The following is a 278,861-nucleotide window of genomic DNA, read 5'->3' as shown; positions in this document are numbered from 1 at the left end:
ACTCGAGTAGGAAGAAAGTCGGTTTTGGGAGTTGCCACCCCCCGCTAAACAAGTAAATTTGACGTGAGTCCCGGTTGCAGTCCCGATAGTTTCGAAATTATCTACCCACGGGGTAGTAACGTAGAAACGATTAGGACTGTGCGAAGGTTCACGTAAATGGTCAGGTGGGGCATTCTTCTGCTAAGAATTGGGGAAGTAAATCGAAGTTGCCCAGTTTACTTGAGTTTTCACACTCATTTTCTTTGTGTACTTTGCGTCCATCAGCATGTACCATAATTCCATTCAATGAGGAACTAACTTCCGCCTCGGTCTACGGACCAAAAAGGAGCACGGGCATGGCCTAGGTGGCAGTTCCCTACGGCGCTCAACCGTGAACTTTTTGAGATCTAAAAAAAAAAAACAAAAACAAAAAAAAAATCTTTTTGCATTATAGTTCCATCTTGAAGTAATATCATAAGCGTTTTGTTATATTTTGCATTTAGCGTTCGAATACTTTTCTAATCAAAAACTAAACTTTCGGTTCGTTTTGATTAATGATTTGTCACAACTCAAGAAAAGGGGGAAAAACAAAGCACAGTAGGATGTAATCTCATATCAAATGATCATGTAATGCAAATTCGGTGTGCCTGCTCGTCGACTCCCTTGTTTATCGACGCCTGCCAGCGAAAAAAGTGTGAATGGGAGTGTCCTCATGAAGTTTGTGACCACCCCTGTTATGAGTTTTGTAAACGAGCTCCGTGTGACAAACCGTGCAAGAAAATGTTTCGTTGCGGACATACTTGTAATGGTCTTTGCGGTGAAAGTTGCCCGCCCAAATGCCCATCTTGTGCCTACGTTAAAATACCTAACTACAACCCCAAAGCATGGTACAAACCCCATGGTACAAACCCCCCTAAATGGACTTCGAATTCTTGCCTCATCGGTCCCGTGCTACTCACGTGCCACCTAGTGCCAACCGAAGAGAACCTTCCCGGTCTTACGGCGGGACTGATACACGTTCCATTCACGATCCGTGATTAACAATAGACCATACGATTTTTCTATTGTAGCGTTTTTCATATGTAAGTATCTATCTAGCATAAACAAGATTCTATTCAATAGATAATAAAAAAGAAGTAACGAATAAAGTTCATTTGTTATTATTGTCAATTCAGTTTATTCTGTTTGCGAAATTTAACATGAAACGTAAACTTGTGCCATAAAGAGCCGTAGCGTTTTGCCAGTCTCTTTGGTACAGTATAAAAGACTTGATAAAACGTTTTTCGTTTGGTAACGGTGTTGGTTCGCTATAGCGCCGTTACTATGCGTGATACCGTATGCGTTACTAATGAGTGTTTATCTAATGCTAATTGCAGGTCGACGATGGATGAAAGAGTGACGCAAGTTTGAATAAACGATTGGAATAATGACCACACTGGCTGGTTACATGGAAAGCAAAGGCTATAAACTCCAAATGGAGGAAATTAGGTGTCCACATGAATTATAAACGGTGGATTAATAGGACGCCCAAACCCATTCTTTTTCACGTTCTCTGCAGTTAACCATCACAAATATGTTTTAATTCTGTTTTATATAAATCAGGCAGAAATGTAAATAAATTCTTGTCGTGACCCTCGGACTGCTCAAAGTTGTGGTGATGATGCGGCTTTAAGAAGTCGGAATGAGCTGCAGCGAGTTCATCTAAGTTAATGTCCGTTAGGGTAGACTATTAGATTTAGCTGTTTATTTTGTAAACGCATGGGGGGAATAAGCAGCAATAATTGGGAAGGCGCAATCAAGTAAACTAATCTTAAGGGCCGTTTTCAAAATAAGCCCATAACCCCCAAAACAAAAATTTCAAGATTGAAAAATAGCAAAGAAAAACAATCTTTGTTTTTGGGGTAACATAGCCTTAACCTCATTCGACCTACCCATCAGCCAGTATTCAATCAACATGGCAAATTTTTACATATTTATATCGTTATGCCTGGCGCCTCTCTCTCTGTATTTCACCTTCAGTCTCTCTCGCTCTCTCCTGTCTTCTTCTCTCTCTCTCTTTAAGCCATCACACCTTCGATTGCTGGGCAAAGCCAGCCACACTTTCCCAGCTAGCCATCTACCCCAGAACGTCTGCACTCGTCTTCGCTGTACTAAACTCAATGCCATCCCTTTTTCTTTTTGCTCTTCTTCCCGCTTCTTCCCTCCTTTTCTCTCCGACGACAATCATTCGTCTGTTTCTCTTGAAGTGGATATAACGTTGCCTTCGAATTAGTTTCCCAGAATCCAATTCATAACAATATAAACTAAAATGATTGCTTGAGTTTTTGTTTTGTTTTACATTTGATTCAAAGTCGGCTTCTACGAGAAAAAGAAAAACATTTTTGCAGTGCGCACAGCGACATCATTTACCCCACAATCTAACAAGGCTGAAAAGATTCCGGTGTGATCAGTTCGATCGAAACTAAAATTGCATTTGTACAATACAAAAGCATTTACTAGATTATAACAGAACAGAACGAATCTGTTCAGGCATGAGTCTTCTTGTCGTTTCTGCCGTTTTCTGTCATCTACAGAAAACAATCTGGGGGGGGGGGTTTTAAAAATTTTTTTTTTTTTTTTTTATTTTGGGGGGGGGTTGTTTTTTTTTTTTTTTTTTTTTTTTTTTATTTTTTTTTTTTTTTTTTTTTGGAAAAAAAAATTGGGGGGGGGGGGGCGGCGGGGGGGGGTCCGGTTTTCTTCCCCCCCCATATATTTTTTTTTATTTTTCTTTTTTTTTCTAGGGGGATTATTTTTTTTGTTGTTGTTTGTTGTTGAAAGAGGTTTTTGTTTTGTACCTACTCTCGAACTTCTTTTTTTTTTGTTGGGCTTACAAAAAGGGCGAAGAATATGACGTGCACAATACGACATACTGACTGTAGTAACCAACCAGCTAGTCATTTTCACTTCCATACAATCGCCAATTTAACGGGCCGAACGACAGCCATCAAAAGATTTCATATTCATAGAAATATGCTACTCATATGCCACCTGGTGGCAACCGAAGAGTAACTTCTAGGTCTTATGGCGGGATTGGTATACATGTTCCAGTCACGATCCGTGAGTGCAACCGTTTCCGTTTCTATTGTAGCATTTTTTGCGTGTCAAAATTTGTTTAGCATAATTGAGATTCTTAATAATAAGTAACACAGCAAGTGACAAATAAAGTTCATTTTTTATTATTGTCAATCTAGTTCACCGTGTTTGCGAAATTTAGCATTAAAGCTAAACTGACGCCATAATGAGCTGCAGCTTTTTTCGATCATCTATGAGACAGTATAAAAGACTTGATGAAGCAAATTTCGTATGGTAAGTATGATAGGTAAGTATACGCTTAGTGGGGTTGGTGCAGTGGTTCGAGTGATATCAGCTTGCAGCTATCACTTGTGACTCCAAATCACGAACCAAGCACACGGTCATTCCTCCAATAATGTGACCGTACTTAGTGCTCGTTGCATTCGAATCCGTTCGAATCAACGTCCTGACTTTTTCTTTCAGGCACGGGCATGGCCTAGGTGATAGTTCCCGAGGCGATTGAGGTTGGGTTTAATAGTCGTTTGATTTTGATCACAACATTTAGCGTGCACCAAAAATTGGCGACATAGTCTTCAAAGATTCCACGCTGAAAAGGAATAAAGAGTCTGACGATGACTTGCTGTAATAGCCAATCATGAATTTGAAGAAATGGATACCAAATGATTGCAAAGGTCGCCACTGTGGCAGCGCCAATCTGGACCAAATTCTTTAGTTGGGAGGGAAGTGAGGAACCTTTAGGTTGACAGGAAGCCAGCAAATAGAAGCCAGCAAATAGAAGTATTGCATGATACAACTCCATCTGCTTAAAGTTTAAGGCAGCTGAAAAGGCAATTGCTGCTAACACATTCTTTCCCTGAGAAACAAAAATGATTGCCCACAAGGTCAACCCCAACGAAACACAATTGTACTGAAAATGACCATAATCTATAAGGGTGAGTCCAGAGTGTGAGGACAAAGCAAAGAAAACCCATTTGTACTTATTACTCATCTTCAAGCTTCTAATGTAAAAATAAAGTGCACTGACAAAGAAAATACAATCAGACACAAGGACGGACATCCTCATGAAATATTGGTGGTCAAAGTTTTCAAATCCCTGAGACACATGGAGTTTTACATAGTCTTGGTTGATTTTCTTAGCCACCGATCCAGTTAGGTAGCTTTGATATGCTGTGAGAGGAGGGTAATCCAGTCCCCAGTACAATAAATCATTGTCTGTTGTATTTCTATACCTGATGAGATGGATATCCTATGAATAATATCAGCCAACCTATCTCGACATCAAACCTACCAATCCTGTATGGGTAAGTTAACCGTAATTTCCATCCAATGTCTTTGAGCTTCATAATCTCCAAATTTTGGAGGTTGATTTTTGCCAGAATATGGGAAAACTGAGACACCCAGTTTAATGATGATTGTAGTCAAAGCAATCACTTCTAACTTGTAAGGGACCTCCATAGTGAATCCTTACTACGCTATGACTACTATGACGAAAATCACTAAAAATAAATAACAAAACGAAAAAACCAAACAAAAAAACAAAAATAGCTGAGTTAATTTAGTGTCTTCAAGTCGCAGCCTGCAATTATGGGTAAAGTATACATTTCAACTTGTCTCATCCTTTTTTGTGTGTTAATATGACAATGCAATTGTTGAGTTAAAGGATTTGTATGTTGTATATAGAGGTGGATTGATTGTTGAAAGTTTTGATGACTGCAATTATGTAACTGATTTATTAAAACCAATGGTTTGATTGCAGCAGCTTTTTATGGTATTATGCTGCTACTGGCTGTCGTGTCACTGATGGCTGGGTGGACCATGGGTGTGCCGATGGATTCGTCTTCTTCCGAGTACGGTAGTTATTCATACCAGACGACTACTGCTGCGCCGTACTACACCACTGCTGCGCCGTACAACACCACGACGTATGCTGCCCCCAGTTATTACACTACAAAGGCGCCCGAGTACTACCCCACAACATATGCGGCCCCCACTTACTACACCGAGGCTCCCAAGTATTACAGCACCAAGGCTCCTGAATACTACACCACCACGTATGCAGCTCCGACTTACTATACGGAGGAACCAAAATACTACTCCGCACCGAGCTATTACACAGAAGCGCCAGTATATTACACGACAACGTATGCCACTCCAAGCTACTACACCGAGGCTCCCACCTACTATACCACAAAGGCCCTGAGTATTACACCACAACTTACGCTTCACCAGTTTACTACACCGAGGCCCCAAAATATTACTCTGCTCCAAGCTACACTGACAACCGTGTCGTACTACACAACTACAGAGGCGCCCAACTATTACGTAGCACCAACTTACTACACTGAAGCCGCCCCATCTTACTACTCCGAGCCGACCTACTACACTGAAGCCCCGAAGAACTACGCTGCCCCAAGTTACTACACCACGACTGCTCCTTCGTACTACGTCGAACCTAGCTACTACACCACAACTTATGCTGCTCAATCTTACTATACTGAGGCTGCTGAATACTACACAACTAAAGCCCCGGAGTATTATACGACGAAAGCTGAATACTACACCACCACTTACGCCGCTCCAGCTTATTACACTGAGGCTCCGCAATACTACACAAAAAAGGCATCCGAATACACAACGTATGGTGCCCCAAGCTACTACACCGAGGCCCCCAAGTACTACACCACCACTTACGCTGCTCCAGTTTACTACACTGAGGCTCCCAAATATTCGGCTCCACAATACACTACAACATATGCTGCCCCAAGCTATTACACAGAAGCCCCGAAGTACTACACTACAACATATGCCGCTCCGGTTTACTACACCGAAGCTCCTCAACAACCTATGCTACTCCCGGCTACTACACCGAGGCTCCAGCTTACTACACAACTACCTATGCAACCCCATCCTACTACACTGATGCTCCCAAGTACTATTAATCGTGAAAATTGCGCTGTCCATCAAGCTCGATGATGGAATATTCAGATTTGATTTTATCATTTACAGTCCTCGTTCCAAAATAAGTATTTCCATTTATGCATTCACTAGTCGTTTTCCATACGAATGTTTCCAAATGAATTGTTGAATACAGATACAATGCCGTTAACAAATCCCCTCGTTCTTTTTATTTTGTATCAAATAAAGCTAATGAAAGCGATTTGTTTCCCTACAACATTGTAATTGCTGAACGCATTTATACACTAGAACATTAGTGAGATTTACATCATTGGTATTCATCAGTCTGGTATAATTTATATAGCTATTTAGTTGCGTAGCATAGAACATTGCTTCAATTGATTGCATTTGCCAATTAACATTGAATTGGGCAAGGTTGAAATCCACTTATCTTTACCGTTTTTAATTGCGTAGCAGGATGTAGCGTAAAATTTTTTAGTTTGCATTTCCATCACTAATGTTAATTTCCTAATTTCAATCTGAAATTCCCTTAAAAGGAAATGCTCAAATATTCGGACTAGATGTTAGAAGTTTTGGTTAGCCAGTTTGGATTTTAGTTATTGAAAAAGAAAAAAAAGAAAAAAAAGGGTTGCGCTAAGCACTTGATTGACTTGTTATCGAGTAACCTCCAGACCTGCCCGGACGGAGATCATATTGCTGTACTATATGATCCACATCGTGACATCAGCTGAGGGCTCTTACCTCTCTATTCAGTCTTGCATTGCAATGGGGGCCAATCCCATTCCAACGCTTGACCTTTCGAGTTGTAATTGGGAGTCAAGTAAGTCTGTATTCATTTGTTGGAAGACAAACCTCTTTTTTTTGTTTCCGACGCCTGTTAAGCATCTTGGTCATGACACAATAAAGTATCGTTTTCCAGCGGAGGAGAATATAAGAAGAATCATGATTGTAGCACACAGTTCCAGCGTTTTCCTTCTCTTGTCCTTACACATAAAAAAAAAAAAAAAAGGGAAAATAATCTGAATAACAAAGGATGTGTTTGGATTCTCTTGTGTGTGTGTGTGTGTGTGTGATGCTAATCACACAAGTTTCCCTTCTATGGAGGTTTCTGCGTAATTTATATTTTCGACATACACCCACACTCGCTGCATCATATAGTGCAATCGAAAAGGATCAGACACGGCGATGATGTGATCGTTAACGTAAACCAACCTAGCGCAGTTGAAACCATGACGATGTGATTAATAAATTCTGAGAAAAAAGCTACCCAAAATAATTCGGGCGGGAAATAACAGAACACACCCTGGCGGGGTACTTTTGGTGTAACAAGTAATTGCTATCTATATGTTGAAATAAAGATTGCTTGCTTTTGGGTAGATCTAGTGAAGCTTTAGTTTAGAAAATATCTTGTCGTTTTCAAAAAGTTATCACAGCCTCAAATTTCAAATAAAGCTAAGAAATTTATCTACGCAGACTCAAGTCATAGCTACAACTGGATAAGGAATTAAAAGAGGCAATATTACCTTTCTGATTATGATGCAAACTGATGTATTCCAGAATAGGCCAATGTCAGCAGCTCAATTCATTTTCCTCCTGAATTTTTTTCCACATCGGTTGACCTGTCAAGAAAATTAGGCATCAACATCATCAAATCCATTCGTGCGGCACTGGTTAACTGTGTTTGTTATAAAGCTTTGTATACCTAAAAGGCATTGATGTAATCAGATTAGAAAGATTAGGCTATATCCAGAATCGACAACACACACGATTAACTTACTAGGATACCTTGCGTGGAAAGTGTTCACAAAGAGTTGAGCCTCTTCTTCCCCGACTTCCAACTGTTCGGCTAAACTTTTACATCCCATGCCGTAAACAATCCCGTAGCAGATTTGTTTCGCTTTTTGCCTTTCATCGTCTCTGACTTCTTCTTGCTTTTTCTTTTTCCAAACCGATACAATGCCGCGGAAAACATCGCCATCGGGTTGGCTAGAACAGAACAAAGACCTGCGTCTTCGCTCAAATGCGCCAATATTCGAAGTTCCAACTGAGAATAATCCGCCGAAAGCAAGATAGTTCCTATATTTGAAGTACAAACTTTTTAAAAATTAACATGCCATCAATGCCCACTTAAGCAGACAGCAGACAGCCATCAAAAGATTTCATAGAAATATGCTACTCATATGCCACCTGGTGGCAACCGAAGAGTAACTTCTAGGTCTTATGGCGGGATTGCTATACTTGTTCCAGTCACGATCCGTGAGTGCAACCGTTTCCGTTTCTATTGTAGCATTTTTTGCGTGTCAAAATTTGTTTAGCATAATTGAGATTCTTAATAATAAGTAACACAGCAAGTGACGAATAAAGTTCATTTTTTATTATTGTCAATCTAGTTCAGCGTGTTTGCGAAATTTAGCATTAAAGCCAAACTGACGCCATAATGAGCTGTAGCTCTTTTGGATCAACTATGAGACAGTATAAAAGACTTGATGAAGCCTTAAGTATGATAGGTAAGTATTGAAACTCGAGTAGGAAGAAAGTCGGTTTTGGGAGTTGCCACCCCCGCTAAACAAGTAAATTTGACGTGAGTCCCGGTTGCAGTCCCGATAGTTTCGAAATTATCTACCCACGGGGTAGTAACGTAGAAACGATTAGGACTGTGCGAAGGTTCACGTAAATGGTCAGGTGGGGCATTCTTCTGCTAAGAATTGGGGAAGTAAATCGAAGTTGCCCAGTTTACTTGAGTTTTCACACTCATTTTCTTTGTGTACTTTGCGTCCATCAGCATGTACCATAATTCCATTCAATGAGGAACTAACTTCCGCCTCGGTCTACGGACCAAAAAGGAGCACGGGCATGGCCTAGGTGGCAGTTCCCTACGGCGCTCAACCGTGAACTTTTTGAGATCTAAAAAAAAAAACAAAAACAAAAAAAAATCTTTTTGCATTATAGTTCCATCTTGAAGTAATATCATAAGCGTTTTGTTATATTTTGCATTTAGCGTTCGAATACTTTTCTAATCAAAAACTAAACTTTCGGTTCGTTTTGATTAATGATTTGTCACAACTCAAGAAAAGGGGGAAAAACAAAGCACAGTAGGATGTAATCTCATATCAAATGATCATGTAATGCAAATTCGGTGTGCCTGCTCGTCGACTCCCTTGTTTATCGACGCCTGCCAGCGAAAAAAGTGTGAATGGGAGTGTCCTCATGAAGTTTGTGACCACCCCTGTTATGAGTTTTGTAAACGAGCTCCGTGTGACAAACCGTGCAAGAAAATGTTTCGTTGCGGACATACTTGTAATGGTCTTTGCGGTGAAAGTTGCCCGCCCAAATGCCCATCTTGTGCCTACGTTAAAATACCTAACTACAACCCCAAAGCATGGTACAAACCCCATGGTACAAACCCCCCCTAAATGGACTTCGAATTCTTGCCTCATCGGTCCCGTGCTACTCACGTGCCACCTAGTGCCAACCGAAGAGAACCTTCCCGGGGCCGTATTCTAGCCTTGACTTAAGCATGGAATTTTTTCTTAACTTACTGTTTTTTGCTTAAAAATCCAATTTATGCTTGGATTTACCTAAAACCGTATTCTAGCTTTTCTCAACTCACCTTTTTTTCTTAAGAAATATTTTGAACTTGTCTTTTAAAACTTAAGATAGCAAATTTTTGTAAGCCAACTATTAGTTGGCTTACAGCGGTTATTTTCTTAAAATTCCGTGCTAAGGCTAATGCTTACAGCTATTGTTGTCCTAGTTTTTAGTATTTTCACGTGTCATTGTTTTGATTATCAAGTAACAACATCTAGTGGTCTAGTGAGAATTGAAGATGAATAACATCGACGAGTTCGAACGTCACTTTGATGTTTTGAACGAAGTTTTAAATAGTGACAATGACAGTGATGCGAATGAGGATGAATTGTATGAAAAACGAATAGAAGTGAGAAGGAGAATGGTTCCGTTTTATCGTAAACGTGCTGATATTTTTGATCTATTTGACGATAATAAAATTTACAAAGTATTTAGATTCGATAAAGCTTCTATTTGGTATATCGAAGGTATTCTCTATTTCATATTATTAGTAGTCTTAAGCTACTACAACATTTCCATGTGTATTAACTGTTGCATTGGCTGATTAACCATAGGAATCATTTCCAACAAATTGGGCCGCAAGTTGTTTGTAGACCAATTACAATCAACAATCAAGTTTACATTAAACTAATAAGCAACACAATTATAGCTAAGTTAACTTTCTTGCGATGTACTAATCAACTAAAGTTTCTATTTGGAATGACGACCACGCTTTTTCTTTTATTGATGGGGCCATTTCAATCTCGTAAGTCTATCACTAGCACAATAAACACAGTTCAAGATACCAAAACTGTCAATCAAAGAGTCTTATAACTTTAAAAATACTAACTAGATTCTAGCTCTAGCAGACGCCTTGTAATAATAATAAAGTAAACAGCATCTATTACTATACGCAATGTCATGAAACGAATATTCTTATTGGTCGCTATAAGGTCCGCCCTCTAAGAAAATAAAAAATTCTATGCTTGAAAAATCTGATCTTAGAATTTGAACTTACACTAAGTTCAGAAATAAAAGTAAGAAAATTTAAGCTAGAATACGTGTTTATTGAAATGACGAACTTCCATTTTTTCCTTACTTACGTGAGGAAATTTTATAAGAAATTTTAGTAAGTTTAAGACCAGAATTTAAGCCAAGGCTAGAATACGGCCCCCGGTCTTACGGCGGGACTGATACACGTTCCATTCACGATCCGTGATTAACAATAGACCATACGATTTTTCTATTGTAGCGTTTTTCATATGTAAGTATCTATCTAGCATAAACAAGATTCTATTCAATAGATAATAAAAAAGAAGTAACGAATAAAGTTCATTTGTTATTATTGTCAATTCAGTTTATTCTGTTTGCGAAATTTAACATGAAACGTAAACTTGTGCCATAAAGAGCCGTAGCGTTTTGCCAGTCTCTTTGGTACAGTATAAAAGACTTGATAAAACGTTTTTCGTTTGGTAACGGTGTTGGTTCGCTATAGCGCCGTTACTATGCGTGATACCGTATGCGTTACTAATGAGTGTTTATCTAATGCTAATTGCAGGTCGACGATGGATGAAAGAGTGACGCAAGTTTGAATAAAGATTGGAATAATGACCACACTGGCTGGTTACATGGAAAGCAAAGGCTATAAACTCCAAATGGAGGAAATTAGGTGTCCACATGAATTATAAACGGTGGATTAATAGGACGCCCAAACCCATTCTTTTTCACGTTCTCTGCAGTTAACCATCACAAATATGTTTTAATTCTGTTTTATATAAATCAGGCAGAAATGTAAATAAATTCTTGTCGTGACCCTCGGACTGCTCAAAGTTGTGGTGATGATGCGGCTTTAAGAAGTCGGAATGAGCTGCAGCGACTTCATCTAAGTTAATGTCCGTTAGGGTAGACTATTAGATTTAGCTGTTTATTTTGTAAACGCATGGGGGGAATAAGCAGCAATAATTGGGAAGGCGCAATCAAGTAAACTAATCTTAAGGGCCGTTTTCAAAATAAGCCCATAACCCCCAAAACAAAAATTTCAAGATTGAAAAATAGCAAAGAAAAACAATCTTTGTTTTTGGGGGTAACATAGCCTTAACCTCATTCGACCTACCCATCAGCCAGTATTCAATCAACATGGCAAATTTTTACATATTTATATCGTTATGCCTGGCGCCTCTCTCTCTGTATTTCACCTTCAGTCTCTCTCGCTCTCTCCTGTCTTCTTCTCTCTCTCTCTTTAAGCCATCACACCTTCGATTGCTGGGCAAAGCCAGCCACACTTTCCCAGCTAGCCATCTACCCCAGAACGTCTGCACTCGTCTTCGCTGTACTAAACTCAATGCCATCCCTTTTTCTTTTTGCTCTTCTTCCCGCTTCTTCCCTCCTTTTCTCTCCGACGACAATCATTCGTCTGTTTCTCTTGAAGTGGATATAACGTTGCCTTCGAATTAGTTTCCCAGAATCCAATTCATAACAATATAAACTAAAATGATTGCTTGAGTTTTTGTTTTGTTTTACATTTGATTCAAAGTCGGCTTCTACGAGAAAAAGAAAAACATTTTTGCAGTGCGCACAGCGACATCATTTACCCCACAATCTAACAAGGCTGAAAAGATTCCGGTGTGATCAGTTCGATCGAAACTAAAATTGCATTTGTACAATACAAAAGCATTTACTAGATTATAACAGAACAGAACGAATCTGTTCAGGCATGAGTCTTCTTGTCGTTTCTGCCGTTTTCTGTCATCTACAGAAAACAAGGCGAATATGACGTGCACAATACGACATACTGACTGTAGTAACCAACCAGCTAGTCATTTTCACTTCCATACAATCGCCAATGTAACGGGCCGAACGACAGCCATCAAAAGATTTCATATTCATAGAAATATGCTACTCATATGCCACCTGGTGGCAACCGAAGAGTAACTTCTAGGTCTTATGGCGGGATTGGTATACATGTTCCAGTCACGATCCGTGAGTGCAACCGTTTCCGTTTCTATTGTAGCATTTTTTGCGTGTCAAAATTTGTTTAGCATAATTGAGATTCTTAATAATAAGTAACACAGCAAGTGACGAATAAAGTTCATTTTTTATTATTGTCAATCTAGTTCACCGTGTTTGCGAAATTTAGCATTAAAGCTAAACTGACGCCATAATGAGCTGCAGCTTTTTTCGATCATCTATGAGACAGTATAAAAGACTTGATGAAGCAAATTTCGTATGGTAAGTATGATAGGTAAGTATACGCTTAGTCGGGTTGGTGCAGTGGTTCGAGTGATATCAGCTTGCAGCTATCACTTGTGACTCCAAATCACGAACCAAGCACACGGTCATTCCTCCAATAATGTGACCGTACTTAGTGCTCGTTGCATTCGAATCCGTTCGAATCAACGTCCTGACTTTTTCTTTCAGGCACGGGCATGGCCTAGGTGATAGTTCCCGAGGCGATTGAGGTTGGGTTTAATAGTCGTTTGATTTTGATCACAACATTTAGCGTGCACCAAAAATTGGCGACATAGTCTTCAAAGATTCCACGCTGAAAAGGAATAAAGAGTCTGACGATGACTTGCTGTAAAAGCCAATCATGAATTTGAAGAAATGGATACCAAATGATTGCAAAGGTCGCCACTGTGGCAGCGCCAATCTGGACCAAATTCTTTAGTTGGGAGGGAAGTGAGGAACCTTTAGGTTGACAGGAAGCCAGCAAATAGAAGCCAGCAAATAGAAGTATTGCATGATACAACTCCATCTGCTTAAAGTTTAAGGCAGCTGAAAAGGCAATTGCTGCTAACACATTCTTTCCCTGAGAAACAAAAATGATTGCCCACAAGGTCAACCCCAACGAAACACAATTGTACTGAAAATGACCATAATCTATAAGGGTGAGTCCAGAGTGTGAGGACAAAGCAAAGAAAACCCATTTGTACTTATTACTCATCTTCAAGCTTCTAATGTAAAAATAAAGTGCACTGACAAAGAAAATACAATCAGACACAAGGACGGACATCCTCATGAAATATTGGTGGTCAAAGTTTTCAAATCCCTGAGACACATGGAGTTTTACATAGTCTTGGTTGATTTTCTTAGCCACCGATCCAGTTAGGTAGCTTTGATATGCTGTGAGAGGAGGGTAATCCAGTCCCCAGTACAATAAATCATTGTCTGTTGTATTTCTATACCTGATGAGATGGATATCCTATGAATAATATCAGCCAACCTATCTCGACATCAAACCTACCAATCCTGTATGGGTAAGTTAACCGTAATTTCCATCCAATGTCTTTGAGCTTCATAATCTCCAAATTTTGGAGGTTGATTTTTGCCAGAATATGGGAAAACTGAGACACCCAGTTTAATGATGATTGTAGTCAAAGCAATCACTTCTAACTTGTAAGGGACCTCCATAGTGAATCCTTACTACGCTATGACTACTATGACGAAAATCACTAAAAATAAATAACAAAACGAAAAAACCAAACAAAAAAACAAAAATAGCTGAGTTAATTTAGTGTCTTCAAGTCGCAGCCTGCAATTATGGGTAAAGTATACATTTCAACTTGTCTCATCCTTTTTGTGTGTTAATATGACAATGCAATTGTTGAGTTAAAGGATTTGTATGTTGTATATAGAGGTGGATTGATTGTTGAAAGTTTTGATGACTGCAATTATGTAACTGATTTATTAAAACCAATGGTTTGATTGCAGCAGCTTTTTATGGTATTATGCTGCTACTGGCTGTCGTGTCACTGATGGCTGGGTGGACCATGGGTGTGCCGATGGATTCGTCTTCTTCCGAGTACGGTAGTTATTCATACCAGACGACTACTGCTGCGCCGTACTACACCACTGCTGCGCCGTACAACACCACGACGTATGCTGCCCCCAGTTATTACACTACAAAGGCGCCCGAGTACTACCCCACAACATATGCGGCCCCCACTTACTACACCGAGGCTCCCAAGTATTACAGCACCAAGGCTCCTGAATACTACACCACCACGTATGCAGCTCCGACTTACTATACGGAGGAACCAAAATACTACTCCGCACCGAGCTATTACACAGAAGCGCCAGTATATTACACGACAACGTATGCCACTCCAAGCTACTACACCGAGGCTCCCACCTACTATACCACAAAGGCCCCTGAGTATTACACCACAACTTACGCTTCACCAGTTTACTACACCGAGGCCCCAAAATATTACTCTGCTCCAAGCTACACTGACAACCGTGTCGTACTACACAACTACAGAGGCGCCCAACTATTACGTAGCACCAACTTACTACACTGAAGCCGCCCCATCTTACTACTCCGAGCCGACCTACTACACTGAAGCCCCGAAGAACTACGCTGCCCCAAGTTACTACACCACGACTGCTCCTTCGTACTACGTCGAACCTAGCTACTACACCACAACTTATGCTGCTCAATCTTACTATACTGAGGCTGCTGAATACTACACAACTAAAGCCCCGGAGTATTATACGACGAAAGCTGAATACTACACCACCACTTACGCCGCTCCAGCTTATTACACTGAGGCTCCGCAATACTACACAAAAAAGGCATCCGAATACACAACGTATGGTGCCCCAAGCTACTACACCGAGGCCCCCAAGTACTACACCACCACTTACGCTGCTCCAGTTTACTACACTGAGGCTCCCAAATATTCGGCTCCACAATACACTACAACATATGCTGCCCCAAGCTATTATACAGAAGCCCCGAAGTACTACACTACAACATATGCCGCTCCGGTTTACTACACCGAAGCTCCTCAACAACCTATGCTACTCCCGGCTACTACACCGAGGCTCCAGCTTACTACACAACTACCTATGCAACCCCATCCTACTACACTGATGCTCCCAAGTACTATTAATCGTGAAAATTGCGCTGTCCATCAAGCTCGATGATGGAATATTCAGATTTGATTTTATCATTTACAGTCCTCGTTCCAAAATAAGTATTTCCATTTATGCATTCACTAGTCGTTTTCCATACGAATGTTTCCAAATGAATTGTTGAATACAGATACAATGCCGTTAACAAATCCCCTCGTTCTTTTTATTTTGTATCAAATAAAGCTAATGAAAGCGATTTGTTTCCCTACAACATTGTAATTGCTGAACGCATTTATACACTAGAACATTAGTGAGATTTACATCATTGGTATTCATCAGTCTGGTATAATTTATATAGCTATTTAGTTGCGTAGCATAGAACATTGCTTCAATTGATTGCATTTGCCAATTAACATTGAATTGGGCAAGGTTGAAATCCACTTATCTTTACCGTTTTTAATTGCGTAGCAGGATGTAGCGTAAAATTTTTTAGTTTGCATTTCCATCACTAATGTTAATTTCCTAATTTCAATCTGAAATTCCCTTAAAAGGAAATGCTCAAATATTCGGACTAGATGTTGTTGAATATGGTTGAATATAACAAGGCAACAAACTGGGAAGAGCGGCAACGCTGCACAGGGAGAGAAGGGGTAATCCAGAACTTGCTTGTACGTAGACAAGACGGTGTGGCGTATGGTACTCTTGAGAGTAATACACAGATTCCTTTTGCTACAGTTTACTCAAAGTGTGTTAGTTGATAACCAACAGGTTATGGGCCCAGCTATACGCGTAGCTATATTTTTTTAGTTCGGAAAAGTGAATTGAACTGATCTTCGGCGATGGAAAAGGATGGACGCCGCCATGTTGGATGGTGCCTTGATGGCAGAAACTACGAATCATGGAAGTTCGGGATGAAATTGGCACTACAAAGTGATGAGCTCTGGGGAATTGTTGACGGGACTGAACAAAAACCTGATGTGGTAAGAAACAGTTATTATTCTTTGTTGTGTTTCTTGCTAGTTATGTGTTGATGGAAATTGGTGGCCAGCAAGGCCATGAGGCTATGTTGTCAGTATTTTTTTCTTTCCTTTGCTATGGTCTGAGTGAACATCTACAAGACAGTTTAGTGTTTTTCCATATCGTGATGATATGAGAGGGATTCCACATTATGACAATGTGAGAGGGATTCGGCATTGAGAGAATGTGAAGAACCGAGTAGAAAGCTGGTGCTTTTCCACATTGTGACAATGTGAGAGGGATTCCGCATTATGACAATGTGAGGCCGAGCATGGACATCAAAAAAAAAAAAAAAAAAAAAAAGCTAACCAGCCTTCTTCTTTTTTTTTTCTTTTTCTCCTCACTTCAGAGACGCAATGATGCCCAAGTCATTGTGAATGCAGCTGATATCACCAATTGGGAGAAGAAAAACACCAGGGCAATGCAGAACATATTCGGAGCCATTAAAGAAGAACAATCACGAATCCTGATGACCTGCAACTCAGCCAGAGAGATGTGGATCAAACTAGAATCTGAGTATGAAGAAGCTGCCGCTGATAGCATACCATTATTGTGGACCAAGTTTTATGGGTGCACCTTTAGGCAAGGCCAGAGTGTCTCAAGTTTTTTGACAGAACTAGAGCAAATTGCATTTCGTCTGAAGAGCCTCAACATAGCCATTGATGACGAACAAATAATGGCAAAAGTCCTCATGTCACTACCTGCAGAATTCCGTGTCTTTGGCTTTGCTTGGGAAAGTACACCCGTCGCTGAGAAGACTCTAAAAAGGCTCACGACCCGTCTCATTACACTCGACAAGAGCATGAGAAATGATGAAGAAAAACGATCAACTCCTGATGCAGCATTTCTCAGTAAGAATAAAAACGGCGCTGAACCACATGATGAAGAATCAAGAGAACGTGCTCTACCTGCCCAGTTCGATCGTGGAAAACGAGGCCATCCTTCTCATCAACAGTCTGGCGCAACGAAGGAATGCTGGGAGTGCAAATCGACGACGCATGTCAGAGCTCAATGTCGTAAATACAAACGCCGGCGTGAAAAAGAGGAAGACGAAGCAGACCGAAAAAGAAAACGTTTTGATCGGAACGACAGAAGAGATAGTGATCATAGCAGAGACCAGAGAGACAAAGACAGACATCGCCGTGACGACAACAGAGATGAAAAGGACTACCAAAAAGAACGAAAGGGGTACAGCTATACATCCTCGACGGATCGCGAAGTCAAAAAGCCGTCAACATGGTACGCTGACTCAGGTGCTACTCAGCACATGACGGACAATAGGGCACTTCTGACCAACTTTGTACCCACTGGACCAGAGAAATGGTCTGTCTCTGGTATAGGAGAATCAAGTCTCACTGTAGCAGGGCAAGGAGATGTTATTCTTACTGCTACAGTGAATGGTGAACATCTGCACGGAAAGATGAGAGGAGTCCTCTACGTCCCTGGATTAGGTATCAATCTTTACTCGATTGGTACGGCGACTGATGCAGGCCTCAAAGTAGTCTTTGACGACGACACTGTTTCTTTCTCTCAAGACGATGTCGTCATCATGGAAGGGAAGCGAGAAGGAAAGAAAACTTTATATCAACTCAACATCCAAGCAAAGGAGAATCACCATACTGTTGAAAGGGCACTCTCTGCTGCTCAAGTTGCCTCTCTCTCCTTATGGCATCAACGTTTTGGCCACCTCAACCACAAGACTGTCCTAAGGATGGCAACATTGGGGAGTGTCGCTGGACTCGCCCTTTTCAATGACAAACTTCATCTCTCTACCCACTGCCGAGGATGTCTCCTGGGGAAAATGTCACGTACATCTTTCTTGTCTACCCGCACTAGAGGAACACACGTTGGAGATATAGTCCACTCTGATGTGTGTGGCCCCATCCAAATATGCACACCAAGCGGAGCAAGGTTTTTTGAATCATTGTGTAATTTTATCACAACAAATTTTGTTTATTTTTTTCTGTTTTGCTTTTAAGGTTTTTTGTGACATTTAAGGATGATTTCTCGAGCTTTTGTGATATCCAACTGCTGAAACGAAAATCTGAGGTCCCTGAAGCATTCATGAAGTTCAATGCAAAGATGAAGGCTGAGACTGGACGAGAAACAAAGATCCTTCGCTCTGATGGAGGAGGTGAATATTGCAGCAAGGATTTTGAGAATTGGCTGGCCAAAGCTGGAATCACTCATCAAGTCACTCCGCCTTATACCCCTCAACTGAACGGAGTTGCCGAAAGAACAAATAGGACGGTGATCGAGTCAGCACGGAGCCAGATGTACGGGAAGAAAGTTCCCCTAGAACTCTGGGGATTGGCAGTCCTATGTGCAGCTTATGTTCAGAACAGGGTGATTTCTAGTACTGGGAAAATAACACCTTTTGAACTCTGGCATGGAAAGGAACCGGACGTGTCACACTTGAGGACATTTGGTTCACCAGCTTTTACGCATATACCGGATGAAAAACGAAGGAAACTTGACCCGAAGGCTACGGAAGGAATCATGGTGGGATATGGCGATTCATCCAAAGTGTACAAGATATGGGATCCGGTGACCAGAAAAATCATCACCAGCAGAGATGTTGTATTTGAAGAAAACCTCAACCATGAAAACTCTTCTGAGCTACAAGAGCGGGAATACTACTCACTTCTTCCATTGTCACCTGATGAACAGATGCCTGAGTCTCTGCTGGACGAACAGATTCCTACGGATCAATCTGATGTGAACATGGGGGCCGATGATGGAGCTTCCCAACCAAATGATCCCGTCATAGATGGACTAGGGGAGGCTGATTTAAACGAAACGAATGGAGAAACGGAGGATGAATTTTTCCATGGTTTTGAGCCAGTTGCTGATCCAGTAGGTCACCTCCGCCGGTCCCTGAGAACTGCAAGGCCATCAGAAAAATATCTTCTCTACCGTGGATATCATGCTACAGCACCTGGACATCGAACATCGACTGATCAGCCAGAAAAGAAAATTTATGGCAAACTAAACATCACTTTGAGTGCTGCCCTCTCATCACCGCAAGGACCTCTCTGGAAGACTGCCGTCGAAGACGAACTTAACTCACTTCATAAGAATGAGACGTGGGAACTCGTCCCACTGCCACCAGGACGCAAGCCTATCAAAAGCAAGTGGATTTTTGAGCTCAAGCCAGGCTATGATGGAGTTGCTGAGCGCTACAAGGCCCGGCTCGTGGCCCTTGGCTGCTCTCAGCGGGCTGGACTGGACTATAATGAAACATTCGGTTTGTTATTCGCTAATTAATTTTAATTTGTAATTTGTTTCATATTCGTTTCTTATTCATTAGCTCCGGTTGTCAGACTATCCACTCTTCGGATTATCCTAGCTCTAGTTGCCGTGTGTGATCTTAGCGTCATCCAACTAGATGTGAAGACGGCGTTCCTCTATGGACGTCTTGAGGAGGAAGTCTACATGTGCCAGCCGGAAGGCTATGTGGCCTACGGCCGTGAGGCTGATGTCTGCCGGTTGATAAAGAGTATCTACGGACTGAAACAGGCCCCCCGAGTATGGAATATGGAGCTAAATGACGCTATAGTTACATATGGCCTCACTCGCTCTCAGCATGATCAGTGTCTTTACTTCCGTCTTCAAGGGGAGGAATGGATGGCGGCCCTGTTCTTCGTTGATGACGCTATTGTATGTGGAACCAATAACAAGGCACTGGACGACTTTGTGACATATCTCAAGAAAAAGTTCGAGCTGAGGACTCTTCCTGTAGGCCGATTCCTGGGTCTCACAATCAAACGAGACAGAAGCACACGCACGCTGAGTCTCTCCCAACCCGATTTTGTGGACGATCTTGTGGCAAGATTTAAAATGGAAAGCTGTCACCCAAATGTGATTCCTGCTGAGCCGGGTCTACATCTCAGTTCTGCTATGTCCCCTAAAAACAAAGAGGAAGAAGAAAAAATGAAGGAAGTTCCGTATCAGAGCGCAGTTGGAGCTCTTCTGTATCTCTCAACCACGACACGGCCTGATATTGCTTATGCTGTGAGCAAAGTAGCACGGTTCAATCAGAACCCAGGGCCTCAACACTGGATTGCTGTCAAACGCATTATTCGTTATCTTGCCGGAACCAAAGATTATGGGATAATCTTCTCCTCAACAAAAGAACAAGGAGCGCTGGGATTCACTGATGCTGACTATGGCGGAGATCATGACGACAGAAAGTCAACATCAGGATGCATCTTTCTCCTAAATGGTGGGCCTATCTCATGGTTCAGCCGCAAGCAGGAATGCACAGCCACCTCTACAACCGAGGCGGAATTTGTGGCCGGAAGTGAAGCGGCCAAAGAGGGAACTTGGATCAAGTCACTGCTGGAGGAGATCGGGCAAGGAAAACCTGGTCCCATCACATTATTCTGTGATAATCAAGGGGCAATTAAAGTAGCATACAACCAGGAAATGCATCGGAAAATGAAGCATATCGCCATCCGATATTGGTACATCAGAGAAGCCCAAACTAACGGAGTAATAAACACCAGCTATGTGAGCACCCAGGAACAACTAGCAGACACCTTCACGAAGCCCCTGCCTGCTCCACGTTTCAAATACCTTCGTGACAAGATTGGTGTTAGTGATGTAGGCGCTCTGTAAAGGCGGACACAGGGCGAGCCTTTGGATTTCGTGTTAAGTTTTTTTTGTGTGTTGTTGTCTTCTTTGATCATGTATGATGTAAGCTTATGGTCGCCAGGATTGTCGAACATAAGGATTTCCGACACAAGGATCGGTATCTTTTCCAGCATACTTTGTATTGATGTCATTGTATTGTCTTCATGTCCTGTGTTTCCTCAGTTTGAGGGGAGGTGTTGAATATGGTTGAATATAACAAGGCAACAAACTGGGAAGAGCGGCAACGCTGCACAGGGAGAGAAGGGGTAATCCAGAACTTGCTTGTACGTAGACAAGACGGTGTGGCGTATGGTACTCTTGAGAGTAATACACAGATTCCTTTTGCTACAGTTTACTCAAAGTGTGTTAGTTGATAACCAACAGATGTTAGAAGTTTTGGTTAGCCAGTTTGGATTTTAGTTATTGAAAAAAGAAAAAAAAAAGGGTTGCGCTAAGCACTTGATTGACTTGTTATCGAGTAACCTCCAGACCTGCCCGGACGGAGATCATATTGCTGTACTATATGATCCACATCGTGACATCAGCTGAGGGCTCTTACCTCTCTATTCAGTCTTGCATTGCAATGGGGGCCAATCCCATTCCAACGCTTGACCTTTCGAGTTGTAATTGGGAGTCAAGTAAGTCTGTATTCATTTGTTGGAAGACAAACCTCTTTTTTTTGTTTCCGACGCCTGTTAAGCATCTTGGTCGTGACACAATAAAGTATCGTTTTCCAGCGGAGGAGAATATAAGAAGAATCATGATTGTAGCACACAGTTCCAGCGTTTTCCTTCTCTTGTCCTTACACATAAAAAAAAAAAAAAAAAGGGAAAATAATCTGAATAACAAAGGATGTGTTTGGATTCTCTTGTGTGTGTGTGTGTGTGTGTGATGCTAATCACACAAGTTTCCCTTCTATGGAGGTTTCTGCGTAATTTATATTTTCGACATACACCCACACTCGCTGCATCATATAGTGCAATCGAAAAGGATCAGACACGGCGATGATGTGATCGTTAACGTAAACCAACCTAGCGCAGTTGAAACCATGACGATGTGATTAATAAATTATGAGAAAAAAGCTACCCAAAATAATTCGGGCGGGAAATAACAGAACACACCCTGGCGGGGTACTTTTGGTGTAACAAGTAATTGCTATCTATATGTTGAAATAAAGATTGCTTGCTTTTGGGTAGATCTAGTGAAGCTTTAGTTTAGAAAATATCTTGTCGTTTTCAAAAAGTTATCACAGCCTCAAATTTCAAATAAAGCTAAGAAATTTATCTACGCAGACTCAAGTCATAGCTACAACTGGATAAGGAATTAAAAGAGGCAATATTACCTTTCTGATTATGATGCAAACTGATGTATTCCAGAATAGGCCAATGTCAGCAGCTCAATTAATTTTCCTCCTGAATTTTTTTCCACATCGGTTGACCTGTCAAGAAAATTAGGCATCAACATCATCAAATCCATTCGTGCGGCACTGGTTAACTGTGTTTGTTATAAAGCTTTGTATACCTAAAAGGCATTGATGTAATCAGATTAGAAAGATTAGGCTATATCCAGAATCGACAACACACACGATTAACTTACTAGGATACCTTGCGTGGAAAGTGTTCACAAAGAGTTGAGCCTCTTCTTCCCCGACTTCCAACTGTTCGGCTAAACTTTTACATCCCATGCCGTAAACAATCCCGTAGCAGATTTGTTTCGCTTTTTGCCTTTCATCGTCTCTGACTTCTTCTTGCTTTTTCTTTTTCCAAACCGATACAATGCCGCGGAAAACATCGCCATCGGGTTGGCTAGAACAGAACAAAGACCTGCGTCTTCGCTCAAATGCGCCAATATTCGAAGTTCCAACTGAGAATAATCCGCCGAAAGCAAGATAGTTCCTATATTTGAAGTACAAACTTTTTAAAAATTAACATGCCATCAATGCCCACTTAAGCAGACAGCAGACAGCCATCAAAAGATTTCATAGAAATATGCTACTCATATGCCACCTGGTGGCAACCGAAGAGTAACTTCTAGCTTTATGGCGGGATTGCTATACTTGTTCCAGTCACGATCCGTGAGTGCAACCGTTTCCGTTTCTATTGTAGCATTTTTTGCGTGTCAAAATTTGTTTAGCATAATTGAGATTCTTAATAATAAGTAACACAGCAAGTGACGAATAAAGCAGTGTTCTGCCGAATAAAGCTCTTTCGAATAAAAAACGTATTCTGAATAAGAATACGAATAAAATCTTATTCTTTATTTCGAATAAATTTTTATTCGATTTATTCTTATTCTTTATTCTCGAATATTTTTTACCTTTATTTTATGTTTATTTTTTATTCGATTATCCAAAATTTAAATGGAAAAATCGAATAAAAAATAAAGTTCCTCTAAGTTTAAAAATCTTTGTTTCCGCTAGCCGTTGCTCTTTTGTTTGGAGTTATTTTTTTCCGTTTAGCCATTGAAAATGTCATGAGGCCAATAATTGTCTGCTACTAGCTTTCTACTGTTCCATGAATCTGGATTCCGTTGATTTTGAAGTTTTTTTTGTTTGATTTGATTGGACTGGCTGTGTCACCAAAATAAAGAAATCACTTGCTTAATTATTTACTATTAATTGTTTTTAATTTTATTATTCAAAAATCGAAACATCATCCTTAAATAGAGCAGTAAAACATCCTACGTTGCACGTTCTCCACAAATGCGAAAATCTCATTTGTGTCCAAGTTGGTCTGCTGCGGCTGCAGCGTCTTATGGAGAAACCAACTTCTTCGTGTTAAAAAATAAGTTTTAATAAATATAATTAAGATTTTCCCCCTTTTTTTCCTAGCAGAGGGTACCCTATTCATTTTTTCATTTCCCAATTTTTTTTCTAGTCCTAATTCTATCTGGTTTATTTTTAATTAGCTATTGTTTGTGAATGGTTTGTTGTTCATCCCCTTGTAGCAGACGAATTTCTGGCAGCAAACGAAATTCTTCGGCTAAAAGAGACGAGCAACTTACAAACAAAAATAAAATAAAAATAAAGTAGATAGAACTGGAGCTAGAAAAAAATATTGGGAAATGAAAAGATGAATAGCGTACCCACTGCTAGGAAGAAAAGGGGAAAATCTAAATTATAGTTATGAAAACTTAATTTTTAACGTGAAGAAGATGGTTTCTCCATAAGAAGCTGCAGCCGCAGCAGACCAACTTGGACACAAATGAGATTTTCGCATTTGTGGAAAACGCGCAACGCAGGATGTTTTACTGCTCTATTAAGAAAATCATTAGAATTTATTTTATTCGAAATACGAATAAAAATAAATTTTATTTTTATTCTTTATTCTTTATTCTTCATTTTTTATTTTTATTCTTTATTCTTATTCTTTATTCGATTCAATTTTCATTTTATTCGTATTCATATTCAAATAAATTTTTTCCTTATTCGGCAGAACACTGGAATAAAGTTCATTTTTTATTATTGTCAATCTAGTTCAGCGTGTTTGCGAAATTTAGCATTAAAGCCAAACTGACGCCATAATGAGCTGTAGCTCTTTTGGATCAACTATGAGACAGTATAAAAGACTTGATGAAGCCTTAAGTATGATAGGTAAGTATTGAAACTCGAGTAGGAAGAAAGTCGGTTTTGGGAGTTGCCACCCCCGCTAAACAAGTAAATTTGACGTGAGTCCCGGTTGCAGTCCCGATAGTTTCGAAATTATCTACCCACGGGGTAGTAACGTAGAAACGATTAGGACTGTGCAAAGGTTCACGTAAATGGTCAGGTGGGGCATTCTTCTGCTAAGAATTGGGGAAGTAAATCGAAGTTGCCCAGTTTACTTGAGTTTTCACACTCATTTTCTTTGTGTACTTTGCGTCCATCAGCATGTACCATAATTCCATTCAATGAGGAACTAACTTCCGCCTCGGTCTACGGACCAAAAAGGAGCACGGGCATGGCCTAGGTGGCAGTTCCCTACGGCGCTCAACCGTGAACTTTTTGAGATCTAAAAAAAAAAAAAAAAACAAAAAAAATCTTTTTGCATTATAGTTCCATCTTGAAGTAATATCATAAGCGTTTTGTTATATTTTGCATTTAGCGTTCGAATACTTTTCTAATCAAAAACTAAACTTTCGGTTCGTTTTGATTAATGATTTGTCACAACTCAAGAAAAGGGGGAAAAACAAAGCACAGTAGGATGTAATCTCATATCAAATGATCATGTAATGCAAATTCGGTGTGCCTGCTCGTCGATTCCCTTGTTTATCGACGCCTGCCAGCGAAAAAAGTGTGAATGGGAGTGTCCTCATGAAGTTTGTGACCACCCCTGTTATGAGTTTTGTAAACGAGCTCCGTGTGACAAACCGTGCAAGAAAATGTTTCGTTGCGGACATACTTGTAATGGTCTTTGCGGTGAAAGTTGCCCGCCCAAATGCCCATCTTGTGCCTACGTTAAAATACCTAACTACAACCCCAAAGCATGGTACAAACCCCATGGTACAAACCCCCCTAAATGGACTTCGAATTCTTGCCTCATCGGTCCCGTGCTACTCACGTGCCACCTAGTGCCAACCGAAGAGAACCTTCCCGGTCTTACGGCGGGACTGATACACGTTCCATTCACGATCCGTGATTAACAATAGACCATACGATTTTTCTATTGTAGCGTTTTTCATATGTAAGTATCTATCTAGCATAAACAAGATTCTATTCAATAGATAATAAAAAAGAAGTAACGAATAAAGTTCATTTGTTATTATTGTCAATTCAGTTTATTCTGTTTGCGAAATTTAACATGAAACGTAAACTTGTGCCATAAAGAGCCGTAGCGTTTTGCCAGTCTCTTTGGTACAGTATAAAAGACTTGATAAAACGTTTTTCGTTTGGTAACGGTGTTGGTTCGCTATAGCGCCGTTACTATGCGTGATACCGTATGCGTTACTAATGAGTGTTTATCTAATGCTAATTGCAGGTCGACGATGGATGAAAGAGTGACGCAAGTTTGAATAACGATTGGAATAATGACCACACTGGCTGGTTACATGGAAAGCAAAGGCTATAAACTCCAAATGGAGGAAATTAGGTGTCCACATGAATTATAAACGGTGGATTAATAGGACGACCAAACCCATTCTTTTTTCACGTTCTCTGCAGTTAACCATCACAAATATGTTTTAATTCTGTTTAATATAAATCAGGCAGAAATGTAAATAAATTCTTGTCGTGACCCTCGGACTGCTCAAAGTTGTGGTGATGATGCGGCTTTAAGAAGTCGGAATGAGCTGCAGCGAGTTCATCTAAGTTAATGTCCGTTAGGGTAGACTATTAGATTTAGCTGTTTATTTTGTAAACGCATGGGGGGAATAAGCAGCAATAATTGGGAAGGCGCAATCAAGTAAACTAATCTTAAGGGCCGTTTTCAAAATAAGCCCATAACCCCCAAAACAAAAATTTCAAGATTGAAAAATAGCAAAGAAAAACAATCTTTGTTTTTGGGGGTAACATAGCCTTAACCTCATTCGACCTACCCATCAGCCAGTATTCAATCAACATGGCAAATTTTTACATATTTATATCGTTATGCCTGGCGCCTCTCTCTCTGTATTTCACCTTCAGTCTCTCTCGCTCTCTCCTGTCTTCTTCTCTCTCTCTCTTTAAGCCATCACACCTTCGATTGCTGGGCAAAGCCAGCCACACTTTCCCAGCTAGCCATCTACCCCAGAACGTCTGCACTCGTCTTCGCTGTACTAAACTCAATGCCATCCCTTTTTCTTTTTGCTCTTCTTCCCGCTTCTTCCCTCCTTTTCTCTCCGACGACAATCATTCGTCTGTTTCTCTTGAAGTGGATATAACGTTGCCTTCGAATGAGTTTCCCAGAATCCAATTCATAACAATATAAACTAAAATGATTGCTTGAGTTTTTGTTTTGTTTTACATTTGATTCAAAGTCGGCTTCTACGAGAAAAAGAAAAACATTTTTGCAGTGCGCACAGCGACATCATTTACCCCACAATCTAACAAGGCTGAAAAGATTCCGGTGTGATCAGTTCGATCGAAACTAAAATTGCATTTGTACAATACAAAAGCATTTACTAGATTATAACAGAACAGAACGAATCTGTTCAGGCATGAGTCTTCTTGTCGTTTCTGCCGTTTTCTGTCATCTACAGAAAACAAGGCGAATATGACGTGCACAATACGACATACTGACTGTAGTAACCAACCAGCTAGTCATTTTCACTTCCATACAATCGCCAATTTAACGGGCCGAACGACAGCCATCAAAAGATTTCATATTCATAGAAATATGCTACTCATATGCCACCTGGTGGCAACCGAAGAGTAACTTCTAGGTCTTATGGCGGGATTGGTATACATGTTCCAGTCACGATCCGTGAGTGCAACCGTTTCCGTTTCTATTGTAGCATTTTTTGCGTGTCAAAATTTGTTTAGCATAATTGAGATTCTTAATAATAAGTAACACAGCAAGTAACGAATAAAGTTCATTTTTTATTATTGTCAATCTAGTTCACCGTGTTTGCGAAATTTAGCATTAAAGCTAAACTGACGCCATAATGAGCTGCAGCTTTTTTCGATCATCTATGAGACAGTATAAAAGACTTGATGAAGCAAATTTCGTATGGTAAGTATGATAGGTAAGTATACGCTTAGTCGGGTTGGTGCAGTGGTTCGAGTGATATCAGCTTGCAGCTATCACTTGTGACTCCAAATCACGAACCAAGCACACGGTCATTCCTCCAATAATGTGACCGTACTTAGTGCTCGTTGCATTCGAATCCGTTCGAATCAACGTCCTGACTTTTCTTTCAGGCACGGGCATGGCCTAGGTGATAGTTCCCGAGGCGATTGAGGTTGGGTTTAATAGTCGTTTGATTTTGATCACAACATTTAGCGTGCACCAAAAATTGGCGACATAGTCTTCAAAGATTCCACGCTGAAAAGGAATAAAGAGTCTGACGATGACTTGCTGTAAAAGCCAATCATGAATTTGAAGAAATGGATACCAAATGATTGCAAAGGTCGCCACTGTGGCAGCGCCAATCTGGACCAAATTCTTTAGTTGGGAGGGAAGTGAGGAACCTTTAGGTTGACAGGAAGCCAGCAAATAGAAGCCAGCAAATAGAAGTATTGCATGATACAACTCCATCTGCTTAAAGTTTAAGGCAGCTGAAAAGGCAATTGCTGCTAACACATTCTTTCCCTGAGAAACAAAAATGATTGCCCACAAGGTCAACCCCAACGAAACACAATTGTACTGAAAATGACCATAATCTATAAGGGTGAGTCCAGAGTGTGAGGACAAAGCAAAGAAAACCCATTTGTACTTATTACTCATCTTCAAGCTTCTAATGTAAAAATAAAGTGCACTGACAAAGAAAATACAATCAGACACAAGGACGGACATCCTCATGAAATATTGGTGGTCAAAGTTTTCAAATCCCTGAGACACATGGAGTTTTACATAGTCTTGGTTGATTTTCTTAGCCACCGATCCAGTTAGGTAGCTTTGATATGCTGTGAGAGGAGGGTAATCCAGTCCCCAGTACAATAAATCATTGTCTGTTGTATTTCTATACCTGATGAGATGGATATCCTATGAATAATATCAGCCAACCTATCTCGACATCAAACCTACCAATCCTGTATGGGTAAGTTAACCGTAATTTCCATCCAATGTCTTTGAGCTTCATAATCTCCAAATTTTGGAGGTTGATTTTTGCCAGAATATGGGAAAACTGAGACACCCAGTTTAATGATGATTGTAGTCAAAGCAATCACTTCTAACTTGTAAGGGACCTCCATAGTGAATCCTTACTACGCTATGACTACTATGACGAAAATCACTAAAAATAAATAACAAAACGAAAAAACCAAACAAAAAAACAAAAATAGCTGAGTTAGTTTAGTGTCTTCAAGTCGCAGCCTGCAATTATGGGTAAAGTATACATTTCAACTTGTCTCATCCTTTTTTGTGTGTTAATATGACAATGCAATTGTTGAGTTAAAGGATTTGTATGTTGTATATAGAGGTGGATTGATTGTTGAAAGTTTTGATGACTGCAATTATGTAACTGATTTATTAAAACCAATGGTTTGATTGCAGCAGCTTTTTATGGTATTATGCTGCTACTGGCTGTCGTGTCACTGATGGCTGGGTGGACCATGGGTGTGCCGATGGATTCGTCTTCTTCCGAGTACGGTAGTTATTCATACCAGACGACTACTGCTGCGCCGTACTACACCACTGCTGCGCCGTACAACACCACGACGTATGCTGCCCCCAGTTATTACACTACAAAGGCGCCCGAGTACTACCCCACAACATATGCGGCCCCCACTTACTACACCGAGGCTCCCAAGTATTACAGCACCAAGGCTCCTGAATACTACACCACCACGTATGCAGCTCCGACTTACTATACGGAGGAACCAAAATACTACTCCGCACCGAGCTATTACACAGAAGCGCCAGTATATTACACGACAACGTATGCCACTCCAAGCTACTACACCGAGGCTCCCACCTACTATACCACAAAGGCCCCTGAGTATTACACCACAACTTACGCTTCACCAGTTTACTACACCGAGGCCCCAAAATATTACTCTGCTCCAAGCTACACTGACAACCGTGTCGTACTACACAACTACAGAGGCGCCCAACTATTACGTAGCACCAACTTACTACACTGAAGCCGCCCCATCTTACTACTCCGAGCCGACCTACTACACTGAAGCCCCGAAGAACTACGCTGCCCCAAGTTACTACACCACGACTGCTCCTTCGTACTACGTCGAACCTAGCTACTACACCACAACTTATGCTGCTCAATCTTACTATACTGAGGCTGCTGAATACTACACAACTAAAGCCCCGGAGTATTATACGACGAAAGCTGAATACTACACCACCACTTACGCCGCTCCAGCTTATTACACTGAGGCTCCGCAATACTACACAAAAAAGGCATCCGAATACACAACGTATGGTGCCCCAAGCTACTACACCGAGGCCCCCAAGTACTACACCACCACTTACGCTGCTCCAGTTTACTACACTGAGGCTCCCAAATATTCGGCTCCACAATACACTACAACATATGCTGCCCCAAGCTATTATACAGAAGCCCCGAAGTACTACACTACAACATATGCCGCTCCGGTTTACTACACCGAAGCTCCTCAACAACCTATGCTACTCCCGGCTACTACACCGAGGCTCCAGCTTACTACACAACTACCTATGCAACCCCATCCTACTACACTGATGCTCCCAAGTACTATTAATCGTGAAAATTGCGCTGCCATCAAGCTCGATGATGGAATATTCAGATTTGATTTTATCATTTACAGTCCTCGTTCCAAAATAAGTATTTCCATTTATGCATTCACTAGTCGTTTTCCATACGAATGTTTCCAAATGAATTGTTGAATACAGATACAATGCCGTTAACAAATCCCCTCGTTCTTTTTATTTTGTATCAAATAAAGCTAATGAAAGCGATTTGTTTCCCTACAACATTGTAATTGCTGAACGCATTTATACACTAGAACATTAGTGAGATTTACATCATTGGTATTCATCAGTCTGGTATAATTTATATAGCTATTTAGTTGCGTAGCATAGAACATTGCTTCAATTGATTGCATTTGCCAATTAACATTGAATTGGGCAAGGTTAAAATCCACTTATCTTTACCGTTTTTAATTGCGTAGCAGGATGTAGCGTAAAATTTTTTAGTTTGCATTTCCATCACTAATGTTAATTTCCTAATTTCAATCTGAAATTCCCTTAAAAGGAAATGCTCAAATATTCGGACTAGATGTTGTTGAATATGGTTGAATATAACAAGGCAACAAACTGGGAAGAGCGGCAACGCTGCACAGGGAGAGAAGGGGTAATCCAGAACTTGCTTGTACGTAGACAAGACGGTGTGGCGTATGGTACTCTTGAGAGTAATACACAGATTCCTTTTGCTACAGTTTACTCAAAGTGTGTTAGTTGATAACCAACAGGTTATGGGCCCAGCTATACGCGTAGCTATATTTTTTAGTTCGGAAAAGTGAATTGAACTGATCTTCGGCGATGGAAAAGGATGGACGCCGCCATGTTGGATGGTGCCTTGATGGCAGAAACTACGAATCATGGAAGTTCGGGATGAAATTGGCACTACAAAGTGATGAGCTCTGGGGAATTGTTGACGGGACTGAACAAAAACCTGATGTGGTAAGAAACAGTTATTATTCTTTGTTGTGTTTCTTGCTAGTTATGTGTTGATGGAAATTGGTGGCCAGCAAGGCCATGAGGCTATGTTGTCAGTATTTTTTTTCTTTCCTTTGCTATGGTCTGAGTGAACATCTACAAGACAGTTTAGTGTTTTTCCATATCGTGATGATATGAGAGGGATTCCACATTATGACAATGTGAGAGGGATTCGGCATTGAGAGAATGTGAAGAACCGAGTAGAAAGCTGGTGCTTTTCCACATTGTGACAATGTGAGAGGGATTCCGCATTATGACAATGTGAGGCCGAGCATGGACATCAAAAAAAAAAAAAAAAAAAAAAGCTAACCAGCCTTCTTCTTTTTTTTTCTTTTTCTCCTCACTTCAGAGACGCAATGATGCCCAAGTCATTGTGAATGCAGCTGATATCACCAATTGGGAGAAGAAAAACACCAGGGCAATGCAGAACATATTCGGAGCCATTAAAGAAGAACAATCACGAATCCTGATGACCTGCAACTCAGCCAGAGAGATGTGGATCAAACTAGAATCTGAGTATGAAGAAGCTGCCGCTGATAGCATACCATTATTGTGGACCAAGTTTTATGGGTGCACCTTTAGGCAAGGCCAGAGTGTCTCAAGTTTTTTGACAGAACTAGAGCAAATTGCATTTCGTCTGAAGAGCCTCAACATAGCCATTGATGACGAACAAATAATGGCAAAAGTCCTCATGTCACTACCTGCAGAATTCCGTGTCTTTGGCTTTGCTTGGGAAAGTACACCCGTCGCTGAGAAGACTCTAAAAAGGCTCACGACCCGTCTCATTACACTCGACAAGAGCATGAGAAATGATGAAGAAAAACGATCAACTCCTGATGCAGCATTTCTCAGTAAGAATAAAAACGGCGCTGAACCACATGATGAAGAATCAAGAGAACGTGCTCTACCTGCCCAGTTCGATCGTGGAAAACGAGGCCATCCTTCTCATCAACAGTCTGGCGCAACGAAGGAATGCTGGGAGTGCAAATCGACGACGCATGTCAGAGCTCAATGTCGTAAATACAAACGCCGGCGTGAAAAAGAGGAAGACGAAGCAGACCGAAAAAGAAAACGTTTTGATCGGAACGACAGAAGAGATAGTGATCATAGCAGAGACCAGAGAGACAAAGACAGACATCGCCGTGACGACAGCAGAGATGAAAAGGACTACCAAAAAGAACGAAAGGGGTACAGCTATACATCCTCGACGGATCGCGAAGTCAAAAAGCCGTCAACATGGTACGCTGACTCAGGTGCTACTCAGCACATGACGGACAATAGGGCACTTCTGACCAACTTTGTACCCACTGGACCAGAGAAATGGTCTGTCTCTGGTATAGGAGAATCAAGTCTCACTGTAGCAGGGCAAGGAGATGTTATTCTTACTGCTACAGTGAATGGTGAACATCTGCACGGAAAGATGAGAGGAGTCCTCTACGTCCCTGGATTAGGTATCAATCTTTACTCGATTGGTACGGCGACTGATGCAGGCCTCAAAGTAGTCTTTGACGACGACACTGTTTCTTTCTCTCAAGACGATGTCGTCATCATGGAAGGGAAGCGAGAAGGAAAGAAAACTTTATATCAACTCAACATCCAAGCAAAGGAGAATCACCATACTGTTGAAAGGGCACTCTCTGCTGCTCAAGTTGCCTCTCTCTCCTTATGGCATCAACGTTTTGGCCACCTCAACCACAAGACTGTCCTAAGGATGGCAACATTGGGGAGTGTCGCTGGACTCGCCCTTTTCAATGACAAGCTTCATCTCTCTACCCACTGCCGAGGATGTCTCCTGGGGAAAATGTCACGTACATCTTTCTTGTCTACCCGCACTAGAGGAACACACGTTGGAGATATAGTCCACTCTGATGTGTGTGGCCCCATCCAAATATGCACACCAAGCGGAGCAAGGTTTTTTGAATCATTGTGTAATTTTATCACAACAAATTTTGTTTATTTTTTTTCTGTTTTGCTTTTAAGGTTTTTTGTGACATTTAAGGATGATTTCTCGAGCTTTTGTGATATCCAACTGCTGAAACGAAAATCTGAGGTCCCTGAAGCATTCATGAAGTTCAATGCAAAGATGAAGGCTGAGACTGGACGAGAAACAAAGATCCTTCGCTCTGATGGAGGAGGTGAATATTGCAGCAAGGATTTTGAGAATTGGCTGGCCAAAGCTGGAATCACTCATCAAGTCACTCCGCCTTATACCCCTCAACTGAACGGAGTTGCCGAAAGAACAAATAGGACGGTGATCGAGTCAGCACGGAGCCAGATGTACGGGAAGAAAGTTCCCCTAGAACTCTGGGGATTGGCAGTCCTATGTGCAGCTTATGTTCAGAACAGGGTGATTTCTAGTACTGGGAAAATAACACCTTTTGAACTCTGGCATGGAAAGGAACCGGACGTGTCACATTTGAGGACATTTGGTTCACCAGCTTTTACGCATATACCGGATGAAAAACGAAGGAAACTTGACCCGAAGGCTACGGAAGGAATCATGGTGGGATATGGCGATTCATCCAAAGTGTACAAGATATGGGATCCGGTGACCAGAAAAATCATCACCAGCAGAGATGTTGTATTTGAAGAAAACCTCAACCATGAAAACTCTTCTGAGCTACAAGAGCGGGAATACTACTCACTTCTTCCATTGTCACCTGATGAACAGATGCCTGAGTCTCTGCTGGACGAACAGATTCCTACGGATCAATCTGATGTGAACATGGGGGCCGATGATGGAGCTTCCCAACCAAATGATCCCGTCATAGATGGACTAGGGGAGGCTGATTTAAACGAAACGAATGGAGAACGGAGGATGAATTTTTCCATGGTTTTGAGCCAGTTGCTGATCCAGTAGGTCACCTCCGCCGGTCCCTGAGAACTGCAAGGCCATCAGAAAAATATCTTCTCTACCGTGGATATCATGCTACAGCACCTGGACATCGAACATCGACTGATCAGCCAGAAAAGAAAATTTATGGCAAACTAAACATCACTTTGAGTGCTGCCCTCTCATCACCGCAAGGACCTCTCTGGAAGACTGCCGTCGAAGACGAACTTAACTCACTTCATAAGAATGAGACGTGGGAACTCGTCCCACTGCCACCAGGACGCAAGCCTATCAAAAGCAAGTGGATTTTTGAGCTCAAGCCAGGCTATGATGGAGTTGCTGAGCGCTACAAGGCCCGGCTCGTGGCCCTTGGCTGCTCTCAGCGGGCTGGACTGGACTATAATGAAACATTCGGTTTGTTATTCGCTAATTAATTTTAATTTGTAATTTGTTTCATATTCGTTTCTTATTCATTAGCTCCGGTTGTCAGACTATCCACTCTTCGGATTATCCTAGCTCTAGTTGCCGTGTGTGATCTTAGCGTCATCCAACTAGATGTGAAGACGGCGTTCCTCTATGGACGTCTTGAGGAGGAAGTCTACATGTGCCAGCCGGAAGGCTATGTGGCCTACGGCCGTGAGGCTGATGTCTGCCGGTTGATAAAGAGTATCTACGGACTGAAACAGGCCCCCGAGTATGGAATATGGAGCTAAATGACGCTATAGTTACATATGGCCTCACTCGCTCTCAGCATGATCAGTGTCTTTACTTCCGTCTTCAAGGGGAGGAATGGATGGCGGCCCTGTTCTTCGTTGATGACGCTATTGTATGTGGAACCAATAACAAGGCACTGGACGACTTTGTGACATATCTCAAGAAAAAGTTCGAGCTGAGGACTCTTCCTGTAGGCCGATTCCTGGGTCTCACAATCAAACGAGACAGAAGCACACGCACGCTGAGTCTCTCCCAACCCGATTTTGTGGACGATCTTGTGGCAAGATTTAAAATGGAAAGCTGTCACCCAAATGTGATTCCTGCTGAGCCGGGTCTACATCTCAGTTCTGCTATGTCCCCTAAAAACAAAGAGGAAGAAGAAAAAATGAAGGAAGTTCCGTATCAGAGCGCAGTTGGAGCTCTTCTGTATCTCTCAACCACGACACGGCCTGATATTGCTTATGCTGTGAGCAAAGTAGCACGGTTCAATCAGAACCCAGGGCCTCAACACTGGATTGCTGTCAAACGCATTATTCGTTATCTTGCCGGAACCAAAGATTATGGGATAATCTTCTCCTCAACAAAAGAACAAGGAGCGCTGGGATTCACTGATGCTGACTATGGCGGAGATCATGACGACAGAAAGTCAACATCAGGATGCATCTTTCTCCTAAATGGTGGGCCTATCTCATGGTTCAGCCGCAAGCAGGAATGCACAGCCACCTCTACAACCGAGGCGGAATTTGTGGCCGGAAGTGAAGCGGCCAAAGAGGGAACTTGGATCAAGTCACTGCTGGAGGAGATCGGGCAAGGAAAACCTGGTCCCATCACATTATTCTGTGATAATCAAGGGGCAATTAAAGTAGCATACAACCAGGAAATGCATCGGAAAATGAAGCATATCGCCATCCGATATTGGTACATCAGAGAAGCCCAAACTAACGGAGTAATAAACACCAGCTATGTGAGCACCCAGGAACAACTAGCAGACACCTTCACGAAGCCCCTGCCTGCTCCACGTTTCAAATACCTTCGTGACAAGATTGGTGTTAGTGATGTAGGCGCTCTGTAAAGGCGGACACAGGGCGAGCCTTTGGATTTCGTGTTAAGTTTTTTTTTGTGTGTTGTTGTCTTCTTTGATTATGTATGATGTAAGCTTATGGTCGCCAGGATTGTCGAACATAAGGATTTCCGACACAAGGATCGGTATCTTTTCCAGCATACTTTGTATTGATGTCATTGTATTGTCTTCATGTCCTGTGTTTCCTCAGTTTGAGGGGAGGTGTTGAATATGGTTGAATATAACAAGGCAACAAACTGGGAAGAGCGGCAACGCTGCACAGGGAGAGAAGGGGTAATCCAGAACTTGCTTGTACGTAGACAAGACGGTGTGGCGTATGGTACTCTTGAGAGTAATACACAGATTCCTTTTGCTACAGTTTACTCAAAGTGTGTTAGTTGATAACCAACAGATGTTAGAAGTTTTGGTTAGCCAGTTTGGATTTTAGTTATTGAAAAAAGAAAAAAAAAAGAAAAAAAAAAGGGTTGCGCTAAGCACTTGATTGACTTGTTATCGAGTAACCTCCAGACCTGCCCGGACGGAGATCATATTGCTGTACTATATGATCCACATCGTGACATCAGCTGAGGGCTCTTACCTCTCTATTCAGTCTTGCATTGCAATGGGGGCCAATCCCATTCCAACGCTTGACCTTTCGAGTTGTAATTGGGAGTCAAGTAAGTCTGTATTCATTTGTTGGAAGACAAACCTCTTTTTTTTGTTTCCGACGCCTGTTAAGCATCTTGGTCGTGACACAATAAAGTATCGTTTTCCAGCGGAGGAGAATATAAGAAGAATCATGATTGTAGCACACAGTTCCAGCGTTTTCCTTCTCTTGTCCTTACACATAAAAAAAAAAAAAAAGAGGAAAATAATCTGAATAACAAAGGATGTGTTTGGATTCTCTTGTGTGTGTGTGTGTGATGCTAATCACACAAGTTTCCCTTCTATGGAGGTTTCTGCGTAATTTATATTTTCGACATACACCCACACTCGCTGCATCATATAGTGCAATCGAAAAGGATCAGACACGGCGATGATGTGATCGTTAACGTAAACCAACCTAGCGCAGTTGAAACCATGACGATGTGATTAATAAATTCTGAGAAAAAAGCTACCCAAAATAATTCGGGCGGGAAATAACAGAACACACCCTGGCGGGGTACTTTTGGTGTAACAAGTAATTGCTATCTATATGTTGAAATAAAGATTGCTTGCTTTTGGGTAGATCTAGTGAAGCTTTAGTTTAGAAAATATCTTGTCGTTTTCAAAAAGTTATCACAGCCTCAAATTTCAAATAAAGCTAAGAAATTTATCTACGCAGACTCAAGTCATAGCTACAACTGGATAAGGAATTAAAAGAGGCAATATTACCTTTCTGATTATGATGCAAACTGATGTATTCCAGAATAGGCCAATGTCAGCAGCTCAATTCATTTTCCTCCTGAATTTTTTTCCACATCGGTTGACCTGTCAAGAAAATTAGGCATCAACATCATCAAATCCATTCGTGCGGCACTGGTTAACTGTGTTTGTTATAAAGCTTTGTATACCTAAAAGGCATTGATGTAATCAGATTAGAAAGATTAGGCTATATCCAGAATCGACAACACACACGATTAACTTACTAGGATACCTTGCGTGGAAAGTGTTCACAAAGAGTTGAGCCTCTTCTTCCCCGACTTCCAACTGTTCGGCTAAACTTTTACATCCCATGCCGTAAACAATCCCGTAGCAGATTTGTTTCGCTTTTTGCCTTTCATCGTCTCTGACTTCTTCTTGCTTTTTCTTTTTCCAAACCGATACAATGCCGCGGAAAACATCGCCATCGGGTTGGCTAGAACAGAACAAAGACCTGCGTCTTCGCTCAAATGCGCCAATATTCGAAGTTCCAACTGAGAATAATCCGCCGAAAGCAAGATAGTTCCTATATTTGAAGTACAAACTTTTTAAAAATTAACATGCCATCAATGCCCACTTAAGCAGACAGCAGACAGCCATCAAAAGATTTCATAGAAATATGCTACTCATATGCCACCTGGTGGCAACCGAAGAGTAACTTCTAGGTCTTATGGCGGGATTGCTATACTTGTTCCAGTCACGATCCGTGAGTGCAACCGTTTCCGTTTCTATTGTAGCATTTTTTGCGTGTCAAAATTTGTTTAGCATAATTGAGATTCTTAATAATAAGTAACACAGCAAGTGACGAATAAAGTTCATTTTTTATTATTGTCAATCTAGTTCAGCGTGTTTGCGAAATTTAGCATTAAAGCCAAACTGACGCCATAATGAGCTGTAGCTCTTTTGGATCAACTATGAGACAGTATAAAAGACTTGATGAAGCCTTAAGTATGATAGGTAAGTATTGAAACTCGAGTAGGAAGAAAGTCGGTTTTGGGAGTTGCCACCCCCGCTAAACAAGTAAATTTGACGTGAGTCCCGGTTGCAGTCCCGATAGTTTCGAAATTATCTACCCACGGGGTAGTAACGTAGAAACGATTAGGACTGTGCGAAGGTTCACGTAAATGGTCAGGTGGGGCATTCTTCTGCTAAGAATTGGGGAAGTAAATCGAAGTTGCCCAGTTTACTTGAGTTTTCACACTCATTTTCTTTGTGTACTTTGCGTCCATCAGCATGTACCATAATTCCATTCAATGAGGAACTAACTTCCGCTTCGGTCTACGGACCAAAAAGGAGCACGGGCATGGCCTAGGTGGCAGTTCCCTACGGCGCTCAACCGTGAACTTTTTGAGATCTAAAAAAAAAAAAAAAACAAAAAAAATCTTTTTGCATTATAGTTCCATCTTGAAGTAATATCATAAGCGTTTTGTTATATTTTGCATTTAGCGTTCGAATACTTTTCTAATCAAAAACTAAACTTTCGGTTCGTTTTGATTAATGATTTGTCACAACTCAAGAAAAGGGGGAAAAACAAAGCACAGTAGGATGTAATCTCATATCAAATGATCATGTAATGCAAATTCGGTGTGCCTGCTCGTCGACTCCCTTGTTTATCGACGCCTGCCAGCGAAAAAAGTGTGAATGGGAGTGTCCTCATGAAGTTTGTGACCACCCCTGTTATGAGTTTTGTAAACGAGCTCCGTGTGACAAACCGTCCCATACTTATGGGAGTGGTTTTACTTACACCACTACTTATGCTGCTCCGACGTACTACACCGAAGCCCCCAAGTACTATTCGGCTCCACGTTACTACGCAGAGGCCCCAGTTTATTACACCACAACATACGCTCCTCCAAGTTACTACACCGAGGCACCCAATTACTACACAACAAAGGCACCGGAGTATTACACAACGACTTACGCTACACCAAGCTACTACACTGAGGCTCCTAAATATAATGCTGCACCCAGCTACACCACCACGACTATTGCCTACTACACCACAACAGAAGCAGCCAAATATTATGCTGCTCCAACTTACTACACAGAAGCTGCTCAGTCTTACTACGTGGAGCCCACATACTACACTGAGGCTCCAAAGTATAACTCTGCCCCCAGTTACTACACCACTGCTGCTCCTTCGTATTACGTTGAACCAAGCTACTACACTACAACCTATGCTGCTCCATCTTACTACACTGAGGCTCCCCAATATTACACCACAAAGGCTGCTGAATACTACACAACTAAAGCCCCGGATTACTATAACAAGAAAGCTGAATACTACACCACCACTTACGCTGCTCCTGTTTACTACACTGAGGCTCCCAAGTACTATCCGGCTCCGACCTACTACCAGACTGAGGCACAGTACTACACCACCAAAGCACCTGAATACTACACCACAAAGGCGCCCGAATACTACACCACCACTTATTCGGCTCCCAGCTATTACACTGAGGCTCCAAAGTACTACTCTGCCCCAAGCTACTACACTGAAGCAGCTCCTAAATACTATTAGAGGCCAAGGTTTTTTAAAGCGCTGAACATTTCATCTCCCATATTTATTGGTTCATCACAGTCGTTCTTGAAGTATAACATTAATGTCAAATGAGATGTTTCATACAAAAATGTCCTCGTTAACCCTTCGCATTTAATTTCTTTCTCTTTATAAAAATTGTGTGCAAAACAAGCGTGGTATGGTGAATCGAGTTTGTTTCACGATAGGCCTATATGAAGGACGCTTACACCTTGACGTACAGTAGACCCTATGTTAATTCTTAATGGCAGACTAATGAGGATTAAAGAACTCCGTTATTACCTTATTTCTTAATTATACGTTAACAATAGTAAAAGCCTTTAATTATAATGACATTTGAGTTTTTAAAGTGAAATTACGTAAAGAAAAATGTCCATCAACATAGTCCCACATGTGATAGTAAACGTATTCGTATACGTACCGTACGTACGTACTAGTTAACTAAATATCTGTTCATGACTGCAACCTGCTCAGTTATCACGACGTATGCCCCACAAAGGATATTTGATCGTTGGTTTACGTCTTGGATACATATAGGTGTAAGATTGGGTTCAATGAGATCCACTTCCACATCTCTTTCCTTGCTCTACTGCACGCGAATTTTAATATTTAGCAACTTTCGACGATTCATATTTGACAATGAATAAAGGACTTTTTTCTTGCAATTACCGACTAGGAAAAGGAATAGATTGAATCATTCGTTACAGCACAAATCACATCTTTCTGTGTTTTCTTTGTCTCGATGTCGTCAGCCAAATCATTGGAATTAATCAGTTAGCGGATACATCGGGGTTAATTAATAGACAGTTTAACTAGTTTTACAATTAGAATAAGAGTTTTACAATTAAAATTCTCTTGTGCATATTGTTTTAAAGAGAAATTGATATTCACGTTAAGGATTGTTGTTTGACATTGAATCAGCAATGTTCGCCCTTTCAAACGTGCTCCTACACAACAAAAGCGCCAAACCAAAAGGGTGGGGTAAGAATATTGGCTGTTACGTCACTACCCGTAAGGTGCATGTGTCGTAACCGCAGGGCCAATGGATTGAAACAGGGTTGACTTTGCAGTCATATAAAATGAGAGGACAGAAATGTATCAATTCAGTGTAGTAAGCAACTTGGACAGCAACACGACATCTACCATCAGTTGTACTTCACATCGTGTTTTACTATAACTCTAAAATGATGAGTAATTTGTCGTTTTATTTAACTATTTAATCGTAGGAATTGAAATTGGGATTCATTTGGATTTTAATCAATCGAAATGAACTTGTGTGCATCTTATTATTACATCCAGGTGGATTCAGGAGATAACGTATTATGTATTGTCTTGTTTCAGCTAACTACGGCGCGATGCTGCTGTTGGCTGTCGTTACCTTGATGGCTGGAAAGGCCTGGGGGGGACCGATGGAATCGTCTTCTGGGTACTACACCACTCCGGCGCCTTACTACACAACGACGTATGCAGCCCCCAGCTACTACACCACCAAGGCTCCCGAGTCCTACACAACGAAGAAGGCCGAGTATTATACAACAACATATGCTACTCCTAGCTACTACACCGAGTCACCTAGCTACTACACGACCAAAGCGCCAGAATACTACACCACAGCATCCTACTACACCACTACATATGCTGCTCCGACCTACTACACTGAAGCTCCCAAGTCCTACTCAGCTCCAAGCTACTACACTGAGGCTCCGAAATACTACACCACTAAGGCGCCGGAGTACTACACAACGGCTTACGCTGCACCAAGTTACTACACCGAAGCCCCCAAGTACTATGCTGTCTCCAGCTATACTACTACTACCGCTGCCTACTACACCGAAGCAGAAGCAACCAAGTACTACGTAGCTCCGACTTACTACACTGAAGCCGCTCGGTCTTACTACAGTGAGCCCACTTATTACACAGAGGCCCCTCAGTATGACTCCACCCCGTTTTACTACACCGAGCCCAGCTACTACACAACAACAACCTATTCCACCACAGCTTATTACCCTGAAGCTGCAAAATACTACTCGGCACCAAGCTACTACACTGAAGCCCCGGTTTACTCTGCTACATATGCCAAACCAAGTTACTACACCGATGCACCACAATACTACACTGCCACTTCTTATTATACCACTAAGGTCCCCGAGTACTACGCTATGGAAAAGGCCGAATACTACCCTTCTACTTATGCTGCTCCAGTTTACTACACTGAGGCTCCTAAATATTCGTCTCCAACTTACTACCAGAACGAGGCTCCGAAGTACTACACCACTAAGGCGCCTGAATACTACGCGCCTTCTTATGCTACCCCAAGCTACTACACCGAATCTCCCGTCTATTACACTACGACTTACTCCGCTCCCGAGTACTACACCACCAAGGCTCCCGAGTACTACACAACCAAGGCTCCCGAGTACTACACCACCAAGGCTCCCGAGTACTACACCACCAAGGCTCCCGAGTACTACACCACCAAGGCTCCCGAGTACTACACAGCTCCAAGTTACTACCAAACTGAAGCCCCCAAATACTACACCACAAAAGCGCCAGAGTACTACACTACCACTTACTCTGCTCCCAGTTACTACACCGAGGCTCCAGCCTACTACACAACATATGCAACCCCATCCTACTACACTGAGCCACCAAAGTACTATTAATCGTTAAAATTGTGTTGTCCATCTAGCTCGATGAAGTGTCAATTAGATTTTGTTTTATCATTGGCGGTCCTCGTTCCCAATTCAGTATTTCCTTGATATATATTTATGCATTCACTAGTCGCCGCTCCATACGAATGGGGTTCTTCAATGAAATCTTGAATACAAATGTATATCGTTACCTAATCCATTATTGTTTCTATTCTTGATTAAATAAGGCGGGTGAAGGCAATTTCAATATTACTTGAACAGCTTTCTATTTCTGAACATTAATTTACAGTTTAATATTCTAGAGTTATATCATAAATATTTGTGAATCTGTTTATGACATTATATCTTCTGATACGTAGTACAGAACATTGCCTTCTTTCATTACGTTAGCCCATTGGCATAGAGAATTTATTGGGCATCTTTAAATCTCACTTGTGCTGTTTACCCTATTTAATTAAATAGCATAATAGTGTAGCGAAATTCTTTTCAGCTTGCTTTTATACATACCATTAAAGCTAATTTCCTAGCTTCAACCTGAAATTTCTATTTTAGGGAAATGCTTAAATATTCGGACTAGGTGTTAGAAGTTTTGGTTTGCCAGTTTGAATTTAAGTTAAATGATTGATTGAGTTTTTGTTTTGTTTTACATTTTATTCAAAGTCGGCTTCTACGAGAAAAAGAAAAAGAAAACAAAAACTCAAGCAATCATTTTAGTTAATATTGTTATGAATATTGTTATGCTGCGCTCTTTCGTATACCCCATTAGTCTTTCCTTCACCGTTTGTACCACCTTCTTCTGATATCTCGAAGCGCACTTAATACACACTTTCCCCCCTGCAAATAATACGCCTTTATGTACCACCGTCCATTACAAGAGGTAGTAACTCTCGCCTCGGCTTACGGACCAAGGAAGGGGTTTAGGCAGGTCCACGGGGGGCAGTTCCCCGTGGCGCTCAACTATGAACAAAGCAATTATGTCCACAAAATACACTGCCAAGGGGGAAAACCATAAACGCGCAAACTTCACACCAAAAAATCGAAACGATTGAAAAGGTGAATGATGGGCTAGTGTACAAGGCAGAATACAAAACACTACAATGACGGATGCAAAACAAATTATACTGTCATATAGTTCGCTCATCAAATACTGCCAGCTCCAGGTCCAGCCCCCGCACCAGCTCCAGCGCCAGCTCAACCTCCAGCTCCAGCGCCCGCACCACCTCCAGCACTATCTTCGACTTGCAGGTGAAGCACCAACTTCCACTTGAAGAATAACTCGGCATCACAAGTAAATGAAAAACAAGGCATTACTTACTTTTACATTAAACTTTTAAGCTGATTAATAAGTAAAGATTCAATGGGCATGGATGAACGCACTTCTAGGCCTTACAACAACTTACATGTTGCTGGACCAGAACGCGAATCACTTCTAGCGTAACTAACTAAACACCAGATGAACGCACTTCTAGGCCTTACAACAGCTTATATGTTGCTGGGCCAGAACGCGAATCACTTCCATTGCAACTAACTAAAGGCCAGATGAACGCACTTCTAGGCCTTACAACAGCTTACATGTTGCTGGGCCAGAACGCGAATCACTCATTCTTTACTACTAGAAGTTGGGTTAAAAGTGTAATTACCAACCCACACCACCGGTCCCGTACAGTTAAACGTACATCATACACCCCATCGTCTAATAAAGCACTGCTATTAGTTTTACCATTAACAAAAGATGATCATACGTTAATCTTTCACCTGAAACAGCAACTGGTGTTGGTCAGCTTGTCACACGTCTGTTATTCACTTGTTTTTTGGGGTTTACTTGGGCCTTGCCTAAGCTTGTGCACAATGAAAGTTTGGTTAAAAGTGTACTTAGCAGCCGTTAATTAAAAGTGTACTTACCAGCCCACACCACCGGTTCCCTACACTTGAACCTGCATCACACACCCCATCGTCTAATAAAAAACTGCAATTAGTTTTGCCATTTATAATGAGTGATCATACGTTAATCTTTTACCTGAAACAGCAACTGGTGTTGGTCAACTGGTCACACGTCTGTTCGCTTGTTCTTTTAGGTTGACTTGGGCCTCACCTAAGCTTGTGGACAAAGACAGTTCAAGAAACTAGCCAAATTATTGCCAGTCATGCTAAAATGTATCGTACCCACACCGTGTGAAATGGGAAAAGACTGGCAAACGCAAGTGTTCACACTGAATGAACTACACTTCAACTGAAACGCATAACAATAAACGTTTAGCAGTCGAACATGTTGCAATGTAAATACATCTGACAGAATTAAATTTCATACTTACGAAATTTTAGACTCCAATTTCCATTTTCATACGCAGTATAAGTTGACTTCAAGTAATAACTAAACCAGGGAGAGAAAAACGACGCGTCTTAAAATAGCTACCAACTCTGCAAACAGAAAAGCTGGAGAAAGACCCACAGACGTTTGGCGGCGTTGCCAGGAAATTTTATTACATCACTTATATGTTTTTCATGTAGAAATACTAGAGTATTGTCAGAGTAATAGAGACTATGGTGACGTCGCCCTGTGGAAAGTCTCCATAAGGCTATGTCTGAGCCGACGCCTTTAAAAAGGGTGACACCTTGCGGATTTTTCCAAGAACTAAACTGAAATTTCCCCGCGAGTCCGTGAAATAAGATTACAACATGCTGTCTGTAAAGCAACAAATCTCAAATGTAAAGTTACACTTAAATTATGCTACAAATTATACCATAATGCAAATAGTTGATGATTTATAAATATTTTTCCCTATTTCATGAAATGAAATAAATATCAAACTTTAAGTTTTATCCGTTGTATTTGCTGTTTCTTTTTCTTTGACTTTTTCACATTGAATTTCAGCACTTTTTGGGATTCTTGACAATTTTTTGTTAGTTTTCATTTGCGTTCGATCACTAGACACAGATGTATGTTTCGAAATCACAGATGTATATTTCTTTATGGCATTTGCAGTAAGTTGGTGCCTTTATTCGATAAACTCTTTTTGGCTTTTCCCCCCTGACAGTTGGGGCAACAACTATTTCTGCATCCGTAGTTTCATTTGCTGTAGTTACATCTGAGCTGTGAGTAGTTTCTGTGGCTTCTGGTGGTAGAGACAACAATTCATTGGAATGAGGAACAGGAAGACTAACGAATAATGCTATGGAAAATTAAAACAGGCATTAAACAACAATTTTTTAAGAATACCAAAAAAATATGTATACCTTGGACAGCTTGAAGGTTTGTTGTTTTGTAGGTAATTATTTCTGTTTCTGGATCTTGTTGTGGCGGTGAAGCAACCAATTGAAATGGAGTAGTAGTAGGCCTATTACAACTAGCAGTGTCTCGTGTGGTTTCAGTCTCAATGAGAAACTTAAAAGGCTCACCAGTCTCCATCAGATCAATGCCACCAATGATTTCTGTTTCTGGATGTTGTAGGGTGGGTGAATCAACCGATTTAGATGTAGTAGTAGTATCACAACTGACAGTGCCTTCTTCTACTGTGGTTACAGTATCAATTGGCAAATTAAAAGGCTCATCGGTCTCCATTAGCTCACTACCACCAATGATTTCTGTTTTTGGATGTTGTAGGGTGGGTAAAGCAACCGATTGAAATGGAGTATTGCTTTTAGAAACACGACTAGGTGCTTGGTGGCCTGCAATGACATTTAATTTGAAAAATACAAATTTAGTTACTAAAAACTGATTGAAATATATAACAACTTACTAATAAGTTTCAATTTTTTGTTATGTTGGTTAGGTGGTGTATTCTCGGTACCAACAGTTCTTCTTAATGATTTGTGTCTGTTTGCTCCATTACCCAGAGGTGAATGGTAGGTTTTGGTGATTGTTGGACGTAGAATGAACACTAGAAATTTTTGCTTGTATGCCATCACGTTTCTTCTGTTGTGTGTTGACTGAAAACAGTTGTTTCAGAGGAGTACGTTTGACTGCTTTGGAAGAAGCTTCATTTATACCTGTTTCAAGTAACGTTAGAACTTACTACAAGTTTTACAGCACAATAATATTGATTATACCCAAGAAATGTTTAGGAAAGGCAGAAATAGGGGAGACCGTTCCCAATTTGTACAGGTTCGGTTTTTCCCTATTTTCTCCCATACCCTTAGTGATATTCTATTTATTTTTTGACAGATGATTGTTCTTGTATCTATCCACTCCCTGTTTTTTTTTGGTATCCATACAGTGATTTTTGTTGAAGTTATAGGGATTACAATTTTTTGGGTGTTTTGGTCTCTACTGGGGTGACTTTGGACAGAGGTGTGTCCCACTTTAGATGTGGTCGAAAAATGTAAAAGTATCCTTTTTTAAATTTCGGGAAAATTTGTGTTGATAGCTTTTTATTTTATGACAATTTTCGGTAAAGTTTATTAAAGAAAACATTTGAAGTAAAAATTTTTCTTATCGTATAAGATTTAGATAGTGAATGTAGAAGAGGAGGTGGAGCTAAATTATATCGATAATTTGTTAATTGTTCTTTAGAATCGATTCTAGATGGATCCCCCGTTGATTGATTGTGTGTCAGATGTCATGGCTTCCTCAGCTACTGAAAGTCAAAGTTTAAATTTGATTAATGGTGAAATTTTCTTTGTCACAATCGACGTATCTACCGGTATTTTCTTTTTTAGTTTGTATAACAATAGTGTCTATTTTGTTATGAAATTGGAGCTTCTGTTTCATGAAGTAGGAATGTAAATTAATGGTTTATATTACCACGTGAGTTGAATGCTTGATATTTAGCTACCGAAATCTTTATTGTTTCAGATTCTTACACATTCTGGATTGCAGATTCGTTAACTGGAAGATATTTCGACGTAACCACTGCAGAATTCTTTGTTTGCAATATGCCACCCATGTTTGATGAGGAGTTTAGTGATTGTCCTCGTACAATTTAAGTTTCAAAGTAGGTTATTCGAACAGTTTATATCTCCCATTAATTTTAAAAATACTACATGTCTATTATCATAATTAGATGCCGAGAAATTATGTCAGAAAAAGAACCAAACCCCCTCCATCTGAAGACTTGTTACGTATGGCAATTGGGGAGGTTCTGTCAGGCAAATCATCTATTAGAAAAGCCGCAGAGAAGTTCAATCTTTGTCATTCAAGTTTAGCGTACTACAGTAAAAGATTTGCTTCCTGTGGACTACTTCCCCCCCAAAAAGTGAAACGCAGTGAACACTCAACTCAAATTATCCCAGCAAAGTACGAAGCTGAATTGGCAGAATACTTGAAGAAATGTACACTGATTAACCATGGCCTTTCGCCAAACGAAACACGTGTTATTGCCTATTCATTTGCTACTGCAAATCGTATATCGACGCCACAGAATTGGTCAAAGCATGAAAAAGCTTCACAAGATTGGCTTTCTTTTTTTCTTAAACGCAACCCTACTTTGTCAATAAGAAAGCCAGAACAAACTAGCCAAGCTAGAGCAGCTGGGTTCAATAAGCCGGTTGTAGAAAATTTTTATGACAAGTTGGACTTTTTATTTAAAAACATAAGTTCAAGCCTCATCAAATATGGAATGGAGACGAAACAAACACGCCAACTGTTGTGCAGCCTCCCAAAGTGATCGCATGTAAAGGAACTAAACAGGTAATTTTAATTAAATATTGTAAGTGGAATTATCATATGTTTATTAATTTTTCTTTTCAGGTTCAGCAAACTGTGTCTGCTGAAAGGGGGACAAACGTTACCATGCTGGCTTTTATCAGTGCTTCCGGTACTACCGTACCACCAGTTTTCGTGTTCCCTAGGAAAAAATTATTGCCCCCTATGTATGAAAGTGGACCACTAGGATGCATTGGACTCGCACACGATTCTGGGTGGATGACTGGTCCAAATTTTTCAAAGCTCTTCAGCATTTCCATGGCTACGTAAAATCATCCACAAAAACCCAGTGTTGCTTTTGTTAGACAACCATTCAAGTCACTTAGATTACCAGGCGGTATCTTTTGCAAAAGAAAATGGTATCGTCATACTAACTTTCCCGCCCCACTGTTCCCACGTATTACAGCCGTGTGACATAAGTGTATTTGGGCCATTTAAAAAAGCTTTTGGAAAAAATCAGAACGACTGGCTTCATACCCATCCTGGAGAAAGGATAGCAATTACAAATATTGCACAACTTTCAAATGGGCCGTTTCAATCAACTTTCACCCAAATCAATATTATTTCTGGATTTAAAGCAAGTGGAATTTTCCCCTTTAATCGATTCGCGATCCCTGAGTGGAGATATTTGCCATCCTTTGTTACGGAGAGGCCAGGTAAAGCTAATTATTTACTCTGTAGTTTTATGGTGTTATAATTTATCACGTTCATGTTTTTGCAAAAGCTCCAGAAGCAGATACGTCCTCGTCACTTAATGATTCTACAAATGATTCATCACAAATTCCACAGGAGAATGTAATACCACTCAATCAATTGTGCCAAATGACACCATCTGCTCCACATGGAACTTCCTCTATTCATAACAATGGTTTTGGTAAGATGATCGTAAAAATGAAAACATTTTATACTTTACTCATTGTTGCTATTTTTTCTTCTTAGAGGTTGGTTGTTCTTTACCAGGGTCCTCTACACAAACCGATTCATCACATTTTACTCTGGAGAATACAAGATCGCTCAATCAACTGACGCAAACGACACCACTTACTACACATGGAACCTCATCTATTCATACCAATTGTTTTGGTAAGATGAATGTAGAAATGATAACATTTCAAAATTTACTCATTCTTTTATTTTTTTAATTCATAGAGGTCGATGGTTCTTTACCAGGGTCCTTTACAGAAACCAATGCAACCGACGATTCACCACATGTTCCTCTGGAGAAGATTAGACCGCTCACCCAAGTGTGCCAAATGACTCCACTTGCTCCACGGAAAAGATCCAGCAATCGTTTAGGGAGTACTAGAATCATAACGGATACTCCAGAAAAAGACAAAATCGAAGAAGACCAAAGAAGGAAGGAGGAAAAAGAAAAAAAAAAGGAAGAAAGAGAAAGGAAAAAGTTGCTACCTCGGAATATTATGAAGCCATCAGCATCAGTCAGAAAACGGAAGAAAAGTGAAACACGTGAAAAGGAAAACAATGTATCGAATGATAGTGGTGAGGAATACGTACTGCCAATCAACATCAACCAACACAGAACTAGAGCTGGCCGACTTGTTCAGCGAAGGACAATTACGGATTTGTAAAAGTTTATGGTTCTGTCTTCAAATCAATTCATATGCCTCTCCCACATAATCTGTTCAAGCCATCTATCATGCCTTCCATTTCTTATCTTTATGCTCATAAATATTCACAAATGTTCTTAAATTGAAGAAAACAAAGAAAATGTGATAAATTGATTAATGATTGTAAGAAAGCCGTTACTTTTTTACAGTATTGGTCCATCCTGTTCGTGGTTAAAGTAAATGAAAAAAACAAAGAAAATTTGATAATTTAGTTGATACTTGTTCCTCTTGTTGCTCAGCGTTCTCAGTTCATCAAAAAATAAAATGTGAAAACTGTTTGTGTTACATAATACCGCATTAAATATTCAAGTCAATACATTTTCGGTGAAAAACACAAAATTGTTATATTAAATGAATATAAACAAATATCAGTCAAACGCTAAGTAATCCTTTAGTTGTTTAGCGCGTCCCCTCTTTCAAATTGTATTCAACGCGAAGACAAACTCAAATTTTCGCGCTACGAATTGGACACTCCCACAACACGCCCACTTTTTGTATAAACTCACCCCTGTTTTCTGTACAATATGGCCCCCAAAAAACAGATTTGGGAAAACTGATGCTCCTAGGAAAGTTAAACAAGTAAAATTTTTTCCTTTTCAGACTTTATTCTATAATAGATGAGCTAGTTATTGACAATAGGGAAAAGTAAAAAAATATACAAGAATAGAAATAAATGAAGCAAAACGAGAAAAAAAATTTGCAAATTTTTGCCATGTTTTTTAAAAAAATAAATTAACAGCGAACTAGTTGACATAACGGATTAAAATTTTTACAACATGCGCGGACAATACATACAAACACACGGTAAAAGTTAAAAAAATGTAATACCATTTTATCTATTTTTTAGGACACTGTCTAACATGGGACAGTGTCCAAAGTGGGAACGGTCTCCCCTACTTAATCTCCATCTTTCATAGGGATGATACACTGTGCCATCTGTAAATCCTTTTAAAACATCTGACTGATCAAAATGCTTTTCACACAGGTACGATGTTTTCTTCAGCTCTGGAATGATTAATTGCCAAATAGAAAACTTTTTCTTTGGTACACCAAAAATACCAATTCTTTTGTTTTCATCCTGATAATTGACACCACAAAAGAAGCAACTTTTTGATTTACATTTCAACGGATTTGAAAGAGACATTCCCTTGAATTTTACCAGCCATGGGGTGGAAATCGTGAAAGGAATGAAGAATGATATTTTTGCTTATGTTGACTGAAGGCAACGCGTGGCGGCGCTGCGTTTAAGGGTGTAACGTCCGCCAAACAATTGAACCGCCTCTGGCCAAACAATTGAAAAAATCTGGAAAAACCTAGGACTTAGCCTTATGGAGAATTTCCACAGGGCGACGTCACCATAGTCTCTATTACTCTGGTATTGTCTATGCTAGGGCTTTTAAAAAATTGGGAAACATTTTTATATTTCAATTTAAGAGTATTCTCCTGTATTTTTTTTAATTATTAGGTATGGCAACTATGTTTCTATTTGTCACACTATTTCGTTTCCCTTACTTTGCAGGGGGAAGCACATCGAGCTCACAATATCATACCACTTAATATTAAGGATATGCTGGATGCAGTTCATGAAAAAATTCAAGATAGAGGACACAGGAGCGAAATTTTGAGTTGCGTGCATGGTATTAGACTTTTATTTTGTCTACCACTATCAAATTATCGTTTATGCTTGCCATTTTAACTCGTGTACGTTATGTGGAAAGGATGCTGGCCTCTAATAAAGACCAACAAAGATGCAAAAAAAAAAACTCCTCAATGTGAAATAAAATATATAAACACCAATTTCGACAAACTTTGTTATTTATTAAAATTTAAAAAACCAAACAATTTCAAAGTTTAAAAAAGATAAAACAAAAAAAAAAACCCGCAAAGGATCATCTAATATGGGCAGTCCCTTTGGTAGTGCCCCTTCTGTTGACACTACAAAATAACCCAAAATAAATAAAAGTAAATAACATTGATAAAACATGGACTTACCTTATTACACTTTCTTGTTTTCATTTTGTTAAGGTCGCTCCTTCTACGCTTAACTTTCTGTTTTGGTTGCAATTGCTGCTGACTAAGCCCTTGGTTTCCCAATAGGGTCTTTGCATGAAATTTCGATTTGTTTTAAACATACTTTGTTAGAATCAGTTTTTCACGCTGATTCTCATGGTAATTTTTATTATTTTTTTAAATCAACCGAAATGTGTGTAGGCCTATTTTTAGTTAAAAGTTCGAATAAGCTCCTCCCATTTCAAAACGGGCTCTCACCCATTTTTCATGGGCGGAGCCTAATTTCTGATCAATTTGTAGACGACGTTAATGAAAATAAACAACTTTCTGTGCCATTTTTTTTTAAACTTCACTGTAAAGTAACTTTTGTTTGGTTTTTATTAAGTTACACAATGAAACATCGTATTTGTGTTATACCTGGATGTATAACATCACCAATAAGTGATCCGAATGTTAAATTCATTTCATTCCCTACAAATGAATTGAAGAGAAAATTGTGGTTCGATACTCTTGGTTCATTAAGTTCCAAGATTCCAAAAACAAGAAGAATGCATGTGTGTGAAAAACACTTTGAGGTAGTACTATATTCATGTAAGTTAAATTTCAATAGAAGTTTACCATGTTTTATTTTCAAGCTTGAAACAGATTTGAAGGATTATGAGAAGTTTAAGAGTGGTGTCGGTTAGCGATCCCACTCGAATCAATTCGAGGTATTTCACGCAATCCGAGTTGAATAATTTTTTTCAAAATACAATTCGAGTTGAATTTGAATTGATTTGAATTGACAAAAACTCAATTCGAATCAATTCGAATGGAATTCGAATCGATTCGAATCAAATCAAAATAAATTTTTTAATTTTGCAAAAAAATGATTTCTTTATTCAGGCATCAATAATAAACATAATAACACTTAACGTATCGACATAAATGCGCATAAATAAGTATAACTGAGTTTGTTAAGTGTTAAGAGAAAATTTGCCAATCTTTACGCAAAACGATTGTGCAAAAAATTGTGTCAGAGTCAGATTGAGTCAGATCTTCTACTTACCAGAAGTCCAGAACCTTAATACCCCAAATTCCAAATCAAATACAACACAAAAAAAGTACGGTAACTCGCTATGGCAGTTGGCAGTTAGCACTTGCCAGTCAATTTAATCGAAAAAAGAGAGTGGAGTAGTGGACTCATCTGAATTAAAAAGCCTCAGTCAGTGCCATATGCTTTTCTTGAGAAAGAAATAAACCATAGAGGCATGAGTTGTGGTCTGCTAGCCAAATGGCTATTTAGAGACTAGTTGCTGCTGCTCTAAGAGCGTAAATGTTTTGTTTTTAAAATTTTTTAAATCAATTTGACGTGAATTGACATAAATATTCACGAATATTCACAAAGAATATTCATGAATCGAAAAATGAATATTCAGGTAAATTTTCATGAATATTTACCCAAAAATATCACAATTCAAATGAATATGAATTTTGATTTTTCCAATTCGAGTTGAACTGAATATTCGAAAAATCTCAAAAAACGCAATTCAAGTTGAATCGATTCGAATCAATTCGAATCGATTCGAATCAATTCGAATCGATTCGAATCAAATGCAATTCGGGTGGGATCGCTAGTGTCGGTTACTTAAAACTTAAAGATGGTGTGGTACCACACTTGAATCTACCAACATGTGAGATGTTTCCTTTATCATTATTTACAATCACTACAGTTTGACTAATTGATTAATCTCTTTTGCAACGGAATAGCAACAGGAGCGGAATGCGACACAGGAGCGGGTTGGGCCACGGGAGCGGGTTGCGCCACGGGAGCGGGTCGGGCCACGTGGGCGGGTAGCTCCACGGGGACGGGTACATCCAAGGAGGCGGGTAGTTCCACGGGAACGGGTAGCTCCAAAGGAGCGGGTTGCTCAATGGCCTGTAGCTCTACGGCGGACTCATCGGTCGGCTGCCCACCTTCCTCGGCCGGATTGCCCATGCCCGAGGGCGAGGCTTCACTGGCCAGAAAAGCCTCGCGATACAGCGAGGCTTCCCCGTCCAGAACTGCCTCACCCCTATCACCGGCTGGTCCGACCTGGTAGACGGTTACAGCTCTGAAACAAATAGATAAAATAAGTTAATTGAATAAAAGAAAAATGAATACAAAAAAACCCAAAAACCGGGGACGGGTACATCCAAGGAGGCGGGTAGTTCCACGGGAACGGGTAGCTCCAAAGGAGCGGGTTGCTCAATGGCCTGTAGCTCTACGGCGGACTCATCGGTCGGCTGCCCACCTTCCTCGGCCGGATTGCCCATGCCCGAGGGCGAGGCTTCACTGGCCAGAAAAGCCTCGCGATACAGCGAGGCTTCCCCGTCCAGAACTGCCTCACCCCTATCACCGGCTGGTCCGACCTGGTAGACGGTTACAGCTCTGAAACAAATAGATAAAATAAGTTAATTGAATAAAAGAAAAATGAATACAAAAAACCCTTACCCTCCGGTTCGCAGGAATTTTCTGGTCAGGTACCGACAATTTCCGCAATTGGCATAGTCCGTCCACTCCGCCTACCCATACATATTTCATGCGTATACCCAACGTATTTCAGTAAATATTGGAATTTCGAACGTCCAGTTCCCGACCGCACCATCCTAAAACGGAAAAAGGAAAATAATTAAAACATAACCCACACAGGAAAACTGAGGAAAACTTCGTTCTAAACACGTATCCTCCGGCACCTTTGATACGAGCACCTTTTCTTTACGTGAAAAAGACGTTTTGTGTGGTAGTGGTTTTTTGAGTACCAAAATAGATTTTCTTTTATTTTAACCTCAAATGCTATTTTTAACCATGTTTAATGTAAGGCACACATAAATAAATGTTCAGAAACGTTAATAATATGCAAGCTTAACAAGTAATTAAGGGAACCTTCTTTTTACGTAAAAAGCAGGTAATTGTAACCGAATGTTACAGTTGGAGTATTTAAAGACTAATTCGTTCATAATTTTATATTTTAATTGAATATATTCCATTTTTCCACGGATTTATTTAAAATATGGCAAAGGAAATTTTTATGCCGAGACTTATTTCTTACAATTATTTTTTTAATTAACTATTTTCAGTGTTGTTCGACCTGACACCACTAGATGTCTCGTCAATCATCCATATATATAACCAGGCACGCGGTGGAATCATGAGTCATTTGCTAGTTGACTTTCGCGAAGGAAGAACCTCGTCTGTTCGTGCAATTGATTGGAATACAACACGTGGTGAATCTAGCTCTTCAGTGAAACTTAAATGGAATTATTCTACAACTCACGAAGTAAATGAACTTTTTTTTCCAGTATTTTATTTTAAATTTTTTTGAAATTTATAAGTGTAATTTTATTTAGATTGAAGTACGATTACTAACCACACCAGACACCACCCGCTCCCATATCAACGCATTTTGTAAGGTCAGCCATCTTGTCTTGCTTCTTCTCCTATCCCATCTGTTGCGAATTTCTTAAATGGAGCGTATGCCTAAAAGAGATAGAGCTTTCCTAAGTACTCGATTGAAAAGAAGGCGAGTTAATCAGAAAGTTAATGCAATTATGACTTCTTTGGGACTTGATAGTGAAACTTTGAATGGTTCTTTTAACGATGAAGCTGAGTACGTAAATCACGAGCTCACTGGCCCTGAAAATGAAAAGGTTATCGAGGTAAACGTGGTGGACGGGGATTCCAATGTCTGTAGTAGCTACGACTGTAACGATGTTGTTAATTCCGAAATCGGCCAGCAAGTGCACATGTTTGATAGTGAGGGTGAGATTGATACCGATTCCAGTGGGGACGAGCAAGAGTTTCATTTCAATTTAAATTCCAACGATGAGGTTTTTGCAATTCGCGAAGGTGATGGTGGGGGAGCAAGCCTTTCGGTGACACACAGTGCACAACGATATCGAGATGAAATTTCAGAATGGGTTGTTCAGTATCAAATCAAACATTCCAGCGTTGATGCATTGCTAAAAATTTTTACTCTTCTGCCGGGTTTCGAAAAGCTTGGTTTGCCGAAAACGTGTCGCACTTTGCTTCAAACAATTCGACAAACTCCTCTTCGCCTAGTCAGTCCTGGTCATTACTATCACTTCGGGATCACTGAAAGTATTGAACTGCTACTAAAAAGGCTGAATGTTGATAGGGTTGACAACGATATTATAAAAATTCAGTTTAATGTTGATGGTATTCCAATAGCTAAGAGTTCTGAAAGTTGCCTGTGGCCTATTCTTGGTTTAATAGAACGAATTGACGGTTCAGTCCCTTTTCCAGTTGGAATCTATCATGGGTATGGAAAGCCAAAAGATCCAAACGAATTTTTATATGATTTCGTTTGAGAAGTGTGTTTATTGCAACAAATTGGATTTGTGTACAATGGCCGAAAGATTGATGTTGAAGTATCTGGATTCCTGTGTGATGCGCCCGCAATGGCATTTATTAAATGCATCAAGTCGCATACCGGGTATTATAGTTGCTCTAAATGTACTGTCAAGGGCGAGTGGGCTGGAAGGGTGGTATTTTTGAATGAAGAGAAAGGTGAAAAACGAACCGATGCCACCTTCCGTAATCGAGCTCATGTAAAACACCATAATAATGAAAGCTCTAGTTTAGAACTTTTAGGTGTTGACATGATTCATGGATTTCCTCTCGATTACATGCATTTAGTGTGTTTAGGAATCATGCGCAAAATGTTGTGGTATTGGATTCACGGCCCGTTAAATGTTCGGATGGGTAGATTGAGAATTGAAAAAATATCAGAAAGGTTGTTGGATGTATCTTGTTACATTCCCAGGGAATTTGTTAGGAAGCCAAGGGGCTTTAATGAACTGGCTCGGTGGAAGGCCACAGAATTCCGTCAATTTTTATTGTACACCGGTCCTGTTGTTCTAAAGGGAATCCTCCCAAGCCATTTGTATGGCCACTTCCTAACTTTGCATTCTGCAATTAAAATCTTGGTGTCAAAAGAGCTTTGTCAAAGGGAAAATACCTATGCCAAATCCCTTTTGAACCATTTTGTAGATCATTGTCAACGCTTCTATGGTGACACCTTCATGTCATACAATTCCCACAATCTACGCCATTTGGCTGACGACGTCTTAATGAGAGGCCATCTCGACACTTTTAGTTGCTTCCCGTTCGAGAATTATCTGTATAAGTTGAAACATCTAATCAGGAAACACGAAAAACCTCTGCCACAGGTTGTGCGACGCCTACAAGAATTTGCGAATCATATGAGGCTTGAAGTCACTACCTCTTCCCTTGGAAACCCTTTGCTAAAACGGAAGCACACAGATGGGCCAGTCCCTAGTGGATTTCGTGGCCAGCAGTATCGAGAAGTTCATTTAAGGGACTTTGTGCTAAAATCTGATTCGGTGAAAGACTGTCACGTTTATTTAAAAGATTTGGACGTTGTCAAAGTGACAAACTTTTTCGAGGTCGACTCGCGTATTTTTTTACAGGCAGAAAGTACGTATATCGTGACAACGTCTTTACATTGCCGTGTGAATCATCGAGGTTCAATGTTTTTTTACTCTGGGGATTGGATTCTTTAAATTGGTGGCCTTTAGACTCCATTTTATGCAAAGCACTCGTTATTCCTTGTGGAAAACGCCATAAATGTGCCGCTTTTCCCTTACTCATGAGCAAAAACTATTGAAAACCTTCTTCCTAATTTGTTCCATACTTTTGTAAATATTTCTGTTTTTTTGTAAATGTAATGTTTTTTCCAGTCTCAAAATTAAATATCAGCCTTCGATTTGAAACCAAAGTTCTGCAGTTGTTGCCCCAAGTTTTCCGAGGTAAATTTAACATCTAATGATATTAAGTAAATACTACGTACGGTTTTTTAAATCATGATTAATTTGTAACAGAACAAATGGCAACACCAACAAAGCCGTTCTGTATTGTTTACTTTGAAAAAGACGAAACGTATGAAGCTGTGTGTTCAAAGTGGCTTGATGAAGATGGTGATTGCTGGTGGCCGAGTAATATCAAAAACCGTTCAAATCTCGTTAAAAAAATACAGAGAGAAGAAGAAATCAACCCGGAAGAAATGGACGCTTACAAAGCTCAAGTCTTGAAGTACTACGGTGAGTCCTGTTAATTAGTTGAACAATTGTTCGTTGGTCAATGTCTATTTGTAAACTCGCAGATACATTTTTGGCTGCCAAGAAGAACGCGGATCTCGCGCAGCGTGAGAAACCCATCCAAAGTAGCACCGATGCGGACAATCGCGGAAGGAGTAAAAGAGTAAAAAAACCAGTGGCTAAGTATGCGGAATTTTCAACTGTCGGTATCAACAGCCGTTCATCTGACAGTGAAACTTCAAGCGATTCGGCTAACGAGAGAGAGATGAATCCGCGCCACAGAGAAAGCTATTCTAAATCCAGTAAGGAATAACGAAAGTACCTTATTACTTGGTCTGTGTTAAACAATTTTTTTTCTCAGGTAAAAAAAATTTGCTGTCAGATTTTCCGATTCCTAATGAAAACATGGGAGCTGCGGGTCTCAGTCAGATTGCAGTAGTAAAGGAGAAACTTTCAAACCCTTCAACTAAAAAGAATCAACAAAAACGTAAACAAATCAATATATTTATTTAATTTCTGTACAATCATCAATGTATTGATTAATGGGTCCAGGTCCTCGACTTAATTCTCCAAGCGACGACAGTTACAACTTATTTGACGATTTCGAGGAATTTAATTCACAAGATTTGACTGAAGCTTCTTGTTCGACGCCTACAACATCGGCACGTAGTCAATCGTCCCTGTCAGTCCTCCCAAGGCCACCTTCAACAGCCAATTCAGATAAATCTGTTTTTAAAGGTATTTTTAAATAAATAAATTAGCCTTTCACTCACTATATTCACATTTTTCGCTAACTTAATAATACATAGATACAGTGGATGACAGTACAGTTATTAAGAAGATCCTAAAAGAAGTGTTTGCAAGCCTGGAAGTTTTGAAGATTAATCAGCGACAACAAACTACTCTGCTGGACCTACTGGTTTCACGTTCGAATGCTGGGACTGTAAAAGAAACTTCTTCAGAATTAGAAGGAAACCTTGGTTTACCTCTAAAAAGTTTGGCTGCTCTAGAAAGGTTCGAAATTGACCTAAAAGATCAATCAACCAAAAGCAAACTGGTACTAAGACAAAGAAAGGCACACAAAATAAATCTTTTTAATTAAAGTTTTTTTCTTTAGATCAACATTTATTCGTTAGTGGGAGGCGGATCACTGGCAAACGTAGTTAACCGCATTTTCCACCGTATTTTGGATGATGAAGTTGCTCAGCATTTCTGTTTCAGAGGCCAAAACGCAGGAAAAAGGGCGTTTGAACACCTAGGTAGGGGCCGTTCACAAAATACGTAACGCATTTTTGGTCAATTTTTGACTCACCCCTCCCCCCTTGTAACGGTCCGTAACAAAGTTTACTACCCCCCCTCCTAAAAATACGTAACAAATGTTCAAACCCCCCCTCCAAAACCAGAATCATATAATTGAGATAAAATGACTGCAATGGAGAAAATACCATTTAGCAGACAACAGTTGTCATGACAACAACAAAAAAAGAAGCTAAACAGCATTTTTTTTTCTTTTTCTGCAGAAATTAAAAGTTCCACGAAATAATTGTTCTGGTACGTAACATTTTATGAAACCCCCCTCCCCCCTTGTAACAAAGCGTAACAAAACCAACGACCCCTCCCCCCTTTCGCGTTACGTATTTTGTGAATGATCCCGTACCTGCAAACTGATTGAAGGTATATGCGTAATTTTGATAAATAAATTAGTATCTCCTGTTAATAAAACCTTTTTCTAATTAACAAGAATGTGTGAGACGTACGGCGGAATTCGGTGACGCCAAAGAGTCTGACATCGAAGATAAAATAAAGAATTTGTTGAAGAAGGCTCCTGCCCAAGTCATGAAAGCCCGGCAGCCATAGAAACACACTGCCCAGCAGCCAGATTCCGGCGAGAGCTAAACTAGCTCTCGCTGGGATCTGGTTGTGTGTCAACACACTGCAAAAACTAATTGGATTTCATTTTTTTTTAAGTAATTCTTGTTTCACGCAGAAATGTAATTTGAATTTTTGTACTCACTTAAATGAATCTGGAAAAAAATACAATTCCATGTTGTTAAGAATGATGTTTTATTTACTTATTGTAAGATGAATAATTATTTCTTAAGCATAAAACACGTCGAAAAAACGTTAAAACCCGATTATTTAAACCAAGAAAAAAACGTGTTTTTAACCTAATTTTACGACCATTTCACCAAAAAAAGGACGTAAAAAACATGTCTCCCGTACTTCCCAGTACGTGTTCTTCCCGTACCAAGTAGTATTAAAGGTACGTAAAAAAGCCGGAAAAAACTCGTTTCTGTGCTGTGTGGGAATAAAGTGAGTAAATTTAACATTAAAAAGAAATAAAATAAAGTTTCAATTACCTTCGATTCAACACAGCTTCCACTTCGAACTCCTCGAATCCATCTTGAACTTGGTGGTTGCGGGGCATCTTCGTTGCTGGAAACACTAATTGACTTGACGCTTACACTTCACGAACTAACAGAAGAGTTGAAGGTTCAAGGCCAAGCGCAGTCGTTTCCAAAACGTTTGCTTTGCCCTTAGGAGCGGGGTGGGGGTGGGTGGGTTTTTCGGTTAAAATCTTATTGCATCCCCCAACCCCCCTCCTCCTCCATTCCTATATCCCTTTCCCAGGTAATAGCATTTTTAGTAAAGCTATAATTGTTTCGTTACTATTGTAATTGTTCATTACTTTTTTTTCTACATATATTTATAATAATGGTTATTACTTCATTAATCATCGCAAAATTCCAGTATTAGTTAGTTATTTTCCTTTTACAGTATAATAATAACGCTAGTTTGGCAACCAAGCGTATCCAAATCCCCATTACTTGTGGATACAGTCGCCATGGTGAACGCGTCGTTGAGTACACTAGTCTACAGGTAACCCAAATGTTATTTTTTAACTTCAAAGTTTCTAAGTTTCTGTCTTGTTCCCCCTTGACTTTTGATAACAAGCTCAAGTAGTTCCTTGACCAGAAATTTAGATTGAACCTGATCCAAGTTCATCATCGGAATCGTCCTAAAGCCAAGAAGAGGGTAGTTGGTGGTTGGTCCACCCTGACGACACAAAACAGGAAGTCAAAGAACCTTATGAGACGGTTGAAGAATTACAATCACCGTTGAAGGAACCCGCAGTCAACTGCTCAAGATGAAAACACACTGCAACAACAACAGCTGGTCGATAATGACCCATCCACTACATCACAAAGTCAGTTGACCGATGTGGAAAGTTTGATTGCTCAAAGGGTAACAGACCCTGAATGTGTCAAGGAAATCCTAGAGGACTACAGGAATTTTCCACCCCAACACAAACGCAGAGATCCCAAAGGTGTGTACAATGTTATTTGTTGGTTTCAGTATGTACTTCTGTTTGTTTGCCATATAGATGTCAACTACCTTGACTGGAAAACTTTCATGTTGTTTCATCTTGTGCAGAAAATCCTGCCACTCAAGAGAAATTGAATTACTTCTTAAAGGTCCTTGAGCTCAAGATCGTAAAGGAAAGCAAATTGGCAAATTACAGTTTCCCTCAGTCCCTAAAAAAAATTCCACTAGCTTTGAGCTATGAAACATTCAGAACTTGGCCTGGTGCCATGAGCTGCTGCAAAACCTTTACAAGAGCTCACTCAAACATAGCGCTAATTACTACAAGCAACATGTACCACAGATAAAAATTCCGTCACCGTCACTTAATCTTGGTTGCATCTCAGCTACGCTACCCGAAAACGACATGAATCAAACGGAAACAGTGAGCAATACTGCTTCACCTTCCCAGTTGGCGACAGCTCTTTGTATTCGGACAACAGCAGTAACATAGTCTCCCTACCTGACGAGTTAGGCGATAAAAGTCTTCCCGCTTAGGAAAGCGCCACAAACTTACGACAGGCAATGGCGTCACAATCACTGGCTAACCGACCGAATTCATCAAGCGATTCCACCGATTTCATTACCAGGAAACACAAAACACGGTCAAAAATAATTACAATTTCGTTTTTTATCTATTTTTTTTTCCCTTTTAAAGTTTGCCCTGAAAATTTTTTTATTCCTACAGTCTTGTGATCTCTTATTTTTATTACAATTTAAAATCTTTTAGGTCCGTCAAGTCTTCCTGGCCCTTTAAGTTACAAACAACCTATACTAAATCACACAATCGCTACCACAGATTCTTCAGTGGGTAATCAATCTGTCTACTATGAAAGAAATGTCTGTTAATTTGTTGACTTATTCAATGTAGAGTCCGGAGGTGTCAGAGGTGACTGACGCTCTAAAAAAGCACGTAAGAGGTGCAATAGTAATGATGCATTGGGAAATATTGCAAATATAACCGAAGAACAAATGGACGAATTGGAACGTGATCAAATGAAATACGTACCGCAGCATGAACCAGGTGCGCCTGAAAAATTTACGGCAACTTCTTACCGTCTTCAACACTTTGCTGCAGCACTAGTTCTCAAGGTCTGCAATTGAATTTCTTTCCTTACCATCTTTATACAGAGTTGGGGGGAGCGCGCTCTTTTCGAGAGCGCGCTCTGAGCGGCGCTCAGAGCGACGAACGAAGTCGCTCAAACTGGAAAAACGTGAGCGGGAGCGCGAGCGAAGACCTCCTGAGCGGAAGCTCAATGACTGCAACGCCATCTAGCAATCAATATTTAAGACTAATTGGATGACGGAATATTTCCAAATGCATACTTTGAAAATTACTTAACAAATTAGTTTTTTTGAAAAAAAAACCGGGAATTCCAGCAAGAACCCGTAGGATTCATCTTCTAAGTAAGTTGTAATGCAGTTGTAATGCCAAAATGAAGACGGAAATATACAGATTTCATATGGCATTTTTTGTACGTGAGCGAAGAGCGCGAGCGCGAGCGAGAGCGCGCTCACTATTTTTTTTTGCGAGCGAGAGCTGAGCTACGCTCACTTTTCAGCACTGAGCGGAAAGCTCTGAGCGCGCTCTCAAATCAGTGAGCTACTCCCAACTCTGTCTTTATATTTTATTTTACAGTAAAAATTTTATTTCAGACCTCGGCAAGTATGAGCATCTGAACATTCCGCGACAAGCTAGTTCTGCCACGCATATCCGTCTAGCTCTCAGTCTGGTAGGGTTTGTGCAGTATTATTGGCCCGGACAATTGATTTGTTGTGGACTGGTGACGGAAAATTCACATGTGTTGGAGAAACATATCAGTCGGTCTCATCGTCCGCCAAAACCTGGTACCTCCTTGGTTGTTGCTGCGCCGTAGATAGATTCATCGACTGCTAACGATACTGGAACACACTCTGCAGATATCCGTCAAACTAAAATAAGTAAGCAGTAGACTTTTCTTAATAGCCTTACCACATGATTCGACACTAACACTCACGCTGCCAGTTTTCTATGCCCTAAAGGTCCCAAAAGCCAAGTGGCGCATAGATCCAGCTCAAAAAACCCTCCCGGTTATCAAGCGGGCCAACACAAATTCCATCCGCAGCACAAGGCTAAATAACCGGAAGGTAACTTTTATAACCGGAAGGTAACTTTTATCCCTGAGTGTAAATATTGAAATACTTTAGTATTTTAATATTACCGAAGGTATTACCGGATTTATGCCAAAAAATAAGCATACGTGAGGAAAAATAAGAGGAGGAAATATAAGGGGGAGGCAAGGGGGAGGGACAAGGGGGAGGGACGAGGAGGGAAAGGAGCTGCAGCCAGACCAAAACCGGGTTCCGGAGAAATTCGGCGGAAAAAAGGCGGCAAAATTCATAAGAACCGTTTACAAAATTCGGGGAAACGGGCCTTTTTCCGCTGAAATTTTAGCGCACTGTCGCCATGTTTGACCGTGAATAACTTGTGTACGTCAACTTGGATCGCCCTACGAATGGGAAAATGACATATTAAGCCGGGCAGGAGCAGCTGGACCGTGAAATCCGCGTGAAAATCGGACATGCCGAAACCGGTCGAGTCAGCTACCAGAAGGAGCGGTTGCACGGCTCCTCATCGGGTACCGCTGGATAGAGCGCAATCACGCGATGGAAGCTGTCGAAAAATTTTCGCGATCCGACGCACCGTTCAGCCGCTATGAATTTTTGAAAATTAATTCCGAACGCGGCTGCGCTTTTGACGTCGAATTCCTAGAATTGGCAGGTAGAGGCCCATCATCATTTTTCGAGCTTTAAAAATCGTTTGCGGCCGAACGGTGTATCCGATCACGGCGGGACCTTCACCATCGGAACGAGCTCGACGAGCCGAGTCCAATGATAGCGGTTTCGTGATCATTCGTGACCGAAAAAATATTTGGATAGAAAAAATCCCATTGGGGTTGGACGCAAGGGGATAGACGAGCCAGGCACTTGTGGGAGTCGGGGAATTGGTGTGGACGGGCAAAATAAATCATAACTCCCGAACGGTACCGTTGCTAGCGCTGACATTCATACTGCCGGAATCAGCGTGAGCCAACGCATCGAACGGTGCCCAACCCGTCATGATTAAAAAACATAAAAAATACAAGAAGGGAAGAAGGTCAGCGGGGGGTCAAGCAATGAACCAGGGCCTAACTGCTCCATTTTCCAAGAAAACCAAACAAAAGTTTACAAACATGCACGCCAATCTCGGCAGCGGATCGTCGCACGCACCTTCAACAGCCACCAATGAACGCGGCTCGTTTTCACCATCATTTTGTTTCACAATTCCAGATTTAATTTACACGAAGGTATTGTGCTATGCACGTCTTGTCCCTGAGTGTAAATATTGAAATACTTTAGTATTTTAATATTACCGAAGGTATTACCGGATTTATGCCCGATTAATTTACAATACGGGCACAAAAAAAAGAGGAGGAAAGATAAGGGGGAGGCAAGGGGGAGGGACAAGGGGGAGGGACGAGGAGGGAAAGGAGCTGCACCCAGACCAAAACCGGGTTCCGGAGAAATTCGGCGGAAAAAAGGCGGCAAAATTCATAAGAACCGTTTATAAAATTCGGGGAAACGGGTCTTTTTCCGCTGAAATTTTAGCGCACTGTCGCCATGTTTGACCGTGAATAACTTGTGTACGTCAACTAGGATCGCCCTACGAATGGGAAAATGACATATTAAGCCGGGCAGGAGCAGCTGGACCGTGAAATCCGCGTGAAAATCGGACATGCCGAAACCGGCCGAGTCAGCTACCGGAAGGAGGAGTCGCACGGCTCCTCATCGGGTACCGCTGGATAGAGCGCAATCACGCGATGGCCGCTGTCGAAAAATTTTCGCGATCTGACGCACCGTTCAGCCGCTATGAATTTTTGAAAATCAATTCCGAACGCGGCTGCGCTTTTGACGTCGAATTCCTAGAATTGGCAGGTAGAGGCCCATCATCATTTTTCGAGCTTTAAAAATCGTTTGCGGCCGAACGGTGTATCCGATCACGGCGGGACCTTCACCATCGGAACGAGCTCGACGAGACACATCCAATGATACCGGTTTCGTGATCATTTGTGACCGAAAAAATATTTTGATAGAAAAAATCCCATGGGGGTTGGACGCAATAGGATAGACGAGCCAGGCACTTGTGGGAGTCGGGGAATTGGTGTGAACGGGCAAAATAAATCATAACTCCCGAACGGTACCGTTGCTAGCGCTGACATTCATACTGCCGGAATCAGCGTGAGCCAACGCATCGAATGGTGCCCAACCCGTCATGATTAAAAAATATAAAAAATACAAGAAGGAAAGAAGGTCAGCTTGGGGTCAAGTAATTAACCAGCGCCTCACTGCTCCATTTTCCAAGAAAACGAAAGAAAAATTTACAAACATACACGCCAATCTCAGCAGCGGATCGTCGAACGCACCTGCAATAGCCGCTGATGAACGCGGCTCGTTTTCACCATCATTTTGTTTCACAATTCTACATTTAATTTACACGAAGGTATAGTGCTATGCACGTCTTGTCCCTGAGGAAATTAATTTTTTTTTATTTAAAAAAAATTAATACCGAAGGTATTTGTCGAATTTAACTGCATTAATTAAATAAGAGCTACAGTGGTCTGGATTTTTCGGCGCGCTCTCGGGGGACGGAATCACCGGAAAACTGAGGTCCCTTTTCACAAGAATAGGTCGAAATTCTCCGGAGCCAGAGGTAGGCTGTGTCGTTTGGTTTTTCGATCCCGTTCGGCCATTTCACGATTAAACGAAAAACGAACCACCACTTCAAGAGAAATCTGGATGCTCAACGGTGGTTGGTCGGAACAGATTTTCGAAATTCGGGAATCGAGGGAACGAAATTTATCGACTTAAATCGGGCTTTTCGGGAATTTAAGTAAGGATGGCAGAATTTTTTGAAACAGATGAGACTGTAGCGGAAGAAAATGCGAGATCTTTGGCCCAAACGAAAATGAAATCGGGTCAGCGGCTGAATTGATATCGAATTAAAAGCGGGAAAAAATCGGCCGAGCGTGGTCCGTGGGGACCAGCTCGCTGCATCTCGGCTTGGCATTCTCGGAAATCAGTTTCCGAGAAAAACGTTTGACCCAAAGTTTGAAATGCCCGCAGATCAACTATCTGAGGTCGCATCGAAACGGGAATCACATGAGGACGATCTCGTGAATGTCTTCTATTTTTTCATATTTTTAACAAAATAATCGGACAAAAAATCGTGCGACAAATAAAAAGGGATTTTCCGAGAATAGCAGGTAGCTGCTCGGCGATATCGAACCCGTCAAGTCCCTAGAGAAGAACCTTTTTGACCCAAAAATTTCTTACAGCTTTTAGGCGCTTTTTCCAGACGCGCTTTTCTTACGCGTCTAACTAGGCCGCGAACTCACTACGAACGCGCTTCTTAACTAACAATCCCTTAACAAATACTTCCCGAAGGGCGATACGCGAACGCGCATAACTTGTCCCTGTGTGTAAATATTGAAATACTTTAGTATTTTACTATTACCGAAGGTATTACCGGATTTATATCCGAAAATTTACAATACGGGCACAAAAAAAGCATACATGAGGAAATAAAAGAGGAGGAAAGATAAGGGGGAGGCAAGGGGGAGGGACAAAGGGGAGGGACGAGGAGGGAAAGGAGCTGCAGCCTGACTAAAACCGGGTTCCGGAGAAATTCGGCGGAAAAAAGGCGGCAAAATTCCTAAGAACCGATTATAAAATTCCGGGAAACGGGCCTTTTTCCGCTGAAAATTCAGCGGCTCGTCGGCATATTTGACCGTGAATAACTTTTGTACGTGAACTCAGATGACCCTGCGAATGGGAAAATTACATATGGAGCCGGGCAGGAGCAGCTAAACCGTGAAATCCACGTGAAAATCGGACACGCCAAATTCGGCCAAGTCAGCTACCCGAAGGAGCAATCGCACGGCTCCTCGTCTGGTACGGCTGGATAGACCGCCATCACGCGATCACAGCTGTCGAAAAATTTTTGCGATCCGACGCACCGTTCAGCCGCTATGAAGTTTGAAAATCTATTCCGAACGCGGCTGCGCTTTTGACGTCGAATTCCTAGAATTGGTAGGTAGAGGCCCATCATCATTTTTCGAGCTTTAAAAATCGTCTGCGGCCAAACGGTGGATCCAATCACGGCGGGACAAGAACCGTCGGAGCGAGCTCGACGAGCCGCATCCAATGATACCGGTCTCGTGATCGTTCGTGACCGAAAAAATATTGGGATGGAAAAAATCCCATGGTGGTTGGACGACATCGGATAGAGGAGCCAGGCACTTGTGGGAGTCGGGGAATTGGTGTGAACGGGCAAAAAAAATCATAACTCCCGAACGGTAACGTTGCTAGCGCAGACATTCATACTGACGGAATCAGCGTGAGCCAACGCATCGAACGGTGCCCAACCCGTCATGATTAAAAAATATAAAAAAATACAAGAAGGAAAGAAGGTCAGCGGGGGGTCAAGCAATTAACAAGGGCCTCACTGCTCCATTTTCCAAGAAAACCAAAGAAAAGTTTACAAACATACACGCCAATCTCGGCAGCGGATCGTCACACGCACCTGCAATAGCCACCGATGAACGCGGCTCGTTTTCATCATCGGGAAACGTCTATACGGCTGACACGCCTTGCGAAACAGGATAAAAAAGGTCACTAATAACGGGAAAATTTTCTTGCTGCTCGTGTTTACTGAATACGGCATCTGGTGGTAGTTTTGAGTTACATTTAGTCATTCAGACATTCGGGACTTTGATAGGTTGTCACTTGTCATATTAATAACAATTAACACAGATGCTGTAGTAGTAACGTATTTAGATAAAGTATTGTTTACGGATATCGAAAAGTGTTTATTACTGTCATTTAATTTGTCTTCTAGCTGGAAAGCATACATGCTCTACAGTAGGGCGTACAGAGAAAGTTTCATTTGCTCATATTATTTGGGGGCAACCTATACATTAGGTAGAAGCATTTAATTAAGGCCACAGGTTGTCCGCCTTCGAGATTTGGTTGGGCAGACGTCAATGGCTGAACCGGGCTCCATAAAATGCTAATAAAACAAAGGACAAACGACAGCCGCTGTCGCCATTTGTGAACAAACACAAATTAAAAATTAACCAACTCATCTTTCTACACGAAAAATACCTTAAACAATGGGCTTTTGCATGGAGAATGTAAGTGTAGGAAAATCTCATCCCAAAAAAAGAAAAAATCGGGACACAACCCTAGTAGAACATGATATCTTTTAGATATCTCTTAGATATCCACATCACTTGCATCTATTTTACTTTATCTAAGATATGTCTAAGATAGCTTATAGATATATATAACTAAATATATTTCAAGATATCTTGCACATAGACATAAGATATGTTTATAAACACGTACGTACGGCACCAAAAATTTTGGTTTTGTATTTTGTCGCTTACGACGATGCGCTGAATTAATATAGGAGGGAATGCTACGGATTAAACACAATAAATAAAAATATAATATACCGTTTAATCAATGCAGATATATTGTTTAGATATGACACACGTTTGATACATGTTTGAAATGTTATTAAAAATATAAGACACGAGGGTCAATCCGCGCGGATTTGACAAATCCGATGCGCGACCAAAACTCGGATTTCGTTGAATTTGGTAAGTGAATCAATAAATATGTTTGAAATTTATTGGCCAAAGGATTTTTTTTTGCGCAATTAGGGAAAAAGTTACAGCAAAATGAAAATCAGATTTTTTCATTTTGCCGTAACTCCCCTTTTTGACCTTGACTACCCCAGGCGGTCTTGGCGGATTGGTCAAAAAGGGGAGACAGGGAAAAGGGATGAGTGAAAATGGCCGCCGAAGCCAATATTTTACATCAAAATAGGGAGATTTCAAACAATTAAATCGGCACTATGGAGAATTTAACCCTAGCGAAAAAAAAAGAGCATATACTATGATATGTCCTCTTTTTTTTAGTGCAAAAATTACAAATAAATCTCAGAAACGAATCTGTTCAGGTCTACTTTTGTAAGATATACTCTGAACATTTAAAAGTTAAATAACGTAATTAAATTTAAAAATTTTGAAACAAAAAAATACCATTAAAAAGAGCGTGAAAAACTGAATAAGACGTACTTATTTAAAATTCAATAGAGAAATAAAAACTAGTCTAGAATAAATAAAAATGAAAACGCGGAAAAAATCCTAAGATACGGCAAAATGAAAAAATCTGATTTTCATTTTGCTGTAACTTTTTCCCTAATTGCGGAAAAAAAAAATCCTTTGGCCAATAAATTTAAAACATATTTATTGATTCACTTACCAAATTTCAACGAAATCCGAGTTTTGGTCGCGCATCGGATTTGTCAAATCCGCGCGGATTGACCCACGAACAGCTTATAGATCGCTTCCGGATTTGATGGCTTGAAGTATTTTATCCATGTATTATGCACCCTTCGTTCTGTTTCCTTTCTCGCGGTTTCAATAGCAGACGCAATCTAGTTTGATGCATTTCATTATTCTAACAAGGTTGTAAAGTATAATTTAAACTAATAATAAAATTTCAGATGCTTAAGATGAGCGCAAAAACACTGTGATAATGTTAATAAAAAATATCATTATTTTTTAAATATAAAAAAACCTTTTTTAGTGGTATTATTGAAATGCAGTATAAAGGGCAACTGAAAGCATTATGATATCGATCATCTTCAATCGGACATATATGTTTGCGAAGCGTGGTCGCTAGGTCTTCTGCTCTCGACGAGAACGAAACCTTTCAATGTCTCATTTGATAGTGGAAATTCCAAAAATATTACCCGAAAAGGGTAACTGGATATTTGTGGCTGCCTAAAATAGGATAGAAAACGATTTTCTGTATTTACCAGACAAATCTTCTCGGTTGTATACAAAACCCAACTTTTAAAGGTTGGGATGCCACCCGATGTGAAGAAATGGGACAGTCATCCATGTTACAAAATATTGGGAACTTTTGGTACGTTGTATTATTCTTATTTTACTAACTTTCCAATGTTAAATGAAATGTAATGGGCTGATTACTTTTGTTTTATTGCCGTTTAGGCACATGATGAAGCTAGGAGTAACCTTCCACGAGTAGAATCTGGTCTTCCCATTTTAAATGATTTTAATACAGGCAGAGGCCAACGGGAAAAGAAAATGAGAAAGTTGAACTTGCCAGGTGAATCTATAACGGAAGTTGAAAGTGAAGAAGAATTGGGAAGTCAATCGACTAGAAAAGCAGGTCTCCAAGAAACCCAGCATTGTTAGGCCTACATCTTTTCTCCCTAAACCACCAGCTGGACTACGTGTCTCCAAAGGAAAAACCCTCAAAGAAGTGCAACGCAAAGAAGTTTGTGAAGAGAAAGCAAGTAATGTACAGCAATTGAAAGCTGGTAAACAAAAATTTAATTTATTATTATTATTAATGCCAAATATGCATTAACATCTTTTAATATAATTTAGTCAATGCTAGCACTATACATCTCTCTACTTCTGAAGAAGGTTCATCGTGCAATGTAGATCTTACAATTCAGCCACCTACGCAGCCTGGTAATGGACTTTTTTTTTCAATTAATTGTAAAATAATTTTCTCTTTTGTGTTTTCTAGAAGGCACCATCTGTCGCTTAGATACTGCGGTAGCAGACGATTCATACGGAACACAGCACTTTGGTACTATCGCAGCGAAAAGCATTTTTATTTCGTATTCTGTTTAACCTTCGTCAGTTTTCTTTACAGTTTTCATATTTTGTACTTCATTTCAGAAAATTTACATCCGTTCTCATATCAAAATGCTGGTGGTCATTACAATTGGGGTATGCCACCGTATTGGAACGGTAATTCTCAGCAAATGAATTCTTTTTATTCGTTGCCGCCTATACAATCTCCTTCGTCTGTGCTATGTGAACTTGGAAGCAAGCATATTGGTAAATATTAATAACAAGCAGTGTCCAAAATAAGACTTAACAGCTACATCTTAATTCAGTATTTAATTACTATATGGTGTTTTATCATATTTATCTTTGTTTTTAGTCACTGATAGCAATAGAGGCACATCGAGTTCTGCAGAATATTCCTCTTATCCGATTCCTACACCATCTCCGTCACCTGAACTATGCCCATCTATGAAAACAAACCTTCCTATTATATGCCTGATATTGAAGATTCTCTTGTTGGCGTTCCGGAGAAAACTAGTCGTGGTAACATTTTAATCTCAATGTATTTATTTATATTATTATATCATTTTTATAGTGAAAGGGGCTTCTGGAAACGAACATTTCATCTCAGCGTTAGCAAAAATCAATGATAAATTAAATGTGATCGAAAAATCTATCAAGCCAGTAAGTGACGATGAAGCTGCGGAAATTCAGGAAGACATTGATTCTCTTCCTTTTAAGAGTTTAGAGCAATGACATTCTTTTGAAAAAGTATTAACAACAGATAAGAACATTTACAAGAAGCTCGTAAGAATAATAACAAATTAATCAATTTATAAAATATCAAAGCTTTATATTTTAACGACTCAGGTATCCCGTATTCGTCTTTTGGGTAAGAAGAATTCCAAAAACAGCGAGAGTTACTACGTCAGAAGAGCTTGGAACACTGTTTTTTCCGATTCACTTTCAAAGGATGTAAATTGGTTAGGTAGACGAGATAGAAGAGTCAACAATGGATCAGGAAAAACAGGAATGAGTTCGTGCACTATCACGAAGGCAGTTGAAGGTAAAATTAATAAAATTTTAGAATTGAACTTCATATCATTTAAAATATTTAGATGGTATTCGTTCAAACAAAAGTTTTTGGAAATGGAACAGGAATCTTTCATTCGAGAAACCAAACTTCATCTGCGCAATGCAAAATCTCGGTTCTGTTCGGCAGAAATCAACGCACAGCAGGCAAATGATGCTTGTGATTCCAATTAAAAAGGTAATTAATATATTGTTTTTGATAAATATATTATAATGCTATCTTTTTTTCGGTATATAGAAGACAATGATCAACATGTATCAGGCTTCGATCTCAAGATGATCATCACTCATGTTCAACATAGACATTTACATTAAGAAAATTTGTGGATAAATCCTTTTTCGTTCGCGTTGTAATGTGTGATCTTTTTTGTAGCTGTCTCACAGCAAGTCTATACAAGGAATATATTTTTTTTTGTAAACAAGTTAAATTTGCTCTGTTTCAATTTTATAAATTTTGCAAAAAGTCTATAGAATATCCCAGGTAGCACACAGACTCTGTTTCAGGTCTGTTACAGATCTGTTTTTGAGAGTCTGTAAATTGTTTGTAGTGTCCCACTTTTACAGACTGTCACACAGGTCTGTGACAGACCTGACTTACAAAATCTGTATAACAGGTTTGTTACAGACCTGACTTACAAAATCTGTATAACAGGTTTGTTACATAACGCGTACCACAGTCTTTGTACTACCAACTGTTTACAGATCCGTCGTTTCAATAATACAAGTATACAACTCACGCGATTTAAAATTTGTATTCAACACGAATTTCATTTTATACACCACTTACACATGATTGTCCAAGCAAAATTATGTAAAGCTTTATGAAATTTAGCAATAGTTTTCAATACGGAGCGCCCATCCGATATAAGTTGGTGATGCACGGCCAATTAATTCCGTCTATTGAGTAGGGGCGAGGGATTAACCTGAAACGAGAATGGAAGTGACTTTAGATTTTTTAAATATCATGGAAGTGTAACGACAGAAAGCAATACCTCTAAATAAGAGTGGGTCCATTCCAAGGATATGAGGATTGAATGTGTAGCAACCAAGGGGTCAACAAAAACCCTTTTTTGACCATGGTGTTGGCCTTTTATTTTTCTCGAAAGGACAATCTGATAGCTTTCAGTCAGTCTAATTGCAAATCTAAAGCAAAATCAAAATTAGAAATAAACCAAGAATAATGAAAACTATTGCAATAACCTACAGATCGCTTTCCATCAACACACATGATAGCTTGGATGATACACGAGTAGTGGCAACTTTGAGCATGGTTAACAAAAACCCTTTTTTAACCATGGTGTTGGCCTTTTATTTTTCTCGAAAGGACAAACTGATAGCTCTCAGTCAGTCTAAATGCAAATCTAAAGCAAAATCAAAATTAGAAATAAACCAAGAATAATGAAAACTATTGCAATAACCTACAGATCGCTTTCCATCAACACACATGATAGCTTGGATGATACACGAGTAGTGGCAACTTTGAGCATGGTTAACAAAAACCCTTTTTAACCATGGTGTTGGCCTTTTATTTTTCTCGAAAGGAAAAACTGATAGCTCTCAGTCAGTCTAAATGCAAATCTAAAGCAAAATCAAAATAAGAAATAAACCAAGAATAATGAAAACTATTATATAACCTACAGATCGCTTTCCATCAACACACATGTAGCACATGTTTTCATCATGATGTAACAATTACACAAAATACTTTAACATGCCAAAACTTACAAGTGTGCTGAGAAGACATGAAAATTCCAATGAAAAGACATGACGACGAACTATCACTTGTCAACAACACACGGCTGGCGGCTGCTGGTAGGCGCAAGAGAGAGTCCCCCTAGCGGGGGCTAATAGATTTTTCCCTTTCCATAAACAAACACACACACAGTTTCGCCACCCAATCCGCCGGAATCGCTTTCCATCAACACACACGCAAAATATTCACCATAATTCCCAAAATATTTCAGCTGGAACGCCTTCCATAAACACACACACACACACAAATTTCTTTTTCGACTCACACAAAATGTCACCAAAAGCTAATAAAAAAACGACCGGCAGCAGTTCCTTCTCGCAACTTCGCCAAAACGCGACTAATGGTAGCGTAGCTGCCTCAGCGTGGGTGCGGTGGCGCTGGTATAGACTAAACTCATCTTCAAAGACGTTGCCACATAAACACGATTTCTATGTGTGTATAAAATTTTATTTCGTTTTATAAACGGCATGAAAAGCGTTTATAAAACAGCTTGAGCAACAAGAAATAAACAAAAAAATTCTTTATTGGAGATGCAGAAATATTGTATTTGAAAAAGTATTAAGTTAAATTAATAACACGAAATTTTAAATTTTCAATCCCGTTTAGCACTTAAATTTTTTTCCTCGTATCCTTACTTCCATTCAGCCAATTGGAAATATGTTTTTAAAAAATTCCTCATCCAACTCGGATTTCGGAAAGTTTTCCCTAACAGATATTTTTAATAATTCATTGCAAATAAAGGTAGAGCTAAACGCGAGTCTTAAAACGTAGTGGTGACTTAAAACCCCAACGACAACTCATTCCTATTGACTTTGTAGAAAAATCTACTAAATGTATTACTCTTCCTTTCCACGATGGGATGATTGAACGGTGGTTAGTCATCCCCATACTCCATACCACGTAAATTGAATTTATTTTAATTCATTTGACATCCCTCAACCCCATGTGTACGTAGTGAATTCATTTTTATTTATTTGACATTGGCATGTTTTGCCCGACGAGTCTGACCAGCACAAAGGTTTTTATTTATTGACGTGATTTTGAATGATGAATGTAGTTATGCTATGAAATATAGCATAACATAGTCTGACAAAATCTATGTTTTCAAGTGTGATCTCTTTAACTTGAATACATTTATTTAACTTTGATCACGTTGTCATTTTTTAACAGTTAGTCATCAACAAAGAAGTTGAGGAACATTTTAAAAATGTGTGCATATACTCATTTTGAAGCTCTGGGTCATCTCTATTTTCTTCCCTTGTCCTCTCAACAGTCATCACGGTCTTATCACGATCTTTAACAGTTACTACCGATCTTCTACTTCCATATCCAGAAACCGGAAGCTTTTCAACAAATTATAAATATTCTTTTGACCTTTAACAATGTTTCCAAGTTGACCAAGATTTGAACCTTCAACCTTTCGAGTGCTGAGCTTAACTCTTAACCATTAGCCTAACACTGACTTATGTAAGATGTCATCTGGCTGCATGGTATTACACTGTAATATATGAGAAAACATTTAAGTCTGTTTGCTATTGGGAATCCAGAAATGTACCATACCGGGGATACAGACACAGATCAGATTATTACTGACATAGGTGTTACAAGGGAAATACAAACCCGTAACATACCTGGGCCACAAACCCATAACAGATAATCACTGAAGTATGTTTTACATAGAAAACACAGGCCTGTAACATACCTGAGATACAGACACAAAACAGATGATTTATGTCATATGTTTTACAAGGAAAAAACAGACCTGTACCATATCGGGGGTACCTACTGAGAACAGATGATTTCTGTCATATGTTTTACAAGGGAAATACAGACCCGTACCAGACATGTAGTACAGACACATAACAGAAATATATTTCACTCGGTAATACAGAGTAAAAACATGCATGTAACATACGTGTTAGACAGAAGAAAAACAGAATGTATTTTTACAGAGTAAAAACAGACAAGTGAAAAACATGGGAAACAGAGCAAAATCAGAAACAATTTTCTCAAGTAAAAAACAGATCTGTAACAGGTCTGTAGTACAGTGAAAAACCAGAATTATGTATTACAGAAAGATTACAGATCTGTTCCAGATCAGTGAAACAAACTTTTACCAAATCCTGTAAAACAGAGCAATTCCAGACAAATTTCCTGTAAAACAGAGATGTAACAAGCCTGATACGGATCTGTTTCACAAGTATGTGAAACAGATCGGTTACAGGAGTCTGTAACAGCTCTGTGTGCTACCTGGGATGTTTACAAGATATTTTTAAAATATCTTGGAAAGATATGTTTAAAATATCTTGGAAAGATATGTTGTAGCCATGACATTTCGTCATTGCATAGACAGCCCATTGATATCTACAGATATCTTATTAATAGATGTTATGATATCAGATAGATATCTGTAAGATATCATGTTCTACTAGGGTAATAGGTAATTATGGGATTATTCCAAGGTGTCGTCATTCAACCCACACTGTTTTAAAGGCAGATTAATGATCTGTTTTGCCTATGATATTTCCAAGGCAAATGCATGGAAAACTTTACTGGACATAAGAAAGGAAAATATTGCATCTTGAAATCGAACGATGAGAAATTCTTTCTAAAAAAAAACATGAAAATTGAAAGTGCGGGTTTGTTATTAAATAACGCAATCAAAACCTTGATCCAACTTGTTAGACACGTTGCCATTATCCGATGCGGGATGCTGGTCCATTGTTTTGTTACGTTATTTTCTGGCCATCTCATCGGCTTTAAGTTTTGTTGAAGAAAAAACAACATTTATTTTTTACATTGGCATAGAATGAATAGAATGTTTTAAAATTTAAAAGAAAATGAGATTTGAATTTTTCTTGAAAAATGTTTGTCTCTTTTATTTTTTCCATGAGAACATTCTCACGCGTGATTTGCCCGTCGCGTTATATGCTGCCGTTTGTGCAATTTAGGAGAAAAAAAAAAGAGAGAGAGATAAAAGGATGACTGTATAGAAGTTAAATGCCGCTCGTTTGAATTAGAATCTAAATACGCGTCATTTCGTGTGCTGTGTGTAGTGCTCTGTTTGGGTTTTGTTCGAAAGAAGAAAATGAACGAAAGGCTTCAGGCGATGTAGGGATAGATCTTCAATACCACACCCTGACGTGAGTGAAGCGTTGGCGGTTGTTTCTTCTTTGCCCCCCTCTTTTCGGTTCACACGTTTTCAAACATTTGACTCGCTAATTTATCGACAAAAGCAGCAAAACGCACGATAATACGAAAGACATTTTGAAATTTTTATTTCTTTCCTTTCATTTTTTTTGGGGGGGGGTTTTGTTCGTGGAAAATGTCAAGCGTAAAGTAAAATGAAGTCGTTGAAGATAATCCTTCTGATAATCCTTCTGATAAGCCTTCACTTTACATGCAATTTTCGATTTAGGTAAAATAGATTTTAAAAAGTTTTTTTAAAATTATTTTTAGATTTTTTGTTTTGTTGATTTGGCCTTTTCGTGTGCTGCCCCAAAACTCTTTGAATGATGAAGTTTTGTAGTAGTTGCAAAGAAAAAAAACGTAGAAAAAGAAGACCCGGTCAAATATTATACAACATTGCCGTTAGTTGGCGTGTGTTTACGCACACACACACGCATCCAATTGTTTAAAGCAACATTTTGTTCTTTTTTATACATTAACGTCCATGATGGATAAGTTCTACATTTTTTTACTGTTTACATACGAAAACAAAGAAGCTTGTATAACTTGCTCCGGAAATGGATAGCTGGACAAGTCCGGTTTCTTTATTTTATTTTTTTATTTCTGTGAATAATCAAAGTTCCTCTTTTCTTTTTTATAAAAAAAAAAATTTTACACGTAATCCGTCACCTAGTTACAAATGTAAGATCCACTACATTTCTTTATGACTATATACACATGTAACTGTATCACTGTATCTGAACGTGGGAGACGTCAACTCATCCGTGATCTCTATTGCTACACAGTTAAAAGTGGCTTGCCCACCTAAGCCTACTTATTAAGTGTACCCATTCATAGTGTAGGTTTGGTGGGCATCGTCAACACTTTTTAAAAGTGTATAAGCCCACTTATAAACGATTTCCCGTGTACCCATCCACAAGTGTACAACACACTTGTAAAACCCTTTGTTTCTCCTCGCGCTCTTGCCTTCTAGCAATTTCTCTTCAATTTGAAATTTGGCAACATTTCAGTCTGTGAGTCTGTTGTTATATTATTGTCCCAGTTTACACATAACTTTGTATGCTGTGAATCCCTGTGATGAAAAATAAACTAATTTTGAATATAACTTTTTTTTGTTTGATTGGGTTTGTAGAAAAGGGTGGGGGGCACCTTACGTTTCAAGAAAAACAAAAGATGCGCATTACAAAAGATGTTGTGTTTAGGGATTTATATAACAAAATGGTGGTACTGTTTGCCGGTTTTGCTGAGTGTTCTTCATTCTCCTCATTATCTCGTCTAAGACTGCTGTCCATGCTGGATTTTGTTTCTGATTTTTCTCGCCATTTGCTAAATTTTCAATCTCGATTGTTACTGAAGTGATTTTGACATTTCTTTTCGTGCTACACTACTCGGATCATTCATCTTGTAAGCCGTTTCACGATTTCAGCGTAATTTGCTGCCTTTTATTGCTGTTCCAAATTCCAGAAAGTCTTCGTCTTCAGGATTTGTCCATTTTCGGTTTGGTAACCATTTTTATAAAATTTTAGATTAATCATTTATCGCGTAATCGTTGTTCCGTACAATATATACAAATCTGGTTCTTTGATAAATAATTAAGGGTTAATGTTTTAAGTTTTGTTTTTTTTTTAGCCAAAAAGTTATTCGCAGTGCATTTTTTGGTAGAACGTTTCTTGAACACAATGCCTGTTTTTGTACAGAGGGAAAGGAATTTTACTTGTTTTAAATGTTTTTTGGTCATTCAAGGCCCGTACGAAGCCCTTACAAAGCATTTCCGTCAACAGCATGGTTTTAAAACAGCAAATAAAGAAAGAAATGACGCGCTTTTTTGTGGACAAAATGGTTGCACACAGAAAGTTGATACATTTGCCAATTTTCGTTATCATTTATCTGTGTGTGAAAAAAATGTTGATTTGGAAATGGACGCTGACAACAATATTGAAACTCAACATCAGGTAGAACCAATGGAGCAGGATATTTCAGCTGAAGCTAGTTTTGATCATGATTTTGAAGGAATGCCAATCATCCCAGATGATTCTGTTAGCGTTTCAGTAGGTAAAATACTGCTCAAATTATCGGCACACTTCAATGTTACTGAAACCGCCATCAATTTTTTAACTAAAAACTTGTTGGATACTTTTATGCATTGCGACCCTTGTACTAAAACTGAAATTGTTGAATCGTTACAGAAATTGTCCACTACATTTAAAAGAAACAAATTTTTCACGAAACATTTTAATTATGTCTCACCAGAAGAGATTTATTTTGGCAGCGAAGAAAAAAAAATTAGAAATCATAATGGTATTATTTTGCCTCGTCAAATCAAAACCACATTTCAGTACATCAGTGTTCGACCAACACTGACATCTTTGTTTTCAAACGACAATTTTTATCAAAAATTTTTCTCAGAAAAGAAATCGAGTGACGGTTTTTTACGTTCGCATAGGGATGGAGAACATTTTGCAAATCATCCATTCCTAAAACGATTCCCATTTGCGGTGAGATTTCAAGTTTTCTATGATGACGTAGACTTGGTTAATCCGCTTGGGAGCAAAGTAAAGATTCACGAAATTGGCAATTTTTGTTATATGATTTTAAATATCCCACCACTTGAAAATTCCAGTCAAAAAAATATTTTCCCTTTTGCGATAGTAAAAACTAAACACCTGTAGGAGTATGGATTTGATGTCATTTTTAAAGAATTCATGAAAGAACTTCGAATTTTGGAATCAGAGGAGGGAATGCTTCTTGACATTCCTCATCGTCCCGGTTTTAGAGTGCACGGAACAGTTGTAACGCTATGTGCGGACACTAAAGGTGCCCATGAAATTGGTGGATTCATGAGCCCCTCGGCGACGAAACTATGTCGTTTATGTGAAATTATAAGAGCTGATATTAGAAATCATCCCACGTCTGACAATGTTGTGTTGCGTAGCAGGCGTTCAATCGATGAGCAGGCACAATATATGACAGAAAATTGTCCTAACGGGGACCCCAGTACGGGGATTAAGGGAATTTGCCCATTGAATGACAGTAGTTGTTTCCACATTGGTGAAAATTTTATTCTAGATGCGATGCACGACATTCCTGAAGGAATTTCCCCATTTTGTTTAAAACTATGTTTAAGAGAGTGGAATATTCATAAGAAGGAATATGGATTATCTGCCGATTTCATTAATGAAAGGATCAGATCTTTTCATTACGGCAGATATGATTCCGAAAACAAGCCTAGTCCTAAATTTACTGATGCAAATTTGCGAGAGTTAGGGAATTATAGTACTAAACAACGAGCTGGACAAAATTTATGCCTTTTGAGAAACTTTCTTTTGATGTTCGCAGACAAAATTCCAGAGGATGACAAACACTTTCGTTTTCTAATTTTGTTTTTATCAATTTGCGACATTATATTTTCCCCGGAGGTTACTATAGCTCATTGTAACATTTTAAAAGTCATGATTTCGGAATTTTTTGAACAGTTTAACCTCCTTTTTCCAGAGACACAACCTATTAATAAAATGCACCATCTTATTCACTATCCACAAATGATAAAAATGCATGGGCCACCGATTCGGTACTGGTGCATGCGATTTGAATCATTTCACTACGTACTGAAACGTAGAGCACAGTTCATTGGTAATTATATTAATATTTGTAAGTCCTTAGCTTCACATGTACAACGTTTGCATTGCCTCAATGTGATGGAAAAAGAAATTTTATGTACAAATAAAATTTTTGGACCATTTGAAGCAGGGAAATCAAATCTCTCCTTTGCTGATGTAATTGCACTGCTCCCTGTTTCTCTGCATCGGGAAATTTTCCTTAGATCCTTCTTTTAAAAATTCCGTTCACAAATGGGTAAAATTCCAAGGATGGGAATACCGTCCAAGAAGGATTATTGTTATTAAAAAAAGTTACGAGACTGAATCGGGTTTGCCTAAATTTACATTGATTAAAAACATAATTGTTCAAAATAATTCCACAATTTTCCTTGTATTATCTGAGTTGAAAACAGTTTCTTATGAAACCGATTACCACTCCTACCTAGTTGAGGAACGAAGCCAAGAACAATTTCTATTTCTAAGTATCCTTTCATGCATTTTGATTGAGCCGCTTGATTTTGTTTTGAATTTTTCTAATGATTCAAACAAATATGTCAGCCCTCGTCACATTATATAGACAACTAACTTAATATTTTTCCAATATTTCATTATTAGTCTTCCTTTTTCTCGGACTACCTCTGAATATCCGAAATACTAAAACCAATTGCTAAAGAAATGGAGGCAACCAATGATGAAATCAAAATGTGGAATATAGACGATGTAGAAGTGTTTTTGAAAAGCAAAGGCTTTGATGAAAATGTAACCAATATTCTGAAAGGTAAATTCATGAATGTTGTCTTACGTGAAATATTATACAAATCTAATTTAATCCTTTATTACTCAAAAGGAAATGAAATCGACGGGGAATCATTTCTTATTCTTAATGACGTGGAAGTAGCAAGCATGGGCTTCAAAATTGGCCCAGCTTCTAAATTGCGGAAACTATTGGAAAAGTTACGCTCTGCTGACTCCATTGCTGGAAATCATACAATAATAAATGAGCCAAATGAAACTGGAACTACTCTTCGCATTGTAATTCCGTCTACTTCTACGTCTGAAATCCCAGTTCCGTCTACAAGTGAATCACAGGAATCGACTGCTGAACAGGTTTTTACAATTATTCCATGTTTAAGATGACAAAAAGACTAACACGCAATTTATACAGGGTGCACCAAATGTAATGGAAATTCTCAAATGTAGCCAGAAAGGGAAAGCAATTGTTTTTAACTACATTGAAAGAAACGAGGATTTCGTGACCCACAGTGAACGCATCGAGATAGTCAACATTGTGTGTAATCACATGGTAGAGTGTAACCAACAAAAACATTACCCATCAGTGAATACCAAACACATGTACGCAGCTGCAATTATAAAGAGTTTCCCATGCCTAGCAACAAAGCACACAGATCAAGATGGTGGTGTGTCTTTCAATCACGACGTTTTCTATCACCCAGTAGCTGGTGGTTTCATTGAAAATAAAATCAAAGAAATAAGAAGAAAAGAGGGAATTAGGAAGAGAAAACCTAACGGTTTATCAAAGAACAAGGAATCGGATGGAATTGCTGGTGAAAAGAAGAAGAGAATAAAGAAAATTAAAAAGGGTGTAGTACCCGAGAATAAACTACCTGCTGCTGACGGCTTTGATGAGGAAATTATGAAATCAATGGTAAATGCTTTATATGTGTTTTAGTCTTTATCATAATATTTAGCCTGTTGATCATCTCGTTTTTTGTTGATTAGGTGGAATGGATGAAAGTTCATGTCGTTTCAGTCAACAATAAAGCCAAAATTGTTGAATACATGGAAAAAACCTTTGACTTCCGCGATCGGGAGAGTACATTTCGATTTAAATGCGTATCTGAAATCCTTGTGGAGTACCCAAGGTTCATGGATTGTGATGAAGGATCTTTGGTATGCTTGAATATTTCATGTAACGTTTGGTAACATTCTACAACATATTTTTGTGGTAATTTCAGATTCTTCGGGACTTCCATCAAAAATATCCTGATAAACATTTTTCATTCAAAAGCCGATTTTTGGATAGATTTTCTGCTCCTCTTCGGTTTTTGGCTAAAAGCGGAAACAAGAACGTTCCCAAGTCATCTGATGGTAAATACACGAGCAACTAAATTTAATAACATTGAAATGATTTTTTTTACTTGTTTTAGATTCCATGAATTCCCTCATTTTATGTTTGCAACTTATGCCAGCAGTGTATAACGTTAAAAAAGCATCTTTCGAATCCAAACTGGATCGCCTATTTCACTTGGTGAAGGTAACAAAAAGTAATGAAGTTTTTATTCCAACATAATCTGACGAAGTGATTATATTACATCAACAGGAAAATGCATCGATTTCAGCGATCGCTAAGGCGAAGGATGTTGTCCATCATAAGCAGCCCTTCCTTATTGTTGTTGGATCCCTAGAGCACCCGTTGTCTTTTAACCTGGTATTGGACTTTAGTGTTATTCCCCTTGGCAGCGATTGCTCAAGGGCATTCAATGTCCTCTTCGCCTCTTTTTTTGTGTTTAGATTGGAATTCCCAAAACATCTAGACAAATTTTATCTTCTTTTTGGATAGTTTGTCTTTCAAATATTCTTAGGGGAAAGTTGTTACACAATTAACCCTTCAAATCAATCTTTTGCTAACATGCTAGACAACATTGCCTCAAAAAATTTGGGTAATTCTTCTGATGCTGTCTAATAATTTCCAATTAAAAAGCAGCGTGTTTATCTCATAATATGTTTTCATCATAATTATGTGTAAAATTGTGCTGTTTCTTGTTTGATTGAGACATGTTGTTTTTAAATACAGAATATAGCATGGTCAGACTTGTCTGATGATGCTTTTTCCTACAAATTGAATATTTTTATTTTTAAAAATTTTGTACACTTAAATTTAGCCAACTTATTATACACCTATTTGTACACCTATTGCTAGGAATAAGTATAGGATTTTAGGGTACACTTAAACACACTTAGTACCTAAGTGGGGGGATACACTTATTTTTAGGTGTATAATTAAGTGTATGCATACACCTAATAGTGGGCATCTACACTTATAAGTGGGTACTTCCATTTTCCCCACTTCCAAGTGGGGTTAAGTGTACATTTTACTTTTAACTGTGTACACATCCACCCGGATTTTATCATAGCCCGGCCCTGTAAAAAAAAAAAACCAGTCGAGTGCACGTCGTCAAAGGCGTCGGTTCCCCCACTTCAATGTAAATCTCGGTTTAGTACTACATATTTTGTTTTTTTATTGTTGTTATTCCGTGCTAAAAAAAGAAAAGAAAAGTGCGTCGCTCATAAATTATTAAGCGATTAGTTGTTGGAAACATCTGTTAGATCGTAGACCTTCACGAGGCAATTGTTGCTGGCTATTGCCAACGTGATTAGTTTGCTGCCACGGTTGCTGCTGCCAGGGTTGCTGCGGCTGTTGTCACGGTTGTTGCCACGGTTGTTACCACGGTTGCAGCCACGGTTGCTGCCACGGTTTCTGCCACGGTTACTGCCACGGCTGCTGCCATGGTAGTGCATTTGGGCTTGGGCGCAAAGGGCAGCTTTTTGCGTAGTGGCCGTATCTTCTGCACTACAAAAAAAAATAATTAGAGAAAATAAAATATCAAAAAATATTAATAAGACTTACAAAATAACATATCCGAGATTGCAACCTTTCGGCTTCAGTTACGGTATGTTTTCGTTTTGGAGCTGGGACGGTAGCAATAGCTGGAACGAGTGGGTCGGCAGTCATAGTTGGAGAGGTATGGCCAGCGTCCATACTTTTCATGAATGGGTCGGTAACCAAAGACGGAGAGGCTGGGCCAGCGTCCATCGCTGTCATAAATGGCCCGGCAGCCAAAGACGGAGGGGCTGGGCCAGCAGCCATGGAGTCCCTTAATGTCCCGGCAGCCAAAGATGGAGAGGCTGGGCCAGAATCTATGACTGGATAAGCCGGCCCGGCAGCCAAAGATGGTGAAGCTCGGCTAGCATCCATGGTTGGATAAGCTGGCCCGGCAGCAAAAGATGGAGAAGCTATAGCTGCGGCTTTGCCCTCTTTTTTATTTCCACCGCTGCGTTAACGCTTTTTCCTGCAGGGGAAAAAAATATAGTATTACTGTGTAAAAATTTTATTAAAATAAACTAATATTTTTTTATTTCCAAAAATTTTCTTACCTTAATTCTTTCGCTTTTTTTTGCGCTTTTCAAAATCTCGATGGATAGGGGTGCCATATAAGTCTTCGGCATAGACACAACAATTTTCAGTCGAAGGGTATTGACGAAATTTCACGAAATATTCGTGAATACGTTGGTTGGCGTGATTGTAGTAAAACCTAATGGAAAGTATAAAAAAAATAATGTAAATCTAAAATATATAGTCTTATTGTTCACGAAGGAAGTAGATAAAGAAGAAGAAAAATTAATTTACCCACTAAAAACCGAATCATGATCGTGAAACGGAGACATACATGTCATGCATGTCCTATAACCTCTAATTCCTTTAATTTTTCTTCCACCACTTCATCCTTCGGTTCCATCTGCCTGTTTGCAGTTGTTTCAATCCGCCATCCGGGTATAACACAGAGACGGGTGAAAGATCGAGAAAATGGAGCCAACAGTTAAGAAAGACTTTTTCTTCGTCGCCCTATTTCAAGTGTGTGTGTGGATCTAAGCATCTAACACGGTCGGCGAGGGTGGAAGAGCAGAAGAAGCGAAGGGATGTTGAGGAAGAAAACAAAGAGCAAGGACCAAAAAATAATATTAAAACAAAAAGTGATACATCAAAAAGTAAAGCCATTTGGGGGTATACTACTACGTAGTATCAGTAGTAGTAGAAGTACGGCCGTGATGGACGGCCGTTCGATGGACCCAGCATCACAATTCCAGAAAAGAAATTTCACTTACTTCTCATCAAGAATTCGTTGCACATTGTAGCGTGTCTCGTCGGTTTCGATAGAAGACGTTGGCGTCACGGGTGGTGAAAGTGGCGTTGATGGTCGTCGTGTTGGAGATGGGGACGGAGATGGTGACGGTGACGGAACTGGTAAATACCGTTTAGGAACGCGTTTTTGAAGATTCATTGGAGGCTGGAGCAATCTCTCTTCAGGGTAACAGTCAAGGTTCAACTGAAAGTGACCTTGTAAAATAGTACCCACAGCGCCCTCTGTGTAGGCAGAGTAATAGAATACTGGTTTAGCCACGGCCATGTTATTAGCTCCCCCTCTCAGATTATTTCCCAAAAATTGTTGCCAATTTCGCGTATCGATTGTGAGAAAATGAGGCAAGATATCGATTTAAGTGTCCCATAACCGTAACTGCCACCTATGAATTGAGTTTTAAGGGTTGTTATTGTTATAACAACCCATATGTTTATACATACATTTTTTCTCACTAATTAATTATGCCACTTTTTGTTTACTTTCTGAAGTACAGACGACGAAAATGAGCAAAAACATAGCGAAAACGTAATACATCACAAGTTCACAACACAGCCGCTGTGGCGCTTTCGTTATGAGACAGAAATACTTTCAGGCCAAAAAGGCAATGGGAGGGCCCGCCATAAGCGTGACTACACCATTATTCTATTACTCTGGTGTAGGTATAAAAAATGCTTACTGAGAAAAATGTATCTGGCAGCGATGCTTTGTTTTCACAACACTGAAAGCGTCATCAACCCCCACCCTCCGCCCCAGACGTTGATAAGCTAGGACACGAAGGTAACGTTTGGTCATAGACAACGAAGTGAAAGACCGCTAACGCCTATATCCCCCTGTAGCGATGCGCGTGACATGCCGCATGGTGGCGCTGAGTCCGCTAAGATAATAATTTTGGGTTTCCCTACTGATCCAATGCTTCACACACCGTAATTTTTAATGAAATCATGCACGGTATCACTTTGGTATGCACATGCAAATTAAGCACAAAAATTCAGCATATCGTGTGAATTATTTCATATTTTTAGTGGTTGGGTAACCTACGTTCATAAAATGTTTTATTTTTCCCCATTTTCCCTGTCTCGAAAATTCGAAAAAAAAAATTTTTGTCTCGGGAAATGGGGAAAAATAAAACATTTTATGAACGTAGGTTACCATTTCTTATACCTGATGTAGGTAAATTTCTTTATGTCACCATGAAGACTAATTGCTGAAGAAGCTGTGATGTAGACATGAGAAACGGGCCACAGTTGGGGCAGCAACTTAACTGCAGCAACTTAATAAGAAGAAAAAACAAATGTCAGTTAACTTAAAACAAAATTGAATAATGAGAAATTTATTATTATACCTTATAAATTGAAAACATTTTCAATATTGGCATGATGACTTGTTGCTTTAAAGAAGTTAAATGGAGTTGGCATTCTGTAATGAAATGAATAAGAGATGTTAGGACTTATCGATAAAGGTTCACTTCTCAAACAAGCTAGTTTAATTCTTTACAGAGTAACATAAAAATTTTAGATTGCTCAAAAAAATTAAGGTTTGATGTAGCATTTTTAAAACTTAAACGCCAGTCAGAATAATCATATAAATATAACAGCTATGAAATAACATCAAAACATGGAAAAAAAATGTGTGAAATACTTTTTGTTGAAATTGTTAAAGAAAAGGGACCAAACTAGATTGTTAGCACACTCAATAATGTGTGAATGAGGACTTTATTAACCATAAAGATGTCACACACAAATAATACGAGACACGACATATTCCATTTAAGTGAAATCAAAATGAGTACCTTACTTCTGTGACGTGTGAAAGAGAACAGAAAAAATCGCATGGTCGTTTAGCAGACGACGAAAGAGAATTGACAGGAGAAGTGGGAGCTGGTTTTGGCAACCGGGGAATCGGGTTCTGCAACGGGCGCTTAAGTTGGAAACATAAACACAACACGCCCCTCAAGTTAAGCGCACGATTTAACGCAATGCGCCCCTCAAATGTCCGTCTCAATCCTGAACTTCGCATATGTTCAGATATGCACGTAGTTTCTCGAACCTCGGAGCACTAAGGCTTTCGTAAAGATGTCTGCTAGCTGATTGTCGGTTTCAATGTAAGTTATGTTGATCTTTCCTTCTGCTTGAGCATCACGCACGAAGAAAAAACGCACATCAATGTGCTTTGTCCGTTGGTGGAACACGGGGTCGCGAATAAGAGCAATAGCACCCTGGTTATCACATCGAAGTGGGACGGGCAACTCATTAGTGCCCAATTCTGTGAGGATGCGATTAAGCCAGATGGCTTCTTTTGCTGCTTCTGCTGCGGAGATGAACTCTGATTTAGTTGTTGAGAGTGCAACGCAGGTTTGACGACGGCTAAACCATGATATCGGACCGTTGTAGAGGGTGAAAACAGCTCCTGAAGTTGATCTTCTGTTTCCCAAGTCACCTGCATAGTCAGCATCGCAGTATCCAATTAGTTCGTTGTTGGCTCCACCGAATAAAAGACCAAATTTTATTGTTTTGCGTAAGTAGGCCATGATGCGCTTGAGGGCTTTCCAGTGTTCTTGGCCTGGATTTTGGGAGTATCTTGAGACTTGTCCGACAGCGTAGGCGATATCCGCTCTGGTCAGGTGAGTAAGATGCATGACGGAACCGATGCATTCCATAAACGGAACATTTTTCATTTCTCGTTTTTCTTCTTCTGTTTGCGGACTCATTTGTGGTGTCAGTTTGACGGAAGGATCAGCTGGAACAGAGAGGGTTGCGCAGTTGCTCATTCCGTACCTCTCAAGCACCGCCTTTGTGTAGTCTGGCTGGGAAAGATGAATGGTGCGCTGTGCTCTGTTGCGGTTGATGTCAATCCCAATAAAGCGGTCGGCTGGAAGGGATCGAACTTCAAATTCTTTGCCAAGAAAAGTCATCATCTCGGTAAGAACGGTTTTGAGACTACTAATGATGAGTCCGTCGTCGACGTATAGGATGAAGATTGTTATTTCTTCGTCTGCCCCTCCCGGACGGAGATGGCGGTAGTAGACACATGGATCAGCTGTGCTTCTGACGAGTCCAAACAAAATTATGAATTCGTTAAATTTAATATTCCAAACACGAGACGCTTGCTTGAGGCCGTAGATGCTCTTGATGAGACGGCAAACGTCTTGCTCTTTGCCTGGAATCACGAAGCCCTCAGGTTGCTCCTTGTAGATTTCCTCGTCTAAAGTGCCATAGAGGAAGGCGGTTTTTACGTCAATTTGGATCATTTCGAGATCCCGTGCAGCAACGATGGCTAAAATGGCTCTGATCGAGTAGTTTTTCACTACTGGTGCATAGGTTTCGGTGTAGTCTAAGCCATAGACTTGCGAATATCCCTTGACGACGAAACGAGCCTTGTACCTTGGTGGTGTCGTCTTGAATCCTGGTTTGAATTTCATAATCCATTTTCCTTGGATTGCTTTGCGGTTGGTGGGGAGCTGACATAGAGTCCATGTGCCGTTTCGGACAAGAGAGTCATACTCTTCAGCAATGGCCGGAATCCAGAATTTAGCATCTTCGCATGTGATGGCTTCAGTGTAGCTACCTGGTTCTAGTAGTTTAGACAGTTTGGACTCACAATGTGAAGCTGGCATGCCATAGAAGATTGCTTGCTTGGCTAGCGATTCTATGTAGAGTCGGTATTTTTCAGAGTGTTTGGGCTGGCGATGTGATCGGCGAGTTTGTCCATCATTGCGTTCAGGGTTGTCGATATGAGTTGTGTTCGTACCCCGCGGAAGTGCGTCGTGAACTCGCTCGTGTTCACCATTGAGGACGATGGCATCGTTTTGAATAGTATCGTCGTGGTCAGTCGCAGGACTCTGGTGGATGTTGGTAGCTGGAGGTATGACGACAGAGGTTTGTGAGTTCCATTCATCACCGAGGACGTCTGGTTCGTTGGTTGGGATAGGTACATTTGCCATCATTTCCTGTTGTGGGATTAATTCGTCAGCGCATGGATTGCCATCTGTAATAAGAGAGTTTCCTGAATCGTTATTGATAACGTCTATTTCATTGGTAAGAGTAGGCGAATTCTTTGTCATATCCCGATACAGGATCGTTTCATCAATTTTCACATCTTTGCTGTTGAGAACTTTTCTTGTTTCAGGGATGTATACACGAGATGCATTTTGATTGATGCTGCGGCCAACGAAAACTCCTTCTAAGCTGCGTGCTTCTAGTTTAGAACTTGGTGTTGGGTTTCTTATGAAGGCTCTTGACCCGAAGATGCGAATGTTTGACACATCAGGTTGTCGTTTATTCCAGAGTTCATAAGGAGTGGTGTCACCGGTTCTAGAGAGGACCCTGTTTCGAATGAAAGCGGAGTAGGATACCGCTTCTGCCCACATTGACGGTGGGAGGCCACTAGAGATGAGCATGGCTCGCACGCTGTTGAGCAGTGTCCGGTTGACTCGTTCGGCTGTCCCATTTTGAGTAGGGGTGTAGGGGGCACTGGTCTCGTGACGAATGCCGACTTTAGTGAGAAACTCGTCGGCTTCATGGTTGTCGTATTCTGCTCTCCCGTTGTCTGTTCTGAGAGTAAGCATGTAGTATCCCGTCTGATTGAGGAGCATTGCGTGGTAGAGTCGAATGAGTGCAGGTACTTCATTCTTTTTCAAAAGATTGTCATAGGACTGCGGACATGAGAATGTGGTTAAATTGCATATGCATCATGGTGATGCTCAAGCGTTAGGGCTTAGAGATATGCATTTCAGTATGTGATGCTGTAGCGTTAGGGCTATTGTATGAGTTCAGTTAAGCAGGCATAGTTCTCGTTACCTCCTCAGGAAGCAACTCTGCCCCTGTGACTACTTCATCGATCTCCATTCCTTGGAAGCTGAGATGTAACTGGTAATTCCATTCTCTGTGATTTGTCCCATCGAACTTAGGTACATGTGCCACTGCTCTCATAGATCCAATGTCGTGGGTATTGTGTTCGGCCATAATGGTTTTTTCAAATTTTAACAGCAATGTGCGATTCTGGGCCCATAACCTGTTGAAATTGTTAAAGAAAAGGGACCAAACTAGATTGTTAGCACACTCAATAATGTGTGAATGAGGACTTTATTAACCATAAAGATGTCACACACAAATAATACGAGACACGACATATTCCATTTAAGTGAAATCAAAATGAGTACCTTACTTCTGTGACGTGTGAAAGAGAACAGAAAAAATCGCATGGTCGTTTAGCAGACGACGAAAGAGAATTGACAGGAGAAGTGGGAGCTGGTTTTGGCAACCGGGGAATCGGGTTCTGCAACGGGCGCTTAAGTTGGAAACATAAACACAACACTTTTCCCCAAAAACTTTTCTTACCAGATTTGATGAATCCACTATATAGTAAGGATATTAGTTGGAATCTTGATAGGGGATTCAATTCCAGAGCCGTAAATGGCGAGTTGATTCCACAAATTAAAAAAAAAAGAAAATGTATTTACAGAAAAAAACTTGAAAAAATTCATTCCCTGTTGGAGGATGGATAGCGTCACAACAAGTCAACAACAGACTCACAGACTGAAATGTTGCCAAATTTCAAATTGAAGAGAAATTGCTCGAAGGCAAGAGCGCGAGGAGAAACAAAGGGTTTTACAAGTGTGTTGTACACTTGTGGATGGGTACACGGGAAATCGTATATAAGTGGGCTTATACACTTTTAAAAAGTGTTGACGATGCCCACCAAACCTACACTATGAATGGGTACACTTAATAAGTAGGCTTAGGTGGGCAAGCCACTTTTAACTGTGTACTTTGACAAATCAATAACCAAATCCCTAATCAAATGCGTTTGGGAAGGAGCCACTTTTCGTTTTTTTTACATGGATTCAACGTTCACTCCATTACCATCCTCTACCAAATCTCCATCGCGATCAAACTCATCTTTTCGCACCAAAGTGTTTTCTTCTACAACGTCTTACAAGGAAGACAAGTCACTTACAGACAGCATCTCAGTAGGAGATATACGAACTATACTGACACCAACACTCACGGAACTCTCATTTATAGTCCAACCATAACTCAACGCATTGAATACGTTCTACAAATTCCCTTATTTAATGATCTCATTTACAAAGAATATGACGCACAAGTCGTCATTTTCCTTGCGAAATCAACGCTCCAATAATGACAAGGACATTTAACATGAAACACCAAATCACCCCCAGGTTTCTGCCTTCATCCCGTAGCTATTGAGGAAAACAGAAATTGGTTTAATATGTAATTTTGGCAACAGGCAAATGACACCAAAAGCTGAAGCGAACAAGACATCACCATTGCATCGCCGTCGTCACCATATCAGTGTGAGAAATCAAATACATTACATTGTGGATCAGACGTCTCTTATTCATTTATTTAAAACCGCTTTTAATTTAAATTATTTCGTAAAGGGAAGAATGGTTAAATACATGATCCCTTTACATCTGGTGGCAGCGGTATTTGAACTTATCCACAATGTCATTGTATACGGGTGCTAAGCCTAAAATTTTTAGTAAACCAATAAAGAGTACTGTCCGTTACGGATCTGAACCTTTTTTGCCCACCTTTGATAATCTTACTTCTGTACCTGTCTCTAAAGTAAATCTTGATTTATCTGAAGCATCTCTTCACCAAAAGAGATCCACTCGTTCAACTGTTAGCCTTAAAACAGTTAAGAAGACGAAGACGCAGAGCAGCAGGAAGAAACAGCATCCAATTCCTCACGGCATTCTCCGTCAACTATCCTTGGGCCTCGTAGAAAAAATTTGCACAGCTCACTCAACGACATTCATCAACGATTTTCTTCAACTCCCATCCCTACTACGGCGCCTTGTCAACCTTGCAGCCGTCCCAGACCAAACCCACCAACTAGTTTTAAATCTCCTCTCACACCTGGAAAACCTAGCGGATCTTCCGGAAGCAATACTTAACACGGTACAATTCACGGCACAGCAGCTAAAAGTCCTCATCAAACGAGAAGACCAGCGCACTTTAACGCCGACGTTATCATCCGACAACACAGTACAAGTCAAAGCAGCTGCGAAAGCCTCAGCCCCATTCTCACAGCACAGCAGGCATACACAAAACCACCCTCTGGCGGAGACAAATCAAAACCAATTACAGATAAACGAGACAGCCAGCAAATTCCACACAATGCCACATACACCACCACACGGAGACTTAACGCAACTTCAATCAAAACAAAGCAGCCAGTGCCACCCGTCGTTCAATCGATGCCAACAGAAAACAACAAGCAATTCCACAGAAAACAAACAATAAAAATGAATCCACTTCAGTATTCATTGGTGATAGGAGATCTGCAAGAATTACAAAAAGGACAACGCGCGCAAACTATGCTCATTCAACTGCAAAATTTTACGGGAGGACCATCAACTCGTTTTGACCGCTGGATTAAACTATTCGAAAATATTGTCGCTATGTCAAACTGAAACGAAAAAGAAAAAATGAATATGTTGGTGACCAAAATGGCCGGCTCTGCTCATGATATACTACAAAATATCCTAGAAAGCGTCACTCAAGATTATAAAGAAGTAAAACGGCTGCTACAAGAACGTTTCCATGGAAACTAAAATCAAGACTTTTTCCAAACCCAACTTGAAGAAGTAAAACGACATCCAGGCGAAGCTATTCTTGATTATGGTTTCTGCCTCAAAAATATTTTTGAACATGGATACCCCAAGGGGGAAGATGACACAAAAACTGATGAAACAACACGACTCCAAATGCTGCGACAAAAATTTCTTCAAGGGTTAGACAAACCTCTTAGAAACAAAGTCCGCTACAAACCTTTCACTACATACGAAGCCTTAGTTGCCGAAACCAATAAATACGCTCTACGTCTGGATGGAGAAAAAGAAGAAAAAGACAAAAGAGAATTTATTAACGCAGTAGAGAACAACTCCACCAGTATTGAAATTTTAAAAGCAATAGAGAAACTACCTGAAACCATAAATGCCCTCGCGACAGGTACCAGGTATCCCCAAAAAGTCCCTGAAAAAGATGGAAACCCCCAGAGACCTGCTAGCGCAGACCAGGTAGAAATATTGGAAAAAGCAGTGACTCAATTGATAGAAAACAGTGATCGTAATAGAACCAGATTTTCCAATCATATTAATATTAGACAAGCAAATTCATACCAAACAAGCAATGGTTACAATCAATACAGACAAAATTACAATACTCCACAAAATTACAATACTCCACCTCCCCATTTTGTGAGCAACCCTCCAAACAGGTACCAGATTAATAACCCTCCACCTCGACCCTTCTTCACATCTCAATATTCCCCACGCTCAGATCAGACTACCTGTCATGCTTGTGGCATGAAAGGCCACGCAAAAAGGGATTGTAGAAACAATCGAGAACAAAATACAGATATGCGACAACCCCTCAAATGCTATTCTTGTCAGCAGATAGGGCATAGAGCGAATGAATGCATCCATAGACAAATGCAGCAAAAGCCTAATATTCCTGGTCCATCTCATGGACAGGGAAACGCTTAGGTACCAACTGCAGCTTTGGGTCAGTTGGTAGGCAAACCTCTTTTTATGGAAAAACCCAGGCAGATTTCTCACATTACAATTATTCAAAATAGTTCAGCACCCCGTATTTCCCTTTTTATTGATAAGATTCAATTTGATGCGCTGTTTGATACAGGCGCTGCAAGAAGCCTTTTACACGAAAAAGTTTATAGATTATTACCGTCGGAAATGCAACTGGCCAGTGCTGAGACCGACACAGATTTATTTGACATACAGAATAGAAAATTACAGACCCTAGGGAAGGTAAAGCTACCTGTCCAATATGGAGAATATATACTTGAACAAGAATTTATTATTACAAGCGGAATTTCTGAAGCATGCATTTTAGGCGTTGACGCTGCTTTTAAACATGAGTTCGTACTATGTGGGCGAACTAAGACTATTTTTTTGGCGAGAGACAAAGCAGGAAGAGCACCTCTGTATTCAAGCAATAATTTAATGACCTCCGTCAAAAAGGTGACGACATTCCCATTGACTTGCACGGTCATTAGAGCCAGAATGAGTAGGTCACAATATCAATTGCTTCCTGGCTTTCCGTTTTTGTTTATAGACCGAGAGCCTGCGACGGTTAGGGGTAATTTTTTTAACAAAAGGCAGACCGCCAAAAATATTTAAGCTAAGGTATTTTATCGGCAGAAATGCAAGTCTGCCGTGCCGCAGAGGGTTCCCCTGGGCAGTACCGACTCCCGAAGTCGGCGGGAAATGCCCAAGTTGGGCAAAATTTCAAGAGGGATAAGATTTTCACTAAAAAAAAAGCGTGAAAAGTTATACCTAAACCGGATGAACGGATGAAGTTATACCTAAAACGGATGAACAGGGAGGCAACATGCTGAAATCAATTCCCCTGACATTCTCCATAGGTTTTTTGCCTTTTTTTGGTTTATAGACTTTCAGAAACCCAAAGAAACGAGCTTCATTAACTGATGAAAGTCGTTTGTTTGCATACATTTCGCATACGAATTCTTCTATGTCAGAGACAAGTGCTGTGGAAAGGGATTCAGATGACCCTAGCAAGCCAAACGCTTTCATATATTTATCGCTTTTCTCTAAGATTTTCAAAGGCCTAACTTTTCCTTTGTAAGAAAACGCAGGGGTGTAGTCCGATCCAGTAAAGGCATGGAAGCCAGGTAAGGCTTTACATAATGCAGGGCCCAACTTCAGACTAAGAGACGTGATGTCAATGAATCAGAGGGTGTTATTTTTATGATGACCGACTTCCAGGTACATTGTACAGTCAGGGAACTTTGATGAGTTCCCGAGAGCAATTACTAAAAAGGCAAAAAACCTATTGAGAATGTCAGGGGAATTGATTTCAGCATGTTGCCTCCCTGTTCATCCGTTCTCATGCAACAAATAATGAGGGCCAACTGTATTTGTTCCGTATGGAACAATGCAAATGAAAGAATGCCAATAAATTTCCATCCAGAGAAAAACGGGTGGATTTTGCGTGATAACAAATACACGCCTAACTGGTACATCGGTGAACTGACACCACCTACGATGCAAGATATGTTGTTGGCTCCGATTCCGATGACGATTCAGCTTTCGAAGATTAATAATAATTAATAATTTATTCATGTTTTGTGCAATTAAATGCCATCTGTTTATGCTCATCATGAAATACAAACCCAGATTGTCTTACACCAAGATATTTTAGTATTTGTTAGTATTTTTTATCAATAATCGTTCGAATTGTCAAAAAATAACATGAAATTTTTGAATTTGCCGCCGTCAATGCGACGTTGCCACTATTCATAAAGGAATTTGACAGGTGGAAAACCGTTACACACCTGCGTCTGGTCGGTATTGGGAACCCGATTTTTTCGTCTGGTCTGAGCGGTTTAGGTATAACTTTTCACGCTCTTTTTTTTAGTGAAAATCTTATCCCTCTTGAAATTTTGCCCAACTTGGGCATTTACCGCCGACTTCGGGAGTCGGTACCGCCCAGGGGAACCCTCTGCGGCACGGCAGACTTGCATTTCTGCCGATAAAATACCTTAACTTAAATATTTTTGGCGGTCTGCCTTTTGTTAAAAAAATTACCCCTAACCGTCGCAGGCTCTCGGTCTATTACTCCTAGCAAAGAGCTACCGGAGGGAATTACAGTAGATCAATTTTTAGGCGAGACAAATGATAAAGGGGAATACAATTTGCTGATTCGTAATATTTCAAGTAAACTCATTAATTTACCGCGTGGAATTTTATTGGGCAATGTCGAAACAGCTTGTCAGTTAATTGGAAAAATTGACGTAAAAGATGAAAATGACACAATGCCAAATGAAGAACAAGCGGAAATCGACACTTACAGTTCTAACGTAGAATTTCAATATAAAAAACCTTTAATTAAATTATTAAACGATTTCAAAGACATTTTCGCTACAACAGATTCTCAATTAGGATATACCGGTTTAATTAAGCATAGTATAGACACCCAAGGAAGAGGCCCTATCAGACTTAGACCCTATCGAGCAGCAAGGATGCATCAGGAAGAGTTAAGACGACAAATTAAGGAGATGTTGGATAAAGACATCGCCTTAACCTGTTAATTTGCTCGAGTTATCTACCTCTCCCTGGGCGGAACCTGTTGTACTCGTAGAAAAGAAACACGGAAGTTTACGATTTTGCGTAGACTATCGTAAATTAAACAGCGTCACTGTAAAAGATTAATTCCCTTTACCAAGAAAGATCGACCAACTACACGGAAAAAAGTTTTTTACGACTCTTGACCTAGCATCTGGCTACTGGCAGATAGAACTAGAAGATTCAGCTAAAGAAAAAACGGCATTTATCGTAGAAAATAATTTATAACAATTTAAAAGAATGGCTTTTGGATTGTATAACGCTCCGGCAACATTTCAAAGAACAATAAATTACGTTCTAAGAGACGTCTTAGGAAAGAAAGCATTAGTTTATTTGGATGATGTCATAATTTTTTCAGACACATTCAAAGACCATTTAGAAGACATACGTGAAGTATTCAACCTTTTAAAAATCGCTAACCTTAAACTTAAACTCAAAAAATGCCAGTTTACTAAACATTCAGTAAATTATTTAGGCCATATCATTTCTTAAGAAGGCATCGCACCAGATCCCGAAAAAATTGATAAAATTCTTAATTATCCAGTTCCTCAGTCAGCTGACGACATTAGATCTTTTTTGGGACTAGCAGGATACTATAGACGTTTTATTAAAGGATTCGACTCTATTGCCCAGCCACTGAAAAAAAAAAACTCATAAATTAGCTTTGAAATAACCTTTTGTTTGGACTGATGAAGATCAGGTAGCTTTTGAGACCCTCCGAACATGCCTTACAACTAAGCCTATTCTGGCATATCCCGACTTTAGCAAGCAATTTTTACTTTTTACTGACGCATGTAATTATGGAATTGGGGCGATATTGTCTCAAATTCAAGACGGTAATGAAGTAGTCATTGCGTATGCAAGTAGACAGCTTAGAAAACCAGAATTAAATTCGCTACCGTAGAAAAAGAAACCCTCGCAGTGATCTTTGCGATAAAATCTTTCCGCCACTACCTGCTTGACGAACCTTTTCTGGTCATCAGTGACCATAGCCCTCTTCAATGGCTACAAAATCAAAAAGATAATAATGGAAGGCTAGGTCGGTGGGCAATACAGCTAGCAAGTACAAATTATAGAATACAATACAAGCCAGGTAGAGTACATCAAAACGCAGACTGTTTATCTCGGATAAAAGTCGCGGTCATTCAAGAAAAAGGCAAACAAAAGGAAATCGCTCTAAGACAAGCTGAAGATCCTCTTTGCATGCACATTAGAAATTACTTAGATAACGGCGAATTAACTGAGAAACATCAAGTTAATAATCCTGTTTGGGTTAAAGAAATTGAATTTTATCAAGTAATCGACGGTGTGCTCTACCGCAAAGATTTTTCCACCAAAACAAAAAAGAGAAACGAAGTAAAATTTCAGGTAGTTTTGCCTCTTTTCCTTCGCCCATTAGTATTGAAATAACTTCATGATGAACCTTTATCAGGCCATCTTGCCTATCAAAGAACGTACCTTAAAGTTAAAAACAATTATTATTGGCCATCTATGAGGGCCGACATCAAAGAATATTGTAGAGTTTGTGAGGTTTGTTTAGCCAATACAAAGTCTACTTTACGCGCTTTCTTACACCCTCATGAGCTAGCAAAAGCACCATTTGACGTGGTGGGAATGGATTTTATGGGTCCCTTTGCACCACCGTCAACAAATGGAAATAAATATATTATGGTCGTTACCGATTATTTTTCGAAATGGACAGAAAAAGCAGCTCTCCCTGATCAAACAGCGGTCACAACAGCTGATTGTTTCATGAAATTAATCGTACAAAGGCACGGTCTACCAAAAGCAATAGTGTCCGATAGAGGAACAAATTTTACATCGGCAATTTTTCGCCACTTATGTAAAACACTAGAAATCGATCAACGATTAACGACAGCGTACAATCCCGCTAGTAACGGACAAACCGAGAGATTCAATCGCACATTAACGACGATGCTCAGAAAAGAATTAAAAGATGGACAGCACGAAAATTGGGAACAAATGATGGGAGACGTATGCTTTGCATATCGTAATTCCATTCATTCATCAACATTAGAAACGCCATTTTTTCTTTTGTATGGTCGTGATCCGAACCTTCCTATCCACAATTTTCTTGATGCTGTACCACTTTCCACACACTCTCCCACAGATTACATGAGCCTTATGCTAGAACGACTTAGAATAGGTTTTCAAATCACTCGCGAAGAAAATCGAAAGGCAAGAGAAAAACAAAGAGAACAATATAACAAGAGAGCAGTATTGCACGAATATAAAGTAGGGGATAGAGTATTGATAGATATCAAAGTTCTTCCACAAGGAGAAAGCAGAAAATTCGTCTCGAAATTTAAAGGCCCATACAGAGTAATAAAACTGTACGATAATAAAACGGTTGACATCGCCGATAACTCTTTCATGCCAAGACGAGTCCATGTCAACCGACTCCGTCCCATGTTCGACAGCATGATATGGCGAGACGAATTTTGCCAAGACATCGAAAAAGAACAAGAAAATTTTATTGCCTGAGCTAGATCTCGAGAGTGACACAACTCTAGAACATAGAGACAATATACCCTTAACAGAAGATAATGCAGACACTCTTCAGTCCCCAAAGACCGATATTGATCTGCAACCGGCGGGTAACGATACAATCGTCACAGAACGTCTAAACGAAGACAAACCAGAAAATGACACTTTAGAAATAACTCTTCTAACTTCCCAGCCTGACTCTACTATCGTAACAACTGATCCCACTTTTACCGTCCAACAAGCACGCAGTAAAAGGATTGTAAGGAAACCTCAAAGGCTAATAGAGGAATAATAGAGTCTGTAAATATTTATAGCCCTCGGTTCTCGCGTACATGTTCTTGCACAAAAAAAAAAAAAATTGTAGAAACAAAACTAAATAAAACTAAAGTAATAAAATGTAGAAAAAAGGAAGATCTTATGATTATGAAAACCCAAGCCACGTTATTTTTTTTTTAGGCCCACCAACACGTGGCCTAATCCAGGGAAAGCTAGGGCTATATAAGCAACAAGCATCCGAAAAAAAGAGCCAGTCTATTTTTCTTTTCGTAAAATGAAAACCAACTTTTTAGACGAAGAGTCAATCTCGAGTGAGGAGCTCAATCAGATTGGTTCATATTGGAACACTGATTGGGACTCCTACTACGAAGAATCTCTAATAAGACCGTATTCGCGTCAGGAAACCCCCCCTGGCAGCTCATCTCGTTCGGAGACCCGCGTTATCAGGATGTAGATCCTGATGACCCGGTGTATATAGCAGCCTGTAGGGAGTAAGTAACCTAGATCGCCCTTATTATTTTTATTTATTTATTCATTTGTTTTTATTTATTTTTCTCCCCTAACAAAAAAAAAAAAAAAAACCATTCGTTTTTGTTCCTTGGGGGGGAGCGTAGCCTAAAAGAAAAGCAGGATAAACAGGCAATCGCCGAAAAAGAAGAAGTAACCAAAGCTTACGAAGAAGCTTTGGCTAAATCGAAAAGAGAAGACGCAATCCTAGTAGAAAAGAAAGGCGAAATCATCAGATATGATAAAGGGAAATTTTTTCCCTTACCTAGCCGTTTCGGTTCCACGACGGAACCGAACGACTGGGATACGGCATCAGACCTGAATAGGAAACTTGTTTGTCAGCGTTGGTTTGAAAACCAAGAAAAAAATGACACGTTAAAATCATTCGGCATTGGAATGGGCCTACTCCTGGGCATCGTAAACCTGTGCTTGCAATGTTCCAGCAGTAGGAGCATTATTTTTTTTCCCATAATTTTTTTGTCTTGTTCTTTTCAACCTTATAATCAAATATAATTTTTGACATTCTGAAGTTATTATTTATTAATTCACTCTATAAAACAAAGAAACAAACAAAAAATACATAATTAAATGAAAATAGTAAAAGAAAAAAAAAAGAAAAAAAATAAAATAAAAAAAAATAAAAAAAATAAAATATATATAACATAAAATAAAACAAATAAAATATAACAATAACAATTTATAACAATATGTATATGTATATGTAAATATAAACAAACCTGTATAAACTATAAGGGAAAAACTTTACTTTCCCTTTCTACTTGAATAAGATAATAGAAACAACAGTAACTGCCATCTAGCGGTAAACTGCTGAAACCTACTAAAACAAATAAAGCAATTTCATATTAAAAACCAAATGTAAAAACATTCAAAACCTAAATACCTTTTATACTTCCTATTCAACCGTAAAAACACAATACCTGAAATTCAAAAAAATAAAAAAAAAAACACAATTTAAATGCACAAACAAAAATATTCATAACAGTAAACCAAATGAACTCACCGTTTTGGATATACTCCTTGAACACCCACACCCTCAATCTCCACAAATAACTGAAAAACTATAAATATAAGAAATCTCAGCAGACAATACATACACAAACTTACCATAAGTGAAATTGCATACACCATTGTGAAATTACATATCACAATTCCCTTATAAACTTCGACTACCAGCACCAACATGGCGACTAGAAGCCAAACGAAAGCGACGTTGACAGCTCCAACGTTGCCAAGTTAATTTTTATTTCTCCAATTTTAATTTTTTTTTGTCCCTTATTAATATTTTTCCCTGACTATATACATAAAATTATTTCAAAATTATATTATAAAAAAAAAAAAAAACATTTATTCTTAAGAAAAAGCATACATAAAAGTAAAATAACGAAATTTAATAAAATAAGTATGTCCTTATTTTTCTTCCAAAAACATCACGCATACCCCATCTAGCGGTCATTTTAACACCCACACTCTACACAACTTCACTATATCTACAAACTCCACTATTTTCCCCTTCATCATTCATAACATGTTTTTCCAAGTTTTACTCATATTAATTAAATCACGCATAGTAAAGCGATATTCAAAAAAAAAAAAAAAGTCCCCATATATTTCTGCATTTTTCCATTCAAACTACACATCCACGACACCTAGCGGTCGATCCAACTTCTTTATGTACACTATTTCCCTTTCACTTACTGTCATTTTTCCACACTCCTCCGAGATATTGTATATCAAAACAAAACAAAAACACAAAAAAAAAAAAAAAAAATCACTTTAAACTTTCTGAAAATGTAAATTACCTTCCATTCCTACATTGTATCCTTCCTTCTAACTTATTTTTTATACCTCCCATCAAATCTGTCTTCCTAGAAATTTCTTATGACGGATAGTATTTCATCGAACATATACAATCATGTAGTCGGCAACATCAAACTTATTCAAGTTTATCTTCAGAAAATGTTGCTGTACTTAATGCTAACAACAATATTATGCATCACTGCATTGGCATTCGAGACTATAATCTGCAACTGCGATAATCCATCAGCAAAAGAACATTTGCGAACAAATGACGAGAATTGCCCGTCATTGCTGAAACCGACGCAAAAAGAAGTCGATTACATGCTATGGACAAACAGAAGAGCTGGAAATAAATTCCAAGCATCAATCTGCGGAAGATGGATGACAATCAATCACATCACAACGGATTTCTTCGGTCAACAAATAATTGTTCCAGAAACAGTTGCGTTAGAAACATCATTAACTGAATGCACAATTATGGGTAAGACAAAACGATGCAACGACATTCAAATGAATTTAACTGACGATAAATGGACCCACACACCAGATCCACCCACAATTGGAAGCTGGTTCTCAACCGTCTCCCCTTATGTAATTAATTGCATGATGGAAGAAACTAGACTCATTCGACAAGGAGCCGATGACATCATTGAAACACCTCTCGGAAAACCAAATGTTTCAGACGGAGTTCACACCCACAATCATCTCACGATCATTTGGTATATTACAGTAGCCACCGCGTTCGACAACACTCCAAGACTCGTCAGCAGCGGAGAAGGCGCTCTCATCAAAACATCGACTCCAGGAACTTTTCGGCTCGAAGACGAAAAATAGCAGTTGGCATTTCATATTAAACCAGAAGGCAGATGCCTCACAACTGCCTGTCGCCACAAAAATGAATCTTTCACAGTTATAGGAGACGAGCACTTGTTCATATCAATCCCCCACCTCGACGACGACAGCGAAGAATCCGACTACGAACTTCCTCAACGAGAAACGACATCTCTATGAAACACCAGCAAAAATAACACAGTAACTGCCCTGGAACAAATACTCAACACTCAAGTCGCTTTGGCCGCACACGTACAGTTCGTACGCGACAAACTGACAGAACAAGAAAACGATATTCTAAGAATCGTGAGGAACACTCAATGCGAATTGGTACGGACTAAAAGAGCTCTTGCAACCTCAGCTGCTCAATACGACGGATGGCTAGCAGCCAGCATCTTATAGCTTCCCGAATGCATGAATCTTCAAGCACAAGGAGAAACTGTATTGTTGAAGCAATGCAGAGCCATAAGAATAACATTCACTACCAAAACGACAAGCTGTGGACCTCAACCTCGATTCAAAAACTTCACCATCGCAACAAACGGCTGGGAACTTGCCCCATACAGTCCATGCTACTGGAGAGACCATTACGTCAACTTTAATGGAAGACATCATGTCTATCGTAACAATACTTGGAAGAAAGCCGAAGCAAACCTTTTACAACCAGAACGGGATCTGCCTACTTCCTTCCGCTACGACGACGATAATACACACGACTACGAACCACAGGCTTACCCTGCCTACGATGGTATAACAACAAGCCACATGAACATCATAGAAGACTCGCAGCAGCAATGGCCGAACAAAGCATGAAAACAGGCATCAATTCATCAACAGCAATGAGAAATATCATTGTTACAGCAGAAGAAAAAACAGAAATAACCAGCTATATGAGCTGGTGGGAAACATTCAAGATCATCATGTTCTTCATTGGACTAGCAATCATCAGCACCATCACCTTCAAAATCCTCCGTTGGTTTGGCGTATTCAAGATGATATGGAGCTGTTGCTGCACACTTAAAAATCTCAACAAAACCACCCATAGAAGAAACCGACGTCGAGAAGTGATGGACATTTCAGAACCAATCAACATGAAACAATATCTACCTCCTCTACTGCCAACTCAAGTTTGACTAGACCGATTACGGGACGTAATCTTACGGGCCCGGGAGTCATGTAACAGAATTCCCATTCTGCAAGCATGGCTTCTTCACTTTATCTTCCCCCCATCCCTCGTCACACAGCCTCCACTTAAACCTACCATAAGACTGCAAGCAGCAACAGAAAAGACCTTTTTTCCCATCGACTCCCCAAAAGACACCTGCATGGACCGAAGCTCTTACATCAGCCGACTAACACGGAAGCACCCTCGTCTAGCCACAAAACTTCCGAAATATCTTCCTACCTGTTCCCACGTCTAGAATATTCATACACCTGCACCGCATGCGCCAAGACATTCCACCCTTTTTAGATTAAGATCCCAATGCATAAATAACCGTAGGTTTAGAAATATTTTTACTAATTATTCACTTAAATCCTAGTTAAGTGACCTGTCCGAACTGTCACCACAGTTTGGGGGTGGCTTTAACACAGAATTATTAAATACTAATTTATACTCCAAATTCACGCTTTCTCCCGTAAATCTTACAACTTTAAACTATAATTCTTCTCACCCCTCCGTGACTCATCCGAGCGGATGGGTACCCCTTAACCTCCCTAAAATTCGACTTAAGTGAGTTGACAGAACTGTCAACTCCAGTAGGGGGTGGCTTTTGCACGGAGCCTTCTTTCCCTATGGTTTTCTTTATTCGGGTCACGGCCGCATCTTTTCCATATAAAAGGCCGTGACTTTTCCTTTCATAGTTAGTCGCCTCAGTCGCCTCAGTCGCCTTCTTCCGTTTCCATCCACCTGTTCTTAGTTCCTCTTAGCTTCCTTCCGTGGCTAAAACACTCAGTTAAAGCATCAGTAAAGTTCCGTTAAGTCGATCTGTGAAGTGAAGATTTTACCCGCACGATACCCAACTGTTCCAACTGGTATGTCTCACCTCTAATTATTTATGTCTGTAGTTTAGACTTAGAAACCAAATACATTACATTGTGGATCAGACGTCTCTTATTCATTTATTTAAAACCGCTTTTAATTAAAATTATTTCGTAAAATGAAGAATGGTTAAATACATGATCCCTTTACAATAGTATGTATAGAAATATAGTGTATATCACTAACTTCATTAGTATACTAAGAAAATTAGGGTCATTACGTATATACATAAACTAGTGTTGTTAGCCATATTATTTACTGTACAACAATAATATCATAGTGAGAAACTTAATGATAGTATGGTACAAAAACTTATAGATTAGTTATATATAGTATTAAAAGACAGTGTTACACGGTATTCCACGTCGGGCTCCGCACTGGAGTCATCTACCAGTTCGTAAAAGTTCAACTATTCAACGCTATTTACTTAACACAAACTACCGCAATATTGACTTAAATTATGTAATGCTATGACAGAATAGTCCAATTATGTCTCTTATTTCCTATACTACCTCTTTTCTCATTGTTTTCCCTATTTTTCCCCGTTCCGTTCTCCGTTCCGGCCAGAAAGGGAAACCATGGGGCCATAAGGGTACAAAAAATAAGGGCCGGAACGGTGGGGAAAACGGTCCAGAAAGGTAAATAATAAGTAAGTTACTTCTTTTTTTGTGTATATGGCGAAGGCCAGAATGATAGGGGCCATAACGTTTAGCGGCAGAACGAGAATGGTATGGGCCAGAACGTTCAGGAGCTACGCCTGTTCGATACAGCTTGCCCCTGTTTACATCTTATTTGTTCGACAAAAATGGGCAGATCAACATTCAGTTTTGGTTCAGAAGTCAAAAGGTTACACAGAAAAGGCCAAAACTGTTACAAGGAAACCGGCAAGTGAAAACGGTTCTGGGCTTACGGGGCAAAAGCGTAGGGCCAAACCCAACATGGGCCAGAACAACCGATATATATCCAATTGACTGACAATGAGTGAAACCTATCTGCTTTCTTACATGGTACGTGCAGGGCAGGACTCGGCTATCCCCCAGTTCACAAGAATGTCACATAGACGTAATTGTTCTGCTACAAATCAAAGAGAAAGCGATCTCAGGCGACGTTCGCGTAACTAATCTGTCAGCAATATAGCAATTGCAACGCTCGTCCCTGCTGCGCGTGACAATGCTGGGCAACAAACGCCTTCATGTCTGTTGAACTTGCCGCCGTCTTCTATTGAGACTGCTCCCGCACAATCGCATCAAGGTAAGTAATCCTGCAGGAAAACTACAACCATGTATCACATAACGGGTATCAAAGACGCCGGTTTGAGGCATTCATCATTTCGTATCTCTCATATCCTTTTCATAGAGGAAGCATTGCCTGGACCTTCTTCTGAATTGCCAAACCAGATTATCTCAAGTGGCTCTCTGCAATCTACAACATGGCGAGAAGGACAAGAAGACGACCTGTTTCAACCAGGTATTCTGCCAATATATGATCACGATTTTCCTTCCTTCAAATTATAGACTTCATCATTCTACAGGCCGTTCCCAACTGCTGCATGCTGTACACACTGATTTCCTAGTCCCTATGAGCCACGAAGCATCGACCAACACGTCTCTCGGATATATCCTTCACCACCAACAGGAAATCAGTAGCAATCCTACATTTCCTCGACTACCAGAACAAATTGGTACACCTGCACACAATTCCCATTTTTTATAATACCAAAATACATATAGTATTTGACTTATTTATCACGACTAATTTCCATTCACGGTAACAGGACATTCAGACGTACAACCGCTTCCTATGTCCCTGTCGTCTATGGAGAAGCCGTCGCTTACACGAAACCATCCATCACCATCTGGCTGGGACGTCCAAAACCCGCTTTTCTCCACAGATGGAAATACCCAAGCGGCTGCATGGTTCAATTCCCCCATGCATCGATTACAGACAACCCAAAGCAGCGTTGCGCACGTTGAGTCAACACTTCCTCCGTCATTCAATGCCGCGGCTGCATTTCAAGGTAACACAGACAGTTTCCATCTGCGTTCCCGGCGTTATTCTTCTACTGTTACGATGTTATACTGACTCATCACGGTCACACCTCCATTAGAACGGTCACAATCACAACAGCTTGCTACGCCACGACTGAGTACCGACCAACCGCTTCCTTGGAGCAATCAACCATTCTTATTCAACCTGCCCGTTCAAAGCCGTTTTCCTCCGCGCACGTCAATGCCCGGCATGGTTCTTCCATGCTTCAACTGCAAACGAATCAGGATACTATTGCGCACATTAGGCCAACAACGTTTACACCATCCAATACCGCACGGGCATTGCAAGTTAACATAGTTTGTTCAATAAGAATGCTTTGCAATGTTTTCTCCAATGTAATTTTTCTTATCTCAAACTCTTTATCTACTTAGCAGGACGTTCAGAAATGCAAAGGCATCCTACACAACAGCTGCCGAATCTGAGAGGACGTTCAGCAGGACCATTGCACGGTATGCCACTCTTGAGTTCGGAACAACCCTGTTCCCGGCCAAACCAGCCACCCGCATCCAACGAACCTACCCAACATCCGACTATCCCCATAGATACCCATGCTCAGGCGGAAGCATGGGTACGTTCTCCGATGTTCCAACCGCAAATACTTCACCGCACTGATGCTGTCCACGTTAGACCACCATCGCCTGCGTCATCCAGTACCGCACAGGCATTGAAAGGTAACATACTTAATTCCCATAAAAATATTCGTCTGCAATGTACTTTCATGCTATTTCTTCAATGCCACTATGCTTATCCCAAACTCGCATCTACTAGACCGAGAGCCTGCGACGGTTAGGGGTAATTTTTTTAACAAAAGGCAGACCGCCAAAAATATTTAAGTTAAGGTATTTTATCGGCAGAAATGCAAGTCTGCCGTGCCGCAGAGGGTTCCCCTGGGCAGTACCGACTCCCGAAGTCGGCGGGAAATGCCCAAGTTGGGCAAAATTTCAAGAGGGATAAGATTTTCACTAAAAAAAAAAGCGTGAAAAGTTATACCTAAACCGGATGAACGGATGAAGCTATACCTAAAACGGATGAACAGGGAGGCAACATGCTGAAATCAATTCCCCTGACATTCTCCATAGGTTTTTTGCCTTTTTTTGGTTTATAGACTTTCAGAAACCCAAAGAAACGAGCTTCATTAACTGATGAAAGTCGTTTGTTTGCATAAATTTCGCATACGAATTCTTCTATGTCAGAGACAAGTGCTGTGGAAAGGGATTCAGATGACCCTAGGAAGCCAAACGCTTTCATATATTTATCGCTTTTCTCTAAGATTTTCAAAGGCCTAACCTTTCCTTTGTAAGAAAACGCAGGGGTGTAGTCCGATCCAGTAAAGGCATGGAAGCCAGGTAAGGCTTTACATAATGCAGGGCCCAACTTCAGACTAAGAGACGTGATGTCAATGAATCAGAGGGTGTTATTTTTATGATGACCGACTTCCAGGTACATTGTACAGTCAGGGAACTTTGATGAGTTCCCGAGAGCAATTACTAAAAAGGCAAAAAACCTATTGAGAATGTCAGGGGAATTGATTTCAGCATGTTGCCTCCCTGTTCATCCGTTCTCATGCAACAAATAATGAGGGCCAACTGTATTTGTTCCGTATGGAACAATGCAAATGAAAGAATGCCAATAAATTTCCATCCAGAGAAAAACGGGTGGATTTTGCGTGATAACAAATACACGCCTAACTGGTACATCGGTGAACTGACACCACCTACGATGCAAGATATGTTGTTGGCTCCGATTCCGATGACGATTCAGCTTTCGAAGATTAATAATAATTAATAATTTATTCATGTTTTGTGCAATTAAATGCCATCTGTTTATGCTCATCATGAAATACAAACCCAGATTGTCTTACACCAAGATATTTTAGTATTTGTTAGTATTTTTTATCAATAATCGTTCGAATTGTCAAAAAATAACATGAAATTTTTGAATTTGCCGCCGTCAGTGCGACGTTGCCACTATTCATAAAGGAATTTGACAGGTGGAAAACCGTTACACACCTGCGTCTGGTCGGTATTGGGAACCCGATTTTTTCGTCTGGTCTGAGCGGTTTAGGTATAACTTTTCACGCTCTTTTTTTTAGTGAAAATCTTATCCCTCTTGAAATTTTGCCCAACTTGGGCATTTACCGCCGACTTCGGGAGTCGGTACCGCCCAGGGGAACCCTCTGCGGCACGGCAGACTTGCATTTCTGCCGATAAAATACCTTAACTTAAATATTTTTGGCGGTCTGCCTTTTGTTAAAAAAATTACCCCTAACCGTCGCAGGCTCTCGGTCTATACGTACCAGGACTTTTACAACTGCAAACGCATCCTACACGACAGCCGTCGAACCGGTCGTCAGAGTACCGGTTCTCATCCACGGGCCGCCCAAACCGCCCCACGTCAACGACGAATGGAGGACAGCCGCTTGCGCCTTCGCTCAGTACATGCTGCTGGTCTACCGGCCCTGGCTGGATGAGGGCGGGACGCTGCCGGGGCCGCTGACATGGACGGCGCTTTGCGACTTCATGCGCGATCTCCAGTTCGGCCGGCTCCAGGAAAACGGAAGCCGGTCGGGCCCTACTCCGCTGGACAACGCGCGCAGACGCTGGATCGAAAATTCGGCCCAAGGTAAGCCAAATTTTGACATTCCTTTCCCTTCCTTCTTCTTTTCAAGTAAGCCCTCCCTGACGCGACCGTCTTGCTCTACCAACAAACCCCCGTGCCCGGCTTTAGCGACACCGTCCAATGACTTACCGTCATATTCCTATCCATAATTTTCTTCTCAGGTTTGCCCAACTCCGCGTAGCAAAGGACCGCCAACCAGCTCCACCGGACCCATCGTCGTCACCAGCAACAGCGAGCGGAAGCACATCAACCGGCTCCAATCCGCAAAATGGGCAGCATGGAAAGGGATGCCACGCATCATTTGGCGACTCGAGATCGGCGGAAGCTCGCCGCTCACCTACCTCCACGAGTCAGGGAACGCATCTACGTCGAGTTTCCGCAATTCACCGGCAGCTTCGTTCACGGCGCTCCAGGGTACCTGACAAGCAACATCAATCCAGGTAAAAAACTCCAAACGATTTCTTTTCTTATTTTCGTACGCTATTAGCTGCATGCTGAATGATCTCCTTCCGTTCCTTGCCGCCACATCAACGCGCCCGTAACCAAATGAAATGGAATCCGGCTAATATTCCCTAAACATTATTTTTGAACCGCGCAGCGAGGGGCCTTTCCAACGGGACTGCCGTCCTCTTCGAAAGCATCGAGCTGGATCCTCGGGAAGACGCCGACCGGGTCTGCAACGATATTGCTACGGCAGCAGAGGACACCAACGTCGCCCTAACCTACCCGCCGCTCCACATCAACGTCACCGTGCCCGGTGCGAACCCCGCCGAATTCGTCGAGAAGACACTGGAGCCCGGACGCGTTGTCATCCCCGTACCTAGGGTCAGCAAGTGGGAGCCGGTGAACATCAAGCTGCAGGGCCGCCGTCAAGCTGACACCTTACACTACCGGCCGCACGGCGTGGAGCAGCGCTTCGCCGTCACAGTGCACAAGATCCAAGGACAGACCTGCAACAAGGTCATCCTACAGCTCAACAAGCGTCCTTCATGCCCCACCTGACATTCAGCATGCTGTACGTCGCGCTGTCCAGAGTGCGGACCAGCGAAAGCATCCGCCTCATGCCACCCCACCCGACTGGACCCGGCCTAGGTGACCTCCAGACCCTTAAACCCACCGAGGACTTGCTCACCTGGCTCGAAGGATTCGACCCTGACGACGGCACCGGTAGCGCGTGGAACTTCGCTCGCGCAAAAGAAGCACACGCCCGGAAGCAGCTCTCTCTAGCAACCAGAGACCCCAAATGTAAGTGCATTTTTTTACTTCATGTTATTATCTTAATCTACGATGCATTCTTCAAACATTATGGCAGCTAAAATCGCAGATGCAACCACCACCGAGTTGCCTACCGCGAATCCGGCTTCCACACCCCGAAGAACGCCAAACAAGCGAAAACGAACGTCAGGTAACGTACTCAAATAAAGCCCGTACAGTACCGCATGAATCCCGCTTCAAAGCTGTTCATTTGTCTACTCAACGTATGTTTGTTTAAAAGAACGCCATTCTTTGTACAATAGATGAAGCCACTGCTAGACCTCCCAGCACTCCTTAGTGCGCCATCACCGATTGCGGACGATCCTCGGATAAGTAGAAACAGCACCAATCAACCAGCACACTGCAAAAGATAAGCTCATCCTTTATCCTGTCACTTTACAACTATCATAATCCCATACCTTAACATTCACAATTTCACCATACAATCTCCATTTCCCATATACTTGGCATAACCATTCATTTTCCATCTTCGTATTTGTACCTCTCGCCCGTTGCTTTACCCCCTAGCAAATAACAAAGTGTAACGCTAACTTACTACTTCCCAGACAACTTGCCTATTCTCTCAGTTTCTCCAACTTTCCTACCTAAATACGCATACATTTCTTCTTCCCTCATTTCTATACTGTCTTCCGTTTTTAAGATACCATCTTTCGTATAACCCATTAGTCTTTCCTTCACCGTTTGTACCACCTTCTTCTGATATCTCGAAGCTCACTTAATACACACTTTTCCCCCTGCAAATAATACGCTTTTATGTACCACCGTCCATTACAAGAGGTACTAACTCTCGCCTCAGCCTACGGACCAAGAAAGGGGTCTAGACAGGGTTACGGGGGCAGTTCCCAGTGGCGCTCAACTATAAACAAAGCAATTATGTCCACAAGATACACTGCCAATGGGGAAAACCATAAACGCGTAGACTTCACACCAAAAAATCGAAACGATTGGAAAGGTCAATGATGGGCTAGTGTACAAGGCAGAATACAAAACACTACAATGACGGATGCAAATCAAATTATACTGTCATATAGTTTGCTCGTCAAATACCGCAAGACGAGGGGTTGTCCACTCAAAAAAGTATTCGTACACCCCACATTTTGAAATACGCGCCGCGTAATAGTCACCGCATGCAGATGGCATCTGGCTGTTTCCCAACGTATGGCCCATCTTTCCCCCCCACATAGCACACTTCTGCCGGCGGACGTCCGTTTCATGGACGAAGATCCGCTATACATCCTGTCCTTTTTTGGTAGTTCCAGGGATGTCCGTCGGATAACCAAATTTGAAGTCCAATGGATGTGTTAAAATATGATCCTAAGGACGTCCCTGCAACAGCCAAGAGAACCTTAAAAAGTTTCTTTACTTTGTCGATGTAAATGTAGTTTAAAGAAATTGGGACTTAATAACCTTGTTTAAGTATTGGAAAAAAACATAATTGTTGTGGTCTTGAGTACTAGTCCGTAACTGAGTGTATTGAGGCTCTGTGTTGGCTATCACCACCCCATGCTGACTCACCGACAGGTGGCCACATCTGGTGGTTGCTAGCTGAAGTATAATACATTACAACATCTCCCTTTTCCACGCACCAGGAGTGAGCGAATGCGAGAAAACAAATGAGAGAATGACCATAAGAAATGTAAAACGAAATGATCAAGACAGCAAATAGGATGACACCAAATATGAAATTTTCGAACGACAGCGAAGATTGAATGACGAGCGTTGTGACGAAGAACAAGACCAGTAACATCATAAGTGGAAACGAACCGGATAAGAAAAGAACAAAGACATCAAACATATAGGATACTGCCGCCCAGATCAGAATAAGAAAAACACGACGACAGTCTCACTTCCTAGTAGGAGGCATGCCGATGCCGAAGCGGACACCGGACCGAGTTGTTCCAAACGGCTCCCTCGCCGGCGTAGTACAGGAGTCACCGGAAGGCCCAGCGGCCGCAGGAGATGGAGCCACAGCAGAAGATAACGGTGCATCAAATAGACGAACATGCTGGGCGCCAGGACTAGCTGCAGTGCGCACACGACCATGGTTTGACGACTGCCGGGTGGACGGGGTGGTTGGCTCGGCACGTGTTGACTGCTCCTCTACCCGGACAGGAGTAGGAGCTTCGCTTACTGGGTTACCGGGCACATCAGGTGCCTGACTAGACGGCCCACAACCATTGGCCGACTGTACAGACTGGACATCACTTGGGACTCGATAAGAGAACATGGCAGCAGAACCCAGTGAACGGGGCTGTGACTGCATCCCACGGTCAATGTTGATGGCCCACCGCGTACGCCGAAAATAACGGCCATCATCCAAACGAATCACGTATGATTGTGGCTCAGTACATAGTGAGTGAACTTTTCCACGGAGCCAACGACGGCCTATGAGGGCTCGTAAGGGTTGACCGATATGAAGCGACGAGGCACGCGCGTTAGGCACTCCCGCCTGAACAAACGCTGCCTGAGATTGTCGTGCCGATAGCTCCCTCCTGACGACTGACGAAGAAATATACTTAGGTTGCAACTCTGCCGGAAGGAACGGCAGGTTCCCGCGTAGATTACGGCCTTGCAACAAAACAGAGGGGGCCGGGAGAGTGGACGACACCGGAGTGGAGCGAATGGCTGCCAAAGAGTCCCAGAGAGACTTTCCATCCGCGAACATTTTCAACAGAGTACGTTTCACGGTTTGGACGTGTCGTTCAATTAAGCCATTAGATTGGGCGAATTCAGGGCTGGACGAGACTTGTTGCACACCCATAGTACGGCAAAACTCTCTGAACTCGGCGCTGCTGAACTGTGTACCATTATCCGATTCCAGCACTTCCGGCCGGCCAAAATCGCAGAAAAAACGAGTCACTTCACCTATTAGCGCCGCTGAGGTTGTCGACTTCATTGGAACGACACATGGCCACTTGCTGTATGAGTCCACCAGCAGCAAATAGGACACCTGAGAGAATTCAAACAAGTCAGCCGACACTAGCTGAAAGGGATGATCCGGTATACGGACCGGAAACAGCGGCAATCGCGGGTTATGATGACGATGTTCTTGACAAATGGTGCAGCTAGCCACTGCGTTGCGCACTTGTTCCTCCCACCCCGGCCAATACACAGACGACCTTGCCCGCAACACACACTTGGATTCGCCAAAGTGTCCGTCATGGACACCATCGAGCGTCTCCATCGAGCGAAAATGGGACCACTAGCCAACAAGAAGAACACCACCCACTGCCGTTAGATTATGACGCACGGGCCAAAACGGTTTCACTGAATCAGGACAATTGCGCCTGTGTTCCGGCCAGCCCTCTTCCATCACGGACTGAAGGATCTGCAATGTTGGGTCTCGAGACGTAGCATCTGCATAGCGGCGACAAGTTGACTCAGCCGGCACAATGCTGGCGAGAACATGGTGGACTTGCTCCTCGCAATCCGCTGTAGCATCATCATCATAAAGACGAGGTGACGGGGCACGGCTGAGAGTATCAGCTATAAACAGTTCTTTTCCCGGTTTGTATACGACTTGAAAATCAAACCGCTGGAGTTGGAGTCGCATCCTCTGGATCCGTGGTGAACAGGCAGCGATCGGTTTGTCCAGTAGGCCCACCAACGGTTTGTGGTCCGACTCCACTATGACACGCTGGCCATAAACATATTGACGGAATCGGAGTAGTCCAAACTGAATCGCCAACAGCTCCTTTTCAATTTGGCAGTATCGGCGTTGTGTTGGGGTTAGGGTGGTGGAGGAGAATGCCACCGGCTGCCCATCCTGGACTAACACAGCTCCGAGCCCTACTGGAGAAGCATCCACTGATACTAACACCGGCTTGGACACATCAAACAATCGGAGCACCGGTAACGACGAAAGGACAGTTTTCAGAGTTGCCATTGCCTTCATCTGCTGTTCATCCCAGCACCAAGCAGCGTCCTTCTTAAGGATGTCACGAAGAGGACGTGTTAGAGTGGCTAAATCTTTGCAGAATTTATCTAAATAAGTCACCATTCCCAGAAGACGCTGTAGACTCTGCTTGTCTGTTGGGTCAGGCATGTTGACTATGGCATCCACTTTTTCGGGGTCAGGTCGAAGAGTCCCATGACCAATGACATGGCCCAGCCACGGTAACTGCTGCATGAAGAAACGACACTTTTTAAGTTGTAGCTTTAAATTTTTTTCACGGCACCGCAGCACTACCTGTTTCAGGTTCAGTTCCAGTTCCGCTATAGTTTCACCCGTGACCAAAAAATCATCAAAGTAGATGATAACACCGGGAAGATCACCGAAGAGATCCGACATCACCTGCAGGTATACTTCCGGCGCGGACTTTAGGCCAAACGGCAGCCGAAGATATCGGAATCGTCCTTTTGGAGTAGCCATTGTGCACAGGTAGGATGCTTCCTCGGTCTGCGGTATCTGATAAAAACCAGACGCTGCATCTAAACTGCAAAAATACTTGGCTTTGCCAACCTTGGCAAAGAGTTGCTCCACTGTAGGTACCGCAAAATGCTGGCGCTGTATTGCCCTGTTTAATTCTGACGGATCTAGGCAGATCCGCACATCCCCATCAGGTTTGCCTACTACCATCATTCGACTCACCCATGATGTTGGTTCTACCACTGGAGCGATGATCCCATCTTCCACCATCTGTGCCAGTTTGGCATATACTTTGTTTTCAAGCAGAAACGGCAACCGACCTGCCGCACACACAACTGGGTCCACAAAATTGTCACCGGTAACTAGCTTAATGTCATATTGAACCGGAAGTTTTCCGATTCCTTGAAACACATCCACAAACTCCTTCGCGACGACTGGCAGCTCCACTGGTTGATCTACTGTCACAGCATGAACACGTTTGATGAGTTTCATTGCTGTACATGTTGGAAGGCCCAATATAGGTGGCTGGCCAGGTTCATCCACTACCACAAATTTCACTGAGTGCTGAGCGCCGCGACTGGTCACCGAGCCGACAAACACGCCCATGACTTTGAGGTAGCCACCTTTCGCGCCATAGTTCCACACGCGAGGGCCAGCACTCAACGCTACCACCCGTTGAACACGGTGAAAATCCTCAAGGGGAAGCACGTTGCAAGTGGCGCCAGAGTCAAGCTTGAATCTAATTGGGGTGCTGCCATCTATCGAGAGACTTTCATGCCATTCTTCTCCCTCTTCGGAACTTTTAAGTTCATGTGTTACATATTCATCGTCCAGGAAACGGATATCTTCCCGTGGCAAGGCTCCTTCCGCTTCCACAGCATGCAACCGCTGCTGCATATACGTTCCTCGTTGGGCCGGCCTCTGACGAACAGCCGTCTCCGATTGGTTGGCACCTTGCGCCATCTGACGAGCAGCAGTGGAACTCGGGCGATAGGGTGGATTCTCAGCTTGAGAGCACCACCGGGCAAAATGACCGGTCTTGCCACATTGGTAACACGTGATGCTGTTTGCCGAGCAATTACCTTTCGCATGCTTACGGCCACAATTGGGACACCCGCCAAAAACAGAGTGCTGCTGCCCACTGGTTTTGTGCTGTCGATGTTGGTGGCGTTCGTGACTCGGCTTGTCTTTAACAGCATGAACAGCCTCAGGTGGGGACAAAATTTGGCTGAGCTGAATTGCTGATGTTTCACACGCACGAACGATTCCACAGGCACCGGCAAGAGACAAATTAGTTTCATATAACAGCTTCTCCCTAACAGGATCACTCGCCACCCCCAACACAATCTGGTCCCGTAGGATAGAGTTGACCATCGCTTCAGTGCCATAGTTGCACGACTTCACCATGCTCCGCAACTCCACCAACCAAGCATCAAAAGGTTCACCGGGCTTTTGGTGACGCTTATGAAAGCGGAAACGGTCAAATACTTCACTTTTGAGGGGTTCAAAATAATCAGAGAAACGGTCAAGTACAGCTTTGATCTTTTTGTCATCACCCGGCGTGGCAAAGACAAATGTTCCATAGATCTTTAAGCCCTCTCTTCCCAACAAGGACAATAAAACACCAACCAGAACGTCTTCATCTTTCTCACCTTTTCGAGTGGCTGTGATGAACCACTCAAACTGAGTCCGCCATTGTTCCCACTCCAAAGCCAAGTTAGACGCTGAAAAATTAAACGGGTCTGGAAACTTCAACGAGGTTGCCATCGTGACTCATTAAAGAATGACCAGGCACGAGATAAACAAGAACCAGTAACGGATGGCTCTGATATAACTGGCTACAAACGAAGGAAAACCACGTGTGAAAACTATGGACTACAGGCGTACGTGCACCACTTCTGACACCATGTTGTGGTCTTGAGTACTAGTCCGTAACTGAGTGTATTGAGGCTCTGTGTTGGCTATCACCACCCCATGCTGACTCACCGACAGGTGGCCACATCTGGTGGTTGCTAGCTGAAGTATGATACATTACAACAATAATTGAATTAAATTTTTTCCAATGATGGGTTTATTTTCACATACTATACAACACCAACAGTAGTACATCAAAGAAAAGTGAAGTCTTGTAAAATCAAACCAATCACTGTAACAAGACAAGCTCAACCAAAGAACAAACCCCTTGGTGTCAATTTTCATGTAATTTTGCAGAGTATTACCTTTTGGTAGGGTTGACTAACTATGTTTCTTTTCATAACCAGAATCGATGTTAATCAGTAAATCCAGTTTCTCTGTTGCCACCTTTAGATTCCTCGTGCAATCGAAAAGCCTCAAGTGCGTTACTGTAGCCAAGATCTCACCGTACCCGACGCTGGTCTCGTCCACGGTCGAATGCTAGTGGCTGCTTGGGATGTCGGTTTCGATCATGGGTGTGAAGATAAAGCCATTTAACTGATCCTGGTAGCTACCAAACAGTTCCTACGAGAATTGGTTGTTGCCATTGCTACCGCCCGGAAAAGATATCGCATTCCAGAGAATAAAGTCATATATTCGATTGGACAGCTGACGCTTAATCCTTGACTTCACAACTGATGGTTGGTTCAAGATAGTACGAATAACAGGTAAAAATGTATGACATTCTTACACCTAACGATGTCTTATTTCTATGAATTTTTTTAGTTATGGAACTCAGATTTTCCGGTTGGCTGGGCCACCCCATGTGCCTGCCGTACCCCCAGACAAGTCAGAATGCAGAACGAGGCTCGACGTTTTTGCGTGAGGGTAAAGCCTTTAAACTAATCCTGGTAGCTACCAAACTCTTCCTACAAGAATTGATTGTTGCCATTGCTACCATCCGGAAAGGATATCCCATTCGAGAGACTAAAGTAATACTTACGATTGGTTAACCGACGCTTAATCCTTGACTTCACAATTGATGGTCGGTATATGATAGCACGAGTAACAGGTAAATATATATGACATTTTTACACCTGACGATTTCTTATTTCTGTCAATTTTTTCAGTTATGAAACTCAGGTTTTTAGGTTGGCTAAGCCACCCCATGTGCCTGCCGCACCCCCAGACAATTCAGAATGCAGAACGAGGATCGGCGTCCTATCTTGCCTGGACCACTGAACACATTATTTAAAAAAAAAACGGCTCTGATTGTCCCACGCACTATGATGAATGTCCTTGTTTCTCCTTCACTTATGATATTGTATTGCAATACGACGAACAAGGAAGGTCCATAACAGTTGTTATGTGCAATGGAGAAAAAAAAAATTTTTTACCTAGTATAAAACAACAACAATTAGTGAAAAGTAAGTATTTGTTTTTAAATAGTTGCTGTGTTCAATTTCCGGTAAGTAATGGGAGTGGGTTTGGTTGAATACTTTGAGCTGTCGTTACTTTTTCCTAAGACGCAATGTAATGGTGTTTTCCAGTGTATGATTAGGGATTTAGATAGTGCACCATTTGCGTTAGCCAAACGTAAGCTCTCGGCTCTTGAGTTCGCCAAAGGTTCTTGCTTATTGTTGCGCGACATCGAATTCCTAGAATTGGCAGATAGAGGCCCATCAGCATTTTTCGAGCTTTAAAAATCGTCTGCGGCCGAACGGTGGATGCGATCACGGTGGGACCTGCACCATCGAAACGAGCTCGACGGGCCGCATCCAATGATACCGGTCTCGTGATCGTTCGTGACCGAAAAACTATTGCGATGGAAAAAAATCCCATGGGGGTTGCATGCAATGGGATAGAGGAGCCAGGCACTTGTGGGAGTCGGGGAATTGGTGTGAACGGGGAAAAAATCATAACTCTCGAACGGTACCGTTGCTAGCGCTGACATTCATACTGCCGGAATCAGCGTGAGCCAAGGCATCGAACGGTGCCCAACCCGTCATGATTAAAAAACATGAAAAAATACAAGAAAGAAAGAAGGTCAGCGGGGGGTCAAGCAATTAACCAGGGCCTCACTGCTCCATTTTCCAAGAAAACCAAAGAAAAGTTTACAAACATACACGCCAATCTCGGCAGCGGATCGTCGCACGCACCTGCAATAGCCAACGATGAACGCGGCTCGTTTTCAACATCATTTTATTTCACAATTCCAGATTTATTTTTAGCACCTTCAACATTTGACAGTGATTAATATCAAGTGGTATATCGCTGTATCGGTAAATCCTTCCAACTCCCAATCACATTTAGTCTACCAGTATTTACACGAAGGTATTGTGCTATGCACTTCTTGTCCAAACGCATGGGGGGGGGGGATAAGAAGCAATAATTGGGAAGGCGCAATCAAGTAAACTAATCTTAAGGGCCGTTGTCAAAATAAGCCCATCACCCCTTCTTTCTATTTGCACTGTTGAACTTCTCTTAACGATTCTTTCCAGACAATGGTCACTAGGTTGTGAGAAACGGATCCGTTGATACCTCCCGGTATATCGCCAATGGGTGAACTTATCGTACAGTTAGCGCACTCAGTTTCTAAAGTAACTTCTTCTAATCGACAGTTGATCAGCTGATCACCTGTGACTTGAAGCCAGCTACCCTGCACGTTTGGAATACGTTCGAACGACCACTTATTGTTTCCTAAGTAGTCCATGCTTTTGCCATGGCACAATCGGGAATCACGCATTTTTTCACATTCATGTGCATTGACTTCTATTGGCACTCTTGATTGACTTGGAGTTTGCCAACCCCAGAAGTCAGTATAGATGTGTTTCTTTTCCAGCCATATGGTACACGAATGGCCAACAAAACGGGTAATTTGGGGAAGAGTAGAATAGACATCATAATATACTGGAATAGCGGGAAGGGGGCTTATTTGATAATCACAGTCATCGCTAGTGAATTTTAGGAACCCTTTTGGCTGAGCAGCCGTACAATTACAAATAGTGATGTTAAGAGCATGGAGGCGACAGAAAAACGGTATGATGAGGAGGGGTAGAAGACATAATCTATGAGAAAAGTAATTTAAAATCAATTTCAGGGATCCATTCTATGAATTATTAAGATTACTAATACCAAGTTTTTAGAATTTAAACACGGTTTAAAGCTAGTTAAAGTGATTCGAACGTAATTAACAAACAAAAAAATTACATCAATACAATTTCATAATTTGACAACTGGTTTTAAAAGATTTCGAGGACGTAACCCGAGGCGACGCTCTGGTTGTATGGGTAAGGTTGACGTCTCTGGAATCGGTTTGGAAGGTAAGAAAATTGTTGGTGAACTTATCATTAAATTTGGAGTAGGAGGAATTGTGGGTGGGGGTCTCATCAAATTTTGAGTAGGAGTTTCTTTTTCACAAGGAATTTGTTCTAACTCAGATTGAAGGTTTGTTTCTAGGGGTAGAGGAAAAGTTTCGAGTTCATCTACGGTTTCTTGTATGAATTTTTCGGCTTGTTTCTCAATTCTTACATCAAAAAAGTCGACACCTGGTTCGTCTTTCCAGATCATTGATTCAAATAGGGGTTTTATTCGATTCACATGTACAAGCTGAGTTTGTTTTCCTACGTCTTGTTGTATTTCCACAGTACTATTGTTGCTTACTTTCAAAATTCTAAAAGGGCCTATAAAACGTGGAATGAGTTTTTTACTAATTCCCGCCAAGGGCGTTCGCATGTCCAGTAAAACTTTATCTCCTACGTTAAATTTTTGCTCTTTTACGCGTTTATCGTACTGGGCTTTTTGTTGTTCACGAGCTTGGGAAAGATTGATTTTGACAAGCTGAAAGGCTTCGTGTAAGCGTTTCATAATTTGACTTTTATAGTCTGAGGGAGTAACTATTACTGGGGGAAGAGGACGGAGGAATTGATCAATCGGCATGACTGGATCACGACCGTGATTTAGAAAATATGGAGTCTCAAGTGTTGACGAGTGGACAGAATTATTATAAGCGAAAACAACGGGGCCTAAAATATCCTCCCACCGCTCGAATCCATTCTCCAAATATTTCCTTATCATTTCAACAACAGTTTTGTTGAATCGCTCTGTTTGCCCATTAGTCTGAGGATGATACGCAGTTGTTTTCATGCGTTTAATGTTTAAAGCTCTACAAAGCGCAGAAAATAATTCAGAAGTAAAATTACTGCCTCGATCTGTAATTATTGCTTTCGGGGACCATGATGTAAAATAATTCGTTCTACTAAGGCTTTACTAGTACTGAGGGCGGTACACTTGGTAAGAGGAATGACTTCTATCCATTTAGAAAAGTAATCCGTGATTACTAATATATAATTGTTTCCTTGAAGTGAATGCGGTTTGATTGGACCTAGGAAATCTAAGCCCAATACTTCAAAAGGTCTTGTAGCGAGGTCTAACGGGTTGAGATAGGCTTTCGTACTGTGCACTCGACGTCCCAGCGCACAAGGTTCACCAGAAGTGCAATATTCCTTAACATCCCGTAACATGGTAGGCCAATAGTATTTGTCCCTTAGACGAAAGAATGTTCGCCTAGTTGCCATATGTCCTGACAATGGGGAATCATGATATTCTTGTAAAAGTTGCTTTCTCAGAGAAAGTGGAAGAACCACTTGACACTGTTCAAAGTTTCTTCTTTTCACTGACGTAAGTTCGTAGTGTTTACATAAAAGACCATTTTCGACAAAGAAATAATCTATTTCACCGACCCAAGAAGGCATCGGGCCATCTTCTTTTTTCCAAGGTTCATTTTGTTCCAAAAACGTAACGATTGCTTTGCACAGAGAATCTTTCTGTTGTTCTTGACACATTACGTTGTTGTCTGCAGGAATGGCAGATATTAGATTCATCGGTATTCTAGAAAGAAAATCAGCATTTTCGTGTACTCGACCTGGTCGGTACTTAACACTGAACTTCATATTAGATAACAAGATCGCCCATCTACCTAGTCGCCCTGTTTCGTCTTTAAAAGTCTGCAACCACTGAAGAGGCCTGTGATCACTTACAATAACAAAAGGTTGATCTTGTAAGTAATGTCGGAAACGTTTTATCCCAAACACTACTGCTGCAGCCTCTTTTTCTATTATCGAATACTTGATTTCCCCTTTTTTAAGATGGTTGCTTGCATAGGCTATAGGTTGGTCCTTTCCGTCTTTCATCTGAGAAAGGGCGGCTCCTAAGCCATAGTTACTTGCGTCCGTGTAAATCAGAAATTCCTTTGAAAAATCCGGATATATCAAGATAGGTTCTGATATTAAACATTGTCGCAAGTACTCAAAAGCTGAAATTTCATCTGTTTTCCAAGTTACACTATCAGTAGGTTTTCCTTTGGTCTGTGATAACAAGGGGTGGGCGACGGTAGAGAAATTTTTTACAAATCGTCTGTAGTAACTGGCTAGTCCCAAAAAAGATTGTAATTCTTTTACTGTACCAGGTCTTTTGTAATTAACAAGGATTTCAATTTTAGCAGGGTCTGGTTTTATTCCTTCAGCCGTGATTACGTGTCCAAGATAGGAAACGGATTGCGCTAAAAATTCACATTTTGACAATTTCATTTTTAGGTGCGCGTTTTCTAAGAGGGAAAAACAGTCTTCAAATTGCTAAAATGCTCTTCAATTGTTCTTGAAAAAATTATTATGTCGTCAAGATAAACGAGACAAATTTTTCCAATAACTCTTCGTAAAACTGAATTCATCAGTCTTTGAAACGTTCCCGGGGCGTTGGTTAAACCAAACGCCAAACGATTCCATTCGTACAAATTGTCATCGACTATGAAGGCTGTTTTTTCTTTGGATTCCTCCTCGAGCTCAATTTGCCAATATCCGGAGGCAAGATCTAATGTGGAAAAATACCTCTGTCCCACAAGTAAATCTAAAACGTCGTCAATACGAGGTAAAGGGAAAGAATCTTTTTTGTAATTGCATTTAATTTTCTAAAATCTACACACAAACGGACATCCCCTGTTTTCTTACTTACTAATACTATCGGGGCTGCCCACGGGGACATCGAATAACGAATTATTTTATTTTGCATCAGTTCATCAATGATATTTTTAGCTATCTCTTTTTGTTTTGGAGACGTGCGATATGCCCTTTGACGAATAGGACCTTGTCCTTGTGTGTCAATGACATGTTTTACTAAAGTAGTATGGCCTAACTCACTTGTTTTAAAAGCAAAACTGTTATAATTATTTATTATTAATCTACGCAAATTCTCTTTGTTTTCCTCATCTATGTCTGGAAGAGCCGACTCAACGGCTGCTGTGTTGATTGGACCTGAAGCTACGCTAATTGAAGCCATTGTTTCAACTGGCTTTCTTGAAGGTCTGGAAATATGAAGGGTTCCTAACACTGTAAGGCGAGGTAGAAATATGGTTTTATCTGTTCCATTAACAGCCACCACACGGAGCGAACGATTTGGTGTCGTAGAGATGTAGGGTTCCAAGCTAAGCCCGGAGGGAATATTACAGCATCTAACAAAATGACAAGTATTGAGAGGGTTGAAAGGGTGAGTTTCCTCTTCTCTAGTCTCTAGGAGACTAGTGGAATTTGGAGGAATTCTCAAAGATTTGCTAATCACAAAGGGATTTTCTGTTTCCTGGAAGTGATCAATTTCCGGGACTCGGTAGATGGACTGTTGTTTTCCGTTATAGATAAACTGATGTTTCCAAAGTGCATCGCGCCCTAGAACGCAATCTTCAACAATTCCATTTACGACTATGAATTTCTGCCTAAGTGCTTGGCGTGGCGTTTCTTCTGCCACAAAAAAGTTAACGGTAATTGTGCCTTCCGTGACGAGGCGCCTGTCATTTATGCTGAAAAGATCCACATCTACCTCTTTAGTGAAATTAATTAATTCCTTTCCTTCTTTAAGCTTATGAAAAAATGTGCTGCTAATAACGCTTCTCTCGGCTTCAGTGTCAAACAGCGCTTTTACAACAGAATTTCCGATTTTTATTCTTATCCTAGGAACTGTAGATTTTACTGCTAAACTATTTATATGATGTCGGGGCTTTTTCTTAGTTCCACCGAGGGGCCCAACGCTTACATCGGTAGTTTTTAGTTTCCCCTTTCTTCAAACAAAGGAAGTTTTTTCCCATTTCCGTCATAACCCTCTGGAGGAGTGGGTTTCAAATTTTTTATCTGGGGACAAAAGTTTGCTCGGTGTCCAATTTCTTTACAACGAAAACATTTATCATTAGCTTGACTCTCCCTTGCTTTACAATTGTTTATTGAGTGATAGCCCCAATCGTTGTGAAAATCACAAAAATATAAATCCCCTGTTTTATTGATTGGAGGGTTTAACTGTGGTGAGCGCTGTGAAAAACTCACGTTTCTCCTGGTGGATAATTGTCTTTGCATTTTCTCCATGTTTTCTTCTAAATGTTTTTGGTGAGTGTTTGATTCCACCTGGGAACTAAGGCGATCTAAAGCTTCCTTTACTTTAGTAAATTCTCTATTAGGTTCGACGTATTTGGCCTGAAAAGCATTTAGTCTGGATCTAACTTGGGCTTCTTCTACTGCCATGGCCGTCATTTCAGCTTTTTCTATGAGTTTTTCAAAAGTTGCGAATTCTTTATACTTAAGTCTGGTCTGGACGTCGAAAGACAGCCCTTCCAGAAATCTGTCCATCATAATTTGTTCTCTGGAAAAAGCTGTTGCTTTATCTATCGTGGATTTTATAGGATACGCTAAGTGGAAGGCCTTGCGTATACGATTCGCATAACGTCTCATATTTTCTTCGGGTTCCCGTTGCATATTATGAAATTCAACGCTTTGTTTAGATCTGGTCTCTGTAGAGTGGAAAAGTTTAATTAAACGCTCCTTTACTCTGTCGTAAATTTGCGCGCTAATTGGGTTTTCAAGTTTAAAGTTATCAAACTCATCAGCTGCTTCACCATACAATTTGGAGCGTAGTAAGATAATTTTTCTTGACTCCTCAAAATCGCCTAAAACCAGTACTGATTCTAGATGTGCAAGCCAGTCATCAAAGCGACCGGAGCGTTCACGGTCTACGTAAATTCCGATGTTACTAAATAACGTCATTGCTTGGCTTTGTTGTAACTTTTTATTTTTATCGATGGCGTTAGAAATAAAATTGTTTGTGTTTCCTATACTGTTTACTTTTGACGGACACATTACTAAGGGATTCATTTTAGGAATGGAGCTGGTAACTGAGTACTTTGGAGTGGTTCCGTTATTACTTTGCTTATTGTACATGCTTGGAATTTTTACATTTTGTCCACTTAACGCAAGTGGTTGTGTATGTTAAGGGGTTGAGGTAAGATATGAAGGCTGAGAGCTAGTTCTAAAAACAGGCTGTCCATTAGGCTTCGTTTTCTGAGAGGAATTAATGCAACGTTTAGTATTCGTTAGAACGTGTTGCACAATACAATCAGCTACTTTAGAAGCATCCTCATAATCCATTCCGGATTCCATCAAACGGCTCAATTCTTTTACGTATATTTTAATGGGCATGTCTTGGTTTGTTTCTTCTGAAGGTTTATTTTGCATGATTTTGTTTGACTGCTCAACGATCGACGCTGGAGTAAAGGAGACTTTCCGACTTTGTAGTCCTTGATACGGTAAATAGTTACACGGAGTGGACGCTAACTGTGATTGAGGAATTTGAGTATTCATACTTGACTGTGAATGAGTAACCGCCGGACAAGTGATTGTTGTGGTACTAGGGGTCGATTTAGGACAATCTAAAGGAATCTGATCACCTTGCGTGTGGATTTCCGCTCTTACAATTTTGATGGGTACGCTGTTTTTAGAACTTTCCTCCTCAGTTTCGAGTGTTACTAAAGATTGGGGCACTAACTCTGATTCTGACCTACTTTGTTGTTCTCCCGAGTGCACTGATTCATACTCTGAATCAGTACTTTCGTAGTATGTTTTTAGACCACAGTGCTTAAAGAGTTCAATTTGTGTCAAAATTGTGGGTTCGGTTAAGAGTAATGCTCTTAAGGCTGTTCCTACTTCTTTGTTTGTTAACTCTATTTTTTTTTCACTTCGAAGTAAATACTGCAATTCAAAAATAAGATCGTCAACAGGAATTTCCGTTATTCTCGTATTTCCGTACTGCTGATAAAACCATGCCCGATCTTGGTTCTCTTCATTTATTAGTTCTAGGTTTTGGAAATCTATAGAGATATCTTCTGTGTTTTCTACCCTATCTGTTGTTTTTTCAAGATCTGTAATTGCCCGTGCCTGTTCTAGAAGTTGATTATATGATAGCAATTCTCTTGTCTCCTCGCCTATCAGGGGTTCGACTACGGTTTCGTCTTGTGATGATACTTGCATATTAAGTACTTCGTTCCACTGATCATCATTTCTCAATTCTTTAATTTCATTGGAATCAAGAAGATCAATATCGGATTGATGTGGGCTATCACTATCTAGTTCGACAACTAGATTTTCGTTATTTCTCAAAATTGACGTCGACCCGCCTCCTGATCTTAAAGGAGTGAACCTTTCACGTACTGATCGAACAAATCTTTGTATTAGTGGTCCTTTTCTTACAGATCTTCTTTCTAAAGTGGTTTCTAAACCGCTATCCTCATTTGCCCTCATCTTTTATAACGAACTAATTCCTAACAAAGCATGTTCTTTTATAACTTATGAAAAGTTATCAAAAAAAAAATTCAACCAGATTAGAAGCCAAAAAACAAAGAGAAGGTAATAAGTAACACTTATTACCATAAAAATTTAAAACAAACAATAAAACAAAAAAAAAACACACGCTATTCAACTTAACACGAAAGCCGAGTTCGACTCCGCTGCCACCAAATGTAAGTTATTAATATTTTAACTTACTTTTTCATTGTCGTTTCTAGTAAAGTTTATTTCAGTAGCACAAAAAATTGGGGAACAACTCTTTAGGAACTGAATTGTAAAAAATGACTCTCGCTATTTTCTATAGAACAAAAGTTTTTATACGGGTTTCATGAAGGTCGAACTACAAGAAAATTAAGTTGAAACGTTTGAAGGGTAAATCAGTCTGTAAAACGTCTAAGGAAGAAATTACATAGAAAAGAGGGGCGTATAGAAAATTAATGTTACGTAAGAATAAAGGGTAGGAAAAATAATGAAAATAATAAAGAATAAATTGTTTTGGTTCTTTACAATAGATACTTACATATGAAAAACGCTACAATAGAAAAATCGTATGGTCTATTGTTAATCACGGATCGTGAATGGAACGTGTATCAGTCCCGCCGTAAGACCGGGAAGGTTCTCTTCGGTTGGCACTAGGTGGCACGTGAGTAGCACGGGACCGATGAGGCAAGAATTCGAAGTCCATTTAGGGGGGGTGGGGGGGGGGTTCGTACCTTGCTTTGGGGTTGTAGTTAGGTATTTTAACGTAGGCACAAGATGGGCATTTGGGCGGGCAACTTTCACCGCAAAGACCATTACAAGTATGTCCGCAACGAAACGTTTTTTTGCACGGTTTGTCACACGGAGCTCGTTTACAAAACTCATAACAGGGGTGGTCACAAACTTCATGAGGACACTCCCATTCACACTTTTTTCGCTGGCAGGCATCGATAAACAAGGGAGTCGACGAGCAGGCACACCGAATTTGCATTACATGATCATTTGATATGAGATTACATCCTACTGTGCTTTGTTTTCCCCCCTTTTCTTGAGTTGTGACAAATCATTAATCAAAACGAACCGAAAGTTTAGTTTATGATTAGAAAAGTATTCGAACGCTAAATGCAAAATATAACAAAACACTTATGATATTACTTCAAGATGGAACTATAATGCAAAAAGATTTTTTTTTGTTTTTGTTTTTTTTTTAGATCTCAAAAAGTTCACGGTTGAGCGCCGTAGGGAACTACCCCCTAGGCCATGCCCGTGCTCCTTTTTGGTCCGTAGACCGAGGCGGAAGTTAGTTCCTCATTGAATGGAATTATGGTACATGCTGATGGACGCAAAGTACACAAAGAAAATGAGTATGAAAACTCAAGTAAACTGGGCAAGTTCGATTTGCTTCCCCAATTCTTAGCAGAAGAATGCCCCACCTGACCATTTACGTGAACCTTCGCACAGTCCTAATGGCTTCTACGTTACTAATAATAGTAATAGATAATTTCGAAACTATCGGGACTGCAACCGGGACTCACGTCAAATTTACTTGTTTAGCGGGGGGTGGCAACTCCCAAAACCGACTTTCTTCCTACACGAGTTTCAATACTTACCTATCATACTTACCATACGAAATTTGCTTCATCAAGTCTTTTATACTGTCGCATAGATGATCGAAAAAAGCTACAGCTCATTATGGCGTCAGTTTAGCTTTAATGCTAAATTTCGCAAACACGGTGAACTAGATTGACAATAATAAAAAATGAACTTTATTCGTCACTTGCTGTGTTACTTATTATTAAGAATCTCAATTATGCTAAACAAATTTTGACACGCAAAAAATGCTACAATAGAAACGGAAACGGTTACGTATACCAACGTATACCAATCCCGCCATAAGACCTAGAAGTTACTCTTCGGTTGCCACCAGGTGGCATATGAGTAGCATATTTCTATGAAATCTTTTGATGGCTGTCTGCTGTCTGCTTAAGTGGGCATTGATGGAATGTTAATTTTTAAAAAGTTTGTACTTCAAATATAGGAACTATCTTGCTTTCGGCGGATTATTCTCAGTTGGAACTTCGAATATTGGCGCATTTGAGCGAATATGCGAAGACGCAGGTCTTTGTTCTGTTCTAGCCAACCCGATGGCGATGTTTTCCGCGGCATTGTATCGGTTTGGAAAAAGAAAAAGCAAGAAGAAGTCAGAGACGATGAAAGGCAAAAAGCGAAACAAATCTGCTACGGGATTGTATGTAAAATTGTTCGACACTGACTGTGTGTGACCTTGTATTTTAGCGTGTAACCAAGCAAACAAAGAAAAGAGGGGAAAGGTGGGATACGGTCCGAAGTGGGCGTATTTCACACCTGAACTCGTCAGATCTTTTTTCGCTCTCGTCAAGCAAACAACATGTCGTGCGATAGCTCTTCGTCCGACTCTAGTTCTTCAAGTTCAAGTTCGGACTCTGATTCCTCGAGCGATGGAGAAGTTAGGAAATTCGAACTTTCTAAAGCTAAATCTACGTGTTTAGCTGGCTGGGTTGTGTCCGGTTTAGGCGAATCGAAAGCTAAGGCGGCTCGGGAAGCTTATAGGCCTAAGCTAAAAAAGTGTCCAGGTTTGCTAGTCAATCCCTCGCTGGACGAAGCCTTTTACATTCGTCTTAGGTCAATCAAATCCTCGTCGGCGTCAAAAGCCAATATAGACCCGGTCGAGAAGATTTATCGTAACCAGACATACAAGATTTTGGACCTCGTCAAACCTTTGATGTTCCTAGCGAGCCGGGTCCAAAAGAAGAAGAAGACGAAGGCAGACAGCAAGGCAATCCGCACAGCTGTTAAGCTATGGGCTGTTCTGTACCACGACGTTACCAGTGCACGCCGTCGGAACATCCTTTCTCAGATATACCCTCAGAACGTCGGGCTCCTGGACGACAAATCTATTCTTCCTACCGGCGGAGATCATCTATTTGGCCCCAAATTCACACAGGCATTGGTAGAACAGGTGAAAACGCTCAACGCACTCGAGAACGCCGGCGGCGGCCAACGCACGTCGGGACAAGGCAGCTCAAGTCATTCTGGCCGGAACTTCGATCATCCTCCACGTTCAGCGTCTTCAGGAGGCAGCCACCGGAACAACAGCTTTAATCGGTATGTGAAAACCTCTCTCGCCTTTTTTGGTTCCTTTGGTGGCCGTATCTCGCTTTTTGCCCATGTGTGGTCTCGCTTGACGCTCGATCCATGGGTTCTTTCTACCGTGTCTGAGGGGTTTCGATTGGAATTTGTTGCCGATCCCATTCAATCTTTCATTCAACCGAACGCACCTATGGACGCGACGCAGCACGAGTTTTGCCAGAAAGAGGTACTCTCTCTTTTAGAGAAGGGAGCGGTAGTAAGGACCGGCCAGGAAGATGGCTTTATTAGTGGAATCTTCCTGATTCCCAAGAGATCAGGAGGTTACCGCCCGATCATTAATCTAAAAGGCCTCAACACTTTTTTGGCCGCTCATAAGTTTAAGATGGAGGGAATTTCAATTGTCAGACACACTATTCGGGAGGGGGACTGGCTCGCAAAGCTGGATTTGAAAGACGCCTACCTTACAGTTCCCATTTTTGCCCATCATCGTAAGTTTCTCCGTTTCAAATGGGGGAGTGATATTTTTGAATTTGTGTCTCTTCCTTTCGGACTGAGCTCTGCTCCTTGGGCCTTTACCAAATTATTGAGGGTTGTAATAGCCCACCTACGCAAGTTGGGCCTTCGCCTAGTTATTTATCTAGACGACATTTTGGTCGTGGCCAGCTCCCCGTTAGCAACTAGACTGGCAGTCAACCAAGTTCGTTCGTTGCTTGAATCGTTGGGGTTCGTGATCAGCGTCGAAAAATTGATGGAGGATCCTGTCCAAGCACTGGAGTATATTGGCCTTTTTATCGACACATTATCCATGAAATTGCTCTTACCAGAAAGAAAGAGGCTAGACATCTATATACTTTGCAAGGCCACGCTGAAAGCGTCCTCTCTTTCTCGGAAGGAGCTCGAGAAGATCATTGGTAATTTGAATTGGGCGGCCGCGGCAGTTGATTTCGCCCAGGCGCATTACAGAGGTCTCCAACTTCTTTTAAATTCTCACCAAGACGCTCCTCGTTGTCAGCTGGAAGATGTTTTCCCACTCTCCAAAGAGGCCCGAGCTGACCTCTACTGGTGGATGTCAGAGGCCAATTTTTCAGCCGGCCGTTCGCTGACTTTTCCAGTCCTGGACATGTCAATATCATCGGACGCGTCGCTCTCTGGTTGGGGAGCAGTTTGCATGGATGTTAGAACAGGTGGACCATGGACTTTGAGTGAAAGTGGGGCTCACATCAACTATCTGGAGCTGCTTGCGGCCCTGAAAGCTCTTCAGTGCTTCACAGAGACTTTGAAGGACTCTGCGGTAGAACTAAGATTGGACAACACCACCGCAGTCAGCTATGTTAATCGTCTGGGGGGGTGCAAGTCCAAAAAACTATGCGAGATCGCCCTGCGCATCTCTGATTGGTGCGAGCAAAGACGCTTGTCACTAAGCGCCATTTTTATTCCGGGAATAACGAATGTTATGGCCGACGCAGAGTCGAGGCGGCCACTCTCGACGGGGGATTGGAAATTAGCTCCCCAGACCTTCAGGAGCATTCAGTTGATTTAGAAAACGGAGCTGGACCTTTTCGCCAGCTCCTGGAACGCGCAATTGCTAGCCTTTGTCAGCCGCTTTCCCCAGCCGGGGGCCTGGAAGACGGACGCCTTCTCGTTCAACTGGAAGGGCCTGTTGGGGTTCTGCTTCCCCCCATTCAACCTGATCCCATTTTGTCTCACCAAGATCCGACAAGAGCAAGCAGAAATAGTCCTCGTGGCTCCGTACTGGCCCAGCCAATTCTGGTTCCCATCCCTAATGGAACTGGCGACGGACATTCCGGTTCTGCTGTTTCCGTCCAAGTCATTGCTGACATCCCCGTTGCGGGAGTGTCATCCGTTGACCGTGAGCGAAGCGATTCGCCTGATCGCCTGGCGGCTCTCCGGAGATGTCTTGGAGAGCGCGGCCTTTCGCCAAAAGTTATCGAGCTCGTTTTCGGAGCCGCTCGGAACAATACACACGCTACATACCAGTCCGCTTGGGTGTCTTGGAGTAGCTGGTGTCTTGAACGGGCTATCGATCCCCTGTTGGCTGGTGTCAACGACGTCTTGACTTTTCTCTCCGATTATTTTGATTCCGGAAGGAGCTACAGCACCGTAAACATAGCCCGCTCCATGCTATCCACTACTCTTTCTATGACAGGAGAGGGGACAGAAGTTGGAAAAGACCCGCTGGTCACTAAACTTATGAAGGGAATTTACAATAAAAAACCTCCTTTGCCTAAATACGGATCCACTTGGGACCCTTCAATTGTCCTGTCTCATTTTAACTCTAAAGCAAATGGCCCAGGTGAGCTGTCTATTTTAGAACTAGCTCGTAAGTCAACTACTCTCCTAGCGATGACATCTTTATCGAGATGTGCCGATCTCGCCTCAATTCGTCTGCAGTCCATCAGCTTTTCGGGACGGGGGGCAGCCTTTTCTCTAGACCGTCCGAGAAAGGCCCAGCATGCAGGCCCCTTGCATTCCCTATCTATCGGAGCCTGGAGCCAAAACCCCGCAATCTGCCCGGTGTTCTGCCTACGTCAATATATCGACAGGACGGCATCACTTCGTAACGAGTCGAATAACAATTCGTTGTTTATTGGCTCGACGAAACCACACAAGCCGGTATCCAGTTCTACAATCGGACGCTGGATCAAGGATCAGCTCAAAGAAGCCGGAATAGACACAACTGTTTACTCGGCCCATTCAGTTAGAGGAGCAGCGGCCTCCAAGGCGGTCAGTAATGGGGTCCCTATTCAGTCTATACTGAACCAGGGCCACTGGGCAAGCGAATCCACTTTCGCACGATTCTATAAAAGAGTCATTCCATCTAGCGATAAAACAGTTGGCAGCTCTATCCTGCGGACTATTAGCGACTCCGAAGAAGCCTAAGTTGTCCCTTATGTCTGCTGTGGTTATGTTGATTCCCCCCTGATTGTCATTTGCTTCGAAGACACAGTCAGTGTCGAACAATTTTACATACAATTGTAGAATTGTTCGAGCGAGCGAAGCTCGTGAAGAACAATTTAGATTGTTTGGAAAATGAAGGTGAAGACACTGACTGTCTTTCATCCCGCCATCCCGCCCCGCTTCATTTTCGTCTGTTTTGTTTTTGTATGTTCGTTTGTTGTAAAACCTTAATATGTTTCTTTATTTTGGCTACAGTGGCAACAGGAGCAATTTTAGCCGCAGGCCCAATTATTTCAACAACAACAACAACAACGGAGGCAATAGCAAGAAGGGCCGGGATCACGCTAACAACAACAATCCCGAAAAATAATGTTAAATCTCGTTAAGATGGCCAAAATCCCTTTGTGCTACCAAGTTCTGACGAGTTCAGGTGTGAAATACGCCCACTTCGGACCGTATCCCACCTTTCCCCTCTTTTCTTTGTTTGCTTGGATACACGCTAAAATACAAGGTCACACACAGTCAGTGTCTTCACCTTCATTTTCCAAACAATCTAAATTGTTCTTCACGAGCTTCGCTCGCTCGAACAATTCTACAATTGTTTACGGCATGGGATGTAAAAGTTTAGCCGAACAGTTGACAGTCGGGGAAGAAGGGGCTCAACTCTTTGTGAACACTTTCCACGCAACGTATCCTAGTAAGTTAATCGTGTGTATTGTCGATTCTGGATATAGCCTAATCTTTCTAATCTGATTACATCAATGCCTTTTAGGTATACAAAGCTTTATAACAAACACAGTTAACCAGTGCCGCACGAATGGATTTGATGATGTTGATGCCTAATTTTCTTGACAGGTCAACCGATGTGGAAAAAAATTCAGGAGGAAAATGAATTGAGCTGCTGACATTGGCCTATTCTGGAATACATCAGTCTGCATCATAATCAGAAAGGTAATATTGCCTCTTTTAATTCCTTATCCAGTTGTAGCTATGACTTGAGTCTGCGTAGATAAATTTCTTAGCTTTATTTAAAATTTGAGGCTGTGATAACTTTTTGAAAACGACAAGATATTTTCTAAACTAAAGCTTCACTAGATGTACCCAAAAGCAAGCAATCTTTATTTCAACATATAGATAGCAATTACTTGTTACACCAAAAGTACCCCGCCAGGGTGTGTTCTGTTATTTCCCGCCCGAATTATTTTGGGTAGCTTTTTTCTCAGAATTTATTAATCACATCGTCATGGTTTCAACTGCGCTAGGTTGGTTTACGTTAACGATCACATCATCGCCGTGTCTGATCCTTTTCGATTGCACTATATGATGCAGCGAGTGTGGGTGTATGTCGAAAATATAAATTACGCAGAAACCTCCATAGAAGGGAAACTTGTGTGATTAGCATCACACACACACACACACACACAAGAGAATCCAAACACATCCTTTGTTATTCAGATTATTTTCCCCTTTTTTTTTTTTTTTATGTGTAAGGACAAGAGAAGGAAAACGCTGGAACTGTGTGCTACAATCATGATTCTTCTTATATTCTCCTCCGCTGGAAAACGATACTTTATTGTGTCATGACCAAGATGCTTAACAGGCGTCGGAAACAAAAAAAGAGGTTTGTCTTCCAACAAATGAATACAGACTTACTTGACTCCCAATTACAACTCGAAAGGTCAAGCGTTGGAATGGGATTGGCCCCCATTGCAATGCAAGACTGAATAGAGAGGTAAGAGCCCTCAGCTGATGTCACGATGTGGATCATATAGTACAGCAATATGATCTCCGTCCGGGCAGGTCTGGAGGTTACTCGATAACAAGTCAATCAAGTGCTTAGCGCAACCCTTTTTTTCTTTTTTTTCTTTTTCAATAACTAAAATCCAAACTGGCTAACCAAAACTTCTAACATCTAGTCCGAATATTTGAGCATTTCCTTTTAAGGGAATTTCAGATTGAAATTAGGAAATTAACATTAGTGATGGAAATGCAAACTAAAAAATTTTACGCTACATCCTGCTACGCAATTAAAAACGGTAAAGATAAGTGGATTTCAACCTTGCCCAATTCAATGTTAATTGGCAAATGCAATCAATTGAAGCAATGTTCTATGCTACGCAACTAAATAGCTATATAAATTATACCAGACTGATGAATACCAATGATGTAAATCTCACTAATGTTCTAGTGTATAAATGCGTTCAGCAATTACAATGTTGTAGGGAAACAAATCGCTTTCATTAGCTTTATTTGATACAAAATAAAAAGAACGAGGGGATTTGTTAACGGCATTGTATCTGTATTCAACAATTCATTTGGAAACATTCGTATGGAAAACGACTAGTGAATGCATAAATGGAAATACTTATTTTGGAACGAGGACTGTAAATGATAAAATCAAATCGGAATATTCCATCATCGAGCTTGATGGACAGCGCAATTTTCACGATTAATAGTACTTGGGAGCATCAGTGTAGTAGGATGGGGTTGCATAGGTAGTTGTGTAGTAAGCTGGAGCCTCGGTGTAGTAGCCGGGAGTAGCATAGGTTGTTGAGGAGCTTCGGTGTAGTAAACCGGAGCGGCATATGTTGTAGTGTAGTACTTCGGGGCTTCTGTATAATAGCTTGGGGCAGCATATGTTGTAGTGTATTGTGGAGCCGAATATTTGGGAGCCTCAGTGTAGTAAACTGGAGCAGCGTAAGTGGTGGTGTAGTACTTGGGGGCCTCGGTGTAGTAGCTTGGGGCACCATACGTTGTGTATTCGGATGCCTTTTTTGTGTAGTATTGCGGAGACTCAGTGTAATAAGCTGGAGCGGCGTAAGTGGTGGTGTAGTATTCAGCTTTCGTCGTATAATACTCCGGGGCTTTAGTTGTGTAGTATTCAGCAGCCTCAGTATAGTAAGATTGAGCAGCATAAGTTGTGGTGTAGTAGCTAGGTTCGACGTAGTACGAAGGAGCAGTCGTGGTGTAGTAACTTGGGGCAGCGTAGTTCTTCGGGGCTTCAGTGTAGTAGGTCGGCTCGGAGTAGTAAGATGGGGCGGCTTCAGTGTAGTAAGTTGGTGCTACGTAATAGTTGGGCGCCTCTGTAGTTGTGTAGTACGACACGGTTGTCAGTGTAGCTTGGAGCAGAGTAATATTTTGGGGCCTCGGTGTAGTAAACTGGTGAAGCGTAAGTTGTGGTGTAATACTCAGGGGCCTTTGTGGTATAGTAGGTGGGAGCCTCGGTGTAGTAGCTTGGAGTGGCATACGTTGTCGTGTAATATACTGGCGCTTCTGTGTAATAGCTCGGTGCGGAGTAGTATTTTGGTTCCTCCGTATAGTAAGTCGGAGCTGCATACGTGGTGGTGTAGTATTCAGGAGCCTTGGTGCTGTAATACTTGGGAGCCTCGGTGTAGTAAGTGGGGGCCGCATATGTTGTGGGGTAGTACTCGGGCGCCTTTGTAGTGTAATAACTGGGGGCAGCATACGTCGTGGTGTTGTACGGCGCAGCAGTGGTGTAGTACGGCGCAGCAGTAGTCGTCTGGTATGAATAACTACCGTACTCGGAAGAAGACGAATCCATCGGCACACCCATGGTCCACCCAGCCATCAGTGACACGACAGCCAGTAGCAGCATAATACCATAAAAAGCTGCTGCAATCAAACCATTGGTTTTAATAAATCAGTTACATAATTGCAGTCATCAAAACTTTCAACAATCAATCCACCTCTATATACAACATACAAATCCTTTAACTCAACAATTGCATTGTCATATTAACACACAAAAAAGGATGAGACAAGTTGAAATGTATACTTTACCCATAATTGCAGGCTGCGACTTGAAGACACTAAATTAACTCAGCTATTTTTGTTTTTTTGTTTGGTTTTTTCGTTTTGTTATTTATGTTTAGTGATTTTCGTCATAGTAGTCATAGCGTAGTAAGGATTCACTATGGAGGTCCCTTACAAGTTAGAAGTGATTGCTTTGACTACAATCATCATTAAACTGGGTGTCTCAGTTTTCCCATATTCTGGCAAAAATCAACCTCCAAAATTTGGAGATTATGAAGCTCAAAGACATTGGATGGAAATTACGGTTAACTTACCCATACAGGATTGGTAGGTTTGATGTCGAGATAGGTTGGCTGATATTATTCATAGGATATCCATCTCATCAGGTATAGAAATACAACAGACAATGATTTATTGTACTGGGGACTGGATTACCCTCCTCTCACAGCATATCAAAGCTACCTAACTGGATCGGTGGCTAAGAAAATCAACCAAGACTATGTAAAACTCCATGTGTCTCAGGGATTTGAAAACTTTGACCACCAATATTTCATGAGGATGTCCGTCCTTGTGTCTGATTGTATTTTCTTTGTCAGTGCACTTTATTTTTACATTAGAAGCTTGAAGATGAGTAATAAGTACAAATGGGTTTTCTTTGCTTTGTCCTCACACTCTGGACTCACCCTTATAGATTATGGTCATTTTCAGTACAATTGTGTTTCGTTGGGGTTGACCTTGTGGGCAATCATTTTTGTTTCTCAGGGAAAGAATGTGTTAGCAGCAATTGCCTTTTCAGCTGCCTTAAACTTTAAGCAGATGGAGTTGTATCATGCAATACTTCTATTTGCTGGCTTCTATTTGCTGGCTTCCTGTCAACCTAAAGGTTCCTCACTTCCCTCCCAACTAAAGAATTTGGTCCAGATTGGCGCTGCCACAGTGGCGACCTTTGCAATCATTTGGTATCCATTTCTTCAAATTCATGATTGGCTTTTACAGCAAGTCATCGTCAGACTCTTTATTCCTTTTCAGCGTGGAATCTTTGAAGACTATGTCGCCAATTTTTGGTGCACGCTAAATGTTGTGATCAAAATCAAACGACTATTAAACCCAACCTCAATCGCCTCGGGAACTATCACCTAGGCCATGCCCGTGCCTGAAAGAAAAAGTCAGGACGTTGATTCGAACGGATTCGAATGCAACGAGCACTAAGTACGGTCACATTATTGGAGGAATGACCGTGTGCTTGGTTCGTGATTTGGGGTCACAAGTGATAGCTGCAAGCTGATATCACTCGAACCACTGCACCAACCCGACTAAGCGTATACTTACCTATCATACTTACCATACGAAATTTGCTTCATCAAGTCTTTTATACTGTCTCATAGATGATCGAAAAAAGCTGCAGCTCATTATGGCGTCAGTTTAGCTTTAATGCTAAATTTCGCAAACACGGTGAACTAGATTGACAATAATAAAAAATGAACTTTATTCGTCACTTGCTGTGTTACTTATTATTAAGAATCTCAATTATGCTAAACAAATTTTGACACGCAAAAAATGCTACAATAGAAACGGAAACGGTTGCACTCACGGATCGTGACTGGAACATGTATACCAATCCCGCCATAAGACCTAGAAGTTACTCTTCGGTTGCCACCAGGTGGCATATGAGTAGCATATTTCTATGAATATGAAATCTTTTGATGGCTGTCGTTCGGCCCGTTACATTGGCGATTGTATGGAAGTGAAAATGACTAGCTGGTTGGTTACTACAGTCAGTATGTCGTATTGTGCACGTCATATTCGCCTTGTTTTCTGTAGATGACAGAAAACGGCAGAAACGACAAGAAGACTCATGCCTGAACAGATTCGTTCTGTTCTGTTATAATCTAGTAAATGCTTTTGTATTGTACAAATGCAATTTTAGTTTCGATCGAACTGATCACACCGGAATCTTTTCAGCCTTGTTAGATTGTGGGGTAAATGATGTCGCTGTGCGCACTGCAAAAATGTTTTTCTTTTTCTCGTAGAAGCCGACTTTGAATAAAATGTAAAACAAAACAAAAACTCAAGCAATCATTTTAGTTTATATTGTTATGAATTGGATTCTGGGAAACTAATTCGAAGGCAACGTTATATCCACTTCAAGAGAAACAGACGAATGATTGTCGTCGGAGAGAAAAGGAGGGAAGAAGCGGGAAGAAGAGCAAAAAGAAAAAGGGATGGCATTGAGTTTAGTACAGCGAAGACGAGTGCAGACGTTCTGGGGTAGATGGCTAGCTGGGAAAGTGTGGCTGGCTTTGCCCAGCAATCGAAGGTGTGATGGCTTAAAGAGAGAGAGAGAAGAAGACAGGAGAGAGCGAGAGAGACTGAAGGTGAAATACAGAGAGAGAGGCGCCAGGCATAACGATATAAATATGTAAAAATTTGCCATGTTGATTGAATACTGGCTGATGGGTAGGTCGAATGAGGTTAAGGCTATGTTACCCCCAAAAACAAAGATTGTTTTTCTTTGCTATTTTTCAATCTTGAAATTTTTGTTTTGGGGGTTATGGGCTTATTTTGAAAACGGCCCTTAAGATTAGTTTACTTGATTGCGCCTTCCCAATTATTGCTGCTTATTCCCCCCCCCCATGCGTTTACAAAATAAACAGCTAAATCTAATAGTCTACCCTAACGGACATTAACTTAGATGAACTCGCTGCAGCTCATTCCGACTTCTTAAAGCCGCATCATCACCACAACTTTGAGCAGTCCGAGGGTCACGACAAGAATTTATTTACATTTCTGCCTGATTTATATAAAACAGAATTAAAACATATTTGTGATGGTTAACTGCAGAGAACGTGAAAAAAGAATGGGTTTGGTCGTCCTATTAATCCACCGTTTATAATTCATGTGGACACCTAATTTCCTCCATTTGGAGTTTATAGCCTTTGCTTTCCATGTAACCAGCCAGTGTGGTCATTATTCCAATCGTTATTCAAACTTGCGTCACTCTTTCATCCATCGTCGACCTGCAATTAGCATTAGATAAACACTCATTAGTAACGCATACGGTATCACGCATAGTAACGGCGCTATAGCGAACCAACACCGTTACCAAACGAAAAACGTTTTATCAAGTCTTTTATACTGTACCAAAGAGACTGGCAAAACGCTACGGCTCTTTATGGCACAAGTTTACGTTTCATGTTAAATTTCGCAAACAGAATAAACTGAATTGACAATAATAACAAATGAACTTTATTCGTTACTTCTTTTTTATTATCTATTGAATAGAATCTTGTTTATGCTAGATAGATACTTACATATGAAAAACGCTACAATAGAAAAATCGTATGGTCTATTGTTAATCACGGATCGTGAATGGAACGTGTATCAGTCCCGCCGTAAGACCGGGAAGGTTCTCTTCGGTTGGCACTAGGTGGCACGTGAGTAGCACGGGACCGATGAGGCAAGAATTCGAAGTCCATTTAGGGGGGGTTTGTACCATGGGGTTTGTACCATGCTTTGGGGTTGTAGTTAGGTATTTTAACGTAGGCACAAGATGGGCATTTGGGCGGGCAACTTTCACCGCAAAGACCATTACAAGTATGTCCGCAACGAAACATTTTCTTGCACGGTTTGTCACACGGAGCTCGTTTACAAAACTCATAACAGGGGTGGTCACAAACTTCATGAGGACACTCCCATTCACACTTTTTTCGCTGGCAGGCGTCGATAAACAAGGGAGTCGACGAGCAGGCACACCGAATTTGCATTACATGATCATTTGATATGAGATTACATCCTACTGTGCTTTGTTTTTCCCCCTTTTCTTGAGTTGTGACAAATCATTAATCAAAACGAACCGAAAGTTTAGTTTTTGATTAGAAAAGTATTCGAACGCTAAATGCAAAATATAACAAAACGCTTATGATATTACTTCAAGATGGAACTATAATGCAAAAAGATTTTTTTTTGTTTTTTTTTTTTTTTAGATCTCAAAAAGTTCACGGTTGAGCGCCGTAGGGAACTGCCACCTAGGCCATGCCCGTGCTCCTTTTTGGTCCGTAGACCGAGGCGGAAGTTAGTTCCTCATTGAATGGAATTATGGTACATGCTGATGGACGCAAAGTACACAAAGAAAATGAGTGTGAAAACTCAAGTAAACTGGGCAACTTCGATTTACTTCCCCAATTCTTAGCAGAAGAATGCCCCACCTGACCATTTACGTGAACCTTCGCACAGTCCTAATCGTTTCTACGTTACTACCCCGTGGGTAGATAATTTCGAAACTATCGGGACTGCAACCGGGACTCACGTCAAATTTACTTGTTTAGCGGGGGGTGGCAACTCCCAAAACCGACTTTCTTCCTACTCGAGTTTCACTTTTCTTTTTTTTCCATTACCATACTTACCAAGTCTCTCGTTCGGCTGGATCCTTATCCTTTATCTTCTTGTAGGAGCAGAGAGAGACTGAGCCACTCCTACAGGGAGCCGTCCGCTCCCTATAGATGGAAAAGCAGTCTTGAAGTTTCAATAATCATTGGTAAGTGCGCCATTTTGCCACCAGGTGGCTCGGTATTCCTACATGTTTCTGTTGTGCGTTGTCTGCTGCAACCTGCAAAGCAACGCGTGAAAAACTCAAAATGTCGGTTTCGCTGGGATCTGCATCGGTAGTTAATCCCCTAATAGAAAGATAAATTTAAAATGATTGCTACCAGTCCGCTCGCAGAATGTTTGCTGTAACTTCTCAAATAATTCCTTACAGACTTACTTAAAATCTAGCAGAATAAATGCAGCAGGTATCATTGGAAACTCAAGTTTTTTTTTAGACATAAAAAACCTTATTTTTCTAAATTACATAGTAGGTTAACTGATACGTCCAGTTATAAATCAATTTCTAAGCGGATTACATGATGTTACTTTGATATTGTCATGTGTTTATCATTATTTACTAGAATCCAAGAAGGTGTGCTGAATCATACATTTGCTGAATTTTTTGTTGTCGCAACCAGTTGTTGTAATACTTTCTTTGTGCAGACCTTAACTTTTAATTACTCTATGAGATTGTATTTTTAAAATGTCCTCCCTAACAATTGTATCTTTAAAATGTCCTCCCTAACAATTGTATCTAATTTATTTTATTTTATGTCATAGGTACTGCTTAACTGGACATTGATGGCAGGTTAATTTTTAAAAAGTTTGTACTTCAAATATAGTGTTGCGGTACGATCGTACCGAGTCTCCCTAGGTGTGTATACGTGTGTGTGTACGGTAGGTACACCGCCCACCTCCTAGTCTCTCCCCCAGTTTCCCTGTGTGTGTGTGTGTGTGTGTGACTTGCCAGAGGGGTCGTGGGTGTGTTGGTGACAAGGAAGAGCTCTCTTTGGACACTTGACAGACGACTGGGCTAGTAGAGGGTTGGACGTTAGTCCGTGGAAAATACAAGAGTATATCCCATTTGGACTTGCTTGTCTCGCTTTCTTGCTGGGGTAAAGGTGTAAGAGGGATCGGGATAGGTGAGTCCACAACAATAGGAACTATCTTGCTTTCGGCGGATTATTGACGCGATAAGATCACGTCAGCATGCACCTATCACTTGTTACTCCAAATCACAAACCAAGCACACGGTCATTCCTCCGACACCGTGACCGTACTTAGTGCCCGTTGCATTTGATTTCGTTCGAATCCATGACCCGACCTGAGCAACTAACTTCCGCCTCGACCTACGGGCCATTAAGGAGATCGGGCATGGCCTATTGGGCAGTTCCCGACGGCGCTCAACCGTGATTTTAGTCTAAATATCTTTTGAATTTGTACTAAGACCCTTTTAGTGTTAAGAAAAACATATAAAGCCGTTGTATGGTAAAGTTTTGAAATGCAGCTATAGCTATAGTAGCCTTGGCTAGTCAACACTTGAAATAAAATTTCATAGGCAGGATTTTGTTTACTTTTAGAAAGAGAAATTTATAATGCATGCAGAGGTTACAGATAGTACACACACATTAGCCTACATAGACCTACTGTGTGTTTTCAAAAGCCGAATGTGTGCTTTATCTTACGTACCTAATTATCTTCTTTAATCAATTAATGCAAGTAATGCTGAGCGGTAGGATCCAGAAGTATCATCCTGTTGAGGAAAACAGAAGCTTAATTTTCTCCTTACTTGTTTCGGAAACTGCATAGTTTATTATATGTTTACGATGTTTATACTATAGCCGAGTTCAACTTACCGACACATCACTACTAAGTGAAACTGAATAGATGTTTTGATAGGCAGTTTTAATGTTACCGAGATCGGTCTCACAACGACTAATTGTTAAGCGCATAAGATCTCGGTCTTCTGTTCCAACTCCAGCAATAGACTCATGGAACCGGGAAGCAAAGTATTTTGCCTTGTCGCGACTATATTGCACTGGAGAAAAAAGTAATTCTGTTTAAGCATTTTCCGTCTTACTTCCAATGCAATAGGAATAATAAATCATACGAATGGACACAAGAGCATTTCCCATGTCCCTTCCCTCAAATTCGGTGGTAACAACGGTAGTGAGCGAAGTTCCATATTTTTCTTCGTAGAGAACGGCTACTTCGTCCACGTGAACATAGTTGCGCAAAGAAAACACGTCTATGTAAAGATCTTCGTTGGTTCCTTCAATTGCGGGACCTGAGCATAAATTCCTATACTTGCATTACTTCGTTAACTTTTACGCCAACACGCTGCATTTGATTAAGTAGATAGGCTAGTATACCTCCTTCGTACAAATCGTCGACATCTTTCTCCACTGCTGTCATATTCAGAAAAGTACTTTCATCTCTGAGTCCCTGTCAATAATGGAAAATATATATATATGTATCCGTTTAAGGTTATCTAGAAGCCAAGCTGAAACAAACTAAGAAAATGGCCATCTGTTAAAAACGAATTACTCTACTCCGTTCATGTCCAAATAAATCAGAATTAAATTTCAAAATAGAAAGGTCCTTATTGTGCTGTTGGACATTCTCAATTTAGTAAGTCAAGGTTGATATACCTCTGCCATTTGAATCAAAAGTTGTTGGTAAGCACCACTTGTGTCGCCCTCTATTTCCGACACTAGTGAGTGCCCATAATCTAGAATCGAAAATAACATCAGGCTAGACATACGATTTTTTATGACTATAGTCAATACAATAATGTTATTTACGATTAGGCGAAAAAACTGAACTTACAGTCGAGGAAAAAGGTTCTGATTTCTGACAACTCTTGATTAGATCTACTCATTATGATTTCCGTTAAAGATTTTTCATCCGTTCCAGGTCGGGCCATCGTCTCATGTAGTTCAATCGATAGAAATTTTATCATGCCGTGGGTAAGCATAATCGTAAGAGTTTTAAAGTTCCCAGTCAAGTCTGACTGAAGATCATTGGCCAAATTCTAGGACAAACAACAAATGCCATTGTGAATTTGTTATCGGCATTGCTATAAAGTAACTTCATTCTTACTCCATGTTGATTGTTGTAAGTTGTCGTGATGACGTCTCTTTGCGATGCAGTTCGATAGCAAAGGACGCTGATGATTTTGTCTTCATCAGTTCCCCAACCGTCAATGGCGTCGAATAGACGAGCCGCATCGTTATTCGGATCAAATGGATTGGCCGGAAACAAAGTCGGTAGATCCTATATACATAAATAACAAAATTCAAATACATGTTAAGCTAAATCACTGCATAACGTACTTGTCCCAAAACTATTCCAGAAAACAAAACCAAGCAAATGAATAAAGTTTTCATTTTTGGACGTTCAGTGAAAATTCTTCGTTGGACCTTTGTCGCAAATGTCGGTATCACACTATTCTAAACATGAATAACTAGTTTTACGTGAATATATGTCGAGCCGCTATCGTGAAAACTCGAAATCTTGCTGGTGCAATAACTGTTTCATAATCACTTTTAATTAATTACTTTTATGACATTATAAATTAAGGTGAAAACATGTAAAAAGCACGCCTGTATAGTGATTTCAGACGTAGCCCTATAAGCATTTCGTTCATTCCACTAGCCTTGGCTGTGTCGCATTCGTTTTATTTGAAGGCGAATAAAATCCAGAGTTATAAAAATCGACTAATCCGCTTGACCATATTAACAGTCTGAACTTAAACAGGTAATAAAATGTTTGGCGATAGTACTGTAACCATGGAGGAGCAAGTTGCCGCTAATCGGACTTTGAAGTTGTAAAGCCTTTTTTTTTTAAAGCGGCTTCCTTTCATTTGTCGAAAAGTCTGGGTGGGACGTATATAAGCTCACATTCCGTGAATCTGAAAATCCAAAAATGCTAGCAATCAATCAGCATGTTAAATCACGGAAAGACGCCTCGATACTTTTCTTTGTAGGAAAGTGGAGCAGCCTTGAAACAAAAACGCGAACGGATGGAGCAAAACACCCGCCATATATACTCCGAAACGTATGCATATTGAAATAATTGTTGGACATTAACTTGGCAAAGTGGCCATTCCAACTTCTTTTCTCGAACATTCATCCCATACGTCATTGAATGACCCAGTTGCTAGATTTGGTCCGATATGTCCTTCAAGCACCGATTGCTGCGTCTTATAAGTGAACGCTCGTCCAAAAGACTATTCAATAATCTTAATATTTACTGTAAGAATAAGTAAACTCATACGGAAAGTATAAAGTTCTTCTTTGCATATTTTCAACCAATGGGCATGATGCAAGGATCATAGCTAATATTCGTATTCTTGAATTGAATGTTGGCAAAGCGATGACTCATCATCAATTACAGGAAACGCATCTTCGTCTAGAACGTAGTTATATATAACCAAGCTGAAGTGGCAAGGTCAGTTATTTTGCAAATCATGCGTCCATCAATGCTATTAGGTCACTGTGCTGGAGGGCCATTATAAACAGGGCCATTACATTTTGTAATGGTCCTTGTCATTGTAAAGAGTGTGCAAATGATTTTCAATAATCTTGAAAACGGTGTTCGGGCTGGTTACGGGCTTGTGACGTAAACACAGTTTGGGTACGGCAGTACAAACTGCTGATGGCCTAGTATTGTGAAACCTGAAATTCCCAAATTCGTTCAAACAAAGGCAACAAAACTTGAAAATATTAAGTTTTTTTTTCGACTTTTTAGCGTAGAGAAATAAAACACGCAAGCGGATTTTTGCAACACAAAAGTACAAAGTAGTCACACACGTTGATTTTCAAACAGTTGTTCAAAGGAATTTCACAGTAAAGGCTTAATTGCTCTCAAAATCTGCAAATTCGTCGGGAATCTCGATATCGTTAGGGTTGACTCTAGTTGTATTCGCTCGTCCACCAAAAAGACCGGACGAACCTCGGAACGTGCTATTCACCGACTGTCCGACCAGTCCGATGGACGGCTGAATTCCTTGAGCAATTCGCTGCAAAAGAAAACAAAAACGTTTAGTTTGCAAACGTCGATGAATTATTCCAATTGAATCTCTTTGACTTTTTTTATACTCTTGTCACGTCACGCAAAGTTCCAGGCTCTGGCAGGACAGCTTGCGTGTTGTTGAAGAGCCGCGTGGCAGATTGTTGGACGCGTGTAAAAGCTCTCGTGACATTCAGTAAAGGCGGCAGAGCTGCAGATCCAACTGCCTTATTTTGGCCAAGAGAATGGTTAGATAAGATGGGAGTGTACAATGTGCACCGCATATAATAAAATGATAGCTACCACGGCCGTCTTTTGGGTGGCTTCGTTTCCGGATGTAATCAAGGCCGCAACACTCCGCAGGCCTGCAATAAAACGTGAAATTCAATACCACTTTACAGGACTAATAACAGGTATTACACGAAATACCAGTATTGACAACCCCTACCACCAAATCACCAACAGAGTCTAGGAATAATGTAGAATCTCTCTGTAGAGTTTGGCGCTTTACCTAAACAACGACCCAAATACAATGAAATTAAATCGGTCAAGCCGTGGCTGAACAGCAACAGGTTTTTCCTTTTTTACTTACCAGATGTGTGGAAGTGGGACTAGGCAACACAAAATTGGCTTGTAAAATGAAAAGCGAAAGAGCTATGATCACTGTTTGGCGAATCGTCATTTTGTTGTGTATCTTTCTATTCTTGTTTAGAAGAAAAAACTCGCGAGTTCTTTTGCAAACGCAGGTGGAATCGTGACTGTGGCCTTAAGTCGAACCTACCCGTACCTGTATACAGTATACGAACTAAAGAGAAAAATACCTCCTGCTGGGTTTTCTCTATTTTCCCGAGACATGGCACTGTTTATTTTTCTTGGCAGTCCAAATAACAGACTTTTATGGTCGAACAAAGAGAAAGTAAAAAACCACTCGTTTTCACTTGGCAAGTATTTGGGTTTTCATATGTGACTCAAACGGGTGGTGAATGAATAGCTAGAAAGAGAAGAATAAAGCCAGCAGATGAATGACGTTTCTTTTTCATGTGAATCTACGGAAGTGTGTGGGTAAAAATTATTGCCGGTGCAAGTCAACCTCGTTTCAGCGTGATGAAATCAACCCATCAAAATTCCATAATAAAACTCGTTTAATTAGTTTGAAGTACACCAACCGCAACAAGTTTTTTAGGTTTCAACGTGTATAAAAAAGATAAACAAGGTCATCTCTGTTAAGATAACATTGATTCAAAGGATTTTCACCGGCTATTTCAGCATTTTTTGTCCTTTTTGTTGATTGCGGTCTGTCCGCCATGACGTCAGAATTACCTTATTTCCGACGTAGCCTACTATTAGCAAACAAACTTTTCAAACTTTGGCGCAATTTTTTGCCGTCATTTAAAAAAGATAGTGGCGAAGCGGATCCAAACCGAACCCCGGAAACCAAACATCCCATCAAAAGCAAGATCAAAAGTGCTATTTAATGCGCTGAGCGTGTGTACGCTATACGGCCATAGCCAGTTGTTAACATTGTTGTTACCCTAGTAGCTAAAGTAGCTGTCTCCATAGCTGCATGCATACCAGCGATAATAAGTAAACTGGGTCGATAAAACAAAACAGTTTACGATTAGTAGGCTACCTTGTAGTGACAACTCACTTTACTCTCATACAGAACAACACATACATAACAGGAAAAAAAAATAAATAATAATAATAAAAAAAAAAGATAAAAAAAAAAACACGCGAAGAAAAAGATCTGGTTTTACAAGTTTTAAATCATCTTGTCGCTTTATGCCTTTCAATGGCCATAAAGCATTGTATTCGCAAAACTATTTCAATAATTTTAAGTGGTATGAAAACCAAAAGCCACCGTACAAGTTCAATAAATTATCATCTAAAAAAAAGGCATTTTAAATTTTTAAGAAAATCCTTTTCTTTCCATGATTTAAAAAATAATTCAATTAAAACGCAATTATATCGAAGTCAGGGTATTTTTTAGCGAAAAAGGGTGGTAAACTGCCGAGCGGTACAGTCCTTGCACTGAGCTGGCCTTCTGAAGGCACGACGATCAAATCGAGCGAATCAGAAACGATGCCCAACCGTCTCAGCTCATCGTAGATAAATTCCCCGTCAGTGCTGCCAAGATCGCAGATTGGCATTTGGCCGGCTGCTTTGACGCGCCGGTTGCAAAAGTGGTCGATCCGAAGACCGTCGATCATCTGTGGCATCTTCCCGTCGAGGAAAGGAAACAAAGCTACGTGAAAGCCGTTAATAATAACGTTAAAGTCGGCAGAAAGTTTTGATTTGAGAGGTTTGACAGAGCCACGTGGGAGCTTCTTTTCCTTTTTATCCTGGTAGACAGCGACAATCCATCGTGTCGGCAATGGATAGAGAGTAGACATGACTTGTGCCACTTGTTCAGCAGCTTGTTCTGTTGTCGATCCTTCACGTACTTCGCTCAGCTGGCGCTGGAAACATTCTTCACCGACTTGCACGCTTCGCGCTAGAACTCTGACGTTACGCTGCTCGAACGCGGCTCTTCTTCGAGCCACCTCCCTAAACCGTGTCAAAATTTCAGTCATTGGTAGGAACATTTCTAATGGGTGTACGAATCGAGAAACGATAGAATTGACTTACAGTTCGGACATTTTTCCTAACGTCGCGAAATGATTGAAAGCCATCGAGCCGCTTTCGATAAGATCATTATATCGCTTCACTTTTTCTAAGACGTCCATGACGTCACACTAAAAGCAAGCATGCATTACAGCAATCAATCGTTACTTCAAATGGATAAATTCATTTACTTTAAGACCGTCTTGAATGTTCTCCATCAAATCAGCGCCAGCAACCTGTCGACCAAGTAAGCCTTCCATGAGCAGAATAATGTTGCCATCTATGAGTCGCGCCCTTTCAAGCCACAAAAATTCCTGGAACTGTGAGGCTTCTGCTGTTCCTTGACTTCCTGCACCAGACTTCATAAGACCCATGTCGTATAAGGCTCGTGATATAGAGTCTTCTGCTTTCTTGTATTGCCCTTCGTAGTTAGGGCGGATGAGATCTTCCAACTTTCGCACGCCGTCTAAAATATTTAGTGCAGTCATCGGTTGTGGTAGGATCCTTCGGTCGATGGCTTCCAAGACATTAAAGACTCTAGACAGGATGGAGATTGCAGACAAAAGGTTGCCTCCGACATCGAATGGAGGGGCTACACTAGATGCCTCAGTCTCATTCGTTACATCAGCTGCATTTATACCAGCGGGAGCTTCCGAATCCTGTTTAATCAAGCTGCGCTCGTCTACAAACAGATGTTTGTTTAGATATTGGCTGACGACAACATTTCCCCTTTGACTGGCGAAGAACAGGAGCACGAGGATCGATGAGGTCGTTAAAAAGGGTTTCGGCATAATTTGAATTTCAAGTAGACTATTAAGGCGGATTCCTGCTGAGGGAATGACAATGTCTTTCGTGATATGCAAATTTGTTGTATCCTAGATTGTGAACGAGACGAAGAGATTTAGTTGTTCATCTATAATTACCTGTATGCAGTCTGATTTTAAAGGGAGATGCTAGGAAAATGATGAAATTTAACTTTGGGATTCGATGATGAACTTGTGGAATAAACAACTGAGGACGTCGTATGTCAAGTGCAGCTCAACCCGAACTAAGGAAAAAACGCCTCAAATGACATGCTACGCGTTGATCGTTCGGTTCGTTTCTTCTTTCTTCTAGTTGACCCAGTCAATAACCTTAGGTGACCCAACATTTCCTTCTCTCTCTCGTCTATGAGTTTATAGGTGTGGATGACTTCTCCTTGTGGAATGACAGACATGGAGTTCAATGACTTTGGTGTTGAGAAAGGTCATGCAGGAGAAGAAACATTGGCTCGATGGCATTGAAGAGTTGTAAAAGTAGGTAGAGAAAGGTGGGGACAATAGTAGTATAGTAAAGATAGCGAATCAGAGGCCATATTTTGGTTAAGCACAGTTCACAATTTCTGAAAAGTGCTGAACTTTGTTCAGAGAAAAACATTTTATTTAGGGAACAAAGGCCCCGAAAATCCAATGAGGCAAAACCACTGTTAAGACCAACTTAACTCTTTACTTTGTCTGTCGTCTCTTTATTTTTCCCTTTCCAATTTTTATTTTCGTATTCTTGTATTTGTACTCTTTTATTCTTATGGCCTGGACTAGAAAACAGCAGCCACTATCGTGAAAACTCGAAATTTCGGTGCAATATCTTTTTTGCAATTCCCTTTATGACATATGGATTTGCTTACGATGCATATGGTGTTTTCAAGTGGCCAGACGAGTCCAACCTCTTTTCTCGATCATTCATCCTATACGTTATTCAATGACCCAGTTGCTACATTTTGTCCGACCTGTCCTTCAAGCACCGATGCATCGAAAGCAAACGGATCGTTAAACAAGTAATCAATTCAATCGGGTGTTTCGTGCAAATTGCGTCTCGTGCCAACATGCCAAAGTAGGATAAAGGCTTTGGTACCAATTATCTCGAACATACAAGTGCAACTGGGTGTGGAGAAATTGCTACGTCTAAGGTGAACGCAAGTCTAAAAATATGCACCGTAAGAATAAGAAAACCTGTACGGAAATCAGAAAGTGAAGTTCTTCTTTGCTGAATTGCAAACAATTGGCTCAAGGATCACCTCTAGTTAATAATGGCATCCTAGAATTGAATGATGTCAAAGCGATGGCCCATCGTGTAACTACAGAAAAAGTCGGTTCGTCTAGAACAGTCATCAGTCGTGGATGAAATAAAGATAATAAAGATACTTTCAACCACGACTGTAAAACCAGGCTGAAGCGTCAAGGTCAGTTATTCTGCGAATTACGCATCCGTCAATGCCGAACACCCTGGAGGGCCATTACAAACATTTTTATGCAGGGAAATTCTGGTCCTTGTCATTGTAAAGAGTGTGCAAATAATTTTCAACAATCTTGAAAATGGTTTTCTGGCTGTTTACGGGCTTATGAATAGACACAGGCGGACGCTGCTGATGAAAAATGCTGGCAGTTTGGGTACGACAGCATAAATCGCCGAAGGCTTGCATTGTGAAACCTGAAATTCCCAAATTCGTCCACGAGTCATGGTTGAACGTGGTTGAAAAAAAAAAAAAAAATGCGTAAACAAAGGCAACAATACTTAGAGTATTCCGTATTTTCGACTTTTTAGCACAGAAAAAAACGAACAAACACGCCAGCGGATTTTTGCAACACACAAGTACAATGTAGTCATCATGCACGGTGACTCTAAAACAGTTGTTTAAAGGCATTACAGTAAAGACTTAGTTGTTCTCGAAATCTGCAAATTCGTCGGGAATCTCGATATCGTTAGGGTTGACTCTAGTTGTATTCGCTCGTCCACCAAAAAGACCGGACGAACCTCGGAACGTGCTATTCACCGACTGTCCGACCAGTCCGATGGCCGGCTGAATTCCTTGGGCAATTCGCTGCAAAAGAAAACAAAAACGTTTAGTTCACAAACGTCGATGACTGATTTGAATTGAATCTCTTTGATTTTTTAAAATACTCTTGTCACGTCACGCAATGTTCCAGGCTCCGGCAGGACAGCTTGCGTGTTGTTGAAGAGCCGCGTGGAAGATTGTTGGACGCGTGTAAAAGCTCTCGTGACATTCAGTAAAGGCGGCAGAGCGGCAGATCCAACTGCCTTATTTTGGCCAAGAGAATGGTTATATAAGATGGGAGTGTACAAAGTGCACCGCATATAATAAAATGATAGCTACCACGGCCATCTTTTGAGTGGCTTCGTTTCCGGATGTAATCAAGGCCGCAACACTCCGCAGGCCTGCAATAAAACGTGAAATTCAATACCACGTTACACGTCTAATAAAATTTTTTGAATAAGAAATACCGGTGTTGATAACCCCAATCACCAAGTCACCAATAGAGTCTAAGAATAATGTAGAATCTCTCTGTAGAGTTTGGCGCTTCACCTAAACAACGACCCAAATACAATGAAATTAAATCGGTCAAGCCGTGGCTGAACAGCAACAGGTTTTCCTTTTTTACTTACCAGATGTGTGGAAGTGGGACTAGGCAACACAAAATTGGCTTGTAAAATGAAAAGCGAAAGAGCTATGATCACTGTTTGGTGAATCGTCATTTTGTTGTGTATCTTTCTATTCTTGTTTAGAAGAAAAAACTCGCGAGTTCTATCGCAAACGCAGGTGGAATCGTGACTGTGGCCTTAAGTCGAACCTACTCGTACCTGTATACAGTACGAACTACAGAGAAAAATGCCTCCAGCTGGGTTTTCTCCATTTCCCCGAGACATGGCACTGTTTTTTTTTCTTGGCAGTCCAAATAACATACTTTTATGGTCGAACAAAGAGAAAGTATCGGTGTGATGTAAAAAAAACCACTCGTTTTCGCTTGACAAGTATTTGAGTTTTCATATGTGACTCAAACGGGTGGTGGACGAATAGGTTGAAAGAGAAGAATATAGTTAGTAGATGAATGACGTTTCCTTTTGATGTGAATCTACGGAAGTGTGGGTAAAAATTTTTGCCAGTGCAAGTCAACTTCGTTTCAAGTGATGAAATCAAACCATCAAAAGGCCACAATAAAACTTGTTTAATTAGTTTGAAGAACACCGACCGTAACAAGTTTTTTGGTTTCAACGTAGATGGAAAAGATAAACAAGGTCATCAATGTTAACACAACATTGACTCAAAGGATTTTCTCCGACTATTTCAGCATTTTCTTCGCTATGTTTGTTGATTGCGATCCACCCATGACGTCAAACTGCCTTATTTCCGACATATTACTAAGCAAAGTTTAGATTTTAATACAATATGCATGAAACTTGAAATCCACAGGACTTACAATCGATTGCGATCCACTCGATAAAATCTTTCCATCCTTTTATCGCGAGACATTCGTTCCAAAAATTTCTCATCATGCGTAATAACAATGAGTTGGAATTTTCGCTTCTGGCGTGTGATTGCGTTCGACAGCCTTGGTAAAAAAATAAAATAAAAAATAAACGAGTCGTAGTGTTACGAAAATAATACAATTGTCACTATTAATGTCTTACTCCAAAATGGTATCGCTTAAACTGGCAATGTTATCTTCATCCAAATTTGTGGTAGGCTCATCCAAAGCTAAGACACCGCATTTGGAACTAAATGCCTCTGCCAGTGCCATGCGAATGATCAGCGAGGCCAAAACCTAAGCAAACACGCAAAAGATGTTGTAATATCCGGCATGATTGCAGAAAAAAAAAAAAAAGAAAAGAAAGAAAGATCTACCTTTTGTCCGGCACTGCATCTTCCCCTCATGTCCATTTCGACCCCATTTTTTACCATGACAACTCGGTAATTATATTGGCGACGCGTATTGCCACCTTCAGAAAAAAACGACAGTGTAAAACTGAGTTGAATAATAATGACATAAACGTGACATACTCGTTCCTGCCGACTCTTCTGCACGGATTTCGACGTAATCGATATCCTTGCCCTTGTAAGTAGAATGCCACATTTCACGAACCATTCTATTAATGACGCTCATCCTCTCCTTATGAAATTTCATGAGGGCAGACTCGAGCGCATTATAAAAGTTCCCTAGATCCTCACTGATGGCCTGGTGCACTTCATAATCTTTGACCTGGTCCAAATACCGCTCCTCCGCCGTAGCAAACTCTTCTCGTTGCAATTTCACTTCAAGCTCACGGATGCTTTTCTGAATTTCTTGAAATGTTCCACCTAGTTCGCCTAACTAAAAAGGATCAAACGCGTTTACAGAATAAAGCGAGAAGGTAGGAGAAAAAAATAGACTTACTTTGATCTTGCAACTTTCTAGTTGCCCTTCAAGTCTTTGAATTTCTTTGATCAGTTGTGGTAATTTGAAAGTCTCTAATTTAGAATTGAAATCTTCAAGTTCTTGCTTAACAACCTCCCTATCGGTGGTATTGACAATTAACTTGAGATTGTTTCGCAAGTTTCTCTCTTCATTTTCGCAGTTACTTAGAGCCAATTCTAATTTCTTGATTTTTTCTTGAATTTCTTTTTTTCGTTGTTCAAGCGCCAATTTTTCCGTTTTCAACCGGTCCACCTCTTGCTGGCTGTGTCTCAGTTGAGCAACTTTGCCGTCAGCACCCCACTTTTCGATTTCTTTGTCCAAACTGGCTAAACCACGAAGCTGATTTAACAATTCTTCAATCTGTGAAAAATCAAGTATAGTCAAATCGACTTTGATGAACAATCTAATAATATTTCCACCTTGCTCCTTGCTTGTTCTGTTAGCGCACTTCGTCTTTTCTGAGCGTCAGAATGCGCAGCTTGGGCCGCCAATTGTTTCGCCACCATTGGCTCTAATTTTTGTTTCCATTCTTCGATATCGAAAAGAGCCTGCTCGATATCTGTCTCTAAAGTACCTTTGCGCTCCAGCAAATTGCCTCTTTGTTGCAAATTATTGTTCAAGCTGAAGTTTGCGCTCCATGAGGCCATTCACATTTTTCTGCAGCTGCGTTAATTTGCTTTGATGCTCGTTGTAACGTTCGTTCATCGATTCGATACTTTGCGTTGTTGATCGGTATGTCGCTTCGGCCTTTTCTACCTGTTCCTGGACTTCTTCGACGGTCAAATCACCTTCACTGCCAGAAAGACCAAGTTGAGCCTGGATACTGTCAACTTGAGACTGCAACTTCTTAATGTCATTCTACGATAAAAAGGGGTACACAAAAAGAAAGCCATTTATACTACGCCTCCAGCGTGCAAGTGAAGATATTTGAAAAACAAACTTTCAGTGCGTCAAGCTGGATAATATCAGGATGAGCTTTTTTCCCAATATCTTCTTCATTTTTTAGGAATTCAATAGACTCTTCCAAATCTCTCAATTCGGCTTGAATTGTGTTGGAGCGACTTTCGAGATCTTGCAATCCAGTTTGAAGCCGAGGGATTTCTACTTCCGTTAGTTTGGCAACAGATTGGGCAACCGGACGTAACTGTAATAGCTGCCCATGTTTATTTTTTTTCTCGACAATTTTGCGATCTAAATCCGCTTTCTTTGAAAATATTTCAGTATTTTATTTTATTCTATTGATCGTCTCTTGTAATAAGTACCTTAGCAGGCATAGCTTCCACTCGGTTTTTCATTTCGTCTTTCAGCATTTGAGCTTCATCTGAATCGTCAAATTCACGATGGCAAAGAGGACAATCTGAGTGAGCCCGTTGCTTTTCCATTTTATCAATAAAGTGATGGTACATCTTTTCAGAGCCGTGAACTAATCCACGCTGGTCGTCAAGGTCTTGGATTTCTAGAGCTAATCGAGAAATATCACTTTCCAGCTCGGCAGCGCCAGAACTCCCGGCGTCCTTTAGTTTTTGTTGGTAGGCTACGAAAAAGGAAAGGAAATACAAAAAAAAAAAAAAAAGAATAAATTATCCATATACAACTATATGCATCGCGGTTTATAATAACGTGCATACCGGCCAACTCATTTTGTTTGGCTTCCAACTGATTGCGAAAATTTTTCAAGTTGGCTTGGCAGGTTGCCCCTTCTTGACCCAGTTTAGTCAAACTCTGCTGTTTTTTTGAAAGTGAAGTAGTTATGGAATTCAGACGACCATTATAGTACGAAAGGAGATTGTCCTTATTTCCATTATCGCCAACGAGAATCTTGATGGCGTCTTCTACCGTCTCTCGAGACTACAAGTACAAAGGAAAGTTCAAATTCAAGGTGATCTTCAAAATATTATTATTGTCTGGCGTACCATCAGTCGACGCTCCTGAGTCTTTTTACCAGACAGATCTTTTTGATGCATATCCAGTTTAACACGAATATCTCTTTGGCTCATGACTTTTTTCAGCTGCGACCGTAAATGGTCTAGTTCAGCTTCTTGTATCATTTTTTCGGATCTATATTCCAACAGTAAACATTATTAATTTCAATACTTAACTTTCTCTTGTAGGTTAGCAAACTTGGCTCTGTCAATGTCACGAATCAGTTCGGCTTCGTTTAACTCTCTTTTTGCACGGTCAACTAAAGCCTGTGCATCCACTTGTTGACGTTCCAGTAGATTCACTTGACGACTATTCTCTTCCATGGCACCCAATTTTGCTTCTATCTCAGACACTTCTCTGCAACATATGTACGTACGGTTTGCAAATGATTAGCTCGTTTACCCAACGTATGGCAACTTGCCATGTCCTGCTATTTTTTACGCTTTTACCTTTGAAAAGAACTTAGTGAACTTTCTTTCGTTTTAATATCTTGTTCAAGACGAACGCATCCTTCCCGCAATTTGTTTAGAGAATTGAGAAGGTTCCTTTCTTCAACGTCCAACTCCTGTTTCAAGACGGATTCTTTTTGCTTTTCTTGCTCAACAGTTTGCTTCAGAAGACTTTTATAACGAGAAACTTGAACGGTGTCTATATAATGTACATCCTAAAGTAATGATCAACAGTATTTAAAAACCTCAAAAATATTCATACTAAGCGGTTCATTCGACGGGAATGGAGCACTGTCTTTGTCCCATTTGTAACGATGAGCCAAGTTAATGAGAAGAGTGTCACGTTGCTTAATACGACTGTTATGCTGCTCTTCTTCGGATTGCAGCTTGCCCAATTGCACTAGCTGCTCTTGTTGCGCTGCAGCATTTGCTTTTCCTTCTTGATCCACCTGCTGCAGCTCTCTATGAAGAATATTGAGTTCTTTTTCGCGATCACCCTACACAAGAATACAGCTAGATTTATAATAGAATTAATTCCGTAGACATTTTCGAATCCCAGACCTTGGTCATCTGGAAACGTCGAATTTCGAGTTCCAATTCTTCAACACTGGCTGCAATAACTCGCGTAATATCGGATTCCAAGTCATGCCGATTACGTTCCAACTCTTCCATACGAGTTTTCTTTTTCTGAATTTCCCCCTTCATCCTTTCAGCTTCCTTATACTGGTCCTTCAACTGCTTCAACTTGGCTTCAAGCTCAGCTTTGTTCTGCTGTAATTGTTGCATCTCAGCTTCTAAGTTTGCTTTGCGCTCAGTTTGGCGGCGTTGATCATTCTGAAATTCTTCTGCTTGGTCTTTTTGCATTTTATAACGATCAACCATTTTTTCAATATCCTTCATTTCTATGGAAGAAACCAACGTGTTATCAATTTGAAAATGCATGAATTACCATTATTCTTTTATCATTACTAGCTTTGACTTCAATTATCTGTTTCCTTATTTCATCCTGGCATTTGACATACCTGCACAAATAAGGATTTTAAATGCTGTGGGTGACTATATAATAACAGTACATCAAACAAATATAACTTAAATGACATGAACTCTCGGTTAGTATATCCAGGAAGTAAAACTGCTTCATACATTTTCATAAATAAATCTCTCTAACTACATCTACCTTGTGGTGTTGAATATATCATCAAATTTGTCCTTTACTTTTTTTGCTTCATCCAATGGCCTGAAATATGAAAAAAAAAAATTTTTATTTGCCTTGAAATCAAACATATCCACACAAACAATTACTGACACACCAATTTGAGTCTTCTTGATGGCAAAACAACACATTGTTTAACAGTGCTTTAGAAACACCTAATGTGTTGCAGACAAAAGTGTTCAAGTCATTGTTTTTATTCTTGTGGCTCTTGAGCTGTAAGTGAAAAATTATTAATGCATGATTACTTTATGCACAAATTAAATGCAGAATTTTACAAACCGTTCCATCAGACTGGACTTTAGAGATAGTTCCATCTATTGTTTTGAAGTCCAATTTGGATTTCAGTATTCTTGCTTCCATTGAACGTGTGACAATGAATTTGTTGTTGTGCTCATCAAAAAACTGCAACTTCACACACCCTATGGACTAGTTTGCAATGAAAAATTTACAATTTGTTGTCAAAAAGTAGGTTTGCAAATTTTCTGGTGTTCAACACAGACCATTTTCTTTGTTGATAGTTTAGGATCATGAATAAATGATTGTCCCCTATTAGTTCCAGCTGGCATTTCTCCTGTTGTAGCATACTTGAGAGACTCAATTATTGTCTAGGAAATGAATTAAATTATCAAACATACTGTGAAAAAAAAAATTTTTAGAGACATTTTAAACTCACTGTCTTGCCACTGCCATTTTTCCCTAGAATTAATGTTACAGGTGGCTCAAATCTGATGACCTCAGCATTTTCCGAAGAAAAATTCCGAATACCCTGAATGGAAAGCTGATCGATTCTTGACATCTTCCCTAAATTTTTTTCCTCACGATATCGTACAAAAATATTTCTCAACTTCTCGCCTACGGTTTCAATAATGCCGATTTCATTCGATGTTGGAAAAGGACCGATAACTCTATAGTCTTAGTTGTGCTTTATCACAATCATTGAACGAGTTTTTGGAATAACTTCATCCCTTTTCGTCAAGATAACGTGTTAAGTTAGTTGGAGTATTTTTACAAGTCGTCACAAGTTGTCAACATGCACCATCTCGCGCCAAAGTAACTCAAAGTCTCAAAATATTGCAGAGCAGACGATGTAAGCTCGGGTAACACTGTTGCCCCTACTTGTTATGAATTGAAGGAGGGTTGCTGTTCCTGTTTCCTGGTTTCACTAATTAGCTGTACGCAACTGGTATGATCTGACAATAATGGTAGTATTTGCAGTAGCTTTACATCGAATCAAGGACAAAATTAATATCTCAGTACTTTTTGTTTCATTAATTAAAATTCTTGAAAAAGATCAGAAACTTATTAGACAATCTTCAAACTGAAAGCAATAGTACGACTCCGTGGCGCAACGGTAGCGCGTCTGACTCCAGATCAGAAGGTTGCGTGTTCAAATCACGTCGGGGTCAATTAATAGTTTTAAATTTTTTTGAGATTTATGTTTCAGAAAAAACATATTTAAGTAAATAAATAAATATAGAAAAAACAGGTCTTTGATTTATATGTGGAATGCTAAATTGCCATGTTTCTACATCCACGTTTTCTTTATATCCATACCGGTCCATACTCAAAAGCATGTGCGAATTCGAAAATGACTCAATATATGTAAGAGAAGATAGCCTGCTAATGCGAATAGTCTGTCTGATCATATTATTTATTTTATTAAAGATTTTATTAATATCTGTATTCTCCGGTGTATCTTGGTTTCTGAAAAAAAACGGCTGTTAAGTCTTGTAGTAGGCACTGTAAGTTACTTGGTGAAATGACAGTATAAGTAAAATGACAAAGACGGACATGATGCAAGGAAAAGTTTTACTAGGTTAAAAAAATTTATGTGCTCTAGATATCGATTGAAATTATGTTGTTTTGCGAAATAAACTAACATTATAGGCTACGATATACGAACATATACGTACAAGGTTGGTAAAATCGCTAGGCTATTTTCAAAAATAGGGACATTTTTAAACCGAACAACTATGGATGAATCCATCAGGGCAAATCTTAGCGATGCAAAAACATATAACCGGCCGAACGAAAATTTAAACGAGCGGGAAAAAGACAAAATGGCGTAACGATCACGTGACATTCACACACGTTATAAACAGAATGGCGAACCCATTATAGTAATTCGATTATAAAAATCCTTAGAAATCGGCAAGATTTCAAAAAATCTGACATTTGATGTGTTTGTAATATATAGGCTAATACCACTGCTACAAACCCACGAAGTTTCTTATATATTTTCAGGGTTAAATTACAATAGTCTACTGCGTTGTTGTTTTTTTTGGTCATCGGACGTTGGTGTCATCCTGCAATGTTTTATCATAGAGCAGAATTTTTGTTTACTCAAAGTTTTCTTTGAATTCTTCGTAAATGCTTTTCTCGTTTCAATGCCATGTTTAGACCTTGAATAGGTTATCGGCGAAGAAAATTTCTTGGAAATTGATCTTTGTCTAGTAGTCTACTATATGCCTAGGCTATTACTAATGTAGTCAAATGAATGTTTCTCTGAAATAGATTTTGCTCCCTTAAGACTAAACTTTTCTGTGCGCTGTTTTTATGATAGCCTTTTTGTAAAAGACGGTAGCCTAATGTTAGGAAAATTAAGGTCAATTCTCACGAAACAAAAAGCGGTTTTGCCATACGACTCATTTCGCCCAGCCAACTATTCATCACCTTCTGCAGCCTCCTTTATTGCTCCTCGCTAGTTTCCTATAAATGATAGTCCACGAAAGACTGCTTTAGTATTTTAATGTAAGCGCTCTTACGATTTACGACGTTTCCTTAAAGGACGCAACGTTTCGAATATCTGTTTGTTTGGCGATAATTCCTCCTACTTCACAAACTAGTAGGTCTAGTTCAATTGCGTAGACATGCCGGGGAGCAGCTTACGTGACAAAAGATCGACTATGTTTTCGATCTTTGCTTCTTCGGCGTCTGAAATAAGCACCCAAACGAGCGAAATACGGCAACTTAGAGATGGCTTGTTCTGCATTCCGTGGAACGACCGAACATCTACGGGAAGACGCGCAATAACAGATCTAGGGAGTTTGAAAGAGAAAATTCTATCGTGTGTACTCAATTACTACGATGATCTGGATGGAACTGGGGTAACTCTAGAAATGAGAATCCAACTAACGGAGGCGACCAAGCCACAAGAGATGCTCGTCTACGCCTACAAAAGACGGTATCCAGCAGAAAATGACATTCGGCGACTGTTGGACAGCTTGTTGGGAGAAACGTGTTACATTGTGCGCGTGTGGCGGTTGCACTTCCGAGTTGTGTTGTGAAGATTGCGGTGAACCTAGGCAAACATTTGGCTTTGAAGTTTTGATTGATTTGACCCCTAATAATGGGTCCACTTCTGTAAAAGAAGGAAAGCTTCATGTCCTGCAACACCTGTCCAACTTGTGGAAGGACAAAACTCTATCAGACGTTACTTTCCACTGCGGTGAAGGGAAGTCTATCAAAGCTCACACCTTGATTGTGTCTTCCGCAAGTCCCACATTGGCCGCCATGTGTCAAAATGGCTTCGAAAAGGGCACGGACCGAATCATTCCAATCAAACTGACTAAGGCACACATTTTTGAAAATCTCCTTCGCTACATCTACACCGGAGAAGTGGTCGCTGAAGAAGACGCAGATCTGGAAGAATTGCTAATCGCTGCTAAAGAGTACGCCGTCGAGTCTTTGAAACAAGAATGTGCAGCCCGTTTGTCAAGGTATTTAACGGTGGCAAATGCTACACGTTACCTCATTACGGCTCACAAGAATAATTCACCAAAGCTACACGAGGCGGCGCTAGATTTTATGTCGAAGAACGCCAGAGCCGTTTCTTCACGCCCGGATTGGCTGGACATGATGAAGACATATCCAGAATTACGTTATCAGACCACGCAGCTTATGCTGGGCCTGTGAATAAGTCTACGTCGATTCTGATCATATGCTATGAAACCTCACGATCAAGGACCTGATATTCCAGCTTACATTTGGAAACCCGTGTTACACACCATCGGCAAAAGTCGCGAAATTCTCTTTGATTCCACACTATAAAGCCTATACAACTGGGACAATGATATAATTAAATGTTTTTGCATTACTTGTCTAGCCCAAACAACAATGTGACTTGTGTAGGGTCAGAGAAAAGCTACCCACTTTTGCAATACACATATTTCGCCAATCCACGTGGCTGTTATGATGTAGGCTAAGATGATTTAAGTGGTTGCTGCAAGACACTTTGACCGATTCACTACGTATAATTTACTTTTCTTTAAGAGAGTATAGGAGAGGGACGGAGAAATGAGGGCAGGTGGTGTGTTTCTTTCTATATAATTATAGGCTACTCTTTGAGAGGTAGACATTTGAAACCATTATATTTCGCCTCTAATGTGTGTTGCTGGTAAACGATAATTACTGGTCAATGTATAGGAAGCTGTACAATTCCACTAACGGTTTGATTAGATGAATGTAAACAGAAATAAATCCATTTATTACGTTATTTCGACTCGTTACGTCTGCGTACTCTGCACTTTTTATTTTTAACTATATTACGTCATCGTGTTTGTTAAGTATACTCTGGTCATTCATTACATACTAAAGAGTCTCGAGTGAGGCGACATGTAGAGAATGCCGAACGTAGCCGCCACCGTCGCAATTATGAATATCCAAAGCAGGAATCTAAAGAAACATTTAGAAGGCGACATGTTATAAAACTGTGTCGGGATTAGGTCTACAATGATGAAGCGATTTGTAAATTCATTCACGTTTACCTATCAATGACTAGGGCTACTTGCTGCCACTCAAGCTTAATGGCATCCTTACGATCTTGGTCAGCCAGCCTAGCCTCACTGCGTTCGATGTGTTGGTAAACTTTGTTGAGCACTCGCAAGAATTGTCTTTCGAAACTGTCGGTTGGCCCAATGTTGGATGTCGCATTGTTTATCAGGCCGGAATTGGCGCCAAAGCTTGATTGCCGGACATGAAACCAAGCGGCAGCAACAAAAACAACAACCAGTCTTCAGTTTTGCGGTTAATATATAAAATGAACAATAACAATACTAAACAGATAATAATAACAGTAATCATAAAACTATATTCGATCGGCCGCGACAATCGCTGGCATTACCGATGTGGCAGGCTTCCGTTGCTCTCGTTCTTCAGACTGTCTCCGATATCGACATTGAAACGTTCATTCATTTCGAACTGATTGTTCTGCTGGAACTCCTGAATAACAATGTACGAAAAAGCGTTCGTGTATAGTATAGTCTATAGTTGAAAGCGGGCCAAAAAATATTCTCAAATACAAAATGGGTCATCAATTTGAATGGGCGAGGGTAGATTGCATGCGGCTATATAGGCTACGGATAAAGGAAGCGGAGGAGTCCAGGAAGTTGGCTGGAAGGTTATAAAATGGAATTGTCTTTTTATTTTGATGGATTTTTTTTTTTTTCTTTTTTCTTTTACTATCGCCTTTATAGTGAACCATACCTTGGCTTTGGTGCTACACGAGCATCCTTCTGCGATGTCTAGCTGAATAAAAAGCAATTTAGCCAAAACACCGAAAACGATTTTTTTCACCATTGGAGGCACTCCCCTACCACGCATCCCTCTGTCGTTCACAGCCAAGGAAAATTTTAGTTAAATGGTTTTTAAGTCATTGAAATAATAATTACAAATGTTAAGAAAAATGAAAAAAACAAACAGAAAAAAGTTACCTGTGGTGAATATTGAGCGTTACCACGGACAGGCCAGTGGCGAACGAAACGAGGCTAATGGTTACGCCGTAATATAACCCTGAATTTTAAATAGAAATGATTTTAAATTAAATAAGGCAAATCTGTCAACAAACTCCCTTTTGTGCTCTTGAAATGGGCAATACCAGAAACAATCTCGACTGCATCCCTCGCTCTCCCCTTGCTTCCCCTAAATTCGTGCTGCCAAAAACGAATCATCTGATGCGATTCCTTATATTCCCACGTGTTTGGTGTTTAAACGATTACATCCGAAATCCCTGTCACTGGGTGCATATTGAAAAATGCCAGCAAAAAATAAAACGAGAACAAGTGATCTAGTTTTATTTATTTTTTGATTTTTTATGGCACGAACGGCCAGCGCGAATTAGCCACTAAATCATATTGGAACCAAATTGCCCGTGATAAAAATCCGATCTCAAAACTTGGATGCAACAAAGGAAATAACAGAGCAGACGGATATGGCACGAGTGAAAAGATGACTACTTCTGCTATATGTTCGTCCTATATGCATTTTCTCTTTTCAACCTCCCGTGTTTTCTTTTTCTTTCACTATACGTATCCCCCCCTTTTTTTATATAGTAGCTCGTCTCCTGTTGTATTCTTTTGCATATACTGCGCCGTTATCTGAACAAAACACACGCCATGCTCCACTATATGCTCTCCACTCCCGGTGGTGCTCTCCTTCCGCCCGCCTTTTTGGCCAACACAATGAAGATTGGCTCTTTTCTTATACCACTAGGCTGTTTGCTTTCCTTTTATTAGAAAACTTTTCCTCAAAAAAAAAAAAAAAAAAAAAGAAAACAAAACATGATGACGTTGTGAAGCAGATTTTTTTTTGTTGTCCAAGAAAAAAAGGCGAAAAGAAAAGTCATTATTGTTACGCCGTCTGGTACGCACTGGCGCGTGCGTTCACTTGCTAATAGAATCCGGGCACACATCTGCTCACATCTGCTCCATAAAACACGTTCACGCGTATATACGTATATATATACACACGGGTAAATAATGAGCATGTTTTGTCTCGACCGAATGTATATACGAAATGTATAGGCGGATATATATATTGCGTACCTATAAGAGGAAGTTTTTCCGACGTCGGTGGCATACTCTCACCGATAACCTGGTAAGCATTTCAAAACAAAAACAAACAAAACCAAAATTATTTATTTATTTGATTTTTTGTTGGTGTCACGTATAGACTAGTCTATATCAAGAGTAGGGCACTTCTTCCTGGATGTTGCAAAGTACTAATATATGAAAAATCTGGGGGAAACTCACCATAAGAAAGACTGTCATGGAGAGAAGTGTTGTGATGCCGAGCGTCACCTTCTCGCCAGAATCGGAGGGCATGTAGAATGACATTAGAGCGATGCCCGTTATCAACACACACGGCAGGATCAAATTGAATACTGTTCAAGAAGGGGACAACAGTGAATCATGCATATTGTTTATATTAGGCAAATTGTTTGACTATTAAGATCTTGAGATTGAAACATAAAACTTACCGTAGAAGAGAGGCCTGCGACGTAGAACAATGTGAAACGTGATATCCGGATAGGGTTCTTCGCAACACGAATAGAACACCACGTTTCTCTCCACCACTAAATCAATGAGATCCCACTCACCTGTTTGCGACAACACGTTTAAAAAAGAGAAAAATGATTATTATTGTTGTATCTCAATGATTCATTGCTCTGTAGAGAAATAGGTTTCGCTTGAACTTTATATACCATTGGGTACGTAGTTGGACAGATCGCCCTCTTCAGCTTGGTTCAACAGATTCACCTACAAGGAAAATGGGATAAGCCATTCTTCAGATTTTGGTCATATATACGTATAGGTTTGAATCAAAGTTATAGAAAACAATAATATAGAATTTAGCACTGACCTGTAAGCCATCATATGTCCAGCTAGAAAACTTCATGGAACATTTCTGTTCATCGAATGGGAAGTATTCAACGTTGATACCTAAAAATGTGTCAACAAATGAATGGTGAATCATTTAAGCCAGTTAACAAACCAAGGGGTCGTTAGCGACGTTTGTTAAGCTAAATCCTACCACAAGACGATTTGAAAATGGCTGAAGAGAGCCACGTGAGATTGCCGTCGTGAGTAACGATTACGTTTGTTGACAATAAAGCCGAGTTGTATTCAGAATCGGCGCTGCATCGAAGCAAACGAGAGCGGATCGTATATAGAGAAGGGCAATATAAGATAAACACTTTAGCCATTAAAGAAGCTCACAAAATGAAGATTTATGGCACCGCCATTAAAACCGAGGCAAAGCTATCTAGAGGGACATGCAGTAATAATGTTGTTGTGGCTCTCGTATAAAATGACGTACTTGTTATACAGAATGATGTCCGACTTCCACACTTTGTCTGCCGGAATGCGTACGACTCGTATCCCACCAAATTCGGAGACGTTCCAAACGAGACTGTAATCGGTCCACATCTATAATACAGTGCAATCTTTATCCAAATCGTCATCGACAGAAGTATCATCTTCAAAATGATGCAAAACAATATCACATTGATGTATACGTTCGTATAACATCGAAGCTTAAGTATTTGACGAAGATAATGAAATATTTTCTGTTCGCTTTTTATGCCAGATATATATAGTCTAGGCATCATCATAAATATATCTATTCCGTATTATATGAAATATTGACCTGTGACTTGGACATTGATTCTTTATACGGTTACGCAATCAAAAATTGAATGATCAAATGCGACCAAGTAGCAAACAAGCCAAATATAAAGCGTATTGCTAGCCTAATGTATACCTGGTTCATCCAGCAATTGGTCGTCAGAATTTGATTCCGCTCATCCTGTTCAAAGTTAATCAAACAACACATTTTAACGTTTGAATGCTGTACACAAATGTGAAAGATAAATGGGCAATGTTTCGTTGACGTGCTTTGGGATGTATAGACTTAATCGATATACAGTACATAATAAGAAATCGGTCCATAGTATTAACTTGTAAGTCCTTCATAAGAGCTATACGATTATATAACGTACATAATGTAGCAAGTCGTAACAAATTCAGTTGCTATTGTGTAAATGTACTATCCCAACGGCTGCAGGAAGTTGCACTTGCACCGCGTTTTATATATATACTGTATATTTATAGTATAGACTATATAAGATGTGTTAATATAGTAGGTCTAGATCATTCGTTTCATCTAGCTGGAAAAATTTTTGCAGGCGGCCTCCTCCCCCTTTCTGCTCGTTCAACTGGAACAGCACTACTAATCCAGCCTGCGCTCCATCTCTGTCGTGAGTGTCGGCCGAACAAAGACTCTGATGGATTTCAACGAATTTTTACCATGGACGTCTGACCCTCGCTCCTTCGCAGAGAGACCGCATATGCTGCGGGTGGCCATAAATCTGGGGGAGCGTGGGTCAGCGACATCCACTCACTCTCTTTCTCCGATCCGACGCGCCCAGCACAAGAAAAGTCTGAAGGGCTGTAGCGCAGAGACATGGAATCAATTAACATCCGCCGGGATCGTGTGCGTTGCTACAACCTCAGGACAGAGTATATACGGTTTGAGGGGAAAAACCAAAGGGGGAAAAGAAGAGAACAAAAACAAAAAAAAATGAAGGGAAAGGAAAAGTCAAAGAGAAAAATGAGATGACAGCTATCCGCCATCATCGGCTGGCATTCGAACAAAAAAGGCGGAGGAGTTAGACAAACGAAGAATCGTTCACAATCAGCACTCACCACGTCAATGATTTGAGTCAGAGCCAATCCAAACGTTATGTTTAATGGCTCAGCGGCGTTCCGGGAAGGTCGCACCGAACGGTCGTAATTCGCCATTAAGTGCTGGATCTGCGTATAGAGTGCAGACATGAATAAATCCGTTGCATAATTATAACATTGGTCTTGACATTTATAGAATAGCATTCATCGGCACTACTTTTGAGCCACTCCAAAACGAAAGCAAAGAGTATAGGTCTATATAGGAAATTTGAAATGTTTTTACCAAACGATATTCGTGAGACACGATAGGCCGAGTGTATTCGCCGTCATCCCCACGGTTACCTGTTGTGCGCACAAGGGCAAAAGAAGAAGAAAGAAATCCAATTAGTTCAAATTATATCAGCCAGTCTGTTATAACACTCATGTGTAGATCTATTTTTTTTAAATAGGCTAGACCCTACTTTGAAACGATAAACGTCTTAATTGTCTATTTTTATTTTTATTTTCCTAAGAAATCAGTGAGCGCATTGTTTTTAGTCCGCAGGGTTTCCTCATTTTGCATCGCATGTGACGTAACACGTAAGTCCCAAGCTTAAAAATGCGCTTCTTTTCCTGTATTACTATATACCCGGTCTTGTTTTTGCACCCTGCAATTAGTCTGAAGGGAGAGGCCAACAGCTGCCAACTTCAGATTACTGCCTTTCTCTCTAATGTCCTTATACAAAGCTTATAAGAAAACAAAAACTCGATGGATACGTGTCATTATTTTCCTAGTGTGAACACCCGAAGAATAGAGTCCAGTATACAGTCCGTCAACCAAAGCTAATCTGGCTTTTACCATGCTGAAGTGAAGTGAAGGGATATACATTCCCCTCCCCCTCCCCCACCCCCCCTCTTTTTTTGTGTGGTGAGGATGAGGAGCTCTTTTGTGAACTAATTCCCGAAAAACTTGGGAATCACTCGGAGTAAAGTGTTTATTTTATTTATATGGAGAGAGGGTGCAGCGTAAGTGTGTAACTGCGGTCTTTTATATATTCTATCTATTTACGCAATATATAGTGTAGGTCTACAGAGTATAGATTCAGACAGTGGCCATGTCGATACTAAACCTGGAATAGCGAGGACCGTCACGAAAGCTATCCAGATCCTTTGCGTCATTTTGTGAGATCTAAGCATTAGTGCGTCTCCATCGGGCAGTGCTCGACTAAATCCTCTTCTTTGGTCGCCGCTCGTCCCTTCACGTCATCTCTATGGTAAACAAACAGTTGACTATCCTAAAAGAAGGGGGGAGGGGAATACAAAAATACAAAAAAAAAAAAGATATATAGATATCGTATACAAATCAAACACAAATCGTTGTTTGCTTACGACGCAATTGTAAATCGCGGATAGCCTATACGATATTGTGTTCGCGAATAAGTCAGGCGCAGAAATCCGCCTTTTTCTATACGCGCAGATTTCTGGACAGTCTGTGGTGACATGTTTGGTTTGTTATTTCCATTTTATATTTTTTCATTTCTTATTTCTTAACCATCATTTCAAAGCGAAACGCACACATACAACTTTATGACTGTATATAGGCTATAGGAATTCCGCTGGTCTCACATTCGCCTTTCGGATGTATATATAACAAGTACGTGATCAATCTTAGCTCGTCTGACGGGCTTTCTTTATAGTCTACACACCCACAACTGACCGCGCGGAAGCTCCGACACGCACACAGTTGGACGAGCAGGCGAATAAATGGTCCGCATCGGTGGCGTTTCAACTTGCGACGTGCCACCGTCCGTTTATATACATTTGCATCGTTTTCAGGTCTTTGGTCTAATTGTATTAATTTTTCGCAGGTTCGAGCACTATATATTATAGACTATACACGCCGGCATAGATTTCGGCTGAAAAGTCTTTGTTTTTGTTTTTTTCATGAATGAAAACGAAGGCCTTCTCTTATAGGCTATCAGTTGGGCGTTCCATTTTGTGGATCGATACATTTTTTGTTTTTGTTTTTTGTTTTGGATTAAGCGTGCTTTAAGCCACAGTTGCAACACTGTATATACTATGTTTCCATTGCATTCTTTTTCTGGTCGATTGATGCTGATGGTTGAACTATAGGCCTGTTCAACTGTTGAAACAAGTTAGAGAGAAATTTGAAGCGCCCAATTGGCCATCGCAACTTAACGAGCCAGAATGCCATCCAGCGAATCAGTTACCCCCCCTAAGCATTCCCTTACGATCAAACAGCAATAACATAAGAAACATGGAATAAAAAAAACAAACAAAATTTGCATTTATTATTCAAATGTTTTAAGAGACAAAAAGAACAAATTCAAATGAAGGGCTAGTAATTAGATGTTGTTAGACTTCAGATTTCAGTATGAACTCAGTCGGCAGTAAAAGGAGGGATCGTATAAGCATTGTTTAAATGCTATTATGTATTATTACAAAATGTTGCCCCATCGATAGCGTATTAGCGGTAACAGAATTTGACATAGAAATTTGCCATCCACAATATCCATGGGTGAATGCTATATAACACGCCGTTAACCGCGGGGTCATTGCCAGATCAATATCAGACGTGGCCGCTTGGACAGCATCAAGTCACGTTGGAGTAAACGATATATACTTATGATGCTTTCCACTAGTTCCGTTCTCCGTCTATACAGAATAACGTATATATATATACGAATATAAACGAGACTTTGCGCAGTTCTATAACATGCACCTATGCTATTTTTCATTCGGGGAACATTTATTTTCGGTTTGCTGCTGCGGTTGCTATATACACGATGCCTTTCTTGATTGTACGGCGCAGCAAACGATGACGAAAATATTGTTGACTATATTGCTTCGGCCGTGACTTTGGACGGCCGATGTCTACCAATCGGCATCTGGCATCTTATATAGTCTATATACATTCGGCCGTAAGTGAGCGGAGGTTGCGGAACGCATAGGCTGTACCACTAGTGCTGCGTGCCGCCTGCCATCCCGCTGCTGGTGCGCGCTTTAGCACCACCAATGGAGCAACTGGGACGGACCCAAATAATAAAGATAAAGAAAAGAAAAGAAAAATAAATAAATAAAACGAATGGTAGAATGGAGAGGGGACGAGAACGAGAGAGAGAGAGAAAGAGAGGGAACAAAAAGAAAGATAGAATGGGGAAAGACGATTGTTGGGGAGAATAAAAGACGAGAAAAAAGGGAATGGCTCGGGTTAGAAAAGACTCCCATCGGACGATGGATCATCAAAATCAACGGTGCCTTGCCCGATTTTGACAGCTTGCTTGCGCTATTACCTATATCTTCTCTCTGGCCACTTGCTTTTAATAGCCATCAAAGCTGTATCGACCAGAGAAAGTCAGAGGGGGGAGGGGGCGGCGGGTGAGAGAACAACATGCCAAAGACTGAACAGAGTGAAGCACGCAGCAAAACGAGCGCAGAATCGTCTTCTATTTTCATTCTCTCTTCGGACTTTTATGTAGAATATCAGCGGCAACTGATTCTCATGCCCTCTTAAAACACAGACCATTATGATAAGCGCACCCCATATAGCGTGTGCCACTGATGATGTTGGCAAAAAAGGACTTCGTATAGAAATCATCTTGCAACGGAGATATTGTTAACATATCAGTCGATTGGTCTTCTCGTTCAAAATCTTACACTAAGCCTATAGGCAAGCGGCATTTAAAACACGTGAATTTCCGTAAATTCACCCTGATCTCTTGTATAAGTTTCAGGCTGCCTATATTGTCAAAGTCCATTTTTGTTTTACGTAGTATCTATATAGAGCCTCTGATCTGTACATATCGCTCACAACTCACTATTAAGACATCATTCTGAACTAATATCGATCTGATTCTTTTTCCGCTTAACCATTCTTATGACGGTTTTTATTGGATATACGTATGTGTGTATAAAAACCACTTGGTAAGTGTCAATCGTATAATATCGTATAGTAATGCCCTTTTGTAGAGTTGCCAGTCTATTTTGGACTATATATAGCCTATACGCATACATCATATCTACAATCATACCGTATATGGTGGCATGCCTTCTAGATATATAGCTATATAGTCTACGTATAGTTCTCTTTATAGATGAGTACTCGGTGTTTAACGTTTCTATCCGAAGCTTTCCTTTTTTGTTCTCTCTCTTGAAAAAGCGCTAATAAAATTCCAATCAATGTTTTTCTTTTCTCTTCTTTCCTTCCCATTTCTTTTTTTTGTGAAGCGCACTTTCATTGGAGCCAACCCTACAGAGACTATCTCATTGCATATAGGGTAGGAAAAGTCTTGCAACGCAACGGCACTCAACGCTGTCGCATCGACCGCCTGTCCATTAAACAACCAAGTATACGCTATACAGTAACCAATTATCGAATAATACTCGCGCTCATTCGAGTATCATGTAAATGACTGCTAAAGTCAGGGCTTTCCACAAAGGATTCTATACATATATGTATACCTTTGATTAATGGTTTCTGCAGTGAGTTTGTTTGCCATCCAGCCAAACTAAACATTATTATTCATTTGCAGTGTTCACGTTCCCGTGGCACAAGAGCCAGGTCTAATGTAATTGCCACAGTCTAAAGATTTCTATACATTCTATATACAACGACAAGAGCGTATAAGAGATTCAATTAGCTTGGGAAAGACCCTTCTCGCTTCGCACTTGTACGTGAAGGAGGAGCCAAACCCCTTTCGCAATAAATCTTAATGAAAATCCATTTTCTATTGATTTTTGTGAGCAGCTTTATTTATTTATTTTTTATTTTTTGTTCCCTCTTTGTTTTTGTGTGATTTTTCAGTCTAGTAAGTGTTGGTATGTTTCGGTAATGGTTGAATGGCACAGATCACCGAAGAAGGAGGAGCTGGGTCATTAATCGAATGGATAACCATCCGTATTGTAACAGAAGGCATTTTTACTGGGGGAGTGGGGGAGGACCGCTGTGTCTGTTGTCTGCCTGAATGACACAAAAACCGGTACGTACATAAGATTAAAGATATGTAGTCTACACAGCATGTAAAAAGAAGACAGCCAACAGCGTATAGTAGTATGATGCTGCCAACTTCGTTTAACGCTTCATGCCTTGCTCTAAAGCCCTAACGAGAGCAAAAACACACGACGAGCACAGCGTGTGAGCAGATTCGGGATTAATTTGTTCAGTTAATTCCATTAAACGATGAATCCTGATAACGAAAATAATTTTGCCTATAATACTTTGCTTTTGCGTTTTTATTGAGTGCACCTCCGATATGATTCTCTTTCCTTTGCAAGTTAAGCTTCATCCTACAAAGTTTTTCTATTTTCATAGGTCTATAATATAATATACTCCTACTCCATAAGCTGTTTGAAATAATCAGAAAATATATTTGTTAAACAACAAGTTATTGGTTGTGCTGCATCAAACGACTATAACACAAACGACTGCGCAAACAAAAAACACGAAAATTTGGTGGGCCATTTTGCTGCCATTCTATCGTCGTTGCAGTTTGCTAACCAATTGAATGGAGATTAATGATGACTTGCCTTTTGAGCATGTCATCATAACAACCAGCGATGTAGAAAAAGCACAGAAAAAAGGAAATAAAGGTCTAGAACTCTATTTACGATAAAGGTGGTAGCTATACTATATTTGTCTGTATCAAATATAAAATTATTGATACTCTATTGGATATTTATGGGCCTATATAGTCTACCTCGTAATTCAGAATATCTAGTACATTTCGCTAAACTTTGGGGAGTCGATTGTATCGTCCTCTGACATCCTCCTTGTCTACAAATTGTTTCCGCTAGCGTTCAGTTGACAATCACCGCCCGCGTGGATGTAGCGTGAAATCGCCCCGCTCTGAACATCAACTAAGGAAAACTGTCACCGCTTTCTGTTGTCGTTGTTGCAACGATAGCAGTAGATTTTGCCGTCTTCTTGTTCTCCACTCAAAGACAACTAGCCAAAGAACTGCATCGCAGCGCATTTGAATCGGATCACATCGCATCGCATATCGAATTTGAATGTTACAGTGAATAAATAACGAAATAACATCATATAAAAGACGACATTCATGTCAAAATGAAAATATAGATTGGTATTGTTTATAAAAGACCTTTTCGAGCGTTGCACCAAACGTCGAACTAATATATAAGCAGTCAGAAAGCAATGAAATCAATTTAATCATATTAATTTAATTTTGCACTTGCTGAGGGAGGAGTGGCTATAGGCTATATCGTTTGCTTCCAATGATTAGTGCATTGGCTGTATTAGTGAATGGGGCACGAACTCATTTCATTCCTCCATATTCTGTCAATGTCTTCAACTCGCAATGACTTTGCCTGGTGTGCGCACTTCTTTTGACGTATGAATGACAGCATTTTCTATTACAAGCTCCAGATTAACGGCACTCTACGGAGCCATAACTTGCCAAAAAAAAAAATAAAAACCCACAGCACAGTCTACGAATTATATGGATATACTCTGCTGCTGAGAATCTTATATGTATAGGGGCTAAATTGTATGCTGATAGTACTATAGCCTATAACTCTGAATGGAAGGGTGCTTACAGAAAAGGATTTTTGAATGTCTAAAACCCTTCTCCCGCTAGCCTGACCCCTCTGTTTTCAACGAATTCCAGCACCCAAAGCTAATTTATGTGCTATATGTAGTAGTCTTGTGCTGGACTGTGATTAACAGATTAGGTATATAGTTCAGCTCATTGGTGTGATTCAACTATATTTATGGAAGCATTTTAAGACGCATCTTTGCATCCTTATCTTCATAATATTAACATAAAACGTGTTAGGCTATAGTTGTTTTAGCTACGTATATAGGCCTAACAGTCACCGTCTTGGTTGAATACTATTAACAGGTTAGAGTCCGCTCTTCTGATTTATTTCAACTTCATTTAATATGTTCTAAAGAAATCTGGCCATAATAACACTGTGCTATCAAAGGAATTCCCGCAGCTGTTTTTCAGAAAAGAAACCTAAATATATTTATTTAGCCTTCTGTACTTCAACGAACAAAATTCAGGAAGTCAATCTGAAAATACCTAATTTTTTTTTTAATTCTCCGAAAAAAAAATAGGTCTATACTAGGAGTATTATATCAAACTGTAAAATTACTTACGATAAGTATATAGTTGCAATGAAAGTTGAAATAGCGCAGCCTAGTACAGCACCAAATTTAACAATTGATTAGGAGTATCGGCAAAAGGCAGCGTTTAAACGTTGTTGCATGTGCTTGGACTGTACCACAAAACTGCGTCTGGTCGGCACGGAAGCTGAGTTTCGACTATGTCATTTTTGCTCCCGTCACAGACATTCTATATATGTTCGAGACTGCATGCGCAGTTTGGATCTTTCAAAGAAGGCTAGACGCTTTCTTTCATTTTGTTTCATGTCATAATATAGACTCCCACACTTTTTTTTTGCATAATAATAAATTAAAATAAAAAAAAGAAAAAAAAAGTAGAATAGAGTCTTGTTAAACAAAAGACACAAAAGGAAATCGTAAAATGTTGAAATTGGTTAAATACAGTTCCCTTTTTCTCAATAATGTGCAGAGGTGCATATACAGATTTAAACCGTAATTTGCGGAGAGATTCCACATAACTTCTCCACAGGGTTTTATATGAGACAATTTACAACTGGATGTATGAAAGACTGTCGGGAGTTGTGAAATCCTTTGATTTCTTCTCAATTCATTCCTATCGAACTAAATATGTGATGCTACTTTTTAAATTTAGAGGTCTAGCTGTCTGTTTTTTCAGATTTATATTATAGCTCTATACTTGTGGGACACAAAGTCATGGACAAGGGTTTCTATGCAGAAATCCCGGGTTGGTTTTTGAACCTTTGGTCCAACGTTCCATGCTGTAAGCCTAAACTCTCTTACGATAATGGCGTGCTCGTTATTAAACGCTGCGTTGTTCTCTTTGATAATCCTACACTTCCGTAACATGCAGGCCACCGAAATTCAGAATGTAAATTTTCTAATTTGCATCAGAGGCTTATGCAATGTATATAGGATTACTTTGTGCTTGATAGCATCTGTCACAGGCATCGACGAAAAATGTGTTTAACTACTGTGTAAGCTCAATATTCTAATTGCAATCCTAACATTTTTCTGTAGGCCTACCCTATAATTTTTTTATTTGTTGTAACCTAGCAACAAAATGTTTATCGAATGATAATTGTTCAATTCTGTGGGGTGTATAGCGTACTTACTCTAGTTATTCTTAAATTATATAGGCCTAGAGCGTTCCTTGTGCTTGGCTGTGCCCTAATCGCTCTAATTAGGGCACAGTAAACTTATCTAATAATTTTAAATGTAAAAATCCTATAGTTTATAGTTCGCGTTGAACGAATGGTGGCAGCCGCTGAATCTACTCAAACGATTGCCATTATAGGCTATACACAATAGTGTTCGATATAAAGGGTTTATTAACTCTAGCCTTTTCGTATGAGCAGAATGTCTGTGTATTGCAAGTATTTACCTAGATGCAATAGGGATGTTGCTATATCCAGGAAGAAGAAGAGCAGAGCTATACACACGTCAAGACTCTAGACTAATAGTAATTTGTATAGGAAAATATAATCGTCGTAAAAGAGTTGACGGAGTTTGGGCATTTGGTGGTGTCGACACAGAGGACCCGGAAAATGTTTTCTCGTTGTTGTAAATGATTGTTGCAAATACATTACTATAGAAGTTACCCAAGAATGGATTTTACCTGGATCTATATCATTATATCTGATTGCTGGAAAGCGTATGATAAGATTGAGTTAGTAGGGGAGAGTGGGGCTAGTTGGCAGGAGGGCAAGTTTGCAATTCTTAATTTAGACGAATTGTGTGAAAGAGGTTTTATTGAAATAATTCATAGTCAAAGATGTTTATCGTGCGCACATTTGTGCAAAGTTTTATGAATTTATCCCAAATAGTTTAGGAAATAGAAAATAACGAAATTTTTTGCGTCAAATCCACAATAGTTGCGTGCTTGGTATTCATCAATTTTATCTTTTCTTGGTATGCATATAATTTTTAAAAAATATTAGTTTTATAGAAAATTGTGTCCTCTATCGAACTGTAACAATGGATTTGTTTTAATCAATTACAAAGGAGTAATAAAAATTTTTATTTTAATAAACCCCGGGTTGGGGAAAGTTGATACATTGCAACATGGGGCATGTCGGCATAGGCATTATACATGCATATGTATAGTACATGGCCTGTCAAAATGTCAGGGAATTGTTAGTCGAATTTTTGCTAGATATGACTTATGGTGAACAGTGGTATGCATTAAGGGCCAAAATTTGGCAAATTTTAAGTGTTTCTCTTTATACGATGTTCACCTGTGAAATGTTTGCCTGAATTATGTATATTATTTTTTTATTTTTGCATTTAAGGCTATTAATCCTTATGTAAGTTATCACAACTTATTTCTGAGTTTCCTACTCTAAAATAACTATAGGATTTTTGTTTATTGTAATGTTATTCTAGTTTGTTTACAACATCAACATTTCACTGAAATCCGTATTTAAAATACATGGGGCCAACTTACCCCACTACCACTGCCAACTTACCCCGTTAGTGGGGCATGTAGGCAAATTTTTTTTAGCTTTTTGAACGTTGATTTCGATAAGAATTCTTCAACGTAGATCAAATTAAAAAATAGCACGAGAAAGCTGGTTATCTGAGCTTTCTTTTACAATTTTTTAGGTGTCAAAATATGAAAAATTAAAGAAACCAGAGAAGAAATTAAAAAAATTGTACCAACTAGCCCCACCCTCCCCTATTTAAAGTTATGTTTTCATTTAATGCATTTTAAAACTGCATTGTAATTTAAAATTAGCGAACATAATGATTTATACATTTTAAAGTAAATCATAGTTTGCATTTTACTTACTTAATTTTACTTGATATATTTTTTTTTTCAAAAAAATGTTTGTTTTTTTTTCCTGTTTTTTGTAGGAGTAAAAAAAATGTTTGCTGGCTTGGTTATTTAGCTAGTTTTATGCTACATAGTAAATGGAAGGAAATAAATGGACGATTTTAAATTATTTATAAAGTATACTGCCAAATTATATTCTGATGGATGAATTAAAGAAAATTAAAAATGGAAATGTACAAAGAACACGTGAAAGTAAATATGACTTAACTTAACTTATCTACTTAATACTTTAAATGAATCATTGTCATCATAAAAAAAAAGATTTGGAATTAGAGTTTCATTAATTACACATGTTGAATTGAATAGTTTTGGTGTTACCGAGTCAAAAGCAAATTCTGCTCCTAAATTACATATTTGCATGTTAAGTTTATTGTTTTTGTTTACAACATACTTGTTTGTTGGAGTAGAAAAATATTGTGGATGGAACCTGTGGATGGAATGAATGTTTTTCTATGAATTACTAAATTAATTAGTAGGGCCTCTCGGAAAATTCTTTCCCGGTGATACGGTGAGGGCAGAACAAACAAAGAATAACGGAAACTATTTTGATTTCAGTGAAAATAGCGCCACCTACGTACGTGTCTTCATTTGTAAAATGGTATGTAGCACTTGAAGCAATAGTGCTTTTTAATATTTTACTGGTGGTGCTACACCACAGATAATGAGCACTGGTTCGTTGTCTCCTATCATTTTGGCCCTATCCCTACTGACCCCAAAACTACATCTGATCGTAGTGCCTCTAGCGGATAATGTGTTGTACTACATGGGGAAAACGAAGAAAATAAAAATATTACAAGTCTTGAACTTGCAGTTAATTACTACTTCTGATACAAACAAGTTCGTCTTTTCCAGACAATTAAAACAAACATCATTGTTTTAATCAGAGGCACTGGTATTAGTAAGTAGGCTAACCAAGCGTTACACAAATTTCTTTGCAATTAAAATAGAATGGGTTTTCTATGTATAATTTTCCCATGTATTAATTTGTCCAATTTTATTAATTTCCAATGTATTAACTTACTTGGTTTAGGTTTAAACAACGGTAGACAGCTTCTTATGGTTTATAATGTGTATAATAAATAAATTAATGACAATAATCCCGGCATTAGAAATTTTTGTTATAGCTTTGTAATTGCAAACTATTACATGAATAAAACATATCATACAATACATCTGAAACATTCAAAAATATTCTACTTCATAATAGTCAATATATCAATATACGTGATTACTTTAAAAATGTGTTGTTTAGTAGTATGATTGAATATGTCATATGTTTTTTTATGTCCCAACGCCAGTTTTCGGGTAGCTTAACAATATGTGTTAAGGAAGTAAAGTCAAAACTGATTGTTTGTGCTAAAGGTAAGTAAAAAATAATTAGAAATGAAATATAGCTATCACAAAAGTTGCTCACCTTTTGAACAGGCAACCTGTGCTCATATAACATAGAAGTGTCGCCAGACATGGACTGGTGCTGAGAAACATTGACAGTTGGCTCGCAGTAAGTTAGGCAGCCATCAATATCTGTGGCTATAGAGTCCGCCATAACAGAACTGGATGGTAATGTTATCTCCATGGCACAAACATTGTTTACTACCACAGTGGTGGTCTCATCAGGCATCACTAGAAAAAGAAAACATTCAACGTTGACATTCAATAAAAATTTACCAATCATCACAACAATGACCCAATTTTCAAGCAAGTTGCTCACCGTTGTCAACAGGGACTTCATGCTCACATAATGTCATGTGAGATGTTTTGACAGACACAGACTGATGCTTAACATGATCAGTTTGCTATTGATGCATTGGGAAGCAGCCAGCATCTGTAGCTACAGTCACTCCGATCGGAAGTGGCAGGGAATGATTTGCCAATAGTGCAAACACCCTGTACTGCCATGCTGCTCTTACCTAGCTTCACTATGAAAAATAAAACCAATAAAAATATAACTTTACATTATAGAATTAGTTACCTTGTTGTTTTTCCTTGTTGCAATCAGCAAATGGGTTTCGTTTATTGACACTGGCAGAAGTAGAGCATTTTGGTACTGCTAAGTCTTTTAGTTTCCATATCTTAAATGGTTGGGTATGGTTCCGCCTATTTCTCTACCTTTCACAATATCATTGACATCAAAATACCGACCACAAATGGGTAAGCCAATCTTTAATCCAGGCTTAGGTATTACTTTTTTCCACTCCAAATACCTCTTGTCGGTAGGTAAAAAACGCCCAAATCTATTTCCGTCCGGGTTTTCTTTATCGTCGATTACGCCACAAATGAAACCGTATATGAACCACGAATCTTCTTATTTTGTTTCAACGCCATTTTCAAAATACATGGCTTATGCTTTTACCTGTAGTGTTTATATAATGTTCTTATGAATGACCGCTACATGGCTTTGTATAGTGTGGTCTTATTAACCCTGAGCTACTCACAGATGTTGCCGGTTTGTTGTTTTGTTAACATTATCTGTTCTTGTGCTTGTGCTCTTTATAGAGGAAGTGACTGACGCGTACCCCTCCCTGTTTGTGAACGCACTCTTGCGGATTCCGCCATGTTTGTCGCGAGTCGCCAAATGGGATCGTTTTCTGTGAGTTCAATATCCACCATCTGATCCACTTGGATGTCATAATGTACGTCAGATGAAGTGTCGGAGAGACGGAAACAGCTCCAGCTTCTTGATCTGAGACGGAATCTTTGGTATTTATCCAGCCAGGAATGACTGCCAGAAAGGTATTGGCCACCATATTGCTTCCTCCATCAGTTTTCACCATAAAAACCTTTCAAGAACAAATGTTAGGCACACAATATCTTTATTTAGTTTCAAGCAAATTACTTTATTATTCGGAAATTCCCAATCCAGCAAAACGTGTTCATATCCAGCAAGAATGTTTGCCGCTGTGTGTCGACCTATCATCTGTTTACCACACAGGAAAATATGAAACCTTTCAAACTCCTCCAGATAGGCACCCGAAAAGATTTATTGGAATTTTTTCCACCAATAGGAATGAAGGAAAGCGAAAAAACAGCATTAACGATATTTTTAAGCTGAAATTAGTAGATTTAAATTATGACAAAGGTATCAAATTATAATGCACGCCATTTTATTGTCTTTATTGTTAAACTATGTGACAACAAGAATCTATTTTCGAATCTAACAAAGTCTACAATCGGCCATTTTGTACTGTTTGGGGTGCTTCAACATTTGGAAAACCGATGGCACCTTTGTACTTTTTTTCTAATTCAAAATTTAAAAACTAGATGTCATTATTTCTTATGTAAACAAAATTGGAAAACAGCAATTGAGATTTGAGACAAACAGTTGCCGCGCTCGTTTCAACTCTGCACACACCCAACTGTAAAAACTGAATGAAATATAATGAAAAATTTTTTTCGTCTGCTACTTGAAGTTTTCCAGAGTTGTATGTTTTAATTTTAACCATAAATAAAATATTTACATGCAATAATTTCATACATTTAAACAATAATAAAATTAAACAATCATTTAATAACAAACTAACAAATAAATAAAGAAATCCATAAGTGTCAATGTACAATAAAATATCTGCAGCTAACACATCCTACAAATAGACCATTTTCACAATGCGAAAAGCAGTATTCATGTAGTCCGGCAACCTTGCAAGCCGCCATTTGTAGTCTTACTTAGCCTTGTTTAGGTGGATTTAACATAGGCTAATGACTTTGAGGACTGATTTCTCCCATTAATTTTGCTACCAGGAGCAAAATTATTGTGGCACGTTGTACGTCAGAATATTGCCAACATTTCAAGTGCCAAATTTTCAAGAATTCGCTACAACTAGTACTTCAAATCGTCGTTACAGTGAAGGGCTATCAACATTTGAAACAATAACAAACAGTCAACAGCAAATGGTAACTTTAAAAAATGTGTAATTTTCTTATGAAACTTAAATTTCTTGGTATAATTAGGAATGTAAATGTCTTCTGAGGATGCAGAAGATCTTTTACATGATTCAGTTATTGAATTATTTGACTTATCTGATTATTCTTCAACTTTTCCAAACGATGCTAAAGAAAGATATGTTGCTAAGCTTAATGAAGTACAGTGTGACTGTCCTTACGTCATAGAAAATGTCTGTCAACCAGTGGATGCAGAGCAGTTCAGTATATTTGTGTTTTCTAGTGTAATATCTGAATCATTATCAGATCTCTCAATATCACTAGTATCTTCTTCCATATTCTTGCATGCTTTCTTCATTAGTTTCTTCGTGAATTTCATATTCCGTTGCTACAGTTTTAGTCACAAGTTCTTCAATTTTTGTAACAAAATATGAATTTAAAGTAATCTTCAATTAAAATTCTGTTTTGTATATTTTTTTAGTTAAAAAAATTAAATGCCTTTATTTCTTCTAAATTCTTTAATCTGAATCTTCATATATTTGTTAGTACTTTTTGCTTTAAACCCAAAAATTTTTTCAAATTTTTAAATATGTATGATTGAATTGTATTTTACATTGTAATTTTCTTTTTCTTCACCGTGTGACGTTAAATCTGCTTGAAGTTTTATAAATTTTGCAACCAGAGAAGTATTTAGTTCACTAAGTAATTTTTTTCTCAAAATTTATTTATTTAAAAATATACTTTACTTTAGATTTTAAATACACTTTCCTTGATTGCAGAAGAGAGTACTAGTGACATTAACTTGTTATTGAAATACATATTTGTTTAAAAATTGTTAATAGAAGTCTTTCATTAGCCAGTCAATTCTGTTTAAAGAACTTTCTTGTTAGCGAGAGCATTCGCTAATTGATACCCGATTAACAAGTGCACTTAAAAAAGAACATTTAAGAGCTTGAATTTTTTTGTATTATCTTGATTAATGGGATTTCAATGATTTAAATAAAACCACGATCATGAAAAAAGTTCAAAAGAATTTGAATAATCCTTTTCAATAGAGTAGTAAAACATCCTAGGTTGCACGCTCTCCACAAATGCGAAAATCTCATTCGTGTCGAAGTTGGTCTGCTGCTGCTGCAGAGTCTTATGGAGAAACCCACTTCTTCACGTTAAAAAATAAGTTTTCATAGCTATAGTTAAGATTTCCCCCATTTCTTCCTAGCAGTGGTTACCCTATTCCTTTTTTCATTTCCAAATTTTTTTTCTAGCCCCAGTTCTATCTGGTTTATTTTTATTTAACTATTGTTTGTGAATGGTTTGTTGCTCATCCCCTTGTAGCAGACGAATTTATGGCAGCAAACGAAATTCTTCGGCTAAAAGAGACGAGCCACTTACAAACAATAATAAAATAAAAATAAACTAGATAGAACAGGGGCTAGAAAAAAAAAATGGGAAATGAAATTAGGAATAGGGTACTCACTGCTAGGAAGAAAAGAGGAAAATATAAATTTAGTTAAGAAAACATAATTTCTAACGTGAAGAAGATTGTTTCTCCATAAGACGCTGCAGCCGCAGCAAACCAACTTGGACACAAATGAGATTTTGCGCATTTGTGGAGAACGCGCAACGCTGGATGTTTTACTGCTCTATTATGAACGAACCGTAGACTTCAGGGGTTGTCTACATAAAAAAGAAACATAGGGAGAATCTAAAGACTAGGTTTAAAACATTAACTGAACAGCAGGCCTGAAGTGTTTGGTCACATAAAAAGAAATGGAGGAAGAATTTAAGAACTGCGTTTAAAAAATGCACTGAATTATAAATGGTTTTGGTCACACTTAAAAAACACGAAAGTAAAAAAAAGTCTTAATCGTTCTAGCTAGAAGATTAAGGAAGAGTTTTTCAAACGTTCTAGCTATAGGGCTCTTTGGGATCTGTTTTCTTTTGCCGTTTTATCTGGCAACGCAGCATGGCTGTGTAATTTTGTAGCGCAATAATATAATGAATATTTTGTGCTTCTGCATCCCAACAGCAAGGCTCTACTGTTTTGACAAAAGTCAAAAGTGTTTCATGTGTGTTGAAAAATGTGTTTCATGTTTTGAAATATTATGTCACTATCGAATTATGTAAGTGGGCTTTCAGTAGAAGCAAAAAAAAAAAAAAAAATAAATAAATTTGATATTTTTCAGTGTGATTGCCCTTACAGTTTATCTAAAGATTTGTGGAAACAAGAACTTCAGTGTTGCACAATTATTCCCAAAATAGATCATGGGGATATATTGCAATATTTCGTCAGTCACGTCTGACGTGACTGATTTAACTTGCACACAATGAAATACAGACACACACAGTTATGGTTAATGCAATTAAGGAAAAGTATTCTGGCAGTCTGTCTTGGGTGGTAAACAATGTTATGGGGTTATGATCCGTCAGCCAGTCACGTCGGCTGCACGGATATGAAATGAACAGATTGTAGGAAAGAAATGAAGGATACGTTGGAGTGGTACTTACGTTTGAATCGACTCCATTCCGCTGCCAGGTGATTCGGGTTGAAGGCGGCTTCACAGAGGGTACGGTAACGCGGGATGAAGAAAAGGACGTGCGTTGGTAGGGTGTAAACCGTTTATTCAATTCGTCTCCAACACTCACAAGTCGGTTACACAGCTACAAGAGAATTAATACCGTCTCGACACTAACAAGTTGGTCACACAGCTACAAGAGAATTAATACCGTCTCGACACTAACAAGTTGGTCACACAGCTACAAGAGAACCAACACACACACTAGCTAGGAGCAGACTCCCGAAAAGAAATCGTGTTTTGGGTTTTATACCACTAGTTGGCTTGGGGACGCTAAGGTTGGCGTGGGGTAATAAAAAAGAAAACATCAGCAACCAGTTCATGAAGAAATGTGAACTAGTTCGAAAAGAGGGAAACAAGGTTGAGAGATAAGGTGGGGGTATTGACACCTTGGTCAGCGGAAGGGGGCAATAAACTAATAAAAGAGATAGCGTAAAAAGGAGGTCAAGCGTTTGGGGAGAAATAGGAGGTTGTACACACTTAAACTAAATGCAGTTAACTTAACTCTAATTAACGTCTTAACTCTAGCGGGAGTCCTTACATAGCTCCCCTTCCTACAAGATTGCGTCCCGCAATCAACATTGCGTAGGGCGGTTGGGTCGTAAGGGGGTCAGTTATTCTTCGGCGGTTCTTCCTTTGTCACAAGGGGTAGATGACCGCGGCCAAGGCTCCTCCTTGCGGCTCCACGAATGATTCCCGGACACGTCCAGCTCACCGATCTCCCATCCGTACTCCGGCTTCTTTTGTGGAGGTAACCGATAGGTGCGTTCGACATACCGCGCTGCTGCCAGGTCCTCTTCGTCGGAGTCCAGGGAGAAATGACTGCTGACGAAGCTGACATTGCATTTTCCGCCACGAAGCCTCGCGATGCTGTCGTTTAGCGCTGCAATGTCTATGCCCCTTTCCTGGACGTCACTGGCCGGTGACATACAGTATGGTGAGGGCCTGTCTTCGAGTAGTGCGATCGGATCTAAGGGGAGGGTGGAGTTGCCTGAGGAAAAGGAGTCTTCTTCCCAAGGGTTATCTACCGAAAGTAGGGAGACGTCGTCGATGTCATCTGAGACGTCTGCGTCGTACATAACCTCGTCGTCGTCGGGGTTGTCCGCGCAGTACAGGATGTCCTCTTCGTCGTCTGGGCAAGCCGCTACGTATCGGAATTCCTCCATGTCGGATGAGTAGTCTGCACAGTAGAGGATGTCTTCTTCGTCCGGGTCGGGGATCCAGGCCGCTTGTCCACCTTTCTGGTCTTCCCGATCATCCGTGGATGTAAGGGGGAGGGTTGGAGCCTAGGGATAGAGTGTGGTAAGGATTAGGACGGCTTGGTGTCGAAGGGTTGGTGGGGTGTTACGGGGTACATGGTATACTCTGCACGATTCTGGGTGGGTTTATTCTAAGGGACACTAACATAAAATCTACGACATTGCATGATACATGAAAAATTAAGGGGGCAATCAACGCGTGGGGTTTTAATACTAGGGACGCGAGAGGAGGGCTGCTGCTTCTCTGTGTTGGGCTAGGCTACGAGGATGTGAAATGGGTGGGATGAGGTATGGTTGTTGGTTTAATCCTAGCCGCCCTGTGGAACCGGCGGGAGTTGGGGGCGGGGGTATATTAACAATGGTGACCGGAGCAGTTGGGGCCAAGTTGGTGGTTGCTTGGGGTCCCAACTCAATGTCTCGATGAGCAGGTTGAGGTGGCGTTAACCAACTGCACGGGTTAAAGTACCGACAGCAGGGGATATAGAGACCCAGGAGGGAACCGAGTCCGCAAAATCGGAAAGCCAGAGCAATGGATACTCCTACTCCCGACATGATGCCGAAGTTCCGGAGCCAGTATCCGATCCTTGCCATGAAGGAGATGTCTTGTGCTTGTCCGGGGTGGACGAGGACTGTGTTGACGTGTCGTTCGCCCGACATTTCTGTGACATAGCCCATCTGTATGTATGCCAGGATGTCGGCCATGATGGTTGAAGCACTTAAGGGATGCGACGTTATTGTTGGGTGCAACTGCAGTATCATGCCCAACGAGTTATCGACCTCCAGGGGCATGGTGTCGATGAAACGGCGGCCTTGTATCTTTAGGTTGGGGTTGATTGGCATCCAGGTGTTGTTCTTGAAGGTGTGGGCTTTGCCGTTGAAGTTGACGAAGTTTGCGTGCCAGTAGCAATCGGAGTACTTCGTGAGCTCCCAGCCTTCCACGTTGATGGTCTGGTTACCCCACCGAGGTTGGGCTCCACATGGCGTGAAAACCGTCTCGAAGGTGACGTTGCTGGGAAAACACTGCAAAACGGACACGGACGCCCCGACCGCCAGTAGCTTGGTGCATAATGGAAGGTCCAGATGCTTAGCGGCTAACCATCCGTCGTATTGTGCAGTCGTTGTAGCGGCATGGAAGGCAGTTCTCCGGCTTTCGCATTGTAGGTTACGAATTTCTCGGGCCAGGTGGTTTGAAATGTCCATTGCGAAGTCTCTGATGTATTGTGTATGACTGGCGTATTCGATCTCCGCCCGTGTCATTTCAGATAGCGCCATCTTGGCTACGGCGTCTGCGTTTTTGGGCCTCATCTCGACGAGATCGGTTCCCTTGGCGGCTTCCCGAACCGCGATGACGACTCTGTCCATTCCTAGAACCGGATGGTAGGCAGTGAGGTTTCCTCCTCCGCAGACGGAACTGTTTACCATTGAATATATAAAATCCAACTGCTTAATTGGGTCCCGAATTCGGAAGGTAGTGTCGTTTTCGGTCGAGTACTTGACGCCCATTCCCTTTTCGATAACCCTTAACTCACACGGCTTCGCTTCCTTCCAGGAATCGTCCCAGACGAGGGTCACGAGGTTGTGTTTGAAAGAGCCGTTTATTGCTCCAGGGATGTCGCCAAGTGGAGAGCTGATGGTACAGTTCGGGCATTCGCTCTGTAAGGTCACTTCTTCGAGGCGACAGTTGGTCATCTTTTCTGTCGCCGTCCGAAGCCAACTGGTTTCGACGAACGGGTGGCCTTCCAGGGCGAACGAGTTGGGCCCTGTTATATCCATCGCCTTTCCTCGACATTGTCGTGTGTCTCTCATCCTTCGGCACGTTGCGGCGTCCACTTCGATGGGGTTGCGGCTGTAAGACACTTGATTCCATTGCATGAAGTCCTTGTACACTGTGGTGGTGGCTACCCACATGCTACACGTGTGGCCAGCAAAGCGTTTAACTTCTGGTAGTGTAGAGTAGATGGCGTACGTAATGGGTACCGGTGGAGTGGGGGCGGCTTCGAAAGAGCAGTCTTCCTCCGTGAATTCCAGGAATCCCAGGTTTGCCGCACCATCACAGTTACACACGGTGGCATTAAATGCAGCCAAGGGGGTAAAAAACAGGAGGGCGAGGAGGGACATCAACAATAATCTAGGCAATCGAAGATACGATACGGTGAATAGCACGAAATAATGAGTAAAACAAGGAAATGCATAGCGATGATACATAGGGAAGTGGTGAAAAGGAACATGGTTGACTACTCATGATGACCTGTTCCTATGGCTGCTACTCAAACTATATTTAAACACCTAACATTTATATGAGGGGTTTCGCTACGTTTCACGGTTATTGGGGGGTCTGAGGGCGCTCCATGGCCGTAGGCCAGTGCGGCGCTCGGGGCGGGGTGCTACGGGGGGAATGGTGGGGCTGCTGGCTCTAAAGCCGTTAAAGAGAGTCGTTCCGGGGTGGAAGAGAAGTCTATGTTTGGTCCTTTGTGGAGGTTTGAAGTTATCACTCCATCTGGTAAGGGAGATGAACCGGCGTCGAGGTCTATCAGATCGTGTTCTTCCTGCGGAGCGTACTCTTCATCCGTTGGGGGTGGTACTTCTAGTTCGTTGGTGAGCTCCGGTGGTATTGGGTGATCACGGCTCTCTTGGAAATCTACGCAAGGTTCTTCCTTCCAGATCATAGACTCATACAGGGGTTTGATCCTGTTTACGTGCACCAACTGGGTCTGTTTTCCCGCGCATTCTTGAATTTCCACGGTGTGGTTGTTGTTGATTTTTGTGACGCGGTATGGTCCCATAAAACGGGGGATGAGTTTCTTGCTTGTGCCTGCCATTGGCGTTCTTACGTCGATTAACACCTTGTCACCGATGTTGAATGCTTGCTCACGAGCCCGCTTGTCGTACTGGGTCCTTTGCTGTTCCCTGGCTTGGGTCAAGTTGGCTTTAACCAATACGAAGGCTTCGTGAAGACGTTGCATTAGCTGGCTTTTGTAGTCGGATGGGATGATGATGTTTGCTGGCTTTTGTAAAAATCGGTCAATAGGCACTACTGGGTCGCGGCCATGATTTAGGAAGTAGGGGGTTTCTAGGGTGGAGGAGTGTACAGAGTTCCTGTAGGCGAAAGCAACTGGGCCTAGCACTTCTTCCCATTTAGAGAAGCCCTGTTCCATGTATTTCCGTAGCATTTCTACTACGGTTTTGTTGAATCTTTCGGTTAAGCCATTAGTCTGTGGATGGTACGCAGTGGTCCTCAACTGTTTAATTTGAAGTGTCTTACAAAGTGAGGAGAACAGCTCGGACGTAAAATTCGAACCACGGTCGGTGACAATGGCCCTTGGGGGACCATGATACAAAATGACTCTATCTACTAGCGCCTTGCTCGTTGAAAGGGCAGTCTGGTCTGCTAGAGGGATAACTTCTACCCATTTCGTGAAATAATCGGTAATTACTAGGATGTGATTGTTCCCTTGCAGGGATTGTGGTTGAATTGGCCCTAAGAAGTCTAGCCCTAAGACCTCAAAGGGTCCTGAGGTGAGATCTAGGGGATTCAAGAAGGCGCGAAGATTCGATCGTCGTTGGAGGGCACAGGGTTTACAAGCGAGGCAGTACTCCTTTACGTCGGAAAGCATTGTTGGCCAGTAGTATTTGTCTCTAATCCGGAGGCATGTCCGCTGGTATGCAAGATGGCCGGATAGAGGGAGTCGTGATACTCGTTCAATAGCCGTTTTCTTAGGCTGAAGGGAACCACCACTTGTTGTTGCACGAACTGTCGTCTCTTCTTCGAGATGGGCTCTTGCGTGCGACACAGAAGGCCACCAGCAATGCCATACAGCTCGATTTCTTTTACCCAAATCTGGTCTGTATTCTCTTCACTAAGGGTTCCATGTTCTAAGTAATTTGTTATGTCCATACATAATGAATCTTTTTTCTGTTCGCGGAGTATGGCGTCGTCTTCTTCAGGGGCTGTTCGAACTGAATTAACCGGAATTCGGGATAGAAAATCTGCATTTTCATTGACTCGACCTGGCCGGTACTTTATTGAGTATTTGAGGTTAGCCAACAATATTGACCATCTTCCTAATCTCCCCGTCTCGTCTTTGAACGTCTGCAGCCACTGCAGCGGGCGATGGTCACTGATGATAACGAATGGCTCGTCCTGAAGGTAGTGGCGGAAACGTTTTATGCCGAAAATTACGGCCGCGGCTTCCTTCTCGATGGTAGAGTACTTGGTTTCTGCTTTGTTCAGGTGTCTACTTGCGTAGGCGATAGGTTGGTCTTTTCCGTCGTGTATTTGGGACAAAACGGCTCCTAGTCCGTAATCGCTGGCATCAGTGTAAATTAGGAATTCTTTAGTGAAATCCGGGTAGGCCAGAACAGGGTCGGTCATCAGGCATTTCCTAAGGAATTCGAAGGATTTTTCTTCAGCGGGCCCCCATTTTATCCTGTCCTGCGGTTTACCCTTCGCTTGATGTATAAGGGGGTGGGCGACTGTGGAGAACCCCTTGATGAACCGTCGGTAGTATGACGCTAACCCCAAAAAGGACTGCATTTCTTTAACAGTAAGTGGCTTTCTGTAACTTACTAGGGATTCAATTTTGGCGGGGTCTGGTGCTACGCCATCTGCTGAGATGACGTGGCCGAGGTACTGGACCGATGTCTCAAGGAATCTACATTTTGATAGTTTCACCTTGAGGTTTGCCTCTTCAAGTAAATCAAAGATTTTCCGCAGGTTCGATATGTGTTCTAAGGGAGTCTTAGAAAAGATGATAATGTCATCTAGGTAAACCAAGCAAGTCTTTCCTATCTCTTCCTTAAGGACAAAATTCATCAATCGTTGGAAGGTTCCTGGGGCGTTAGTCAGACCGAAAGCGAGCCGATTCCATTCATACAAATTGTTCTCAACGATGAACGCCGTCTTCTCCTTTGACTGTTCGTCCATTTCTATTTGCCAGTACCCTGATGCCAGATCTAGAGTGGAAAAGCATTTTTGGCCTTGTAACAGGTCAAGCACGTCGTCAATGCGGGGCAAGGGAAAGGAGTCCTTCTTCGTGATCGCATTTAGTTTTCTGTAGTCAATGCACAGGCGGTCGTCTCCTGTTTTCTTCTTTACTAACACTATTGGGGCCGCCCAAGGAGAGAGAGAGGGTCGTATAATATCGTTTGCTAGTAGTTCGTCGATGATTTTCTTTGCAACCTCCCGTTGACGGGGGGATGCTCTGTATGGCCTTTGGCGGATGGGCCCTTGCCCCTGAGTGTCGATCACGTGTTTGACCAGGCCCGTGTTCCCCAGATCGCGTGTTTGAAATGCGAAGATACTTTGTTTTTCTAAGAGCAATTTGCGCAATTCCCCCTTTATTGTTTCCGTAACATCTGGGAGGGAGGCTTCGAAGATGGCGGGGTCGATGATAGTAGGCTGGGTGGAACAAGATGCTATAAGTGTAGGTGGCTCGAAAACCACATGACCTAAGATGGTATAGCGAGGAAGGGAGATAGTGTGGTTTGTTTCGTTGACTATCACAATTCTGAACATCCCATTGTCACGTTTTGTAGAGACGAATGGGTCCAGTCGAAGACCGGCGGGTAACCGTGGGTTTTTTACTAGGAAACAGGCAGTGTCGAGAGATAGCTTGACGTCACTATTCTCGCTCTCCACCACGCATGCGGATGATGGAGGTATTTTCGTTTTAACAGCCACCATCATGGTTGGTTTGTCATCGTTTTGGAGTTGATCAGACTCCCTCACTCGATAGACTCGCCTCTCACGACCGTCGATCATAAACTTATGTTCATAAAGAGCGTCTAAACCTAGTACGCATTCTTCCATAATTTCCGGAACGACGATGAACTCTTGTTGAAAGGGTTCACGGGGCCTCTCGTCCTCGACGAGAACATCTACTGTTACGGTGCCCTGGCAGGCCAGGCGCCTGTTGCTTATATCGAAAAGGTTTACCGCTACTTCTCTTGTGTGTCTAAATTCTTCCCTTTGTTGCTGTAGTCTTTCGAAGAGTCGACTACTAATGAGGCTTTTGCCTGCTCCACTGTCTACTAACGCTTTGAATGAACAATTCCCTACTCTTAGTCCAATTCTGGGGGTGGTAATTTGGGTGGACACTGATTTGACAAATTGTTGGGGCTTGGGGCACCCACCGAGTGGCCCAACAGTTGATTCGGTGGTTTCTAGTTTTCCGCCTGCGACCGCAGGATGCCGGTTGGTGTCGCTGGGGTGTTGGCATAATGCCCTGGTGGTGGAGGGGGTCTTGGGTTCCGGATGGTAGGGCAGAAATTATGTCGGTGCCCTATGTTTCGGCACAGGCGGCAATGCTCGTCCTTTTGTTGTAGCTTGGTAAAACAGTCTGCTTCGGTGTGGAACCCCCAGGTGTTGTGGAATTCGCAAAAAAGGGCTGCCCTTTTAAAAGCTTCGGGCTGCGTCATGTTCGGGTCTCTCTGTCTTCCCCCAACCTGAGAGGGCCTCTGTGCTAATTGCCTCTTCATTTCTGCTAGACTCTGTTGTAGTTCCGCGTTGTGAGTCGTGGCATTTTGGTCGACCTTGGTGCTTAAGCGATTTAGGGCTTCCAGCACGCTGCTCAGTTCATTTTGATGGGTTGGGGCGTTCGTTGATGAGTATGCTGCATGGATTCTAACTCTCGTCTGTGATTCTTCAATAGCTAATGCGGTAAGTTCGGCTCGATCGATAAGTGTCTCGAACGATGCAAACTTTTTATATTTCAAGGGGACTTGTACATCGCTGGGTAGACCTTCCAGAAACCTGTCCATCATCATTTGCTCCCGGGATGCGGTGGTAGCTGAATCTAATATCCCATCCATAGGGTAAGCTTTATGGAACGCCTTACGAATACGATTTGCGTAGCGGCGCATGTTTTCCTCCGGCTCCCTCTTCATGTTGTGAAACTCGACGCTCCTTTGTGACCGCGTTTCGGTCGAGTGGAATAGTTTGAAGAGTCGTGCTTTCACTGCTGCGTACTCTTGGGATCGGATGGGGTTGTCTAACTTGAATGTGTCAAATTCTTCAGCAGCCTCTCCGTAGAGTTTAGAGCGCATTAGGCGTAGTTTCCTAGCTTCCTCGAAGTTGCCTAGATCGAGGGCTGATTCCAGGTGAGCCGCCCAATCGTCGAAGCGACCAGACCTCTGACGATCACAAAAGATTGTCACTGAACCAAAGGCTTGCATTGCCTGTTCCTGTTGTGCCCTCCTAGTTTTGTCGTCTATGGCTACACTTGTGACGGAGGGGGGACAGCTGGCACTTGTGGTCCCTGGGTTTGGGGTGGAGGGTGGTTGTGTATTTAGCCAGTGGGGGTTTTGTTGCCCACTGGATGGCGGATTGACTGGTGTCGAAGCTACGAAACCTGGGTGGGCAATGCTCTGAGAGGGTTGTCCAGATGGGGCAAACGGGTTGGTGGGGGGCGTGTTATAGCCCCACTGTGATACGGGTAATGGGGTGACCCCCTGTAGTGTTGAAGTCGGGTACGGGTTAGTGGTTCCTTGTAGGGTGTCAGCGGTTGCCGTTGGTTGGTTCTGCTCTGCTTGGGCAAGGGTTCTCGCGGTACTAACCGCTGTCTTCGTGTCAACGCCAGCTTCTAGGAGACGGGTCAACTCTTTTTCGTACGTCTCAAAAAACGTGCTCGCCTGTACTTGAGACGGTTTGCTCGCACCCGCCCCATACACGGTGAGCACTGGCGTAAATGACACCTTTCTGTTTGACGGTGTCTTTATCGACGTAGGGCATGGGGGGCCGGACACTGGTGTTGGATGTAGGGTGTGGTGGTGGGCCATCGTTGGCGAGGTGATTGGTGAACTCGTCGAAGCCGGAGGTGTGAATTTATCTGTCTCTTGGCAGGAAGTGGGCTTCCCGGGTGCTTCCTCGGTTGTATCGGGATCCAAGGTCGTCACGGGGCTGAACTGGGTTGGATCGGGTAACTTCGGGTCGGGTCTGGCAAGGTCTGGGGTGGGTAAGTCGATAAGCCGCTCCTCGGTGCTCTGTCTTGTGTCGGTTCTCAGCGGTGGGGTTGGGGCGTCGATCGATGGGGCGGAATCACTGCTGTCGTACGAGCGAGGTAGAACTGGTGTGTACCCCGTCCGTAGGTTTAAAAATTCGAAAAGTCTGGCTGGAGTATCGAGGGAGGGGTAAAGTGCTAGAAGGGAAAGTAACGAGACCCTGGTGTGCTCGTCACTTAGGCGGAATCGGCCGTTAGCTTCCAGATGATGCTGGAGCTCGAAGATGAGCTCGTCTTCCGGAATATCGTGGATGCGGGAGTGCCAGTATTGGCTGTGGAAAGAGGTCCTTTTTTGGTTACTAGGTGTGAGGGACGGGTCTGCTTCGTGTAGGAGAGTGCTTGCCTGGCGTAACAGCTCTCTTCTCTCCTCCTCTGTGTCACTGTCCTTAAATAAGGACTGTGCGTGGTTTCGGAGGACGTTCGTTTGCTGGGCCAATTGCGTTTCCCTTCGGTCTGTGTTGGTTGGGATATCGAAATTTACTAGGGGGGCTGTTGGTTGGGGGTAAAGGTTTTTTGGTCGGGCGCCCAGGTGTGCCCACTCGTCTTCGTTTGCGTGTTCCCGTATTTCCTGTGGTGTGAAATATCCTTCTCCTGACCCTTGGCTACCCTTACAGCTATCTACAAACTTCTCTAATTGTTCGTCGATGTATTTTTGGTTTGCTGCGGCTTGGTTTGGTCCCGGGCCCGTCCTGAATGATGGGAAGGATTGGCGGAACGACCTCCCCCAACGCTTAAGAAGCGGAATCTTCTTTCCCGCGCTGCTCTCGTCCTTAACCATTACTATTTTACAAGGATGTTATGCACACGTTAGCGAAGCTAAATGGATGAGGCGGTCTTTCCCCTCAAGTTTGGATCTGCGGGAGTCGGCGGGAGTCGGCGTGACTTAGCGTGAATGCGATGCGGAACGGTAGTAATGGACGTAAAGGCCTCCCGGCTTGAGGGCAAGCAGAAATCCTTCTCCGTGAATTCCTACTCCCGCGTGAGCGATCACGGCTACCAACTCTCCCTGGGTAGTGTTTGCACAAGTGTGAGTGATATAGCAAAGATCAGAACGAACGTTTCCTTCTGGCAATTTGGGGGTTTCGGGAGTCGGCGTGAGTCAGCGTGAGTTAGCGTGACTTAGCGTGAGGGCATTGTGGAATAGTAATATCGGCTCAAATATCTTCTGGCTTGCAAATACCAAAAAGATTCCCTCTTCGTGAGTTCTCACTCCCGCGTGAGCAATCACGGTTCCCAACCTTCCCTGGGTAGCCTATGCACAAGTGTGAGTGATATAGCAAAGATCAGAACGAACGTTTTCTTCTGGCAATTTGGGGGGTTTCAGGAGTCGGCGTGAGTCAGCGTGAGTTAGCGTGACTTAGCGTGAGGGCATTGTGGAATAGTAATATCGGCTCAAATATCTTCTGGCTTGAAAATACCAAGAAATTCCCTCTTCGTGAGTTCTTACTCCCGCGTGAGCAATCACGGTTCCCAACCTTCCCTGGGTAGCCTATGCACAAGTGTGAGTGATATAGCAAAGATCAGAACGAACGTTTTCTTCTGGCAATTTGGGGGTTTCGGGAGTCGGCGTGAGTCAGCGTGAGTTAGCGTGACTTAGCGTGAGGGCATTGTGGAATAGTAATATCGGCTCAAATATCTTCTGGCTTGAAAATACCAAGAAATTCCCCTTCTTTAATTCCTACTCCCGCGTGAGCAATCGCGGTTCACTGCACGGCAGCAAAGGGAAGTGGCGTTTAAACCGAAAAAAAGAACGGGGGTTTCTGGATCTTTAATCCGTCGCTGGACGAACTCGACAAAAAGGGGGATGGCGTCCGTCAACCAAGTGGGGCAAAAAATTAAGCTAGGACAACCCACACGTTCAATCACGCCACGCGGAAAACTACCCGACGCATGTCCGTTCATTGAATGTGCATGCGACGCATAGTGTCCGCCCAACGGAGCCTGAACGAGTGAATCATCTGTTTGTAGCGCGCGAGGCGGTAAAAAAAAAAATAAAAGAAGAAGGAGGTCACGGTTCGACTTCGCTGCCACCAGATGCAATATTTCGTCAGTCACGTCTGACGTGACTGATTTAACTTGCACACAATGAAATACAGACACACACAGTTATGGTTAATGCAATTAAGGAAAAGTATTCTGGCAGTCTGTCTTGGGTGGTAAACAATGTTATGGGGTTATGATCCGTCAGCCAGTCACGTCGGCTGCACGGATATGAAATGAACAGATTGTAGGAAAGAAATGAAGGATACGTTGGAGTGGTACTTACGTTTGAATCGACTCCATTCCGCTGCCAGGTGATTCGGGTTGAAGGCGGCTTCACAGAGGGTACGGTAACGCGGGATGAAGAAAAGGACGTGCGTTGGTAGGGTGTAAACCGTTTATTCAATTCGTCTCCAACACTCACAAGTCGGTTACACAGCTACAAGAGAATTAATACCGTCTCGACACTAACAAGTTGGTCACACAGCTACAAGAGAATTAATACCGTCTCGACACTAACAAGTTGGTCACACAGCTACAAGAGAACCAACACACACACTAGCTAGGAGCAGACTCCCGAAAAGAAATCGTGTTTTGGGTTTTATACCACTAGTTGGCTTGGGGACGCTAAGGTTGGCGTGGGGTAATAAAAAAGAAAACATCAGCAACCAGTTCATGAAGAAATGTGAACTAGTTCGAAAAGAGGGAAACAAGGTTGAGAGATAAGGTGGGGGTATTGACACCTTGGTCAGCGGAAGGGGGCAATAAACTAATAAAAGAGATAGCGTAAAAAGGAGGTCAAGCGTTTGGGGAGAAATAGGAGGTTGTACACACTTAAACTAAATGCAGTTAACTTAACTCTAATTAACGTCTTAACTCTAGCGGGAGTCCTTACAATATTTGCCTACTTAGTTTTCTCCAGAAGTAATTTAGATGTTGAGAAAACAAAGAGAGCCTACAAAGGTCTCAAAGCTGAGTCAAAACAAGCAGTGAACGATGGGTGGCTGAAACAATTTATGGCAATGTGTTTGTCATCAGGAGTGGTTTTAGTTCAAGCTAAGGTAAGCCCTTAAAGTTGTTTCTTATTTAAATGAATTATATTTTCTGTTATAATTTACAACTAGGTAACTCCATCTCAAGCTATCAACGATACTCCTCACTCACCATGGGCTGCAATTGGTGTTGATGGTTGTGTAATATACGCTCAAGTATTAACAAGAAAATACTTAATACTTCATGAAATATGGTAAAATGTTACAGATTAGGAGAAGTCTGTAATCATATTGGATGTCTTTTACTAGTCAGTGTATATTCAGTCGAAATTCATGAAAGAAAAGGACGTACCGAGGATAAGTGTACTTGGGCAGATCTTTCTTCGCAGCCAGTAATATCAATAACAAAAAAGACGATCAATCGTAGACGCTGTAATTCTCCTTCGAGATTATCGTCCAGGTTAGTTGTTGAATTGCTAACTTGTGATGTTGTGAAGCACTCAACAGCAGGAATTGGTATACAGTCAATCTCGTTACCTTGTAATAATGCTATTAAAATTCAAAAAAGCATTAGGCAAGCAATAAGCAAGAAAAAAAATTTTAATCACTTTACCACTCTGTGAAGGACTTTCATGGCATAATGAATCTTGATGTAATGTAGTCTCAGATGGGTTCTCATCGCTGGGAACTTCATATTCCATGGTTGTGTGTAAACTCTCTTCGCAATTACTTGGAATGTTGTGTTGATCAAGCTCATCTAAAAGTTCAAAATAAAATGCTTAATATTGACAGACAGATAAATGTAAATTTGTTGTTTGAATATTACCAATCGGCAAAGAATGATCCTGAATTACAGAAAGGTGAGTTGACTGTATTAATTTTAGTGGCTCATTCCCTAACAACAATGATGGCACAAAATCTGGATGCCTCGGGTACATTTCTTTTGCAGGTTTCCCTAATATATCACAACAGAGTATGTATTAGCAATTTAGTATTAGCTTGATACAAATATACCTCCATAGAAATGCTTTGAGCATATCCTGATATTTTTGATTTTGGTATGACGATTAGCTTCCCTACGTTTAATTTTGTCAAGCGAAAGCTGACGACGAAAACTGTTTTGGGGCAAAGGAAACAATTGGACACCATCACTGATCTTACGTCCACACTTAGCAACATGACAACTTCTCATTTTAGTTAATAATAGAAACCCATTTTTCAACACACATGAAACACTTTTAACTTTTGTCAAAACAGTAGAGCCTTGCTGTTGGGATGCAGAAGCACAAAATATTCATTATATTATTGCGCTACAAAAGTGCACAGCCATGCTGCGTTGCCAGAAAAAACGGCAAAAGAAAACAGATCCCAAAGAGCCCTATAACTATAATCTCCAACGAAATTAAGTGAAATAGAAGGTTAATTAAAGTTTTAAGCTTTCAATTCTTTGCTTGAATAAAATCGAAACAATTTTCGTCGTGAATATTTGGAATAATAATTGCTGTTTTTTGGTTGATACAAATTTCGCTATGTATTCCACTGATTTTTATCTATATCTTCATTTTTTATGGCTCTTACCTAGCAAGACAAGTTTTCTTTAATCCAAAAATCTGATCATTTTTAATATAGGGTTTAGGGTGTGCAAATGAGCGGGAGTGTCCGTAAAACGCGTACGAAGTTTCAAGTTTTACGGAACTGACGCGATGCCCAAGCCGGCCAGAAGAAGGGTCGGAAGGAGGGGATTGCGCGTACCCATGGGAGAGGGGACAGTGAAGGGGGGTTCACCTGAGCGACACCATATGGCCCCATGTTTTCCCTTTGCCTATCATGTTGACGGTGGTGCAAGGGTTAGCCGGTTAGCCGGTGATGCGAAAGATCTGAGGTTCGAATCTCGATCAAGTCGGTTAGCTTTTTGATAAATTTATATAGTAATATATAGTTTATGATAAAAGCTTAACACCAGCCCAACTTTTTCGTCTGGGCTCCGTAAGTGTAGATGAATACGGTTCTCCCTAAGTTTTAATTTTCAGGTTATACTCAAAATTAAATGCTGATTCCGGCTGGGCTATTTGTTTTCACATAAATAATCTCGTTTTTAAAGAAAACGCAATAGTAGTAGTTATAGCACAAATGCCTTTTTAATTAAAACGCACACCGTTTTCTACGTTTATAAAAAAAACTATAAGCCTCACGTTAAAATTAACTTGCATGTCGGGAAAAGGTCTTATTTGGAGCGAGAAGCCGTTGAAAAAACGGAAAAATTCAGAAAGTCGCAAGTAATTAGGATGGATGAGAAATGTATTACAGAGTTTTTCCAAATAAAATTTTTTTTATGTCAGGGTCTTGCATCGTAAGGTGGGGGTCTACTGTCGACCCCCTCCGGGGTCTTATGTCGATAGGGTCTTAAGTCTACCTGCCTTATTATTGCAAATCGAAGTAGGAAGGCTACAGCCTTCAAATCAGCAATAGTCAAAATGAGTCATAGATTGTATTTTCACGTTAACATGACAAAGATGTATCAGTTATGTCTAAAAGAGGATGATTGGGACAGGTAAGCCTGTGATGTGAGATGTTGTGAAGATGAACTATGATTTAAAGTGAAAAGGCTCTGGGATGTGATGGTTGTATGGTTGTATGACATTGTGTTACGGTCGTGGCTGGCAGTCCAAATGTGGGGTTTTGCCGTTTATTGCGATGCAGCGAGTGGAATATCCAGCACCTGCAGGGAGACTGAATGTCCCGTCTCATTGCCATCTTCTTCATGATTACCTCGGAGATGTCTAGTGATAATGCTTATGGAGCCTTGGATGGCCATTAGCTGGCTCTTCCGCCAGAAACAAAGCCACGTCTTGGGAGTTGGGCCGGATGCCAAGTATGGATGCCACAGTGTTGTTGGATGGCATCCAAGAACCTAGGGCCCCAAAACAACGGGTAGGATGGGACCCAAGCTATTGTATTTGGCCACTTTTCTATTGAATCCAGCTTGAAGGGATCGGGAGCGTCGAAGGTGATTGTGAGGTCGGTGATGATGATGGGCAAGATGGAGGTGATGATGATGTCCGGTCTTAGGCTTGTGCCGGGAAACACCTTATTGACTCGAGTTGCATGGCCAGCCTTCACGATCATTTTGGCCAGCTCGCCAAGGATTCGGTCATGTCACTGCCCGATTGCCGGAATGTTGTTACGGCATTGGCTTGTTACATGTGAGGTAGTCTCCACGTCTTCCTTGCATCTACGGCATTGGCTATTCGGTGCGGCTATGCCTGGGGTGCCTAAAAGAGGGAGGGAGTTTAAGCGGATGGCGTGGATTAAGTTCCATTCATCAAAGGAGAGGCTGGTGTGACTTGAGGTGAGCTTTGAAATGTCGTTAGATGTGTCCAGCCCCTGACAACCCTGCCTCGGTTAGGGGCGTTCGTAAGGGACGTGGTTCATCGTTTTCTGATGACTGATCTTAGGCCTCTTTGACCGATCGGCAGGAGATGTCGTCAGCGAACCTTTTGGAAGAAAATTCTTCACCGGATACATCGATTCTAACGTCTAGTGTTCGAGCTGCTTTTCTGGCCCGTGACCAAGTGTTGGTGCCACATTTGTAGAAACGGGTGTCATGGAGTCTACCCCGTGTTGCTCCTGAGAGGTAATCTGAGAGTGGAAGAGGGTCCGGAGGTGTGCCTCAAAATCCCTTTGTGATATTTTGGGATAGTTGCGCTCGAGCTGTTAGTCGGATCACCTGATAACTGCTATCCAGCAGCTGGATGGCCCTCGTAATTGTCCAAACATCGGCATCCTTCTTTAATTGGGAAGCCCACCCACCATGCAATCGGCGAATAGGAAGGCCGTGTTGGCCGTGTCAGGTAAATTTGTTACCATGGGTAAGAATTCAGCAAAGCGTTTATCTAATGCGTTTTACGTAAGAATACCTGAGGCAAATGCTTTGAACGCTTGGAGGCAAATTTATTCGGGAAGCACATAACATAATAAAACATAATAAAATAAACAACTTAAGTTACAGTCAAAATAGTTACAATAGAAAAAATACAATGCACAAACCAAAAAAATTAAATCATGTCAAAAAAATTAAATTTAAAAATAAAACTAAAGACGTTTCGACACTTTAACAATGTAGTCATCCAGGTGGGATGGTAAAAATCTTTTGGTTAAAGTCTATTTTACCCGACTAGATTTACTTAACTTTTTAATTTACTTTTACTTAATTGTAAGCCTGTAATATATACAACTGATCTGAGCTTTGTTGATTTTATGTCTGCCAGCAGTACTAATGTTACATTGTTGCCACATGTTATATATTAGGGCAAATAATTTTGATTTGTTTTAAATAAATCTGCTATTGTTACTGTATTTATTACTAAAATTATCAGCATTGCATGCCGCTTTGGTATAGAACTTGATTGAGGCAGGCTTGGGTTCACTCACTAAAAAAGCGAGCGCGCTCGCGCGCAGTGCTCCCCAGCACATTTTTGAGCGCACTCTTGCTCGCGCTTGGCGTTTTTCGAAAAGATCGGCGCTCTCGCTCTCTGGTTGCTTTAAAGCGTGCACGCCCATGGGCTTTTAAGTAACGCTCGCGTTCTTCCCCCGCACTCCATGAAATTGCTTATAGTAATGATTTGTAACATTTTTATGATTCATCTTCGTGTATTTTTTAATTCAGCCGTTCATCTTGAGAAACAGCAGGATTTCGAAATTTTTGTCATTTAAGCGACTCCTGGTGGGCCTGAATATTGTAGCACCGAGGAATAACGCTGAGACTCAAGTAGCGATTAAGATTGTATTCATTGTCGGTGCGCTCACACACACACAGTACTAACAAACAGTTACAACTAGACTGGGGCACAGCAAGGGACACACACAAGTATTTATGCACTAACGTAGACAGCAGCTACCGGGAGAAATATCTGCTGACAAGACTGCCGGACATCTCGGGTAGAGTTGCGGTCAATAGCCGATACAGAAGCGCCGGACGTGACAACTAGTCCATGGGGCCTCAAATAACCGCGACAATATCGACCCACCAACACTAAAGAGACGCTCTACCGACGCAGAAGATGAAAGGGCCGTATTGTATCTTTTAAAAAAAATTTTTAAGAGCGGATATTTAAGGAGGGTCTCCACGGTTGAAGACATATCTCCTAGAAATTCTTGAATCTCATCGTCATAAGATTGCTCCGTCTGACGTAGGCATTTGAAGAAATCCTTTTTATGTTTCTTTCTTTGACTGTCTATATCGCTGTCATCGCTGCAAGTTTCGGCTCCAGTTGTAGTAAGGCTGTAAAGGTGAAACTGCTAAAGACAGAATTATATTTTTAAATAAAGGTTAACGTACCTTTGCTGATAGCATGATGTTGATTGAGAGACAGGCGTTTGGCTCCGTTTTCGCTCGCGCTCGAGTTCAAATTCCTCCCTCAGTAGTTTTTCGAAATACTCCATCTCATCGCTCGGGACCCATTTCAGTTTGAACATCGGGTGTACCATCGCAGCAATTTGCAATTCTCTGTCTTCAAAATTGGGTTTGAACCGTAAATTCAGGCCGGAAAGCAGAGCTGCAATCAATGGCTTCCCGTGTTTAATGGAAAAATCTTTTGCCAGCTGGCTTAGCTTCAACTTCAAGATGTGCAAAGTTGGAAGTAAGAAGCCAACTGAAACATTTTTTTCCCCTTGAAGGATATCCAGAGCTTCCGTGATAGGGGTATATATCTTGACGTATTCTCTTATGATCTCCTTCTCTGTTGGCCGCAAAGTGGGAACGTTGAATTCCGTAAAAACCTTTTGCAACGCATCAGGCTTTTACGAAAGAAAACTCTTCGTTCGCTTCATGGTCTCAAAGAAAGAATTCCACCTGAAAAATCCAATATTCAACATTAGCGAATAAAGTAATATTAGCAAAAATAACATACCTTGTTTCATTGGGAAGAACGAACAATCCCACTAAAGTTTCTTTAATAAAATCTGAAGCTTTAGTGCTTCTAGCCTGCTTATTCCAGATGCCTTGCATCTTGCCTTCAAGACTTCCATAAAGTTTAACAAACGATCGGTCTTTGATGCCTCGGGGATCTTGGGTGGCAACAAGGTTAAGGGTGTGGCAGGCGCATCTACGGTGTATGTAGATCACATCATCATTCATCATATCATATCATCATATCATTCAGATGATTTAGTACTTGGTATTTATTGTTTTTTTTAACTAAATATCTTGATTAATTAATTTTACTTAATAGAAATAGTAAATAAAAATATTTAAAGTGATGTTATATCGTTGTATGTAGATTGGATTATAGTTTTTTCAATTAATTCCCAAATGAACCTTATTAAATTAGTTATTGAAATAAAATTTTAAATGTTATATCGATAGGTTTGTTAGAATTGATAGTTTGTTCAAGGAATCTCTAATGTCAGATTCAGCTGTTTCTGACATTGTTCTATTTAATGCTGTTGATATTTTCTGTTGAAAGAATAGGGAAAGTTTTGGAAGTGTAATTTTTTGTACATTAATTTATGTTACCTTTTCTAGTTCGTTTGTTTTTTCGTGTACGAATCAGTGTATCGTATTTGAAAAAAACGAGTATTTTAAAAATACAAATACTGTATTTTAAGATTATATTATAGATATTTCCTTCAAAATACATTTTTTCTCCAAAAATCTGAAATACCAAATAAAATAAAATACGAATACAAATACAAATACAAAATACTTTTTACCGTATTGACTTCTGTTAGTCCACATTTTTTTCATTCAAACTAGTAAATGAACTACATAAAGTTCTTGTTTCGTTTAATGAAGAGAAGCATATTAAGTAGCTCAACCTTCATGTTAATACTTTTTATGGCAAAAATGTCGAGTGCTGTACTGAAGCACCGTTCAATGCTGGCCGAAGTAGCGGGGATTACTAAAATATCCCGTGCAATCGGGGCCAAAAACCGGAACCGGTGTTGGTTTTCCTCCCAGTACTTTAAAGGGCGAAGAAGAACAAAAATTGACTGTGGATCAATTGGATTTTTCTGATGCTCCATTGGAGAGTTAGGCTCGTTGATGTAGATGTCAAACTCATCCAGCACCCTTGATCGACCGGCTGAAGCAGGACGAGATGGCCTGCTCTGGAGAGTGCTATAAAGAGCCCGACGTCTTTTGATCGAAGACGGCCCTACTCAACTGGTTTGTCGCATTTGAAGAAATCTCAGGGCTTCTTCCTCCGACCTCTGCTGAGTCCGTCGGCGCCTCGTTCTCTCTCATGCAGTTGTAACGATGCTCAATTTCCTGTCGAACGCATGCTAAAACGTCTTCCTGGTTGAGCTGGGAAAACGACAGCCAGTTCGTTTGGAATCTTGGGTCAAGGATAGCACCTAGAATATGAAGACAAGGGAAAGATCATTATTTGAAAAATAACTGAAAAAAATAAAATAAAGAATTCACCTGTCACGTAGACCGACTCGTTAAGAATGGAAGAGAATCTCGTCTCCAGTGAAGTTCTCAAAGCGTCCACGAACGTCTTGCAGTAATTTATCTTCCCGGCGAATGGGCTCACCGGATTAAGCTCAGTTTTGCCTTTTGATTTGATGGTGAGGGTCACTTTGTTCAACAGGTCAATGAACGCCGGCACAACTGTTCCGATTGTTTCGTTGTCACCTTGGAAATCGTCCGTGGTCTCTTGAAAAGGCGGAAACACCATAACAACTTCTTTCAGTTGCTTGATTTCCAGAGAGGAAAGCTTTGGATGTTTCTTTGTCGTCGCATTCAACCGGTTTTGTAGTTTAGGGTCGGTATCGACAGCCTTGATGACGGATCTTACGGAATACATCTCCGAGTTCCAGTGGGTCACGTTCTTTGCAACGAGGCGGAATCCGACCGTAAACTTCTTCCGTGTCGATGACGCTATGGCGCACAGAGTTGACAATGGCTCCGCAGTGTTTAATGCAGCTCCTACCGGGGACTGTAATGAGACACAAAAATTTACAACCAGGAAAAAATAATGAAACACCAAAAGCGTTTGGAACTTCAACAGCTTTGAGGCCGTCTTTCACAGTCAGCTGGAGATCGTGGGCCTTGCAGAAGGCTAGCAATGTGGAAGACATTTGATATGTTGACTCCACGATTCCTTCCAGGACCCCAACAGTCGCCCTTGGAATGTTGAGGTACGAGTTGTCCAAAGAGGTCTGAATTTCCTCAAACTCTTCCTCTTCGTCTGGGTCGGCTGTCAGTAGGGTTTGAAAAGCTGGATGGTTTCTGGATTGAAAAAGCTCCACAATGCAGTCGGAATCCGCAGAGTCCAAAACGAGCTCAACAATTTCTTCTTCATCCCTAGCAAAGTCCTCTTCTGAAGGTTCCGTCTCTACTTGTCTGACTTGACCATTTTCTTCCGGCTGAATGCCAAAAAGGCGGAGATTGAAGGCCCGAATTATATTCGAGCCACTGTCGGTCACTACTCGAACTACCTGAATGATTAAATTGATAAAGAATTAAAGATTAAAGATCCAATAATGAAAATTTAAAAATTTATGTTAAACTATTGCTGCACCGTTTTGATATTGAGATCCCACTCCGATAGGACGTCCTCAAACTCGGCAAGAATAGCTTCTCCAGTGTGACGGCCAGTCATCTGCCGCAAGCAGAGAAAAGCGGTGAACTGTTCGTACTTGAATGTAACACCTTCCAGATTGAAGCTGATGTATCCGCACATGCGCTTGGAAGACCAAATATCAATCATAAGAGTGATTGATCTGCTTTCCTTGAGCTTTTTCATCACGAGAGACTTGATTCGGTCATATTCTTCATACAGATGACGCCGTCTCATTGTAAAATCGGTCGGGGCCTTGTATCCCGGTATGCCAAGCTACAAAGTAGAAAGTACAAAGGATAAATAGTAAAACTTTACAGTTAATTAATTTTATGCGGTGAAGCCGAGCCAATATTACCTTGACCAATTCCTTGCTGAAAGCATCTTTCGACCCAGCAAAATACTTCCTACAAATTCTGCAAAGGCAATGAACCTTTCCATTTGTACCTTCGCGCCAATCAATGAAGAATTCTTTTCTCCAGGCAGGAAATGAGTCTAAAGTAAAGTATAAATAAATGAATAAATTAGTTCCCGGTGTATAAAGTATAAACAATTAAAATCCAGATCTTACTCTGCTTGAAAGCTGGAATTGGCTGCGTGTTGGGTGGTGGATCTGGAACCTTCGGACTTGATGGAATTATTTCTTCGTCCTCATTTCCTGAATCCACTACCAGCCATTCTGTACCATCTGCAGTGAGAAGTTGATCCGGGGGCTAATCTAAAGTATGAATCTCATTGGCTTGTGAGGCCTGACCAGAAGACTCATCGAGCAGCATCTGGTTCTCTTCGTTGAGAAGATCTTTTTGTACTTGAGTCAGATTTTCCAAAAACGGCTGGGATTTTCTGGAACGTCCACGGCCTCTTACTCCTTTATTTTTAACTGTCTGTCCAAGGTTCTGTCTTGCCGACATTCTTGTCACTGAATCAGAGGATATGCCAAGTTATTAGTTTATGCCATTACGTATTTTAAGAATGTTCAATAACTTAAACACTTACCGTGGGTATTATACAAGTTCTTCAGAACGCACAGTAATAAGAAACAATCCGATTTGTAGAGAACTAGAGATATATGTTAAAGAAACTTGTGGTTAAATGAAAACACACACGAGACAAACAGACGACGAAAAATGCAATTGAAAGTTTTGAAACTAGAAAAAGCTATTGCAAAACGTTTTGCAGGTGCAATAACGTTGTCAAAATGAAATTACTTTCGATTCATACACTGTTGCCGACTTACAAACTTCAAACATGGTATAAGAGTAGATCTGTAGATGGTAGAACCACGCCGTTGGATTCTGCCATAATGCCTTGTTGCAGCTTTTTGTGGGGATTTTCAAAGTAGAGATCACCCCGTGGGTGGTAGAGGGGGAGTGTGACAAGTGTACATATTCTGGCTGCTGCCACCACGCGTAGTGTTACTGAACTAGGCAATAAGCGTTGTTGGGTCTCGGCCATGTTTCGGCTTCGCGTGCGTTAGAGTTTTGTGTTTTCAGAATCGTTGTGTTTGTTGACTCGTTTTTTTTTGGGAATATCTATTTTGAAAGCCAAATTAGGGAGGAAATTTGCTTGTGTCATTTGTGGAATTGTCTATGAAGACGAAAATAGAAAAATTGGTGCCTTTTCAGTACCAAAGAAAATGTTTGATAGGTGGAATTCGATCATACCTGAACTTAAAAGAACATCTAGACTGTGCGACATTGATTTCGAAGAATCTGTTATAGTGAAGGGTTTCAAAGTTCACTAGAAATTTCATCCCCCAGAAAGGTGGAGGTTAATTCAGTCAGCTATTCCAAAGTCTTTCTTGGGTAACATTCTAATTTACTATTTTCAGTTTACGATGTAATAACCTACTTTTTTAAAAATAGTTAAAAGAAATTCATCATCCACATCTGCTCGTTAACCTTTACAGCAGCTTTTAAATATCAACAGCCATGAAAATAAAAACCGTTGGCAAATAAAAAGTCCAAATAATTGTGATTCTACAGCAACACACACACAAGAAAATTTCAGAACACGTAACAACATATTAAGGATTGTAATTAAAATTTAAAACATTTACTAATACTTTTTTCCTTTCCATTGGCTGCTACTTGAAAAAAACATATAATATAATAATATAATCATTTCTGGTACACTTACTCCGCTTACTACCAACTCGGAAAATCAAAATCAAATTGCAGAGAATATGGTTCACATGGAAATCATTTCTTCAAAGCAGAGGTAATCGGAATAATTGGATTTCATTTATATTGCAATGCAATAAATAATTTTTTTTTCTTAAATGTAGTCAAGAAGAACTACTGGCTATTACTGTCGATGAACCAGCAAGTGAGGATGACGTGATTTCCGATTCATCAGAAATTCAGTATAGCTATATGAAACATGAGGAAGTAAATGCTGTGGAAAACATATCAGCCCCACTCAGGTATTTGAAAATATTTGATTTCATTCATATTACAATGCTAATTGATTTGTTTTTTCTTTAATATAGTCCAGAAACAGTGGCCCTTTCCGTCAATGAACCAGTGGCTCCTATCTTTTGTAAAAGATAAGTTAAGATAAGTTAAGATAAGATATTTTTGGTATCTTTTTGGTACCTTTTATCTTGTGTTAAATTCAGTTAAAATTAAGTATCTTTAACTTTAGGGTATGAAAATCAATGGTAACTTTAGCCCTAAAAGATAAGATACTTAAGATCCCATCTAGCGGTAGAAAAATGAATTACTTTGAGGGATGAAATTAGAAAATTTTAAGGCCAAGGCTGTCACTATCAGACAGACTTCAGACTTGTCTGAAGTCTGAAGTGTGAAGTCTGCAACGTCCTGATTCAGGAAGTTGCAGACTTTCAGCCATGCTTTTGCTTTCAGCGAATTAGTCGTGATTTTTTTCGTCTGAGACTCTGAGTCTCTGTACTCTCTGAGATTTTAATATTCTGACAGCGTAATTTTATTTTATTTATTTGTTATCACATTGCGTGTGATCTAGTGTTTGCAAATTCATCCCAAGAAATTCAGTAAGTATTTTCAACTTTTTGGTTGTGCCTTACCCCTTACTTTACCATTTCTTTCTCTTACAGGCAATTTGGCTATTAATGGTATTCGTTTTATACTGATACTGTATATATCAGTGTCTATATCTATATACAGCAGTGTTTGTTATGTTATCTCCCTGTCGCTGACTTGCTGATGGAACTTGGAATAGTGAATTATCACTATCAGGTTAGTCAGGTATGACTGATTAACCAATGCCAAATGTGTTCTGAGAATGTGTGCGATTCATGGAGACTATAACTACTATACTATAACTCTGTAAATACTATTTGGTAAAAATGATTGCGCTCAGATTTCCATTGATATGGTTATGGTCAGGTCAGTCAAAAGACTTGTGTGGAAAATTCAAGCGAGCTGGAAAATTTTAAAGCGCAGTCCTTTTTCATGAAATCCAACATAATTCCCAACACATTCACACTTTCACAGAACACATTTGAGCTTAACCCCTATTTATTGATATTATTATTGAAGTGTTTTTCTCTTTCAGGGCATTGTGAACCTCAGTAGCCATCCTAAGATCCTATAGGTCCTACAAGTCATATACTGCCATAGCCATGGCATCCAGAGGAAACAGGGCAGTAGGAAGAACACGGGGATCGACAGCTTCAAGAGGTCGAGGCAGAATCTCTGTGGAACTGGGAGAAGAAAACCTTATTGAAATCGTAAATGAGATTCCTATCTCGCATGCTCAACAGCAACTATTGGATGAGGAAAGGGAAGAGAGAGATGATGAAGCAATGGATGATGCTGAGAATAACACCACAGTCAGCAAAGCAACTGAGCCTCTACCTCCGCCCGGAAATCCCATATCAATATTTACTGTTCAGTCCTGGAAGTCAAAGTGGAGAAGAGATTTTTTCACAGATTGGCGTTGGGCAGAAAAAAGGAAAGGCACTGGCCATCAAGTTTGGGCTCGATACAAAACTGGAAAATGCCAAACAAACAAAAAGCCACACTACTACATTGGTGAACTTACTTCATTTTCTAACTTCGAGAAGCATCTAAGTCTCTGTCATTCTGAAGAATACAGCAAATACAAGAAACTTAAAAGTGTGAATGATTCCAGTTCGAGCCAAGCAACCCTACACACATTTCAACAGTTTCGAATGACCAAAGACCCACAGAAGAAAATTGATCTTGATCTTGATTACGCTGTAGCAAAAGACAATATCCCAATCAACATTTTGCGTCGGCCGAGTTTTCGACAATGGATTCACGTACGAACTCCTGAATCCTGATTATTATTTTTTACTTTCAAAATCAAACTTTTCCTTTTTTACAGTCAGCAGTGCCTGGATACAAACTTCCAGGAATCGAAAGAATGAGATACAAAATAATACCCGACATTGTTCACACAACAAGAGATAAATTGATGAAGATCATCAAGGAATCTACGTCGTTCACAATCATTCTCGACATTTCGTCGTCGAAATCTATGATGGGTTATATCGGTTTTACCTGCCATGCCGTCACCAAAACATTCGAGCGATACACCCTCTTTTTTGGTGTAAAAAGAATGATCAGTCGGCACACAGCTGAAAATATTTTAGCGGAATATGAGCAATTGCTTCGTGATTGGGAAATCGATCGTTCGTTGGTAAGCATTGTGAATTTATTTTCATGATTTCTGCTAGACTCTGAATTTTGTTTTATGTTGTATGTTGTTTACAGGTACTAATGGTAAAAACTGATCGTGGAAGTAATATGGTGGCCAACACCTTCTTGAATAGCATGCCTGGCTGGAATAATGAAGAAGAATTTTCCGTCAACGAGGATGTTTCTGCTGATTATGATGATTCTCAGCCTTTTACGAGTGCTTCAAACATTCAAGATAGAGTAAACAGTCAAACCCTTCAGCAAAATGAGCGTATGACCGAGCTAGAAATTGAAGATTCTTCCGAAGATGAACCACTTTGGTTGTTGCTACAGGAGTTAGGCATAACATTTTCAGAGGCCGGTGTTCACGACAATGAAGATGGCAGAGAATATCGTGACTTAGAAATACAACTAGAAGAACATATGCCTTCTAATGAAACTACCACAGAAGACCCAGATGAATTTGGCGATGCAGTTGCAGGCCTATATGTTTTACTTAAAAGACTTCGCTCTGACTGCGTAGCCCACAAGCTTCAGTTAGTGATCAAGGATGGTTTTAAAACCCTGAGTGTGAGTTATAAAAAAATAGCTTTACTTGAACTGCAATGATATAACTGAATCTTTTTTTACAGCCTGAAGCAATTGCCGTGATCGCTCTCGTAAGTAAACTGGTTAATTCGGCAAGGAAAAGCATGCTCGATTCGGATATGATCTACAATTCAGTGGGCTTTCGCCTGTCTAAAAAAAATTCCACACGCTGGAATAGTACGTTATATGAACTGGAAATCTTCTTGAAGGCAATTGATAGTGATCCAACTCTTCTCTCGCGACTTAACGCTGTAAAAAAACATGGATCTTTATCTGCCTATCACCAAATTTTGTTGAAAGAAATAATTGGCATTCTGAAGCCATTTGAAGCCGCCTCCAATGATTTCCAGGGATATTTTGAAACAATTGGAACTGTCATACCAGCATTTTTGGGTTTGATGAATGCTCTTTCCCTGACAATCAAGGACAGAAATGGAGTGAAGATTGCCAATCCCAATAGCCGACTTGCACCAGTAGTAAAATATTGCAAGGTTTTCGTGGCTGGATTGCAGGCATCTCTAGAACGACGTTTCTCATTTATCCTACGAGATGTACACTACGTTTTGGGTACATTAATTTCTTATATTTATCTAATTGTTTTTCACATATATTTTCTATGTTTATGAATTCCACAGGTTCAAATTTTGATCCACGATTTAAGTGTGCTTGGATAAAACAAGCTGGATTGAATGAAAAGGCAGTGTTAAATGAAGTTTCTTCTGAAATTAAAATAAGATGCGATCTGTTGCGTTCTAGTGAGTTTTAATTGTAAAAGTTAAATTAGAGGAATGCCTTTCATGAGTAACTGTTATCATAGGACAAGCAGCCAGCGTTTCTACGCCGAATCAACAAGATGAAGCTCGGGATGAAGTTCAGCAAGACGTAGTAAAACCTTCATCAACTCGCAAGAGAAAATTAAGCCAGAGTTTATATTCAACAGTAATTGAGCCACCAAAATCTCGTTCCCTGAGTGGCCCGGCCAAAGTATTGGAGGAGTTTGGGATTTATTTAAAAGAACCCATCGTAGCTATGGAAGTTCTAGTGAATCCAGTGGATCCCGACAGTGAACTTTGCGTCACTAAGCCCCTCGAGTATTGGAAATCTAATCAGTGTCGTTTTCCAATACTAAGCGAAATCGGAAGAGATGCTGTTAGCGTTGCAGCATCATCAGGATGTGTTGAACGGGCTTTTAGTGTGGCCAGTGTGCCCACTTTTGGTGATTTGTCACCATTTTGGTGATTTCGGGCTGTCTGATGGTGTTCAAATGGTGTCAGAAAATAATGGTGATTTTTGTATTTTTTGGGAATTTTTGGATATAAAAAAAAAAATTATTTAAGTTGCTCAAATTTAAGGTTTAGATTTTAATTTTTAAAATTTTAATTAACCAAACTTGGCAACCGATGGGGTAGTTGTAGCTTGTACCTTGTAGGGAGTTGTAGCACACTGGCGACACTGTCTGCAAGTGCAAGACCACACAACCAGTGAATCCTATCTTTTTTTTTTTACCCTAAAGATACAGATACTGAAAAAAAAAAAAAAAGTTAAGTTAAGTTAAGATATTTCATCAATACCGAAAAAAATGCTCCGATACAAGATAGTATCTAAAAAAAATCGTTAAGATAAGATATTTTTGAAATTTTTTTGAAGAGCCTAAAGATAAGATAAGATAAGATATAAGATACTTTAATACCAAAAAAAAACGCATTGGATTTTTATTAAATTTTTGCGTGGAAATTCATTTTCAGCATTACTTTTCATTTATTCATCAAATGAGCCTACGTTAAGTCCAGCATTACACTTAATGAGCATTAAGTTAGAAAAAAGATCTGGTTTCATGGCAGACCGTTTGGCCGTTAATATATCGGAAGCCACACTGAATGCCCGTTCGACAGAACCTGAGGATGCAGCCACGCTTACAACATCTCTTCCGATTTCACTAAGGATCGGAAAGCGATATTGATTAACTTTCCAAAACTCGAGTGGCTTCGTGACACACAGCTCACTGTTGGGATCCATTGGATCCAATGGAACTTCCATGTCTATGATGTCTTCTTTCAAATAAACGTCGAACTCTTCCAAGGCTTTGGCAGGCCCAATCACCGAACGAGGTCTTGGTACCTCAATTACTGGTGAATATAGGGACTGACTCAATCGTCTCTTGCGAGTTGATGATGGTGGTCCGGCTAAATTGTTAGGAGGAGAAACGCAGGCATCGTCTGTTTGAACTTGAGTTTGTGGATTTGGTAAACAAACACTGTCAACTTTTCCTGCGATTTCGTTAAGTGTTGGTCCTTAAATGTCTCATTTTTCATATTGGTTTTTAAATAACAGAACTTACTAGTACGAAGAATGTGATATCGCAGCTCAATTTCAGCAGCGACCGCTTTTACCACGGCCGTTTCGTTCAATCCTGCCAACGTAATCCAAGCCAGCTTGAACCTCGGATCAAATATTGAGCCTGTGAAGCAAAACAAATTGTAAGTGTAAAAAAATAGTAGCATATCAGGCAATTAAGGTTACCCATAACGTAATGGACATCGCGCAGGATGAATAAAAAACGTCGTTCTAAAGATAATCGCAATCCCGCCACGAAGCCCTTGCAAAATTTAACCAATGTTGTGAGTCGGCTATTTGGATTCGGGATCTGTACTCCGTTCCTGTCCCTGACTGTAAGAGTAAGAGCGTTCATCAAACCTAGATATGCAGGAATAACATTTCCAACGGTTTCGAAGTCCGCCTGAAAATCATTTGATGCAGCTTCAAACGGCTTGAGGATGGCCACGATTTCCTTAAGCACAATTTGCTGATAGGCAGTAAGAGTTCCGTGCTTTTTTACTGCCATGAGGCGTGTGAGAAGAGCTGTATCAGTTTGAATTGCCTTGAGGAAATTTTGCAGTTCATATAATGTGCTATTCCATCGGGTTGAATTTTTTTTTGACAGGCGAAAGCCAACCAAGTTGTAGATTAAATCTGAATCATTTACGCTTTTTCTAGCCGAGTTTACAATTTTACTCACATGGGAGATAACGCCAGCAGCTTCGTCCTATTTAAAAAAATATGTTTAAATCATTACTGTTTGCTTTAAGATTGCTTCAAAGTTGAACACTCACACTAAGGGTTTTAAAACCATCTTTTATAACTAACTGTAGCTTGTGGGCTACGCAGTCTGAGCGAAGCCTTGAATAAAGGATGTAGTCGTCATCTAGTGGTTCGAAGGTACTTTCTGTTGAAGGTAAATGTTCTTCTAGGTCCCTCTCTAAATCGCGGAACTCCGAAACGTCGTCCTCGTCGTTCAGTTCGGTCTCTGAGAAATTAAAACCAAGCTCCTGTAACAAAACCCACAATGGGTCACCTTCCGTAGCATCCGCAATTTCGATCTCGGCCATTGACTGCGTAGTTTCTGCTGCCAGAATATCTAACTCTGAGGGACTACTTGTACTTGTAGAAGGTTGTGCAGGAACATAATCAGATTGATGATCGTTGGCGGAAAATTCGTCTTCATTATGCCAACCAGGTATATCATTCATGAACGTGTTGGCAACCATATTACTACCACCATCAGTTTTTACCATAACAATCTAAGTACGCAGACGTAATTCGGTATTATGCATAGAGGTTAAACATTATAATAAATGCTAAGTTACTTACTAGTGAACGATCTATTTCCCAATCACGAAGCAAGTGCTCATATTCCGCTAAGATATTTTCGGCAGTGTGTCTGCCAATCATTCTCTTCACGCCAAGAAATAGGATGTATCTTTCGAACGTTTTCGTCACCGCATGACAGGTAAATCCGATAAATCCCATCATGGATTTCGACGACCAAATGTCGAGAATGATCGTGAAGGAAGAAGAGTCCTTAATGATCTTAAGCAACTTACATCTTGTAGCATGGACAAGGCTGGGTATGATGCCATTTCTCATCCTTTCGATTCCTGGTAACTGGTATCCTGGCATTCCTGACTGTAAATTTGAAAGTTTGTTAGTTGAATTAGTAAAACGAAAAAAAAAAATAATCAGTCGTGCAGTGCATGTAGGACATAGATTACATAGTATCTATGTAGTACATGTAATCCTACATATAGATTACATACATGTATCCATCTTCGAAACCTTTTCCGACGCAAAATATTGAGTGGAATATTATCGATCGCTATTGAGTAACCGAGATCGATATCGAGTTTCTTCTGTCGTTCTTTTGTCATCGTCGTTGAACAAAACTGCTGAAATCTGTTAAGGGTTGGTTGGCTGGAATCAATTCCACTACTACGTTTTTCGTATTTGCTGTATTCTTCATAATGACAGCTGTTCAGATGCTTCTCGAAGTTTGAGAATGAAGTTAATTCACCTGAATAGTAGTGTTGTTTGTTTTTTGTTTTCCATTTCCCGGTGTTGCAGCGAGCCCAAACCTGATGGCCATTGCCCTTCTTTTTCGCTGCCCAGCGCCAATCTGAGAAAAAATCTCGTCTCCATTTCGCTTTCCATGATTCAACAGTGAATTTTGGTATTGGTTCACCTGGTGGAGGTAAAGGCTCAGCACTAGCGGATGTGATTTCATATTCTGCCAAATCCACAATGTCATCACTGCCTCCCTCTGCACCTTCCTCATCTAACAATTCCTGGTGAGCATCACTAATGGGAAGCTGGCCCACAATTTGTCGTAGGTTTTCTTCCCTGGTTTGAACTGAGCCTCGACCTCTAGAAACTCTAGTTCCACTTCTTTTTCCAAAGGCCTTCGTAACTCTTGGTGGCATTTTGGACCAAGCATTGGAGCCTGGTTGGACTAAATTTGAACGCAATGGCCTGTAAGAAAAAAAAACATGTGAATAGAATACAACTTTAACAAAGCATGGTTAAGGGACCAAATTGTAAATCACACTCTCTCTGCAATACCTCCATGATCCTTTCAGAACAAATTCCTAGGGTAAATGTGATAATGAGTTTTAATTAATTTATATACCTGATAAGTGGAACGTTACAGTTCCTACTGTTATAGGGATAATAGGATGGTTGGATAAAAGAAAAAAAAAGTGCTGCAAGCCTGCAATAAACAGCAAAAACCGCAATAGCCTAATAGAAAAGAAATGTTAATAGGGAAAAATTAAAAATTTGAATGAATTAAATTACCTGTTTGATAGTTAGAAGAATTTAACTGTCGTAATTTCAGTACTGTGGTCAGTAGCAGACTAGCAGTACTCATGTCAGGTTAGTAGCAGCAGACAAAGAAAAAAGGCATGACGGAAAACTGACTTTAAATAAAATTTGCTACAGGTAGCTTGACTTTTTCCCGGTAGATGGGGTCAAAAGTATCTTGTATCTTTTAGGTAACTTTAGGCTAAAATGAGCTTACCCTAAAGATAAAGATACTATTTTTTTTTCGAAATTTTTACAAGATATAAGATACAGAAAAGATACCAAAAGTATCTTATCTTATCTTATCTTATCTTTTTTCCTAAAAGATAGGATCCACTGCACACAACTAACCAATGTCAACATTGCTAGTGGTGCTACTGTGCTAGTGCTAGTCTATATAAGTATATATGGTTGTTTAATGTTTACAACTAATTCAAAACGAGTCCTCTGACGAAGTTGAGGAAGTTTCGTCAAGCCAGGGCCAGGCTAAGCGAAAGAAAACTCAAGTAATGGAGAATATAGTTAGACTAATTAATTGGAATCGGTGTGTAATTGTTAAAACTTTGTAATTTGTTGTGTTATATCTCTAGGACAGTAAGTCATCCTCAAAAAAACCAAGACAGTTTAATCCAGATTGGCTAAATGAGAATAAGCATCCAAAATTTGCTAAGTGGCTAATGCTGAAACTCAATCCACAGACTGGAGAGAATCAAGCATTTTGTAGAGCTTGTGCGTTGTTTTATCAAAATCATAAGGGAGATTTAGAAAAACATGTTGACCGTACCCAACACAAACAGAATATGGAAAAGTTCCCAGAGTTGCTTAAGCAACAGGATCGTTTAGCCAATTTTGCATCTCCACTTAGGGATCGTATCACTAATCTTGAACTACGAATTTTGGCTCATATATGTGAAAATAGTCAATCAGTGTGTTCTGCTCAAGGAATGCTTGAAGTGATGCAGACAGAAGGAAATGATCCCATATTCAAGAAAGCCACATTAGGATATACAAAAGCAGGCAACTTGATAAGAGAAGGTTGGTAGAATACGTTATACGTAATTTGTATTACTAATTTACTATGAAAACTAATTGATAATTTCTTTCTATACTATTAAACTATTTAGGATTTGGAAAATTTTGTACACAACAAACAGCAAGTAAACTGAAGAACAAATATTTTTCCATTATATTCGATGAAACCACGGACGTGTCTATCAAAACTAAAATGGTTATTGTAGTTTGCCAGTGGTGCCTTGAAAAAGGAAAGCTGCAATTCGATGTTCTCGATCTAGTGGATGTTTCTGATGGGACTGCAGATGGATTGACTAACTGTATTCTTTCAAGGCTGGAAAAACACGGAATTCCTTCCGCACGATTTGTTGGGTTTTCAGCTGATACATGCAATGTGAATTTTGGAAGAATCAAATCAGTCTCAACATTGCTGAGAGACCGTTTCCCCAAGCTCGCAACAGTCAAATGTACTTGTCACAACTTTCATTTATGTGCAAAGCACTCCTATAAGGCCTTGCCTCCAGAACTTATTGAACTTCTCCATGCTATTCCTGCCCACTTCAGCAATAGTCGTGACAGGCGAGATAAATTAAAGGAGTGTCTTAGATTTCTCAAACTTGATGAGTTGGAAATTCTCAAGCCCGGAGAAACGCGTTGGCTCACTTTTAAAAACTGCGCTGTCCGCATTCTCCAACAATATGACGCTTTAATTTTACATTTCATTTCTGAGGTTGCTGAAAACCCCACAGAAAAATACAACAGAATTTTGTTTCTTTTGCAAGATCCTTTTACTAAAATTCTTCTTGAGTTTTTAATTTGAGTGTGTTTTAATTGATACATAAACAAGAATTAACGCTTTTCAACCTTTTAAAACGTTTTTTTGTATTAAAAACTAAAAAAAATTTGGTGGTGATTTTTTGGTGTTTTTGACTTTGGCGAATGGTGATTTTTCCGAAAATCTGGCAACTGTTTGGGGATTTCGACTACCAAGCAAGTGGGCACACTGAGTGTGGCTTCGGATATTTTATCAGCAAAACGCGCCGCCATGAAACCAGATCTCTTCATCAACTTGATGCTTATCAAGTGCAACGCAGGGCTTAAAGTTAGTTTACGTGATGCTGTGTAAAACTGTAAACTAAAAGTAAGACTGTCATGCAATACAATGCAGAAATTCAACAATTTATCGACTCAAATGTTGTTTTTGTTTGTTTTTTTTGCCAAAAAATAACTTTTATCTTATCTTAACTTATCTTATCTTTATCCCACCATAAAAATTCGGAAATATCTTATCTTTACTGTTTTTTTAAGATAATTTCTTGTATCTTAGCATTTTTTTCGGTATTTCGGAATAACTTAACTTAACTTTTTTTTCGGGCTATTTTTTTTAGTATCTCTAACTTTAGGGTAAAAAAAAAGATAGGAGACACTGACTCTTATACCATGCTTCAAATCTTTAAAAAAGAAGTATTTTGTATTTGTATTTGTATTTTTTTCACTTTCAGCGTAAACGACCAATACAAATACAAATACTTTAAATGAGAAACAGCCCAAATACAAATACCGAATAAAATACGTATTTTTAGTATTTTACTTTAAAATAATTTTATTTTAATACCCAAACACGATAGGGGAGACTGGAGTATGCCGGGACACTGGGTCAAGAGGGACAGTAGAGGGAAAAATAGTAGATTTTAATAGAATTAAAAATGTTTTTAGTATGTTATTTAGATACATACAATCTACTTTGGCATGAAATTTGGTTGAGTTTTGTCAATAACTGTATCAGTTATTAACAAAACTAAAAAAACGGTTTTTTTAGTTAATTTTGTATCCGCCATTTAATGTTTCTAGAAAAAAATAATCGCAAATGGCATGTAAATTTAATATGGAAATGAAGCTTAATCATTTCTTTATTGTTAAAAACAAAAATTATAATTTTCGATCAATTACTGTAGATAATATTAACGTTTAAAAAAATAGTCTTTATCGGGAAATCAGGACAGCTGTTTTTGACTAAAATGGGACATTAGTGGGCGGGTTTGGCCTTCAAGCCCATCAATCATCACCGAGCTCATGACGCCATTACTGTTCCTTACAATGATAATGTCACGTGGAGATCACGTGACATACGCGTGAGACACACCACACACTCACCTCCTTCTTGGAAACAAGCAAGGGCGAATGTACGAGTACATTCGACCTTGTTTTGTCTGAATGTTGCGGTAGCATCACAGGACGCTTGCACCTTCTCTAACGCTTCGGGGAAACAAGCAAGGGCGAATGTACTCGAACGTTCGGCCTTGCTTTGTAGTAAATGGTTAAGGGTATCTTCTTCTTTTGTAGAAACAAGCAAGGGCGGATGTACTCGTACAACCGACCTTGCTCAGTAATAAGTCATACGGGTTATTTCGATTGTTCGTAGAGACAGCAAGGGCGAAAGCACTCGATGATTCAACCTTGCTGTTCACCTACCATAAATAGGCGGTGTAGTGTCTCTTGAATGGAATGTTCTTACTTGACGTCTTACCGTGTGGACGTCCTAAAACACTCGTGTTACACATCACCCCCAAGTGTAACAAATGGTGGAGATGCAGCATTACTAAGGAGACAAGGCAAGGAAGTTTATCTTATAGTATTATTCATTGTCAGAGGTGAAAATCGTTTAGGGGCTCTACCACAAGCGGTTTAACCAACGGGTTGTGCCAAATCTTAAATTGTTGGATACGGAGCCACGTTTTCGGCTGACAGTGGGGAAGACTATTTGGTTTCTATTAGCTTTCTCTCAAGGAAATCGTTTATTGCTGTGACAAGATTTTGAGGTATTGTAATGCAGAAAGACATTAATCATTTTTTTTTTGCCGGAGGTAAATGAGAAAGTCATCGAATCGACGTTGGCCTAGTTGTCCAAGGGATCCGAGCAGACGTTTACACCCTTTGCCTCCATCTACGCGCCCGGTACCGGAACAGCATCTGGAAGAAAAAACTGTTGAGCCGGACAGCACAGAGGACGTAGTGGGAAGTGGGCAGCGGATAATCCAGGCTGAAAAAAGGTTGGAGAGTACTGCGAAAGATCTTGAAGAATCTTACGTAGACAAGAGTATTGAGGCAGGTAAAGAAGGTAGCGAAAAAAGTGAAGACGACGAGTTGGAGAGTACTGCGAAAGATCTTGAAGAATCTAACGTAGACAAGAGTATTGACGACGCACACGAAAGTAGCGAAGAAAGCGAAGAAGAGGAAAACGGGGATAGCACTGACGAGGAGCAGTTATTTGCAGATACCGATAGTGATTCAGGTACTGGCATTATGCCTCCTCAGATAAAGTTTTTGAGTCCCAAGGTCTTTAAGGCAACGCCGGAAGATGACGCCTTCGACTGGCTTGAGCGTTACGAGTCAACGGGAGCGTACAATCAATGGGGCGATACGGAGCTAAGGGCGAATTTCAGCATGTATCTGGATGGAGCGGCAAGAAAATGGTACCTGTGCTCCACACTTCCGACGGAGTGGCGTGATTTACCCATACGACCGGGGGTTGGCCTCAACGCAGCTGATCTTCCGGCAGTAACTGGAGTCAGAACACTGTTTTTGAAAGAATTTCAGCAACAAAACTACAAGCTGTTCCAGGAAACACGCTTGCGGAACCGGGTTCAAGGTATCGAAGAAGCGACAACTAACTACTATTACGATGTTATTGATCTTTGTAGGGTGGTGGATCCAACAATGGCGGAAGCCACCAAAGTCGACTATCTTTTTGGGGGATTACGGCCCTCGTTGGTCGAAAAATTGTACCCGTTACAACCCAAAACAGGCGAAGAATTTTTAGAGGCGGCGAAACGGTTTACTGATGCCAAGCTCTTGGCCAATAGACGAAACCGGCCGGACGCGGTGCTCGGGGTGGCAGCAACCAGAGTGGCGGATGTTCCAATTGATTTCATTCGGACCCTTCCAAAACCAGCTCCAACTGTGGCTGATACGGAATTATGGAAAGTAATTAAAGAACTGCAAGGTGCGGTAGAAAGTTTGAAGATTCAAGCAACTCCACCTCCGAAGAGACCAGGAAACGAGAAGACAGTTACGTGGGGAGAGTCGGAGAGAATCTACAGAAACAATAACGGAGTACTCAAATGTTACTGTTGTAACGGAACGGGGCACATGGCCCGGAATTGTTGGGAAAATCCGCAATCTGCTCGTTTCCGACAACGATCCTACTCAGGTCCTCCTGGCCCACAGAGAGGGCCGTTGGGTCCTCCCGCGCCAATCAACATCGTGTCCCAGCTAGCCGAGACGACTGCAGATTCATCAACACAGGAAGAGATAAAGGAGCAACCTATCCTTAGACTAGATTTCAGCAAGCTGATCAGAGAAGAAGTCACTTGTGGAACACGGCAAGTAATGGCAGTCGTCGACACAGGGGCAGCACTGACAGTTATATCACCGGAGCTGCTACGTGCATCCCAGTTCGTGCTGCGTCCATGGGACGGACCGCGGGTGGTGATGGCTAATGGAGAACAAGCAACGTTGATGGGAGCAGCCACCATTTCGGTCAACCACAAAATGGGAACAGCAACTGGCGAAGCGGTGGTATTTGGGATGGACGGAATTGATTTGATTTTGGGCAATGATTTCCTGAAACAGTATGGCAAAGTACAAATCGATTATCGAGAGCCGAAGGCCTCAATTACTTTTGGAGATCAGCCTCTTGCAGCCATTACATCGCAGCGGACAGATCACCAAACACGGTCGGTTAAATTGATTACCAACGCTGATGTAACAATCCCTTCTTTCTCAGTGGCCAATGTGATGACAGTAGCGCCAGCTTTACAGGCGGAGAACTTTTGTTTCGAACCATCAGGAAAACTTCTACAAACCAAGGGAGTGTCGGTGGGACACGCGTTACTGGCAGCCAAAGTGGATTTCACCCCGTTGGCCAATTTAACGTCGACTAGCGTGTGGATTCCAAAAGGGACGACATTGGGAGTCATCAGTGGCTACGACGGAGAAGTGCTGAGCTGTGGCCTAACGACAAAAGAAGAGAACTCCCCAATGACCAGACCACCAACAAAGGAAGAAGTGAATAAGCGGAGGAGACTCATAGACGACCTCAAAAAAGAAGTAAATCATGGCATTCCGAAAGACAAACGTGAAAAAATGTTCCAATTGCTAGAAGAAAATTTGGAATGTTTTGCGGCAAACGCTTCGGAAGTAGGCCGCTGCAACATATCCGAACATAACATTGAAACGGGAGATTCCCCGCCAATCCATCAGGCCCCGTATGCCAGCGCGTAGAAGGCTAGAACCATCGTGAACGAACAAGTAAAAAGTTTGGAAGAGGCGGGAATTATCGAAATTTCGGACAGCTCGTGGTCCGCACCGGTGGTGCTAATCAGAAAGAAGGATGGAACATGGAGATTCTGTGTCGATTACAGAAAGCTGAATTCAGTCACGGTACGGGATGTTTATCCTCTACCAAGAATTGCGGATGTGCTGAGTCGATTGGAAGGAGCAGAATTTTATTCCATCCTCGACTTACAAGCCGGATATCATCAGATTCCGGTGAGAGACGAGGACCGTCACAAGACTGCCTTTATTACGGCTGATGGGTTGTACCAGTTCAAGGTACTCCCATTTGGCCTATCGAACGGTCCCAGTTCATTCCAGCGGTCCATGGATATTATACTGGCCGGACTTCGATGGACAGCGTGCCTCGTCTACTTGGATGATGTTATAGTGTACTCGTCAACAATCGACCTCCATGTCGAACGACTAAGGTTGGTATTGGAGAGTTTAAAGAAAGCGGGCCTTAAGTTGAAGGTGTCCAAATGTCATTTTGCGGAAACCAGTTTGAAAGTATTAGGTCATGTAGTGGATGCGGATGGTATTCGTCCAGACCCGGACAAATTAGCAGCGGTAAAGGAGTTCCCACCGTGCAACGAAGGAAAGACGGTGGCTCTTAAAGTGAAGAAAGTACAGAGCTATCTTGGCCTGTGCTCTTATTATCGTCCACACATCAAAGATTTTTCTATAATTGCACGCCCGTTAATTTTGTTAACCAAAAAGGATGCAGTGTTTGATTGGGGTCCTGACCAGGAGTCCAGCTTCAACACACTGAAGCAAGCGCTGCTTGCAGCCCCAGTCCTGGCTCATCCGAATTATGACCTACCAATGGAAATCATTCCCGATGCCTGTGGCTACGGCATTGGTGCGGTATTGGCACAACGAGTGGAAGGGCAAGAACATCCGTTGGCCTATGCCAGCCGCCTGTTAAGCAGCTCCGAAATAAACTACAGCATCACCGAGAAAGAATGCCTGGCCTTGGTTTGGGCCTTAAAAAAATTTAAAGGTTATGTATGGGGATGCAAGATCGTGGTAGTTACAGACCACCAGGCGCTGTGTTGGTTGTTAACCAAACGAGATCTCGCTGGACGGCTAGCCCGTTGGAGCTTGTCGATACAGGAGTATGACATCGAAATCCGGTATAGAAGCGGAAAACTCCATGACAACGCAGATTGCCTCTCGCGATGCCCTTTACCCGTGACCGAAGACCAAGAAGAAGATCGCTGTGTGGCCATTGGACTTGTGGGGAGTGGCAGATCGGTGGATTTTGGACCGGAGGAAGAATTCGTTGCGGAGCAGCGTCGGGTCCCGCGGTGGCGTCGTCTGATGGACCAGTTGGAAGCAGGTCGTGCAACGTTAAAAAACTTCTGTCTATTCAATGGGCGACTATGCTTACAGACCATTAAAAATGGTAAACAGTATCGTCGCCTGTGCGTCCCACGTTCCTTTCGGGAACGCGTCGTAAAGGCATACCATGACGACTTGATATCAGGGCATATGGGAGTTCGACGCCCCTAACGAAAATTGCTAATCGATTCTTTTGGGAGCGTTTGGTGATTGATGTTACGAATTATGTGCAATCATGTCCTAATTGCCAGGGTCGAAAAGGAGTGAACAAACGGCCAGCCGGTTTCCTGCAGTGTATTCAGGTGGCACGTCCATTTCAAAAGGTGGGAATCGACCTCTTAGGTCCGTTTCCTATGTCCAACACCGGAAATAAGATGATCATCGTTGCTGTTGACTACTTAACGAAGTGGGTGGAACTACGGGCCATGCCCAACGGAAAGGCGGATATGGTGGCAACATTTTTCGTTGAACAAATTGTGCTGCGTCATGGAGCACCGGAATCCATCATTTCGGATCAAGGGAAATGTTTTATAGCTGAGCTTACCCAAGAAGTCATGAAGAATCTTGGAACCAACCACAAGACAACGTCAAGTTACCATCCACAGGCAAACGGATTGGTTGAGCGAATGAATCACACCTTGGCGGCTATGCTCTCAATGTATGTCAGCGCGGACCATAGAGACTGGGACGAGGCATTACCTTACGTGTGTTTTGCTTACAACACGGCGCGGCAGGAATCTACGGGATATTCACCATTTTTTTGCTTTACGGGCGTGAACCAATGTTACCTATTGATTTGGAATTAGGTGCGGATGCCAACCCTCGGCTGGTTACGTCGGGAACGGCTCCGGATTATGCAACCCAGGTTGTGACCGAATTGGCGAAGGCTCGAGCATTGGTGCACACGCGATTGGGAGTCGCCCAGGACAACCAGCGACGAGAGTATGACAGTCGCCACAGAGAGCTTCAATTTCAAGTAGGAGATCAAGTCCTGGTGTACAAACCCTTTCGAAAAGTAAAACGAGCAGAAAAATTGCTTCATCGCTGGCAAGGACCGTTCAAAGTGATCCGACAGACAACTCCCGTGAACTACGAAGTGAAGTTAAGTTCCGGATCAAGAAAATCGGAGATTGTGCACGTCGTAAAAATGAAACTTTTTCACGACTTGGTCGAACGAGGTCCAAATTTGAATACGGAATCCACAGAGGCGACACGTGAGACACCTCTACCAAACGCCCCTCAACCACCTGTGAGGATTCATCGGGAGACGGGTACGGATAATGGAAACCACGGTGAGAGGGCTGCAGTTTTATCCGACAACAGCGTCCATCCAGTACCGTCATCTGGGGGAGTTCGTCAGCCAGAGACAGCAAGCAGGCCGGCCCGCCTCCCCACAAGGATACAGCCGGCTCGTCGAGCTGGTCGACCGAATCGTTACCTCGCTTTGTTGCTGCCTTACACAATTTGTGTATTGACCTTTCTCGGGTCAGTCAATGTAGATGCGTTGCTTGTCCGAGACACCGTGATTTTCAATGAAAAACCGGGTGTCGCGTTCGGAGAATCATTCTGGACAGTCATAACAGACCTCGATATACGACCGGCAGAGGCAGTGGTTCAGACATTGAAAGTGAGGCTGAAGGAGTACGCGGACATGGCCGTTAAGTGCCGTCAAACAGGAAATCAACAAGGTGCATCGGCGGCCAAAAAACTTGATGTCAAGTGTCATTGGTTTGAACGTGAATTAAATCAATCCGAACATCGACTAGCAACTTTTCGGGACGCCATTGGTTCTCCTTCCAAACAACGTCGAGCGGTGATCGATGGCGGCGGATCAGCGTTAAAGTGGCTGTTCGGAGTAGCCACCCAGGCTGATCTCGCTGGATTGAATAAGAAGATCACCGGCCTTACACACCGGGAAAATGAAATAGTCCATTTGATGGACCAGCAGGCAACTGTAGTGAACGAATCACTTTGGGAGATCCGGACAAATACCAAGCTGATCCAGGAGTTGGAAGGGCAAACGGCGGAACTAACAAAGAATTACAAAAATTTGCTTGGACGAATGGCAGAGCGTCAAGCTTACATGATCGAGTATTTCGATTTTTTCATCAATCTAGACACAGCATTCGAGTCGATGGAAGCGAGCCTGCAGTGGCTTCGAGACTTGGCAGACGCTCTTGACGAAGGGTTGGCCCTCTTGGCAAACGGCCGATTAGCGCCTCAGATATTTCCACCTGCTCAAATGGCTTCGGTGTTGAAAGCAGTTAATCGACAACTACCCTTGGGTTGGGCAGTATCGAGTGAAGAATTATGAGTGACCTATCGTGAAGCTATGGTGACGGTGGCAGCGGTGGAGGGACGTTTTCGTCTCTTTATCAAAATTCCGATCTACGATCACGCACAGCAGTATACCCTGTTTGAAATTTTCAGTTTACCACGAGCAACAGACAATGGCACCCATGGAGTGGCGATCGGGGACCTACCGAATTTTCTGGCCGTTTCCACAGATTTGGAGACCTTTATTGAACTTTCGACTGCCGACGTTCGGGGTTGCAAACAATTGGAACGATTAATTTGTAATTTTCATACAGGTTTAGGAAAACGGGGAGCACGGAAATCCTGTGCGATTTCGTTATTCACCAATGACGCCAACCGTAAGCTAACGCAATGCAGACAACAATTTAAAGAATGGAAAGGATCCGAAGTAGCTTATCTTGGAGAGAATCGCTGGGTGTTCTCAGCCGTTACAGCTCATGAGGTGGTGTTCTCATGTCCGATCGGTAGCAGCCAAGGGCCCCCGCAATCACTGTTGCTGCCTCCGTTTGGGATTTTTGATGTCCCTCCTGGATGTACGGCTCGAACGGAAGACTGGGTCTTCCCCGCCAGTTTAGACGGACGATTGGAGGCCTCGTTAGATCCTCTGGTGGCACCCACGCTGGCCGCAGTGGGGTTTAATGTAACAACGTTCAAATCGGTCGCCATCATTGAGCTCCCGAAGGCGAATGCCACATCAATTAATTTCATCAGCGACCTACTGCGCCGAAACGACGGCGCTCGTGCGTCGTCTGAAATGACAGGATTCCAGATTCAAGAGTTAATGAAGAAGACGACCGAAGAATTTCAGCTGTCGGAGCCAAGATATCCGTTTGAACTTCTGATCATGTTACTATTACTAGTGGTGGCAACAACTTATCTCAGTTACCAAACTGTTTGGCTGAGAGGCCGTATGAGGGCCCACGAACAATTAGATGTTCAAGACGATCACTTCCTACCGCACCTCGAACAGGTGGCGGAGGATTGACACGACATTTCCTTTGTTTTTTTAAATGCTTCTTTTGGGGTGTTTGTTTGGAATTTTTTGTTTTCGGGATTTTTTGTTTGTTCTTTATTTTGGTGTGTTGGGTTTTCTGATTTAGGGTTTTAATACTTTTTGGGGGTTACCGTGCTGGGGGTTTTATTTTTATCAAGCAGTCGGGGGCGACCGCCTTCACGAGGGGGATCTGTCACGTGGAGATCACGTGACATACGCGTGAGACACACCACACACTCACCTCCTTCTTGGAAACAAGCAAGGGCGAATGTACGAGTACATTCGACCTTGTTTTGTCTGAATGTTGCGGTAGCATCACAGGACGCTTGCACCTTCTCTAACGCTTCGGGGAAACAAGCAAGGGCGAATGTACTCGAACGTTCGGCCTTGCTTTGTAGTAAATGGTTAAGGGTATCTTCTTCTTTTGTAGAAACAAGCAAGGGCGGATGTACTCGTACAACCGACCTTGCTCAGTAATAAGTCATACGGGTTATTTCGATTGTTCGTAGAGACAGCAAGGGCGAAAGCACTCGATGATTCAACCTTGCTGTTCACCTACCATAAATAGGCGGTGTAGTGTCTCTTGAATGGAATGTTCTTACTTGACGTCTTACCGTGTGGACGTCCTAATACACTCGTGTTACACATCACCCCCAAGTGTAACAATAACAAGCAATCGATTATTCAGCATATTAATCGATTACAATAAGCCCAACCCCCACCTATCTTGTAATAAGGGTTTTTTATCATATAAGAAAAAATTTTTATTAACAGAATAATCAAATTGAAACATTTATTAACTTATAGAGTCTATGCAGTGGGACGCTATTTCAATTTTTACAAATTTTTTTAATGAATTTTAAGGCGAAAACGGAGGACGTCCCTCACCACCCACCCTAGTGTCCTCACTTACCCCTCAAAATAGGCTCCTCCCACAAATCTAAGAAAACTTTAAAGGTCTTATATGGGAAAATGGTTTATTATTAAATTATATAAAAAATATGGGGGGTACATTACCGTATGGAATACATAAAAACAAAATAATAAATTAATTTAATGATTAGTTTGGGAGATATAGGGGGAAAACAAAAACCGTCCCGGCTTACTCCAGTCTCCCCTACACTGGTACGAATCGTAGTTTTTCATTTGCTATTGTAAGTTTAGTTTTTAATTTTTCTTTTTCCATTGTTACCTAACTTAGTTGTTGCTTTAATATTTTTGACCAGTGTAAATTTTTTGACATCCTTATAGTTGCACTGTTCTGTTATATGTGTTTGTTGGAAATAATTATTTTCTATGTTGCTGTGAATCCTATCTTTTAGTAAAACTAAGATAAGATAAGATAAGATAAGATACTTTTGGTATCTTTTCTGTATCTTGTATCTTGTAAAAATTTAGGGAAAAAAAGTGTATCTTTATCTTTAGGGTAAGCTCATTTTAGCCTAAAGTTACCTAAAAGATACAAGATACTTTTGACCCCATCTACCGGGAAAAAGTCCAGTTACCTGGAGCAAATTTTATTTAAAGTCAGCTTTCCGTCATGCCTTTTTTCTTTGTCTGCTGCTACTGATCTGACCTGAGTACTGCAGCTACTGACCTGACCTGAGTACTGAAATTATGACAGTTACATTCTTCTAATTATCAAACAGGTAATTTAATTCATTCTAAAATTTTTTAGCTTTCATTTCCACAATTTCTTTTTCTATCCCCAGTTCTATCTACTTTATTTTTATTTTATTTTTGTTGGTAAGTTGATCGTCTCTTTTAGCCAAAGAATTTCGTTTGCTACCAGAAATTCGTCTGCTACAAGGAAATGAACAACAAATCATTCACAAACAATAGCTAAATAAAAATAAACCAGATAAAACTAGGGCTAGAAAAAAAATTGGGAAATAAAAAATAAATAGGGTACCCACTGCTAGGAAGAAAAGGAGGAAAATCTTAATTATATTTATGAAAACAAATTTTTTAACATGAAGAAATTGGTTTCTCCATAAGACGCTGTATCCGCAGCAGACCAACTTCGACACAAATGAGATTTTTGCATTTGTGGAGTACGTGCAACGTAGGATGTTTTACTGCTCTATTTGCCGGAAGGTTTATTTTAAATTTATTTCAAAAAATGAATAAAATATATGTAAGTCGTGAGTTTGTTTGCACAGGCTCGCCGTTTAGCTTACGGGAACCAAGCCATTGGAAATTAACTTACAGAAAATAAATATTATTCGGCATTTAATAATATTCAAAGCAAGTATACTTATGATAGGATTTTTGTTTCAAATAATAAAAACTACGTTAAACTTAATAAATCATAATGAATTTTAAAAAATAAAAAAAATATTTAGCATAAATTGTTTAATTGCAATTTATATACTTCTAGTTTAACCTAAGTTCGACATCATCTTGACTTCTTAAAAATCCTGTCAGTGATTTGTTATCGAAAAAACTCCAGTGTTTTACAACAATTCGATTGAATTGTTCGAAAATAATAAAAAATTATATGTTGATTGGCACAGTGGAATAATGTGCGACATTGGTGCGGGAGACCCGATTTCGGTTCCTGATATAGCATCACGTTTTTTCAAATTCAATAGATGTCATATTAATAGATAAATGAAAGGTCGTTCGGATATCCTTAGAATTTCCGACGGCGCTGTTGAGGGTGGTCAAAACCCAAAAAAATTCATCCATAGAACATCCAAATCGGATATCGGGCTGTCCGGAGGATATCAAAAATATGTACTCAACATCCGACCCCGACATCTGTCGGACATCCGATGGACAGCATTGTGTTATGTGGGTTAGTTCTAATCGAGTTAACCGCCCCGCACCGATAAAAGGCATTCGGGGTTGAATAATGGTGCCACTTTTTCAACCAGGGCGGTGCGGGGAAAAATTTGAGGTTAAACCGTTGCCCCGAAGCAATAAAAAAAAAATGCCGTTCTTTCAGTTTCAGAGTAAAAATCGGGGCAAGCGGGTAGAACGAGCTATTATCGGGGTTGTTATGGGATAGATCGGGTGAAAAAGTCAATCGATAATGTTTTTTGCATTGATGAATCGATTGATTGCAATCCAATTGATTGCAAACCCCAATTGAATTCGGGGAGAAGAATTTTCCACCCTGAGCCACGCCTCGATGGCCCGAAATGAGAAACCCGATTTGCAAAAGCGCGCCCCGATTGGCTCGAGGCCGATCCTTAAATGAAACAATTGAAAATCTTCTTGGCTGTTGGAAGGATGTCCGTAGAATATAATTTTCGCACATCCATTGCACTTCCAAGGTGACTAGCCGATGGACATCCCTGGAACTACCCATTAACTACATAGATATCTAACGAATGTTCGGCCATGATTCGGACATCCGACGGCAGAAATGTGCTATATTGGAATTGGGGCCGACCACTAAGTTTCATTATTAATTGTCAAAATTTCTTTGTTTCCAAAAGGGGAAAACTTAACCGTGTTCAAATTTTTCCTTTGAACGTATTTTTATTTTAAGTCCAGCATTTAATACGAAAAATTGAAAAAATTAAAGAGTAATTAACTATTTGCCGGATGGTTTATTTTTAAATTTATTACAAAAAATGAAAAAATATATGTAAGTCGTGAGTTTGTTTGCACGGGCTTTCCGTTTAGCTTAAGGGAACCAAGCCATTGGAAATTAACTTACAGGAAATAAATATTATTCGGCATCTAATAATATTAAAAGCAAGTATACTTATGATAGGATTTTAATTTCAAATAATAAAAAACTACTTCAAACTTAATAAATCATGCTGAAGTTTAAAATTCAAAAAATACTTAGCATAAATTGTTTAATTTCAATTTATACACTTCTGATTTAACCTAAGTTCGACATCATCTTGACTTCTTAAAAATCCTGTCAGTGATTTGTTATTGAAAAAGCTCAAGTGTTTTACAACAATTCGATTGTATTGCTCGAAAATAATATATAATATATCTTTAGATTGGCACAATGGATTAATATTCGGCATGCACTCTTTTGGGCGAGTTACCAAAAGGACTCCAGGGTTTACGACTTTTGGTTGCAGGTTTCTGACACTTGGACATCTGGCACACGACGATAGGACATCTGCCCGACGATGTTTGAACAAGTGGTTCCCGACATTTGGAAACAACAACTAAATGTTGCTGAACCCAACTAGCAAATTACTTTGCGACAAGTGGACTCAAATGTCAGCGACGTAAAGACTTCCAGTTAACGACGAGTGGACTCCCAGGCAATCGACGTTTGGACTCCCGAGTAATTGACGTTTGGACTCCTTTTTTCTTTTTCTGGTTTTCTTTCTTTTGGAGTGTTCTCTACGACATAGGAACTCCTGATCCAGCGACAAAGGGACTCCCAATCCATTGACGCATGGATTTTCAGAGTTATTTACGCTGAAGGATTCTTAACCACATTGGTATTCGTAATATTGGATTTATCGGCTAAATAACTTATACATTTTTATTATAGAAGAAAATTTGAATAACAATTATGTGAAAATTGTATATATATTTGAAAATTCTCTCATACCTACTCCAAGATTGCTCAACTGAACATAATCCTTGCTAGTTGGAGTTTTCTCTATGTTGTGGCATGGAAGCAACAGAATTTGCGTTTGATGGCTCTCCTATTTTTGCTAATTTTTTCCCTGGCTATCATATTCTGTTTCAAATAATAGGAACAATATAAGCAACCAGGTTAGTTCAAACTTGTCGAAGATCGATTATTAAGGCTTTGAATATTTTATTTACCACAGGTTTTTCTGATATGTTCACCTTTGCGGGTAAAACTATAGGGACTGCATCTGCGCCATTAAGAGTTACGCCTAAATCACCATTAACATTAATGTTTATTTCAAACTTGCCACTGTTTGCATTCTGATTTATTGAGCTAACTTGGGCTGTTGCCTCTGGATCAGTACTAGGGCTTACACTTTGTGCTGTAAATAACAATGTAATACATTCATTAATTTCACAATCTTTTTGCAGAATTTCTTTCTTTACTAAATACCTTTTTCTGCATATTCACATTGGGAATTTATGCTACATGTTTCCACTCCTGTCATATACTGTTTGGAAAGAGGGCAAGAACATGCAATCCCAGGTTTTTTCTAACTTATCAAACCTCGATTACTCATTATGACATCAAATTTTTCACTTACCACTGTCTTCTTTGATAAATTCCCCTCTGTAGTTAAAACTACAGGGGCTACTACTGATGCACTAACAATAAAGTTAGAATCAGCATTACAATTTAAAGGAGACTTGCCACTGCAGACAGCATTCATATTCTCTTTGTTCGAGACTATTGTGGCTGTTGATTTTAAGTAACTAGTAGAAGTATGAGTTTGAGCTATAAATGATACCATGAAACATTCATTAATTTCTTCATAAAATTCAAGGGAATTCTTCCCTGGCATTACTCTTATCTCCATTTCCACATTCTGCAATAACAGATACTAAGTGGTCATACCCATACCATACAATGTCTCTGATGACATTAGGAGCAAGATTGTAATGGGATGTTTCAACTGCCACACCGTATCTTAGTACCTAGAGTAGTACAGCGACATTAGTAGCTTCCGTAAATAAAAACTTGGTGAGTTTTACCTCTGGCATCAGCACATAATGCACTAGTTTACGAATTCCAGCTCGTGAAAGATCACTTGATAATGGGAAAATAGTTTCTATGTTATTCGTAAGATACGTCTCAATTTCGCCAAACAGCTATATAACAAACAATTCGACAATTGAGTGCAAGAAAACATTGTGTAAACAAAATCAACAATTTACGGCATTTATCCCCTTTGGGTTACCAGGAGATGCAATAATACCATATGTAGCATTGACTTTTAACTTACCCCAATCGTGTCCAATTGCATCTCGCACTACCAAACTGTCCTGTTTTATGTAGGTCCTCAAGTGAGCAAGACATTCTTTTGATTATACAAAATTCTGGACTAATTCATAAATGACAGTTTGGTTTTCGTTAAAGGCCATGTCCAAAAAGTAAATAACACAATTATTGCCAGTGGCTCTAAACTCGCGTAACTGTATTCAATTTTTTTACAGTAAGAATATCTAAAATCTAGTTGTTTTGTTTAGACGATAAATCGGAGCACTATAATCTATACATACAATAATTACATTCAAATATAAATCCTATCTACTTTGGAATACTTTATATGAAATAAAAATCCCTGCACCACTGGATCGAGAGTCCATTTGCCGCTGGAACACGAGTCCCTTTGTCGTTGGGAATCCAATTTAAAACAAAAAAGGAGTCCAAAGGTCGCTGCCACAGAAGTCCATTTGTCGCTGGCCCGGGAGTTCACTTGTCGCAAAGTATAAGACTTGCTGGGTTCAGTAACATTTCATTGCCACGCCCAACGTCGGAAACCAATAGTCCAAACGTCGCTAGACAGATGTTCTCATGTCGTGAACCGCTCGTCGAAGTGTCGAGGGACAAAAGTCCAAGTGTCCGAAAACCTGGAGTCCTTTTGGAAACTAGCCCAAATGTCGCTATCCCGTCATATTTATAGCCAAATGAAAGCCCGTTCGGATATTCTTAGAATGTCCGACGGCGCTGTTGAGGGCGGTAAAATAAAAATTACATCCATAGGACATCCAAATCGGATATCGGGCTGTGCGGAGGATATAAAAAGGATGTACTCAACATCCGACCCCAACATCTGTCGCACATCCGACGGACTGCCTTGTGTTATGTGGGAGAGAGGGACCTAGAAGAACAATTACATACAACAGAAAGTACCTTCGAACCACTAGATGACGACTACATCCTTTATTCAAGGCTTCGCTCCGACTGCGTAGCCCACAAGCTACAGTTAGTTATAAAAGATGGTTTTAAAACCCTTAGTGTGAGTGTTAAACTTTAAAGCAATCTTAAGGCAAACAATAATGATTTAAACATATTTTTTAAAATTGGACGAAGCTGCTGGCGTTGTCTCCCATGTGAGTAAAATTGTCAACTCGGCTAGAAAAAGCGAAAATGATTCAGATTTTATCTACAACTTGGTGGGTTTTCGCCTGTCAAAAAAAAATTCAACCCGATGAAATAGCACATTATATGAACTGCAAAACTTCCTCAAGGCAATTCAAACTGATACAACTCTTCTCACACGCCTCATGGCAGTAAAAAAGCACGAAACACTTACTGCCTATCGGCAAATTGTGATTAAAGAAATGGTAGCCATCCTCAAGCCGTTTGAAGCTGCATCAAATGATTTTCAGGCTGACTTCGAAACCGTTGGAAATGTAATTCCTGCATATCTAGGTTTGATGAACGCTCTTACTCTTACAGTCAGGGACAGGAATGGAGTACAGATCCCGAATCAAAATAGCCGACTGACACCATTGGTTAAATATTGCAAGGGCTTCGTGGCTGGATTGCGATTATCTTTAGAACGATGTTTTTTATTCATCCTGCGCGATGTCCATAACGTTATGGGTAACCTTAAGTGCCTGATATGCTACTATTTTTTTACACTATTTTATACTATTTTTTTACTATTTGTTTTGCTTCACAGGCTCAATAATTGATCCGAGGTTCAAGCGGGCTTGGATTACGTTAGCAGGATTGAACGAAACGGCCGTGGTAAAAGCGGTTGCTGCTGAAATTGAGCTGCGATATGACATTGTTAGACTAAAATTCATTAGGGATGCTGTTTACTCCTTCCCTTCGTCTGTGACGTCATTTTTTTTTCTTTATGTCTTTTTTTTCTTGCGTTCTCACTACGTTGAACACACTGTGTGCTTCACCTTTGCTCTCTACACTGTGTCTCTCTCTCTTCTCTCCTCAGTTTCTTTTTCCAAAACCAAGGTAAATATAATAACCAAGTATGGCAGTTCCACAGGGAACATTCTAACATAAATAAACAAATCGAACAGGTTATTGGCCCAGTTGCTTAGCCCTACAATACAAGTAAAATAAAATTGAGACTTTGCCCACACGAGACGATGCCAGAGTAAACCCTGTTAATTTTAATGGAAGGATCTTCGAAACTTGGAAGTTCAGTGTAAATATTGCACTAAGGAACTTCAACCTTATTCCAATAGTTGATGGGACTAAAACCAAACCTCAACCGGTAAATACCCATATCCACAGAGATCACTAAATCCAACACTACTCGTACTGACTGAACTTACAGAACTCTTATACACTTCTTAGAGAACAAATGATGCTGCAGTGGTTACTAACCAAGAAGCCATTGATAAGTGGAACCATGACGACAATTTGGCCCAACACTATCTCTTCAATACCTGCAACGAAGAGCAACAACGCTCTCTACTGACCTGCACTTCAGCTCATGCCATATGGCTATCCTTAACAAGCAGATACCAACAGAACACTGCTGAACGCAGACTTTCTCTTGGACAAGAGCTTCTGAACTACAAGCTTAGACCAGACAATGGTGTCAGAGCCCACATCGAGGCCATCAAATTACTGACCCAACAATTCAAAGAAGCTGGAGGGACGATGAACGAAGAAGACACACAATCCAGAATAATCAATTCTCTCCCTCCAAGCTATGACAGCTTTATTACTTCATGGGAAAGTGTCACCATCGCAGAAAGGACATTTGACACCCTGACGACCCGATTAATGAGACAAGAAGAAAAAATGAATCTACGCAGTAGAGGAGAAAGAATCCACGAAGATAAGGCTCCAGTGCACTTCAAATCTCTACCTAGAGGAAACAATAGGCCAGGTCCCTACGCTCTCAGAAACAGAAATCGCTTCGGCGGCAGAAACAATAAGTCTGGTCGCTGCTCTTATTGCCAAATCTTCGGGCATTCTGAAGAGAACTTTCTTCATAAAAACAGCGGCTCGCTGCCCTGCAATTTCTGCAAAATCTTTGGCCACCAGGAAGACGACTGCTACAGAAAGCAACGCAACCCTCCTGCAATCAAATCTAAATCAGGAGACACAGGATACGCTGCCGGTTTCTCGTGCGCCACTCGTTCTCGCACCGATTTCTTCCTGGATTCTACCGCATCTTCCCACATGACAGACCAGATTTCGATACTGAAGAACTTCACATCCTTCACACCTGGCTCGAAATGGATCAACGGTATCGGACAAGCTCGCGTGTCTGTTCTCGGACAGGGGAACCTCGACATTGAAACATCGGTGAACGGCGTCAGCAGACACCTTACGATCCACAACGTTCTCTACGCCCCCGGTATCGGCATTAATCTTTTTTCGGTCTACGCATTTGCTGGAAACGGCATAGACATTCACTTCACAGATTCCAACGCTTTTATTGAACAAAATGGAGTCCTGGAAATGACCGCCAGTCGACTCGAAAAAGACCTCTATCACCTTGACATTCTGATTTTGAGCGAGGACAACGCCTATGTCACTCGTTGAACTTCCCTTACCTTCGAAGACCTCCACAGACGCTTTAACCACATCAGCTATCAGACCATCATACAAATGGCTCACACTGAAGCCGTCCGTGGTCTTGTACTATCGTCCGGCCAACCCCCGACTGACCGCTGCCATGACTGCGCCACGGCCAAAATGACTCGGTGTATTTTTCCATCTAGTACCACTAAGTCTCAACGAATCGGCTTCCTCGTCCACAGCGACGTTTGCGGACCGATGCCTGTGAACAGCTTTGGGGGAGCGAAATATTACATTTCCTTCCGGGACGACTTCAGCGGATTTCAAGCTGTTTACTTCATTAAACTAAAATCCGACGTGACTGACTGTTGCCGCGTCTTCTTCGCCATGTTACACACGCAAACGCGAGAACTTGTTGTCGTTTTTCGTACGGACGGGGGCACCGAATATCTACCCCTCGACCCGTGGCTGAAGAAAAAAGGAATTCGGCATGAGACTACGGTTCGCTATACTCCCCAACAAAACGGCGTCGCGGAACGCGACAACCGCACGCTCGTCGAAGGGGCCTGCAGTCTCTTCTACTCCAACAAGACTCTACCTCTTCAACTCTGGGCGGAGGCTGTCAACTGCGTCATCTACACTCTCAATCGAACTCTTTCTTCAGCCTACTCTCTGATGACACCCTTCGAAGCCTGGTATGGATTCAAGCCTGATATATCGAATCTTCGAGTTTCGGTTCCGAATTCTACGTACTGATACCCCATCAGCTAAGACACAAACTCGACGCAAAAGGGCTGCTCTGTTTCTTTGTCGGAAACTCCGATACTCAAAAGGGTGACCGGTACTGGGACCCGACAACAGGCAACGTCAACGTCAGGCGAGACGTCTCTCCCGTTGGCCACCACTATGAGCCTCGCCTTCCTCGGCCCGACGTCAAAATAGGCGTAGACGTGTTTCCTTTGACCGACGCAATTCCAGCTGGCTCTCCCACAGACCCAGCTACTACTGCGCTATGTGATCCAGCCACCAAGGTTCTGCCAAAGCCTCTCAATGGGGATTGAGTTGCCATGGAACCGGTCGACGTCGCGGCCGATCCAGAGCCACCTGGCCATCTTCCAAGGCTGCGGTCGTCCGTTCTTCCAGGGCCTGTGCCTTTCACTAGGCCTCGCCGATCGGCCCGTCTACGTACCCAACGGGACAGCGATGAAGCTCATCCAGCCCTGGTCCGTCAGGATTGCCGTGCACGCCAACAGGAGGCATCTCTCTCAATGTCCGCAGCTCTTGACACAGGGGAAGCGGACCCCGATCAATACCAAGACGCCATGACGTCCGAAAATGCATCCGAGTGGACTGCTGCAACTAAACGAGAATTCGATTCTCTGACCAAGAATGTCAGTTGGGTTCTCGTGCCACTTCCACCAAATCAATCTCTAATCAAGAGCAGATGGACGTTCAAACTTAAACCTGGATCCAAGACCAGACCACCAACTTACAAGGCTCGATTAGTCGCCAAAGGCTTCTCCCAGGTGGCCGGAATAGACTACAACGAGACAGAGATCTATGCTCCGGTCGTTAAACACGACTCACTCCGCATTCTGCTATCCATTGCTGCCGCTCTGGATCTCGAACTCATGTAACTTGACGTTACAACAGCATTTCTCTACGGGGACTTGGACGAGGAAGTTTATGTTCAGCAGCCAGAAGGCTTCATTCAACCCGGACAAGAAAAACTCGTCTGTCGTCTTCTAAAACCCCTGTACGGTCTAAAACAAGCTCCCAGAAAATGGAACGAGAAATTTGACCGTTTTCTCGTCCTGTTCGGCCTCAATCGATCAACCGCTGATCCATGTATTTATTACTGCGTCTGTGACGATCCCAACGACTTCGTCATCATTGGACTTTGGGTCGACGACTGTCTCATTGCCACCAAATTCAATGCTAAAGCCCTTGCAATCGTGACCCACCTGGAGCATTCTTTTGAAATGACCTCGTGACCAGCTGACTGCTTCGTCGGTCCTGAAATCACCAGAGATCGCCCACGAAAAAAGCTCTACCTCACTCAATCCATCTTTATCGAGAAACTAATTACGAAATTTCGGATGAACGACTGCAACCTGCCGGACGTCCCCGCCGATCCCTGCTCTCGTCTCACCGTAGCAAGTTGCCCAACAGTAGCGAACTCCAACATTTCAAACAGCACTTCCTGCCGCGCGCTAGTGGGTGCATTTTTGTATATCATGGGGCTGACACGCCCCGATATTGCCTTCGCCGTTATCGTCGTTTCTCGTTACTGTCAAAATCCGGGTCCAGCTCACTGGAAGGCATCTAAACGCATTCTTGCGTACCTGCTTGGCACGATCAACTCCGGCCTGTGCTTCTCTGGGAGCGATTCCACTAACTTTCTGACAGGATACAACGACTCCGACTTTGCTGGTTGTCCCGACACTCGTCGGTCTACAACTGGCGTCCTGTATCTCTTAAATCAGGCACCTGTAACTTGGAAATGTCGTCTTCAAAAACCGGTTGCACAATCGACTGCGGAATCGGAATACTACGCTGCTGGCAATGCAAGCAGCGATAATGTTTGGCTTCGGGATATCCTACGTCACCTCAGCTTCGGTCAATCCGGCCCAACTCCGCTTCATTGCGACAACCAGAGCGCTATTCGGATGGTGTACAACCCGGAATTCCCTGATCGCACCAAGCACATCGAAGTCAAGTACCACTTCATTCACGGACAAGCCCAAGCCGGAAATCTGCAACTGATTCCCGCTGCGACCAACTTGCCGACATCCTCACGAAGCCACTTGCCGGTCCGGCGTTCAAACTGAACCGCTCTAAAATTGTCGTTCTTGAAAAACCCGCCACTCTTGCCGCTTAAAGCTTGAGGGGAAGCTGACATCTGCAACCCGGCACTCGACACCCTTAATCAAGAAAGTGACAACTTACTCTACTTGTGCCGACTCAGTCCACTTCAATCAATTTGATTGAGGGGAAGTGTTAGACTAAAATTCATTAGGGATGCTGTTTACTCCTTCCCTTCGTCTGTGACGTCAATTTTTTTTTCTTTTCGTCTTTTTTTTTCTTGCGTTCTCACTACGTTGAACACACTGTGTGCTTCACCTTTGCTCTCTACACTGTGTCTCTCTCTTCTCTCCTCACTTTCTTTTTCCAAAACCAAGGTAAATATAATAACCAAGTATGGCAGTTCCACAGAGAACATGCTAACATAAATAAACAAATCGAACAGATATTCTCCGTACTATTCAGTTCAATTTAAAAAAAACCAATATGAAAAATGAGACATTTAATGACCAACACTTAACGAAATCACAGGAAAAGTTTACAGTGTTTCTTTACCAAATACGCAAACTCAAGTTCAAACAGACGATGCCTGCGTTTCTCCTCCTAACAATTTAGCCGGACCACCATCATCAAGTCGCAAGAGACGATTGAGTCAGTCCCTATATTCACCAGTAATTGAGGTACCAAGACCTCGTTCGGTGATTGGGCCTGCCAAAGCCTTGGAAGAGTTCGACGCTTATTTGAAAGAAGACATCATAGACATGGAAGTTCCATTGGATCCAATGGATCCCAACAGTGAGCTGTGTGCCACGAAGCCACTTGAGTTTTGGAAAGTTAATCAATATCGCTTTCCGATCCTTAGTGAAATCGGAAGACATGTTGTAAGCGTGGCTGCATCCTCAAGTTCTGTCGAACGGGCATTCAGTGTGGCTTCCGATATATTAACGGCCAAACGGTCTGCCATGAAACCCGATCTTTTTTCTAACTTAATGCTCATTAAGTGTAATGCTGGACTTAACGTAGGCTCATTTGAGGAATAAATGAAAAGTAATGCTGAAAATGAATTTCCACCCAGAAATTTCATAAAAACTCAATGCTTTTTTTGTATTAAAGTATCTTATATCTTATCTGATCTTATCTTTAGGATCTTCAAAAAAATTTCAAAAATATCTTATCTTAACGATTTTTTTAGATACTATCTTGTATCGGAGCATTTTTTTGGTATTGATGAAATATCTTAACTTAACTTAACTTTTTTTTTCATTATCTGTATCTTAAGGGTAAAAAAATAAAAGATGGGATTCACTGCTATGTTGTTACTTAATTTACTGATACTGTATATATATGTTATTGTCTTTTATATTTTATATTATAAGTTGTATGTTATTTTATTACATTATATATTTGTTATTAAAGAAATAAAGTACTTTTTCAACATTAAATTATTGTTGCCTATTTATTTGGATTTGAATAAAATTTTTTTGTAGAAGTCTACCCTTGTTGTTCAATAATTGGCCAATACATTTAAGGGTTAGTTTGCGTAAGATCATACATGGTAAAATTGGAACTTTGTAATGTCTCTATGTTAGTTGTATTAGATTTAGTTATTTCATCTATTTTATTTTGTAAATTAGTCTTGACTATTTCAGGAATGTGAAATGGTTGTTTTGTAGGAAATTTCTGTAACGTAATAAATGTTATACCACGGTCTACCAGGAGAGGTAGACAAACGCCATGTAAGCAGACTAGACATGGGACCTTGAAGGTTCCATTAAATTCCACTTGGAGCGCGAGCATCGGGGAGGCATAGATGCAATTTTACATGGTGGGTATGAAATATATGATGTAGTTTGTTCACAATATTTGATTCGTTTGGTTAAGTTAAATTTACTAAGCATAGTTAAGTAAATCTAGTCGGGTAAAATAGACTTTTACCAATCTTTTTCTCCCGCTAGCTCTAACGGGAGCAGGAGTGGTATCTTCCGATGCGGGAGCGGAGGTAGTTGCGGGAGCGGAGGTAGTTACGGAAGTGGAAGTGGAAGTGGCACCTGGAGCGACAGAGGCAGCGTGAGATGGAGCGGCAGTAGATGCTGGTGTGGGATCGGCTGCGGGTGCGGCTGCGTTACTTCAATGATGCTTGTCGCAGCAGCTGCGGGGTTGAGCCTTTTAAATTTCCCCGTGTGTGGATTAAGAATTCTGTGTTTAATTATTATTGTTATGTTATAACTTGTTATGTCCAGTGTATCGTATTTGGGTATTAAAATAAAAGTATTTTAAAATAAAATACTTAAAATACGAATTTTATTCGGTATTTGTATTTGGGCTGTTTTTTATTTAAAGTATTTGTATTTGTATTGGTCGTTTACGCTGAAAGTGAATAAAATAAAAATACAAATACAAAATACTTTTTTTTCAAAGATTTGAAGTTTGTAAGTTGGCAACAGTGTATGAATAGAAAGTAACCTCATTTTGACAGCGTTATTGCACCTGCAAAACGAATTGCAATAGCTTATTCTAGTTTCAAAACTTTTAATTGCATTTTTCGTCGTCTGTTTGTCTCGTGTGTGTTTTCATTAAACCACAAGTTTCTTTAACGTTTATCTCTAGTTCTCTACAAATCGGATTGTTTCTCATTATTGTGCGTTCTGAAGAACTTGTATAATACCCACGGTAAGTGTTTAAGTTATTGAACATTCTTAAAATACGTAATGGCATAAACTAATAACTTGGCATATATTCTGATTCAGTGACAAGAATGTCGGCAAGACAGAACCTTAGACAGACAGTTAAAAGTAAAGGAGTAAGAGGCCGTGGACGTCCCAGAAAATCCCAGCCTATTTTGGAAAATCTGACTCAAGTGCAAAAAGATCTTCTCAACAAAGAGAATCAGATGCTGCTCGATGAGTCTTCTGGTCAGGCCTCACAAGCCAATGAGATTCATACTTTAGATGAGCCCCCGGATCAACTTCTCACTGCAGATGGTACAGAATGGCTGGTAGTGGATTCAGGAAATGAGGACGAAGAAATAATTTCATCAAGTCCGAAGGTTCCAGATCCACCACCCAACACGCAGCCAATTCCAGCTTTCAAGCAATATGCTTCTCTTCATTAAACGGAACAAGAACTTTATGTAGTTCATTTACTAGTTTGAATGGAAAAAATGTGGAGCAATAGAAGTCAATACAGAAAAAGGTTTTTTCTATTTGTATTTGTATTTGTATTTGTATTTTATTTTATTTGGTATTTGATTTTTTGGGAGAAAAAATGTATTTTGAAGGACGAGTATTTTAAAATACAGTATTTGTAATTTTAAAATACTCGTTTCTATTTTAAAATACGATACACTGGTTATGTCTTCAACATATTTAGGGTCCAATTTTTCTGGATGGTACCTTCTTTTCCCCCTTTGCCAGAGCGTTTATGCGCTAAAAAGAGGGCCTAGAGAATTATTATTTTTTGGTAAAAAATTTTTATACTTACTTTTTAAGTAAATATTCGTAAAAATTTACGACATCAATTCAGTTATAAATTTTTAAATAGTGTAGTGGGAATTTTTTATAGTTTCTATATTCTAAGCTTCTGGGAAGATTTCGTTTACCTTTTTTTTCAAGGTGTTTTTTTGACACGCATAGGGATAGTGTATGGCTGAGTGAGTTGATAGTTTTGTAAAAATTAAATTTTAGTCACGTTATTAGTTAAGATTTTTATATTTTATGTAAATCACATGGTTTGTGTGGGCTTTCACTTAAGGCTTGGGAAGTTGAGACCTAACAATAAATAGATTATTATTATATTTGTGATTGGAAATGTAGTTTTACTTTAAGATACATTGGCCTTCATCAATACGACTTGGGTTGCGAGAGCAATTGCAATGAACTCTCTAACCCAGCCATCTCCAACAGCCTGCTGCGATTCAGAAGAAATTCCTTTGTATGCACCAAGGGCCTCCAAGTAGTGTTGTTCCGTTGTGCTGTTTTGGGGTTCGTTATCGTTATCGTTAATATTATTTTCTTAATTTTTCCTTCGTTTCGTTATTTGTTTCGTTAATTTAAACGTGTCCCACTTGTTTGTTTTTTCCGACTCGTTATCGTTTTTTTACAAATTTTTTGTACAACTCTTTCTATTATACCAACCGCATAAGGAAGACACCTTTGCAACATTTATTCAAGAAAACAAGAATGACTTTGAAAATTACTGAGTTAGCAGAAATGAAACATTTTTCTTGTTACAGATGAAACTATTAACTGTGTAGACTAGACTGAGGCCCGCATGTTTAAAATTTTCAGGAATAAGTTAGATGATGAACTTAAAGATCCTTTAAAATAGAAGAGGGCACAAAAGGTCCTTGTTACAAATGTTACAGCTAACAAAAACCTTAGCAGAAAGATTTTCCTTGTCCGTACGATTCTTCCTACCCGCACAATGCCATCCTGCAATCGAAAACTCTCTTTCTGATGGGGCAGACGAGGCTTGTAGGGACAAGAGTGTAAAAGCTAATTTCGATAAAAATGGAAACCGAAAGCGTTGAGTTGTGCAAAAAGAAAGAGTATCTATCTTTTTGGGGATATCATCTCCCCCACAAGTGAAGTTATCCAGGTCCATTGAAATGTAATCGAACAATTCTAACTGTATCTTAGATCTTCGTGATCCAATGTGGCGAAAGCCAGACGATGATTCGGGAGCACTACTTAAAGTTTTTGCATAAAGCAACTTGAACTGATGACCGGCTACGACAATAGTGTGAAGGCCAATAGGCTAATGAGCTTGCAATAAAGGCTTATTGACATTGTGATAATAACATAATTACTCACAAGAGACTCGATTAGTCTTTACTCGTTTGGGGAAAAAAACTTCCACCAGAGGGAAAAATAAGACTATAATTTTTACTGTTTTTACACATAAAATTAAAGAGAAAAACAGCGAAAACAACGAAAAAAACAGTCATTTCGTTGCGTTAATAAAAAAAATGGCCCGTTATTTTAAAAAGTCAATAACGAGGCTCGTTAATACGTTTATTCCGTTATCGTTATTTTAACGAGAACAACACTACCTCCAAGTGTTTTTTATCATTTTTGGTTTCGACCAAATAGATGAATATGTCTGGGGCGGAAAGTTTGGGAACAATTGGGTAACAATGAAATCCGTGTTTCCACATGAAATTGGTAATTGAATAGGGACACTTACTATTTAACAATTTTAACTTATCTAAGTAACGAGTTTTCGTATCACTTACGAGTCCATTTGCACAGTCGGAACACGACATAGTTTTACACTAACACAAAAAACAAAACGTGAAACGATGAATATCGTGAAACGAAACAATAATTTTTTCAGTGAAACTTTTAAATTTATTCATGTTTCGCACAATAAAAAAATACAGTCACAATAGACAGAATCGGCAGTCGAATGCTGCGTTGCGCGATAAAATCAAATGCGAAAAAAGATGTGGAACAGCCCTATACCACTAGCGCTCGGCCCCGCGCCCATCGGGGAGCTTTTTAGTCGATCCAGTGCGGGGATAATCTTAATCGGGGAAGTGATATCGGTGCTCGGTGCGGTGATTTCAGTGCTCGGTGCTTTCCCCGATTATCAATAAAAAGTATTCCCCGATTACAATCCCCGATTACGAAACTTAAGACAACGATTTTGGATGTGTGGCATAACTTAGAATAAAAATTAGAAGAATACACCATCACTATCTAATTAAACTTGAATTGGTAATAAAAAATATTCATTCAGAAAACTTTTTTACTAAAATGTTACTATTCTTCTTATATCAACTTGTCTTAAAAGCAAGTAATAAGTCAAAACGGGAAACCATTAATATATCAGTTCACTCCGAAAATTAAAATGTGATTATAGACCTTATTAAGATCCAAAGGTATGGGTCAAGCCTACCCCCTAGCGGCGCGTTTCAGTGTGAAGGGGTGCCGTGAACAGCCGCTTTTTATTTGGCTTGCCGCATATGGCATGGTAATAGGCTATTCAACGGTAGCAGGCGACTACCACATTTTTCGTAAGTTTTCTGTCACGTTGGATTGCACGATTATGCTGTATTATGACTAGTGATACTACTATCTGTAGTTTAAAGCTCTCTAAATTTGCTGAGGGTTTAGTCCCAGAGGAGAAGAAGTTGTACTGCGATTTTTTAAAAGAATTGGGGTGTGTTGACCCACTTACAATTCCCCTATCAGTGTATAAAAGTGAAAAAAAAGTGAAAGAAGTGCTTCCTCCAATAAAAAATAAACATTTAGTTCTATATTTAGTTATTGAACGGAATGGCAGTGATGGTGAGAAGTTTGAGGCATACAAAAATCTAAACGGTTCTCCCCAATATGTATATAACACTTTTGCCGATAAACTTCTTGCCTTTCCACTTCCCAATGGCATTGTGATCATTCGCAGTCATATAACTCACTCACAATCTCTAGGAATTAACCCAACAACACCGTGGGCTGCAATACATTCTGATGGAAAAGTTAAAGTTGCATATTGTGACTGTGCTGCTGGGTAATCAATTGTTGACAAAAGTTTATACGTGTGCTAGTAATCATTTATTGTTGTATTAAAATAGGCTTGGGAGAGTCTGCATTCATGTTAGTGCATTGCTGCAACTTGCTGTTGCTGAGCATGAACTCCCCAGTCGTAGAACTGAAACTGCTTGGAATGCTGATGAAGATCAAGTAGCACCAACATCTAAAGCTTGCAATATCGTTTACATTGCAAATGTTAGCTGGTTTACCTAGAATACATAATGTCAAATAAAAGTTATCAGTGTTGTTATACAACTGAAGTTTACCTGATTGGAAGTGGTCAGAACAAACACAAATAAGTCCAATAGGGAAATTATCATAATTCGTTCCAACAACTTCTTTCCATGCAACAAGCCTCCTTTCCAACAGATCCTTATCAAATGGCAATAACTTTTTGATATTCGGGTTTGGAAACTTAAAAAAACTACGGGAATTTCTATTCTTCTTTTTATAAACTGTAGAAACACCACAAATACAACACACTCTTGTATTTCCCATTTCTTGTAATGTTGTTCGAAACCGTGTAATCCAACATATGACAGAAACTTACGAAAAATGTGGTAGTCGCCTGCTACCGTTGAATAGCCTATTACCATGCCATATGCGGCAAGCCAAATAAAAAGCGGCTGTTCACGGCACCCCTTCACACTGAAACGCGCCGCTAGGGGGTAGGCTTGACCCATACCTTTGGTTCTTAATAAGGTCTATATTTCATTTCTTTCTGTATGACAATTGTATTACCATGTGACAACACGAAACGCATGAATTGAACAAGGGCAATAACAAAATGTTACATAATACCAATTCACACGAATTTAACATATGTAAATTTCATATTGTTATGCATATCTTCGAAAACTCGTATGTAATTTGGAAATAAAATTTTTAAATGAAGGCTCTTCCCCAAGAGTAAATGCATGGCTATTTTTTACAATAAACTCAAAAAATGCCTTATGGGCTTCAGCAACGTCATACTGAAAATAGGAACATTCCACTTATAATAGCTTTATTGAATAGAATGCAAAAAAGGTTATGTTTTCCTTAAATGACTTTTCAGCTATCTAAATTGGAAGTTGCCCTGCGGCCAAGAAGAACAAAATATGACCCTAGTCAGGTGATTCTCGTTGGCCTATCAGAACGCAAGGTCACTGGTAAGACTAACCCCCTATGTCTGAAGCGGTGCTATCGGTGCAGGACCGATTATAGCACCGTTCCGAACCGAAAAAATAAATTCCCGCACCGAACTTTCCCGATTTATTTTAATCGGGAAAGCTTAGCGGTATCCCCGATTAGAATGTGATCGGGCCGAGTCCTACACTGAGCTAACCAATTCTACAATCGTAACTTTAAACATTGTATTAAAAAACCTTAACATATTATCATTTAATAACAAATAAAAATACTAGATCCATTCTAAATAATAATCTAATTATCCGGTTTACATTAAATACAGAAAACCCATTTAATCTAAAACTAGTGAAGTATTACTTAACTACATGTTTGTCAGACTAGATATAGAAATACTACTACTAAACTTTACTAAACTTGCACAAATTTTTTTCCTAAAATTAAGGAAGATAATTGATGAATAGTAAGATATAAAGTAACTTTACTTTTCATAAACAGTCATATAATTACATTCACCAAAACGTTTTACTTTCCTAGATTTGAACCATAGATCATAATCACAGCAATCCAGATCTATACCACTGAGCCACACAACATTATATTAATATATTTTTTTGTAGATTCATATATACCATTTAATAAATATTACCATTTAATGACGGCAACATTGCCTTTCTATGTTTGGCAACACTGTGATTCTAAAATAGCTAGTATTCTGTCATCCAGTGGATGCAGAACAGTTCAGTATATTTATTTCTCTGAATTCAGTACAAGTAAAGTAAAAACAAAGTAACTTTAGTCGGGTAAAATAGACTTATCCATTTTATGTAATCTACTTCGTTACCGTTAATACCATGTTTTCTAGTGTAATATCTGATTCATTATCAGATCTCTCAATATCACTAGTATCATCTTCCATATTCTTGCATGCTTTTTTCATTATTTTCTTCGTGGATTTCATTTTCCGTTGCTACAAATTTTAGTCTCCATTTCTTCGATTTGTTAAAAAAAAATATCAATATCAAGTAATCTTTAATTAAAAAGTTATTCTAAAATTCTGTTTTGTATAGTTTTTTAGTTTAAAAAATTTAAATGCCTGCCCTTTCTTTATTTCTTCTAAATTCTTTAATTAATTCTGAATCTTCATATATTTGTTGGTAGTTTTTGCTTTTAACGCAAAAATTTTTTCAAATTTTTTTATATGTATAGATTGAATTGTATTTTATCTTGTAATTTTCTTTCTCTTCATCGTTTGACTTTAAATCAGCTTGAAGTTTTAGAAATTTTGCTACCAGAGATGTTTTTAGTTCACCGAGTAATTTTTTTCTCTAAATTTTTTTTTTAAATGTACTTTACTTTAGATTTTGAATACACTTTCCTTGATTGCAGAAGAGAGTACTAGTGACATTGTCTTGATATTGAAATACGTATTTATTTAAAATTATTAATAGAGGTCTTTCATTATACCCAGTCAATTCTGTTTAAAGAACTTTTTTGTTAGCGAGAGCATTCGCTAATTGATACCCGATTAACGAGTATACCTTAAATAGACCATTTAAGAGCTTGGATATTTTTTGTATTATCTTGATTAATGAGATTTCAGTGATTTAAATAAAACCACGATCATGAAAAAAGTTCAAAAGAATTGGAAAAATCCTTTTCAATTATAAACGAACCGTAGACTTAAGAGGTTGTCTACATAAAAAAGAAACAAAGGGAGAATCTAAGGACTAGGTTTAAAACCTTAACTGAACAAGCAGGCCTGAAGTGCTTGGTCACATAAAAAAATGGAGGAAGAATTTAAGAACTGCGTTTAAAAAATGCACTAAATATATATGCTTTTGGTCACACAAAAAAAACACGAAAGTAAAAGAAATCTTAATCGTTCAAGCTAGGAGAATAAGGAAGAATTTTTCAAACATTCTAGCTAAAACTAATCTCCAACGAAATTGAGCGAAATAGAAGGTTAATTAAAGTTTTAAACTTTAAATTCTTAGCAAACAAACAATTTTTCGTCTTGAATATTTGAAATAATTGCTGTTTTTGTCTGATACAAATTTCGCTATGTATTCTACTGATTTTTATCTATATCTTCTTTTTTTAGATGATGAAAGCTTTACACCAGCTAATTTTTTTCGTCTGGGCTCCGTAAGTGTAGATGAATACGGTTCTCCCTAAGTTTAAATTTTCAGGTTATACTCAAAATTAAACTCTGATTCCGGCTGGGCTATTTGTTTTCCCGTAAATAATATCGTTTTAAAATAAAACGCAATCGTAGAAGTTATAGCACCAATGCCTTTTTTATTGTGTTAACCACCGAAATAAGCGAAACGAAAATGTGGTTAACTCAGTGGCCAAAATGGCCACGCTGCGAATGTATTAAACACGAACGAGGTTACAAATACAAAAATTGGAGCGACAGGTTGCGACTGTCCACCACGCGTCCATCTCCTCTCTTATCCTCTTCAACCCGCTTTCTACTATTGCCGACTGTCTTTGCTGTAGCTGGAGTTCTATCTGCGGGAGTAGCACACCGAATCTGCGTACCTCCACTTCAAGCATCCGCACCTTTCCATCAAGTGATGTTAACGCACCGTCTTGTCTTTCGGCTGTAGTTTGGGACTCTTGTCCCAGCCGATGACACTCGTTTGTGAATTTTGCATCGACTCTCACCACCCACCCATTGAGGTTGGCGATGTCGTTCTTAGCTTCATCCAACGCTACTTCTTGTAACGAGAACAGATCATCCGAAACCTCTGCCGCCACTGCCGCTCGGGTTTTGATTGTTCTCGGGTCCGTACTCATTTTTTCCTTACTATATTTTTCCTTTACCGAAGAATTGAGTCAGTTTATGACACGATAGATCGGTTTGAAAAATATTTATTTCTCGTACAACAACAACAACAGAAAAATGTACAAGAGATTTGGCTTTATGCTGAATAAGGGCTCTGCGGGGATTTCAAGACGGCGTCTTCGTCCTCTGATGTATTAATCCCGTGTTTTTTGAATTGTTTGGCCAGGACCTTCTCAGACGAGGTCGTCCGGCTTCGGCTCGTCTTGCTGGATCGGGTTGTCTCCCCGGGTGTCTCCTTCCTCGAATGTTTGCTGCAACTACGGGACTTGGAGGACTTTGATGACTTGGAAGACCGCGCCGGGGTGATAGGTAGAGCTTCGGGAGCCAAAGTAGACGGACCGGGCTGAGAAGGGATTTCAGGCAGTGCCTGGATCTGCAACACGGCTGGTCTGACGATGGGTGACGGTCCGTAAGGTTCAGGGGCCTTGGCTGCAAGTCTTCGGGCGGCGGAACTTTTGGCTAATTCCTCTTCCCTCTGTACGAGCGCCTCCTTTTTCTCTCCGAAGCAAATAGGTTTTCTGAAGGTAAAGCTTGGTTTCAGCCACCTATTTCTCTTTCCTCTGGGCTATCAAGATGGCGAGGGCGTGCTCCTCTTTTACTTTTTGCACAGCTTCAAGTTCTGCGCGCTCCTTGTCGTTTAAGAATTTGAGGCCTTGGTCTGCCGGTCGGGCGTAGGGAGCGAACCGGGCCGGGGGAGTTGTTTTTGTCTTACTCTGCGCTGAGTTGGGTCGAGGGAACGGCTCCCGTAGTCCCAGCCGGCGAAAGACCTCTCTCGGAGCTACTCGATCCAATCCGACCCACAACGAGTGTAGATTGTTGTTTTCTAGGGCGCGCTCGAAAGAGCGGTACACAGTATCCTCGGTGGGGGAGCGGATATTGTCCGACACTGTAATCGAAAAGAAAAACAAACGAGAGAAAAAAAAATTTTTTTATGGTAAATTTTTCTAAGTTTTACGAAAAATTTGAAATTTTTCTAAGTCCAAGCTGAAAAATATTATTTTTCCCCCTACGTCCTAACTTTTTTCAGAGTCCAAAAATTTTGTTCTGTGACTTTGAAAACTTAAACACCGGGATCTCCGGTTCGAAGGACCAATTTCAGGATTTCTAATCCCGTAAGGCCAGTAACTGCTGGCGCAGAAGGTCAGTCGGGTCTTACGGTGGTAAGCCTGCCAGACTGTTTGAACTTTACTTGGTTTAACTTGGCTCTGGTGCCGTAGCACTGTTTCAAAGACTACAGCGGTCGCCTTGTCGGGCTAGCGCTAAAAAGTCCGGTGACTGCTGTTCGCCTTTATCGGGCTAAGGCAAGGTTAGAATCTGTTGGTCCTTGTCGGGCTCAACAAATATGCTGATGCAAGAGTCTTACTCTTTATCGCAGTGATGGAAGGCTCCGGTGTGGTCGACTCGGTCGCAGGCTGGCACGACAGGGATGGTGGCTGGCGGGCTAGAGGAGACCGCGGCAGGAGGGCTTCAGGAACTTGTCTAAAAAACGGGGAGTGATTAGCGGGAGAGAATGGACACGGACTTATCAAGTCGGTGAAGAAAAGTGAGTGTATTAGCATGGCTCGACGGCCTCATATATACACAAAAAACTACACCGTTGTCTAATTTATCCGAGCGTCCGATCCTGGAATAGAGGGCACCGCTGCTGATGATTGCCGGTTATCGATCAGTAAACTTCCCGATAAACCTGCGGGAACTAAATCTATATTCTGGTGGGATGAACTCTGCAGGCTCCGCCTCAATGAGTTCAACCCTCACGTCGTTCCTTTCACCTTCAACAGGTGTCTCCATATATATGGAAAAGCACTCAGGAAGTTCCAATAACACAGTCTCGCGCTCCAGCCTCTTATCTACGGCTCTTTCGAGCCGTACCCATGTAGAATTTGATGAAACTCTATGTCGGATACTGCCGACTCAGGTAAGTTCTCAAGGTATATTTTATCAAATTTTTTGTTTCTTTTTTAGGCCTAACACCGGAGTGTCAGCGTTTCTGTTTATATTTTTTCAGGCCTAGCACCGAAGTGCCAGCGTGTATATATTTCTGTTTATTGGCCAACCTACCACCTTATAGGGCGACAGTATCACGAAGAAGTTGCCGTAAAGGACGGAAAAGATGGCGGTTATTGCCGCGACACGAGCAACATTAATTACAGATGAAGAAAAGTTTTTTATATAAGTTATATAAGTATTTTATACTTCTGGACGTCTTGAATTGTCGGCACGACCAAGGATTCCACAGGTGACAAGGAGCAGTGGCACGGATGGAGCCGGAATAGCAGCGAACAGCGGCAACGAGTTAGCAAGCAGCGATGGCGGCAATGAGTGAACAAGCAGCAATGGCGGCAACGAGTAACAAACAGCAATGGCAGCAAACCAACAGCAACAGCCGGGACGAGTACAACAAAACCAACAATGGAAAACTTAATAATTACCAATTGACGAGACAAGACAGGAAATCGATGGAAAAATAGTGTGTTGTATACCTTCTCGTTTTTGTACGCTTACCTTAGGTATTTTGCTGCCTTCGTGAATGTACCCGCGTTGTCTGAATACATTGTCTTGGGAAATCCCCTTCTAGAAAAGAACCTTCTTAAGGCATATATGAACGTTGTTAGCCCCTGATCTGTGGTGACTTCCAAGTGCACCGCTCTTGTGACTGCGCATGTAAATAGGCATATATATGCTTTCGCATTCACGTTGGTTCCAATTTCTACAGGAAATGGGCCGGCAAAATCTACTCCTGTCGCCGTAAAAGGGTTTGAAATCAACAGTCTGTTGATTGTAAAGGTGCCGGAACCTCATTAAATGCGTGCGAATCTAATCTTTGACATTTCACGCATCTCCTGAGCTGTTTTTTTATTGTTTGTCTCAACCTGGGAATCCAGAAGGACCTTCTAAGGTGTATCATCACAGTGTTAACACCAGTATGGTTAAGTCTCTCGTGTGTCTGCTCAATCAGCAGCTGGGTTATTCTGTGATCTGAGGGCAATAAGATTACTGCCTCTCTACCGGTGTGTCTTAACCAGTTCTGGTGTCTTCCTACACACCTTAGTAACCGCTTCCCGGTGTCCCATGTGATTCCCAGTTTCCTCAACTGTTCTTCCATGGCTTTCCTTGTTCCTCCGCTTCTATTATCTCCTTGAATTTATCTCTCTGGGCGGTCTGCCAGAGTTCTAGTTCTGCTTCCTCTATCTCTTCCACCGATAATATACTGAACTTCCTTGTTACTCCCCCGCATCGTATCTTTGCTAGGGGTGTGTCAGGGTCGTCTTCACCTCTTAGCTTTTTCATTGCACGTTTTATGGGGGCTACTACCCTCACCGTGCGTCGCAACGTGCTGTACTTCTCGTACCATTTCTCCGTTGCCTGTGTGTGACAGTGTGTGGTTTCCACTGCCTTTGTTCCTTTTGAAGTTCCTCTTCACAAGATTCGTCCACCTTTGTTGGCGTTTTTGGCCATTGTATTTCGTTGGCCAGCCATTTTGGACCTTCCCACCAGTCTGGCCTGTCTATAAGCTGCCTTACTGAGGCCCCTCTCGAGGCTATGTCTGCAGGGTTCTGTAATCCTGGACAGTGTCTGATTGACTCTGTGGGAATCCTATTTCTAATTTCCATTACTCTGTTGTGCACGAATTGCTTCCATCTACCTGCTTCTCCTTTAATCCACCATAGGGCTATGGCCGAGTCTGTCCATAGAATTTTCTCAAACTCTGTGCTTAACGCCTTTTCGATGTACTCCCCTAGTCGGGCTGCTAGTAGGTTGCTTAGTAGCTCTAACCTTGGTCTGTACACTGATTTTTTTGGGTCCGGTGCGACTCTGGTTTTACTGCACAGGAGTCTTGTTTTATCTTTATCGCCTACTTCTATGTAAGCTGCTACACTATAAGCGTCGTCGCTCGCGTCGCAAAATAGATGTAGTCGTTTTTTGTTCTCTCCCATCCATCTTGGTGTTTTAATTTGGGCTAGTTCTGCTAGCCCCTTAATGAATGTCTCCCAATGGGGCATGATGTTTGCCGGTATGGGCTCATCCCATCCGGTCTTTGCCATCCATATCTTCTGCATAATGATTTTGGCTACCAGCGGGTGAAATTGGTGAAATTAGACCTAGTGGATCAAATACCCTGAGCGCGAGACTAAACAGTTTCCTTTTAGTCGGCCTTTTATTTAGGTTCTGAGCGTCTTCGACCACTCTTTGTGGGTCAAATTGCAAGTTGTCTGTTTCGGGGTTCCATGTTACCCCCAAGGCTTTTATGGGAGCTTCTGTGCTCGCCATCCCAACTATATCTTGTTGAAGGCCGTCTTAAGTCACTTGCTTCCGCTAATGGACTTCCTTATCCTCAGTGGCGCGGCACTCCACCGAGGATGGCTCGTCTGAGCCTAGTTTGCTTCGGCCAAAGGGTTGTCACCCGGACGAGGGCTGTGAACTTCATCCGTCGGATTTTCCGACACTCACGTTAAAATGAATATATAAATCGGGATTAGGGTTTTATTGGAAGCGAGAAGCCGATGAAAAAACAGAAAAATTCCGAAAGTCGCAAGTAATTAGGCGTTCGATGTCGTCAGCGAACACTTTGGAAACTAATTCATCACCGGATACATCGATCCTAACGTCTAGTCTTCAACATGCTTTTCTGGTTCATGACCAAGTGTTGGTGCCCCATTTGTAGAAACGGATGTCATGGAGTCCACCCCTCGTTGCTCCTGAGAGGTAATCTGAGAGTGGAAGAGGGACCGGAGGTGTGCCTCAAAATCTCTTTGCGATGTTTTGGGACAATTGCGCTCGAGCTGTCAGGCGGATCACCTGCTATCCAGGAGCTGGATGGCCCTCGCTAGATCGGCATCCTTGTTTAATTGAAAAGGCCTTAATACACCCGTCATGGAGTCGGTGAATAGGAAGGCCATGTTGGTTGGGTGAGGGAAATTTGTTACCATGCGTAAGAATTCAGCACAGTGTTTATTTAATGCGTTTTACGTAAAAACACCTGAGGCAAGTGCTTTGAACGCTTGGAGGCAAATGTTTTCAGGAAGCACATAACATATCATAATAAAATATACAACTTACGTTACAGTCAAAAATAGTTATAACAATATATAGTTATACACAATATAAAACATACAATGTACAAAACCAAAAAATTAAATCATGTCAAAACAATTAAATTTAAAAATAAAACTTAATAAACTAAAAAAAAAACTAAAGACTTTTAGGCACTTTAGCAGTATAGTCGTCCTTTTCTCCCGCAAGCTCTAACTGGAGCAGGAGTGGTATCCTCCGTTGCGGGAGCGGAGGTAGGTCTAGAAGCTGAAGTGGAAGCGACAGCTGGAGCGACAGAGGAAGCGACAGCTGGAGCGACAGAGGAAGCGTAAGATGGAGCGGCAGTGGATGCTGGTGTGGGATCGGCTTCGGGTTCGGGTGTGGGATCAGCAGTGGGATGCTGGAGGATTCTCCTGAGGCATTGTCCTCCATTGCTACTGTAATACATCCCTAGGTGGGGAAGAGTATGTAAAATGTGGGCATGTTGAGTAAATATATTTGTAGGCCTTCGTTACACTACAAAGGGTCAAAGGTAGCAGGGAAAGCCGCGTGACGATTATCCCCCTTTCTTGTCCGTGACCAACACTTACATGATGAAAACCTAACTCATCACACAAAATGTGTAGCTGTCGGCGTTCGTTGGCGGAAAGGGTATCCGGAAACTCGAAGGAGGGGTCATCACCACCAGCCCACTCCTCCAAGAGGTCCCTATAATCGTCAACGTCATCATCAGAATCGGATTCCGATGAATAGTTTTCTGATTCAGCTTCCTCTGGTAGGAGCAGGTCGTGGTCTCCAATTGGATACTCCTTTTCCACGCACCAACGCAGGGCCCGGTAGTTTAAAAAAAGTACCGCTACCACGGTAGCGGTAACTAAAAAAAAAATTTAACCGCGGTACGGTACTACCGTGGTAGTTTTAGTGGCTACCGCGACAGCGGTAGTTGTTCAACGGTAGTTTTGGGTTATATTGTCAATAAAATGAAACAAAAGCGTTTAAATGTTTTAAATCTAATTCAATTTGAATTAGAAATGTTTATTTGCTTTCAGAAACAAAATTTTTTCAAAATTTTGATCCGACAACCCATTTTTCAGCGGTACAAAGATCCTTGCAGCAAGGCTGAACAAACGTTCCACAGATGCGGAGGACGGGAGTGCTGCGTTGTATTTCAGAAAAAGCTGTTTTAAAGTCGGATATTTCTTCAGACTTGAAAGTTTTTTTGAATTATCCGACAAATAAAGATAAATTTCATTATCCACATAAGCATCAACTGGATCAAACAATCTCTTAAAGAAATCATTTTTATTTTTTTTTTCTTCTTGGGCTGAAGTCGCTGTCTTGAGATTCACTGGCATCTTCTGTTGCTCCTCGTTTCCTATTGTCGCTGTGATAGAAAAAGACAATTATTAGAATTAAATTTACTGATTACATTTTGATTGATCTACCTCACTTGCGTACTGCACACTGGATCTTGTTTGTGTGACTTAAAGGTATTCATTAGTAGCTGTGTCTTCTTCTCCCTATCTTCCTTCGAAATCCATTTGTTTTTGAAGCGAGGATGCAAAATGGCTGCTAAGATTAATTTCTGGTCCTCAAAACAGTCTTGGAAGCGAGTGTTGATTGACGAAATCATTACTCTGACGAGGGATTTGCAATGCTTAATCGTCCTATTACCAAGCAGCATCTCAAGTTTTTGAGTAAGAATGGCAGCGTTGGCAAGAGATATCCGATCGAAACCTTCACATCCGCTTGAAGGACATCCAGAGCTTCTGACATAGGTTTCATTATCTTCACGTATTCACGCACCAGTTCTTCTTCGGCCGGGCGAAAATACTGAATACCATAGACTTCAAAAAGAGCTTTAAGCTCGGAACGCTTCTTATTGATGAAATGTTTGCCTCGTTTTATGGCATTGTAGTACGAATTCCACCTGGTCTCATTATTTATAATAAACAGTTTGCCGAGGGGCTTGCGGATATTATCAGAAACTTTGGCGCTTCGATTTTGTTTGGCCCATATTGCCTTAAATTTCTTATCTGTTGATTCGAAAAGTTTCTTCAGAGAAGGTTCCATGTTCTTATAAATATCGCATTTGCAGATAAGGTTCAACGTGTGACATGCACAGCGTCGATGTGGTGGAAAGACGTAGACGTTCTCAGATGTGAAACGTTCATCTAAAATGCCCGTCAAAGAAATAGTTTGATCAAATATATCTGATTCGTGGCGTTCGTGTTCCTCATCATGAGGGTCCTCGTCTTTCCTTTCGACTAATTCTCGGTCGTCAACCACATGGTCACCACCGATATCATCCCAATCGTCGTCTGTTTCGTCAAATTCAGAATTTTCCTCGTCAAGCACATCCAAAATATCAGCATCTTCTTTAACCTATTAAATGAGCAATCAGTCAATCACAAATATTTATAAGGAATTCAAATTTATCAATGTTACATACCAGTCGATTTGATTTATTAGCACTAGATGTGCTCGCTCGTACAGTCATGGCCGGTGCAGGTACTGTAGTTACAGTGGGGGTAATCATCTAGTGCTTGGAATTCGATCCATTAAAACGAAAGACCTTGACAAAGTTGCTTCCGTTGTCAGTGATGGTCGCAATAACTTTGTCCAAGATGTCGAACTCCTCATACACCGATTCAAGAAGCTTCGCAATAACGTCATAATCACACGTGCCAACAACTCGGCGGACAGCTAGGCATGCACAACGTCTTTTCAGATTCTGATTTAGCCAATGGGCAGTGATTCCAATAAATGATCTTCTTCTAGACGTCCACCCATCGGCTGTCGTGCAGATCCATTTTGCATTATCCTTCAATTCATTTTTAAGAACTGCCTTCTTTGTTATGTACAGTATCCTGCACAAAAATCCGAACACCGATTTAATTTTTTAAAGCCACCTATTGGCGGGGTAGTGGGTTTTTTGTTTGTTTTTCTTTAAGGGGGAGGTTAGACGGGGTGATGGACACGACAGGGTAGGGTTGGGTAAGTCTAGACATTTTAAAAAGGTGCCTTAAGGTATTACGCTTTAAGGCAAGTTACAGGTCGGGACATTTTTGCAACCCCCAGGGTGATGTGTTTTTTAAAACGACATTTGGAAATTTAGGGCTTGGGCTTGGTAATGTTGCCGAAACAATTTAGATTATGTTCCAGCTGCCTGTAGTTATTTATGTCGGTGTCAATGGCGTAGGTGTAGCGTTTCTGAATGTGATGCTGGAGATCGGCGTTCGATTCCAGGTGCTGAGTTAATATGGTTAACTTACGAGAAATTCTCGTTTATATATAAAACAAATTTTCATCTAGCAATATGTGCTTTTTTTGTTTATTAAATAATTTAAAAAATAATAATCTCCTTCGTTCTAGAGAAATTAATATTTCCAGCAAATTCGAATGAAGAATATTATAACGATAACAAATATTTTGCAATTCCTTTTTGGGAATCGAACTCTGATCTACGGCGTCGCAATCAGAGGCTCTACACATATGCCATCGGTATCGAGATAATTGTGCACAGGCAGCTATCTAATTTATTTGGGTAAGGAGTATTACACAGCCTAAGTCCAACATTTCCAACTGTCGTTTAAAAAAAACACACCACCCTGGGGGTTGCAAAAATGTCCCGACCTGTTACTTGCCTTAAAGCGTAATACCTTAAGGCATAAAAAAAATGTCTAGACTTACCCAACCCTGCCCTATGTGTCCATCACCCCGTCTACCCTCCCTCTTAAAGAAAAACAAACAAAAAACCCTTTACCCCGCCAATAGGTGGCTTTAAAAAATTAAATCGGGTTTCGGATTTTTGTGCAGGATACTGTACGTGGCTGCAATCCGTTTCCGAAAAAATTGCCGACCTCTCATTTTACATCGGGGGCCAACGTTTTCACCAACATTAGAAAAGCTTCTGTGTCAGTGTGGTAGACAGGCAAGACACCGTCACAAAGATATTTCTTAAAAAATATTGAAAACACATTGTAATCACGAAGTAATTAATAAAACAGCTTTAAACTTGGTACCGTAACGCAGTCGTCCAATTCCTTCTGTGTCAAGGGTTTCCTGTAACCCGAAAAATGAGTCTTTGGTTGAGTTAAGGATTTCTGTCGCGTTTCGTTGTTTCCCTCCAACTGATTCTGATTGTCCTTGGCACTGTTATTGGTTGGCATAGGTAAACCTGTGGTCATTGCCTTCTTAACATCAAGATCCTTGCAAGCTGTATTGAATTACTCTAGCTTCTCCTTATGACACGACTGAATGTAACCTTAGATAGAATTATTTTTCAAAATTTGAATATTTACAATTGTTTTTCCTTGAATACTCACTCTAACATGAGCACGAAGATTTCCCCTGGAATTGTCTACGGTGGAAAACGGTTTATCTCTTTTGCATCCCTTAACTGTGCAGGTGTATAGTGAATTTCCTTCTTTCTTTGAAGGTCCATGATATGTAAAGAACGATAATGCGTAGGCAAGCCTCTTGACATGTCCTTCTAAAAAAAAAAACAATTCAATCGGTCAATAGTTAAATATACATATAAATATAATCCTAAAAACACTAGGTACCTGTCACAGGTGGAGTAATATGAACATCCTGTTGTACACTATGACTACTAGATGCTGAAGTAAGGGACGAAGACGAAGATTCTCGTGAGTGACGAGATGCATCTAATGTTTGGGTGTTTGTAGATCCTAGAGATACATTAGATTATTAGGCCTATTCTCTATGTAAAGTATCAGATAAATGATGGACTCGGCTCGTAACTTACTTAGTGGAACAACTCCAACTGGCAATGGCAATGAGGCTGAAGTAGACGATTCACTTTGCAACTCACTTTCAGTTTCATTGTTCCCTTTCTGTTGCTCCGTGTCACAAGTACTTTTTTTCTTGGAACTTGAACTGGACACTGACTTTTTCCCGGTAGACATGTCATGGACTGTCGTGCCTCTTTGATTATTTGTAAGGAGTGCAACTGAGGGTGGCCTTCCTCGCCTACTAGAAATAATAAACCACACATAAAGACATAATACATGAGGCAATACAAATATTTCAAGTCTACGTACCCCGTCATGATATTTCATTCAAATTTATCAATTAGAATTTCGAAAGTTTAGGAATATGAACTCTGATTCAATGAACTGAAGTCTGAAAGCGTGAAAGATCGGACTGAACTGTTGAAGACTGCCATCTGTTGTTTTGTAATTGTGTTTTTTACTATCAGCGCTAGATGGCGTTGAAAACTACCGCTACCACACGGAAATTTGAGAACTAACGCGGTAGTGCGGTAGTTTAAGCTCGTGCGTTACTACCGCGCGGTAGTAACGCGGTAATAAGGCTATCGCAGTGATCCAGCCTTGCCACGCACTCGTGGGCTAGACAAAGAAAACTCACGAACGAGTGTCTCCCTCCTCCTCTGCTAGCTTTCGCTTAAGCATAAAGGTGGCAAGGTACTCATACATATGCCTGTTCGGTCTTCTACCACTATAAAGAAATTAAAAACTTTAACTTTTTGCTTTAAAAAGGTATTAAATATAATCCCTTACGTGATGAACGAACGCTTTGAATGCGCCCACATTCCCTCTACAGTGTTTGTTTCAGGATTATCTCCCGTAGAGCCAGTTAAATGCTGGCGCAGATGGTCAGTCGGGACTTACGGGGGTGAGCCTGCCAGACTGTTTTACTTTATCTCGGTTGATCTTTTAGTCTAGTGCCGTAGCACGTTCCAAGGACTACAGCTGTCACCTTTATCGGGCTAAAGCTAAAAGGTCCAGTGACTGCTTTTCGCCTTTATCGGGCTAGAGCAAGGTCAGAGGTCTGTTGGGCCTTGTCGGACTCAACAGGGGTTGTTGCCGCTAGAGTCTTACTCTTTGTTAGCAGTGTTGACTGGGCTCCGGGTCTTCGGTCGGCTCGGTCTCAGGCTGGCTCGGCAAGGAAGACGACTGGAAGGCTAAAGGAGACGATTGCAAACAAGCTCAGGAACTTGTCTGTAAAACAGGAATCCATGACATGCAGTGTTCCGTCCGATGCGATCGGGCCAGACATTTCAGGCACCGACCGTCTTTCTCACACGTTGCTCTTCTCTGAGCCGACGATCCCTCATTAGTTATGGTGCAAGTGGGGTTTTTGGCAAAAGAAGCACCGCATGCGGTTCTTATTTCCCTTTTCAGGGCCTTCAATATCATTGGGAACGTGGGTTCTTCATCGTCCCACCTATCCCTCCTACGGCTAACCAGCGCCTTCGGAAAGGACGCCAGTAGATCCGGGGCCAGATAGGCTTCGTGCGTCTTTATGTTCACTCCGAGGCTGACTAACGCCGCGACGGTGTTTGTGAGCCCATCGTGAAGCTTCTGCCACTGCGGAAGAGCTGAAGTCTCGCTCAACCGAGTGTTTGCCATTGCCTTTAACTCGGCCAGACAATGCTTTTTCAGCTTCTCTTCGTCTCCGAATCTGTCTCTTAACACGTCCATTGCCTTACGGTATTGGTTAGAGCCGTATTACAGGTACGACACTGCATCCGCGGCCTTTCCTCTCAAACAGCCCCGAAGGTACTGATACTTCTGTTCATCTGACAGCGAGGCATCGTCGTTGTAAGTCAACCAAGCGGCCTTCCAACTACCCCACGCTGCTATCTCTCCATTAAACATCGGAAGTGGTAACGCTGAGCGATTGACTAGTGTCGTAGCCGTCGGCGCAGGGTCTCATTTCTGAGACTCCACCAACTGTACCAACACCGCCATCTCACTCAGCGCTACGTCTAGCTGCTCGCGGTCATGCACTCTTTCCTCAACCGTAGAGATTTTCCCTAGCTTCCGTCTAATCTCTTTTATTCTTTCATGTCCGGTTTGCGCTTTGAGTGTATTCACTCGCCGCTCCCCTTTGTCTCGTGACGTCTTCACTACAAGAACGGCACCCATTAATTAGGTCGGTTGGGTGTATTGTTTGGCCGTCAACTCATCTCTTGTCTCACAAGAGGTGGTTGCCGCCGACGCGCTGTTTGAGTGCCTGCTTCTCGCCGTGGCTCCTTCCTCCGTGGAGTCTCCCACCGTTTCGGTGGTCTCCCCTTGTTCTGTCTGTCGAGTCTGCCTCAGTTCAATAAGGAGAATTTCCTTGATTTTTTTCATCGCTTTAGCAGACTCGAGCATGACTCGCTTTGTCAGCGAGTCATCTTGCCGGAGTGTCCCGATAAGGGATTTTCCCTGGCGTCCGTCTCTTTTCTTATTCTCTTCAACTCACTCTCTACTAACGCCGACTGTCTTTGTTGCATTTGGGCCTCTAACTGCGGAAGCGGCCCGTTGAATCTGCGCACCTCCGCTTCTAGAGTCCTCGTCTTTCCGTCAAGCGCTGCTATCGCAGTGTCCTGTCTCTCGGCCGTCTCGCGGAACTCTTGTTCCAGCCGTTGATATTCTTTTGTGACTCTCGCCTCGACTCTTTCCAGCCATCCATTGAGACCGGCGATGTCGTTTCTGGCTTCGTCTAATGCCACTTTCTGCAACGCGAACCGTTCGTCTGATACCTCCGCAGCCACTGCTGCTCGGGTCTTGACCGTTCTTGGTTCCGTGCTCATTCTTTTCCTTTGCTTTTTACCGAAAGAATTTAGTCAGATTATGACGCGATAGTTCGGTTTCAATAATTTTTATTTCTCTCAACACACCAACAAAACAAAAATACAAGGCCTTTTCAGGCCGAATAAGGGCTCTGTGGCGACTTCAACACCACCTCCTCGTCTTCGGACGTGTTTATTCCATGCTTCCGGAAATGTTTGGCCAGCACTCTCTCTGACGGGGTCGTCCGGCTTTGGCTTTACTTGCTCGATCGGGTGTTTCTCCGGGCATCTCCTTCCTCGAATGCTTCCTGCTACTTCTGGATTTGGAAGACTTGGATGATTTAGACGAGCGTGCCGGGGTTACAAGTATCGCAGTTTGTATGCACGGCCGTAACCGAATCTTATGAAACTTAGAGTGGTTTACGGTTCCATGTTAGTATCCAAGAAGGCTAATGATAAAAAAAGTTAATTAAAACTCAAGTGACTTCTGCCATAGCTGCGATAAATCTATTCATTTCCGGTTACCGTTCCATAAACGAATATTGTTTAATGGGATCCAAATTTTAAAAAAAACTTGCCCAGCTGTCACAACATACAGCTCAGCCCCGATGGCAAGAACAAATTGAACTGGCTATTTAATTTCATCAATCGAGCTCTGCGTTGAGGCAGATTCCTATAAAAGAAACAAAAAATAGATGAAATGAATGAAAATCAAATAGTAATATAATTTCTTACTTCTCGTTGGTCAAAAAATTGCCTGTGTGCATGTTTGTCTTTTTTCCTGGGTGTGATAAGTAACGGAAGAAGTTGCATTGCAACCCTAGACTTAGTTTCTTTGAAGAAAAAGTAATTAAATGAACCAAAGTTAGAATAAAGTACATTTACTAATTACAGTATTTTGTCTAAATTTTTGAAGAACTCCTGGTCCTTTTAGACTCCCAAATTCTTTAAGAACCCTCTCCCGTCCCAAAAAGAATGTTTTTAAGGATAATAAATGAAGCGGATTGAACAGTAGAAGAATACATAGCACTTGTCCTTCAATAATGGGTACCACTCCACGATGAGTAGGTAGTCAGGTGATTCCTGGATTTCACGGCTATGACCTTGACTTGTTAGTTCCATCAGCATCAACTGTAGCTATATCTTCGTTGGTTGCGTTTTCCAGTCGATAGAGATGAAGTTCAATAAGCTTCTTCCGGTTTACCTCATGCAACACCACATCATCTGAAAAATGAAAAAAAAATTTTTTAGGAACACCCTAAGAATTAATTTATTTATTACCTGGTATATCCTTAAGGAAAGTTGTGCCGCAGTTGCGTGGATACTTTAGGTTCGTTTTAGTTGACTTCGGTCTCCCCCTGGGAAATGAAAGCCCCCAGCTTTTCTGACCTTCTCCCGTTGCCGTTCGAAATAACGCCGCAATTTTAATGTAAAAAATTGTTTAAAAAAAAAGTTGCCATCAATATAAGTACATCTAAAGAGCTGACTTGACCTGACCTGAAACTCCTCCTCTATACCACCTTTGAAGCGTGCCATACTGGGCCACTTCTGGAAAACACTCCGACTGACAGCTACAAGTTGGTAAACTTGAGGGTGTTTGCCGTATGGTTTCAGGGAACGACCGACCTCCCTGCAGATTAGATTGTACTCAATGTCGTTGAGGGCTGCCTTGTTTGACAATTTATTGTCTACTATCGGACTAAAGCATGTTGGTAACTTGTAGTCCTTTGGCACCTCAAAACTCCGTGGTTGCTTATTCAGTGTAGATTGGGCTAGGGAAACCAAATATTTGACGACAACAAGTAATACATGTGAAGTTAATAAACATGTACTTACTATGAGCTAGTGTGCAGGGTCTTCTGTTTGGCAAGACCAAAGTATCATCAGCGTTCTCATCAATGCTACTACCTGATAGACTGTTATCGTCTACAAACAAAAGTGTTAAATAATGAAGACTTAAACAGTTGTAATACTATTACTTTGAGTTTCAGTTCTACTGACGATTTCTACAGTGTAGTCTAAGCTCATAATGTTGTTGTTCTCTTCCACAGAATTTTCAACGTTCTCTTGGGGGGGGGGATTAAGCAAGACTGTAACATCATGCATATGCTGGTATTACATAAGGCTATAGTTTGGTAGAAGTAACGAAAGCAAAAATTAGAAAGGAAGAAAACAATTTAAATCATTGTTACCTTTGAGTGCATCAACATTCAACGCTTTGGATTTTATCACACATCTTAACGTGGCACTGTCTTTAATAGGAGAGTTCTATGACAAATTTACCCATTTTCCTTGAAATTTCATGTATACATCTAGAACCATTTCTAAGGAATTTCCTTTAGAATTTGCGGACACGCAGTATTCGCTGAAACCTCCCAAGCCAGACGACTGGATGTCGCGTAGGGCTCTTCTTAAAACTGATAAGAGTCTAGATCGGTTAATGCGATAAAAGACGCCCTGTCGAAAGCGCAACTTAAAATCATGGGCATTGCGCCACCTCTCATGAATTTATATGCCCGGCTTTGTACCTTACCAGATAGCTTAGCTGTCAAACGGTCAGTGGAAGCCGCCCTACAGCAGTGGGGATGGGCTTACTTTAGTATTACGGAGAAGCGCCGTGATGCCATAATTGCGCTGATCGAACCAGAATCGGAATTCCTGTTGCTTGAAACTAATGCCTTCAACGTTTTAAGGAGGCCCGCCCTTCTCTGTTTACAGAGAAAATTTTTCCATGCCGTGTTAACGAACGCCAGTCGAGACCACACTCTGGCCCAGGCGGCTAGAACAGCGGCAGCAACCGCTGACGCCGGAGGTCAGAGGACTACACAGTTTTCCCATATTAAATCGTATACGATTTCGTATACTTACCTGCCGACACAGGTAAGTATTCTAATGTGTATTTTTATTTTCTAGGTCTAACACCGGAGTGTCAGCGGGTTTTTTTTTTTGTATTTCTTTTTCTAGGCCTAACACCGGAGTGCCAGCGTATGTGTTTCTGTATATTTTCTTGGCCTAACACCTTATAGGGAGTCAGCGTGTGAGAGAAGGGGTTTGCCGTAAAGAACGGAACACGAAAGGCGGTTATTGCCGCGTCACTACAACAATAACTGAAAGTACAAGAAAAGTTTAGAATATTATTTTACTTATGACGAGATCTTCTTGAAGTGCGGATGATTGGAGGATTCCGGACGGTTGATGGCTGGAAGGTTGATGACGGCTGACGGACGTAGACCAGGATGGCAGCAAGGCGGCAAAGGCAGCAAGGCGGCGATCCCAACAACAGCAGCAAGGCGGCAAACAGCAGACAAACAACAAGTGAAAAAATACAACCAAAACAACAATACCAATAAAGGAGATCAGCCAGGAAATTCGGTGGAAAATAGTGTACGAATAAGACGTTTACGATGCCCGGAACCTACAAGTTCAGTAGTCTATCATCCTCCGCAGTACGAGAGAAATCTGAGGGGTAGAGGAAGAAGAGGTGTTCGTTGCAAACGAGCCTGGTGCGCTTGCGAAATACGCCCAAACGATTGGTCGGCAGTGAATCGAAGGTATATTTCCTTTAATTCTGATCCTTCGACCTATCGAAAAATGACACTAGACGTTCGTTCCAAATCTTTTTCTCCATTTGTTGATCGGTTCGAAACTAGTTTTGGTAATACTGACACGGCTCCGATAACCATCGTCTCTAGACTAAAAAGATTTGCCCCAAACTGGGTGTGCATCACGGAAAACGTTTGGGTCCTTAAAATAGTACGTGAGGGCCTAACTTTGGATTTTACGTCCAAACCGGTACAAGAATTTCTTCATCCTAAAATATTCATGACGGAGGCATGATGTCGATGTGCGATAAAGAGGTTCAGGACCTCTTGCTAAAGCGTGCGATGACTTAAGTCACGGACGGCTCTGACGGTTTTGTCAGTTCGTTATTCTGCGTTAAGAAAAAACAAACGGGTATATTTAGGCCGATTGTTAATTAAAAGCCACTTAATCAGATTATCAGGTATCAACATTTCAAAATGGAGAACCTCGAGTCAGTTCGCAACTTAATCCGGGAAAGTGACTGGATGGTCAAAATTTACCCTTAAGACGCTTATTTTACGGTTGGGATCGAAAAAGTGCAACACAATTGCAATATCCTGCACAAAATGGTAAACACCGATTTATTTTGAAAAAGTAGTCTATGGGTAGTAAATATTAATAGTTTACCTTTTTAAGGAGAGGTAGGGCGGTTTTGGCGCAAAATCGTCCTAGACTCCCCTACCCCCCGGCTAAGGAGAACAATTTCTGCAATACAAAACAGAGTCTTTCCAATACTCGTTATTGTCATTATCGGGTCGGGTAATCGGGTAGCATATGGAAACACCAAATTATTTTTATCAGTATGTAGCTATGGGTTCCCAATCGGACAGCACTCAATCGTTATTAAGTTGCCGAACCCTACTAGCACACCACATTCATATGACGTCCATGGAACGTCCGGCTATCCAAACTAGGTTCGTCCGTTTTCGGTCAGCTGCGGACATCCAATAGACCATCTGTATAGATCCGTTTTACTGTCGGTCCAAGTGATTACATCCATCAGCTGTCCATCTTCGGATCACAGAAAAAGGTATCAAATAGACGGTCCATAGGTGTCCGCAGCTGACCGAAAACGGACATACCTATCTTTAATTCCCAAACGTCTCATGGATCTCTTATGGATATCCTAATTTGTGATATGTATATTTACGATAAATAAGCTAGTTCTTTTTATTATTTATTTTATTGATTATGCAAAATTAAAAGTAAGAAAATTTCAAGTTGTCAGACCAATCAGTTTTTATTGAAAAAGACAGTGATTTACAAGTGGGCATGTAAAGAATGATCCGTTTTGAAGTATCGTAATTGGAATGCAAAATGCTTTACACATTACAGAAGTTAGGGGAACAGATTCGAGATGAGGAGACAATTTTGATACCAATTAGTCTAAAGAAGACCGTAAGGGGTAGATATACATGTCTTCCTTTTTCAAAAATCTTCTCCCAACTAAATAAACCCGTTCATTATGTTTGACGATATTTTCTATCATAAAAACCTCCTTATTCTCCAGGAAAACACAACTTTCAGAGAATGACGCTGACAGCACAGCATTTTTGAATGAGCTAGAATTCCCTGAAATTCTTTTTTGGTTGCTTTTAGCTCTGTCGATTTCTTGTAATCGCCGGACTATTTGTTGTAGTTGCTTTTTACTTTTTCGCAACAAATTCTTCATTTTTTGAAGTTTGTTTTCAAAGGGGAAGAGCGCTGAATTCATCCGGTTTCCATGCTTCCGAACATCATTCGCCAAATGTATCAAGTTATGGTCATTAAAAGTGACATATTTAGCGCCGTACAACTGCGCACTCCAAGTGACGTACAGTTTCAACAGAGACTCAGTGTAAGTCGCGTAAGTTTTGCACATTTCCCCGTTTACAAGAATTTTTATAGCGACATGTAGTAACATCAAATGATTGTACCTATCGGAACTCAAAAATGGTTTATACGCAACCGGGCAAACATACAGCAAATCTAGTCGGAACTCTGTTGCTTTCCAACGTGGCAACCCATGAAGGGGCCTGGGTGTTCTAGGAAAAACGTTTGAGATGTATTCCCCGATTGCAACTAAATAGGCAGATATTTTCTTTATAGTTTGATCAGAAAACCTATGTTTATTAGACTTTCCCGAGACCCACGTATTCAAATACTTTTTTCGGACTCCGATGCACACTAGATGCATGTAGTCCAACACGACAAGTGCAATAAGATCATCTAGTACGTCTTCGATTATTGACTTACAGCCATCCTTGTGGTGATATTTTAGTTGTAGGCGCTTTCGGAAGGAGTCGTCGGTTCTCAAAGGTGCATCGAGTTCAGGAAAAGTTACGCGGCCACCAGTTTTTCGTTGACTATGATGAGTTACGATGTTTCCCACCCATACGCCTCTGGTTGTGCATTTTCTACAACCATAGTATGCGTTGTGGGTGGCGATATTCATCACAAACGTCGTGGCAGGGGCATCGTAACAGAGGCCACTAAGCACCACATCATTTTTTTTTTCAACGAAATTGTAATCCATGAGTTGGCAGTCTTACGATATCGTCACGGAAAGAAGAAAAAAAATCGTTGACGTTGGTGGGCTTTTTGGCACCGTGGTATATACCACCTACCAATATATCGTCCCAACCTATACGAAAAAAATACAATTCAATTTTATTATTGTTTCATGAACTAATCTATTATCATTCCAGCCAATTATTCAATTAATTATTTCTGATACATTAAGCAAAACAACTCACCTAGTACTTTGAAAAGAATTGGCCAAAAATCACTCGAACTGCTTTTCGATAACGGGAAACCGTCAATATTCACCAGAATGCAAAGCACACTGGGGATTTCCTTCCCAGCAGCTGCCATTGCCTCAAGAACATTTAAAAGGGCTGCTGCAACATCAAAATGCTGGTATTTCCCTGGTGGCATATCCGTTAATTGAAGTTTTCCTCGTTTGGAGGACAAGAGTGTTCTTGAATCCAGTGGTAAAAATGTAAAATTTGCCCAACGATGAAGTCTCTTAAGTAAATTGCTAACGTGACGCCGAGGGGATATTGCAATCCACCACCCATTGGATTAAACTTTGTTTGACAATGGATTCAAATTCGTTCTCATCTTCAATACTCTCTGAATTCATTTCTTCTTTGTCATAAACTGACCAATCAAATGCATCATTTTCAAATTCATCAAATGAAGAATCACTTGTGGAGTCAAAATCATCTTCACTTTCCTGTGTGTCCTCAGCATACCCATCATCGGAGCTGTCTGGCTCGTTGGTGTACAGGTCTAAATAATTAAAACACATGAAGTACGTTGCCGGATTATTTTATGAAAGATCGTTGCCCAAACAAAAAAACATAAGGTATGTAAATGAAGCATCAGTAATATAAAAATTGATTCAAATTTTAATTTGATTTAGAATATTATAGACGTAAATCACCAATGTATTGCTCGGATCATCATTCATGGATATCGAAATGGAACAATTACAAAATTATTTGCAACAGTGTATACTTCCTTCTTTTAGCGTGTTAAGTAGTTTGACGAGAATTCAGCAGACTAAGACATTGTGAAATTGTTCCATAAGGTTTATGGCTGATTAACATTTGGCCTGCTGATCGTTAAATATTTATATTACCGTGGTTTTCTTGCGCCTTTAGCTGAAATAGTAAGTTAACATTTCATTTCATTTCATTTTAGTTTTGTAATTCAAGCTTCAGAGTTGAAATATTTCTATAATTGTATGGGTAATTTGTTCAATTCCTTGTTTCTTCATGTTTGAAATTCATTTGTTGACCACGCGATGATTAAAAATTAACGTTGATTTACCTGACAACTAGCTAATGGTTACCTTACTTTGCAGGCATAGATTCTGATTTTTGAAGATACAATTCATTATCTTGTCTTTATAGGTCAGGATAATCCGTTCACTAGGAGGGGCGTCTGTTGGTGACTGTTTACAACGTACTTGGAAATCAGTTTTTTCGATCAAAGTTATGGCCCTTGTAAACTGGGAAGAAAACCAAAAAAAGGATCGATACAAAAACATGGTCTTCCGCATTCAATAATTACTACAACCGTGTTTGATATGTATTCCAAATTTGGTTTAGTTCAAAATTGTAATTGTAAACAATAACGTTTTTCTTTTCTAGAGGGTATTCAAACCGGTTCCCGTAAGCCAAACAAATTTTAGATGGAAAATGATACAAGGAAAATAATGAAGGGAATGCCAGATAAATACCGAAGCAAATGTTTAGCATAAAATCAAGATAAAATCGATGTCGACAACGAACCAAGAAATGGTCCGCCAGCGGGAATTCAGTAGTTTATCACTGGTAACTGGTAAGTTTAAAATTTTATTCCTTTTCGTCAGAAATGTTAGTATCTTTCTAATCCCATGTTATTTCTACCGGATAAGGAAATGAGAGAGAATCGGCTCTTTTTTCCTAATTGAAATTTATCCATATGGATGTCTTCTTAAAACAAAAATTCAACCTAGAGTTCTTGGAAATCGAAATTTCCAAAATCAAGAAAAATTACAATGCAACTTGAATGAAACTAAAGCTATTCCAATCCAGGACAGGATCAGTTTCGGTACGTAGGTTTTAACATTTTTGTAAGATTGTCACCATCTAACTTTTATATATTTTTTTTGGGGGATGGGGGTGAAGCAGACTTTCAAATGGTTTGCCAGTCACTGTTTGATGGTCTGTTTGAGAGCCCACACCGTCTATTTCAGTGCAGCCAACAACGTCGATTGCAGTGCAGCCAACACCGTCGATTGCAGTGCAGCGAACACCGTCGATTGCAGTGCAGCCAACAACGTCGATTGCAGTGCAGCCAACACCGTCGATTTTAGTGCAGCCAACACCGTCGATTACAGTGCAGCCAACACCACAAGAATCATACAAGGAAATTCTTTACTGATACACCTGTTATCCGGTGGCTAGCGTTTGATGTGTATCATTTGCGTATCATGTATGCGTATTTGTAGAATGAGAACTATTTGTATGTTTTTGTCAAATAAATGGTAATTTAAAACTGATTTCTGAAAGAATTAATTCTAATTTATTTGTAAACGCTATGGTTAGATTTACTTCCAGTGGTGGACCAAATAAATGCATTATTAAACATCCTTTCCACGTTCCACATTCCCTATGGACGTCCACCTCGGACGTCCAGGTCAGAAGGAATGGACGCAATTAAGACGTCCAATGGACGTAAGTGTGCTAATAGGCAAGGAATGCTATAACCGTAGACCACCTACGCCAAAGTACGGATCAACATGGGACCCTAGTGATGTGATTCGTTTTATATCGCAAATGGATGATAACGCGTATTCCCCGTACTTACACTAGCGGGTAAATTGTCTACTCTTCTCGGCCTGGCATCATTATTAAGGGTCTCGGATCTGGCCGCCATTACATTCTCGTCTGTCAGCTTCGTCGGGGACTCGGTTCGCTTCGCCCAATCGAAACCAAGGAAAGAACAACGAAGTGGTCCGCTTCAATCCTTTTCGAGGCCACTTGCCCCGATTCCACCGCGTACCCAGTGGCGATGCTACGGTCATAGATAGTCCGTACTCAAACCAATCGACTGCAGGATCAGGATGGGCTATTATTCATTTCTCTGAATTACATTTACGGTGCAGCAACTGGGAATACGATCGCCCGCTGGATCAAGTCCTTCTTAAAACTAGCGGCAATTGATACATCGGTTTTTAGCGCACACTCAACACGTGGTGCGGCTCCGTCGTTGGCTGTAACAAGGGGTTTATCTATGGATACAGTGCAACAAGCGGGTCATCGGTCAAACCATTCAACGTTCAGCTGATTTTATAATGGCCAAACAAACCCCATATTCGCAGCATCGGAATTGAACGATACATGAATCTTTGAAATCACCATTAGAGTCGAGCGGAAAGTTCCGCTGTACAATTATTAATAACCGGAGTGGTCGCTTTAGCGATCACGAAAGGTAATTAGTGGATAGTAGTAGGATAGTGGATTTTCAAAGTGGATTTACTACCTCAAGACATAACTTGTATCCCCATAAACTAGGTATGGTTAAATTCGTCTAATGACGACAAATCTTTCTATGCTAATTATAAGTCTCTATTTCAAAGATAGGGATATTAGGATACCGCCTCTAGCAATTATCAATGAATAGTGATCTAAATTTGCAGTTGGCCTGCAGCCAACAAGAACCAGATGTGACCTAGTCACGTGATTGTCGTTGGCCTATCAGAACGCAAGGTCACTGGTAAGACTAACACCCTATGGCTGAAGCGGTGCTTTCGGTGCAGGACCGATTATAGCACCGTTCCGAACTCAAAAAAGAAATTCCCGCACCGAACTTTCCCGATACATTTAAATCGGGGAAGCCTAGCGATGTCCCCGATTAGAATCTGATCAGGCCGAGCCCTACACTGAGCTAACCAATTATACAATCGTAACTTTAAGCATTGAATAAACAAACCTTAAAATATTATCATTTAATAACAGGTAAAAGTACTAGATCCATTTTAAATAATAATCTAATTAACTGTTTTACATTAAATCAGTGTTCTGTATTTGACGAAAATTAACGTATTTTTAAAATAAAATAAATTTATCTTAAAATACTGGGGTTGGAAAATACAATTTCTCGGGTTTTTCAAAAATACCAAATAAAATACAGTATTTTAATATTTATTTGAAAAGTAAAAAAGGCCAAATAAAATAAAATAAAATACAAATACTTTTCTTTTCTACGACCTTTTTTTTGTTTACTTAGTCAAGCTAGTGAAGCTACGCATAATATCTGGTGAATTTGTGAACAGTAATTTAAAAAAAGTAAAGAAATTTTTTATTCTTTTTTGGGTGGTCCAGTTCTGTTTATTAAATATTAACTGATCAATCATTAATGGATTGAGTTCAATGAGATTCAACAGGGTTATTGATCAACTTTGAATTATGTTTGAGAAGAAGTAACTTTTCAAACAACCCAGCTTTAGTTCGCATTCGCTTTAACGTTAAAATATCACTGGCAGTACTGAAAACTCTTTCAATGCTGGCGGATGACGCTGGACAACCATAGATATCTCTAGCAACACATGAAAAGTAAGGAAAACGATGAGCATTTTGACTTCAATATTTAAGTGATCTTGTTGGTGTTACGACACCAGAAATATCCTCCTGTTCCATAGGGATGGTTTTCTCGTTCAGATAGACTTCGAATTCTTCGAGAATTTGAGAACTTCCAGCTGAAGGGGGCCTTTCTGTAGCATTGATTGTGCTGTACAAATTGCGTTTTTTCTTGCTGGGTGTTGGACCACTTTCTTTATTAGTCGCTCCTTCTTCCTCATTCAGTCAAGGCGACTGCGAGATGCATTTTCGCCGTCCTTCAGGTTTCAATATCTTGACGTCAGTTCAAATCTGACGCTATCTAGGAGAGCGTACTCTGACATTGAAGTTGTAGAGATCCAGCATTTCTTAAAACGGGGATCTAGAATGGCACCTTTGGAAAAGTCAAATTTAATGCACATGAAAATAATTAAGTCTGAATAACACTCAGTTTTTTACCTAGCACATAAAAAGTGTCTTGTAAGACAAATGACATTCTAGATTCAAGCGATTTTTTCAGAGCCTCAGCCAGATCTGCACAGTGATGAACTTTTCCGGCCAAAGGGCTTTTTCGATTCTTGATAACAGTTCCGTCGTCTTCCTCCCGTGTCAAACTAACTTTATTAAGTAGGTCCAAATAAGCAGGGATTACGTTGCCAAGTGTCTCGTAATCGGCCTGTAGATCATCTGTAGCTTCTTGAAAAGGCTCTAAAATCAGGACCAACTCTTTCAGAATAGCAATCATCCTGCTCGTCAGACGATGTGATTTGTCTTTTGTAGCATATAACTTAGTCTGAATCAAGGGGTCGATTTCTAATATCCATAGCAGACCCTTCATTGCGTAATATTGAGAATTCCATCGTGTAGCATTTTTGGCTGAAAAATGTAATTTTGTTGCATTATACACGATTTCGTTGTCATTCACACTTCTTCGCACCGCACCAATGATACTTAAAGCTTTGCATCGACTATTAATGCCATGGCATCGACTACAGCACTCTAAAAGAATTTCTGAATTAGCCTATAATTGTATTATAAATGTAACAAATAGTATTCTTACGCTGATTGCTTTGAGCCCATCCTTGATGACAAGTTGTAATAAATGTGCAATACAATGCGAACGAAGGTGTGTCGATAGAAGAACATGTTGCGAATGCATAAAGTCATGGTTGCTTCTACCAACGTCAAAGAAACTATCTTGCAACGACTTTTCAACCTCCGTCATTTCTAGTTCTTCTTCTTCATTCATCTGATGGAAAACCTCTTCCATTTCTTGACATGATAACTGAATATCATCAATTCTACCCCACAAAGAACTATCGTCGTCAAGCTCAATTTCAATGTCCACCATACGTTCGCTATCTGGGATATTGATTAAGGGATTGGGATCAGGCTCGTAGCGCTCGACTTGTTCAACCGATGACTGAGTGAGAGTTTCAGACTGATTGGTTGGGAATTGAATATTATACGCGAGTATTATGTTACTTCCTCCGTCAGTAACGACTGGAACGATCTAACAAGACAAATCTGTAGTAATTTTCCTTGGTCTTTGAGAAACTAGTCTGAAATTATTGATTTACCTTTGAAACTGGAATTTCCCACTCCTGTATGACATCTTCATATTGTAGCGCCAATGTACTTTGTCACTTAGCGCCGGATGCTAAGAGATGCAAATGTGCGATGTCAATGGACTTTGCCACTCTGGCCGGATGTCAGAGGACTCAAAAGCCCGTCTATGACCGGCCAGAGGAGCAGTCCAATGTAGTGATTCAGACTAGTTGTTAGTGCTGTCAGTGCTGTTACTGTGTAATGCTGTGTGTGTGTGTCGTGTAAGCTGTCTATGACTGAATACATCCCTTAAACCCAGCGAATCTGTTACATGGTGGAGATGCTACTGCGTTGTTCACTGATCAGGTACACGTTTTAACTCAGGTAGGCGTTCGCTGTGAGGGGTCTCTGGAAATCGAACTCGGCAATTTATTTCCGGGCACGAGACCACAGCAACGGTCTGGGAGAGCGTGTATTTGGGAAGTGGGATCGCAGCGGATCCTCGTGTGAATGTCCCACGGGAGAGGTGTGATAATAGACGCTGGGGAAAGGAGCCGTAGACGAGCAGCTGAAGAGGCCGCCAAGGGGATTCAGACCTATTACTCGGGTTTTAGGGCGGCAACACCTCTAGCACGATCTTCAACAGGATTGCAGGCAGCAAGCGCTGCTTCAGCTCGGTCAAAGGGCCGTTCGAGAGGCCCTCCTGGAGAAGTGAGTGACCTCACTTTGGGACAGAAAGGTACGTGGTTGTCCAGGGAAGTTTCCCTACCGCGGGAGGTTCCAGATCCGTCACAATTCCAGTCTGATTCCGAGCCACGGGGCGAGGAATTCGAGGACGCACAGAGCTGCCAGGATTCTGGGAATCCGGAAGCAGGGGGTGCTGTGACGGAAGGGGAATACGAGTCCGTAGCTGCACGTAAGCAGCACGAGGGGGCTCGTGAGGTAGGGAACGAAGGAAGGGTTAACGCACGTACCGGGGCGGGTAACGAGAAGCGGCAGGAAGTGCGGGTCGTCGATCGTGATCAGGGATCACGCACGCGTCAGGCGGAGTTCGACGACCGCGAGTCGCTTATCCCGCAGGTGTCAGTCTCCAGTGTCCAGGAAAGGATCGACGAGCAGCGGAGGAAGTCGTACGACCCAAATTCGCTCGGAACGCAGGGGTCGGTGACTGGAAACCGAGAGGTGTGGCAGGGGTCGGCGTGGGCGGAAGGCGCTGCCGACAGGAAACGCATAGTTAGCGTGGAAGCCGATACCTCCGGGGTCATCAACAGATCGTCGGGTAGCGACAGCGGACAGCCGTTGGAAGCGAGGAACGACGAGCAGCGAGGGGTGGGCTTGGAAAGAAGGAGCCTGCGCGAAGGCCTACGGCCTAGAGCGTTTAGTACTCCACAGGAAGCGGCAACGAAGAGACAGGGACGCGGCGGATTCAGCGTAGGTGGATCGCCAAGCCGACAGTCTCTGGAAGATCCTGAACTCGAGTGGGATCCGTTTTTGGAAGAGGAGGAAGACATGGCGGAACGCCCAATGTTCCACTACAAGGAGCCGGAAAAGTTCCGGGGCACGCCAAAGGAAAACGCAATGGAGTGGATAGACCGGTTCGAAAGGATTGGTCGCCATAATCGTTGGTCGAATAACGATCTTGCAAGGGCTATTGATGTTTCGCTCGAGGGTGCTGCCTACAAATGTATTGTAGGCCTTGAGGCGAGAAACGCACGCCCAGAGCACTGGGAGGACCGGGAGGTCCAAGTAGCCGGAACTGAGGACGAGCCAGCACACTACAGAGAGGTGCGTGGGCTCAAGACGTTTTTCCTGAAGCAGTTCGTGGCGGTAAACCTGAAGCGGCAGACGGAAAGGAAGCTGCGCATGCGGGTCCAAGGGAAGGAGGAAGACATCACGGAATACTACCATGATGTTATGGATATGTGTCGCATGGTTCAGCCAGACATGGCCGAAGAGGTGCGCATAGACCACCTTTTCAGGGGATTGAGCCCGGCTCTCTACGAGAGGCTTTACGTGTTGGGCATTAAATCGTGTGAAGAATTCCTGGAGGAGGCGAGACTTCACGCAGATGCCGTAAAAACAGCCTATGAGAGGGGGTACGAGGATGCGCGTAGAGAGCGCGAGAAGCCGGCAGTCGGGGCGGTAGGCCTTGACAAGGTGCAAGACCTACAGCGCCAGATTCAAGAACTGAGGGACGAGCTAGCCCGGGCAGGAGATCCTTCGAAGAGGAAGGAGAAAGAAGAGGATCAAGGCCAGCCCGACCCGAATGCAGTCGTTTGAATATTGGTGTTTAACCCGGATTAGTTTTATCAAATGTTAAAGTAGAAAACATGGGGGACTCTATTTGTTATGCCTTGTGGGGTTTATTATCCAGTTTAGGGAACCCATGTCAGTAGGTAGGAGGGGGGATGTAGCGCCAATGTACTTTGTCGCTTAGCGCCGGATGCTAAGAGATGCAAATGTGCGATGTCAATGGACTTTGCCACTCTGGCCGGATGTCAGAGGACTCAAAAGCCCGTCTATGACCGGCCAGAGGAGCAGTCCAATGTAGTGATTCAGACTAGTTGTTAGTGCTGTCAGTGCTGTTACTGTGTAATGCTGTGTGTGTGTGTCGTGTAAGCTGTCTATGACTGAATACATCCCTTAAACCCAGCGAATCTGTTACAATATTCATTGAGAATTGCTTCACCAGTATGTTTCCCTTTGACTTGTCTAATTGCTAGAAAGCACCTGAACGGCTCATATGTTTTCAATACTCCAGAACAAGTAAAGCCAATGCAACCGACCATACTCTTACATGACCAAATATCTAGTATTATAGATACAGAGTGGTTCGAGGTTGCCATCTTGGATTGGTATTTCTCCCAGTTTGGTGCAACCTGAAACCAAAAAGCATTGGCAATTTTAGTATTTTTGGTGGGAAACGAATGAAAGTGAACAATTTTTGTAATGGGTGTTACAAAAATTGTTACAAAAAATGTAGGGAATGACAAGAACGATTGCTGGCTGGAAACAATTTTGTATTTGTTGAAAGAGTGGAGGCTAACAATGGAAAAGAGTAATTTGTCCTAGATTTCTGAGACAACCTTCTTGGTCCAGTTTTTGCTTGCGACTGCCCCCCCCGAGTTGTCTTGTCCTTTCCTCTTTCGTTCTTCCCTTTCCTCCCCCACCCTATTTTTCCTTGTTTCTGCGCGCCGAAATTAGAGGGTTATTAGATGAGAAGAGAGAGAAGTAGCGCGTGGGAGGAGGGGTACGAGACGGTAAAAAAAAAGAGGGAGAGGGTGTGGGATTGCAAAGTCAATTTGGAACATGGCCGACCCCGTTTTCTGGATAGAAAACGACTGTGATCCTGAACGAACACCCGTGTAGACGTAGTCGGGATCCGACGTAGCTGAAGTTTTCGGAATGTTCCCCATTAGTTATGTGGTACCATAGTCATCAGTTAAAAAATAGAAGCACAAGATGATTGGTGTTATAACAAAAATTAAGACACGTTCTGGCATTAAAAAAACTGACGATAATGTCAAAAAAAAAAAGCCTGCGGATATGGAAACAACGAAGAAACAGACAACCCTCTTTCCAAAAACTAAGTCGATATAAGAGATATAAAAGGAAGGGGGGGGTAATGGTCTTACGACCGGTCTTCTGCTTGAGGCTCGTTCCTCCTGCTCTCTTCTTCTAATAAACACAGCTTGGTGACTGGTCGATGGTATTCCCCGTGTTGAGTGGCTACCATTGCTGAGCGTACTATGTCGTCGGGACCGGGGAGGACCTTCGTGATCTTTCCTAGTGGCCAGTGTCCTTCTGGTGATCTTAAATCAACGACGATGACGATATCTCCGACCTTAATATTTCTTCTGTGCTCCAGCCACTTTCTTCTCTCAATCAGTCGAGGTAAGTACTCCCTTAACCATCGACGCCAGAATTGCTTTGCCAAAGCGAGAGCAGCTCTGTAACGTTGGCGTGAACTTATGTCACTGTCGTCGACGATGTTTAAAGGTATGTACGGGTTGGCACGCCCGATTAGCAAGTGGTAGGTTAGTGCTTCTGGTTCGTTTGGGTCGACACTTACGTGAGTTAAGGGTCTGCTGTTCAATAGGCCTTCTACTAATATGAGTGCGGTTCTCAAGACCTCATCAGTAGTAGCTTGCCCGTGTAGGACCGCAACGAGCGCTGTTTTGGCTGATCGGATCAGGCTCTCCCAGGCGCCTCCAAAGTGTGGTGCGTACGGGGGGTTGAAATGCCAAGTAGTACCTTCGGCGGTGGCCTTCCCTATGAATTCTTCATTGTTCCATTTGGCGATCCCATCTTTAATTTCTTTCTCTGCGGCGGTAAAATTGGTTCCATTGTCGCTATAACAGTGGGACGGTTTTCCTTTATGTACGATGAAACGACTATACGCCCGAAGGAAGGAGTCCATCTCCATAGATTCGGTCATTTCTAAGTGTACTGCTCTTGTAGTCATACACGTGAATAGGATGCCGTAGCGCTTTAGTTGGCGCCGAAACATTTTTACGGGGAATGGACCGAACATATCGATACCAGTGTGTGTGAACGCAGGGTTGAAAGTCTGCAGGCGAGAGACGGGGAGTGCCGCCATATACGGTGCTACAGGCTTTGCGTTCCTTCGTCGACATACTAAACAGCTGCTGATCGTTTTTTTTATCGTTGTTCTTCCTCGCAGGACCCAGTAGGTGGAACGTAGGTTACTCAACATATATTCTGTTTTGGCGTGTGCTAGGTCATCATGGAGTTTCTCGATTATCAGAGTGGTAAGTCTATGGTCGGGATGCAGCAGGATTGGATGTTTCACTGAGTATGGAGATTTTACACGTTGGATTCTGCCGCTGACACGTAGGATCCCGTCGTTATCCAAAAAGGGGGAGAGTTGAACGAGGCGAGAGTCTTCGGGTAGAGGTTTGTAGTCTTCTATAGACTTTATTTCCTTTGAGAAGAAGGCTTTCTGTGCTAGTTTGACCAAGAATTGCCTTGCTGTAGAAATTTCGGTTTCTGATGGCGTAACCAAGAAGCCCTTTTTGATTGTTGTAGTAGGGGGACGAAAGAGGCGTTTAATGAGCGCTGTCGAGCGAATTATTAAGTTTAGTGACGATCTTCTTATCATTAGTTTCTCGAAAACATTAACCTCTGGCTCCCCTATTGCCCCGACCCATAAAGAGTGAGATTTGTTACCCGTTACTTTGAGTTCGGGGTCTAATTGGTGCGGGCTGAGCATGTGTGGGTCGGGAAATTTTGGCCACTCTTCTTGGGACTGCCGTAGGAAGTTCGGACCTTGAAACCAGCGGTGCATTGTGTTTAAGATCTCCTGTTCTAATCCACGACAGCAGTCGTCTGCGGGGTTTTCTTTGCTTGGGACGTACATCCATCGATTGACGTTTCCGTCTTCTAATATTTCACCTACGCGGTTGGCCACCTATGAGTTATATCGGCAGTGTTCTGAAAATATCCATGGTAGTACGGTGGTAGAGTCTGTCCAGTTAATAACTTTTTCTCGGGGAACATCGAGCTCCCTTTTGACTGTATTTACTAGCCGGTAAGCCATAAGAGCTCCGTTAAGCTCAAGGCGGGGAATCGTGCATGGTTTTTTTGGTGAAATTCTTGATTTCGCGCAGACGAAGGCGGTTTCGACTCGTTCTGAGAACTCCATTCTGATGTAAACGACTGCACCGTAACCGTTCTCTGATGCGTCGGAAAATGCGTGCAATTGTGTGTTGGTTGGGGAGTCGGACGTGGACTTGAAGCACCGTGGAAGGTTGATTTGGGTTAAGAATCAGATGGAGATATTCCATTGCCTCCAACGACTCAAAAGATTCTCCTCGAGCGGATCATCCCATGAAGTTGAGTTCTCCCATGCGTCTCGTAAGAGTTGTTTGGTTGAGAACATGACTGGGGCTAGGAATCCTAACGGATCGAAGACGCTGGCTACTGATCTCAGGAGCTCCCTTTTGGTTTTACCTATTTCTGGTACTTCGATGTGTAGTTCAAATGTGTCGTACTGGCAATTCCACTGAAGACCTAGGGTTCGTTCCGTGGGGAGATCGTCCAAATCTAGATTAAGAGTCGGTTTAGCTAGCAGGGAGCCTGGAAGTGATGCTAGGGTTTCTTTGTCCGACGAGATCCATTGGGTCAGCTTAAAACCGCCGCGGAGTAGGCACTGCCTTAGTTGGTTGCAGGTTTGGATCGCGTCTACGCGGTTGTCGAAGGAGTCCATATAGTTGTCGACGTAAAAGTGGTTGATGATTTTGTTG

General features: G+C 41.0%; 26 protein-coding genes, 11 long non-coding RNA genes, 2 other non-coding genes and 7 pseudogenes across 70 annotated transcripts in view; 19 read left to right on the top strand and 27 right to left on the bottom strand.

Annotated features, from left to right (window-relative positions):
- The window catches only part of LOC123474273 (dolichyl pyrophosphate Man9GlcNAc2 alpha-1,3-glucosyltransferase-like), an 8,992-nt gene extending 846 nt beyond the window's left edge, over positions 1-8,146 (bottom strand). Inside the window, exons 1-4 of one of the 10 annotated variants that reach the window (XR_006648885.1) lie at positions 7,745-8,146; positions 7,491-7,669; positions 3,708-3,904; positions 2,893-3,637 (exon numbers count right to left, since the gene is read on the bottom strand). Coding sequence is in view for 2 of the 10 variants with exons in the window: in XM_045176222.1 (XP_045032157.1) it covers positions 3,527-4,280; positions 4,340-4,506 (921 nt within the window). In the remaining 8 variants the exon portion in view is untranslated. Of the gene's footprint in view, positions 387-2,892; positions 4,281-4,339; positions 4,507-7,021; positions 7,180-7,490; positions 7,670-7,744 lie in introns of those variants that run through there. The other 9 variants (XR_006648882.1, XR_006648884.1, XM_045176223.1 and 6 more) reach the window with 9 other exon arrangements.
- On the top strand, positions 4,547-6,574 carry LOC123474268 (extensin-2-like). Its single transcript, XM_045176211.1, has one exon. The coding sequence runs from the start codon at positions 4,825-4,827 to the stop codon at positions 6,022-6,024; it is 1,200 nt and encodes a 399-aa protein (XP_045032146.1). The 5' UTR covers positions 4,547-4,824; the 3' UTR covers positions 6,025-6,574.
- A 4,463-nt stretch (positions 8,147-12,609) lies between the features above and the next one.
- On the bottom strand, positions 12,610-13,985 carry LOC123474272 (dolichyl pyrophosphate Man9GlcNAc2 alpha-1,3-glucosyltransferase-like). Of its 3 annotated transcripts, none has more exons than XR_006648880.1 (3): positions 13,778-13,985; positions 12,786-13,718; positions 12,610-12,719 (listed from the first exon to the last, which is right to left on the bottom strand). XR_006648880.1 is itself a non-coding variant. In XM_045176221.1 (3 exons), exons 1-3 carry the CDS (start codon positions 13,942-13,944, stop codon positions 13,030-13,032), a joined length of 786 nt encoding a protein of 261 aa, XP_045032156.1. In that variant the 5' UTR covers positions 13,945-13,985; the 3' UTR covers positions 12,610-13,029. The 3 variants fall into 3 exon arrangements, 2 of the variants coding, with proteins under 2 accessions (XP_045032156.1, XP_045032155.1); XM_045176221.1 differs by having other exon boundaries at positions 12,610-13,075; positions 13,146-13,718; XM_045176220.1 differs by having other exon boundaries at positions 12,610-13,718.
- Positions 13,986-14,222: 237 nt separating this feature from the next.
- On the top strand, positions 14,223-15,940 carry LOC123474175 (annotated as a pseudogene).
- Positions 15,941-27,517: 11,577 nt separating this feature from the next.
- On the bottom strand, positions 27,518-28,890 carry LOC123474274 (dolichyl pyrophosphate Man9GlcNAc2 alpha-1,3-glucosyltransferase-like). 3 transcript variants are annotated; one of them, XR_006648889.1, is made up of 3 exons: positions 28,683-28,890; positions 27,692-28,623; positions 27,518-27,625 (listed from the first exon to the last, which is right to left on the bottom strand). XR_006648889.1 is itself a non-coding variant. In XM_045176226.1 (3 exons), the coding sequence occupies exons 1-3, from the start codon at positions 28,847-28,849 to the stop codon at positions 27,935-27,937; spliced, it is 786 nt and encodes a 261-aa protein (XP_045032161.1). In that variant the 5' UTR covers positions 28,850-28,890; the 3' UTR covers positions 27,846-27,934. The 3 variants fall into 3 exon arrangements, 2 of the variants coding, with proteins under 2 accessions (XP_045032160.1, XP_045032161.1); XM_045176226.1 differs by lacking the exon at positions 27,518-27,625 and having other exon boundaries at positions 27,846-27,980; positions 28,051-28,623; XM_045176225.1 differs by having other exon boundaries at positions 27,518-28,623.
- A 68-nt stretch (positions 28,891-28,958) lies between these two features.
- Positions 28,959-30,479, top strand: LOC123474174 (annotated as a pseudogene).
- A 6,597-nt stretch (positions 30,480-37,076) lies between these two features.
- LOC123474287 lies at positions 37,077-38,305 on the bottom strand. 2 transcript variants are annotated; one of them, XR_006648896.1, is made up of 2 exons: positions 37,546-38,305; positions 37,077-37,387 (listed from the first exon to the last, which is right to left on the bottom strand). It is a non-coding gene; the product is annotated as an uncharacterized LOC123474287 (long non-coding RNA). The 2 variants fall into 2 exon arrangements; XR_006648895.1 differs by having other exon boundaries at positions 37,554-38,305.
- A 571-nt stretch (positions 38,306-38,876) lies between these two features.
- LOC123474286 lies at positions 38,877-42,703 on the top strand (annotated as a pseudogene).
- Positions 42,704-43,553: 850 nt separating this feature from the next.
- Positions 43,554-44,945, bottom strand: LOC116932746. Of its 2 annotated transcripts, none has more exons than XR_004399692.2 (6): positions 44,821-44,945; positions 44,672-44,738; positions 44,526-44,605; positions 44,411-44,463; positions 44,264-44,341; positions 43,554-44,201 (listed from the first exon to the last, which is right to left on the bottom strand). It is a non-coding gene; the product is annotated as an uncharacterized LOC116932746 (long non-coding RNA). The 2 variants fall into 2 exon arrangements; XR_004399690.2 differs by having other exon boundaries at positions 44,526-44,600.
- A 373-nt stretch (positions 44,946-45,318) lies between these two features.
- LOC123474173 lies at positions 45,319-46,082 on the bottom strand (annotated as a pseudogene).
- A 526-nt stretch (positions 46,083-46,608) lies between these two features.
- Positions 46,609-48,381, top strand: LOC123474002. Its single transcript, XR_006648616.1, has 4 exons — positions 46,609-47,148; positions 47,301-47,439; positions 47,509-48,134; positions 48,195-48,381. It is a non-coding gene; the product is annotated as an uncharacterized LOC123474002 (long non-coding RNA).
- Positions 48,382-48,960: 579 nt separating this feature from the next.
- Positions 48,961-49,930, top strand: LOC123474001. The gene is made up of 3 exons (XM_045175780.1): positions 48,961-49,023; positions 49,089-49,232; positions 49,299-49,930. Exons 1-3 carry the CDS (start codon positions 48,972-48,974, stop codon positions 49,736-49,738), a joined length of 636 nt encoding a protein of 211 aa, XP_045031715.1. The 5' UTR covers positions 48,961-48,971; the 3' UTR covers positions 49,739-49,930.
- A 3,574-nt stretch (positions 49,931-53,504) lies between these two features.
- Positions 53,505-55,228, bottom strand: LOC123474172 (MAGE-like protein 2). Its single transcript, XM_045176097.1, has 4 exons — positions 55,182-55,228; positions 54,359-54,415; positions 53,931-54,197; positions 53,505-53,880 (listed from the first exon to the last, which is right to left on the bottom strand). The coding sequence occupies exons 1-4, from the start codon at positions 55,226-55,228 to the stop codon at positions 53,505-53,507; spliced, it is 747 nt and encodes a 248-aa protein (XP_045032032.1).
- Positions 55,229-58,482: 3,254 nt separating this feature from the next.
- Positions 58,483-59,164, top strand: LOC123474109. Its single transcript, XR_006648760.1, has 3 exons — positions 58,483-58,624; positions 58,696-58,943; positions 59,004-59,164. It is a non-coding gene; the product is annotated as an uncharacterized LOC123474109 (long non-coding RNA).
- Positions 59,165-72,772: 13,608 nt separating this feature from the next.
- On the bottom strand, positions 72,773-73,834 carry LOC123474303. 3 transcript variants are annotated; one of them, XR_006648919.1, is made up of 5 exons: positions 73,765-73,834; positions 73,462-73,617; positions 73,244-73,400; positions 73,032-73,182; positions 72,773-72,962 (listed from the first exon to the last, which is right to left on the bottom strand). It is a non-coding gene; the product is annotated as an uncharacterized LOC123474303 (long non-coding RNA). The 3 variants fall into 3 exon arrangements; XR_006648920.1 differs by having other exon boundaries at positions 73,458-73,617; positions 73,678-73,828; XR_006648918.1 differs by having other exon boundaries at positions 73,678-73,828.
- Positions 73,835-81,211: 7,377 nt separating this feature from the next.
- Positions 81,212-83,437, top strand: LOC116933120. The gene is made up of 7 exons (XM_045176294.1): positions 81,212-81,355; positions 81,425-81,684; positions 81,743-82,243; positions 82,318-82,488; positions 82,554-82,686; positions 82,746-82,852; positions 82,919-83,437. The coding sequence occupies exons 1-7, from the start codon at positions 81,253-81,255 to the stop codon at positions 83,156-83,158; spliced, it is 1,515 nt and encodes a 504-aa protein (XP_045032229.1). The 5' UTR covers positions 81,212-81,252; the 3' UTR covers positions 83,159-83,437.
- Positions 83,438-83,790: 353 nt separating this feature from the next.
- On the bottom strand, positions 83,791-85,315 carry LOC116932737. Its single transcript, XR_006649115.1, has 4 exons — positions 85,007-85,315; positions 84,754-84,911; positions 84,227-84,668; positions 83,791-84,169 (listed from the first exon to the last, which is right to left on the bottom strand). It is a non-coding gene; the product is annotated as an uncharacterized LOC116932737 (transcript).
- Positions 85,316-86,700: 1,385 nt separating this feature from the next.
- Positions 86,701-91,227, bottom strand: LOC123474012. The gene is made up of 3 exons (XR_006648628.1): positions 90,854-91,227; positions 86,860-86,933; positions 86,701-86,787 (listed from the first exon to the last, which is right to left on the bottom strand). It is a non-coding gene; the product is annotated as an uncharacterized LOC123474012 (long non-coding RNA).
- Positions 91,228-112,418: 21,191 nt separating this feature from the next.
- LOC123474170 lies at positions 112,419-113,471 on the bottom strand. The gene has a single exon (XM_045176087.1). The coding sequence runs from the start codon at positions 113,469-113,471 to the stop codon at positions 112,419-112,421; it is 1,053 nt and encodes a 350-aa protein (XP_045032022.1).
- Positions 113,472-117,044: 3,573 nt separating this feature from the next.
- On the top strand, positions 117,045-118,215 carry LOC116935609 (annotated as a pseudogene).
- A 5,755-nt stretch (positions 118,216-123,970) lies between these two features.
- Positions 123,971-124,954, bottom strand: LOC116928399 (the record flags this gene model as incomplete). The annotated part of the gene is made up of 1 exon (XM_045176312.1): positions 123,971-124,954. A coding segment is annotated over exon 1 (945 nt), but the record flags the coding sequence as incomplete, so codon positions are not given.
- Positions 124,955-128,876: 3,922 nt separating this feature from the next.
- LOC116922120 (bromodomain-containing protein DDB_G0270170-like) lies at positions 128,877-133,038 on the top strand. The gene is made up of 2 exons (XM_045176084.1): positions 128,877-129,613; positions 132,773-133,038. Exons 1-2 carry the CDS (start codon positions 128,877-128,879, stop codon positions 132,885-132,887), a joined length of 852 nt encoding a protein of 283 aa, XP_045032019.1. The 3' UTR covers positions 132,888-133,038.
- Positions 133,039-134,382: 1,344 nt separating this feature from the next.
- LOC123474166 lies at positions 134,383-136,178 on the bottom strand (annotated as a pseudogene).
- LOC123474060 (dolichyl pyrophosphate Man9GlcNAc2 alpha-1,3-glucosyltransferase-like) lies at positions 136,176-137,786 on the top strand. 2 transcript variants are annotated; one of them, XR_006648684.1, is made up of 3 exons: positions 136,176-136,618; positions 136,678-137,610; positions 137,677-137,786. XR_006648684.1 is itself a non-coding variant. In XM_045175883.1 (2 exons), the coding sequence occupies exons 1-2, from the start codon at positions 136,452-136,454 to the stop codon at positions 137,429-137,431; spliced, it is 921 nt and encodes a 306-aa protein (XP_045031818.1). In that variant the 5' UTR covers positions 136,176-136,451; the 3' UTR covers positions 137,432-137,786. The 2 variants fall into 2 exon arrangements, 1 of the variants encoding a protein (XP_045031818.1); XM_045175883.1 differs by having other exon boundaries at positions 136,678-137,786.
- Positions 137,452-140,245, bottom strand: LOC123474061. The gene is made up of 2 exons (XR_006648685.1): positions 139,603-140,245; positions 137,452-139,308 (listed from the first exon to the last, which is right to left on the bottom strand). It is a non-coding gene; the product is annotated as an uncharacterized LOC123474061 (long non-coding RNA).
- A 1,961-nt stretch (positions 140,246-142,206) lies between these two features.
- On the bottom strand, positions 142,207-144,151 carry LOC116926187 (annexin B11). The gene is made up of 8 exons (XM_032933003.2): positions 143,992-144,151; positions 143,759-143,932; positions 143,486-143,690; positions 143,308-143,387; positions 143,029-143,101; positions 142,767-142,943; positions 142,513-142,694; positions 142,207-142,409 (listed from the first exon to the last, which is right to left on the bottom strand). Exons 1-8 carry the CDS (start codon positions 144,043-144,045, stop codon positions 142,359-142,361), a joined length of 996 nt encoding a protein of 331 aa, XP_032788894.2. The 5' UTR covers positions 144,046-144,151; the 3' UTR covers positions 142,207-142,358.
- Positions 144,152-145,374: 1,223 nt separating this feature from the next.
- On the bottom strand, positions 145,375-146,463 carry LOC116927461. Its single transcript, XM_032934497.2, has 5 exons — positions 146,262-146,463; positions 146,099-146,180; positions 145,973-146,034; positions 145,759-145,896; positions 145,375-145,679 (listed from the first exon to the last, which is right to left on the bottom strand). The coding sequence occupies exons 1-5, from the start codon at positions 146,349-146,351 to the stop codon at positions 145,515-145,517; spliced, it is 537 nt and encodes a 178-aa protein (XP_032790388.2). The 5' UTR covers positions 146,352-146,463; the 3' UTR covers positions 145,375-145,514.
- Positions 146,464-147,407: 944 nt separating this feature from the next.
- On the bottom strand, positions 147,408-149,537 carry LOC116927458. Of its 2 annotated transcripts, XM_032934494.2 has the most exons (4): positions 149,197-149,537; positions 148,465-149,099; positions 148,298-148,404; positions 147,408-148,216 (listed from the first exon to the last, which is right to left on the bottom strand). In XM_032934494.2, exons 2-4 carry the CDS (start codon positions 149,062-149,064, stop codon positions 147,622-147,624), a joined length of 1,302 nt encoding a protein of 433 aa, XP_032790385.2. In that variant the 5' UTR covers positions 149,065-149,099; positions 149,197-149,537; the 3' UTR covers positions 147,408-147,621. The 2 variants fall into 2 exon arrangements, with proteins under 2 accessions (XP_032790385.2, XP_032790384.2); XM_032934493.2 differs by having other exon boundaries at positions 148,465-149,537.
- A 1,281-nt stretch (positions 149,538-150,818) lies between these two features.
- Positions 150,819-158,160, bottom strand: LOC116927456 (DNA repair protein RAD50). Its single transcript, XM_032934490.2, is given in 26 exon segments — positions 150,819-151,130; positions 151,211-151,348; positions 151,425-151,486; positions 151,553-151,634; positions 151,715-152,467; positions 152,527-152,658; positions 152,738-152,871; positions 152,952-153,046; positions 153,108-153,417; positions 153,481-153,861; positions 153,921-154,121; positions 154,123-154,359; positions 154,442-154,705; positions 154,764-155,035; positions 155,130-155,349; positions 155,415-155,559; positions 155,623-155,781; positions 155,874-156,072; positions 156,136-156,370; positions 156,435-156,775; positions 156,843-156,895; positions 157,051-157,110; positions 157,184-157,299; positions 157,366-157,512; positions 157,587-157,691; positions 157,760-158,160. Coding segments are annotated over 22 exon segments (4,008 nt in total). The 5' UTR covers positions 157,883-158,160; the 3' UTR covers positions 150,819-151,130; positions 151,211-151,348; positions 151,425-151,486; positions 151,553-151,634; positions 151,715-152,388.
- Positions 158,161-158,420: 260 nt separating this feature from the next.
- Trnaw-cca lies at positions 158,421-158,492 on the top strand. The gene has a single exon. It is a non-coding gene; the product is annotated as a tRNA-Trp (tRNA).
- Positions 158,493-160,284: 1,792 nt separating this feature from the next.
- LOC116927459 (TD and POZ domain-containing protein 3) lies at positions 160,285-161,001 on the top strand. Its single transcript, XM_032934495.2, has one exon. The coding sequence runs from the start codon at positions 160,285-160,287 to the stop codon at positions 160,999-161,001; it is 717 nt and encodes a 238-aa protein (XP_032790386.2).
- A 438-nt stretch (positions 161,002-161,439) lies between these two features.
- LOC116927457 (neuronal acetylcholine receptor subunit alpha-10) lies at positions 161,440-173,820 on the bottom strand. 3 transcript variants are annotated; one of them, XM_032934491.2, is made up of 17 exons: positions 173,668-173,820; positions 167,657-167,821; positions 166,831-166,889; positions 166,569-166,676; positions 165,625-165,669; positions 165,181-165,290; positions 164,896-164,999; positions 164,725-164,804; positions 164,567-164,621; positions 164,342-164,461; positions 164,115-164,245; positions 163,908-163,956; positions 162,798-162,876; positions 162,571-162,691; positions 162,209-162,306; positions 161,853-162,098; positions 161,440-161,760 (listed from the first exon to the last, which is right to left on the bottom strand). In XM_032934491.2, the coding sequence occupies exons 2-17, from the start codon at positions 167,721-167,723 to the stop codon at positions 161,670-161,672; spliced, it is 1,563 nt and encodes a 520-aa protein (XP_032790382.1). In that variant the 5' UTR covers positions 167,724-167,821; positions 173,668-173,820; the 3' UTR covers positions 161,440-161,669. The 3 variants fall into 3 exon arrangements, with proteins under 3 accessions (XP_032790382.1, XP_045033295.1, XP_045033296.1); XM_045177360.1 differs by having other exon boundaries at positions 161,853-162,047; XM_045177361.1 differs by lacking the exon at positions 167,657-167,821.
- Positions 173,821-184,227: 10,407 nt separating this feature from the next.
- LOC123474363 lies at positions 184,228-187,852 on the bottom strand. The gene is made up of 2 exons (XM_045176406.1): positions 186,591-187,852; positions 184,228-186,330 (listed from the first exon to the last, which is right to left on the bottom strand). The coding sequence occupies exons 1-2, from the start codon at positions 187,814-187,816 to the stop codon at positions 184,416-184,418; spliced, it is 3,141 nt and encodes a 1,046-aa protein (XP_045032341.1). The 5' UTR covers positions 187,817-187,852; the 3' UTR covers positions 184,228-184,415.
- A 7,230-nt stretch (positions 187,853-195,082) lies between these two features.
- On the top strand, positions 195,083-195,527 carry LOC116926782. The gene is made up of 2 exons (XR_006649092.1): positions 195,083-195,240; positions 195,304-195,527. It is a non-coding gene; the product is annotated as an uncharacterized LOC116926782 (long non-coding RNA).
- On the bottom strand, positions 195,356-196,519 carry LOC116926780. The gene is made up of 4 exons (XM_032933712.2): positions 196,186-196,519; positions 195,998-196,126; positions 195,785-195,928; positions 195,356-195,720 (listed from the first exon to the last, which is right to left on the bottom strand). Exons 1-4 carry the CDS (start codon positions 196,361-196,363, stop codon positions 195,503-195,505), a joined length of 669 nt encoding a protein of 222 aa, XP_032789603.1. The 5' UTR covers positions 196,364-196,519; the 3' UTR covers positions 195,356-195,502.
- A 5,293-nt stretch (positions 196,520-201,812) lies between these two features.
- Positions 201,813-205,009, bottom strand: LOC116926230. Of its 2 annotated transcripts, XM_032933055.2 has the most exons (6): positions 204,732-205,009; positions 204,307-204,654; positions 204,094-204,230; positions 203,697-204,011; positions 202,595-203,613; positions 201,813-202,524 (listed from the first exon to the last, which is right to left on the bottom strand). In XM_032933055.2, the coding sequence occupies exons 4-5, from the start codon at positions 203,970-203,972 to the stop codon at positions 202,933-202,935; spliced, it is 957 nt and encodes a 318-aa protein (XP_032788946.2). In that variant the 5' UTR covers positions 203,973-204,011; positions 204,094-204,230; positions 204,307-204,654; positions 204,732-205,009; the 3' UTR covers positions 201,813-202,524; positions 202,595-202,932. The 2 variants fall into 2 exon arrangements, with proteins under 2 accessions (XP_032788946.2, XP_045032015.1); XM_045176080.1 differs by having other exon boundaries at positions 204,307-205,009.
- A 1,240-nt stretch (positions 205,010-206,249) lies between these two features.
- LOC116926229 lies at positions 206,250-210,413 on the top strand. The gene is made up of 8 exons (XM_045176096.1): positions 206,250-206,748; positions 206,812-206,962; positions 207,273-208,002; positions 208,068-208,382; positions 208,457-208,951; positions 209,014-209,536; positions 209,605-209,724; positions 209,787-210,413. Exons 3-8 carry the CDS (start codon positions 207,340-207,342, stop codon positions 210,206-210,208), a joined length of 2,538 nt encoding a protein of 845 aa, XP_045032031.1. The 5' UTR covers positions 206,250-206,748; positions 206,812-206,962; positions 207,273-207,339; the 3' UTR covers positions 210,209-210,413.
- Positions 210,414-210,712: 299 nt separating this feature from the next.
- On the bottom strand, positions 210,713-214,406 carry LOC116933634. Of its 7 annotated transcripts, XM_045176093.1 has the most exons (9): positions 214,097-214,405; positions 213,486-214,039; positions 213,318-213,419; positions 213,064-213,260; positions 212,618-212,932; positions 212,080-212,547; positions 211,490-212,012; positions 211,308-211,427; positions 210,713-211,236 (listed from the first exon to the last, which is right to left on the bottom strand). In XM_045176093.1, the coding sequence occupies exons 2-9, from the start codon at positions 213,721-213,723 to the stop codon at positions 210,728-210,730; spliced, it is 2,472 nt and encodes an 823-aa protein (XP_045032028.1). In that variant the 5' UTR covers positions 213,724-214,039; positions 214,097-214,405; the 3' UTR covers positions 210,713-210,727. The 7 variants fall into 7 exon arrangements, with proteins under 7 accessions (XP_045032028.1, XP_045032026.1, XP_045032027.1 ...); XM_045176091.1 differs by having other exon boundaries at positions 213,318-214,039; positions 214,097-214,406; XM_045176092.1 differs by having other exon boundaries at positions 213,064-213,419.
- Positions 214,407-214,484: 78 nt separating this feature from the next.
- Positions 214,485-216,305, top strand: LOC116927550. The gene is made up of 3 exons (XM_032934585.2): positions 214,485-214,608; positions 214,693-215,137; positions 215,227-216,305. The coding sequence occupies exons 2-3, from the start codon at positions 214,780-214,782 to the stop codon at positions 215,931-215,933; spliced, it is 1,065 nt and encodes a 354-aa protein (XP_032790476.2). The 5' UTR covers positions 214,485-214,608; positions 214,693-214,779; the 3' UTR covers positions 215,934-216,305.
- Positions 216,306-229,212: 12,907 nt separating this feature from the next.
- On the top strand, positions 229,213-230,085 carry LOC123474323. Of its 4 annotated transcripts, XR_006648944.1 has the most exons (4): positions 229,213-229,365; positions 229,436-229,525; positions 229,579-229,805; positions 229,865-230,085. It is a non-coding gene; the product is annotated as an uncharacterized LOC123474323 (long non-coding RNA). The 4 variants fall into 4 exon arrangements; XR_006648943.1 differs by having other exon boundaries at positions 229,436-229,805; XR_006648942.1 differs by having other exon boundaries at positions 229,213-229,525.
- Positions 230,086-243,138: 13,053 nt separating this feature from the next.
- LOC123474325 lies at positions 243,139-244,079 on the top strand. The gene is made up of 2 exons (XM_045176268.1): positions 243,139-243,789; positions 243,854-244,079. Exons 1-2 carry the CDS (start codon positions 243,338-243,340, stop codon positions 244,023-244,025), a joined length of 624 nt encoding a protein of 207 aa, XP_045032203.1. The 5' UTR covers positions 243,139-243,337; the 3' UTR covers positions 244,026-244,079.
- Positions 243,821-244,217, bottom strand: LOC123474326. Its single transcript, XR_006648945.1, has 2 exons — positions 244,079-244,217; positions 243,821-244,021 (listed from the first exon to the last, which is right to left on the bottom strand). It is a non-coding gene; the product is annotated as an uncharacterized LOC123474326 (long non-coding RNA).
- Positions 244,218-253,919: 9,702 nt separating this feature from the next.
- LOC116927743 lies at positions 253,920-255,670 on the bottom strand. Its single transcript, XM_032934795.2, has 3 exons — positions 255,281-255,670; positions 254,274-255,213; positions 253,920-254,212 (listed from the first exon to the last, which is right to left on the bottom strand). The coding sequence occupies exons 1-2, from the start codon at positions 255,365-255,367 to the stop codon at positions 254,461-254,463; spliced, it is 840 nt and encodes a 279-aa protein (XP_032790686.2). The 5' UTR covers positions 255,368-255,670; the 3' UTR covers positions 253,920-254,212; positions 254,274-254,460.
- Positions 255,671-256,618: 948 nt separating this feature from the next.
- Positions 256,619-257,993, bottom strand: LOC116927770. Its single transcript, XM_045176125.1, has 6 exons — positions 257,895-257,993; positions 257,600-257,823; positions 257,397-257,522; positions 257,157-257,323; positions 256,854-257,095; positions 256,619-256,787 (listed from the first exon to the last, which is right to left on the bottom strand). The coding sequence occupies exons 1-5, from the start codon at positions 257,900-257,902 to the stop codon at positions 257,063-257,065; spliced, it is 558 nt and encodes a 185-aa protein (XP_045032060.1). The 5' UTR covers positions 257,903-257,993; the 3' UTR covers positions 256,619-256,787; positions 256,854-257,062.
- Positions 257,994-265,196: 7,203 nt separating this feature from the next.
- On the bottom strand, positions 265,197-267,216 carry LOC116927494 (annotated as a pseudogene).
- Positions 267,217-267,497: 281 nt separating this feature from the next.
- Positions 267,498-268,957, top strand: LOC116927804. Its single transcript, XR_006648965.1, has 4 exons — positions 267,498-267,611; positions 267,856-268,033; positions 268,096-268,537; positions 268,618-268,957. It is a non-coding gene; the product is annotated as an uncharacterized LOC116927804 (long non-coding RNA).
- Positions 268,958-278,861: the final 9,904 nt, after the last annotated feature.

This window comes from Daphnia magna, linkage group LG7 (assembly GCF_020631705.1).
Source record: "Daphnia magna isolate NIES linkage group LG7, ASM2063170v1.1, whole genome shotgun sequence".
Lineage (NCBI taxonomy): Eukaryota > Metazoa > Arthropoda > Branchiopoda > Diplostraca > Daphniidae > Daphnia > Daphnia magna.
The sequence above is the reverse complement of the archived record's forward strand: the minus strand, read 5'-3'. Positions and strand labels throughout refer to the sequence as shown.

Bases quoted from the DNA above. Each gene is read 5' to 3' on its own strand.
- LOC123474268 (XM_045176211.1), top strand. From the start codon at position 4,825: ATGCTGCTACTGGCTGTCGTGTCACTGATGGCTGGGTGGACCATGGGT.
- LOC123474272 (XM_045176220.1), bottom strand. From the start codon at position 13,944: ATGGAGGTCCCTTACAAGTTAGAAGTGATTGCTTTGACTACAATCATC. The intron at 13,719-13,777 runs GTAGGTTTGATG...CCATCTCATCAG, and splicing joins AACTTACCCATACAGGATTG to GTATAGAAATACAACAGACA.
- LOC123474274 (XM_045176225.1), bottom strand. From the start codon at position 28,849: ATGGAGGTCCCTTACAAGTTAGAAGTGATTGCTTTGACTACAATCATC. The intron at 28,624-28,682 runs GTAGGTTTGATG...CCATCTCATCAG, and splicing joins AACTTACCCATACAGGATTG to GTATAGAAATACAACAGACA.
- LOC123474001 (XM_045175780.1), top strand. From the start codon at position 48,972: ATGACACCATCTGCTCCACATGGAACTTCCTCTATTCATAACAATGGT. The intron at 49,024-49,088 runs GTAAGATGATCG...TTTTCTTCTTAG, and splicing joins TATTCATAACAATGGTTTTG to AGGTTGGTTGTTCTTTACCA. The intron at 49,233-49,298 runs GTAAGATGAATG...TTTAATTCATAG, and splicing joins TATTCATACCAATTGTTTTG to AGGTCGATGGTTCTTTACCA.
- LOC123474172 (XM_045176097.1), bottom strand. From the start codon at position 55,228: ATGGCTGACCTTACAAAATGCGTTGATATGGGAGCGGGTGGTGTCTG. The intron at 54,416-55,181 runs GTGTGGTTAGTA...TTTCCGTTTTAG, and splicing joins ATGGGAGCGGGTGGTGTCTG to GATGGTGCGGTCGGGAACTG. The intron at 54,198-54,358 runs GTATACGCATGA...TATTTGTTTCAG, and splicing joins TATTTACTGAAATACGTTGG to AGCTGTAACCGTCTACCAGG.
- LOC116933120 (XM_045176294.1), top strand. From the start codon at position 81,253: ATGGAGGCAACCAATGATGAAATCAAAATGTGGAATATAGACGATGTA. The intron at 81,685-81,742 runs GTTTTTACAATT...CAATTTATACAG, and splicing joins AGGAATCGACTGCTGAACAG to GGTGCACCAAATGTAATGGA. The intron at 82,687-82,745 runs GTAAATACACGA...TACTTGTTTTAG, and splicing joins CGTTCCCAAGTCATCTGATG to ATTCCATGAATTCCCTCATT.
- LOC123474170 (XM_045176087.1), bottom strand. From the start codon at position 113,471: ATGAAGTCGACAACCTCAGCGGCGCTAATAGGTGAAGTGACTCGTTTT.
- LOC116922120 (XM_045176084.1), top strand. From the start codon at position 128,877: ATGTCGTGCGATAGCTCTTCGTCCGACTCTAGTTCTTCAAGTTCAAGT. The intron at 129,614-132,772 runs GTATGTGAAAAC...TTTTGGCTACAG, and splicing joins CGGAACAACAGCTTTAATCG to TGGCAACAGGAGCAATTTTA.
- LOC123474060 (XM_045175883.1), top strand. From the start codon at position 136,452: ATGGAGGTCCCTTACAAGTTAGAAGTGATTGCTTTGACTACAATCATC. The intron at 136,619-136,677 runs GTAGGTTTGATG...CCATCTCATCAG, and splicing joins AACTTACCCATACAGGATTG to GTATAGAAATACAACAGACA.
- LOC116926187 (XM_032933003.2), bottom strand. From the start codon at position 144,045: ATGAAAACTTTATTCATTTGCTTGGTTTTGTTTTCTGGAATAGTTTTG. The intron at 143,388-143,485 runs GTAAGTTCAGTT...TTTCGATTCTAG, and splicing joins CAGAACCTTTTTCCTCGACT to ATTATGGGCACTCACTAGTG. The intron at 143,102-143,307 runs GTATATCAACCT...CATTATTGACAG, and splicing joins TTTTGATTCAAATGGCAGAG to GGACTCAGAGATGAAAGTAC.
- LOC116927461 (XM_032934497.2), bottom strand. From the start codon at position 146,351: ATGACGATTCGCCAAACAGTGATCATAGCTCTTTCGCTTTTCATTTTA. The intron at 146,181-146,261 runs GTAAGTAAAAAA...GTCGTTGTTTAG, and splicing joins GTCCCACTTCCACACATCTG to GTAAAGCGCCAAACTCTACA. The intron at 146,035-146,098 runs GTATTTCGTGTA...GTTTTATTGCAG, and splicing joins GGTAGGGGTTGTCAATACTG to GCCTGCGGAGTGTTGCGGCC.
- LOC116927458 (XM_032934493.2), bottom strand. From the start codon at position 149,064: ATGCCGAAACCCTTTTTAACGACCTCATCGATCCTCGTGCTCCTGTTC. The intron at 148,405-148,464 runs GTAAATGAATTT...GCTTGCTTTTAG, and splicing joins ACATTCAAGACGGTCTTAAA to TGTGACGTCATGGACGTCTT. The intron at 148,217-148,297 runs GTAAGTCAATTC...GACACGGTTTAG, and splicing joins TTAGGAAAAATGTCCGAACT to GGAGGTGGCTCGAAGAAGAG.
- LOC116927459 (XM_032934495.2), top strand. From the start codon at position 160,285: ATGACATTCGGCGACTGTTGGACAGCTTGTTGGGAGAAACGTGTTACA.
- LOC116927457 (XM_032934491.2), bottom strand. From the start codon at position 167,723: ATGCTTAGATCTCACAAAATGACGCAAAGGATCTGGATAGCTTTCGTG. The intron at 164,462-164,566 runs GTATATAAAGTT...TGTCGCAAACAG, and splicing joins GTCCAACTACGTACCCAATG to GTGAGTGGGATCTCATTGAT. The intron at 162,877-163,907 runs GTACGCAATATA...TTTAAAATTCAG, and splicing joins GGAAAAACTTCCTCTTATAG to GGTTATATTACGGCGTAACC.
- LOC123474363 (XM_045176406.1), bottom strand. From the start codon at position 187,816: ATGCTTTCCGACGTAAAGGAGTACTGCCTCGCTTGTAAACCCTGTGCC. The intron at 186,331-186,590 runs GTAGCACCCCGC...TCGATTGCCTAG, and splicing joins GCAGCCCCACCATTCCCCCC to ATTATTGTTGATGTCCCTCC.
- LOC116926780 (XM_032933712.2), bottom strand. From the start codon at position 196,363: ATGAGAAGTTGTCATGTTGCTAAGTGTGGACGTAAGATCAGTGATGGT. The intron at 196,127-196,185 runs GTATATTTGTAT...GTGATATATTAG, and splicing joins CTCAAAGCATTTCTATGGAG to GGAAACCTGCAAAAGAAATG. The intron at 195,721-195,784 runs GTAAAGTGATTA...GAATTTTAATAG, and splicing joins TGAAAGTCCTTCACAGAGTG to CATTATTACAAGGTAACGAG.
- LOC116926230 (XM_045176080.1), bottom strand. From the start codon at position 203,972: ATGAGACGGCGTCATCTGTATGAAGAATATGACCGAATCAAGTCTCTC. The intron at 203,614-203,696 runs GTGCAGCAATAG...TTAATCATTCAG, and splicing joins GGGATCTCAATATCAAAACG to GTAGTTCGAGTAGTGACCGA.
- LOC116926229 (XM_045176096.1), top strand. From the start codon at position 207,340: ATGGCATCCAGAGGAAACAGGGCAGTAGGAAGAACACGGGGATCGACA. The intron at 208,383-208,456 runs GTAAGCATTGTG...TGTTGTTTACAG, and splicing joins GGGAAATCGATCGTTCGTTG to GTACTAATGGTAAAAACTGA. The intron at 209,725-209,786 runs GTGAGTTTTAAT...CTGTTATCATAG, and splicing joins ATGCGATCTGTTGCGTTCTA to GACAAGCAGCCAGCGTTTCT.
- LOC116933634 (XM_045176090.1), bottom strand. From the start codon at position 213,723: ATGCCACCAAGAGTTACGAAGGCCTTTGGAAAAAGAAGTGGAACTAGA. The intron at 212,933-213,063 runs GTATGTAATCTA...TCAAATTTACAG, and splicing joins GGTTTCGAAGATGGATACAT to TCAGGAATGCCAGGATACCA. The intron at 212,548-212,617 runs GTAAGTAACTTA...CTGCGTACTTAG, and splicing joins GGGAAATAGATCGTTCACTA to ATTGTTATGGTAAAAACTGA.
- LOC116927550 (XM_032934585.2), top strand. From the start codon at position 214,780: ATGCTGAAACTCAATCCACAGACTGGAGAGAATCAAGCATTTTGTAGA. The intron at 215,138-215,226 runs GTTGGTAGAATA...TAAACTATTTAG, and splicing joins AGGCAACTTGATAAGAGAAG to GATTTGGAAAATTTTGTACA.
- LOC123474325 (XM_045176268.1), top strand. From the start codon at position 243,338: ATGACTAGTGATACTACTATCTGTAGTTTAAAGCTCTCTAAATTTGCT. The intron at 243,790-243,853 runs GTAATCAATTGT...GTATTAAAATAG, and splicing joins TATTGTGACTGTGCTGCTGG to GCTTGGGAGAGTCTGCATTC.
- LOC116927743 (XM_032934795.2), bottom strand. From the start codon at position 255,367: ATGATTACCCCCACTGTAACTACAGTACCTGCACCGGCCATGACTGTA. The intron at 255,214-255,280 runs GTATGTAACATT...CTCATTTAATAG, and splicing joins CTAATAAATCAAATCGACTG to GTTAAAGAAGATGCTGATAT.
- LOC116927770 (XM_045176125.1), bottom strand. The intron at 257,523-257,599 runs GTAAGTTACGAG...ATGTATCTCTAG, and splicing joins AGTTGGAGTTGTTCCACTAA to GATCTACAAACACCCAAACA. The intron at 257,324-257,396 runs GTACCTAGTGTT...TTTTTTTTTTAG, and splicing joins TATTACTCCACCTGTGACAG to AAGGACATGTCAAGAGGCTT.